The 277,735-nt window shown below is 33.8% G+C and overlaps 5 protein-coding genes across 7 annotated transcripts in view; 3 read left to right on the top strand and 2 right to left on the bottom strand.

Annotated features, from left to right (window-relative positions):
• LOC145255217 (transmembrane protein 120A-like) overlaps positions 1–18,895 on the top strand; it is a 133,286-nt gene extending 114,391 nt beyond the window's left edge. For both annotated transcript variants that reach the window (XM_080113947.1, XM_080113939.1), the window contains 5 exons: positions 59–120; positions 518–610; positions 5,066–5,130; positions 13,212–13,280; positions 18,249–18,895. In XM_080113947.1, the coding sequence (XP_079970073.1) occupies positions 59–120; positions 518–610; positions 5,066–5,130; positions 13,212–13,280; positions 18,249–18,458 (499 nt within the window). In that variant the 3' untranslated portion in view covers positions 18,459–18,895. The remainder of the gene's footprint in view (positions 1–58; positions 121–517; positions 611–5,065; positions 5,131–13,211; positions 13,281–18,248) is intronic.
• A 24,102-nt stretch (positions 18,896–42,997) lies between these two features.
• Positions 42,998–200,598, top strand: LOC145255066 (RNA helicase Mov10l1-like). The gene is made up of 21 exons (XM_080113923.1): positions 42,998–43,391; positions 96,052–96,449; positions 103,229–103,673; positions 105,839–106,174; positions 114,466–114,708; positions 119,543–119,660; positions 125,645–125,743; positions 127,429–127,575; positions 128,710–128,801; positions 132,975–133,033; positions 134,766–135,011; positions 135,923–136,032; positions 139,782–139,859; positions 141,429–141,584; positions 154,292–154,357; positions 154,790–154,954; positions 175,281–175,454; positions 178,344–178,493; positions 178,897–179,004; positions 184,989–185,129; positions 200,148–200,598. The coding sequence occupies exons 2-21, from the start codon at positions 96,062–96,064 to the stop codon at positions 200,244–200,246; spliced, it is 3,420 nt and encodes a 1,139-aa protein (XP_079970049.1). The 5' UTR covers positions 42,998–43,391; positions 96,052–96,061; the 3' UTR covers positions 200,247–200,598.
• Positions 200,599–216,553: 15,955 nt separating this feature from the next.
• On the bottom strand, positions 216,554–217,255 carry LOC145280773 (uncharacterized). Its single transcript, XM_080132176.1, has one exon. The coding sequence runs from the start codon at positions 217,253–217,255 to the stop codon at positions 216,554–216,556; it is 702 nt and encodes a 233-aa protein (XP_079988302.1).
• Positions 217,256–241,240: 23,985 nt separating this feature from the next.
• LOC145254894 (protein O-linked-mannose beta-1,4-N-acetylglucosaminyltransferase 2-like) lies at positions 241,241–259,541 on the top strand. 2 transcript variants are annotated; one of them, XM_080113861.1, is made up of 2 exons: positions 241,241–241,730; positions 256,842–259,541. In XM_080113861.1, the coding sequence occupies exon 2, from the start codon at positions 256,938–256,940 to the stop codon at positions 258,735–258,737; it is 1,800 nt and encodes a 599-aa protein (XP_079969987.1). In that variant the 5' UTR covers positions 241,241–241,730; positions 256,842–256,937; the 3' UTR covers positions 258,738–259,541. The 2 variants fall into 2 exon arrangements, with proteins under 2 accessions (XP_079969987.1, XP_079970033.1); XM_080113907.1 differs by lacking the exon at positions 241,241–241,730 and adding an exon at positions 255,050–255,107.
• Positions 259,542–263,592: 4,051 nt separating this feature from the next.
• The window catches only part of LOC145254846 (protein arginine N-methyltransferase 5-like), a 61,409-nt gene continuing 47,266 nt past the window's right edge, over positions 263,593–277,735 (bottom strand). The window contains exons 12-17 of the mRNA XM_080113730.1: positions 277,265–277,440; positions 276,039–276,148; positions 273,048–273,141; positions 271,116–271,232; positions 265,423–265,487; positions 263,593–263,849 (exon numbers count right to left, since the gene is read on the bottom strand). Of these exons, the coding sequence (XP_079969856.1) occupies positions 263,697–263,849; positions 265,423–265,487; positions 271,116–271,232; positions 273,048–273,141; positions 276,039–276,148; positions 277,265–277,440 (715 nt within the window). The 3' untranslated portion in view covers positions 263,593–263,696. The remainder of the gene's footprint in view (positions 263,850–265,422; positions 265,488–271,115; positions 271,233–273,047; positions 273,142–276,038; positions 276,149–277,264; positions 277,441–277,735) is intronic.

The raw sequence follows: 277,735 nt of genomic DNA, 5'->3' as shown, positions 1-277,735 counted from the left end.
TGTCATAATATCTAGTCATCTGTAAAAGTTGTAAATAACTATTTATTTTATTTTATAGGCCGGATGGTTGGTCATATCAAACTTTCCGAACTCAATATGTTCTTTTCATCTTATATCTGAGTAAGTATATATATTTAAACAATTTTACTGGATATTTTTCATATTTAAAGGACAGTTACATCCCTTAGCATTTAAAGACCATAAAAGAATTTTTTTTTTTTTTTCAAATTCAGATTTTCCAATTACTCAAAGACTTTTTTATTTCAAAAAATAAAATTCAAGGAAAACACATTTACTTCTCGAGCTAGAGAAGAATTTCAATGTAAAGAATCTATCTGAAATTCAAATTTTCTCATTACTGTAAGAATTAAATTTCTTTAAGACAATAAAAAGAATTCAAGGAAAACATTGCATTTTCTTTAAATCTGTGATAATCAAAATAAAATGAGATTTCTTTAGTGACTTTTATAATTGATTGTTTTGTCAATGTACAATAAATATTGTCTTTTATTTTCAGGTTTTGTGTATATAGTACAATGTTACTATCAAAATGGTTGCCTGTATCGCTTACGTACTTTAGGTAAAAGACATGGCATGGATATTACTGTTGGTAAGTTACTTGCAAATCTAAATCCTAAACTTATTTTTAAACTGTTGCTTATTAAGATGGTTTTTACTTTACATTGGTTTAAATTCTGGAATCTTATTCATTAGGGCAAATTGTTCTTTTTTTATATTACAATATTTGGAGAATGTTAACATTACTGTAAAAAAAAAAAAAATAGAGCATAGTTCCAAAAGTAAAACCTATTTTAACTCCAAAAGTTGAACAGCTATGAGGGTTGGAGCGATATCATTAATACAATCCCCTCTGATCAATTTGGGTGGAATAAAAAAAAAATAGGAGGCCTTACTTTTGGGATGCTCTTTGTAGTAACATTTTTATTTGAATGATCAAATTACTGTTCTCATCTTGGATGTTCGAAAAAATTTTGGTTGATGTAGTCTCCAACTTTTAGGAATTTACTGTATGGAATTTCAAACTTCCGTATAGATTCCCAAATTCGACAAGACTTGCATGATGGTTAGAAACTACATTGGTCAAAATGTGAGAACAGTTGTTTAAATAATGCAACTTATCAATTCTCATCTCAAAAATTCCCAAACATAGTAACAAAATTTGTTTTAATTTCACAAATGTCTGTAACATTCGGTTTTAATATTCTTTATTTAATATTCTTTAATTAATTATTTAATTAATAATTGGTACTCAAACATGTATATGAGGTAGAAATTAATGAATTATGCCAGAAATTATTGCATAATACAACAAATATCTGCATCCACGATATTTAAATAAGTTTATTTTAAAAAACTGTTGTTGTTAATTTTCAACAGTTTTAAAAACCTTTTTTTGTTTTATTTATTTAATTAACTCTTTTTGTAATATGACAGGAATGACATCGCTTAGAAAATAATGGATTTTGATCTTTTGTAGTTATATAGAAAAGTGCATGATAGTCAGATTAGTTCGGTTTAGTTTGAGTTAAGAGATAAGACATCCATGTTTTTGAAGGATTCTTGCTTCTCCATTCCAAATTAAATAAAACTAAAAAAAAAAAAAAAAAAAAAATTAAAACCCAAACAAATGCATTGAATGTTTGCGATCAACACCTACTGAAACTGTAACACACACACATTACTGACTACTGTGGAAAGAAATGTTATGCTACAACTTATTGTACACCTATTATCATGTGTCGGCCATATTTGTTTGTTTCTATGATTCATTCACAATGTTATGTAAACAACTTGTGATTTTTCACAAACAAAAATTCCACTAAGTTGATAGATTTTTGCTTTTACTACTTGAACCAAATTTTGTAACAAAACTTTGGTTATTTCATAGTTTAAGAAAACAAACTTTGGATTTGTTATTGCTATTGAGTATTACTTAATATTCTATTGAAATCATTTTTTTTTTTGTCTTTTTATTGAATATAAAATATATCCTCATCATATTTGGTTTAATGTTAATTTTACATGCAGGCATGCATTGAATGGCTTTAAGAAATTGATTTCTAAACTAACCAATCATCCCTTGCCAGGTCTTGATTTATCCCTCTTTCAAGTTCATTTTCATCCATTCCCATGTCTCCCTTGGCCTCCTCCTATAAACTAGACCTAACATCTTAACTGGTTTACATCTACTAAAAAAAAAAAAACAACAAAAAAAAGCTCCATTCTTTCAATACCATCAGAATCTGTTTTTCCACACATATCTCCCTATACTGTCCAGATTTCATCTTCCTCTATGATCATAACTAAGCCTGTCCTTAAGACTCACATTACACATCCATCATATCATTCTCACATCATTTTTCTCCATGCAACATATGTCCTTAACCCTCACTAGCCAGGTTTCACTTATATACATCATCATACTGCATACACATTCTTGACAAACTCTTCCTTTGATTGACAGTAACGTTCTGCTAGAAGTTTCATGAAGTTCATTCACTCTTAACTTTTGCAATCACACTAGCACCTGCTCCAACATGTGCTCCGATATCACCAAAGTTTTAAAACTTCTTAACAACCTTAGTAGGTTCGTTATTCAGATATACTTTGTCCACATCAGTTCTAATTAGCTGATAACTATAATTACTTTAAATAGTAACACTGAAATTTTACAAGACAGCGTGTCCTGTCCACATTATCTAGATACAAATAACTCTGATTACTTCCAGGCAATTTTTAGTATGTCAGAAGGTTCCTTCATGGGTGCTGGTTTGATTTTCCTCCTCTTTCGTTTTTTTTTTTCCTACAGTGAAAAAGTAAATACCCAATCATCGACTTTGTTACTTTTTGAACATTTTTTTTTTCTTTCTATACAAATTTTTATATAACTTCTGCAAATGAGATGAAATCTTTTCCTGCAAGTATTTTATTAGTATGCATTGTGGATTTCATATTAAAGAAAATATTATGGTTTTGTTTGATAATATTCCTTTATTTATTTTATGTATATATATATATTGCTCAAATGGGTATCTTTTATATATAATAAATATATCTTGGTTTTACATCAGTGGTTTTAATGTATCTTAGTTATAAAAAACAAAATTCTTTCCTCAAGCAGAACAGTTTTGCGCCACTTTTCTATTCCTTACAAAGATTAAGATCATCATATAATACTAGTAAGCCTTAAGTTTATAATACTTATTCTGATTGTAATCAAAATCATGTAATGGATTTAGATTCTAGTAAATGTTTAAAATTTAAGGATTTATTTAAGGGACATTAAGAACTTGAAATTTAGGGAATTTTTTTTATGGTTCAAATTTAATGCAACTGTGAAATATTTGAATTTTCAAATGGGATGTTGTGCCATTAATATTTAAAGAAACTGAAATTTTGGTAATATTAATTGTTGTCTAATATCTATTGTTAAAATTTCACAAAAATCGGGAATATCTGAATTTTATGAATGATTTCCATCCTCTTTCTTGCCCTTTTGCATAAAATTAAAATAAACTAAGTGTAGCTCATGTTATCTACTCTTATGATCACAACTATGTATCAAAATATATAATAATTGGTTAATTAGTTTAGGAATGAATTCTGTACAGAGAAATCCATACACATATCTAACTTTATATATAGACTAGCAGGCCACTTAGCGTTGCCTGGTCATACATTATCTCTATATAAATAAAATGAACTCATTTTTTCCAGTCTGATTTTGACCTTAATAGGATTAAAAATCAAGATATTTCATGCAAATATAATATGCACAAACGGCAGAACAATATCTGAGGTGTGTTATAGGCTTATTATTTCTCAAATTCCTCGATAATCTTAGATTTCTATACTTTTTCTGCTGAGAAGTCACGGCCAAAATCGGTTAAGATCAATGGAAGTGGTAAAATATTTTCTCCCCCTGCCACCACTTAACACCGTTTGGGGATCGTTCACAAGGAACAGTTGAGAAGAGAACACCGGTTTGGCTTCGTAGTTCTTTCATGTGAAGTTATTTAAAATCACTAAACTAAGCTGCAGTGCTCTGTGGCGTAGTGGTTAGCGTGCTGGACAATTCACATGATATTTTCACGTTTGCGCCGACCTACCGTAGTGTTTTTTTTTTTTTTTTTTTTTTTCACACTTTATTTTCCTACTTTTACTGATGACTCCGGGTTTGATCCTTCCTACTTACCTACCATAACATTTTTTTAAAACTCCCCCCCCCCCGTCCCGGAAACAAACGCCGGGTACCCCTGCTAGTACATAAATATAATATTTTGATTCATAGAGAAACTTAGACAGGTGCATGCGAGGTTTGTTTTTCCTAAATAATTTACTTTTTGTAAGTAAAAAAGAAAAAATATTCTGGCTGAGATCAAAACCAAAACTAAAGACAGTGAGTCAAGTACGATAACCATTAGGCTGGCTTGATACGATGTTTAAACAGTGTTTTCAAAAGCACTTATTTTTAACATAATGAATCTGTCATGTGACCATTCACGCATGCACATTTCTGGAACATTTAGCAAACAAATAAAAGTCTGACGACCCCCCCCCCCCATACCAATTCTGACCCCTTAGTAGCCTGTTTTCCGGATGAAAACCAATTAAAAAGTTGTCTGAATATGCTATAGAGTTCAAGTCTGTAGATCAAAAATCTGTTGAGTATATAGGTTGAAAAGTGTCCTCTCTCTCACACACACACACATTCTCACTTTTATAGATATATATAGATAATTGTACATTTGCGTTATTGCCTCTGTCTAATAGATTTATCAGCTTTCAAAGCCAATACCAACTGTTTGGAACTAATACAATATTTCAAAATGTTTAGCATGATTATGGCATAAGCCTGTGTAGACGAGTATTTCAACAAGTAATAAACAGCAGAATCACGATTTAAACATAAACAAAAAAAAAACTACCTTTCTCATATTCGTTATTGAGCTTGGTAGAATGAGGTTCTTTTAATAGTCTGTATCCAATTTTAAGTTTGTACCATGCTTAACATTTATATATCTAACTTTTTTTTTTTTTTTAGAGGGTTTCATGTCCTGGATGTGGAAAGGACTAGCTTCTCTCTTACCACTCCTGTTTTTTGGTTATGTAAGTATCAGATCTTGTAATGCCTCTGTTTATATAGCTTATATTGAAATCTAAATGGCTTTCTAAATCTATAAAAATAGAACGTATTAATAGATCTGTCTCCAGCACTTATGTATGTGTGTATATAGAGTGGTAGACAAAATGGATTTTTTTTTTTCTTATATATTTTGTTTCAGAACGATTTGAACGATTTTGTAGTAGCAAAGTAAAATAAAATACTGCATCTGTACTATGGATGAGTTTGTGAGCTGGACAACTGGAAAGCACCAGAATATTAGATAAATAATTTATCAAGTTATCCATGGTATAACTTTAATAATACTTCATACAAAATAAAGCCAGATAAGATTTTGGCCCATCCTTATGTTGTCCTGGTGCTACCAGATCAGGCTGTCCTTTGGCTTCCTGAGACGAAACGCACCTATATTGATGTTTTTTGTTTTCTGATCTTTTTTGTAAAACTTAATTTTGTTCTGCAAAACCAAAAACAGTCCCTCTCCCTCCCCTTTTTATTTTATTTCCCCTCCACCTCCCAGACCCTGTCGGTGGAGTATCAGAATACACCGACTGCCCCCCCCCCTGCAGAGAGTAAAAGTCCCTCAATGGGGCCACCGGTTGGCCGTAGGTGGCGACCCATAATGCCTTAGAATGGGATCCTGGTGGCTGAGCACCTCATGACCTCGGAATCAAGTGGCTGTGAGTTAGCAACACTCCACATTCAGCTAGACGGGCGGTCAAGCAGGCTCGACCCGATCAACCGGCTAGTCATGACAGTCCCTAATAATAGTAAAACCCTCACAAAAAGAGTAATACAAACACATTACACTTATAAAAAATAAAAAAAACACACACACACACACACACTATCATTAGAAGGCGATGACAAGGGCCAATCAAATGGTGAAAACTGATGTTATTGACAACTAACCCTTTCTATACCTTGCTGGGTCCGAGGAAATGGAAAAAAATTGTCATAAGTAGCTATACTCACTGTTTGAGTATATCATCATTGTATCCTTGAGATGCTTGGGTGAATGGGTTCCCCCTCCCCCCAACCATCTCCCAATTTAGGGCTCCGAGGAGTGTGGGGAGCAAGGATGATGAAAAAAAACAAAAAATATCCTATGGCTTCCAAAAAAATTAAAAGACCCTATCCAGAAAGTGATGAAGATGAAAACACAAACTTTCCAGAGTATATAAACTTGAAATCGCAAGATAACACACAAATAACTAAAATGTCCCCATTCATAATCGAAAAAATTATCAACAAAAATCTGAACACAAAACAAATTAAAAAAATTAAAAAATGGAACTTTACTCTTACAAGTATCGACTAAAAGTAGTACCGAAGAAATTTTAACATGGACAAAGTTCCATGATATAAACATCAAAGCCTACCCTTACAAAACCCTCAACACCTCAAAGGGAGTCATCAGATGTCTAGAATTAAACATCTGCTCTCTAGAAGAAATAAAAACAAACCTAAAAAAACAAAAAATTATAGATACTAAAAGAATTACAATAAAAAGAAACGAATAAACACCAACATCTCAATCTCCGTAACTTCACTGAATATAACCACATAACAAATAATCCAAATAGTTTCTAGAGGAACATCCATTCTCATCAACAAAAACACAGCACAAAGCCAAACAAATCTACAAACTAATTTACAGGCAATTGCCACTACAACCACCCTACATAGAACAGTCACAATCTGCTCCATCTATCTACCCCCAAATTACCCTATAGATGAAAGAGAGATAGAAAACCTTATCAACCAACTTCCTTGCCATTCATATTATTAGGTGACTTTAACAGTCATAATGTTAGTTGGGATGTTCAGACACAGACAGAAAAGGAATCATTATAGAAAATATTATCAACAACAACAACCTATGCATAACAAAAAAACAACCTTTATTCACTCTGCTACAAACTCCTTCTCAGCAATTGACCTCTCTATAAGTGATCCTAGTATCTTTGTGGATTACAACTGGACAATGCACGAGGATATTTGTGGGAGCGACCATTTCCCAATAATATTAGAACACTTTGATCCTGAAACAAACTCAAAAATTCCTTGTTGGAACCTTAAAAAAGGTAACTGGAATAAATTCAAATCATTATGCGAACACAAACTCTTACCTGGAAAACATGTGAAAGACCCAATCACTCACTTTACAGATACCATCATCTCAATAGCTGAGGAATGCATATCAAAAACAAAGGTATCAACCAAGTATAATCGACCCTGGTTTAATGATGATTGCAAAAAGGCTATCAGGCTACGACATGCTGCATTAAGATAATTCAACAACCGACCAACTACTCAAAATTTAAACAACTTCAAAATATGCAGAGCTAAAGCACGGCGAACAATAAAAGAAGCCAAATGTGAATCATGGAAAAACTGTGTGTCCAAAATCAACAATAACACCAAAGATGGAAAATCTCAGGAAAAAACACCAGTTCCCGTCTCAACCATCTCTGTATAAACAATAAAAAAATAACCGAAAAAAAGGACATAGCCAACATGCTTGCAGACACTATTGCAAATAATTCATCATCCAAAAATTACAATAAAAAATTCCAGACTATTAAACATGAATCAGAAAAAAACAACCTACACTTTAAAAGTAATAATGAAGAAGTTTATAATAAACTTTTTACCATTCAAAAACTAAAGGATTCATTTAAAAAGCCGATAACATGGCTGAAGGACCAGATGAGATAACATAGGACTTCCTGAAACAATTACCAGATCCACCATTAAAGTACTTTCGATTCTTAATGACATCTGGATCAATGGCAGCCTTCCAGCTATATGGAAACAAGCCACTGTCGTTCCCATACCAAAACCAGGGAAGGATGCATCTGACCCCTCTAATTATCGCCCCATAGCTTTAACAAGCTGTGTGCAAGACGATAGAGAGAATGATAAACACCAGACAAATGTGGTTTCTTGAAATAAATTATTAACCAACCTTCAATGTGGTTTCTGAAAATAACGGAGCACTACAGACCACTTAATACGTCTGGAAACCTCTATCAGAAATGCATTTATACAAAAAAAGCGTATGACTGCTATATTCTTTGATCTGGAAAAAGCTTACGATACCACATGGCGGTATGGTATCATAAAAGATCTCAAAGAAACTGGACTGAAAGGAAGACTACCCATCTTCATCAACAATTTTATCAACAATAGATCATTTAATGTCCGTGTAGGAACATGCCTCTCTGATATTAAGGAACAGGAAACGAGAGTACCACAGGGAAGTATTTTGTCTGTAACATTGTTTAATCTAAAGATTAACAATATCGTTAAATGCATAAACTAAGGTGTAGATTGCTCACTATATGTAGATGATTTTTTAATTGCATATAGCTCAAAGCATATCCATATAATTGAGCGTCAACTCCAACTATGCATGGACAAATTAAAAAAATGGACAACCGAAAACGGATTTAAATTTTCCACTGATAAGACTAAATGCGTGCACTTTTGTCAGCTTGGAAAACTGCACCCAGATCCTCTCTTAACTACAGGGTGGTCAAAAAGTCAGGTAACATGTTAAAGGTAGAAAAAACAATATGATACGTTATAATCTCTATTCGTTTAATATTATTTGTTTAAATATTAATTAACAAAATAAACATTTTTCATGTTTATGGTACTTAAATATACGTGTATTGCTAATATCGTTTTTCTTTAAAATGTTACCTGACTTTTTGACCACCCTGTAGATGATACCCAGATTCCTGTTGTCGACGAACATAAATTCGTAGGGCTAATATTAGACAAAAGACTCACATTCATCCCTCATATTAAACGCTTAAAGAATAAATGCAACAAAACTCTCCAGCTAATGCGAGTCATTGCCCACACAGACTGGGGAGCGGACAGACAAACCCTACTGAAACTATATAGATCACTAGTACGCTCCAAACTAGATTATGGCAGCTTCATTTATGGCACCACCAGAAAATCATATATAAAGATACTAGACACTGTTCAACATCAGGATCTCAGGCTTGTACTGGGAGCATTCCGAACTTCTCCCACTGATAGTCTCTATACAGAAGCCAACGAACCACCATTATCAATTCGGCGCAACAAATTAGCTTTACAGTACTTAACAAAAATTTTCTCTTGCCCAGACAATCCTGCCTATGATTGTATTGCAAACGCACTAGATTACAATCTCTACGATAGGAAAAAAATCACAACCATCAAATCCAGCCTTCAATCCCAACTACCAAAACCTATTTGACCAAAAGGTAAAAGCTATAAAACCTTTTGGTCTTCATATGAAACCATTAGTGGAAGATGCAGGTATCACAATCAGGAACATCCATGAGGTCAACCAACTAAACCTCCCACCCTGGCTACTAAAACAACCTGAAATTATCTTTGAACTAAACAAGCTCCCAAAAAATCAAACTCATCTACTGAACTATCAAGAAAAACTATTTAACATTCAGGAAAAATACCCAAATCATCAGCATATCTATACAGATGGTTCTAAGGACGGCAACAGAACTGGATGCGGAATAATATCCAATAGCACTACCTTGCAGAAGCGACTACCAGACTATGCTTCAATTTTTAGTGCTGAAGCCACAACTATAGACCTGGCACTAGACCTCATTACTGACCTCACCTACAACAAATTTATAATTTTTTCAGACTCCCTATCAGTACTCGAATCTCTAAAGAACCAAAATTTAAATAATCTGCTACTCCTCAATCTATTACAAAAAAATACATATTCTTTCACAAAATAAAAATATCAAATTCTGCAGGATACTCAGTCATTTTGGAATCCAAGGCAATGAAAAAGCTGACAGAGCTGCAAAAAATTCACTAAATCTTGATGTAAGCGATTTAAAAATTCCACACTCGGACTACAAACAACTAATACATAGATTCATTATGAAGAAATGGCAAGAAAAATGGAATAATTGTCAAAACAACAAACTTTTAAAAATCAAACCCACAATAGAGAAATGTTTACCAAATTTCAGAAAATCGCGTAGAGAGGAAATAGTTTTGTCCCGCATTTGCATAGGACATGCACATATAACCCACTCCTTTCTGCTAAAAAAAGACCCTTCAGAATGTGTGGCATGCCAAGAACCCTTTACTGTAAAACACTTTCTTTTGGATTGTGGCGACCTTGAGAATATCCAGTAGAACTATTACAAAGTTAACAATTTGAAAGAACTATTTAAAAAAGTCAATCCTAATAAAATACTAACATTCCTAAAATAAACCAATTTATACAAAAGAACATAATTTTACCCGATCCAACTTCACCCCGCCCCCCCCCCCCCAAAAAAAAACAACTCCACCTAATAACCCCAAAAGGCTGACTGAATAAGTTAAAATATCTAACAAAAAAAAAATATATATATGACGGACCTTGGCATAACCAAAAAAAAAAAGTTGATATGCTGTAAAACCTAACTTAACCTAATAAAATACTAACATTCCTAAAAAGAATATAATTTTATCCGATCCAACTTCACTCCCACCCACCCCACCCCCCAAAAAACACCACCTAATGACCCCAAAAAGCTGACTAAGTTCAAATATCTAACAAAAAACAAAAAAATATGACGGACCTCGGCATTAAATAATCAAAAAAAAAAGGGTTGATATGCCGTAAAACCCAACATAACCTAACCTAACCTTATGTTGTCAGATGGAGATATTTAGTTTTACAACTGACTTGTTCTTAAATAACCTACAATTTTAATATTTAGGCATATTCTTAATCAGATTTTTAAGAATTGAAATTAACCAAGTAATTTTCAGTTCATTTCCATATTTAAACAACTATTCTTTATTTTTGTCTTTTGTAGATTAGTGGTTTCTCCAAAAAAAAAAAAAGTTTTTCTAAGAATACAGATGAGTCGTAATATTCTACTTTATCTAGCCAGAAATTTCACTTTATTTTCATATCTAAACAACTATTCTTTATTCAAATATTAGCAGACTGCCCGTTATTGCCCGGCTGTAAAATACGCTTTAATATAATATTTTGATTAACGCAGATTTTGTATTTATTATATTATATTGGACCCAATATATAGTAATGATTCAAAGTTTTTAAAAAATGGCTTGTGACCCACCACCGAGAATCAAAATCAAAAAGTTTAGCTTATGATTTACTTTTTCCTTTGACGTTAAACTTTGACGTAAAATTAAAATATGAACCAATAGCTATTACATTACGCATGCATTTTCGTAATGCCATCGTTCGACCTTCGCCTGGCAAATTCCATTTTTTAAAATTTTCACTTTCGCACCAATTTTCCCCAGCTAAAACCTAAATATAAAGTTTCACATGTGTTTGAATGCCCTATATATTAAGTTTCATGTCTGTAGACCAAAAACTGACAGGAGTTTAATAGGCAAAATTTTTTAAACAAATGTGTATATACACATACATAAATACATGGTGACCCAAAAAAAACAAAAGCTAAATGGAGGCTATCTAGAACATATGCTGTAGAATGGAGAAAAAAAAAGGCCAAAGACCCTAGTATTTTGATGCGATGTTTTGAATATAATAAACTAGTTATGACCAAAGTTTCATTTCATTCGGACAAAACACTAAGAAACGAGGCCTAATTAGACTTGGGGCCCGTTTTTGGGGGGTCACCCTGTATATATGTAGAAAGAGATTTGTGCTTACTATAACCTTTTTATGCAAATATTACGCAAGTATAAATCATGTAGAATATCTGCATGAATATAATTACATGTAATAGTTAACTAAAGATGATTATTCCATAAGAAAAAGGAAAAAAAAAAACTAATAGGGGATTAATTAAAATGAATGTTTAAAAGAATATGCAAATTAGCTTGATCTTTTGCAGATGAATGCAATTCCACATCCCATATGTAACAAAGTTGTATTTTCTTGTTAAATATATAGAAAAAAGGGTTTTTAATATGAATATCAATACACGAAAAAAACAAACTAAATTTATAGGAGTATGTATATATAAGATGTTAGGTAACATAATAGGGATACAATGTCTAGCGATAGTTATATTAGAAGCGAAATAATTGTGCAGTGAGGGATAAAATATTGAGGCTGTTTGGGGGTGGGAGAACTAAATTTCTTTCTTTTTTTTTTTAGTGCCCCCATATATATATATATATATGCACACTCCTGATCAAAAATTTAAGAAACCTTTTTTTTTTTTTTTTTATTTTTTTTTTTTTTAAGAAAAGATTTTAAACTCCTTCCACTTAAGGTTATCAATACTACAATCTAAAAGGTTATGGGAAACAAAAGCTACATTCCAAACATTTAATTCAGAATTTACATTTTTATAAAATGAGATAAGCAAAATTATAAGACCAGGGGTATAAATTTTACAAAATTGTACGAGAAGTGTATGAAAACATTCAACAACTAAATTTAACGAGTTCTACCTCCACTGAATTTGAGGAGTTCAAAAATTCTTTGGGGCATGCTAGAAATAAGGTGCAGGGGATGTTGCTCCAGCTTCTGAAGATGGCTTCATGAAGTTCATTTTTATTGTTTGCCATTTTGATAAACATCTCTTGCCATCCATCTCCAAACATTTTCAATTGGGTTCAAGTCTTGTGAGCATGCAGGATGCCCCAACAGATGGACCCCCATTTTCTTGCAGAAAGGTCAAGATCCATCGTGCGGCATGGATTGCAGCAATATCCTGTTAGAATAACCATCCATCCCCGTACAAATAATGGCCCTCAGTCATCAATGATTCTTTTTGTTACATGCTAACATAACCAGCTGCTGTCTGATGACTCTGTACTACCTGGAGCTCCATTGTCCTTCTGTAAGAAAAGACACCCCATACCATTAGGGACCCTTCCATCAATGCAATGTCTTTTTTTTTTTATGATTTTTTTTTTTTTTTTTTTACATTTTTTTTATGATAGCAAAAGTAAATATTAGTTATGAGGTTTCATATAAATCACTTCAGGCATACCATTCAAGTCACTTCCATTTATGATTGCTATCTTGAATGTTATTTACTGATATTAATTTAATTTTTCATTGTATTTTCAGTTATTCCAAATGTATAATGCTTATGTCTTATGGACTCTTACATATGATGAACGCTGTACCGAATGGCAGGTAATTCTCTAATTCTTTTACCAGTTTTTCTATTATGTCTGCTATCCTTGTAGTCCAATCTAAAAACTTGACATCAGCCAGGTCGAAACCTTTAAAATGTCGATTTGAAACTAACTTCTGGACAGAATTAAAGTTTATATGCCAAGAGACAAGCGTCGGTTTATGCCTATAAACCAAACATGAATACAACCAATTCTTAAAGTTACTGATGTAAACCACTTCTTCCTCAGTCTATCATGTTGTCTAGTGTCAAGTATATCCAAATGCAATATTCAATTATGTAAGAGGTGGCATGCTGTTTATGGTTGAACCATTGGGCATTAACATCTTTTAGTGATTTGGATTATTCAGAATACTGTTCTCATTTTTAGTGTTATTTTCACATTTTGGCCAATGTAACCGCCAATCTTCTTCAGGTGTATCTTGTCAAACTCCAGAATCTTTCCCTGAAACTCTGTAATCTGGACAGAATTTCGAATGGAACCCTTTTATTTAATCCATGCTCTCATTCCGTCAGCCATAAATGAATAGAACACTTGAGTAATTCATAATTTTATTCTTTATATCACCCGCATTGAGGATTGAAACTTCAACCTTTAGAAGAGTAACTTATAACTGAATTTACCTAGTACTTTATCCATTATACCACAGTGTACAAGTAGACCAAATAATACAAATTATGAATTCTCATCTCAGAAATTCAGAAGCATGATATCTTTTAGTTTTTGGACGATTGCTATTCTCTTTGGTAAGAACATCTATATGTATGGATCATCAAAATTTCTCGAATTTTCAAGTGGATTGTGATGAACCTGATTTGTTTTCTACAATCAATTGATGACTGTATACATCAATTTGTGTACCAGATGTCACATTGACATTAGTTGCAGGTGTTATTTCATAGTTTTCATTTTAATTAGTTATGGCTAGAGTTGAATTTATCCTACTATCTATCGTTGGGGTGCAAGAAGAGATTCATACCTCTCTTTCCTAGTCATGCAAGTTACACAATGTTTATAGCATAACTTGAATCCGCCATGCCATATTAACATTGTAATCGTGTCGATAGTACTGAAAGATCCCAATGTATTTGTTGTGGCATCTTTTTTTGGTCAATTTATGCAATGGTTATTGTAAGATTTAAAAAAAAAAATTTCTAGTTTCTTTGTTTTATTGGTTGAAAACTTTGATAATCAAAGCAGATAAAGAAAATTAAGTAACAAAAATACATTTATAATAGGATGCTTTAATAGACGTCTGAAATTTTTTATTTTTTAATGGAAATCGCTCCAAACAAGGTTTGAAATCACTTGATGTAAGAAGCTAAGAAAAATGAAAGATGATTATCACAACAACCGGAGATGCCTAATTGATTAAGAATTAAAAAAGAAAATCTTTTTCCTTGTATACATTAAAAATATTCACTTTATCATTAATAATTTTGATATAATTAAAAACAATAATTTGACAATGTAAATTAATAGTAAATATCGACAGTAATCATCTTTGTAAATCCTGTTAATGCTGAATATAGTGTCACACGTGATTGCCAGGGAGTGCATTTGAAACAATTCTGTAAGGATTTATCTTAATTTTTACTAATCCAACTGCAGATTGCATGGCTACGATTAAACTCTCACAAAAGTAGTTTAGTCCAATTCACTGCTCAGAAACAAATTTCAGAATTTATTTTAATTATTCATATTTGAATTTTTCAGACTACTGTTCTCATCTTGTGTGTGATTTTCATGTTTTGGTCACCGTAATCTTCGACCTTCTTCAGGTGTATCTTGTCGAACTCTGGAATTTGGATGGAATTTCGAACAGAACCCTCTATTTACTTCACGAGACTCTAAGTCTACCATTCACTAATAAGAACCATTATCAACAAAAGTAAACATCACCTAACTACCCATAAGGAATCAGTGCTAAACAAAGGTCTCAACTTCGCTACAACCATCAAATAGATTCCATACTTAGATATGATGGCTCTAATAGAGGAGGCAGCCTTAAATAAACCCAAAGTACAAGATGAACTAAGGTGGAAAGTGAGACAAGCACTCGAGAATTCAAAGCCTCCAAAACCAAACCTCTCAAAGGAAAAAGTATTGACTATCAAGTTTGTGTGTAGTGACAGTGATATCATAATACTACCAGCAGACAAAGTTAATGCCACAGTGTTAATGGATAACGCAGAATATTCCAAAAAATTGGCAGATTTAATAGAATCTGGTGGTTACTGTAAAGTGAAGAATCTGACCTTTAAAATGTAAAGGAAGTGGTCACCAATCCTCAGTAAGAACAAAGACCTATTACTACCTGCAAAATACAGACAGCATTACCGCAAGCTACCACACTTATATGGCCTTCCTAAGATTCATAAGGATGTTATTCCATTAAGGTCCATTGTCAGCGCCCCAGGTTCAGCATGCCATCCATTGAGCCAATTTGTGGTAGATATAATCATCCCAATCATTGACAAATCTCCATCATACATCAAGAATTCAGCTCATTTCATGGCAATTATAAGCAATGCTCCCATTCATTCCAACCAGATGGTGACTCTAAATGTAGTGAGTCTGTTCACGAAAATATCCACTGATGAGATTCTGACAGTAGTGCGGTACAAGCTAACTTCTCATGCCTCACTGAAGGAATGCACTTACATTCCAATTGACGATATAATGGAGATGTTGACCTTCTGTGTAGAAACTACATACTTTGTGATGAGATCTGATATATTTCCACAGGAAGAAGGGATGGCAATGGGATCCCTATTTTCCCAGTATTGGTCAACGCATGCATGGAAAACTTTAAGAAAATGGCGTTAGGATCAACACCACTAAAGCCAACAATGTGGTGACAATATGTGGATGACATATTCATGTTCGAGCCCCATCAGGGAGATGTTCAAACATTACTAGACCATGTAAACTCTATCCGTCCAACTATACAGTTCATGATGAAAAAAGAACCTAACAAATTATGTGCTGATTATCCGTACTGGCCAGGGGTTTGTCATTTGTATACCGAAAGCCAACTTTCACTTGACAGTACCTAGACTTCAACTCCCACCATCCATATAATGTAAAAAAAGGAATCGTCCGTTGCCTACAATACCGAGCAAAAGCAATATGTAGTAACAGCCATGTATATCAATAGGAGATGAACAATTTAAAAGAAACCCTCCACTGAAACAACTATCTAGTATGACATCAGCTCCAAAAAATCTGGACTAGACACAAAAAGATATCACTCAGAAAAAACTCGCCACAGCTTGTATACCATACATGAAGGGTTTGTCTGAAAAACTTTAATGAATGTAATCCATATGACATCAGGACAGTGTTCAGGAGCAATTCATCTCTCCGGAAACACTTTGTGAGAAAAAAATCATGATTAAGAACTGTGTATACAAGATCCCATGTAAATGTGGAAAACTTATACAAAGATGAGACATGTCACCCACTAAAAGTATGGTTAGTAGAACATTGAAAAGCCATAATATGTGGAGAGATTGAAAAAGCTGACCATATCTGGAGGGAAAAGGGAAACCATCTACCATTATGGAACGAAATAAAAATCATAGACAGAAGAATGGTGGACAGTAAGATGACTCAAAGCAGCAGCACATATGCTGGGAGACAACTAATTACTAAGTAGACGTAGTATATAATTTAATACGATATGGGAACCGTTAATTATAAACAATAGATAATATATACAGTAATAAGTAAAAACAATGATATATATATATATATATATATATATATATATATATATACACTAATATAGTAATAATAAATTAGTAATAAATAGTGATATTTACAACTAGAAATAAAATAGGTTTATGGCTCCTAAATGTGCACTAGAATTGTCTGCAAGAACTTGTGACGCAATAGATACAATACTTGGAAAAATCATCAATTGTAAAAATAACCTTCTTCTGAAGGTTGAAAGTTCAAATCTCAGTGTGAGCAACCGACAAATGCAATTGTGAATTACATAGGACTTCTATCCGGTCATGGCTGATGGAACAAGAGCATGCTACCCTCATGAAGTAAATAAAAGGTTCCATTTGAAATTTCGTCCGAATTCAACAGAAACGTTTCTGAGTTTGACAAGATGCATCCGAAGAAGGTTGGAGGTTACATCAACTGAAATATGCAAAACCACGCTCAAGATGAGAACAGTAGTCTGATGAATCCAAATATGAACAACCAATTCTCATCTCAAAAATTTAGAAACTTCATTGTTTCAATTTATGGTGTTACAAACGAAATATCAAGATGTGTTAGCAAACTTCAAATTGACAACTCTCTTTTATGTAATTGTAGATTTGGCATCTATCAGTTATTTTTACTTCAGCTTGGTTTGGCAATTCATGTAGCTTCAGCAAGACTGAACCACATGTCACACAGCATGCAATATGATCAATTTGCTGAGAGAAACATTCGATGAACAAATAATTTCACGAAATGAACCTGTCAACTGACTACCTTGTTCATGCAATTTAACCTCATTAGTTTATTTTATCTGGGGATATATAAAGTCCCATGTCTATGCTGATAAACCAGACACAATAGACCACTTGGAAGACAACATTTGGTGCATTATTACTAAAATACAGCCTAATTTAATGTGTAAAGTTAGAAAATTGGACCTCTAGATTACACCCTTTATATGCAAGCCATATGCCCAAAATTCTATTTAAATTATAAATGCCAAAAGTTAATGTTTGGAATATTTGTGTAAGAAAAGTCTTTTTCTATTATTTTAATTTAAAGTTTGTCGCCTCTAAAAGATAAAACACCCTATAAATGCATGTTAGATTATTTGCATAAAAATGAAAAAACAATGAAAATGATTTTGTGAAATTAGTACCCTCAAAACTTAAGTTGTACTCAATTCTGATTTTCATCCATTACATTTGACTAGCGTTTAATTTTAATTTTTTTTTGTACACAGGTGTCAGTTTTGAGTGTGATTACCTTCATGTTAGCTTCTGGCAACACTCTTACAACACTGATGGTCATCAGGGACAAACTCAAGAAAGATGGATTCATTACCCTTGAAAGCTTCCGGAACAAATACGGTTTCATGAGGAACACGATACGACAACCAGCAGCTACAAATGAAAATGCTCCGACAGATAATGATCCCCAAAGTAACCGGTAAAAAGCAAAATGGGAGATTGTAACCTTTGTCTGTACTGGCTATTGCTGCTGCCAACTAAACAAGACGATGCCCACTCTTAATGCTGCGACCACACTTAGAATCAGAAGTATTAAACCAGCTGAAATCAAAGATTTTAAAGAATTTTTTTTCTTTAATTTTATGTGCATCATATTGTTAAATAGGCAATTATTTTTAAAAAGTTTTGAAAGCATTGTCTTTAGATCTTAAACATTCATAAATAGTAAAAAAGAAAACAATTTTTTTTTTTTATAGAGAAGTACAAATTATTCTATGAATATGTTATAATTTTCATAGTCCTATTCTCCGACACATGCCAGCATGTAAAACAGACAATAAACTGTATATGATGACAAAAATATGAAGCCTTATTATAAGGTCTGTGTTTTTAAATTAAATAAAACGATCATACACAGAAACCAGCTTTATGATTTTGAGAAAAATAGTGTTTCTTTCATTAATGTGATTTAATTATTGTATTTTTCTTTTTTAAGATAATGCTGTAAAAATAATTTAAACAAGACATTTACAATTTGCTGTCTAAAGTTCATAATGACCAAAGATATTTTCAATGTAAATTGTTTTATAAAGAGGAAAAAATATAAAATGCCCAACTGTTATTTTCACTATATTAGAGACCATGACATCAATTAGTTTAGGGATTGTAATATCTAAAATTGTTTCTTTGGGTTTTTTTGTTTTGTTTTTATTTACTTTATTTATGATTGTGTCTTTTGTTTGTTCAATATTTTCTTTTGATTCTTGATAAAAAAAAAATTATTTTATTTTATTTTTTATAAAGTTTTTATTTTTTTAAATTAAAATGTTTTCAAACTATTTTTTTTATTTTTTTGTTTTCTATTTTAAAAATATTAACATTTCTATTTTCATGAATAGTAATAATTATTTTGGGTCCATTTTTAAATTATGCAAATTTAATTAAAATTTTCTTTTAAAAAATTGCTTGTAAATTTAGATTATTCAATTCGAATTCAATTACATTTTTATTTCCAAATTTTATTTTTCTAGTTTAGATTTTAGGGCAAATAAATTGTAATTGTTAAATCATTTAGTCATGTTTAACAGCATGGCTGCCTTAATCAAATCTTTCACATTTTCAAACCTCTTATGTTATACTTACTGAATTTGACATAATTAAAAAACAAAAAAAAACTTAGAATCATCCTGTTCTATAATAATGTAGTTGTCTTGTATAAATATTTAATCTTTTTTTCATGTTGTGTTTTACAATTGTTCAATGTTTATGGTGTGTACATGTTGGTTACCTTTCATCTTAAGAGACAATGAATACTTCCCCTGAAAGTTTTTTATTTTCACCCCACAGGAGTCACCATTTATCAAGGCCCGGAGGTCACTCAAGGATAAGGGTTAATGAGTGTACAGTAGTCAATGGGACAATATTGTAGTAATCAAAATTTGGTAAATTGGATTTCTTAAGGGGACGGCTTATCAAGAACTTGTTCACGTTAGACTTGAAGATGATCATATTGTAGTCAGCTGGAAAGTAGGCAATCGGAAGAGAGTTCCACAGGCGTGCAGTTCTAAGAAAGAAGCTTTGTTCACAGATAAAGAGTGGGAGAAATTATTAATATTGGTTTCAGCTAGACGAGTTTGGTATGTGGGAACCATAGATTGGAGCTCAGATGAGTATTTACCATGAAAATAACAATAAAGCAGAGACGGGCTTGCAATTTCTCTTCAGTGAGAAAGAGGTTGCAAGGAAAAGAAAAGAGCATCTACCACTAGGCTACGAAGTCTATTTGAACTCTGTCAAGGCAGGATAAGTGCTTCTAACAGCTCCTGCCCAGATGTGGCAACAGTACTCCATCCTTGGACATACTTGGCTCTTATACAAGTAGAGAACTGCATCAGCAGTGAAATATCTATTGGACAGTAGAACGATCCCACCATTTTTCCAGTGACCTTGGCAACGGAATTGATGTGCGTGTTCTATTTCAGATCAGAAGTAAAGGTCAAACCCAAAAGCTTGTCAAAACATGAAACTTCCCCAAGAGTGCCATTCATTTCAATTGATGCCAGATGGAGATCAGAGCATTGATGATGTAAAGATAGATTAGTTTTAGATGCATTAAAATTAATCAGCCACCTCTTTTCCTATTGCCCCACATGCTCATGGTCAGAGGAGAGATAATCAGAGAGAACTTGGTTGTTATGGCCTTTGAAGTGTTGCCATAGATGGTAGTACCATCAGCATACATCTACGAATGATCTTAGGATGTAATTTGGAAGATCATTGATGTAGATCAGGAAGAGAGTTTGGCCCAGGATGGACCCCCTGAGGGACTCACAGCATTAATACTGTGCGCTTGTGATTTCTGCCCATCAGCAACTACTCTTATGAATTTATCTGAGAGAAATGATTTAATAATTAAGACATTTCCAGTTATACCATAGCTGGAGGTCTTGTGGAGTAGCCCTTTAACCCTTTGATATGTCAAGAAGCCTCCATCGAGAGATTTGCTGATCCTATGAGATATAACTGTTAACACATCTGCTGTAGATCTAGCAGAACGGAAACCATACTGCATGTCACTGAGAACGTTATTTTGACTGAGGTGATTGACTACTTCTCTATTTAAAACAAATTTCAGCAACTTCCTTATGACACACAGGAGACTTATTGATTTGTACTGAGAGGAAGTGGACCGATCACCTGAAGTTTTAAATCCAGGGCATACTGATGAAGTTTTCCAGGGTGCTGGGAAGTAATTCTCTATAAGACCACGGTTAAACAGCTTTGTAAGTATGGGAGCTAGTTCTAGTTGAAGCTTTTTGAGCACTATAATAGGAATACCGTCAGGGCCAGTTGCTTTACTGGAATCAAGGTTTTTTTTTATTAGCTTAGCAACATCACACACAGAAATTTGTATGTTGCATAACGTGTTTTCTGATACAGGAGGAAATACTGAGGGTTGGTGGCCTTGGTCGCATTGGGTAGAATTAGCTACAAAGTTCTTGGCAAAGAGTTAGACTTTGTCTGATGCTGACGAGGTGACCTCAGATGCGTTAATGATAGTTGGGATAGAGCACACACTTCTGGTCAGGATCCTGTTTGCTATTTGCCAAAACTGGTGGGAACCAAGCCGCTGCTCAGCTACTTTGGACTTGACCGACTGAGCATACAAGTCTCTCGCATTCTTTATTACTATTTTACAGTGGTTGCTGGCAGTCCTGAAAGCGGTTTTAGTCTCAGTACAACTATTACGTTGGAAGCAATGGAAAAAGTGATTTTTGTGCGCAATGGCATGGAATGCACAAGACTGCGATATTATCAGTGTCAACCCTCTCATCCCCATGTGTTGGGAAGTAACAAAGAAAAAAAAAGAAAAAAGGTTTTATCAGAAAAGAATAAGAATGTGTTCTTTAATGCAAACAAAAGAGAGCTCAGGTGAGGTCTTTTTTTTAGAACAAAGAAAAATCACAGGGGGTAGGTCAATGTATTTTGGAGTTCAAGTGTTTTTATCTTTTTATTTTTTTTATTTTATTTATTTATTTTTTTTTTTCTGAGGTTTTGCAAGGGTTCCTGACAGTCAGTTGGGTAGTTCGTTAGACACTTGACAACAGTTAGTTTGGAATCTGAGGAAGACATTGTGGCTTGAATCAGATTGGGAAACCTTGAACAAACAGATGAGCTGATGAAAACAGTCTCGACAGTTGTGATTTTTACACGGTTGAATACAGCTGGAGAGCTTTGGGAGATGAAGATGAACTAACAGCAATTGACAAATACAATTTCAACAGAACATACTTTTAGCATTTAGAAGGTCGACGGTGTCACACATGCACCCAGAGTTCAACAGATGTGTATGTAAAATATTAGTTCGTGTTTTGTTTTGTTTTTTCAATGTTATTTTATTTTTGCATACGTAAGCCCATGCGCACCCTCATGGCAAGTGCTAGTGCATAAGAGATGACGACGCAGCCATGATAAAAAGAGATGAAAGAGAGAACAAACCCACGCCACACATTGGGGTTGGCGAGTTGTCAAGCAGCAGACACATTGTCTCATCAAGACATTTTTTTTTCTCTTAAGTTATGATATAAAACATTTCTTCAATTAATACTGTAGTCAATTCTCTAATTACGATATAAGGTAGGTGGGTTTGTATTACTGTACACATAGATTCGAAAAAGTTGTCAAAAAACAAATATATAACAAATAAATGTTATCAAAGGCAAGATAAGTTACTTTTCTACCAAACTGGATATAATTTTCGTGTTTTTATTCAATTTAACATGTTTATTCAGTTCGAAAAGCATACAATGTTTACCGATGTATTGGAAAATTTAAAATGGCGGCCGACTCTCTCTTTAACACGGTAAGTTCGGAAAAAGGTGTAATAAATAATAAACTAGACAAAATACTGTTAGAAATTTGCTCAATATATGTAACCGTGACATAACTGGACATATATTCCGTTGTTTTTTAATAGTGTTTTGTCTAGTTTATTATTTATAACACCTTTTCCCGAACTTACCGTGTTAAAGAGAGAGTCGGCCGCCATTTTGAATTGTCCAATACATCGGTAAACACTATGCTTTTTGAGCTGAATAAATATGTTACATTAAATAAAAACACGAAAATTATATCTAGTTTGGTAGAAAAGTTATTTATCTTGCCTTTGAAAACATTTATTTGTTATATATTTGTTTTTTGACAACTTTTTCGAATCTATGTGTACAGTAATACAAACCCAGGTAGGTTTAGAGTTTAAAATTATTGCATCATTCAGTATTTATTACCAGTTGGATAGTACTTTTTTTTTTCCCCCACCTCAGAAATTCACTTATGCACCAAAACAATTAGGGAAAAGTATGGATGCCCTCCCATCATCTATCATATAAAAGCAAAAATGTGTGTTAATGTGTGCACTTTTTTTGTATGTCCGGCAAAGGCTTTTTTCGGGGGAGTGCTCTGGAGGGGTGGGGTGGGGGGTTAATAATTATTACAACTTTTTATATACTCCCTAGATTATAATTTCTCCGATTTACAAAAGGAGGTCATGTCTATCTCTTATTTGAGCGACTTTTATTTTATAAAATTCCCGCTATTTTGTCCTCGTGTGTTTGTTGGTGTTTTTCGTATAAATAAAGCGAAAGTATTCAAAGAAATTGCGTCTTCCTGGCACTCTTTCCAGGGACGTCCAGCAAGCAATAAGCTTTGATCAATGTTGGGAAAACCCTTCATATTAGACAATTACTATTCATTTGGACACTCCGTTTTTATTGGAAGCTGGTTTTTCCCTACATCTTGAGGAAACAAGCAAATACGCAGAAAGCTTCAAGCTTAACTGGCTTGTAGCCAAAGTTAAGTGCGTTATATTTGACCTTGTTAAATTTATGCACCTGTGTGAACTCATTCACTTAACTTTTTAATTGTTTAATTTGAACGGTTCTTACTTCCTCTGCCCTTTAGCATCACGGTAACCTATCACGTTCACTCTCTTTTCCGCCTTTGCCTAAATGCTTTGTGTCAAGTCTGCCTGCCTTGTACAACTTTATTTTTACTTTTGTCTCAACACAAACTGAAAACATCTGGGCAACGCCGGGCACCCCCACTAGTCTATAATATGAATCCCACCTGTCTGTTTAAATGTATGTATGTATGTCTACCTAAAATTTTCAACAGAGGCAACAGATTTTCACAAGATCAGTATCATTTTGAAGCTCAACCCTTCGGATGACAAATATTGAAAAATTGGCTAAAAACATTAATTCCTTCACTCTCAACTGTGCACTTTTCTACAGGGAGGGATCACTTTTTTTGCCAATATTTTCCAAATTCATCCCCTCTTTTCAATTGACTAGCCTTAATTTAACCATTCGTTACTTCTAGTTTAGCAATGGGCGCAACAGCAGACGTTAAGTTTATTTTTGTTTTTTTCACATTCTTTTTCCTCCTTTGCGGTACTGGTTCGAGCCTGTATGCCTACTACCACTTTTTTTATTATTATTATTTTTTATTTATTTATTTTTTTTTTTTACTCAACACACTATTCCAAACACCCAGGCAATGCTGGGCCCTCAGGCTAGTTAACTATAACTATAAAAGAGCAACTTGGATTCAATTAATCACTATTTAAATACCTTGTGAGTTACTGTGCTGTAAAACGGATAAACCAAATTGCAGATTTTATTTAGTTTTGGGTTTTTTAATTGAGTTTCAAAATTGTTATTTTTTTTTATGTTTTGCTTTCAATTTGTATCCAATTTCAAATGCAGATGTGAAAATAAGTTTTTATTTTATCATCTTATTAGCACTCTCGAGAGGTGTTTGGAGTTTTAGCCCAATGAAAAAAAAAATTACCCCTTCTCTAGGAGGTTAGACACAAGGTGAGGGGTGAGTTTGATGAAGTATTATGGAATGAATTGGATTCGAATTTAGTACACCCAAGTTTTCAATGTGTTATTAACCATGTAGCTACCATCATCCTCATAGTTTTAACCCCATGAAGAAGTTTTAACAGATTAGCATAAAACTAGAGATATTTTATATCAAATGTAATAAAATTGAACCCTGCAATATGTAAATAAGAGACCATCTTTTGAAAACAACATAAAATTTCCTTGAAATAGAAATGTTTTTGTTCTTTTGAAATTTGTGCAATTTGTGCAAATTTTTTGTCATGAAGATAATATTGACATTTTCAGGCTTCTTATGCCAAAAGGAAAAATAAGTGCACAGTAGAAATTGGAATATATAAAAGAACTGGCGTGAATACATAATGATTACATATGTAAAAATAAAAAAAAATGTTTTTAATATTCTGGAAGTTTTCTTTTTTTAAAGCTGAAATTATGATATCTGTCACCTTATTTTTAGGTGATGATTGTACAATTATTACTTCACTAGCAGGGGCCCCTGGCCTTACTGGTTCATAAAATATGCTTAAATAAAATGTAAAAAATATAGAACAAACTGTTTGAAAAAAAAAATCACACTTTTAGACGCAAATAAACATATATATATATATATATATATATATATATATTTTTTTTTTTTAACATTTTGTCTGTTCTATATTTTTCACTTTATTCAAGATGTTTCTAAGAGTCGACACATTTTTAATGTTTAAGTATATTTTAATTCATGCAGATTTCGTATTTATTATTACAGAACTAAATCTCTCTTATTTATATATATATATATATATATATATATATATATATAATTATTTTTTTACTATAATAATTAAATACCTACAGACACTAGTGTTTCATCCTTTCGGGAATCTTCAATGCAGGGTGTCATGATTAACACCAGTCGAACTCGGCAACACGAGACATCTCTGGCTCGATTAGCGAAGACCGTATCCATTCGGCTACCATTAACCGCGTGAAATAACGTTGAATTTAAACATTTTAATTTTAAATGTTCTTTACGTCAGACAGTGATCTAATCGTTATACGATGATCTATGCATAATATATTATATATATATATGTTAAAACGTTCATGTATGCTTCTAGAATAGTAATTTCAAGGTTATGAGGGTTTTTTAAAGCATGAAAACCTTGTTTTTTGTATTTGCTATTTTATTTTTTATATTTCAAGCAGTCCTTCACACTTGTTTAGAGGACCGCTTGAAATATAAAAAATAAAATATTATAAATACGAAAACATTTTTTTTTTCATGCTTCAAAAAACTTGCTTGAAACTATATACTTTTTTTTTGTGGTACAAAGTTTTATTCGTGTTTTAAACCTAATAAATGGGGTCATATCAAGTCGGGAACAATAAAAGAGTATGGTAAAGAAAATAAGAGTTTATAAAATGTTATGAAATAATAAATAAACTATTTGAATAAAAAGATGGCATTTGAGATACCTTTCGATTGACTCATTCCAGAAATAAATCCTCTGCGAATGACATTTAAATAAAGTTGAATGTGGAGAAAGAGACGAAAGAACACTACCACCAATAATACGAGAGGAAATGGCAAGGGACGTCATATCTGTGTCTAATTGCCAAACAAAAACTAAATATATTGACAAGATGTAGGCTTTTCTTTTTTTTTTTTTTTTTTTTTTAAGAGCTCTTTAAACATTTCTAATTTAGGAGAGATCTTTTTGCCTACAGTGATTGTCTCAGTACTGTCAAACACAAGACCTCCAGAATATTAAGTTGGTGCTTGGAGCATGCCTTGTCTGCCCCTCTCTTTATAATTTTAAGGAAGTTTAACGTAAATACATCTTATTTCAATCACTTGAGTTTCTTACAGTGAAATGGGGTTGGCACAAAATCTCATTGTAATAAAAACCGCTGCGTAAAAATTTTTTTTAAATAACACAAAATCTTATCCATGAAATTTACCTTAGCGGTTTACAGGTAATTAACCCCAAATAAGAGATTTGAATGATCATGTTAACAAAAGAAAAAAAAAAGTGGTTTTGAGGGTGTTCATGACTGATAAGAATATAGAAAGAATTTCTTGCCATAGATTGCATATACTTTTAAAAGAAAGAAATATGAATTTGGAATAGCAATGATCCAAGTAGATTATTTTTAACACCTGAAGAATAAACTCTGACAAAGCATAAACTACTTGTGACTTTAAACTGAAGAAAGCTCATGAGTTAAAGAGAAACTTTATTCCCAAGAGAAAGGTGGAAAGGTTGAAAGAACATGTAACAAAAGTTTGAAGACTAGATGAATTGAGTGTTCCATTCTATTATGTGCAGAGGAATAGTAGACTTTTGGATGGAGAGCCTTCAGGACATAGGGTAACATGTTGATGGAATGGGATAGCTGATAATTATATCAAAGAAAAGCAGGAACAATGGAGTGAAGGAAGGAAAGGTTTAGGGATTAATGATATTATCTGGTTGCAAAGAGAACAACATGAAGATTGATATATAAAGCCATGACAGGGTTTCAGATACAATAAGTGATGACCAGAAGAAAGAAGTATCCAGATGGCAAAAATAATGATACTTTTAGAGAAAAGTGTATCCAAAATGACAATGGAGTGCTAACAACAGATAAACAGAACAAGAGGGAAGCTTGGAAATGCTATTATAAGATATTGTTGAATATTAAGTTTTCATAGGACTGAGAGAATTTTGCAGAAGCAGTATCTGATGCAGCTATAAGAATTAAGAAAGTACAGGCCAATAAGTCTCCTGTGCGTCATGAGTAAGTTGCTGGAATCTGTGTTAAATAGAGAAGTAATCAACTATCTCAGCACAAATAACCTTAGTCACACACAATATGGTTTCCGTTCTGCTAGATCTACAGCAGATGTGCTTACAGTTATATCTCATAGGATTAGTGAATCTCTTGACAGAGGCAACCTTTCTAGGGCAATTGCTCTTGACATATCAAAGGCCTTTGATAAGGTATGTCATAAAGGTTTACTTCACAAGATCTCTAGCTATGGTATAGCTAGAAATGTTTTCTCAATTATTAAATCATTTCTTTCTGACAGGTTCATAAGAATAGTAGTTGATGGGCAAAAATCAGAAACTCACAGTATTAATGCTGGAGTTCCTCAGGGGTCAATCCTGGGCTCAACTCTTTTCCTGATCTACATTAATGATCTTCCAAATCTCATCCTTACATCATTTGTAGACATTTTTGCTGATGGTAGCACATCTAAAATCAAGTTCTCTCCGATTCTCTCTCCTCTGATCTTGAGCATGTTGTACAATGGGGAAAGGAGTGGCTGGTTACTTTTAATGCATCTAAAACCAAGCTTCTATCTTTACATCATCAATGTTCTGATCCCCATCTGGCATCAATTAAAATGAATGGCTCTCGTCTTGAGAAATCCTCAAGTTTCTGGGCTTGACCTTTACTCCTGATCTTAAATGGAATACGTACATCAAATCTGTTTACCAAAGCCACTGGAAAAATGGTAGGATCCTTGTATCGATCCAGTAGATATCTCACTGCTGATGCAATTCTCTATCTAGATAAGAGCCAGGTAAATCCAAGGATGGAATACTGTTGCCACATCTGGGCAGGAGCTGCTAGAAAGGACTTGTCCTGCCTTGATAGAGTTCAAAATAGACTTCGTGGCCTCGAAGGAGATGTTCTTTTCTCTTCACTGCAACCTCTATCTCACAGAAGAGATGTTGCGAGTTTGTCTCCGCTTTATTGTTATTTTCATGGAAAGTGTTCAACTGAGCTCCAATCTATGGTCACCCCTCACCAAACTTTCACAAGAAACACTCATCTAGCTGAAAACACTATCAATAATTCCCCCCACTCTTTATCTGTGCCTAAACCTTAACATAGATTCCATGATCAAAGCGTCTTTCTTAGAACTGCATGCCTATGGAATTGTCTTCCGTTTTCCTGCTTTCCAGCTTTCTATAATATGGTTGTCTTCAAGTCCAACGTGAACAAGTTTCTGATGAGCCGTTACATTTAAGTTAACAAATTTACCGAACTTCCATTACTATCGATTACTATATTGTCCTTTTGACTACTGTACACCCTTTAACCCTTATCCTTGAGTGGCCTCTCGGCTTTGATAAGTCGTGACGCCTATGGAAAAAAAAAAATATTATCATATAGTTTTACAAACCTACTAAGAAGATACAATGCCGAGAAGAAAGCTGACAACTAGGTTTCCATATATTTGACAAAATGATGACAAACAGAATGAGGATAGCCGAACAGATGGCAAAGATAAATGCAGATATTATTGGAGAGAAGTGCATTCAAAATGACAATGGAGTCCTAACAATAAATGGACAAGACAAAAGGGATACTTGAAAATACCTCTATGAGAAATTAATGACAACTGAGTTTTCATGAAACTGAAAATCTAGAAGTTGCAGAAGCAGTATCTGGTCCAGCTATAAGAATTGAGAAAGAGAAAGAAATGGTACAGGAAGCTGTGAGTAAGATGAAAAAGTACAAGGCTGTAGGATTCTCAGATGTTGTTGCAAAAATGTTGAAGGCTGTGATTGAAACATTCCGTAAATTAGGGGTAAACATAGAGGTTTTTCAAACAATGTACAGAAATGCTCAAAGTCCTGTTAGAAGTAATAGCACATCTAGTGACAGCTTTAATATTAAAATGGGATTATATACTGAGTTTATTGCTTTTCATTTGTCTTAGAAGTGTTCTCCAGAAGATTGTCCAGAAGAGATACTATATATAAATTTCTTTTATTTTACTATGGAATCACCACTTATCAAGACCCAAAGGCCACTCGAGGATAAAGATTTAATGAATGTAAGACTGATGATTTAGTGCATTCATGTTAAAGAATGACAGATTAAAAGTTTGGAGGAATGCTATAGAAAGTAAAGGTCTGAAAGTAAATGTTACCAAAGCCAAAGTGATGATTAGTGGTTATAGTGTTGGAAGCCATATCAGAAAGGGGAAAGTTCTCCTACTCAGTTTGTGGAAAGGGAAATTGGAGCAACTCAAGGTTTTTGTGGTACTTGTAAGCATTGTGTACACAAGAAGTGCAGTGGAATTGCAAGTAAATTGAAAGGTGATAAGCAGTTTATGTGTAAGACAATAGTGATAGATAAGAACTAAGGTATATTTGGATAGCGAGGCTATTGAGGCTGTTCATAAGTTTTGTTACCTTGGTTATACCATTAGACCACAGAGAGGAGTTGATAAATATATAAACATGTACACATATCTAACTTTATATAAATAGAGATCCACATGAAACTAATCTGACAAATAGCCAGTGACCATAGTACCCTGCAGCTGATCAGACAAACAGTTGCAGATCCAAGAGATCCTTGGATGCGAAATGAGTGTAGTTTCTGCTGAAGGATTAAGTGAGGAACGGTTCCAAATACGTTAAGATCTAAAAATGCCAAAATTGTGCACTTCTTAGCCTCACATCCTGAGGCAAAGCGCTGATAAAGAGAGGCAGCTTGTTCCACAGCAGAGTGCGATTTTAGAAAACTGATCTGAGACGGATGGATGAGCTTATTTGTTTGCTAGAGCTATTGATTCATTGTGATGAAGATAACACTTTTATGCAAATCCAAAAGTTTGAAGTTGAATTTCGCTGATGAAAAATATTTTCTTGAAATGTTGTGTTATGTCCGAGATATAGATGACTGTGGCTTGTCAAGAACCAATGGCGCAAAGGCCAAGGTTAATTCTTTTGTATCTGAGTCGTGGTTTTGACTGACAACGATTTGTTTAGCAATGGCTGCTGCTTCTCCCAACCTTTCTTTTATCTAAAAGTTTGGCAGGTACCCAGCTCTCATGGCAACTGTTTTCTAATTGGTTGAAGTTGAATCTTGATAACCAATCAAACTCCAGGTATTTAGCCAATCAGAATTGATTATTTTTACAGAAATTGTTTTTATGCCCCTGCTGATTTCGTTTCTGTTGTTGCTGCTACTGCTGCTAATTTTTGTTGTTCTTGTAGCTGCTGCTACTTTGTTATTTTAATAACTTTGAAAAGGCTTCTGTCAATCACATGTCACATTATCAGTTTAGGAGAAAACTTAATAAATCGGAATTAGATCTTGGCGATGATTCTGTAACACTATCCTCATCGATTAAATAAAGGTTTCAATTCCAAATTACATGCAAATTCCCGAGTTTGACAGAAATATTCCAGAGTTTGACAAGATACACCTGAAGAATGTCGGAAATTATATCAACTGAAACGTTGTGCAAACAGTAATAGTAGTAGTAGTAGTAGTAGTAGTAGTACTGTACGAATAATTAATGCTCATTTCAAAAATTCATTTTTTTATTTTCTTTTGTTTCTTTTTTCTTATAATATATTTTTTTGAATTTGTTACCTGATTTTTATTTACTAAATGACAATTTTTGCAAACACCTTTTAAGATAAAGTAAACCTTGTTGGATTTCAAGCCAAAAACTCATCTATATTTTTGTTTTAATTTTTTCTATCTTTTTTTCTTTTTTTTTTTTGCCATTTACAATAACATTCAAGCGATTGCAAAAGTTTGCAGATGAATTAAAGAAGACAGTCGGATGGAATTGGTGATTCAGGAGAGGTGTGGTTGGGAATTGTACAGCCCTTGCCTCATAATTACACATGCAGCTACCCTTATAGGGGGTATCCATTGCCTTTTTTGACCGAACTGAGGCTTCCGCTATATATATGTAGTGACCAGCTAAATCAAATCACTTGTCACATAATCAGAGGAATGTATTAGATCAGAATTAATTCATTTCAGGAACAATTTAATTTTGTCACCATTCACCCACACAATTCTATCAGTGCGTAGAATCATAGTTGTGATGCAATTTTTTTACACACAGATCCATGGGACTATATTTTTGCTTATTCGTGTATAAAAACAGTGAACATGCCGAAACATTCTAGAAAATCAATATAAAAGGCCTGACACCAAAAACAAATCCGTTCCAGACAAGGTTTGCGCAAGTTACTTTGCTGCTGCCTGTGTTTATCACACGTGTCTGACTCCGTCTAAAAGACACAAAACTGCACCGTGAAGAATGGATAAATTACTCAATCCAATGAAACTCACACAAAAAACAAAGAACGAATATTTTTCCTTGCAAAACTCTTGCCTTCCTGGTATACCTTCATTCGCGGTGTTTTTTCATAAAATATGTTGATGATAACAATTTCCTCAGTCACAAAAATTTCCAACCAATACTATTACAATTGCACAAATATTATTTTTTTTTTTTACTTAGATTATAATTTTGGACTTTCGTCTTATAAAAATGCACTCTGATTTGTTCATGGGCCATAAATCTTCTTAATTTCATGTTCATAGAAAATCACTAACATACAGGATGGAATACAAATTACACATCTCCCATATATAAAAATAAACTACTTTTGGCTAAATAAAATTTATTATTTTGAGTTTTAGAATTTGTTCCTGAGTTTTTGCTATTTACTGATGATTTCTTTTGTTTTTCTTGTTAGGGAAAGAAATTTCAACCTATGCTCCCCTCACCATCACAAATTCGGATGTCGGTTGTTAATAACACCAGCAAACCCTCTATCTATGTATGTGTGTTGATGATATTCTCATCCTGGCTGATAACAAGGAACGAATACTAAGAAAGACTGAAGGACCTCTTTTAAGATAACTCCATACTTAAATTCACCATCAAAATGAATGTTAATAATAAAATTCCTTTCCTTGACGTCCTCATTGACACTTCTAACAACACGTTTAGCACCTCCAACTACAAAAAACCTGTTAGCCTTAGCTCCTGCCTCCTAAATTTTAAGAGTGAATGCCCTTATCGATATATAATAGCCATAATCAAAAAGCTTTTTAACTGTGTCAACCTAATGTCCTTGGACAAAACAACACTACTACTCGAACTAAAAAATTTCAAGTAATTATTTGTAAAAGGACAAAGGTGTATGCTCAGAATTTTGTAGGTGTCATTAGTCCGGGTTAAAAGGTAATTACAAAGGTTGAAATATATAAAGGAATAGAAAACACATTGTGGATGCGTTATCGACAGCTCCCATTACCCTCGCTTCTCTTTATTTGTCCCTCAGTCCTCATTTTTTAATGAGTGATTTTTCTGACAAAGGGAGAAGAAAAAGCTGTATTCTAGGTTGGCAGTATTTTGCCCGAACAGTTGGCAGAGATGGCGGAAATTTTCTGTTTCTATGTCTATCCTTGTAGCCATGTCACTAGTAAGGGTGCTGGAGGTAAACATTTTATCTGGACTGACGTTATCCGCCTGATAGTCAGGGATAAGAACCTTGGATTAACCACTAAGGAGGCTGTCCTATCAGCAGGTGCAAAGTACTGGGGCTGCTGTATTGCCATTTGGTGAATGGATTCTGGACCATGCAATAGCTTCTGGTGGGGCCTCTCGATGCCATACTAGTGGGTAATTGTTACGGCTTTACCTTATGTTCTACAAAAAAAAAAATTTCTTTGTTTCTTTTTCTCTCTTAGAGCAGGACAGAGAGGGGAAACCAAGTAAATCTGACAACCTAGTCCACAAATTCCAAAATTTCATCATGACAAGTTTCAAGAAAAAATACACAATTAAACCCGGATCTCCACCTTCCAATGCAGTCCCCCACTACCATATCTTTTTTTTTTTTTAATTACATTTTCACCCCAAACAAGGCACATTGCCACTTTGGTGTAGGGGGCTACTATCAGGGGAAACATCTACTGGGGTACTATGTAGGGATTAGGGCAGCGAGATGTTGGTTCATGTTGCACTTGAACTTATGCATGTCAGTACAGTTGGGGAAGCAGTGACCTGAAATGGAATTCCAAAGTCTAGCAGTTCTGGGGAAGAAACTACTGGAGTAGAAAGATCTTTTACATCTAGGGATCTCTACAGTGTGGGGGTGGGATTTTGCAGCTTGTCGGGTCTGTCGAGGGTGCTCACGTCGTGGGGGCACAAGTGCTTGCAGTTCTTCAGAGCATTCACCATTATAATACTTGTAGAATAGGCAGAGGGATGCAACGTTTCGACGATGGGACAGAGGCTGAAGTTTAGATGCCAGTTTAGGGCCTATCAGATTTGCGACTCTCTTTTGAACCCTGTCAAGGAGCGAGAGACTAGTAGCCGATGCACCGGCTCAAATATGACAGCAATACTCCATACATGGGCGAATAGTGGCCTTATAGAGGTACAGGATACTTTCGGGAGTTAGAAGTTTTCTAGCACGGTAGAGAGAGCCAACCTTCCTCGCAGCGGCCCTGGCAATGCCCTCGATGTAATTGTTCCAGCTCATGTTTCCTGTGAACGTTAGGCCAAGGAGCTTGAAAGACGTACTCTCAGCTAAAGAGTTGTTGGCCATTGCTATAGGTGGTAGAGAGGGTTTCTTGTAATTATTGAATGAAACGAGTTTTGTCTTGGTGGCATTGAACGTTACCATCCATTTTTGTCCCCATTCCACTACTGATTTGAGGTCATCCTCTAGTGTTTCTGCCATTACTTTAGATATATGTTCATTTGTTTTCCTGTCGTGCCTGCTATAGAGTGTGGTGTCATCAGCATATATACCCATCTCAGAGGCAATTTTGTCGGGGAGGTCATTTATGAATATCAGGAACAGCAGAGGACCAAGGATAGAACCCTGGGGCACTCCGGCATTTATATTATATTGTTTAGACGTACGACCGTCGAGGACAACCTGGATTTTTCTGTTATCTAAGAAGGATTTAATTATGTTAAGTATTCTACCAGTGATACCGTAAGATCTAATCTTCCTGAGGAGACCCTCATGCCATACCCTGTCATAAGCCTTAGATATATCTAGAGCTACCGCTCTGCCCTCTCCCGCTTTGTCCAGTGAATGGTATATGCGTTCAGAGATTACAGTGAGGATGTCTGCCGTGGAACGGGCTTGTCTAAATCCATATTGATGGTCGGTCAGAAGTTTAGCATCTGTAAGGTGCTGGACTAGAGCATGGTTAATTAAGGTCTCAAATATTTTGGCAAAAAGTGGGAGGAGGCTAATAGGGCGATAATTTAATGGGTCAGTTCTTTCGCCAGAATTCTTGAATACTGGTACCACAGAAGCAGTTTTCCAACAGCTCGGAAAGCAAGATTCATTAAGGCATTTGTTGTAGAGTTTGGAGAGAACTGGAGCTACTTCGGCTGAGCACTTTTTTAATAGCACAGCTGGGATGAGGTCGGGTCCACACGCTTTGGAAGTGTCAAGGTTTTTTATGATAGCATGCACCTGAGCAGGGGTGATTTCCAGATCGTCTAGCTTGGCGTCTGTCCGCATAGGAAAGTCAGGTAGGGGGTGGTTTAGAGGGTCCAGTGTAGAGTTGGAGGCAAACCGACTGGCAAGCATGTTAGCCTTCTCGGTTGCTGAGCAAAGAACCTCGTGATTGTTGGTTAGTGGGGGAATATCTCTTTCTCCAACATCAGGGGTTTACGTTCTAACCTTCCAGAGGTTGAAACCCAATTACAGGAGACAAAACATGACCTTTTATTTTTAAGCGAAACTGGCATTGGACAGGCTATTTCCTTAGATGAGTTCGTAATTAAAGGATATTCTAACTTAACTTCTAAATCTGACCCCCAAGATCGCCATGGGCATGGAATATGTGCCTATATTAAAGATGGCTTTCCATGTGGTAGGGACATCTCCAGAGAAGATCCTAATTTACCCTATATGTGCTTCTGGGTTGCACTAGCTCATAGTACTGCATTTATATTTACTCTCTATCGCCCCCACAACAGTGGAGTTACTATCTTTAAAAGCATATCTGAGAAAATTGACCAAGTCCTATCTGCTTATCTTTCAGCTAACATTCATGTATGTGGAGACTTCAATGTTCACAATGTGAAATGGTTGACCCACTTAAACAAGACTGATGATGAGGGGAGGTTCTGTCATGATTTCTCCATTGCTTATGACCTCACTCAGATTGTTCACGAACCCAACCGTGTGGCTGACAATGACGGCCAGTATGTGAGTCTACTAGACCTTTTTCTCACAACTTGCCCTGAACTATGTTCAGTTTCTGTTCTGTCTCCTCTTGGATCTTCCGACCGCTCTGTTGTATCAATTAAGATAAAAATTAAATATAATAAGTCCCCAGATGTACCTCTCCATCGTACAGTATATCGATACACTATGGTTGACTTGGATAGCTTCTATACATTTATATTGGATCTACCTCTGCATTCCATGTTTAAAAAGGATGTGTCCTCTATAGTATCAGACCTGATGGAATGGTTAATTGTAGGTAGAGACTGTTTCATACCCTCGAAAAAGTTCCAGCGAAAACCTAACAGCCAGCCATGGTTCTCTCCAGAATGTACTGCTGCCATTGCGCACAGAAATCACTTTTTCCACTGCTTCCAATGTAATAGATGTATGGAAACTATAGCTGCTTTCAGGACTGCCAGCAACCATTGTAAGAAAGTAATAAAGAACGCAAGAGAGTTGTATGCTCAGTCAGTCAAGTTCAAAGTAGCTGAGAAACGGCTTGATTCCCACTAGTTTTGGCAAATAGCAAACAGAATCCTGAATAGAAGCATGTTCTCTATCCCAACTATCATCAATGGACCTGAGGTAATCTCGTCAACATCAGACAAAGCTAAATTCTTTGCCAAGAACTTTGCAGCTAATTCTACCATTTGTGACCAAGGCCGCCAACCCCCAATATTTCCTCCTGTATCAGAAAACACGCTATGTGATATACATATATCTGTACGTGATGTTGCCAAGCTAATTAAAAACCTTGATTCCAGTAAAGCAACTGGCCCTGACGGTATTCCAATTATAGTACTCAAAAAACTTCAACCAGAACTAGCGCCCATACTTACAAAACTGTTTAAACGTTGTCTTAAGGAGTATAGTTTCCCATCTCCCTAGAAAATCTCATCAGTTTGCCCTGTATTTAAGAATTCAGGTGATCGCTCATCCCCCTCTCAGTACAGGCCAATAAGTCTCCTGTGCATCATGAGTAAGTTGCTGGAATCTGTGTTAAATACAGAAGTAATCAACCATCTCAGCACAAATAACTTTCTTAGTGACACATAATATGGTTTCCATTCTGCTAGATCTACAGAAGATGTGCTTACAGTTATATCTCATAGGATTAGCAAATCTCTCGACAGAGGCAACCTTTCTAGGGTAATTGCTCTTGACATATCAAAGGCCTTTGATAGGGTATGGCATAAAGGTTTACTTCACAAGATCTCTAGCTATGGTATAGCTAGAAATGTTTTCTCAATTATTAAATCATTTCTTTCTAACAGGTTCATAAGAATAGTAGTTGATGGGCAAAAATCAGAAGCTCATAGTATTAATGCTGGAGTTCCTCAGGGGTCCATTCTTGGCTCAACTCTTTTCCTGATCTACATTAATGATCTTCCAAATCACATCCTTACATCATTTGTAGACATTTATGCTGATGACACTACCATCTATGGTAGCACATCTAAGACGGTAAACGACCAAGTTCTCTCCGATTGTCTTTCCTCTGATCTTGAGCACGTGGTACAATGGGGAAAGGAGTGGCTGGTTACTTTTAATGCATCTAAAACCAAGCTTCTATCTTTACATCATCAATGTTCTAATCTCCATCTGGCATCAGTTGAAATGAATGGCTCTCGTCTTGAGGAGGCCTCAAGTTTTGACAAGCTTCTGGGCTTGACCTTTACTCCTGATCTTAAATGAACAGGTACATCAAATCTGTTGCCAAGGCCGCTGGAAAAATGGTGGGATCCTTCTATCAATTCAGTAGATATCTCACTGCTGATGGAATTCTCTATCTATATAAGAGCCAGGTAAATCCAAGGATGGAATACTGTTGCCACATCTGGGCAGGAGCTGCTAGAAAGGACTTGTCCTGCCTTGATAGAGTTCAAAATAGACTTCATAGCCTCGTAGGAGATATTCTTTTCTTTTCCCTGCAACCTCTATCTCACAGAAGAGATGTTGCGAGTTTGTCTCCGCTTTATCATTATTTTCATAGAAAGTGTTCGACTGAGCTTCAATCTATGGTCCCCCCTCACCAAACTTTCACAAGAAACACTCATCTAGCTTAAAACACTATCAATAATTCCCCTCACTCCTTATCTGTGCCTAAACCTAAACGTAGATTCCATGATCAAAGCTTCTTTCTTAGAACTGCACGCCTGTGGAATTGTCTTCCGTTTTCCTGCTTTCCAGCTGACTACAATATGGTTGCCTTCAAGTCTAACGTAAACAAGTTTCTAATGAGCCATTCCACTTGTTAACAAGTTTACCGAATTTCCATTACTAACGATTACTATAATGTCCAATTTCTACTGTGTACTCTTTAACCTTTATCCTCGATTGTCCGCTTGGCCTTGATAAGTGGTGATGCCTAGGTAAAAAAAAGAAAAGTCCTCATCAATAACGTATTTCCAAAGTACATAGTCAATTAGCTAATAAAATCAATGCTCCAGACCTAAAAAAAACACTATCACAAATAGTAATACCCATCAGCATCCAAATCCCAATACAATTAACGTTTTCTATTGCAACCAAATGCAACCAGGATTTAGAAAATTTGGAAGAAAAGGGCATTAAAAATATTATTCATTGATATGTTTCCCCCATTGACAACTTTAGACTTATTATATATAATAAAAAATTTAAAACCCAAAACCTAATTGTAAAAAACAATGCCTCCCTTATCCTGAAACCACTAAAATGAACCAATGCCATTTACAAGTTCAAATGCCCACTGGGAGAATGTAACTCCTATAATAAAAAAAAAAAAAACAGTAGTTACATCGGTTACACAACAACTACTCTATCCTGCTGCCTTACCATGTATAATGTAGAATCTAGTGCTATATTACAACATTTACAGAAGTTAGAGAAATTTTAGTCAGCAACACACAAACCAACGTTAAAAAATTTTAAATTTTGGAAGTGGTATATTTCAGAACTCAGAAACCTGTATGCAAGCCTGTTCTAGTCTCACACAAGAACATGCATTCACATCTCAAGCCATTTTTCTTGTCATACACATACGCGCACACAAACATACGTGCGCACGTACACATACGTACCTATATTCACATTCACGTACATACACTCACATTCATGTGCATACACACATACGCTAATATACACACATTTATGCACACATACACACACACGTATGCACACATGGGCAACGTCACTTCCCTTTAAAGGAAATCCACACATGTGCAAAAGACCACCGGAAACAACTACAAAAGCAAGAGACCTGAGCTGTTTCCTTCTTTTCGATTCGGCTCCCAAACTGAGCAGTTGACGGACCAACCGCTCCCTATTCGCCTCACGTCCCCTGCTACTATGTGTGGGGCAAAAGCCAACAGACAGTACGTACACCTTACACACTTTCTCTCTCCATGGCCTGGATTGACTTTCTCACTCTCTCTCTCTCTACAGCAATAGACTTTCCCTCTCATCAGCTAACAGTGAGAGACGCGCGCCAAACTGGATTGACTTTTTCACACACTCTCTCTCTCTCTCTCTACAACAATAGACTTTCCTTCTAACAGCAAGAGATGCGCGCCAAACTAAACTCATGCTGTACCATTTCTTTTATTTGTTTCTTCACAAAATAAATTCTAGTTCGTTTATTTCAATAAACGCGTTGTTCGTTTCTTTCTCAATTCAATTTATTTTATCTATTTTGTACGACTGGGGATATGTATAATATATCCACCAGTCCACTACAAATTGGTGACACCCGAACTTGAGATGAACATGCATTTCCTTCTATACCACCAGTCCGCTACACCTGTCCTAAATATGGTTACATACGAATCTAGCCAAGACATATAATACCTACCGTAACCCCTTCCCCTTTCTGACCCTTGCCTCGCCTCAAAACCCGGACACGCTCTTCCAATACATTGGTAAACACTGTATGTGTGCTGAGCTGATTAAACATGTTACATTAAATAAAAATGCTGGGCACAAACGGTTTCATACGCATTAACCGTTCCGATTACTAATGGCTACCATCCGTTCAGCACAACCAAATCTTACACATTCTCCTGATGATGTTTTGACGAAAGACGAAAAGCAAAATAATTGCAACATACTTTGAAGAGAAAAATCTAACTATGGGACATTTATTAATACCTTTGATCTATACACAAAAATCATCATCAGAAAAAATTGGAAAAATAAAAAATAGTATAACGAAACAACGTATAATGAAACTGTTGTCTTTAACAATGTTTGTTTAAATGACAAAAAGGCTGCCTAAATATACACGATATATATATATATATATATATATATATATATATATATATATATATATATATATATATATATACAGTGATGATCATATTTATTGGCACGGTAAAATAAAAGTTAAATTTTGTCTAATAAATTCTAAAAAAGGGATTAAATTAAAGAAAATAACAAAGTATATTATGTATTTTTAACTGGCCTTTCCGATGCAGCAATCGGATTTTAGAAAAAATAAATAACAAAGGAACAACAAACATAATTGCAAAATACCCTTGTTCAAAATTATTGGCACGGCTTTGTTTTTCTTTTAGTATCAGTATAATATCAATCAATTTCCGGTTTACGTGCTTTCTGAACTTTTTTATAGCCATATTATGCTTGTTTAACGCTAATTCAGTGAATAATTTTTTTCAGATAATTTTTAGATAGCGATTTATTTAAACTATTATAAGTGACTAAATTATAATTTTCAATCGCCATGATTAAAACTAAGGAACACAGCGAAGACGTCAGGAAGCTTGTTGTAGCATGCCATACCAATGGGGAGGGCTATGATAAGATTTCAAAGAAGCTAAACCTTCCCAAATCCACTGTTAGAGCCATAATAAACAAGTTCAAATCGCAAGGCCACATTATGAGTTTAGAGGGTAGAGGGAGAAAAAGGATTCTTTCCCCAAGAGATGAACGGAAAATTGTTCGACAAGTAAAACAAAACCCAAGGATCTCTGTTGGGGAGATTGTTGATGAACAGAGCACCTCTGGAGTGAATGTATCTCGACATACAGTTGGTAGAGTTTTGAAGAGAGCTGGTTTAAAAGCATGTCGTCCGAGAAAGACTCCCTTATTGAAGCCTATGCACCTGAAAGCAAGGCTAGCCTTTGCAAAACGTCATATTGATAAAGATGTTGCATTCTGGAAACGTGTTCTATGGACTGACGAAACGAAAATAGAGTTATTTGGCCATAATAAAGTGTCTTATATTTACAGAAAATCTGGCGAAGCTTTCCTGCCTAAGAACACCATACCCACAGTGAAGCACGGTGGAGGCAGTTTGATGTTTTGGGGATCCTTTGCTGCCTCTGGACCAGGGCGACTTGTTAAGGTCATAGGTAGCATAAAAAAGGAAGATTATGTTACAATATTGGATGAAAACCTGAAAGACTCTGCTAAAGAGCTCTCACTTGGTCGTCGTTGGTGGTTCATGCAAGATAATGACCCAAAGCATTTGGCTAAACTGACTAAGAAATGGCTTGAGGACAATCATATTAATGTTTTGGAGTGGCCATCACAAAGCCCAGACCTTAATCCAATTGAAAATTTATGGAGAACATTAAAATTGAGGGTAATGCAAAGGAAGCCTAAGAATCTTATTCAATTGGAGGATTATTGTCAGGAAGAGTGGGCTAAAATTACTACTGAAGTGTGCAACAACTTGGTTGTAAACTATGAAAAGCGACTGAGGAAGGTAATCAAGGCCAAAGGCTATACAATTGATTATTAAATAAATCGTGCCAATAATTTTGAACAAGGGTTTTTTGCAATTATGTTTGTTGTTCCTTTGTTATTTATTTTTTTCTAAAATCCGATTGCTGCATCGGAAAGGCCAGTTAAAAATACATAATATACTTTGCTATTTTCTTTAATTTAATCCCTTTTTTAGAATTTTTTAGACAAAATTTAACTTTTATTTTACCGTGCCAATAAATATGATCATCACTGTATATATATATATATATATATATATATATATATATATATATATATATATATATATATAGTTACCAGTGGTGAAAAAACGGACTAGAGTGCTCAATGTGTAGCCAGAGAGCAGTATATAAGAAATTTATTAGTGAGTCCAGAATGAGTTTACATATTGTTTCAACTATGGGAAGATCCTCAAAGAGAGGAAATATCCAACTAGTATCGTCAGAATTCATAGATATGAATTCTGACGATGCTAGTTGGATATTTCCTCTCTTTAAGGATCTTCCCATAGTTGAAACAATATGTAAACTCATTCTGGACTCACAGTAATAAATTTCTTATATATATATATATATATATATATATATATATATATATATATATATATATATATATATATATATATATATATATATATATATAAGTTCTACCTACGTATTGAGCACTGTTGAAGTAAATACCTACGTATTGGGCACTGTTGAAGTAAATAAAGTTTACGCATAAATTTATACTTTCGTATATTAAAACTTATGTGATTAAATCAAATAATCATATATATATATATATATATATATATATATATATATATATATATATATATATTAATTATTTGCTCATATATATATATATATTTTATTTGACTGTTTTTGTTTATATATATATATATATATATATATATATATATATATTAATTGTTTGCTCATATATATATATATTTTATTTGACTGTTTTTGTTTATATATATATATATATATATATATATATATATATTTTATTTGACTGTTTTTGTTTATATATATATATATATATATATATATATATATATATATATATATATATATATATACACAAACAAAAACAGTCAAATAAAAGTACCATTTGCTTTTTAACTTTTAATTTGATATTTTTGTGTGATACGATTTTGTTCAGTGTTATAAAATTATGATAACATAAGCAGTTGCAAAATTTTGCGCATGAATTAGACAAGTGGTCGGCGGGGGAGTCATGTTTAAAAAGTAACAGGAGAGAGAGAGAGACAGAGAGAGAGAGGAGGGCGTTATACATTAATAAAAAAATTGTTTTCTTTTTCAGAACCACGTGCAAGAGCGCGTAGACATATTAATAAATAAATAAATAAATAAATAAGATGACTTTGTCATGACTAGAAGTTCTTAAAGGTTAAATGTAAACCGTGGAAATAAATCTGCAATAATAATGATAATAATAATAATAATGTAGTTCTGTATAAGTAGTAGTGATGTATCAAATTCCGAACACACGTTTATTTTCATCATTTTATTCTGAAAACATAAATACGCCGTTTCCAAGAGAAATTATTTTAATTTTATAGAAGTATTTATTTCGGGAAATTGCTTAAGCAAGGGCGGGTAACTCTCAAGTCAACGGAAGTTTGATTTCTTACAAATTAAAGGACGCTAAAAACTCTGCCTACGCTGCTATTACTCGTAGCACGGTACCTTTTGATACTCTGCAAATAAAATAAAAGGCAATGTACCATTTTATTTGTCAACAGTAATGACAGGTAAGTTCATTTCGATATCAGAAAATTTGGCATTTTTTCCTGTCATGTGAACTTGTTTTGTTTAATTACATCTTTTAAAAACGTTAAGTGCGTTTTTTATTATCTTTTTCTTTTTTTTTTTTTAGTTAACTGAATTTGTGTTCTTTCTACTCGTTACATAGAATAACATTGTTTAGATTTCGAATTGAAACAAAATGTTGCTACAATTGGGAAATTAACAATGGAATACTGATTGCTATTACAATTCTGTCGGCAATATAATTATTTTATTGCATATTGCCTCTCGCTGAAAATACCTGTTAATTGATTATTTCCTTTTGTTAATGTTAAAAGTACAACGTAAAAATAAAATTATTTTTGCCCCCCCCCCCCCAAAAAAACACGTTTATAACAGATCTTACAAGATTAAAACGGCTGACTTGTTTACGCAGACATAGAAATGCATCGTGGTGGATTTAATTTTTTTTTTTTTTTTTTTAAAGAGAAGTTATGTTTGCTCCTTTACGCGAGTGCATCCACTACGTTAAAATCCATTTTATCAAATTAATTTATAAATTCCAATTAAAAAAAAAAAAAAACTGGTTTCAGATATTTGTTTTCTTGTTTTATAGGTTTTTCCAGTGGCTCGAGGAAAATTTTGGCATTTATTTATTAACCCTAACCACGCACACAGAAAAAGTCATTCTAAAAATCTGTATTCCTTAGTCTTCATTTTTATCACGGAATTAAATTGATTTATTTTGAAAGACAAGAAAATATACCCCCTCCCATGTTTCATTTCTTTCACTTTCTTTTTTCCTTTCTGAATAGTCAAGATTATTTTGGTAAGGCGTTTTATTAATAATACAATGGAATTTCTGGTACTTATGCACTTTTGTCACCGTGCTCAAGTAATTATTTTGAAAGCCATTCTTACCATAGGGAGGTGAAGGTGTTTTGTAACTACTGTGGTGACACTGTGTTCCCACCTAAATTTAATAAACACAAATTCGTTTTCGAACGAGAACAATAGTCTTTATTTATTTATTGGTACTAGTGCACTTAGTGCACTTATTGATCCGTGCTGAAATAATAACGTTATTATTTAAAAAGCTCTTCTTAACATGGGGAAGGGAGGATGTTTTGTGGCCTTTCCACGAACATTTTATGCCAATTAATTCAAGAACTCTTTCTAATGAAATCGAACTTTATTTTCTTACACATACACACACACAAAGAAAAAAAAAAAAAAAAATGCACACACAACATACAGAAATGAATATACAAATTGTACATAGTTAAATTTTACATTGAACGCTGGGCGCTGGGCTGGGGTTATTAGTTAGATTAGGATCCACAGAGTGATTGAGGTATTTTGGTAAATGTTGCCAGTCAAGAGTAAGACTTCAAAGTCTCATCTGTTACATAGTCAAAAAGACCCTGTACCCTCCCCCTCCCAATTTCTTGTAGGGCCTTGTGCCTAATTTTGTTGAATTGAATTTTTTGTACGTTTTTTATGTTCAATTTTTTCTTTCTCAATAAAATATATAAACAAGATCAAAGTGTAGCATCTGTTCTTCAGATGCTGCAGTTGCTGCACTTCCATTTCTTGTTCTCTTTCGGTGGAGGAGAAATCCTTCACGACTGAGACAATTTTTATTTTTGTACCTTTTCTCCACATTAAAAAACGACCCTGGTGTCTAACTCTGTCCCGTGGGGAGGCATAGTAAATAGGTACAATTGACTAAAAAAAAAAAAAAAAAAAAAAAAAAACGGTAAATTTTCAGATTAGGTCCACCTCAACAATTTTCTTTTAAATGACGACTTTAATAGGTTTTCGACTATGCTAAATACGAAAATCGCATTGAAATTTTGCAGAAATAAGTAGTTATCGAAATATAAAAAGTTGTATTATGCCTTGCATTGTATTCTTTGGCGGCCATTTTTACGCGCGTGCGCCATGCGCGTAAAAAAGATGGCCGCCAAAAATACAATGCATAATAACTTTTTATATCTCGATAACTAATTATTTCTGCAAAATTTCAATGCAATTTTCGTAGTCAGCATAGTCGAAAACCTTATTCAAGTTGTCATTTAAAAGAAAATTCTGGAGGTGGGCCTAATCTAAAAAAATACCAAAAAAACATATAAAACTAATTATACTTGGAAATACGATTTAAAAAAATAGCGCGGATCAGTAAGTGCATTAGCACCATTTTTTTTTTTTTTTTTTTTCTACATGGGGGTCACCAGTGCACCACACCAACACCACTTATCAAGGCCCGGAAACCATTCCGGTATAAGGGTTATTGATTGCGTGTACACTGTACAGTAATCAATGGGATATTATCGTAGTAATCGTTAGTATTGGAGATTTGATAAAGTGTCTTACTTAAGGGGGGCGATTCATCAGGAATTTGTTTACGTTGGATTTGAAGACATTCAAGTTGTAGTCAGGTGGGAAACATGCAAACTGAAGAGAGTTCCACAGGCGTGCACTTTTAAGAAAGAAGCTTTGTTCATGGAATCTACGTTTTGATTTAGGCACAGATAAAGAGTGGGGAAAATTACTGACGGTGGTTTCAGCTAGATGGGTGTTTTTCATGAAAGATTGGCAAAGATTACAAAACGAAATCAATTTCCAACTTAATACTTAATTGGAAATTGAGGTAGGTTTATATTAATGAAGTTTAACGGCTCTATTTTAATTTTAATGTCCATATTTTTGTAAAAGCATTTACTTTTCAACTTTTTGAGCTGATCCCCATAAAAAAAAAAGCCGCGCGTGCGTGGTCCCTCTTTGGTGCTGCATTGCTGCAATCTGCATGTGAGATGATGCCACAAAAAATAGTGAAAAAATGATGAATGTGAGAAATGTGAAGGGCCAACGTTGTCTTCACATTTTCGCCAAGTTTAAGAAAAATCTAATGGATGGTGCAAAAGTTATGGGGTAAAAAGTGTAATTTTTACGATTTTGGAGTATTTGTGACCCCTTTTGAGCTTCTGGGAATGCCGAATCCCAGAGGAAATGGACAAACGGTGCAGTTTCACGCCTTAAGACATGTATATTTGAATTCCCCACCACGGAAAACCCCTATGTAGGCACACATATCAAGTTTTTGAGTAAACTGAAAAAAAATAGCTCCAAAAAGGCTTTTCTTCTTTTAGTCCTAAAAGTCCCAGAGGGATGCGAACCAGAATTTTACCAGGATCACCCATACTGAGGTCTTCACATTTTGGCCAAGTTTCAGGAAAATCTAATGGATAGATCAACCGCTATGGGGCAAAAAGTGTCATTTTTGGCCATTTGGGGGCTTTTCTTTTTTTTCTTTTTTTCTTTTTTTTTTTTTTTTTCTTTTTTTTTTTTTTTCTTTTTTTTTTTTTTTTTTTACCTCTTTTGAACCCCCTGGGAACGCCGAATCCCAAATGTAAACGGATAACGATACCGTTTCAAGCCTTAACATTTATATTTGAGTTGACCACCGTGAAAAACCACTATATAGTCAGACAACAAGTTTTCGTTGAGAAATATGAAAAAAGAGACACAGAAAGGGGGAGTTTTTAGCACTGAAAGTCCCTGGGGGCGCGCACCAAAATTTTACCAGAGTCACCCATATATTAAGAACGATGGGTTCCACATTTTGACCAAGTTTCAGAAAAATCTAATCGATGGATCAAAGTTTATGGGCCCCTGGGGACGCAAGGAGAATTTTCGCAAAAAAATGAAATAAATTTTACTGTGCACAATGAAATATAATTTGTGGCAAAATTTCAGGGAAAACTAATGGACGGTTATCTGGCAATCATTCGGACGCATGGACACCACTGAAAATATAGGTCCCTCTCCGATAAATCGGGGGACCCAAAAAAAAAATTACGGTTTTTGTTAAAAAAAAAAAGGGGGGGGGGCGACGGATCGATTAAAAAAAAATTTTTTTTTGTCATTTAAAGCAAAAACAATATCAGTTACTTAATTGTCATGTCGAAAACAGTAATAAAAAAAAAATACGAAAATTCGTCGAGTAGAAAATTATACTTAAGTGATTTTGGTGCTTTTATACATTGTATATTATACAAATAGGCGACAGATCGATTTTTTTTTAATGTGTCTTCTCACAAAATCAACCATCTACCTCGCTCTCATATATATATATATATATATATATATATATATATATATATATATATATATATATATATATACTAGCAAAAGTACCCGTCGTTCGTTGACTGGGTTCAAAAACAGCCTACAGAAAATGGACTCTGATTTATGAAAGTATGATAGGTTATGAAAAGGAAGGGTTGTAAAGAGATAGCTTCGAATTTAGGGGTATCAAAACCAAAGCAAAATATGATGAAAGTAAAAATAAAATAACGCCATAATTTATTATACCATACCTGTTCACACTGTGAAGCACTTATCACAATATTCTGTGGATCTATATTAAAAAACCTTGTTAAACTTTGTGACATATTTCCATTCTATGGAGGTCAGGTGCGAACGAACACCCTATAATTTTATACCATATTTCTTCAAACTGAAACATAATTATCAAAGTATACTTACGCAGATAGATATGAAAAGTCTTTATTAAAGTTTGTGCCTATTTCCATTCTATGGAGGCCAGGCGCGAACACAGACCCCACAACTTTATTATACCATCCTTATTTAAGTTAAAACATACTTATCAAAGTATTCTTATGTACATCTATATCAAAAACACTTGTAAACGTTTTTTTTTTTTTTTTTTTTTTTTAAATTTTTAAATTTTTTATTTCCATACTTTGTGGACCAGGCGCATACGCAGACCCCACAATTTTAATGAATCATCATTATGCCAGATCAAACATACCCATTCCTGTGTCTCGATACATCTTCTATCATATGTGATCAGTTTTCTATAATAGTCAACCATATAGGAGCATTCGTGACCACACACACACACACACACACACACACACGTCCAGCTTATATATATATAAATTCACTCGATTATATAAAAGCTCTGCTTAACATAACCTGTTTGTTAACCATTGAGCTTAATTTTATCTGCAGTATTTAATATTCCGTGCAACATCGCAATCGTATTAGTTCTTTTACTTCGAACTTTCCTTGTGGATTTAAATCAAGTATCAGACATAAGAGTTTAATGATGCTTCGAAACGTGCGTAACACGTTTCGAAGCATAACAACACATGAAATGAAAATCATCAGTTTTTGCTCAACCAGTTATTAAGCAGAATAAACTTCTCTTAAAAACATTTCTTAACTGCAACTCCTCAAAACCTCAAATATATCCTATTTTGATGGAATTTTAATCATATGTATAATTCCGGAAAGACAATACAAATGGCACAGAATCTTTACGTGCCATTCCCTCCACCCCCATGAGCAGTACCACTTAAAAATTTTGGATCAAGTAAAGAATAGATACCCTGTAGCAGACGACGCCGCCTGGCGGTGACAAGCGCACATTTCATCTAACACCGGTAATTCGACCTTGACATTGGCACACGCACATAGCGTCGGTTGTTTGTAAACACGTCAAATAGCAAACATGCTCGAATATTCGCCAGCAATTTTTTTTTTTTTTAATATACTTATAAAACTTTTGAAGATTTAAAAGAAAAAATATATATTTACAAAACATTTTTTTTAAGTAATAAAATGAACGTATTTAAATAAAAGATATTTAAGTAAATGAAATGGGTGTCTTCTGTTTCGGATTTTTTCGACCAAGATTTATTTTAATGTACCATGGTTTTTTTTTTTTTTTTTTTTTTTTTGGTGGTGGTGGTGGGGGGGGTTTGTGTGCGTTTTTAGACAATTCAATATTTATTTAATTATTTTTTAAAACATTAACTTCAGCGACAATTAATATATTTTAAAAATATTTTTAAATATTAAATTTTGACGAATATTCGCGAGCAATATTTTTTTTTAAATAAAAGATTTAAATAAATGGGCGTCTTTCTGAGTGCGTTTTTAATATATTTACAGGACTTTTTAATAACTATTTTATTCTTTTTATCAATCAAAAATAGAACTTTTATAATGACATTATGGACTGTTTTTCAAACATCGAAATTTTCAAATTAAAGTTTTATTTAAAAAAAAAAAAAAAGACGAGGTGTTTTTTTTCAATTAAATTATTATAAACTTTATTTAAACTTTCAACAAACTTTTACAGGCATAAAAAATAGACTTTATAGATATTTTATAATAATTTTTTAAAAATATATTTAACGAAAAGTTTTTTTTTTATTATTTCATTGTTGAATAAAATTTCAAAATGATAAATGGTGAAAAAAAATATCTCAAAGAAAAAACACCTCGTCTTTTTTCTTTTTTTTTTTTTTTAAATAAAACTTTAATTTTAAAATTTCGATGTTTGAAAAACAGTCCATAATATAGATTTCATTATAAAAGTTCAATTTTTGTTTGATAAAAAAGAATAAAACAGTTAATAAATAAAAAACAAAAACAAAAAAAAAAAACAGTCCATTAAGTTCAAATAAAAACTGTTTGAATAAAACTTATTAAAAAGGTTTATTATTATTTATTATTATAATACAACTCGATATTTAAATTGCGATGCATGTCTGTGGTCAGTGAAGGAGAAATCCTTCTAGGCCGAGACAATTTTTATGCATAATAAAATCACAAGTATAAACAATCGAGATTTAAAGATTTGGTCGCCAAAATCCGAAACGGAAGACACCCATTTATTTAAATATCTTTTATTTAAATACGTTCGTTTTGTTACTTACTTAAAAAAAAAAAAAAAATGTTTTGTAAATATTTTTTTTTTCTTTTAAATCTTCAATAGTTTTGTAAATATATATAAATTGCTGGCGAATATTCGAGCATGTTTGCTATTTGACTTGTTTACAAACAATCGACGCTATGTGCGTGTGCCAATGTCAAGGTCGAATCACCGATGTTAGTTGAAATGTGTGCTTGCCACCGCCAGGCGGCGTCGTCTGATACAGGGTATCTATTCTTTATTTGATCCAAAATTTTACATACCTCGATTTTAATGAAATTTAAACAATAAGGTAACTAATTAAGGGACTTTTCCTAAGTGTCACTTTCTTTTAACTATGTCAGGGGGTGAATTGGAGGGGGGGGGGGTTAGAAAAAGTAATGTGCCCTTCTTTCATTCAATCCCCAAGCAACGTCGGGTCTTCCTGCTAATATGTATGCATGTATATATAAAGCATATGTGCGAAAATTATTTAATGGTATTTTATTTTATTGCTTTATTATAGAATTTCTGTCAAAGGTCACCGGTATAACTTGTTTTGTTGTTGTTTAGTTAGTTCTTTCAACCATTTTTGATGACTGAATTACTTGAAATAATAATGCTCTTCTTTTCGTATTTGTTCATGATTGTTTTTGTTACAAATTACTGATTGTTTTAAGATACGAATAGTTGAGATTTTCTAAATTTTGATTTTTCTCTGGCGACAACATTTTACGTGAGTCACTGTCACCTCCACGATTTTTTTATTTATTTATTTTTTTTTTAATCTTTTTTTCACCGAAAACGTTTTTTACCCAGAAAAAAAAGAAAAAAAAATGTTCGTATCTTCACATACGATAAAATGATTTTGATTTTTTTTAAGCTTTCTCCCGGCTTTAAATGCGATGATAAAAATCCTAACTTTCACTTTGTAAAATCCTAAGATAATAAAATCGATCTTATCTTTCTGCAAATTGTATTGACTGACAGTTTTATTTATTTGGTCTAATAATTGTAGTTCTGCTGCTGTTGTTCCAGCATGTTTTTTTAATCGCGTCTGTTTTTCGTCTTTCCTTTCTCACAAAGTTTGAGTGAAAACTAATTTGGTATATTGAAGATTGTAGCTTTAAAACGTCTGCCAAATTTTTCCGATTAGTTTTGTCTCGCCTTGCAAGTGATGACAGATAGGACAAAACAGTGCAGGCAGCGTATTTTGTCCCGTTTTATTTATTATATTTTATTTTTTCGGTGTTTATTAAAAATAGAATTGAAATATATGTACAAATTTTTACTTGTTAATTTTGCAAATATAAAAGTGCGTTGATACATCAGTCTGGATGTGTGAATTTGGAGCTTTTCCAATATTTCACTTTTGGGGGTAAAGTGTGACAAGACATTAAAAAGATCCAAGCGGCTTTAGTTTAGCAAGCACTTGTTTGTTTACAAAGCCATTCAGTGGAAGTGAAGTCAAACACATTTTTAGGTATGGGGATGACCAAAACTTTGTTTTGGTAAAACTTGGGGAAAATGCTCTGTTTTTCGGTTGTTTTAAAAACGGAAATTTAAATTTCGTTCTGTTTTAATCCTTTTTTTTTTTTTTTTTTTTTTGCACATAATCCCCCCAAAATCGAAAGTAATTGAGAAGATTGCACACGACCATCGATATGTGCATAAGTTGTAAATATAAGAATTTTTATGCAATAGTAAAATTTTCGGAACAAAATTTAAGTAGGGGCTTCTCATTGAACAAAACGGTCATATGTCCGAAGTGCCAAATTCCGAAAGCCGTTCTTAACATGGAGTTTGGGGATGTCTATTCCGGAAGACGTTCTTAACATGTTTATTCGTTGTAAGCATACCCGAAAACCTTTAAAAGTAGACATTTCCAATGTGAACTATGAGTTGGACTTGTGTAAGAAATTTCTTTCCTACCCGTTCAATTTTCCTCCCTTTTTTTTATTACACAGTGATCACCACTTATCAAGGCCTGGAAGCCACTCGGGGATAAGGGTTATTGCAAGTACATTACGTTAGTGTGGAGATTTGATGAAGAGTTTACTTAAGGGGGGCGGTTCATTAGGAATTTGTTAACGTTGGACTTGAAGACATCCAAGTTGTAGTCCGGTGGGAAGCAGGCAGACGGAACAGAGTTCCACAGGCGTGCAGTTCTAAGAAAGAAGCTTTGTTCATGGAATCCGCGTTTTGATTTAGGCACAGATATAGAGTGGGGGAAATTTTTCACAGTGGATTCAGCTAGATGCAGAAGCAAATGAATTCCACAAACAGTCATACCTTTAAACTCAAATTTTATTCACAATGTAACAGCAATGAAAGTTCTTTGGTTCTGGTAAGTTCTTTGCAAAAACGGTGGCCGAATTTGCTTCCATACGCATGGAGCCTTTAGTTAGAATTCCTTTGATGGAATGTTAGTTCATTGTTCCTTTGGAAGGATCCATGTTGTTCATGGAGAACACTGCAGGAATGATGGCGCCTATATTCAGGCATAAAGTGAGTCCCATAGGACTCATGAAAAAATAAGATAAGTTCCAATAATCGGATAACATGCCGAACGGTAGTAGAATGTCCTCCTTGTTTTGAATAGGTTCAGCAAATAGGGTGTCTCTGTTTGTAGAGCTGAGTCCTTTGTTCACCGACTGTTTGATGTCCACGAAGGAATTATCTTGGCTCCCTCGACAGATGCCACTGGGATGAGTCTATCCCGTTCCGTGTTTTTTCTTAGACTGAAAAATAAGCATGAATACAAAAAGGGTGCCAAGTCAAAATCACCTGACATATTCAAATTTAAACCAATCACAGACTTGCTAGCAAACTGTGTAGGCGGCCTAAAAGAAACATTGCAGATGAATATGGAATTTCTCACACACTGCCAAGGAGGAGAGGAAAAAAGTTATGGATAATCATTACTTTTTTCCTAATAAAAGTTAATTCATAAAACGGTCTGATAAACAACGAATAGCAAGTTAATCCAATAAACATAAGTCTTAACTTAGACAATTTTATAATTTCAATGTTTTCATTCAGTTAAATTTATTGTTTTTTTTTTTTTTGTTTTTTTTTTGACAATTCAAATTGAGATTCAATAATTATAACTTAATTCAGTTAATTTTCTTAATATTACACTGCCAAGGAGGAGAGGAAAAAGTAATGGGTAATCATTACTTTTTCCCAATACAATTTAATTACAACTGTAATCCAATTAAAAAAAATTTTTTTTTAATATTAATATATGTGTCACTATCTGTCGTCAGTTTTCAGCTTAAACTTCAGACTTCTCATGCATCCAGGCATAAGCTAATTTCCACTATATGGACCGACCTGAGGAGTCTCATCCTTACAATTAGAACAAAACCACTCCCCTAAGTTAATCTTGATGATTAACTCCCACGCAACTGAAATGGTACCAGCTGTCACAGAAATCGCAGCACACCATTGGTGATGTTTCATCATTAGGAACAGAACAGGTTGGACAGAAAAAGGGACCTCCTTCTTCTATAAACTCAGTTGATGCAATATCATCATTACCCTTAAGTTCCAAGGGCACAAGGTTTTTTAAGGAATGGACCTGTTCGCACCTATCCTTAAGAACAACTGTGGAACGAACATTATTGTCGCTTCCAGTAATTAATTTGATTATTTTACCAAGATTCCAAAATTGTCTGGTTTCGTTGGGAGTCTTAATAAGTACTGTCACTCCAACAGATAACTTGGGGGCACAATTGCTCCCGATTTTGGCATCGACTTCTCTTAATGACAAGAGGTAATCATTATGCCGGGTACGATTGAATTTTTCAACAAATTTATTCCTCATTTCGAGGGAATGTAATAAAGCAGTCCTATTTGGAGGATCAGGACATAATTTAGCATAAGCAAACTAGGTTGATATCCTGTTTGAAGAAAATGATTCGGAGTTAAAATACTAAAGTCTTTGTCGGCAGAAGCAATATAAGTGAAGGGTCTGTCATTTATTGCCTTTGCGCATCAGAAAGTGCAGTCAGAAATTCAAAATAATCCAACTTTCTTCTGCCCAACAGTTTCCTCAAACATTGTTTGATAGTTTTAATTAGTTTCTCCCAGGTTCCCCCCTTCCAGGCAGAGTAAAGGGGAATTGTTCGATAGACGATGTGTATGGATTTAAATTGTTCTTTCAACTCGTCCGATTCTAACACGTTCGATAACAATATTCCGGACGCAACAAAGGATTTCATGTTATCTGAATATACATGCGTAGGGATACCAAATAAATTGGTAAACCTAATAAAGGCCAGCATAAAAGAGCGGGTGCTCATATCCGGCAATAATTCCAAGTGAATTGCACGCAAACTCATGCATGTAAAGAGTAATATGTACATTTTAACTTCTACCCCTCCAACTTTAATAGAAAATTGACTGGTGAAATCCACACCAACTTGTTTGAATGGGCGAACAAAGTTCACCCTATGAGCAGGCAATACTGATCCTGCAGGTGCCTTACAAGGCAAAGCATTTATTTTTTTTACATACGGTGCAAGTATGCACAAAGGCTTTTACGGCTTGTCTCCCCTGAGGGATCCAAACCCCAGACAGCCTTAACTTACTGAAGGTTGAATTAACCTCCATGTGGCAACAGTTAAGATGAGCTTCCTTAATTGCCAGTTTTGTTAAATAATGATATTTTCCCAACAAAAGAGGAAACTTGACCTCGAAGGGCAGAATATCAGAATTCTGTATTCTGCCTCTGGTTCTAATTAACCCGTCTTTATCAAGGAATAACCCCAAGGCAGTCATTCTAATGGGAGGCACTTTCCCGGATGGTTGTTTCAAGTAACCTAATTCCTGAGGGAAAGCCTCCATTTGCATATTAGCAAATAGCAATAATTTGGCCCTATTAAAATTGTCAGCACTACGGTGACATAACAAATCATAAAATTTCAACACTTTTTCTAAGACGCTGATTACCTTAGATAAGCTGGAATGCCTTGTAATATCCAACGGGAAGGTATTTTCAGAAGGACGTGTCTTTATTTTTTTTTTGCTCAACCAACACTCTTACACACACCTCCACACACCCAGGCAACGCCAGGCTAGAAAAGGGAAAATGTGTGTTAGTTTGTGTTTGTATGTCCAGCAAAAATTTTTCACAGATGCATTTGCATTGGACCGTGACAAAATTGGTATCATTAGAAAGATCAATCTCTCTGTGAAAAATATGTAAACATTGGCCAAAAAGATTGTGCTGGTTGACTGGGCCGTTTTTTGCAAAGACAGGGTCACTTTTTGCTTCGACATTTTTGCAAGTCAAATGCTTAGCAATCTTAATGTACGTTTCGGAAACCTCATTTCGACTCCTCATGACAACTCGCGCGTTAGCTTTTTTTTTTTTTATCCTCTTTTGCATTACAGGTTCAAGCTTGCCTACTGTGGCTAATTTTATTTGATTTTTTTTTTTTTTTTTTTTTTTTTTTTTGCGGTCACACGGGCACTCGCTGCTATTTGATTGAAACAAAACTTTATTTTTTTTTTTTAATTTTATTTATTTATTTTTTTTTTCTTGGTGTTGCCTAATATCCTTAGTATACCACCTCTCTCCACCCGGGCAATGCCGGGTATCTATGCTAAAGTTGTGAAAGAAATGTTTTTATAAATACTTATTTTTATAATTCACTATAAAACTTCGTTTTATTATTCATTGTTTACATTCCAGATTTTGTGTTGCTTATGAAGCAATGATTATTTTTGTACGTCTCAAAACAGTGTTAAAAAGTTGCCCCCCCCTTATTACTATGTAATATTTAATTGATTTTAACTTCAAAACGTTTATCATAGCATTTGCTTCTATACACCAATTTTGTACAATTTTTTTTGAATAAACTGTTTCGTAGTGTTGGGACGATTAATTACAATCAGGACTGGAAAAATCGGAATTTTGGGGGGTATCAGAATCTGAAAAACTTTTGCCCGTTTTCTGATGCCAAAAATGATTCTTTCAATTGTCTATTTTATTTGATTTTGTTTAAAGCAAAATCTTTCATTGCTTGTAGTAATAATCAATATTTATTGACTTTAAACTACTAGTAATACTAAAATCGATAGCCCCCCCCCCCCCAATGTATTTTTATGTTTAGAAAAATATCTGCACATTTGACATGTATTTTTGCAGTAATTGAGGGAAAAAATTCCAACTTTATGGTTAAATATGTAGAGATTTATAAAGATCAGAATCAGTAATTGTATCAGAATCGTGGGGGGGGGGGGATATTGGAATCCTCCCATCACTATTGTTTAGGCATATAATCCCAACGTTTACCCCAATAAAATTGCATGTTTAAAATTATTTTTTTTTATAAGAATTACATTTTTTTTTTTTTTTAATCTATAAATCTAAACTTTTTATCCACTTAAAAACTAACTCAGCTGATTGATTCATGAGTTTATGCTCTGAATTTCTATCAAGTAGATTTGTAACTTCGACTTATTTACATACTTATCTTCCACTTACACAGCCACTTAATATACAACGACTTGAGCTCCGTCCTCTCCAAACGCATACACAATTGTTTTAAAAATCTAATTTAGATTTAATTAATCTACTTTTTGCTGGGGGGCGGGGGCTGGTAAAAACTCTAGTACCAAATTAGATTAAACTCTACTTCACCTCATGTTCCAGAGGTGGCGGTTGAGACCTGCAAATAATCATCAAAATGTCTGCCTAGTTCATTTCTGAAAGCTAAAACCATTTAAAAATTTTAAAGGGATATATTGTTTTTTTGTTTTTTTTACTACCCTTTTCAGGTGTGGTGAGGGTCATTAATAATTTGTATCTCATTTGGATGTCAAAATAGTTCAAATAACTAATAAAAATAAAAATTAAGACACGAATAATACCTTTTGAGTTTGTTTGTTTTGGGTTTTTTTTTACCCCCTCCCCTCCTCATTAATCTGGATCAAAAGTTTTGATTCAAAACATACCTTGCTTTATTTAATGATTATTTCAAAGATGGAACTGAAATATGCTATTGATTTCGATTAAGCACCGTTTCCTGTGGTTCAGTTCAATGATTGATTAGGAGGGGTAGAGTAGCTAATTATTGATTTTTTTATTTATTTATCAATGAGTTGACTTTTCTTGGCTTTCAATGGAAAGTAATTGATTTGGTTTTAAACTGAATTGCTAGCTTTTCTCTAGTTTTACTCTTACGATTTCAGATTCTGTTAGATTGAAAGCATTATTATTACTCATGGAAACCATATTTTGCTCAATTGAAAATATGACTTTTCATAATGTTTAGGGTCATTGTTAAATGTAAATATTTTGATGAGTTTTCTTATCTTTGTAAAAACTTTTTTGCAGATTGCAATATATTTTGTTAGATCTGTCATAATCTAGGTTTACATTCATTCACTTTGTGCGCGGTGGGAGGGGGTAGTTTTGAAAGTGTACAGCCAGCACCTGCAATTTTGAGTGTCAGGCTTTGGATCATAGGTTAAGTTATTTCCAGTTGAGAAGAGTGAGAATTTTGCACTTGACTTAAACTGTCAGTTGATATTAAAGTTGTAATTTAAGTGTGTGGTCTGATTGAAAACTAAGTAGAAATCTCAAGAGAAGGGAAACAACAGCTCATTGGGAATTTCTTCCCCTTTTACAAGGAGTTGTCAGTTATTCAGCTGTTCTCAACCTAAGTAAAACGTTACTTGATATGATAGTGGAAGAGGAGGAAAAGAATGTTGCATTATTTATTTTTCTCTATTTGCAAATGCTTATTTAAAATCTTATCCATATAATAAAAATGAATGTACATGTGTCCATTTTGTTTTTATAATCATGTATGCAAATTTAAATTTCATACGCAAAAGAAGAATGGCTTCATCTTAATAATTGATAACTAGTGGGACATGTGGAAATTCCACAGGAGACTTGTTCATAATCAATATATTGATGTTGGCATTCTGTAGATGTTCAGCGTAAATGGAGCCGATCTGATATTATTGTAGCTCTTTTAAAACTGCAAAAGTCTAAGCTAGCAGGGATGCCCGACATAGCCTGGTCATAAAGTATGCTTAAATATATTTTAATTCTTGCAGATTTCGTATATATTATAATGTTCTATCGATTTTTATGTATTAGAAAGTTGTGATTTCAAAAATAAAAAAAATATATCCATATGACTTTGGTGCATCAGCTTAAACCAAAACTTATGAAAAAAAAAAAAAGATATATTATAAACTTGAGTTCCTTCAGCCATAATTGAAACCAAAACTTAAGAATTCTTGATAAAAATAGTTATAAAAATAAAATAGATTACTGGGGTGCCATTAGCTATAATTAAAACCAAAACTTATAAAGAATTCTTGGTAAAATTATTTATCACACAAGTCCATAACAATTAAGCAACAGTCACTCTGACGTAAGCGAAATGAAATAAATAACGCAGATGCTATCCTATTAATATATAGATAATAAAAAAGAATTTCTTTTACTTTTAATAGATACAAATATTCTCATATGAAAACAGAACAAAAAACGGTTTTGTCACCCTCACTCATTTCTAACAAGGTATACTGCCACTGAGATATGAAGGGCTACTATGATTAGGGCCAAGATTTTTCAAGGTATCATGAATGGGAAGTTGTGCAGGGCGATGCTGGTTTACAATACATTTAAATTTCTGTAGCATGGTGCAGTCAGGGAGACAGCAAGCAGGGAGTGAATTTCAAAGGCAAAGATTATAGGAAAGAATCTTTTTAGAAATCCTTCCAGTATCTGGAGACCTTTACAGTGAAGTGGTGTGATTTTACTACTCATCAGGTTGGTTGAGGGACATAAATGTAAGTTCGGAGAACATCTCGCTGAAGTACTTGTAAGAAAACAAAAACACTGGGATGTAATATTGCCTTCAATTAAATGTAATCTGCATTTTTAGTTTCATTCCACTATAAACTGGAGGCCATTTTCTAGTGATTCAGTTATTGCCTTGGGTAAGTGTGCATTCGATTTGCCCTCATGTTAAGAACAGTGTGGTATAAGCAAATATATGCATCAAGAATCATGAAAATCAAAAATAATGGTCAAGAGATTAACCCTGGGTATATATACATTAATATAGTGTTTAGATGTTTTGTCGCCTTTCTTGTGATAGGTATGACTAAGTATTAAATTGTAATGATGATAGTGAATGGGGAAAGTCTAAAGTCTACCTTTTATTTTTTTTATATTTTTTCTTTTTATTTTTTTTAATAAATTCAAGAGGTCGGATCAAAAGCCATATTTATTTTCAGTAAGACTTTGGTCGATTTCCAAATATGTTTCAAAGCAATAGAAAATGTATTGCACTGGTGAAAACTTTTAATCAAGCTTAGCCAACTATGGCTATGGACCATTTTGTGATGGTTTCCATTAAAGGAATATAATATTTATTTTGTGTTTGCTGCGTCACTGATGTTATCGTCCAGTTTTAAATGTTACAGCTGTTACAAATTTAATCTTCAGTAAGTTTAGAGAAAAATGCCTGAAGGGATCAATGACTTTTCAAAAATACTGAATTTTATGCAATTAGTAATCGTTTTAAAAGTTGAAAGGATAAAAGCAAAATCCATCTGTTCTGTTGCACTGAATGACCATTGGCACAGGTCTTGATTAGTGTACAAAATCTTTGGAATATCATTACATATTTTTAACTAGTTTAATTGTTGAACCCTCATACATTATGTATGAGAGTCCAACAGCTACATATAAATAGTTATGTATTACGTAACATCAATAATGGCTCAAAAGTCAAAGACAAAGCTACAAACTGAAGTCAAAAGACAAAGCTACAAACTGAAACAAAACCGAATTAAAGCAGCAGATATTGGGTAAGGTAATAATAATAATAAATGATAATAAAATGTACTTAGCTTTAACACTTTGCTGCAGTTTCATTATATCACCAATCAATCGAAAAGCAAAACCAATAAACACTTTTTTTTTTCTTTTTTTTTTTTTTTTTACAGCAGTCAGTAATAATTAATTAAATTAAGTAAAAACCCTCGAATGCTGAAATTAATTCACATAAATTACAATCACTAACCAATCACATGGAGACTACAATAGAAATAAAATAAACAGATGAAAACACATTTAACTCGAGGAAACTGAAACTGCAAAAACATCTTATAAACTGTCTCGGCTGATACCACACAAAATGGGTGTAAAAGATGAAGGAGGATTGAATGACGGGAGGGAAAGCACTAACCAGACCTCCACTGGATGAGTATGAAAAGTACTGGGATCTTGAGAAGGCCTATTGTCACCTATATTCCAGTGAAGACCAATGGTTCTTGTCAGTGAAAAGTCAATGGCGAGTGTCTATTGTCATTTGCAAAAGTTATTGAAAGAGGTAGTCAGTACTGGAAATTTGAAAAGATTCCAAGTAACACCTCCGGTTGTTGTCAGTGTGTGAGAACTCCTAGTGAGTACAAATAAAAATAAAATCTGGATCTGTTATCAATCAATACAAATTTGATCACCCCCCCCCCCCCGCCAAAAAAAACTATGACAGGTTATAAATGATCTATGTAAGGATTACTTTGATCTTGATAACACTTGATTACTGAAAAACAATCAAATTGATACATATTGAATAACAACTTGAACGACTCGATATATCCTAAATACATGAAATTAAGTAAACAACACTTCAGATTGTTTTTATAGTTAGATCAGTTTCCTTCCAATAATTAAAAGGTTTCTTTTTTTTTTTTTTTTTTTTTTCACATTTGCCAATAAACATTTCTTTTTTCTTTTTTGTTGAAACACTATCAAAGTAATCCTAAAAACCTTTCGGATTTGTTTTCATATTCGATTTAATGTCTGTTTTCATGCTGACAAGTGTAAGCCATGTTTAGTTTCAGAAACTTTTCTGATGGTTCGTTGTTCTAAACAAGTCTTGAGAGGTGACTGGTTTGCAGTAGACAGTTCCACAGAGCAAAATATTCTTACCGTGTCGAGACGGAAAAAAACATGTGAAATTGCTCCAGAAAAGGTTTAATATTTATGAAGCAATTCTGGTTTCTGATTCGTTGGTAGCAGAACGTGAATTAATTCGATTCGTCAGTTCCTAGCAGCATCGTTTATAAATAGAATCGTCCGACTGTGTGGGATCATACCCCATTAGTTCGTCCAAAATATTGCAACACCTGATATTCATAAATGACCTCTCTGATAAAATTGTTTCGGAGATGGGTATATTTGCCGATGACACCACTCTCTATAACAGGCATGAGGGGAAAACAAATGAACACATATCTAAGGAAATGGTAGAAACACTAGAGGATGATCTCCAATCTGTAGTGGAATGAGGACAAAAATGGATGGTCACATTAACGCTGCCAATACTAAGCTTGTTTCCTTCAATAACTACAAGAAACCTTCTCTACCACCAATAGCAATGGCAAAGAACACATTGCCTGAAAGTACTTCTTTTAAACTCCTTGCCTAATGTTTACAGGGAATATGAACTGGAATAGATACATTGAGCTGCAAAAAAGGTGGGCTCTTTCTGCCGTGCTAGAAAATTACTTATGCCTGAAAGTATCCTGTAACTCTGAGGCCACCATTCGCCCATGTGTGGAGTTCACATTTGGGCTGGTGCATCTGCTGCTTGTCTCTCACTCCTGGACAGGGTTCAAAAAAGAGTCGCCAACCTGATAGGTCCTAAACTGTCATCTAGGCTTCAGCCTCTGTCCCATCAACGAAATGTTGCATCCCTCTGCCTGTTCTACAAGTACTTTAATGGTAACTTGTGCCTCCTCGACATGACTACCCCCGACAAACCCGACAAGCAACTAAGCCCCACCCCTTTACAGTAGAAAGGTGCAAGAAAGCCTTTTACTCCAATAGTTTCTTCCCCAGAACTGCAAGTTTTTGGAACTCCCTTCCGGGATTCTGCTTTCCCAACTGTACTGATATGCAGAAGTTCAAATGTAATGTGAACAAACATCTTGCTACTCATCTCCTTTCATAATGCCCCTGCAAATTATGTCCCCGATAGTAGTCTCCTACTTCAAAGTGGCACTGTGCCTTGTTTGGGGTGAAAATTAAAAAAAAAAAAAAAAAAAAAAAAAAAAAAATTCCATTCAGTTGCTGGGAACCGTTATGGATACTTTATGAATCACTTTATTTGGGAATGTTTTCTTGTAGGGAGAGGTGGTGGATTTAGGGCTAAAATCAAATTTAAACATCACTTCCTGTTCGATCACCGAAGTTAAATGATATTGAGCTTGATCACTATTTAGATGAGTGACCATTTGAGAATACCAAGTGTTGTAAGCAAACGCCATTCTGGAGTATAAGTAGGCTACAGTATTACTGGAAAGTATAAGCAGTAAAACAGCCTATCATGCCTTGACAGAGTACAAAATAGACTTCGTGGTTTAGTGGGGGATGCCCTTTTCTCTACCCTGCAACCCCTCTCCCACATAAGAGACGTTGCGAGCCTATCCTTGTTTTATCGTTATTTTCATGGCAGGTGCTCGTCTGAACTCCAATTCCTGGTCCCCCCTCGCCAATCTTTCACGAAAAACACCCGTCTAGCTGAATCCACTGTGAAAAATTTCCCCCACTCTATATCTGTGCCTAAATCAAAACGCGGATTTCATGAGCAAAGCTTCTTTCTTAGAACTGCACGCCTAGCAGTATCAGAATTTTGGGGGAATTTTTGACACCCCTAACAGAAAACTGCGATTAAAATATAGAAAACTCGTAATTTCTCTTTCTAAAGTGGGTTATTTATTTTCTTTATAGAATATGCTTCCAAAATAAACTATTTAAGTTGTTTAAAAAATAATAGAAATATTATTTTTCATTGTTTAAAAAACATTGTTTACAAAGTGCGTGCGTGCGCTCTGGGAAGCCATTTTGTTACGTAGTGAAATCAATTGATTTTTATGAGATGAATATTTTTCAATTTTTAAACTTTAAAAATCTATCAAAATTTTCCTATTCGTTCAATTGTTACGTTTTTTTCAGGGTGAATGTAAAATTTTATGCTCTTTCCGATAAACTAAATATAATATTTTAGACAAACGTTGTTTTATAAATTCACCCCCCCATTTTGGAATGTCTATGAGAATTTTAATAATTAATTTTGTTTGGCACGTTTTATATATCACAAATTGAAGATAAAACATGAATAAATAAAATACTCAAATTTAAAACAACAAAAAATATCACTTATCTGTAAATTTACCGGTAAAGTCCAAAATTTAAATCCTTCTTTTTTCGATAACCACGTGTTTTTTTTTTTTTTTTTTTTTTTTTTTTTTTTTTTTTTTACGTGGAAGCTTAATTTTTGTTTAGAATGTTCCAGTAATTAATCGTCGATCAGTTTATATTTTGATATTTAATTCCTGGTTTCCTTTTTTTCGATATAAAAAAAAAAAAAAAAGACGAAACCGGATAATGCAGATTTATAGTATAATAAAAAAAAAATTCAGGTATTTCTTTAAGATATTAAAAAAAAAAAATAACATTGCATATCTGCGTCATATCGTAATTCGTGTTAATGAAAAATGAAAACTCTCAGTTTTTATGTATGATAGCGTAAAGGCACAAAAATAAAAAAAAGGACAAGTTATCTCCCTTAAGTCAGGCAAACAGGCAAAACGTAACTGACTGCTACTGATCCTACCCGACACTAAGCATTCTTGGGAGCAGACATATTTACTAGTCTTTAAAGAATTTTATTGGAATAATGGTGAGTTTTTTTGTTTTTTTACTACCCGTATTTTTTAACTTTCTGTAACTGATGAGAAAGTTGTATTTAAATTTTATTTTGACTTTTTAAACTTTATTTGAGTAAAAAACATTAATTTTTCAGGTAATTTCTACACTTTATCGCCGAAAATGTTTCGGCGATAAAAAGTTACGTTTGTATTATTACTGTCTCTGTCTGTACACATAGATTAAAAAGAAAGTGGTCTAAAAACAAAAATATAGCAAATAAATGTTATCAAAGGCAAGATAAAATAAAAAAAACTCGTAATTTCTATTTAAAATTACGGCCAAATCTGTTCATTGCAATGTGGCCATAAAGTGGGTGCCCATTTGACGTCACATCATTATAGAAAAGTGACCCCCCAATTTGTGACCATTTGTAAAATTTTTTATCTTGGAAACTACTAGTTTCGTTTGCCGTATATATAAATGGTTATTTCCGTTTTCAGCGCCTCCGAAAACCTTTAAAAGTGGAAAATTTGAAGGAATATAATCCAATATCGAGATTATTAAGGTTTCTGAATTAGTGTTTTTTTTTTTACACTTATAGGCCTCCGTACATAAGTAAGAGATAATTTTTCACTTCCGGTGTCGTTACAAGTTGCTTGAAATATACTCGTGGTCGCGATGTGTGTTGGAAAAATCCTTCCATTTAAAAATACATGGATTATAATACATAAATATGAATAAATTCTCATACAGGAAGATTAAAAGAAAGCATATCTTACTCATAGAGCAGGTGAGTGACATTTTGCCATTTGAAATATATACCGTAAGATTCAACTGTGTTACTTGTTCGACAATCCGTGATATTTTAAGTGAAGAAATCGAAGGAAAAATAAATAAAATTGTTTATTTCTCTATTAAAGCTTTTATGATATTAAAATTTGGTCTTTGCTCGTTTTATTGAAATAAAATTTACGGGTTTAAATTACGTTTTACTATTATTAAAATCTGATAGAAATATAGGTGTATATTCAAAATGGCGACTCGCCTGAACATTTCCCCAAAATTCTGATACTGCTACTGCACGCCTGTGGAACTCTGTTCCGTCTGCCTGCTTCCCTCCGGACTACAACTTGGATGTCTTCAAGTCTAATGTTAACAAATTCCTAATGAACCGCCCCCCCCTAATTAAACACTTCATAAAATCTCCTCACTAACGTGATGTACTTGCAATAACCCTTATCCCTGAGTAGCTTCCGGGCCTTGATAAGTGGTGATCACTGTGTAAAAAAAAAAAAAAAAAAAAAAAAAAAAAAAAAAGTAGCAAACTGACATTCTGTCATGTAATGGTTCAAGCCATCTGTTCCACTTAACACTATAAGATTGAGGATAAGCAATGAATCTAAGGGCATTTCAGGCTGAGAAATGCATTAAACAATGTGAGGAGTATCATTGATGTGAACAAATACACGGTAACTGAATAGATTATTAAAATTTTAATTTGTATTAAAATTTTATTCGAATCTTGTTTAATAGTTTATTTTACTTTCAAAATAAAATATTTTTCTGTGGATAATATTTCTTAGTAAGCTAATGTTAATAAATAAATCAAATAAGTTTTTTTTTTTTTTTTTTATATATATATTCATGAATAAGTGTTTATACATGCAGGTCTTTTACACTTTTTTGCTGTTTTGGCTAGTGGACACAAATCAGCTCATCTTTTTCCCAAGGTGAATAAAACTTTTTTTTTAGGGGGGGGGGGGGAGACGTTCACTCTGTTTTCAAAATTTTTTGTTTAGAGAGAATTTATTAGCAGAGATTAATGTCATCTTAATAATTATTTACTTATAAAACTTTCTAACCTAAGAAATGCATGATGCAGACAGTGACATCTATAATATTTGCCGAGGTCGTCAATTTTCTACATTTGATCATGTCCCATTAGAACTGATCTGAAAACCTTAGTTTTCTCTTGTTTGAAAACGTGACATCGTATCCTCATATTGTTTGGCTGCTTGTCTCTACATCCCTGTCATCCATCTTTCATTCAATCCTGAAACCGATTCTGTTTTATGACTCTGGGCTATTATGCACTCAATGTGACCCCCCCCCCCCCGTATCAAAATTAGCACATGCTCACTTCATCACTATTTATATGAGGTCCATTATATGTAATCTGACCCCCAAGATCGCCATGGGCATGGAATATGTGCCTATATTAAAGATAGCTTTCCATGTGGGAGGGACATCTCCAGGGAAGATCCTAACTTACCCTATATGTGCTTCCGGGTTGCTTTAGCTCACACTACTGCATTTATATTTACTCTCTATCGCCCCCACAACAGTGGAGTTACTATCTTTCAAAGCATATCTGAGAAAATTGACCAAGTCCTATCTGCTTATCCTTCAGCTAACATTCACGTATGTGGAGACTTCAATGTTCACAACGTCGAATGGTTGACCCACTCAAACAAGACCGATGATGAGGGGAGGTTCTGTCATGATTTCTCCATTGCCTATGACCTCACTCAGATTGTTCAGGAACCCACCCGTGTGCCCGACAATGACGGCCAGTATGCGAGCCTACTAGACCTTTTTCTCACAACTTGCCCTGAACTATGTTCAGTTTCTGTTCTGTCGCCTCTTGGATCTTCCGACCACTCTGTTGTATCAATTAAGATAAAAATGAAATGTAATAAGTCCCCAGACGTACCTCTCCATCGTACAGTATATCGATACACTAAGGCTGACTGGGATAGCTTCCGTACATTTATATCTGATCTACCTCTGCATTCCATGTTTAAAAAGGATGTGTCCTCTATAGTATTAGACCTGACTGAATGGTTAATTGTAGGTATTGACCATTTCATATACCCTCTAAAAAGTTTCAGCAAAAACCTAACAGCCAGCCATGGTTCTCTCCAGAATGTGCTGCTGCCATTGCGCACAGAAATCACTTTTTCCACTGCTTCAAACGTAATAGATGTATGGAAACTAAAGCCGTTTTCAGGATTGTCAGCAACCATTGTAAGAAAGTAATAAGGAACGCAAGAGAGTTGTATGCTCAATCTGTTAAGTCCAAAGTAGCTGAGCAGCGGCTTGGTTCCCACCAGTTTTGGCAAATAGCAAACAGAATCCTGAACAGAAGCGTGTGCTCCATCCCAACTATTATCAATGGACCTGAGGTAATCTCGTCAGCATCAGACAAAGCCAAACTCTTTGTCAAGAACTTTGCAGCTAATTCTACCCTTTCCGACTAAGGCCGCCAACCCCCAATATTTCCTCCTGTATCAGAAAACGCTATGTGATATATGTATATCTGTACGTGATGTTGCCAAGCTAATCAAAAACCTTGATTCCAGTAAAGCAACTGGCCCTGACGGTATTCCAATTATAGTACTCAAAAAAACTTCAACCTGAACTAGCGCCCATACTTACAAAACTGTTTAAACGTTGTCTTAAGGAGAATAGTTTCCCATCTCCCTGGAAAATTTCATCAGTATGCCCTGTATTTAAGAATTCAGGTGATCGCTCATCCCCCTCTCAGTACAGGCCAATAAGTCTCCTGTGCGTCATGAGTAAGTTGCTAGAATCTGTGTTAAATACAGAAGTAATCAACCATCTCAACAAGTGACACTCAATATGGTTTCCGTTCTGCTAGATCTACAGCAGATGTGCTTACAGTTATATCGCATAGGATTAGCAAATCTCTCTAGGGCAATTGCTCTTGACATATCTAAAGCCTTTGATAGGGTATGGCATAAAGGTTTACTTCATAAGATCGCTAGCTATGGTATAGCTGGAAAAGTCTTCTCAATTATTAAATCATTTCTTTCTGATAGGTTCATAAGAGTAGTAGTTGAGGGGCAAAAATCAGAAGCTCACAGTATTAATGCCGGTGTCCCTCAGGTGTCCATCCTGGGCCCAACTCTTTTCCTGATCTACATTAATGATCTTCCAAATCACATCCTTACATCATTTGTAGACATTTATGCTGACGACACTACCATTTATGGTAGCACATCTAAGACAGTAAACGACCAAGTTCTCTCCAATTCTCTCTCCTCTGATCTTGAGCACGTAGTACAATGGGGAAAGGAGTGGCTGGTTACTTTTAATGCATCTAAAACCAAGCTTCTCTCTTTACATCATCAACATTCTAATCCACATTTGGCATCAATTGAAATGAATGGCTCTCGTCTTCAGGAGGCCTCAAGTTTTGACAAGCTTCTGGGCTTGACCATTACTCCTGATCTTAAATGGAATACATGAATTATGAAGCAATGATTATTTTTGTACGTCTCAAAACAGTGTTAAAAAGTTGCCCCCCCCTTATTACTATGTAATATTTAATTGATTTTAACTTCAAAACGTTTATCATAGCATTTGCTTCTATACACCAATTTTGTACAATTTTTTTTGAATAAACTGTTTCGTAGTGTTGGGACGATTAATTACAATCAGGACTGGAAAAATCGGAATTTTGGGGGGTATCAGAATCTGAAAAACTTTTGCCCGTTTTCTGATGCCAAAAATGATTCTTTCAATTGTCTATTTTATTTGATTTTGTTTAAAGCAAAATCTTTCATTGCTTGTAGTAATAATCAATATTTATTGACTTTAAACTACTAGTAATACTAAAATCGATAGCCCCCCCCCCCAATGTATTTTTATGTTTAGAAAAATATCTGCACATTTGACATGTATTTTTGCAGTAATTGAGGGAAAAAATTCCAACTTTATGGTTAAATATGTAGAGATTTATAAAGATCAGAATCAGTAATTGTATCAGAATCGTGGGGGGGGGGATATTGGAATCCTCCCATCACTATTGTTTAGGCATATAATCCCAACGTTTACCCCAATAAAATTGCATGTTTAAAATTATTTTTTTTTATAAGAATTACATTTTTTTTTTTTTTTAATCTATAAATCTAAACTTTTTATCCACTTAAAAACTAACTCAGCTGATTGATTCATGAGTTTATGCTCTGAATTTCTATCAAGTAGATTTGTAACTTCGACTTATTTACATACTTATCTTCCACTTACACAGCCACTTAATATACAACGACTTGAGCTCCGTCCTCTCCAAACGCATACACAATTGTTTTAAAAATCTAATTTAGATTTAATTAATCTACTTTTTGCTGGGGGGCGGGGGCTGGTAAAAACTCTAGTACCAAATTAGATTAAACTCTACTTCACCTCATGTTCCAGAGGTGGCGGTTGAGACCTGCAAATAATCATCAAAATGTCTGCCTAGTTCATTTCTGAAAGCTAAAACCATTTAAAAATTTTAAAGGGATATATTGTTTTTTTGTTTTTTTTACTACCCTTTTCAGGTGTGGTGAGGGTCATTAATAATTTGTATCTCATTTGGATGTCAAAATAGTTCAAATAACTAATAAAAATAAAAATTAAGACACGAATAATACCTTTTGAGTTTGTTTGTTTTGGGTTTTTTTTTACCCCCTCCCCTCCTCATTAATCTGGATCAAAAGTTTTGATTCAAAACATACATTGCTTTATTTAATGATTATTTCAAAGATGGAACTGAAATATGCTATTGATTTCGATTAAGCACCGTTTCCTGTGGTTCAGTTCAATGATTGATTAGGAGGGGTAGAGTAGCTAATTATTGATTTTTTTATTTATTTATCAATGAGTTGACTTTTCTTGGCTTTCAATGGAAAGTAATTGATTTGGTTTTAAACTGAATTGCTAGCTTTTCTCTAGTTTTACTCTTACGATTTCAGATTCTGTTAGATTGAAAGCATTATTATTACTCATGGAAACCATATTTTGCTCAATTGAAAATATGACTTTTCATAATGTTTAGGGTCATTGTTAAATGTAAATATTTTGATGAGTTTTCTTATCTTTGTAAAAACTTTTTTGCAGATTGCAATATATTTTGTTAGATCTGTCATAATCTAGGTTTACATTCATTCACTTTGTGCGCGGTGGGAGGGGGTAGTTTTGAAAGTGTACAGCCAGCACCTGCAATTTTGAGTGTCAGGCTTTGGATCATAGGTTAAGTTATTTCCAGTTGAGAAGAGTGAGAATTTTGCACTTGACTTAAACTGTCAGTTGATATTAAAGTTGTAATTTAAGTGTGTGGTCTGATTGAAAACTAAGTAGAAATCTCAAGAGAAGGGAAACAACAGCTCATTGGGAATTTCTTCCCCTTTTACAAGGAGTTGTCAGTTATTCAGCTGTTCTCAACCTAAGTAAAACGTTACTTGATATGATAGTGGAAGAGGAGGAAAAGAATGTTGCATTATTTATTTTTCTCTATTTGCAAATGCTTATTTAAAATCTTATCCATATAATAAAAATGAATGTACATGTGTCCATTTTGTTTTTATAATCATGTATGCAAATTTAAATTTCATACGCAAAAGAAGAATGGCTTCATCTTAATAATTGATAACTAGTGGGACATGTGGAAATTCCACAGGAGACTTGTTCATAATCAATATATTGATGTTGGCATTCTGTAGATGTTCAGCGTAAATGGAGCCGATCTGATATTATTGTAGCTCTTTTAAAACTGCAAAAGTCTAAGCTAGCAGGGATGCCCGACATAGCCTGGTCATAAAGTATGCTTAAATATATTTTAATTCTTGCAGATTTCGTATATATTATAATGTTCTATCGATTTTTATGTATTAGAAAGTTGTGATTTCAAAAATAAAAAAAATATATCCATATGACTTTGGTGCATCAGCTTAAACCAAAACTTATGAAAAAAAATATCTGGAGACCTTTACAGTGAAGTGGTGTGATTTTACTACTCATCAGGTTGGTTGAGGGACATAAATGTAAGTTCGGAGAACATCTCGCTGAAGTACTTGTAAGAAAACAAAAACACTGGGATGTAATATTGCCTTCAATTAAATGTAATCTGCATTTTTAGTTTCATTCCACTATAAACTGGAGGCCATTTTCTAGTGATTCAGTTATTGCCTTGGGTAAGTGTGCATTCGATTTGCCCTCATGTTAAGAACAGTGTGGTATAAGCAAATATATGCATCAAGAATCATGAAAATCAAAAATAATGGTCAAGAGATTAACCCTGGGTATATATACATTAATATAGTGTTTAGATGTTTTGTCGCCTTTCTTGTGATAGGTATGACTAAGTATTAAATTGTAATGATGATAGTGAATGGGGAAAGTCTAAAGTCTACCTTTTATTTTTTTTATATTTTTTCTTTTTATTTTTTTTAATAAATTCAAGAGGTCGGATCAAAAGCCATATTTATTTTCAGTAAGACTTTGGTCGATTTCCAAATATGTTTCAAAGCAATAGAAAATGTATTGCACTGGTGAAAACTTTTAATCAAGCTTAGCCAACTATGGCTATGGACCATTTTGTGATGGTTTCCATTAAAGGAATATAATATTTATTTTGTGTTTGCTGCGTCACTGATGTTATCGTCCAGTTTTAAATGTTACAGCTGTTACAAATTTAATCTTCAGTAAGTTTAGAGAAAAATGCCTGAAGGGATCAATGACTTTTCAAAAATACTGAATTTTATGCAATTAGTAATCGTTTTAAAAGTTGAAAGGATAAAAGCAAAATCCATCTGTTCTGTTGCACTGAATGACCATTGGCACAGGTCTTGATTAGTGTACAAAATCTTTGGAATATCATTACATATTTTTAACTAGTTTAATTGTTGAACCCTCATACATTATGTATGAGAGTCCAACAGCTACATATAAATAGTTATGTATTACGTAACATCAATAATGGCTCAAAAGTCAAAGACAAAGCTACAAACTGAAGTCAAAAGACAAAGCTACAAACTGAAACAAAACCGAATTAAAGCAGCAGATATTGGGTAAGGTAATAATAATAATAAATGATAATAAAATGTACTTAGCTTTAACACTTTGCTGCAGTTTCATTATATCACCAATCAATCGAAAAGCAAAACCAATAAACACTTTTTTTTTTCTTTTTTTTTTTTTTTTACAGCAGTCAGTAATAATTAATTAAATTAAGTAAAAACCCTCGAATGCTGAAATTAATTCACATAAATTACAATCACTAACCAATCACATGGAGACTACAATAGAAATAAAATAAACAGATGAAAACACATTTAACTCGAGGAAACTGAAACTGCAAAAACATCTTATAAACTGTCTCGGCTGATACCACACAAAATGGGTGTAAAAGATGAAGGAGGATTGAATGACGGGAGGGAAAGCACTAACCAGACCTCCACTGGATGAGTATGAAAAGTACTGGGATCTTGAGAAGGCCTATTGTCACCTATATTCCAGTGAAGACCAATGGTTCTTGTCAGTGAAAAGTCAATGGCGAGTGTCTATTGTCATTTGCAAAAGTTATTGAAAGAGGTAGTCAGTACTGGAAATTTGAAAAGATTCCAAGTAACACCTCCGGTTGTTGTCAGTGTGTGAGAACTCCTAGTGAGTACAAATAAAAATAAAATCTGGATCTGTTATCAATCAATACAAATTTGATCACCCCCCCCCCCCGCCAAAAAAAACTATGACAGGTTATAAATGATCTATGTAAGGATTACTTTGATCTTGATAACACTTGATTACTGAAAAACAATCAAATTGATACATATTGAATAACAACTTGAACGACTCGATATATCCTAAATACATGAAATTAAGTAAACAACACTTCAGATTGTTTTTATAGTTAGATCAGTTTCCTTCCAATAATTAAAAGGTTTCTTTTTTTTTTTTTTTTTTTTTTCACATTTGCCAATAAACATTTCTTTTTTCTTTTTTGTTGAAACACTATCAAAGTAATCCTAAAAACCTTTCGGATTTGTTTTCATATTCGATTTAATGTCTGTTTTCATGCTGACAAGTGTAAGCCATGTTTAGTTTCAGAAACTTTTCTGATGGTTCGTTGTTCTAAACAAGTCTTGAGAGGTGACTGGTTTGCAGTAGACAGTTCCACAGAGCAAAATATTCTTACCGTGTCGAGACGGAAAAAAACATGTGAAATTGCTCCAGAAAAGGTTTAATATTTATGAAGCAATTCTGGTTTCTGATTCGTTGGTAGCAGAACGTGAATTAATTCGATTCGTCAGTTCCTAGCAGCATCGTTTATAAATAGAATCGTCCGACTGTGTGGGATCATACCCCATTAGTTCGTCCAAAATATTGCAACACCTGATATTCATAAATGACCTCTCTGATAAAATTGTTTCGGAGATGGGTATATTTGCCGATGACACCACTCTCTATAACAGGCATGAGGGGAAAACAAATGAACACATATCTAAGGAAATGGTAGAAACACTAGAGGATGATCTCCAATCTGTAGTGGAATGAGGACAAAAATGGATGGTCACATTAACGCTGCCAATACTAAGCTTGTTTCCTTCAATAACTACAAGAAACCTTCTCTACCACCAATAGCAATGGCAAAGAACACATTGCCTGAAAGTACTTCTTTTAAACTCCTTGCCTAATGTTTACAGGGAATATGAACTGGAATAGATACATTGAGCTGCAAAAAAGGTGGGCTCTTTCTGCCGTGCTAGAAAATTACTTATGCCTGAAAGTATCCTGTAACTCTGAGGCCACCATTCGCCCATGTGTGGAGTTCACATTTGGGCTGGTGCATCTGCTGCTTGTCTCTCACTCCTGGACAGGGTTCAAAAAAGAGTCGCCAACCTGATAGGTCCTAAACTGTCATCTAGGCTTCAGCCTCTGTCCCATCAACGAAATGTTGCATCCCTCTGCCTGTTCTACAAGTACTTTAATGGTAACTTGTGCCTCCTCGACATGACTACCCCCGACAAACCCGACAAGCAACTAAGCCCCACCCCTTTACAGTAGAAAGGTGCAAGAAAGCCTTTTACTCCAATAGTTTCTTCCCCAGAACTGCAAGTTTTTGGAACTCCCTTCCGGGATTCTGCTTTCCCAACTGTACTGATATGCAGAAGTTCAAATGTAATGTGAACAAACATCTTGCTACTCATCTCCTTTCATAATGCCCCTGCAAATTATGTCCCCGATAGTAGTCTCCTACTTCAAAGTGGCACTGTGCCTTGTTTGGGGTGAAAATTAAAAAAAAAAAAAAAAAAAAAAAAAAAAAAAATTCCATTCAGTTGCTGGGAACCGTTATGGATACTTTATGAATCACTTTATTTGGGAATGTTTTCTTGTAGGGAGAGGTGGTGGATTTAGGGCTAAAATCAAATTTAAACATCACTTCCTGTTCGATCACCGAAGTTAAATGATATTGAGCTTGATCACTATTTAGATGAGTGACCATTTGAGAATACCAAGTGTTGTAAGCAAACGCCATTCTGGAGTATAAGTAGGCTACAGTATTACTGGAAAGTATAAGCAGTAAAACAGCCTATCATGCCTTGACAGAGTACAAAATAGACTTCGTGGTTTAGTGGGGGATGCCCTTTTCTCTACCCTGCAACCCCTCTCCCACATAAGAGACGTTGCGAGCCTATCCTTGTTTTATCGTTATTTTCATGGCAGGTGCTCGTCTGAACTCCAATTCCTGGTCCCCCCTCGCCAATCTTTCACGAAAAACACCCGTCTAGCTGAATCCACTGTGAAAAATTTCCCCCACTCTATATCTGTGCCTAAATCAAAACGCGGATTTCATGAGCAAAGCTTCTTTCTTAGAACTGCACGCCTAGCAGTATCAGAATTTTGGGGGAATTTTTGACACCCCTAACAGAAAACTGCGATTAAAATATAGAAAACTCGTAATTTCTCTTTCTAAAGTGGGTTATTTATTTTCTTTATAGAATATGCTTCCAAAATAAACTATTTAAGTTGTTTAAAAAATAATAGAAATATTATTTTTCATTGTTTAAAAAACATTGTTTACAAAGTGCGTGCGTGCGCTCTGGGAAGCCATTTTGTTACGTAGTGAAATCAATTGATTTTTATGAGATGAATATTTTTCAATTTTTAAACTTTAAAAATCTATCAAAATTTTCCTATTCGTTCAATTGTTACGTTTTTTTCAGGGTGAATGTAAAATTTTATGCTCTTTCCGATAAACTAAATATAATATTTTAGACAAACGTTGTTTTATAAATTCACCCCCCCATTTTGGAATGTCTATGAGAATTTTAATAATTAATTTTGTTTGGCACGTTTTATATATCACAAATTGAAGATAAAACATGAATAAATAAAATACTCAAATTTAAAACAACAAAAAATATCACTTATCTGTAAATTTACCGGTAAAGTCCAAAATTTAAATCCTTCTTTTTTCGATAACCACGTGTTTTTTTTTTTTTTTTTTTTTTTTTTTTTTTTTTTTTTTACGTGGAAGCTTAATTTTTGTTTAGAATGTTCCAGTAATTAATCGTCGATCAGTTTATATTTTGATATTTAATTCCTGGTTTCCTTTTTTTCGATATAAAAAAAAAAAAAAAAGACGAAACCGGATAATGCAGATTTATAGTATAATAAAAAAAAAATTCAGGTATTTCTTTAAGATATTAAAAAAAAAAAATAACATTGCATATCTGCGTCATATCGTAATTCGTGTTAATGAAAAATGAAAACTCTCAGTTTTTATGTATGATAGCGTAAAGGCACAAAAATAAAAAAAAGGACAAGTTATCTCCCTTAAGTCAGGCAAACAGGCAAAACGTAACTGACTGCTACTGATCCTACCCGACACTAAGCATTCTTGGGAGCAGACATATTTACTAGTCTTTAAAGAATTTTATTGGAATAATGGTGAGTTTTTTTGTTTTTTTACTACCCGTATTTTTTAACTTTCTGTAACTGATGAGAAAGTTGTATTTAAATTTTATTTTGACTTTTTAAACTTTATTTGAGTAAAAAACATTAATTTTTCAGGTAATTTCTACACTTTATCGCCGAAAATGTTTCGGCGATAAAAAGTTACGTTTGTATTATTACTGTCTCTGTCTGTACACATAGATTAAAAAGAAAGTGGTCTAAAAACAAAAATATAGCAAATAAATGTTATCAAAGGCAAGATAAAATAAAAAAAACTCGTAATTTCTATTTAAAATTACGGCCAAATCTGTTCATTGCAATGTGGCCATAAAGTGGGTGCCCATTTGACGTCACATCATTATAGAAAAGTGACCCCCCAATTTGTGACCATTTGTAAAATTTTTTATCTTGGAAACTACTAGTTTCGTTTGCCGTATATATAAATGGTTATTTCCGTTTTCAGCGCCTCCGAAAACCTTTAAAAGTGGAAAATTTGAAGGAATATAATCCAATATCGAGATTATTAAGGTTTCTGAATTAGTGTTTTTTTTTTTACACTTATAGGCCTCCGTACATAAGTAAGAGATAATTTTTCACTTCCGGTGTCGTTACAAGTTGCTTGAAATATACTCGTGGTCGCGATGTGTGTTGGAAAAATCCTTCCATTTAAAAATACATGGATTATAATACATAAATATGAATAAATTCTCATACAGGAAGATTAAAAGAAAGCATATCTTACTCATAGAGCAGGTGAGTGACATTTTGCCATTTGAAATATATACCGTAAGATTCAACTGTGTTACTTGTTCGACAATCCGTGATATTTTAAGTGAAGAAATCGAAGGAAAAATAAATAAAATTGTTTATTTCTCTATTAAAGCTTTTATGATATTAAAATTTGGTCTTTGCTCGTTTTATTGAAATAAAATTTACGGGTTTAAATTACGTTTTACTATTATTAAAATCTGATAGAAATATAGGTGTATATTCAAAATGGCGACTCGCCTGAACATTTCCCCAAAATTCTGATACTGCTACTGCACGCCTGTGGAACTCTGTTCCGTCTGCCTGCTTCCCTCCGGACTACAACTTGGATGTCTTCAAGTCTAATGTTAACAAATTCCTAATGAACCGCCCCCCCCTAATTAAACACTTCATAAAATCTCCTCACTAACGTGATGTACTTGCAATAACCCTTATCCCTGAGTAGCTTCCGGGCCTTGATAAGTGGTGATCACTGTGTAAAAAAAAAAAAAAAAAAAAAAAAAAAAAAAAAAAAAAGTAGCAAACTGACATTCTGTCATGTAATGGTTCAAGCCATCTGTTCCACTTAACACTATAAGATTGAGGATAAGCAATGAATCTAAGGGCATTTCAGGCTGAGAAATGCATTAAACAATGTGAGGAGTATCATTGATGTGAACAAATACACGGTAACTGAATAGATTATTAAAATTTTAATTTGTATTAAAATTTTATTCGAATCTTGTTTAATAGTTTATTTTACTTTCAAAATAAAATATTTTTCTGTGGATAATATTTCTTAGTAAGCTAATGTTAATAAATAAATCAAATAAGTTTTTTTTTTTTTTTTTTTATATATATATTCATGAATAAGTGTTTATACATGCAGGTCTTTTACACTTTTTTGCTGTTTTGGCTAGTGGACACAAATCAGCTCATCTTTTTCCCAAGGTGAATAAAACTTTTTTTTTAGGGGGGGGGGGGGAGACGTTCACTCTGTTTTCAAAATTTTTTGTTTAGAGAGAATTTATTAGCAGAGATTAATGTCATCTTAATAATTATTTACTTATAAAACTTTCTAACCTAAGAAATGCATGATGCAGACAGTGACATCTATAATATTTGCCGAGGTCGTCAATTTTCTACATTTGATCATGTCCCATTAGAACTGATCTGAAAACCTTAGTTTTCTCTTGTTTGAAAACGTGACATCGTATCCTCATATTGTTTGGCTGCTTGTCTCTACATCCCTGTCATCCATCTTTCATTCAATCCTGAAACCGATTCTGTTTTATGACTCTGGGCTATTATGCACTCAATGTGACCCCCCCCCCCCCCGTATCAAAATTAGCACATGCTCACTTCATCACTATTTATATGAGGTCCATTATATGTAATCTGACCCCCAAGATCGCCATGGGCATGGAATATGTGCCTATATTAAAGATAGCTTTCCATGTGGGAGGGACATCTCCAGGGAAGATCCTAACTTACCCTATATGTGCTTCCGGGTTGCTTTAGCTCACACTACTGCATTTATATTTACTCTCTATCGCCCCCACAACAGTGGAGTTACTATCTTTCAAAGCATATCTGAGAAAATTGACCAAGTCCTATCTGCTTATCCTTCAGCTAACATTCACGTATGTGGAGACTTCAATGTTCACAACGTCGAATGGTTGACCCACTCAAACAAGACCGATGATGAGGGGAGGTTCTGTCATGATTTCTCCATTGCCTATGACCTCACTCAGATTGTTCAGGAACCCACCCGTGTGCCCGACAATGACGGCCAGTATGCGAGCCTACTAGACCTTTTTCTCACAACTTGCCCTGAACTATGTTCAGTTTCTGTTCTGTCGCCTCTTGGATCTTCCGACCACTCTGTTGTATCAATTAAGATAAAAATGAAATGTAATAAGTCCCCAGACGTACCTCTCCATCGTACAGTATATCGATACACTAAGGCTGACTGGGATAGCTTCCGTACATTTATATCTGATCTACCTCTGCATTCCATGTTTAAAAAGGATGTGTCCTCTATAGTATTAGACCTGACTGAATGGTTAATTGTAGGTATTGACCATTTCATATACCCTCTAAAAAGTTTCAGCAAAAACCTAACAGCCAGCCATGGTTCTCTCCAGAATGTGCTGCTGCCATTGCGCACAGAAATCACTTTTTCCACTGCTTCAAACGTAATAGATGTATGGAAACTAAAGCCGTTTTCAGGATTGTCAGCAACCATTGTAAGAAAGTAATAAGGAACGCAAGAGAGTTGTATGCTCAATCTGTTAAGTCCAAAGTAGCTGAGCAGCGGCTTGGTTCCCACCAGTTTTGGCAAATAGCAAACAGAATCCTGAACAGAAGCGTGTGCTCCATCCCAACTATTATCAATGGACCTGAGGTAATCTCGTCAGCATCAGACAAAGCCAAACTCTTTGTCAAGAACTTTGCAGCTAATTCTACCCTTTCCGACTAAGGCCGCCAACCCCCAATATTTCCTCCTGTATCAGAAAACGCTATGTGATATATGTATATCTGTACGTGATGTTGCCAAGCTAATCAAAAACCTTGATTCCAGTAAAGCAACTGGCCCTGACGGTATTCCAATTATAGTACTCAAAAAAACTTCAACCTGAACTAGCGCCCATACTTACAAAACTGTTTAAACGTTGTCTTAAGGAGAATAGTTTCCCATCTCCCTGGAAAATTTCATCAGTATGCCCTGTATTTAAGAATTCAGGTGATCGCTCATCCCCCTCTCAGTACAGGCCAATAAGTCTCCTGTGCGTCATGAGTAAGTTGCTAGAATCTGTGTTAAATACAGAAGTAATCAACCATCTCAACAAGTGACACTCAATATGGTTTCCGTTCTGCTAGATCTACAGCAGATGTGCTTACAGTTATATCGCATAGGATTAGCAAATCTCTCTAGGGCAATTGCTCTTGACATATCTAAAGCCTTTGATAGGGTATGGCATAAAGGTTTACTTCATAAGATCGCTAGCTATGGTATAGCTGGAAAAGTCTTCTCAATTATTAAATCATTTCTTTCTGATAGGTTCATAAGAGTAGTAGTTGAGGGGCAAAAATCAGAAGCTCACAGTATTAATGCCGGTGTCCCTCAGGTGTCCATCCTGGGCCCAACTCTTTTCCTGATCTACATTAATGATCTTCCAAATCACATCCTTACATCATTTGTAGACATTTATGCTGACGACACTACCATTTATGGTAGCACATCTAAGACAGTAAACGACCAAGTTCTCTCCAATTCTCTCTCCTCTGATCTTGAGCACGTAGTACAATGGGGAAAGGAGTGGCTGGTTACTTTTAATGCATCTAAAACCAAGCTTCTCTCTTTACATCATCAACATTCTAATCCACATTTGGCATCAATTGAAATGAATGGCTCTCGTCTTCAGGAGGCCTCAAGTTTTGACAAGCTTCTGGGCTTGACCATTACTCCTGATCTTAAATGGAATACGTACATCAAATCTGTTGCCAAGGCCGCTGGAAAAATGGTGGGATCTTTCTATCGATCCGGTAAATATCTCACTGCTGATGCTATTCTCTATCTATATAAGAGCCAGGTACGTCCAAGGATGGAATACTGTTGCCACATCTGGGCAGGAGCTGCCAGAAAGAACTTGTCCTGCCTTGATAGAGTTCAAAATAGACTTCGTAGCCTCGTAGGAGATGTCCTTTTCTCCTCCTTGCAACCTCTATCTCACAGAAGAGATGTTGCGAGTTTGTCTCTGATGTATCGTTATTTTCATGGAAAGTGTTCGACTGAGCTTCAATCTATGGTCCCCCCTCGCCAAACTTTCACAAGAAACACTCGTCTAGCTGTAAACACTATCAATAATTCCCCCCACTCTTTATCTGTGGCTAAACCTAAACGTAGATTCCATGAACAAAGCTTCTTTCTTAGAACTGCACACCTGTGGAATTGTCTTCCGTTTTCCTGCTTTCCGGCTGACTACAATATGGTTGTGTTCAAGTCTAAAGTAAATAAGTTCTTGATGAGCCGTTCCATATAAGTTATCAAATTTACCAAATTTTCATTACTAATGATTACTATATTGTCCAATTTCTACTGTACTTATCCTTGAGTTGCCTCTGGGCCTTGATAATGTGGTTATTCCTATGTAAAAAAAAAAAAAAGAGGTCACAAAATTATTTTTACATATTAAGACAAAGATTTTTGTTTTGTAAATCTGCACACTAATCTCAAACAAAGAAGACTGATGTATTATGCATATGTTTAGATTGTGCAACAACCCATTACCTTGTCTGCATATTTGTACTAACATGAGTAAAGGTTAAATTTTTGTTCTTCGGCTGTAAAGCAAATTATTATCACCAGTTTCCGTAAGTTAAAAAAAAAATCTTTGGATTATATAAAGATGTTATTTCTAAGATTACAACTATTTCTCAAGTGTAGATGGGTTTAAGTTTATCATTAAAAACTTAAATTCTATTGTTTTGAATTATTGTATTTATGAAAGTATTTAGCTTTCTTTAGCATTTCTAATTACAATGAACAAAAAACAAGATGGTGATTTTTCTGTCAGCACACTAGTCTGCCAATTGATACCAACTTGCCAAAAGAATAAAAAAAATTATGTCTTTATTTATTTATAAGTATCGTATCAATATCTTATTTTTATTTTTTTTTCTTTATTTTAGGACAGCAATGTTTCCATTTGCGAGTTCACTAATGGTGCATTATTGGAATTGGATAAACATTTTAAAACTGTAATCAAAAAGTAATTTAATCTTTCAAAATGCAATTTTAGGTCAATTTGATAGCATAATTTTATTTCAGTATAACTTTTATTTAAAAGTAGCAAGACCCATTAACCGGACGACTTTTATGAAATTTCACACAAATGTACTTTTGTAATATGTTTTGTATCATAATGTCTTCAATAAGTATCGATACTCGAAAAATTTCAATGAAAGAAGAAACAGGCAATATTGACCAAAGATAACACCTTATACAGCCTAACATCACAAGTGCATTTGAGAAGTTTTATTACTACATAAGCAGAAAGGCTTTGCATATAAAATCAACAGTAGGTTCTTTGATATGGCAGGAGCACATTTGAAATGAATGTTTCTGTTTAGAGCACAATTGAACCATGATACTTGACTTTGGCATTTTAAACTTAAATTCAAGCCGTTATATATAAAATTTTATAAAATCAACAGTAGGTTGTCTACAGAGTAATGTAGAATACAATGTATTGGGGACTAAGTCATTGCAGGGAGACATGTGAAGCCTCCTCCTTGTGCACCACGATGTAACTAGAGCAGGCAATCAATTTGATTGGAAAATGGGCGATTTCACCAATTTCAATGACAATAAAAATATTGGAGTATGAAACATTTGTTGATCATCATTCAATCCCGGGCAACATTGGGTCTCTCTGCTAGTAAAAAAAAAATGGTTTGATAATTTAATTTTAGGTTCTTCTTTGTCTTTGTTTGTTTTATCTTCCTTTGGTCACTTTTTACTGAATTTTGCAAAATGTTAACTTCATATACAAAGGTACAACTTGTTAATTTAGTGTTGTTTTTATAACAATGAATTAGTGTCATTTGCTTTGATTAAAAATCCTTGTGGTAATAAAGAGGTTTGATTTAAATGAATTATCTGTGAATGTAGTACAGATTTCAAGTTGGATATTGTTGTTATTGTAAGTCCAGTTTTAAGAATCCAAGATATGTAGATTCAAATGTAAAACAAGACTGATCCGCAGTCTTGAAAGTCAACTAATTATACCAAAACAAACACCTATCTTAAATCACCAATAAACTAAGTTAATAAAAAGAAAACTCCTTTGTCATAATCCTCACATCAAAATCCGGATTGTGACTGACAAAAAAGTAAAAATAGACATATTTCCAAGGCAACTAAAATCGCCTTATTCTTGATTTCACTTTTATTTGCATAAGGTTGTTGAATTTAAATCGCAAAGTTGAATTATATATTTGAAACAAGAAACAAAATTCTTTATGCTATTGATGTAAGTTTTTGCTTGTACTTTTTGACATTTTTTTTCTTTTCCTATTGAGTCCATTTGTTTCGGTTCATTGTTTTATATGCTCTTAGAAGTGGTATGGATATCCAGTTTCCCACCATCTTCTTGAATTGATGCATAACTGAGAGTGAACTATACTTTGGTATTGATGCTATGTTTTTATTTTAAACTTGGTGTTTATACCCTGAGCTGGTGAAGAGACCTTATATCAAAAAAAAGAAACGATTGTACAGGAATTGCTATTTCTGTTGAATTCTTAGAGCGTATGTAAATGAATGTTTTTGTTTACCTCAGATTTATTTTTTTTCCCACTTTTTGTTTTATTTTACTTCAGTCGAAGTTCTCAGAAATCAAAGGGCCCACTACCTGGGGTTAACACTTGAACTCTATATGAGATACATAAATATTCAAATGTTCCATTAGAGTTCTCTATCTCTCAAACACTGAGTTAGTAAAGAAATTGAGAACATAATTTTCCTCCCCTTAATTAACCATTTTTATATCTTTCATTTTGGTCTATTGGTCTTACTGAATTCCAGGACAAGAATTTATCTAGTATGGAGTATCCAGCTTTGTGCTATTACCTGAGGTAACATCACTTGGAGAAGGTGCAATATTCCTTGTAAAAGCTAATGTAAGTTAGCCATAGTGAGATCTTATTTGGGCAGCGAATACTGTTTGATTTTGAATATTTAGTCAGGGTTTACTTCTAGATGTTATATTATGAATATGCGTATGGTGGCGAGAAGGAACCAGAAAAGCAATATGTATTTAAATTTGAAATGATTGATTTCTCAATCGTTTATTTATAAAAATTAAACTTAACAAGAAAGTAAAAATAAACAAAGTGTTCAAAGTTCATAGGATGATGCACGCGAGAGTGGATTTAACGTCGGGAAGTGATCTGACGGAACCGATAATTATCCCATGCTGTAGATTTGCTGTGACTCTGGGTGACTAACTTTTTGTCGCGACAGATAGTGTTTTTATAGTGATGGCGCGGACGTAGTTGAAGACAAAGGGCAAATTGATAATTAGCTTATATTTTGCTATTCTAATTGTGTTTGTTTATTTTGTCTTAATAGAGAATCGTCTGTTTGGTGTATGTGTACATGTGTTATATCAATTTAAAGCTGAAAAAGTTGTGAATGTAACCTAGTCGATGTTGAATTGTTGCAATGTTTTGTGTAATACTTATTTGCGTTAATATGCTCCCCGAGTTGCGTTTACTGTGGTGCTCGTGTTTTACATTTTGTGTTTTTTTCTTTTGCTTTGCAGTCTTATCTGGCGATTTTCTTGGTTGAAGTGATGTGCGAGCTATTCTATTGATGGGTGTATGTGAGAGAATGGGCTTTGAAATTGTGTGTATTTATTGAGTTCATTTGTATTGACTCGACGAACAGATTTTTCTCAGCGTTGCCATTATTGACGCTGTCGCAGCAGCAGCTGCTGCTGCTTTTCTAGTTTATCATGTAAATATAGAGGGATATGCGAATATAACCTAGAGAAAAATATCCTCATACCAGTTTGTTCTGACAAACCCCTGTACAGAGAGACCTTAGACATTCAAGTTCTCTAATATAATATGCATACGTATACGTGCGTGTGTATTTATATAATTAAAAATCTTAAAAATGTATTCTTGCATATGTATTACCAACATCTCTCATTGGCTGTTTGTCACATTGATCAAATTTCGTTAAGATCTGTTTTCTGTATCAAAACCTTTAGTTGTCTACAAATACCTGGTAAAGATCTATTCTGTTAAATAGTCCCTTCTTGCAATATTCTAAAGGAAAATACATTAGCAGTTTTTCTGACATTTCTACGGGGTGGAATGATAAACTTGTCGTCTTTTAAAGCTGTAATGGTGTGTTTTTTTTCAATAAAAAAAAAAAAAAAAAAAAAAAAAAAAAAAAAAAAAATCGATTCAGGTAACTTGATTATGTAGTAGACATCTATTCAATCACAGCCTTGGTACGGGTCCGGAATTGGGAGCATGCCTTTTCCACAAGCGCTGGCAAGAGCTCGGTGGATGGAGGTAATCAGACTGGCTTTGGTGTTGTGAGAGATCATGTTGGTGATGTTCTCGACATATGACCGAACGAAGTAGTCCAGCCGGTTCAGGTCAGGGGAAGAGGGAGGGTAGTGAAAGAAGGGTGCAAAGTCTTAACACTCCTGAAGTCAAGCCTGGGTTTCTTTGGATTTGTAGGCCAGTGCTGAGTCCTGCTGCCACACCTAGGGTCTGTCAGCTGCCACCTGATTGCATCAGGGGATCGCCATACATCCAGGTACATTTTGGTGTTGACTGTCAAGCCGACTTTGAAGATGTGAGGTGGCATCGTGTGGCCCTTACTTGAAACCACACCAAAGCCCATAACCGTGGCTGGAAACTTTCATTGAGCTGTGCCCTCAAGTGTTGAAACGTCCGGATTTGCATTTTGAAGGTGCTGGCAGTGGTCCTGTTGTCATAACTTGGATCGGTAGAGAGCATGAGTTGTACAGTGATGCATCTTTAATCTCGTTCGTTGAACATTGTGTCACTTCCAGACATGATAGAAGGCTCCTATCACTCTTGGGATTTGTATACAACTGGCCAACTAGATGATATGCATCAAATATTTTGTGGGTTTGTAGGGAATTAACAGGGTAAATTCTTCAGGTTTATTTGAAAAATTTTCATCTAATATTATTTTGGATCACAAAAGAATTGTCTGCCATTCTTATAGGTGCTATTGGCAAAAAAGGCCCATGGATTTTATCACCAATTATATAGGACGGTTCAAATGTCTTGTTAGCCTTACGTAAAGGAAACAATAAGGGAGCAGGTTATACAGCAATATGAAATTTCTTTGTTTCGGTTGATTCACTTTTAAGGAGTGAAAACAAAAAAAAAAGAACAAATAATCGATTTATAGAAAAGCTGTAATAGATGCAGTTTATTCACTTTCATTGACATCGATTCTGTATAAATATCATACTTTTTGTTGTGTAAAATGGTGCAGCATCATGATCTGTGTGGTATTTTTTGCTTTGGTAATTGTTCCTCTATTTTATTTTTTGGTAGATGTAACTAGATTTTTGCACACCATATCTCGCATAAGTCAAATTTTATGCTGCAGAGTAATGCAACAATACAAAAACATGTCATTGATTCAATCTTTATATAATCTTTCATTCTCAACCAACATCTCTCTTTTCAAAACGGATGTCAGTGTTTTATTCTTTTTCTTCACAATTGCTTGAACTTTCACATCATTTTCATTAAACCAATTCTGATAAACCTTCAGAGCATCATAAATATAATCTACAGATATTTGAAAATATTTTCAATTGTTTGCACAATCAAATTTATTTCTTATTTTTTCTTATGTTACCAGTTTTTTGTTATCATTAAAGTTATGCACATCCAACTGTTTGGACATCTTGAAATTTTTTATTTTTTTTTAACATTACTCTAAACAAGACATGAAACCACTTAATGTAAGGAACTAACAAGAACGAAAGATGATTATAGCATGAGATGCTTATTGGTCTTGAAAAGACTAAGGCTATAGTTAGGAGGAAAACAGTATTAAGAGTTCTACAAGCTTGCAATACTTGAAAATGAGTTACTAGAATATGAAGCTGTATTACAATGAAGTATCAAAACCGCAAATTGATGGAGACCATTTAGAGACGATCTAGAACAAAGGAAATGGGGAATAGATGGGACAATTCTGAAGTGTGCCATAATAGTATTTATAGAAAAGACTAACATCACATTTGTGAGAGAGGTTGCAGAAAAGGAAACAGGCTGGGGCTAATCAAATTACATGTTTCTTTACCTTATCAAAACATCTCAAATGAGACAGATTCACCAACCCAAATATGACCGGTACTCCATACATGATAGATTTGTAGAGATAAAGAATAGCCTCAGGTGTGAGATGGTACTTAAGCGATAGTGAAAACTGATTTTATGAGAAACAGAAGCAGCAATGGATCCGATATATGAAAATATAGAAAGAAAGATTTTATGAGAAAGAAAGACCAAGAAGTTTTAGTCGATTTCTTAACGAGAGCAGAGCCACTCATGAGAATCTGAGAAAGAAAAGGGATACGTTTATAATTGAAAAATTGCTGACTTTAGCATAAACTAATCAGTAGTCAGTCCTTCTGCATCATGCTTAACGCTGACATTACAAATGTCAGCGTTAAGAATGGTGCAGAACAAATGTTAGTGTACATGTTTTCTTATGAGAACGTAATCAATTACTAGATATCGCTGTTTTGAATCTGATGTATTGAAATTGTTTTAAATTCTATACGTACAAGTGAGCATGCAAAAGTTTTGAACCACATTAATTTATTTGTTTTTAATAAGTTATCTACTTGTATGAATTTTTTTTTTTTTTTTACATATATATCTTTTTTTCACTATCGATACATTTTTTTGTATTCTTCACAAGTTCTCTGTTTTTCTCAAGTGACAGGGGTGATAATGTCGCATTCAGGCTTTTTCCTGAACTATTAACTTCTTGAAGGAAGAACTACAATTTTAAAATAAAATTATAATTCTAGTCATCCTAACACAAAGAACATTTATTACCCCTGACAAAAGAAGGGTAGACCTGTAAATTCACCCTTGTCCGTTTGTCTGTTCGCATTTTTCTCAATAACTATGTCTTGGAATTTTTAAAAATTTTGCACAAACATTAAACATGATATGAGTAAAAAAAAAAAAAAAAAAGTAATAGAACGGATTTTCTGGTAAAACTCTGGTTACCCTCTAGAGGTGTCTTTCAAGTTAAAATGACTAAAATTGACACTTTTGTGCTTATTAAAAAAAATTGATGTCTTGGATTTTTATAAAACTTTCTGAAAAGTTGAAACTAACCGATTTCTATATAATTTTGTTTGTCTATACTTCGCAATAACTCTTGGGTGTGCCTCAAGGGCTCTTTTAGGGCTAATGAAAAAACTCCATTGTTGGGACTATTTTACCATATTTGTCCAAAATTTTCTGTGTATGTTTATTTAGCAGTTTTGTATGGTGCTGAACTCAAATTTAAATACGTTAAGGCCTTGAAGATATTTGGGGCTAAATGGGGGGGGGGCATAGGTGTTTCTTTTTGTTTTTTTCATAGTGCAGAACTTAAATTTACACATGTTAAGGCCTAAAACTGTACCGTTTGTTCATTTTCACCAGGATTTGACGTCCCCTGGGGACTTTTGGGGCTAAATGGAGGGGTGGGGGTGCAAATGTTGAACTTATTCATTTAAAAAAAATTTTTTTTATGCTTCATTCACTGTGCACTCACGGGGCACCATGCATGCTTCACTTGTTTTTTTTTTTTTTTTTTTTTTTTTCCAACTAAGAATCGATTCTTGTTAAATTATCCCAATAATAGGCTATCTGCTGAAACTTTAACTCATTTTCTATATTTTCTTTTTCATTAAAACTTAATTCACTATCTACTATCTCTCATGCCTGGCTTAAGGTGACCCAACAAGGTCATGATCCATCAGTCATGCTTCTTAACCTGAAAAATCATACTTATCTCTTACTGTTAAGTAATATTTAATATGTTAACCGTATCGGTGTCTTTTTCTTAACTAAAGATTATCTTTTGTTGAGACTTAAAATTAGAAAAAACTACACTGATCTATGAAAGCCATTTGGGTTTTTTTCTTTTTTATGCAAACTAGATTTTTTTCTTGAGTTTTCTTCTATAATGCAATTTTGCACACTTTTTATATTTTTATCATATGTAGCATTTTGTATAAAAAACAAACTTTGACAGCATTCATCGCTAAGTATAGAAGCTAATTCCATTTATTGATCCTTTCCTTTCTCAAATACAATGCAGCGGATGCAGCTTTTTCCTCATCTGCTGCATCTCCACTGCATTTACTAATACTTCTGCTCCTCTGTTTACTTTCTGTTAAAAAAAATCAACATGATTGAATTGAAGATCATGTAAAAAAAAGAAAAAAAATTGTTTTGACCCATTGTAGAGTTTGTCCATTTAAAATTGCAGATGAAAGAGTGTGTGTATGTGTGTGTGTATATATATATATATATATATATATATATATGTGTGTGTGGAGAGATTGTGATTCTTGCTTTGAATGTTTTCTTTTTCACTGTCATTGATTTCAAATATTGATCTTGATCTATTTTTTATCAATAAAAGATATTTCACTTCTTTTAGCAATTATAAGGCCTTTCGTCTTAATAGTAGATAAAACATTTAAATCATCTTGAAGGAAAAATTTTTAATCTTATTTAAAAATTTTCAGTTGAGCAAATAATTTTTCTCTCTTGCAACCAAACGCAAAACATTTTCTGACCTACATTGACACAATGCATTTATATGTAGTTACACACGTGTGTGTGTGTGTGTGTATAAATATCTGAACAAACTTGTAAGTGTAAATGTGTCAGTATGTGTGTGTGTGTATATATATAATATATATATATATGGCAAATGACGCGCATGAGCTCAAAACATAACCTATGCCCTAAATCAATATTAATGAAGTTTTTTTTTCCTATTTCTTATTTTAGGTTAATATTTTTTGTTTGTGTATTTATACATGCATTATTATATCTGAACTTAGATTGTTTTTAAATTTAAAAATGAAAAAAATTCCAGTTATGACCCTTTTGTTTAAAAAATTATAAACATAATTTAAGTAATAAATTTAAAATTAAGATATTCTCCAATCTCAATTGTTTTTAAATAAGATTTTTTAGTAGTACTACAGTCACTTTGAGCTGTTGGAAAACTGCTTCTGTTGTACCAGTATTCAAGAATTCTGGCGAAAGGACAGACCCATCAAATTATCGCCCCATTAGCCTCCTCCCACTTTTTGCCAAAATATTTGAGACCATAATTAACCATGCTCTAGTCCATCATCTTACAGATGCTAAACTACTGACTAACAAACAATATGGATTTAGACAAGCCCGTTCCACAGCAGACATCCTAACTGTGATCTCTGAACGTATATACCATTCACTGGACAAAGCGGGGGAGGGCAGAGCGGTAGCTCTAGATATATCTAAGGCTTTTGACAGGGTATGGCATGAGGGTCTCCTCAGTAAAATCAGATCATACGGTATCACTGGTAGAATACTTAACATAATTAAATCCTTCTTAGATAAGAGAAAAATCCAGGTTGTCCTCGACGGTCGTACATCTAAACAATATGATATAAATGTGGGGGTGCCCCAGGGTTCTATCCTTGGACCTCTATTGTTCCTGATATTCATAAATGACCTCCCCGACAACATTGCCTCTGAGATGGGTATATATGCTGATGACACTACACTCTATGGCAGGCACGATAGGAAGACGAATGAACACATTTCTAAAGAAATGGCAGAAACACTAGAGGAAGACCTCCAATCTGTAGTGGAATGGGGACAAAAGTGGTTGGTCGCGTTCAATGCTGCCAAGACTAAACTAGTTTCATTCAATAATTACAAGAAACCCTCTCTACCACCCATAGCAATGGCCAACGACTCTTTATCTGAGAGTCCATCTTTCAAACTCCTTGGCCTAACGTTCACAGGAAACATGAGTTGGAACAATTACATTGAAGGCATTGCCAGGGCCGCTGCAAGAAAGGTGGGCTCTCTCTACCGTGCTAGAAAACTACTAACACCCGAAAGTATTCTGTACTTCGCATAGGATTAGCAAATCTCTCGACGGTGGCAATCTTTCTAGGGCAATTGCTCTTGACATATCTAAAGCCTTTGATAGGGTATGGCATAAAGGTTTACTTCATAAGATCGCTAGCTATGGTATAGCTGGAAAAGTCTTCTCAATTATTAAATCATTTCTTTCTGATAGGTTCATAAGAGTAGTAGTTGAGGGGCAAAAATCAGAAGCTCACAGTATTAATGCCGGTGTCCCTCAGGGATCCATCCTGGGCCCAACTCTTTTCCTGATCTACATTAATGATCTTCCAAATCATATCCTTACATCATTTGTAGACATTTATGCTGACGACACTACCATTTATGGTAGCACATCTAAGACAGTAAACGACCAAGTTCTTTCCAATTCTCTCTCCTCTGATCTTGAGCACGTAGTACAATGGGGAAAGGAGTGGCTGGTTACTTTTAATGCATCTAAAACCAAGCTTCTCTCTTTACATCATCAACATTCTAATCCACATTTGGCATCAATTGAAATGAATGGCTCTCGTCTTCAGGAGGCCTCAAGTTTTGACAAGCTTTTGGGCTTGACCATTACTCCTGATCTTAAATGGAACACGTATATCAAATCTGTTGCCAAGGCCGCTGGAAAAATGGTGGGATCTTTCTATCGATCAAGTAGATATCTCACTGCTGATGCTATTCTCTATCTATATAAGAGCCAGGTACGTCCAAGGATGGAATACTGTTGCCACATCTGGGCAGGAGCTGCTAGAAAGGACTTGTCCTGCCTTGATAGAGTTCAAAATAGACTTCGTAGCCTCGTAGGAGATGTCCTTTTCTCCTCCTTGCAACCTCTATCTCACAGAAGAGATGTTGCGAGTTTGTCTCTGATGTATCGTTATTTTCATGGAAAGTGTTCGACTGAGCTTCAATCTATGGTCCCCCCTCGCCAAACTTTCACAAGAAACACTCGTCTAGCTGTAAACACTATCAATAATTTCCCCCACTCTTTATCTGTGCCTAAACCTAAACGTAGATTCCATGAACAAAGCTTCTTTCTTAGAACTGCACGCCTGTGGAATTGTCTTCCGTTTTCCTGCTTTCCGGCTGACTACAATATGGTTGTGTTCAAGTCTAAAGTAAATAAGTTCTTGATGAGCCGTTCCATATAAGTTATTAAATTTACCAAATTTTCATTACTAATGATTACTATATTGACCAACTTCTACTGTACACTCTTTAACCCTTATCCTTGAGTGGCCTCTGGGCCTTGATAATGTGGTGATGCCTTTGTAAAAAAAAAAAAAAAAAAAATTTGCCCATGTATGGAGTATTGCTGCCACATCTGGGCTGGTGCATCTGCTACTAGTCTCTCGCTCCTTGACAAGGTTCAAAAGAGTCGCAAACCTGATAGGCCCTGAACTGGCATCTAAGCTTCAGCCTCTGTCCCATCGACGAAATGTTGCATCCCTCTGCCTCTTCTACAAGTATTTTAGTGGTGAATGCTCTGACGAACTGCAATCACTTGTGCCCCCACGACGTGAGCACCCTCGACAAACCCGACAGGCTGCTAAATCCCACCCCCACACTGTAGAGATCCCTAGATGTAAAAGATCTTTTTACTCCAATAGTTTCTTCCCCAGAACCGCTAGACTCTGGAATTCCATTCCAGGTCCCTGCTTCCCCAACAGTACTGATGTGCAGAAGTTCAAGTGTAACGTGAACCGACACCTTGCTGCCCAAATCCCTACATAGTACCCCAGTAGTTGTTGCCCCTGATAGTAGCCCCCTACACCAAAGTGGCAATTTGCCTTGTTTGGGGTGAAAATGTAATAAAAAAAAAAAAAAAAAAAAAAAAAAAAGACTCCGTTCCAGTTTTGTCTAAAAGAAATGTACTAACACAGAAATTCATTGCAATATTATTAATTTTTTTTTTTTTTTTTTTTTTCACCATTTTCTTTCCTTTTCTGTTTCCATAAGTTGAGAGGGAGCTCAGATTAAGTTATGTAATATATATATATATTATATGAGTACTTATAAGTCTGTTACAGTGTCTTGTATATAAAGTAACAAGACTTGTAAATGAGACAAAAAATATCTTTTCTAAAAGATTTCATTCATGCATAAATGCATTGACATCAAGTATTTCCCATTCCATAATGTTGCAACGAACAATATATAGAATACAAGTTTATATTCTTTTAAATTGTAAAAAGAAATTTGTGTCAACATTTATGTTGTATTCTAAAATTAATGTTCTTATAAGTTGTTTAAATCAGATTTGGAGATATTTCATTCAAGATGGCATAATTGTCACCTGTATTTGTATGTTTTTACATTTTTCTATTTAAAAAAACAAATTATTTTGATCTCGATGTTTGCTCTTTAGTTAATGAAAATAATGATTTATCGTACAAGTAAATGTGTTCTTCATATACACTTTTAATAATTTTATGAATTCAAAGAAAAGATCAGTTGTTTCCTTTTTATTTTATTGCTTTCTCCAAATTAACAGAACTGTTATTTAAATATATGAAAATAAAATAGATCAATTATACCAGAGATTGATTTACTCTGGTAGCGCCCTTTATATATATTTCATGTGAAATGTTATGAGGAGATATATTTTGTCTCCATTTTCAGTTTTTACTTCAATAGTGTTCAATATGTAAGTAGAGCTAGATAGTAAGTTATGAATATATACACGCACACATACTCTATCAAAACTTATGTCTCTTTGTCACTGTCTGCCTGTTTTCTGACTTTTTAATATTGTTTCATAAAACTTTACATGTAGTTATGATCCTGGGTACAAAAGCAAGCTAGATTTTTCACAATAACTCCAGCCGTTTTAATAGTTTCGATTCTAGTTCAGATTCAAGAAATATTCCCCTAATAATTTATACAGAGTGCTTAGGGATAAATTTGATTTATTTTAATATACTTTCCTTTCAGAACCATTTAAAGTATTTAATAACTGTAAATGCAATGAATAGCTATTTCTCTGTGATATTGGTGGGCTTGAGAACTGGAGATGGATGACAGAAAAGCATTGAAATATTGGAAGAAAGTGATCAGCATCATGATGATTCGTGCTGAATTAATATATTCAGAAGTCTTAGTCATGAGATGTGAACTAGAGAATTGTGATGGAGTGTGAACACAATGTCTAACAAGAAGTATTATAACAGGCATTCTAACTGTTTCTGCAAAATGAAATTTGTCGAATCTACAAAAAACGTGTAGTAAAACAATGCAGCACTTTCCAAGATGAATAGGTGCGAGTGGTTACTAAAAAGAAACCACTGAACAAAGGTCTTCGTTATTCTTCATACAAGAGTTGCAAGTGCCAACTACTCGGTACCTGGGCACAAGAGAGCTACTTTACAAAAGCCAACAATCTTCTCAAGATGAAACAGTCAGTTCAGCAAGCGATGCTCTGGTAATTTTCAAAAGGTAAGAACTTCCAGAACCAGTTGCAGAATATGAAAAATGAGTAGTTAACTTGAGTCTGAATGAAATTCTGCATGTGATGAAGACAAAGTTCCTCAAACTGATGGTCTCTGGGTATATTTCCAGCAAAGACCGTGCCATGTTCTTCTATATATTTGAAAAAGATTTTGGATCCATTCAGATGTCTACATTGAGTTGCTGTCCACTTGTGAAGCACTGGGTGGAGAATGACTGGAAGAAGGTCATACATGTAGCAACAGAATTTGACTCTGTCACATATCCAGAAAAACCCAGCTGGTCCCAACTTACCTGATTGCAACCAGATGGATTATTATGTATGGAGTGCAGTTGAGATGTATATTGTACTACCTGCAACACCAATGGTAAGTCGATTGGCAAGATCAAACTGGTGTTCAAGTGTCTCTCGAAAGACTCTGAAGGCTGTGTGCTCCACGTTTACATACTGTTTGGAGATCTTGGTGATGATTTGGGGGTGGCTTATTCAAGTGAACTCTATTCACCAAAAGAGATGCACTTTTAATTGTGAGAATACATCAAGTATCTTTTTTTCATTCCTTTCCAAAATGTGTCAAATTTATCCCAAACACCCTGTATATGTTGTATACACATGAAATAAGTTTACATTTGTGCTTTTCTCAATTAGCTGTAATTTTGAATTTTCTATTTACATTGAATTATCTTTGAATTGAATATTTATTGAAATAATAATAACCAAAAAGAAAATGCACAAAAAAAATTATATAAAATGTAAATTCACTACCACTTATTGTTTTTTATATTTACGTTGAATTACCTTAATTTTAGTGTTGCATGCCAGCATTTAAAATGGACATTAAGCTGAATATGATAGAAAAGCAAATGAAACTCTTAAAATCTTATATATATTTCTAGCAGATTGCCCAGTGTTGCTCAGTTGTAAAATATGCTTAAATTATATTTTAATTTATGCATGTTTCATATGTATTATTACAGAGCCAATTCCCTATTCATTATTATACTAGCATTTCAACCTGGCGTTGCCCGGGTGTTTGGATGTAAGTTGTAGTAGGAAGGCAGGCTCAACCCCGTACTGCGAAGGAGGAAAAGAATAGGAAAAAAAACCCTGACGTCTTTGCTATTATGACCACTGCCAAACTGGAAGTGACTTATGTTTAAATTAAGGCTAGACAATCGAACGGAGAGGATGACTTTCGAAAATATTGGCGAAAAAAGTGACCCCCCCCCCCTGGAGAAAAGTGGCCAGTTGAAGGTGAAGATATTAATGTTTTTAGCCAATTTTTCAATATTTGTCGTCTGAAAGGTCGAACTTCAAAACGATACTGATTTTGGTAAAATCTGTCACCTCTGCCGAGAGTTTTAGGCAAACATGCAAGCATACATACATTTATATATTGGTAACTAAAAATTTTCGACCCAAATCAATTAAAAAGCTTGCCCTATCTCTGAATATCTTTTACGTCAAATTTAAAATGTTTAGACCAGAAATTGTCTGAGTAATTTGGTAGAAACCGCAGAGGTCAATTTTTTTTTATCTTTGACCCCTATTATGACCTTAACATTTATTGTTTTTGGGCTCAAATCAAGTTAAGTTAGATCCATGTTGGAGGAGTTTGGTAGTTCTCAAAGATCAAATCATTGAACTTTGACTCCTTAACAGCCGAATTTCTGGCCGAAAACCGATCACAAAGATTTTCCCAAATCTCAGTATCCTGTATATCAAATTTCGAGTCTGTAGACTTAAAATTGACAGTTATTGCATAGAGAAATGTACACACATACACACGTTCACTTTTATAGATATAGATTTTACCTAATATACAGAAGTGATTTCAAAAATTTAAAAGCAGAAAAACCTTGAGTGTCATCAGCTAAAATTGAAACAAAAACAGTGCTCCAGCCTTGAGCAATCAGATAGATACGAAAACATTTAAATTGAACTAACGTATAAATGTATATTTGCACATGCATACAAAAGCACTTTAAGTCCACTTACACCTACCAAATTTTATTTTATCTTTTTAAATTAAAAAAAAATTTTTTTTTTCAATTTTGACCTCTTCACAGCTATTTTTACCAGCTAAAGATCAAATCAGATTTGTTCCCCAGGTCCAAATTCCATATATGTCAAGTTTCAAGTCTGTAGACCAAGAATTGAAAAAGGAGTTTGGTAGAGACCATTCCTCAAACAGACAATGTCATTTATATAAACAATGCATTTTGTATTGTTTATAAAAGTACCAGAGACATCTTATCTTCACACCAGCATGCTGGGTGAATATGGCTAGTATAACGTTTTGATTTTAAAGACTGGTATACTTCTCAAGGCTTTTTGAATTCAGCAATTTTTATTTATTTTTTTTTAATGTACAGAGAAGTTAATGAAATCTGTGCAAAACGAATAAGCTGTTAAAAATAAGTTGATACCCCTTTCCTAATATTAACATCCTTGTCATAAAATGGTCATAAAATTTCAAGATATTGTGTCAATATTTTTCTGACTCCTAAAATGATGAATTTTCCTTGACAACTGGTTTCAGGTGCTCTCATAATATTTTTCTTTTCCTTTCAGATTGTAAATAATGTTTAATGCAATATCAAAGATTGCCAATTTTTTGTGGAAGGAGGATGTCCCTCGTCGGCAGTCTCTTAGTAGTTCCGTAGATGGCGCCGTTGTACGATCAGCCAGCTGGGAACGTACAAAATGCCGGGAAGAGAACACGCGCACTTTCAACGGGCAAATTACTAACCTATTTGGAAACCATGGCTTAGTAGATGGAGATGTTTACTTCTCATATAATGTTGTGGTTGGAAAACAACGTCCCCGTGAAGGGGATGAAGTGTCTGTGATAGCGAGCCGACAGCATCGCGAGGGAGGCTGGTATGCTGATCAAATTGTTATTCTTTCTAAATGGTCAGAAGATGAAGAGGAAGAATTAGCGACAAAAAAAAGAGAAAATGGTAAAATAGGTAAGAATTTATATTTCTTTTTGTAGATGTGTCCATATACCTTTGAGTAACTTGGTAGGTAAGGCTGTATTCAATTCTCATGACCAATAGTGCCCTCCCTATGAGACCAACATTCAAACTCCTTTGCTTGACATTCTCTGGCTGTATAAGATGGAATAAATACATAAAAGATCTCACCAACTCTACTGCAAAGAAGTTAGGCTCTCTTTACCATGCTAGAAAATTTCACACATCTGCCAGTATCCTACCTGGTGTTACCAGATCAGGCTCTCTGAAGATACTGGCTTCCTGACCTAAAATGCATGAAGCTTTGATGATATTGTTTTCTTTTTTGCTTTTCCTTTTGAAAACTCAATCATACTCTGCAAAGACAAAAATAACAATTTTTCTCTACAAAACCATTAAACCATGAATAAATGTTTAAAAATATAAAGAACTTGAAGCCTAAAAACTTCTTCCAGAATTATTGGATCAGCATTAAATTCTTGAAAAGGGTGTGATGTTAAGCAAAAACAACCAAATGAAACCAGTATCCTATATATCTACAAAACCACTATTTGTTCATGCATGGAGTCTTGTAGCCACATCTGGGTGATGCACCAACTACTAGCATTACCCTCTTGGACATGGGGCAAAAAAAAAAAAAAATCTGACTCGCACTGTCTGCCAAGCTCCAAATCTCTGTCACACTATTGCAGTGTTAAATCTCTGTGATTATTTTACAAGTACTTTTAATGGTATATGTTCTGATGAACCTGCTGCACTTGTACTCTCTGAATGAAAATACTCCCAATCCATCAGATTAGCAGAAAAATTCCACCCATTCATTGTAGAGGTTCCAATTCCTCAAACAGCTTGCATTTAGAATTGTCTTCCTGCTCATATGCAGAAATTTAAACAAAAGTAAGGAGGGGGACAAAATGGTATTTTTGATGGCCTGTCATGCTTAAGTTTAATATATTTTCATCACTAAACACACAAATTAAAAGTATTATGGTGCTTGTCATTGATCACAAAATGTCATGGGGGAAAAAAAAGTACTCCTGTTCAGGTGTCTGTATTGACTTAGTCATGTTCTATATCATTATGAATTTTCTATCCAATCTGGTGATAGACCTATTTCAAGACTGATGAAAACTAGGGCAGATCGGAACATAGCTGACAATGGTGAAAGTTCATCCAGAAGCGGATCTATGGTTTTTAATGAAGGAATCATAAGTTGCTGGAGATAGCCATAAGACTAAAAACTTTAATGAAGATTTTATATTCATCCAGAATATTGTGCAATTCTTTATTTATTCTTGAATGTGTGTGTACCAGAGAATGGAACAATTCTAGGCACAGCTCTCCACTATTAAGTCATTTAAAAGCCAATTACCTGTCAAACTCAGAAAGGGAGCATTATTTGTAGTAGCTATCCAAATGTTTGTAATCAAAGAAATGTTAATTTCTTTAAGAAACGATTGAATTTTGTTTTTTACTTTTGCAAATATGTCTGAAATAATTTGTTTTAGTGAAATGTTTTTGTTTTTTATGGAATACTGTAATTTTAACAAAGTTTTGCAATAAGCCTATTAAATTCAATATCAGATGTTACAGAATATGATTGAATATCAACAACAATCATTTCTCCTTTCAGATAAGATCCCTTGTGATCTGTAGTTATTAATATCCCAACTTTTCTTTTTGGCCAATATTAAATTAGTTCAAGAGTAGTTTGGTGTTTTGCTTTAGGCTCATAGTTGCTGTCACTTGTTCTTCAAATGTCTGTCCCGGAACATTCAATGTGTTTCCTTTTCTTATCTGCAACTTTTACTTCTGGGTGACCTTTTCTAAGGTGGTTTAACAAATTAGCTGTTGTAAAACCTTTTGCTTGATGTGATGACTTGACATACCTTAAGATATTTTTATTCTTTGAATTTATATCAAACATGGTATATAAACAATCATTTACAGCCAAATCAGACAAATATATCAAAATTACATTTTATGAAGTAAATTGCGGAGAAAGATAGAACAGAAACTAAAGTAAGTTATTGCTGCATACCAACTTGTTAATGAACATCAACAGAAAAAGCTAAAATGTAATCTGCCTGTTATTAAGTATTTTTAAAACTATACTAGCAAGACTTGTGGAAATTTCATGGAATGAGAAATATATTTAATGATTTGATGAAGCTGATATTTCTCTGGATAGCGCAAAAATTAGTTCTGGACAGAAAAACCAATAACATTCAGCAAATATCATTTTTATTAACATTTCCATTAAAATAGTGGCCATTGTATTTTAAATATAAAACTGATGTAAATGAGATAAATTAATAAGTACTAATAGAAAGTAATATTGTACTAAATAGTTTAGTTCAAATAATAAATTCACATAAGACACAATCTTTAATTTACTTCTTTAGTACCGCACCTCTTTGCAGATTTTTTTTTTGCCTTGTTTCTTTTGAATGTTCCCTCCGTAACATTTCCGTAACTTCTTTCTTGAATGAAGAACCACTGCATGTTGAAATAAAAATTTCTTTCTCATATCATTACAACAATGATCATATAACGATATTCAAAAACGGGGCTACATCAAAGGGAGGTCATTCTCATATTCTTGTCCAGGGTTGCCATATTGACTTTTTTAAAACCAAGTTTCGCAAATTTAGCCGTTTTCTTTTTTTTTTAAGCAGTTGACCTTCAAAAATTGTATTTAGCCTTTTTCAAAGCATAACATATGGACTAAGGAAGGAACAAGCTGAATATTATAAAGATTATTCGTAATGCTCTTTCTCATTGGGTATTTATAATGCATGGCTCACAGAGAAAAAATATTTTGATGAGTCTAAGAGGAAGAAAAATTTAAGTATAAATATTTCATAATAAAATATCCTTGATAGGAATTACTTTTCCATAGTAGCAAGGTTGTTTCTTTCTCTGAATTATATGAAATAAATGAGACAAATGATTCTTGTGGAGAGCAATTTCATTAATACTAATTTACTTTTCCATAGAGTTGTCTTTTCCTTATCTGTAGTATCAACTGCACAGATGAAGCAACATGCTCCTTCTGGGAACTCTTTCCCCAAATACTAATGACTTCAGGTGATTCTTTCTCTTCTCGTAAGTATCCTCAAGAATGTTTCCTAATAAGGAATGATTCCCCCCAATATTACCACCTTACAAGGGTGCTTTTTCGTATCTGAAGTGTTGCTCAAATTTAAAAAAATGCTGCCCTAATATTTATCTTGCCCACAAGGGGATCCTTCTTCCTTCTCTATAGTATCACATGCACAAATGAAAAAAAATGCTCCTCATGGAGAATGACTCCTAATACTAATTATTTACATTCCTATGACATTGTAGTTTACTTGTCTGAAGTTAGACAATTCCCACAAATCTGGAAAAAAATACTCCCCTCCATGGAAATGACTACCCTTATATGAATTACCTTATATTTGTATTTTCAGAAATAAATATCACTCTTCCATTTTTGTATATAACTCTTTCTATTTTATGTATTTCTCTTATTGATCATAAAGATTTGCACACATTTTCTATCATTAAACACATATGTTGCCTCTTCGATGGGAGCTTAACTTCATAATATTGAACTTTTCTGAACCCTTTGGAAATGTTTTCTCAATCATTAAATCATTTCTCTCCGATAGGCTCATAAGAGTAGTGGTTGATGGGCAGAAATCAGAGGCCCTCAATATTAATGCTGGAGTCCCTTAGGGGTCCATCCTGGGCCCAACTCTCTTCCTGATCTACATCAATGATCTCCCAAAACACATACTTAAATCATTCGTTGACATCTATGCTGATGACATGACCATCTATGGCAACACATCAAAGGCCGTAAATGACAAAGTTCTCTCTGATTCTCTCTCCTCTGATCTTGAGCACGTGGTACAGTGGGGGAGGAGGTGGCTGGTTACTTTTAATGCATCTAAAACCAAGCTCCTATCTTTATATCATCAATGCTCTGATCTCCATCTGGCATCAACTGAAATGGGTGGCTCTTGTCTAGGGGAAGCTGCATGTTTTGATAAGCTTCTGGGCTTGACCTTTACTCCTGATCTGAAATGGAACACGTACATCAAGTCAGTTGCCAATGTTGGAAAAATGGTAGGATCCTTTTATCGCTCCAGAAGATATCTCACCCCGGATACAATTCTCTATCTATATAAAAGCCAAGTATGTCCAAGGATGAAGTACTGCTGCCACATCTGGGTAGGAGCTGCTAAAAACAGCCTATCCTGCCTTGACAGAGTACAAAATAGGCTTCGTGGCCTAGTGGGTGATGCTCTTTTCTCTTCCTTGCAACCTCTCTCCCACTGGAGAGACGTTGCAAGCCTGTCCTTGTTTTATCATTTCTACCATGGCAGGTGCTCGTCTGAGCTCCAATCTCTGGTCTCCCTTGCCAATCTTTCACGATAAACACCTGTCTAGCTGAAACCACTGTCAAAAATTTTCCCCATTCCTTATCTGTGCCAAAATGTAGATTCCATGAACACAGCTTCTTTCTTAGAAGTGCACGCCCGTGGAACTCTGTTCTGGTTGTCTGTTTCTCACCTGACTACAACCTGGATGTCTTCAAGTCCAATATAAACAAATTCCTGATGAACCACCCCTTAAATAAGACACTTTATCAAATCTCCAATACTAACGTACTGTACATGCAATAACCCTTATCCCCAAGTGGCTTCCGGGCCTTGATAAGTGGTGACTACCTTGTAAAAAAAAAAAAAAAAAAAACTCATAACTTCAGTTGTGTAATCTGTTCTCATGCACTTTTTATCTTGACAGTATATGTTTTTTGAACTTATTCAAGGTTTCAAATATCTAATTTTTATGAACCTGCCATGCAAAAGGGATACCAGCTATAATCGAAATTTTATGTCTGTAAATAAAATTGTCACAGTTCACAGATATTACTTTATGCTAACGAGACCCATGGAAATTCCACAATTGTATCCTTCATCTGTTGTACATTGTTGTCGTACATTCTATGAATGTGGGCCCTACAATATTATTGTACCACCAAATTTATTATTTATTACATAAAAAAATTAATCTCCCTCAGAAGTCGGTAAACAAATATAAACAACATATACATAACATAGTTTCTCTTTTATGGTAGGCAATGCTAATGTAAAGGTAGTTTCTGTAGATGACTAAGCAAGTCTAGTTTGGGATTTTGACTTAAAACCTTCCCCATTGAATGGAGAAGGCACTGAAGAGGTGTTATACTGTGAAACAGCTTATGCGTGGATCGCATGCACACCTGTGTGTGTGTGTACATATATATATATATATGTGTGTGTGTATACACACATATATATATATATATATATATATATATATACACACACACACACACACAACTTTTCTTCATCCCAAATGAACATACGTGTGTGTGTACTACACTGCACAGGCCATGATCATCCCATTCGTTGTGCCACTCTAAAGTTGTTTGATTCAGTCAATGTGGCAACAAAAGAATTCTTTAAAAAAAAAAAAAAAAAACAATTTAAAAACAATTAACAGGTTTAGTTTTCTTTGGAAGTTAAAATGGTCCTTGTTTTCTTAGGTTGAATTGCAGACTTACAAAATTAGATCTTTGCTTGATCAAACCGAAATATAAGTCCCTTCAATACAATCACAAGGGTTTACCTTGCCTGGAGAGGCACATCAATTGAACTGACCACCAGTTGTCAGTCAACTGCTTCCTTAAATAACCAACTCCAACTGACCCCCTCACCCTCTGGAGTGCTCTCTCTCTCTCTGACTGCCTCTTTTCATCTCCTAGAATCTTTTTCCTCCCTGGTCGGAAATCTTAGATTTTGATCTTTGTCAATGGTTACCATTCGACCACTCTAAAGTTGATTACTTTAGATATCCACTGGAGATAATAGTTAGACAGTGTCATTCAAACGGGCTATCTGCAGATAATTTGGGACCATTTTTCTCCAATAAGTTGGTCTCTGCATAATTTTTCATTTAATGAAATAGTTATTTTATTTAAAACAAGAAGACATCTCTTTGGTGGCTGAACTCCATCCAGAGACATTTTTCAAATTTCTGTGTGTGCACACACACACACACACACACACACACACACACACACACACACACACACATTGTCCTTTGGCTGAGCATCTATCACTTGCAATGTCTACGATTCGTATGCACCACTAAACCTGCAGCCTGATGTATATTTACAATATCTGTTTGGGAAATTAAAAAAACAACAAAACAGAAAGGCAGTCAACTGGCGAATATGCAACGTTCATGACTTCCTGTTGGAACACTCTCTGACTGCATTTATAAGCGTTTAATTTTCCCTTGATGCTGGCCCTAGGGTAAAATCCTAGCAAATAGTCACAGATGACTTTGGAGCTGGGTTCAAATTCCTTGATCAGCAATAATTCACTTCCTGCATTGATGAGTGCAAAAGCATGAAAGACTAGTGTCTGTAGATCTAAAAATAACATGTTTGAAAATGTTTCTGACAATAATCCATCTTGCACATCATTTTACATAAATTAACACTTAAGATTGTTTTTTTATTTTCATATTTGTGTTGGAAATTGAATGTAAAGAATGTTTAGATCAAGTTCCAAGAATCAGATTTTATCTTACGCTTTTTCTTTCTTCTTGCAGTTTTTTCTTATTCAGTGCCAGCCAAAGAAAATAATGTTGAATATTTAATGATCCATTCTTTGTGACATTAACTCTAAAATAGTATTCATTTTTCTTGAAATTTTTATGTTATCTTTCAGCTGAAACAGACCATACAAATGCTCAGGGTAAAAATATATCTGAAATGCTGGAGGATCTTGCACCTGGAGTCGGTACTATAACACGGTTCCATAATGGTGAAGGCCTGATCAATGACGACATTCCCTTCAGGTTAGAAAACTGTATAAAGTGTTATGTACCTGAGGTGGGTGACTGGGTGACTGTTGATCTGAGGGAAAGCAATTCTGAGGTGCTTGCATTTGATGTGCAGCCTCTTCGCCAGCAGCAATTTGCTGGAGAAGTGACAGCTGTTCTCCGGGATCATGGTTATATCAACAAAGAGATCTTTTTCTATCTGAAGGCATGTACAAGAGGATATCGAGCACAACGAAAAGAACAGGTGATCTGCACAGCCATCGAAAGTAATCAGGGAAAGTGTAGTTGGAGAGCGACGTCAGTTTCCCGTTTACCAAGACATCCCCGAAAGTAAGTTAATTTCTTAAAACTTTTTTTTTTTATATATTGTTTGATGAGTGTTAAAATTGCATTGGATATGTCCAAAGTTTAGAGATATTTGTATAAAAAAAAACATGTGATGTCATTAGTTTAAAGCAAAGAAACTGTTACAAATGTAAAATTGGTATACATGCTAATTAGTGATTGGACAATTCCAATATGTTTTCCAATTCTAATAACAAAAGTCTCCAAGATGACTGATCTTTGGATGTTCATCAAAGAAACTACCACACGTTTGTGCTTGCTGTAGCTCTACAAACGATAAATAAATAATCAACACTTACATCGGAAACACCCTTTTGCCCTGTGAGCTGAGAAGAAAGAAAAATCAAAAAGATCCAAGATGGCATCAGTGATCTTTTAAAGCCCTCGATCTCGCATGGTCACATGACACACCTGCTAATGAGGTCTGTTGGACATGATAAAAGCAGGTCACTGGGAGGAGTTGGAAAAAAAAGCATTCAGATCTGCATACCATGAACAGTGCTCTGCGTTTTGTCAGACTTTTTGATACAACTCTTGTAGTGACATTTGTTTTGCTACAATAACCTATCATGAATGAAGTATTGTAGTAGTTGAAATGATTCCAGTTAAAAGTATGATAGTGTAAGATAGATGATTACTGACTTTTTAGTGGAGAGCCATTCTTGTAATAGAAAACTGATACAAAAAAAAGATGGCAAAAGAAATAACTCCATTCTAGTGAAAAGAAAATTATCCAATTGCAAATATTAAATGTAGTTGTTGCAAGCAAAGATTAGCAGTATCAATCCACTCAACTTTGACTTGTAAAGAATTCCAGGAAAAGAGTGGTAATATCAATCCAGTTAGTCAGCAGTGTCTAGACAAAAATCTGTGACTGAAAAATTCAAAGATATTCAAAGAGTGTAATTTTATACAGCAATTCTGGTACCTTGAAATAAGGGATAAGAAGACTTTCATAGGATAGTTCAACCAACAGACAGAATCTGTCAAAGAGAAGCATCTAAAAATAAGAGTCCATTCAAAATAAAGTGTAACAGACCAAATAACATTATTTTTATCTTTTTCATGGCAACTGATTGATAATAGATATGCAAGTAATTATATAGAGAATTACATGATGCATAAATATTATGCACTTATGTAAGGAAATGTATTTGTTAAAATATCTAGCTAGCACCTTTTTTTTTTTTTTTTTCACAGTAAATGGAATTGAAAATGGATTTTTTATTTTTAGAATAGGAAGCAATGTGTTTGCCTTATCTCTAGATAAGGCATGGTCACTTAATGGAAGGAACTAACAATAATGAAAAATGATTATTTCTAAGACAGTCTTTTCAGGACTAAGGTCAATTGGCATAAGTCAATAGGAGGAAAACAATCTACAGGGAGAGATTTCCACAAGCTTGTAATTTTTAGGAAGAAGCTATTAGAATAGGAAGGTGTATTACGAGGTATGAAAACAACAAATTGATAGAAACCACTAGACTAACAAGTTAAACAAGCTGCAACAAAAGAAGCAGGTAATAGATCAGGCAATTCTGGAAAACACATGTCATCATAGTATTTATATAAAAGATTGAGACTAGCAACATCACACCTGTGAGAGAGAAGTTGTAAAGAAGGGGTTGGTTCAATCAAATTACAAATGCATGCTTGCACTTTATCAAAAACCCTCAAATATAACCATACTATTTTAGTAACTAAGCAGATCTAGTTTTTGTTTAGAAAGCTATAACCACCAATGAAATAGAACAACATCTAACTTTATATATAAGATAATTGTTGTGTCAAAGATATATACAAACTTTAAACCGTTTCATAGTGATATGTAAAATATTTTTTAATAAGTTTTATACATTTAACTAAGAATTTATTTCTGTATTGGCTTTTTTTTTTTCTTTTTTAAGGAGTAATTTTTCATTCAAAGGTTGCAGCTTTTTGACATTTCTCATAACGGCAGTATTGAGTAAATTTATCTTCACTCTTACACATACTTTTCTGTAATTTTTTTTTTTTTTTTTTTTTAAACAACTTTAGATAATGTATTTTTATGACATTTTAATTGGCATATTATGGTTATTGCATTAAAAAAAATTTAGTTCTCACTTGATCTTTACTAAATGTTTTTTTTTTTTTTTTTTTTGCTATAGTCAAATGGATGGTCCACCTCACAGCAATTATTTGACTGACCTTTTGCGAGACAAAGAAGGAATTGTCATCAGTGGAATCTCAGACTTTGGTCGCTTATCTATGAATGAGCATAAATCACTAACAATGTGGATCCGAAACAATGGTAACCATCCACAGACATTACTTGAGATCCAGTTGCACACTGAAAATGAACAATTTCAGGTGGACAGTTTGAAATTAATCAAAGAATTTATGGCCAGTTCCAAGGGTGCATCTGGATCCAGTGAAGAAATAAAAGGAAAACTTCTCCTGCTTCCCACCATGGCTGCCTATGTGAACATTTCTTGTCATACTAAGTAAGTCAACATTTGTTTTCTTTAAGCTCAAAATTCTGTTTAAATTCAAAGCAAAATAATTTAAGTGCATACTAGTGGGACCCGTGGAAATTTCCTGGTGCTTTCTATATCATCCGTATAATTTTTAACAGTCCTATTCCTTTTGATATAATAAATTTCTGTCAGGATCAATACTATATAAAAAAAACAAACAAAAAAAACAAATAGAATAACTCTTCTTCTACTCTCAGCTAAATAGCCTTTAAATCAAATCAAATGCCACTTTTTGAAATGTAATTATTTAAAATTGCACTGTTTTAGTTCATGGGGTTACAATTTGATTTTGAAATAATTCCTCTTGAAAATGAATAGTTGGAATTGTTTATGTTAGCGACATAAGCCTAATCACCAATCATCATATTTGCTGATCGGATGATCTCAGTTTTTTTTTTTTTCTTTCTTTTTTAAATGCGTGTGAAATGCAAACGTGAAATGCCTTAGTATATCTATACTATATTTCTCTTAGTTTGGTTATAACTTTTGCCTGTTTTTAATAAAAAGTCTAGTTATCTAGATAATTTATAAGAGACTAGCAGGACGTGTGGAAATTCCACAGGGGACTGATTCATATGTAATATATTGATGTTGGCATTCTGTAGATATTCAGCGTAAACGGAGATGCTCTGATATTATTGTAGCTATTTTGTTAAAAACTGCAAAAGTATTTATCCAAGCTGGCAGGGATACCCGGCATAGCCAGGTCGTAAAATACACTTAATGATATTTTAATTCTTGCAGATTTTGTATATATTATTATAGAGTTAGCGTTCTATTGATTTTTATATATTGTAAAGTTGCGATTTCAAAAATGAAAAATATATCTATGACTTGGGTTCATCAGCTGGAATTGAAACTGAATTCCAAACTTATATATATATATATATATATATATATATATATATAACTTTAGTTCCTTCAACTATAATCGAAACCAAAACTAAGGAAGAATTTTTGATAAAATTATTTATATAAAAAAAATAGATTACTAAGGTGTCATCAGCAAAAATTGAAACCAAGACTTATGAAGAATTCTTGATAAATTATTTAAAAAATAAATAGATTATTGGAATGCCATTAGCTATAATCGAAACCAAAACTTATGAGGAATTCTTAGTAAAATTATTCATGACAAAAATAGATGACAAGTGCCATCGGCTATAATCGAAACCAAAATTATAAATAATTTTTAGTAAAATTATTTATTACAAGAAATGGAAGTACATAACAATTAAACGACCCGGATGTAAGCGTGACACAGAAAATAACATGCTATCGTATTAATATATAGATGCTTATTTTAATGAAATTTTAAAAATGTTTTGTTGCCATAGTATGTATGTATATATATATATATGTGTGTGTGTATGTATGTATGTATATATATATATATATATATATATATATATATATATATATATATATATATATATATATATATATATAAATCAAATAAGAGACGTGTTACATTTAACACTTTAAAGCCAAATAACAACGCAATTTTTTTTTTTTTTTTTTTTTTTAACCTTTATAAAATAAACGAATGTTTATTTTTAAAGAGAGAGATATATTTCGGAGATATACCTTCCTTTTTCAATCTGTGTGTGTGTATATATATATATATATATATATATTTTCCTCTTATTCTTCGTCATGATGTTGAATGAAAGAATTTTAAGTTAAGTCCACTTGATGTTAGCTGTGGTTTTTCTGTAGCCGGATAATTACGTGTGGTCGCAAAGTCTGGGTAGGTTTATCCATTAAATGATTGAAAAAGGAGTGTATATCTCCGAAATATATCTCTCTCTTTAAAAATAAGCATTCGTTTATTTTATAAAGATTAAAAAAAAAAAATTGCCTTGTTATTTGGCTGTAAAGTGTTAAATGTAACACGTCTCTTATTTGATTTCCAAATTTCACTCAACGCCTTTAATGGATAAACCTACACACACACACATATATATATATATATATATATACACACACACACACACCGAAGTTAAGAGAAGACTACAAAAAAATAACAATGTTGTGGTCAGCAATTATTGTCAAGAGGGAGCACATAGCATCACACATATAAATGAATAATCTATTAACTGTCACCATAATGGTCCATATTTATCAATTTCTCTCTTTTTTCTCTTAATTTTTGTCTTTTTTTTTTTTATCCTTTCATCATAGAGCACACCTAAGCATATGTTTGCCTATTAATCTTGTATAAACCACTTCCAGTTATAATATTGTATTTTGTGACATTAACACAAAATTCCCAGGACGTCACTTTTAAAATGCAGATGAAGCTGTCAATGTGCTGTTAAATCTAGCACAACTTTGAGTATTTCTGCATATTTCTTGAACACCCTTCACCAACCACTCACTTGTCCCCCATTTGCACAAAATCCATGAGACAACATCTCTTGGCATTTTATCAAAACCTTCTCCAAATCCACAAAAGCAAAATATAGGTTTGTCTACTTACCAAGATTTGTTTCAGAATAAATATAACATTACTGGTACTTTACTCAGGAATAAACCCAAACTGCATTTCATCTATGCTTATCTGATTTATTTGCTGCTCAGTTATTCTTTCAGGACTTGATCCATCAACTTTTAATCTCTGTAATTACTACTGTCTGCTGAGTTCCACCTTTTTACTTTTTTTACATAGGGGTCACCACTTATCAAGGCCCGGAGGCCACACAAGGATAAGGGTTACTGAGTGTACAGTAGTCAGTGGGATAATATAGTAATTGTTAGTAGTGGAAATTTAACTATCAAAATGTCTCTCAGGTTGACCTCTTTTATGATTTAATTTTTTACAGTTGTGATCATCTTGATGCCTACTTCAACAGTAGTCTTCGACATTTCTGCAATAATGCTTGAGTCCTTACCCTACTTCATCTTAGAGCTTGTTGTATTATTTCTTTCTCAATTCTTATATCTGGTGTTGAAAATGTTTCCAAACTTTCTAAATCTTTGTCACTGTATTCAACAATCTCTCATAATAGCATTTCCGAACATCCCTCTTGTTTTGTTCATTTTTTTTTTTTTTGTTAGCATTTCATGGTCATTTCGAATGCACTTCTCTCCAACAATATCCATATTTATCTTTGTCATCTATTTTGCTAGCCTTAATACTTTATTTTCCTGATCATCTCTCTGTAGTATATCTGGAAACTTTTGCTTTCTGTTCTTTGATATCACATACCTATACTTTTTCACTAAACCTTTTCTCCACTGACTTTAGTGTTTCTGCTTTTCTTTGATGCACTTTGCACCACATCATCTTATGTTTTGAAGCCGTTTGATCCACCCACAAGTCTGTTACCTCACACAGTGTATGCAACTTCTTCCATTCATTAATCTTGTAATCCAATGCTCAATCACTTATTCTCTAAATTCGAATTTCACATGTTCAACTATCAAACAATAATTTGATCCTATGTGCTAATGTAAGGCCATGAGTGTTTCCTCTCGACAATCCTCTCCTCCAATGCTGTTTGCTGTGGTTTTCTCCTTCATCTTCTTGTCTCATTCTGGCTGTGTTATCTTGACAAATGCCAAAGGTGTAAGTAGTGGTTTGCAAGTATTAAAAAATAATAAAAATAAAACTATACAGACTTCCAAGAGAAAACCCAAATTCTGAATCATTATACATAGATCAAGTGTGCTCTGAATGTATGTGACAAATGATCCCCCCGCAAAAAAAAAAAAAAAACCGCTAATGTCCACCTTTATAGTTTAGTTTCAATGTGTCAACTAAGACCCAGTGAAGATCATCACTGCCATTGGATTAGAGTCTGCTCATCTCTGGTGTGCAAAAGCTTTGCCCACTCTTGCTCCAATCTCTCCAAGCCACCAACTGTCCAAAACTGGAAATTGTCTGTAAAACTAATTCCTAAATTGACCCAACATCAGTAATCCTATGTTCATTCTTCTATCTTGATAACTGTCACACCTGATTAATAGAAATTAATTACTTCTGCATTTACCTCATCAGCTATTCCTAGCTGAGTATTTGGAAATTGATCACTGTCATTATCTTTATCGTTATTTTCATGGCAAGTACTTGTCTGAGCTCTACTCTATGGTCTCCCCTGGTCTGACTTTCACAAAAAACACTTGTCTATCTGAAACCACTATCAATAATTTCCCCCACTCTTTATCTGTACCTAAACCTAAACGTAGATTCCATGAACAAAGCCTCTTTCTTAGAACTGCATGCCTGTGGAACTCTGTTCCGTTTTCCTGCTTTCCAACTGACTACAATATGGTTGTCTTCAAGTCCAACATGAACAAATTCTTTATGAGCCATCCCCTTAAGTAATTCAATTTACCAAATTTCCGCTTCTAACGATTACTATGACATGTTCCCTTTGACCACTGTACACTCAGGAGCCCTTATCCTCTAGTGGTTTCTGGGCCTTGATAAGTGGTGACTCCTTTGTATATAAAAAAAAAAAATTGAAGCATCTTTCTGTCTAGAGCAGATGTGGTCAACCATTTTATTCTATGCAGCAATATTTTTAGCATCAATTTCAACGCATGACACAAACATCCACTTCCTTTCTGTCTTTCAAACTGTGTTGTAATACGGACATATTTGGAAGTTATAACTTGTATTTATTGAAAAAAAATATATGTTCTATAACTTTATTATATAACAAACCTGTAAACAAACATTGACCAATTTATTAAAAAAACTGACAGATGTAGCATTTATAAAGGAAAGAATTTCACACAACAATTCTTACTGTTACATATAGGGGTTTCATTGAGAGTCTTATAAGCGCAGTCTTAGAAGAGAGATGTGTTGTAAGAGAGATTGTTCGTTTTATGAAGGGATTCATATATATTAAAATGTTCTTTACTTAGAAGTGTTGATATGAGAAGCTCTTAAAGTGATAGTGTTCAGACATTGTGTAGACATGAGATGTAGATTCACATTGTGGATATGAGATGTGTATGTCACGACATTTTATAACACAGGACATATAGGCATATAATAACAATTCAATTTACCTTTTTGTAGAATCACAACACAAGACAACGTTTTACAAAAACACATGATGGTTTTATTTCTTCACGACCGGCCGTGGTTTTCTCATCAAGAATTCAAAGCTTCACATATTAAGTTTAAAAGTGATCGTCTCGCTTCTAGACGTTCGAATTTCAAACTCCAGACTCTCTCTGAGTTTCTCCGCTTCTAACTAACTAACTCTCACTTCCTATATTGAGAAATCCATGCATGTCCGGCCACGTGAGCACAATTCACGTGCGTGACTTGCACGTTTCCGACATTCTGATTTCCCAATAACCTATTTTTTCTATGTTATTTTCACAAAGGAATTCGACCTACATATCTAATTTATTTAACCCATATTTCATTATCCACATTCTTTCTAACAATTGAATAGTTTATTTATTATTTATTTCATCAGAATTAACAATTTACTGGACATTCCATTTAAACCTATTGTTCTTTAAAACTTACATCCAAGGTTCGATTTCTGCTTTCTCTCATTTTATTTTAAGTAATCTCTCTATTTTTATACTTACATGAAAAGGGGACAGCCCTTATCATGTAACATTACTTTCTATTGATTGTTTTAATTATTTTAAAAAGTATTAACAGTAACATGAGCACAATTACCAATTTTAAATAAAAAAAAAATGTATGTGTAGCTAAAATATGACTTTTGGCTCTAGTTTGTTTTTGTCAAACCAGTCATATCAGAAGTTAAACTGAAAACAACAAGCAATTCAATTTAAAATTGGACAGTCACAACTTCAGTTTGTTTTTAATCATTTTCATAGCATTTTCATTGTTTTAATCATTTTCATGGCATGACATCTGTACGTAGTTTTAAAGAGAAAACATATCTCTGAAGAAATTTTCTCATTTCTGGAAAATGTTCGCATGATAATGATTGCCAAAATTCAATCATTTCCAACGCACTTGGGAATGAGGAAAGTTCATTAAATTTTACTTTTAAAATTGAATTTGCTTTTAGTTCAATAAGTTCCATTTACATATTACTAGGCATCTTTTAGAATGTTATATTAATTAATTGAAAGTGGATATATAAATGCAAGCTTATGATCTTCAGAAAAATTACTAAAACGACTATCAAAAACTTCTTGTAGTAATTTGATTTTTTTTTTTTTCAATGCATTTTGAAAAGTTGACAATATCTTTAACACATTCGCTTTGTTCTTTTAAATGCGGCAATTGGCTCAAATCCTTTTTTCTAACTAAGAGATAAATGCTTATCTTCATCTTGAATGCATTGATATCATTTACTAAGCAAAGAAACAGTTGGTCTTTGCCCTGCAACTTAAGATCGAGGTAATTGAGATGGTTGGTGACATTAACTAAAAATGTTAAGTCTAACAACTAGTACTCATTACACAAAAAGACTGTTTCTTTGGGGGGGGGGTCATCTTTTTCATCTAGAAAATCATGGACAATGTGTTTCAGTTTTCAAAACTTTTAGAACTTGTCCTTTAGAGAGTCAACACACCTCATAGAAACAGATAAGACCACTCATCTAGCAATTCATAGTATTCTCTAGATGTCTTCTGCTTAAACCTGACCTGTTCTGATTTTGTTTACTCGCTTTACAACTGGTACCATAACATGTTGCAAGTTTTAAACTTTTTGACACACAGACTCTTGGTGAATAATGCAATGATATTTTAGGAGAAGATGACCTAAAAACCTTTTGAGTAAGGCAACAGCCCCAGCAATTTTACCAATCATTGTCAGTGCATCATCAGTACAGACACTTAAAAGTTTACTTAGATCTAATTGTTGATTTTCTAGACTTTACTTTTTCAAATATGTCTGATCCTTTTGTTTTTCCATGGAGCGATTCAAAGCCAATACTTCAAAGACATTGAAATTATCAGTTCATTGTAGAAAAATGCTTAATTGGACTAAATCACATATGTCGGCAGATTCGTCCAAGGCTAATGAAAAAAACAAAAAAAAAACATGCATGTGCACGGTTTTTTACTTGCTCACGAGAAATCTCCTCTGTGCATCTTGTAATCGTTTGCTTTGACAAAGCGACTTTGTTTACTTTTCTTTTTATGCTTTTATTGCCAACACGTTTTGCAAATTTTTCGAGACTGGGCTTAATAATTTTTTGCCTGTCAGAGAAGGCAATTTCATAGGATACTTAGAGCATCGCTAAACTATCACAGCTTTTCTTTGCAAACAAATTTTGCTTCTTGATTATATCTTTCCGTAATTCAAAGCCGGGACTAACTTCTGTTTTTTTTTTTTTCCTATTTCACCTTAGTGTTTCTTATGTCGTCTAATGTCATAACGTGTTATCTTAGAGAGAGTGCTTTCATAAACTATGCACATTGGTTTTCCTGAAGGACTCTCAATGAATAATAATATAAACTGCAAAACAATTTTTTAAATACTTGTTTACAAGAAATGTAATCTCACTTTATATGTGGTATGCTAACAAGCTTAACAGCAGTATGCAATATGGTCATCACAGCAAATATCTAGCAAGCATAATAAACCACAATATTGTTACGTAAAATTTAAAATGTTACAACATTAGTTACTGGGTGACACAAGGAATAAAAAGCCAGAGTGATGTACCTATTTACAATGCCTCCCCACGGGACAGAGTTAGACACCAGGGTCGTTTTTTAACGTGGAGAAAAAAAAAAAAAAAAGTGATGTAATTCAAAATTTTAGATCACAATATTTACAATATTTAAAATTTAGATTAGCTTTTAAAAGAAACAGAACAATGCTATGAAGGATGTGCAAGAAATATAAATCACTGAATAAATGAGTAAAAGTGGCTTATTTTCTCATCAAAAGGATACAATGCTCCACTTATAGTGCATGCGCCACAGGTTGGCCATGTTTGGTCTAGAGAGTTCAAAAAGTCCCCCCTCCCCTCCAATTATCTGTTTACTAATCTCACTTTCTACACTTTTGCTTTGATGATGGATCTTGGTTGCGGGAAGTAGGGAAGAGCATCCACAGTATCACACTAAGCCAAATATGCAGTAACAATATATTGGAAGGAAAAGCAAATCCTCAATTATAGAATTGATAAGGATATTTGTCTTGAACTATCATCAGAAAATATAATTATTTACAGCAGTTATTTTATTTTAAAAAGTGCTTGATATGTGTTATATCGTGTTCTTGTGTGTTAAATGAAAATGAAAAAGTTTGGGCTTAAATAATATGAAACCAATTTTTCCCTTTTCTTCAGACATATTGGAAATCACAAAGTACTGCTGGTTTTTAAATTTGACAAATTCCGAATTGCTCGTAATCTCACCGTCACAGTTATTGATCCTTACCAAGATTATCTACCTCAGAATATGTCAATTAGTAGTAAAGAAGGAGAAGATGGAAAATTGTTGCCGCATCAACAGCAGCAACACATGGCATTCTCACGGTTCCAAGAAACCAGCACTTCAGATTGGATAATTCCTGGAGAACAAATACAAAGGTAAGAATGCACTAAAATTCCTCATTTTACACATTTGAGATGTATTAAAAAGGAAATATATGATAAAAACCCTGTTTACTCATAAAATCCCAAATAATTAATGGAAGATTGATAAATTGTTTTAAGTTTGGTTTAAATTGTACAGGTTATTAAAGAATTCATGAAGGAAAATTAAAAAAATTTTGTTTAAGTAATGGAATCAAAATGACTGACAACAACCTTATTATTCAGTATTTTGTTTTAAGTGCTACTATAAAAGTCAAGCAATTAAAATGGAAAAATATTGATTAAAAATAATTATAAGAATATACTGAACTGAAAAACTTATACATTTTTTTAACACTTATAAACATACATAGAATAACAATTATATTTTTTTAGTTTTTTTTTTTTTTTTTTTTTTTTTTTTAATCTAAACTTATTCAAATTTGGAAAAATCCCCTTAGTATAAACATAGCTGAAACAGACACTATTTTTCTATCATAATTCATGTAGCAGTTCAAGCATTGTTTTTGTAACTTTGCCGCTACTTTTTTTTTTCTCTCTAAGTTATTAGATCGGTATTCTGCACATCCATTCAGAGTAGCTGGGTAAGGTATTCATCTATTGGCTATCAAAAGTAATTCAACCAAGTGAAATGACAAAAAGAAAATACATATTTCCTATTCAGTATTTAATGTACTTCAATACATTTATGAACAAGATTTGACATTATTCTTATCTTGAATGTTGTTCTCTCATTCTGCCCGATATAACTTTTAATCTTCAGATGTGTCTTGTCAAACTCTGGAATCTATACAATGTTGGAATGCTTTATTTAGTCTGCATAGAACTGTGGTGCAACACAAAGTGCTAAGTGAATCTTCTAGAGGTTGAAGGTTCAAATCAATACAGACAATGCTAGTAATATAATCAAGAATTATTTAATCATTCTGATGGAATGAAAGTAGTCTGTTCCCGTGGATTAAATAGTGTTTTGTTGGAAATTCCATACAGATTCCAGAGTTTAACATGATGCATTTGAGAATGCTGGAAGTTACAATGGCTAAAATCTTGTGAGAATAAAATCCAAGATGTGAGAACAGTAGTTCAAATAATGCAAATTTTTAATCCTCATCTCAAAGCTTCAGAAAAATACATAAAAATCTTTTTTCTTCATTTTTGTTTTTAATTTTCAATTTTATTTTTCTTAGTATGTGAATGTGCAATAGATTTGATTTATTAAAATTAATGAATTGGTCTTGATTCGAAAGATTAACAGACAGTCATATTTAAATTTTGGCTACTTTTCTTGGATACAGATTTGACGAAATGGCGTTGGTTGAGTATCCATTTCACATGACCAAGTAAAAAAAAAAAAAACTTTCTAAGAAAATAAATTTTAATTAACAATTTCAACAATGGCAACCTGGTTCAAGTCTGAGAACAACTTGATTTTTATAGATACAAGAGATTTCAAGTTTATATCTTTTACTAGCATTTCAGCATTCTGATAGTAATCAAGAAATGTAATTACAAAAAAAAACTTTTTGATAGCTGTACAATATTTAAATTTCCACAAGTGTCTGATCAAAATACTTTTAAGTTATATATTTATTTCTCTAAAATGTACAAAAAGAAAAACAAAGAAAATTTTCATATTAAATTATCTCTCTGAAACACGATTTTGAATAACTTCTAAGTTTAATAAATGTTTATTTTTCCTATATTAAAATGTAAACAAGTACAAACAAACAATTGAATGTTTTTTGTTTTTTTTTCATTGATTTTAATCAGTTTTTTCGGTTTCTCATTTCAAAGAGGAGCCAATAACTCCTTACTCTAATAAAGAGTTATTGGCTAAGCCCTCATTCCATTACATCATGCAGAAATATAAATGAAATCTAATTCACATTATATTTTGTTGATTCATTTCATATTAATCACTATGCCGATGAATAAAACAAAATATTTACGTTTTCTGATTATAAATAATACAAAGACATCCAGATTTTAATACTTAAGGACATTTTTAGAATTTGCATAACAAAACAGACCCAATACTTGATAACACTAATTTTCTAAACATTTTCAACTATTTTTTCCTCATTTGTTGGAAAGACAACAGTGCTTTTGTTGTGATCACACAATTTTATTAATATACTAGCAAGGAGACTCAATGTTGTCCAGGAGATCATCCACTTTTTAATCAAATCAATTGATTGCCTGCTCTAGTTAAGAATCCTCCACCACCACACAGCGTACTGGGAGGAAGCTTCATATGCCTCCACACAGTGACTTGGTCCACAATACATTGTAGTGTGCATTGCATTGTAGAGAATCTACTGTTGATTTTATAAAATTATCTGTAAATAATGGCTGGACTTCAAGTTTAAAATGCAAAAGTCAAGTATCATAGTTCAACTGTGCTCTAAACAGAAACATTTATTTCGAACGCACTCCTGTCTTGTAAAAGAATCTACAGTTGATTTTATAGGCTGGTCTTTTCTGCTTGTGCAGTGATAAAACTTCTCAAATACATTTGTGATGTTAGTTTGTATAAAAGTGTTAATTTTGATCAAAATAGGACTTCCTTATGCAGTTAGATTTTTCTGATTATCGATTCCAATGCAAAACCTACATATGAACACTCCCAGATACATCAAGTATCTTTATGTGAAATTTCTTAAAAGTTGGCCTGGTTGTTTCAGAGTTCATAGGGAACAAACTTACACACACAATTCCTTCTTATATAACAGTAGAGATACTATACAGACTTTAACAACATCTAAAATTATAAACTTTTTTTTTTCTTTTTTCTAGTTATAAGATGCCTTCAGTAAGTTTCCAGACTTTTTGTATGGGCACTTTTCTTGATAGTATACATATGAAACTCTAGTCCCTTCAAAGTGAACTCCTCCGATTGCAATGCACTTATTGTACCATTCCAACAACTTCTGGAAGGCCCCATGGAAGTCCTCTTGTGTGAGCATGGCAGTGACCCTTGTCAGTCTCTTGTATCTCCTCTGTTCTCACATAACAACATCCTCTAAGGTTTTCTTTGAGCTTAGGGAATAAACAAAAGTCACAGGGAGCAAGGTCTGGACTATAGGGAGGATGAGGAACTGTCTTGATGCCCATCTTGGTCAAATAGTCTGTGATCTTTTCTGAGCACCCTTGGCACAAACTTTGTGCAAATTTTCTGTATTTTCAGTTTCTCACAAATACAGTTCCCACACTGACATCAAACTGTGCACTTATTGTCTCTATAGGCACTCTTTATTTGGTCAATCAACTCTGGTGTTCTGACTTCCTTACTCCTCCGACACCTCTCATCATCCCTCACAGACTCCCTGCCTTCCTCGAATTTCTTATATCACTCAAAAACTGAGGCTCGATTCATGCAAGTTGGTCCAAAAGCAGTCTAAAGCATTCCATACGTTTCTATGGCATTTTTTCCAAGTTTAAAACAATTTTATTGCATATCGTTCTTCTAAAGTGTCCTCCTGTCCAGATTGCATTTTTGAAATTCACCAGCTTTGACAATCAGACTTTAGTAGGGTGTATTCCAATTCTTGCTTTAGCTATTTATTGGAACCTGAAATCATAAAAATTGGTCAGTCATCTCATAAAATGTATAGCAATAATATACTGAATTTTCAAGGGTCTATGACAATTTTAAATGCCTGTATAAAAAAAAGTCTAGAAACTTATTAAAGGTACTTCATATCTGAACCAGATAATGTATTCATCTTATTCAGTGTGTCTCTACTAACAATCTTGGTATTAAATAATTGCCTGACTTATTGACATAAATTATTCTTCATTTGGGTCTTAATTTAATGTGTATACAAATTTTCTCAACATTCTTTTAATTTGATTTTTTTTTTTTTTTTTTTTTTTTTTTTTTTTTTATCAATGCTTGCATTTCATTGACTTGTCAATGATATACACACAAATGAATATGGCATCGACAAACAATTCTTTTCATTTCTATTTTTCCTATTATCTCCATTAGTTTATCTGAAAAAAAAAATATTGGGATGCAGCATTAGATTTCATTTCTGTATGTGTCAGCATATAGAATGCAAAAAATTATCTTAAATATGTTATTTGTTGTAATTGTACATACATTTCTTGTGCTTGTTTATACCATTTTTTAATCAGACAGAACACTTATGACTTACACATTATTTAATAAAATAAACCAAGTTTTTTCAAATTCCAATTTAGAAATAATTTACAAATACATATTTCATTAAGAAATTAAATCCACTGTAATGCATTTCAATTCTTTATAAAACAAGTTGGCCATTTCAATGAATTGCTTCTTGAGATAAAAAAATCCTACTTAGAAAAAAAAAATTATTTTCTTATTAAATTATATACACTAAGATACATTTTGATTTCTGAGAAACAAGTCAGCCATTTGAATGATTCTGTTTTTTCGATTTTACATTTTACTGTTTCTCTTGTATTATTAGATACTGACTTCCTGACTTTAAATGCAGCAACCATTGTTATTTTTTCCTTTGAAAAACTCAATCATGTTCTGCAAAGTCAAAAACAAGAACAATTTTCTTCTACAAAACAACCAAACCAAACACTGAATAAATATTTGAAAATATAAAGAACTTGAAACATAAAAACTATTTCCAAAATTACTGATAACTCAAATTACTTAAATAACTCAAAAGGGTTGATATACCATAAAACAAAACAACCAAATCATGTTATTAAAACATTAACTTCCACCCAATGCTGGTTAACAACAACTAGTTTTAAATATTTCAATATAATTTTTAATAACCTTTTATATCTGTTTATATTTTTCTTTTTTATTTATTTTCTTCAGATTCACAAAGAAATTACGGTTGCCTAATAAACTTGGACAATATCGTGTCCCTAAAGAACTGAGGGATGCTGTAATTGAATGTGAAGATTTGGTAGACATTTTCCCAAATATACCTGAAGTAAGTTTGTTTTTGTTTTTATGTTAAGTAATCTTTTCATATTTTCTGAAATGCCTGATAAGTCTTTATTTAGTATGAACTTGATTAAAATAAACTGATTTTAGAATGTTGTCAGAATTGGATAATTAAAGAAAAACAAATAGCTATTTAAACTTATTTATTCAGAAAACTGCTAATATCAGGGGAGGGGATCTACCTTCAATTCTTTATTTAAAAAACACTAGAAAAATAGCTACTCTAAAGAAATGTAGACTCCCTCCTTCTCTCAACTGTCTTCATGCATTCTTGCGACATAAAATTGCTCTTCTCATATAGAAAGTGAGTTTGGTTTTAATAATATTCTGCATATCACTTAAATTCTATCTTTTAATTCCACAAATCGGTTCTGAAATCCATAATCAGTGCCGGATTTAAGTGAAGCCAGAGTTTATTCCATTTGTGAAACCTCCAGAACATCTATGCTTATGAAAGAGCGTTTCAAACAAAATTGAATTATGTCGACATTAATGTGTGAAAAGTACCACAGTTACTCTTTTAAAGGATATAAAATGATGTTTTTAGTTACTCTTGTAACTGAAAAAAAAAAAAAAATGCATAAACTCTGTAGGTATTATTATTTATTTATTTATTTTTTAGTCAAAATCAGACTTCTATAGTTATTCCCACCATCCTAAATTTTGAGGCCTTAGGCTTCAATCTGCAAGGCTTATAGGGAAAACCAACACTACCTCTAACTTATTTTGATTTGTTGTGGTTTCATGATGATTAATGCACTTTAATGACATCTCTAAGATCATTATAACTACTTGTTGATGCTCACCCTCTTCCAAGTAGTGTGAAACTAGCTCTATTGAGGTATGAAGTACCAGGAACAGAACAAACCCTGGCCGTTTCCTTACCCTATTATTTGACTTGTGTTAAATATATCTAATGAGTACTGCATTACATATACTTTTGACACCATCCCTTAAGAGACAAGATTCTTTTAAAGCAACAGTAATTTTAACTTTAGATTTTATTAACTAAATGTTTCCAGTGTATCAATAATATAATCGATACTCTATGGCTGACTGGGATAGCTTCCGTACATTCATATCTGATTTACCTCTGCACTCCATGTTTAAAAAGGAAGTGTCCTCTATAGTATCAGATCTGACCGAATGGTTAATTGTAGGCATAGACCAATTCATACCATCTAAAAAATTTCAACAAAAACCTAACAGCCAGCCATGGTTCTCCCCAGAATGTGCTGCTGCTATCGCGCACAGAAATCACTTTTTCCATAGCTACCAACGTAATAGATGCACTGAGACTAAAGCTGCTTTCAGGACTGCCAGCAACCACTGTAAAAGAGTAATAAAAAATGCAAGAGAGCTATATGCCCAGTCTGTTAAATCCAAGGTAGCTGATCAGCGGCTTGGTTCCCACCAGTTTTGGCAAATAACAAATAGGATCCTGAACAGAAGTGTGCGTTCTATCCCAACCATTATCAATGGACCAGAGGTTATCTCGTCAGCGTCAGACAAGGCCAAACTATTTGCAAAGAACTTTGCAGCTAATTCTACCCTATGCGACGAAGGCCATCAACTCCCCATATTTCCTCCTATAACACAGAACAAGCTAGGTAACATACAAATATCCGTGCATGAGGTCGCCAAGCTAATAAAAAACCTAGATTCCAGTAAAGCAACTGGCCCTGATGGCATCCCAATTATAGTGTTAAAAAAGCTTCAACCAGAACTTGCTCCCATACTTACGAAACTATTTAAGCGCTGCCTTAAGGAGAAGTGCTTTCCGACCCCCTGGAAGACCTCATCAGTTTGCCCTGTATTTAAGAATTCAGGTGATAAGTCAGTACAGACCAATAAGTCTTCTCTGTGTTATGAGTAAGTTGCTGGAATCAATATTAAATAGAGAAATAGTCAACCACCACAGCAGGAATAACCTTCTTAGTGACACACAATATGGTTTCCGCTCTGCAAGATCTACCGCAGATGTGCTGACGGTTATATCCCACAGGATTAGTGAATCTCTTGAAAAAGGCTTCCTTTCTAGGGCAATTGCTCTTGACATATCAAAGGCCTTTGACAAAGTATGGCATAAGGGTCTACTTCACAAGATTTCCAGCTACCGTATAACTGGAAATGTTTTCTCAATCATTAAATCATTTCTCTCCGATAGGCTCATAAGAGTAGTGGTAGATGGACAAAAATCGGAGGCCTGCAATATAAATGCTGGAGTCCCTCAGGGGTCAATACTGGGCCCAACTCTCTTCCTGATCTACATCAATGACCTCCCTAAACACATACTTAAATCATTCGTTGACATCTATGCTGATGACACGACCATCTACGGCAACACATCAAAGGCTGTAAATGACAAAGTTCTCTCGGATTCTCTCTCCTCTGATCTCGAGCGCGTGGTTCAGTGGGGGAAGATGTGGCTAGTTACCTTTAATGCATCCAAAACCAAACTCCTATCCTTACATCATCAACGCTCTGATCCCCAGCTGGCATCAATTGTGATGGATGGCTCTCGTCTGGGTGAGGCCCCGTGTTTTGACAAGCTTCTGGGTTTGACCTTTACTCCTGATCTGAAATGGAACACGTACATCAAGTCTGTTGCCAAGGTCGCTGGAAAGATGGTGGGATCCTTCTACCGCTCCAGAAGATATCTCACTACTGATGCAATTCTCTATCTATATAAAAGCCAAGTATGGCCAAGGATGGAATACTGTTGCCATATCTGGGCAGGAGCTGCCAAAAACAGCCTATCATGCCTTGACAGAGTACAAAATAGACTTTGTGGTTTAGTGGGGGATGCCCTTTTCTCTACCCTGCAACCCCTCTCCCACAGAAGAGACGTTGCGAGCCTATCCTTGTTTTATCATTATTTTCATGGCAGGTGCTCGTCTGAACTCCAATCCCTGGTCCCCCCTCGCCAATCTTTCACGAAAAACACCCGTCTAGCTGAATCCACTGTGAAAAATTTTCCCCACTCTATATCTGTGCCTAAATCAAAACGCGGATTTCATGAGCAAAGCTTCTTTCTTAGAACTGCACGCCTGTGGAACTCTGTTCCGTCTGCCTGCTTCCCTCCGGACTACAACTTGGATGTCTTCAAGTCTAATGTTAACAAATTCCTAATGAACCGCCCTCCTAATTAAACACTTCATAAAATCTCCTCACTAACGTAATGTACTTGCAATAACCCTTATCCCTGAGTGGCTTCCAGGCCTTGATAAGTGGTGATCACTGTGTAAAAAAAAAAAAAAAAAAAAAAAAAAATTACCTAAATTTCTTTTGTGATTAGATGTATTTTCCTTTAGCAGTAGAATTGTTTTACAGAGTTGAATTGGCTGAAATGAGCCAATGAAAACTTTTGGCAGAACAATACCAGTTACTTGACTACTTTTATTCATTCTTTACTTGTATTTATCTCAAACAAGGCACATTGCCACTGAAATATACTGTGAATTATGGGACAGATTGAGACATCCGAACTTGATAGTTGTACAGCAAGATATTTGTTTACATGGCATTTAAATTTCTGCTAGTTGATACAGTTGGGAATAGAGAGGGAATGCAAGCAGTTTGAGGAACAGAACTATTAGAGTAGAAAGCATTTCAGAATTTGGGAACCTCTACAGTGAAAGGATTATCGGAACAGTCAAGGGGTATTTACATTCTAGGTTAAGAAATTCATCTTGATTTTAGATTTTTTAAACCACTTGATGTAAAAAAAACTATGAAAGAAAAAAAGAAATTTAAAGGGCAAAAAATAGAAAACTAATTTTTCCCCCTTTGTCAGAAACATCGCTAACATGGATTCATGCCAAGGGATATGCAACATTATTAAATGGTCGGAAATCTGGATAATTGACATTAAGTTTGTCAAAATGTTTTAGGAATAAGTATAGAGGATAAGAGTTTAATGGATAGTATTTGATGCAGTCAGTATATTCCAATATATCATAGCGAATTGCTTAATCTACTTAGTGACTAGATATATGGCTCTTACATTTTAACAATGATAACTCCACTCAAGGTGAACAAGGCCAAAAATCTTGGCCTTCTGGTCAACTTGTCTTTCAAGCTATCTAAATATTGTATTCATACTGCAAACAAAGCAAGGCCCCTATTTCTCATTTGACACTCTGTAGTCATAAAATCTCCTCACTAACGTAATGTACTTGCAATAACCCTTATCCCTTCTTCTTCTAATGGACGCCTTCAAAAGTCTATTGTTTGTTGTCAATACACAGAGGCTGGAAGAAGAAGTGATAGGCGTGGTTGGTTTTATGGGAAAGAGGGCAAAACTAACCGCAAGATTTCTCGAAATTTGTGAGGAATAAAAGACTGAACTTGGAAGGATAGGCGACTGTGCTTTTGCTCAAGCAGAGAAAACAGTGAGAGGAGAGGAAAGTCCCTCGCTAAAGAAAGTTCCGGCTCAAAGTGAGAAAGAAAGTGAAGCTGAAGGACCAGCAGTTTTCACACTCCTTCTGCAAACTGACACCTGAAAGATTTCTCTCACTTTTGTTTCTTTCATCAGACCATGGTGCCCAGGCTTCTGCATAATACCCAGCACACAGAGAGGGAGTTCAACGATTGACTATTTGAGTGGTTCAGGGACTCTAGAGTCTGCTTTATAGTAACTGACTCTCTTGAACCCCAACATTTATGCAGTGATCTCATTTTGGCTTACAATCTCTTCAATGACTTATATGATCTCTCTTAAGGCCTACTATTTACTCCTGCACCAGAAAGAGGTCTATGCAGGCATTACCAGGAACTGTCATCGCTGCTTTCAATTGAATTGGATGAGGGCTACTTTCTCACTTAATCAAGATTTCTGGATCTTGATATAGACTTCCCGGAGATGTAGTAAATGTGTCAATGAAGCTTTTTATTATCTTGTGTATAAATTTCTGCTTGTCTTATTCTCTTGCCAAACTTCTTGAATAAAAATAGATTTTAATTAGTTGCAGTTAAAGTAACAATCCAGATAAATAATGGTGTTTAGACTGTTTTCTTTGATAATTAATCAGAAGAAATCAAAGTTGGGGAAAATGGATTCAAAGTTGAGAAAAGTAGAGTAAGGTTGTTACTGTTGTTTCCTTTCATCTCTGTGTGAAAAGTTTCTATGACTAGCTGAGAAATATACTGTCTCACCTATGATGTAAAAAAAAAAAAACTATGAAAAAAAATGAATGTAACTAGATTTTAATTGTACATGCCAATTTCATTTATTTTTAACCTGTATTCACCTCAAACTAAAATTGCCACTGAGATGTAAGAGGTTACTGTAAATGAGGGACCATGTCTACAGGGACACTCTAAGTAAGGAGTTGAGTAGCAAGATGTCTGTTCACATTACACTTAAATTTTTTCGTGTCACTACAGTCAGAGAAGCAGGATATAGAGGGAACTCCAAAGTTTAGCAATTTGAGGGAAGAAACTTTCAGAGTAAAAAGCTCTCTGACATAGAGGAACCTCTACAGTGAAGATGTGAGATTTTGCTGTTTGTCAGATAAGTCTGGGGTATTTGCATCTAAAGGACATCAGTGCTACTAGTTCATTAGCACATTTTCCATTGTTTGTTGTAAAACAAGTAAAGGGATGCAACATTGTGGGACAAGAGGTTGGAGCTTGGTTAAAAGTGTAAGACCTGTTAGATTGAAGACTTTCTTTTTTAGAGTGGATGCACCGGCCCATATATGGCAAGAATATTCTAGGTGTACACAAATAGTGGCTTTGTAGAGATATAATATACTGACAGATATGAATATTTTTCTAGTATGTTAGAGGGAATCCACCTTCTTTGCAGCAGCCTTGGCATATGTCTTCTATTGTCTAGTCATGAAATGTGAACTATCATGATGCCTTTTTCGTTTACAGATAAAATGTCATATCATTTATAAAATGTAATATTTTTTTTTTTTTTTTTAACTAAAATAAACTTTCCAAGTTTTCTTTTATTTTCAGACTTTGTGTTATGAAAATTATACCTCCAAGTTTTCTATTCTTCTTCATTTGGAAGAAATACAAATGATGATTGACATACGACAATTTGATTTGGAAAGAGTAAGTTTGAGGAGTTGTTGTTATTTTTTTATTTTTTATTTTTTTTGTAACATTTTCATAAACAGTCATTAAATGAACAAATGTTAAAATAAAAAAATGTGCATCGGTTTTTTTTTTTTGCACAGGCATGTACTTGCTGCACTTTTACATTATTGATAGCGATCCAGAAATGAAAGTTTTTTTTTTTTCTTTTTTTAAACATATGCATGCCGTTTGGTTTTCATTCTTTTTTATCATTGCTTTCCATGTGTATGGCCATTGATCCCCTAGTAGTTGTGATCTTTTAATTCAAAACTAATGAAACTTGTGTATAGTAACATAATGGAGACTTGTTAGTGGTTTTAAAGGTTTTTATTATAGAAAGAAATTTATTCACAAAAGGAGAGAACAAAATGAATTTCTTTTTAATTTTTCTACTTAGCCTTAAAAATGGTCGAATGAACAGGCCTCTAAGAAATTTTCTTAGATTTTTACATTTTGAGGCACATCTGGTCTGGCCGCTTCCTTACCTTCAACTGCCTCAAAATTCTCTTTTCTTTTTTTTTTTTTTTTTTTTTTTTTTTTTATATATATATGTAATATCGGTCCTTGTGAACAATTTGAACCAGATGTAACTAACCATTTACTCAGAACATGTCATGCACTCAGGTTTGACTGTAATCTAACGCAAGATGCCGATCAATGCACAGCAAAGGAGCAAACAATCTTTGGGGAAAATACTGAGAACATATTAATAGGACCAACTGGGAGCTTCTCGACAGTTATCTTTTCGTCTTTTTGAGTTTGTGGAGACAGAAATTCTGTTATGATCCTTTTGTCGCGATCTTAAACCATAAAAGCTACCCAATTGGGTTGGCGAAGTTTCTTTCACAAACACTGTCTCTTCTCCCCCCATTTTGAAATCATCTGATGCGACTGTAGAAAAGTCTTCCTAATCCTAACGAAATATCTCAGCTGTCTGAATTTAATTTTAAAAAATCTATTGCTAGCTCCATCCTACAGGAAAAAAAATTGTTCATGAAAAAAAAATAACAAAACAAAGTTTACATTGATTACAAAAATATAAAGAAAAAAAACAGTGTTTTTTTTTTTTTTTTTTTTTTTTTTAACCTTAAAAAAAAAGATGAAAAACACAAAAAATTGGTTTTCTTATTAGTTTGTTCAATTTTGTTTGAGTAAAATAAATTGGTTGAAAAAAAATACTTGTTTATTTTTTTCACTTAAAAGAATTTGTTACAAGAATAAAACAGAAATTGTTACGTTGTTTCTTTTTTATTTTCATTGTATATTTTTTATCTGGTGATTTTATTATATTTAAATGTTTTCTTCAGTATTTTCCTTGAGTAGCATTATCATGCTTTGATAATTGATCATGCTTGGTGAAAACCAGCAATTAATGTTATGTTCCGAGCAAAGTCGAGCGGCTAGTTAGTTACGGCTGGTTCAAATTCTGCACAATTGAAAGCTGACCTGAACCCTTGCCTCCATCATGCTAGGTGCACTGAGTCCATCTCAATTCGCTGCCAGGCTGTGTCCACACGTACTTAATGAAACGCTCCCGAAATTCATACTGGTTAACATAATCTCTACTTACCAGTGTAGATTCCCAATAATAATTGTAGAGAAACCAGTATTTCTACACAGAGTTGATCTTGAGAAAAAGTTCTTTTTGTCTCTTTTTCCAGGTATGTCTTAAACATGCAGGAGAGTATCTGGCATTAAAAGTGCCTGGACTTGCTGAAGGTCGACCATCTGTTTTGGTTGGTGATAAAGTTTATGCTTCTGCTCCTGGAGAATCAGAAACTCCATTACTGGAAGGAATTGTTCATGAGGTAATTTTTTTTTTTTTTTTTTTTTAAGCTTTGATTTATCTAATATATAAACAGCTATATGTCTGTCTGTATATTGGTCTGTCTGTTGGTCAGTGTCTGTCTGTCTTCATATTTTCAAACTCTATCTCCTCCGACACTAAAAGTTGCAGAGTGGCACTAGGGTACTAGTTTATTTTTAATTTTTAATCGTTGGTACAGTGGTAACATCACCAGTTTTGAATGCTACAGTTTCTGTTTACATTCTAGCTGATGGCACCTAAATACTTTTTTTTTTTTTTTTACTTTTGAAATAACGACTATGATAATATATACAAAATCTGGACAAATTAAAATATATTTAAATGTATTTAACACCTGGGGCTTGTCCAAAATTAAACCTAATTAATAAACAAGAATAAAGAAAAATCTTTGTATGTATCCATCACAATACAAAAATGTCATATTCCAAAAATTATGTAAATTAGTAAAGTAATTTTTTTCTTTTTAAATAAGAAAATCAAATTTTATGAGGAAGCAAGATTGATCAGCTATGTTTTAGAAATCAAAGGAGACCATTTAATTTGACTAACGACATTTTTTGTTTTTTAATCAGCCTTGTAATGGCTGCAGAAATCACAAAAATTGCTAAAATTTGTTTTTCTTTAAAAAAAAAAAAATACCTAATCCATTCAGGTGATTTTTAGAATATAACATTTTCATTCTGTGACGGGTACATACATCAAAAAAAAATTTCTGAATTTTTAATTAGTTAGGTTGAACTGTGAATATAGATAATCTTAAATATTTTTTTTATTGATTTCCAGTCATTTGAAAATTAAAAAAATATATATATACTTAAATATTTTAAGTGCAATTATTTTATGGAAATCTGTCTGGCCTATGTTAATTTATTCACAGTATTATTCAATATATTTATTCATAAAAAAAAAAATCAGATTTTTCTTTAGCTATGACTGTCAGTATTTTTCTCAAATGTTTAATGAAATTTTAATTTTAAATCTGTTTTAAATATTTGAATTTTTTTATATAATTTAAGCATAACATTATCATTGTTTAATGTTTTTCTCTTAAAATTTTCTTTTCTTATATATACGATGAAACTAAAAGAAAAAAAATACTTTGTTTTTATTTTAGGTGCACAATGAAGAAGTACTTTTAAGATTCAATTCTGAATTTCAAAATAATTACCAAGGAGAAGATTATAACATACGCTTCACGTTTAATAGGTTTGTAGGAGTTGAGTTGTTGCTTTTTTTTCTTTTTTTTTTTATATATATATATCATCTTTTGGCATGCTAATTGTTTTTTTTTCTTTTATAATGATATTTTAGATCTAATTTGTTATTTAAATACATTTTTATGTCAAATAAAAAAAAAAAAAAACTACCATCTAGCTGTATTATATAAGAACTGACATTAATGGAAATATTTTTGCACACGAAAAACACTTGTCTAGCCAAAAACCACTTAGTTTCCCACACTCTTTATCTGTGCCTAAACCTAAATGTAGATTCCATGAACAAAGCTTTTTTCTTAAAACGGCACGCCTGTGGAACTCTTCTGATTACCTGCTTTCTAGCCGACTACAATCTTATTGTCTTCAAGTCCAACGTAAACAAGTTCTTGATGAACCGTCCCCCTAAGTAATCTAATTTGCAAAATTCCCACTACTTATGTTTACTACACTATAATCACATTTACTAATGTATACCCATTAACCCTTATCCTCGAGTGGCTTCCGGGCTTTGATAAGTGGTGATTCCTGTGTAAAAAAAAAAAATTAAAAAAAAATCTTTATTTACTAGGATTGATAAAGTTTGAAACTTGCCATCATCAGTAAAATCTAATATGATATATATATAACGATGGAATTTAAAGTTACTTCAAAAATGGATGTGTCTATATAATCTATTATAAATATTTATAAGAAACTTTGTATGTCTTTACTTTAAAAAAAATTATCATTTATCTAAATTGTTTTGAATCTGAAATAAAAGCATTCTTTAGTTTTGTGTGTATATGTATATATATACTAACAAGAAGACCCGACGTTGCCCTAGATTGAGGATCAACAAATGTTCTGCCCTTGCATACTTTTCTTGTTATTAAAATTGGTGAAATCGCCCAATTTTCAATCAAATCAATTGATTACTTGCTCTAGTAAAGACCTCACTCTCCCGCAATATACTGGGAAGCAGGCAACGCTGAGAAACAGTAAAGTGTACACTACAATATATTGTGAACTAAGTCATTGTGGGGAGGCATGTGAAGAGGAGATATAATAAAAGGATGCTGATTGATTGAAAAGCTAAGTTGTTTTGTTTTTTTTTGCCTTTGCTTATTTTATTATTTTGTAACCCAATGTGTGTGGCTCCTCGTCAGATCGCCGAACTCCCAACGTCGTGTACCATGGATTTTTTGTTCGACTGTTCTTCTTATCGCCAGATCATCCTTTTCCCATTGGCGACTGTCAATGAGAACACACGCGGTTCACAAAATAGAAATATGAACAAAGAAAGGAAAAACACAAACGCCAATGTTCACATATAAATTGACTGTTGAACTTGTGAGTGTGTGTGTCTTCCCCTGTTCTATCGATGTTACATTTGTCTATCTCTGTTTCACAATCAACTCTAAATGTCACACTGTAGTCGTTATCAACTCCCATCTGATGTCTAGCGCATCTAGATCTCAACTGTCACTATCCAACTTCCATCTGCTGTGATGGGCATCTAGATGTCAACTGACTGTCTCCTCTATGTTGGTCTCACAGGTTGCCCACCCCACCCTGGCTACCGGAAGCTGCCCTTCTCTGTTTTATCAGTAGGTTTCTATTGTTATGGTTTATTGTAGAATATTTCTGATTTCTTTGTTTATTCTAAGCTATTTCCTCTCTATTGTTAATTGTAGGATATTTCCGATTTCTCTGTTTATTCTAAGCTATTTCCTATCTCTTTGTCTATTCCCCCCCCCTCTTAGCACTTAGTGGCTGAAATCCACCCCAGGGCCACTTTATAGTATCGCAATTTTTATTTTTTTTTTTATGCACCTATGTATGTGTACATCTCCCTCAATGTGAAAGTTAGTCTGAAACCTTTATTTTGTGTTTACATGTGAACGGGAATATTTAATATAATTTATGCATGTTGTTTCAGTGCGTTGAGCACAAAATGTAACTCCTGCTTTTGTCTTGTCTATTGTTGAATTTTGTTTTTTCTCTGAAGTGGTCAGAAATGAAAAAATTTGTATAGTATGAAATATTGCTTCTCCTCCTGATGATGAAAAATGAAACTATCAGCCAAGTTTTCCATTAAAAGAGCAATAAATCTCTACACCAACCCACCCAATTTCAAAAAAAGAATGGTTAAATCTTATTAATAGTATTTTTTAATTGCTGAAAGTATTCGATTTTTATTATCTAATTTTTCATTGTTTGAGACCGAAATAATGATAAATTTGTCCGGAATATGTATCTTAAAACATTTAAAGTATTTGATATCGTGTTTACTATATCGATGCCTTAAACCAACATTCTTATGTTGTAGTCGGTTTTAAGGTGCAGACATGCATGTGTTAATAAATCTAGGAAAAATCAACCAGCAGTTAGATTTTCATGAATTTTTGATACTTGATCACTTCTGGATCTATGTATTGGAAAAAAAGAACATGCCATATTTGTTTAATCAAACCTGTTGGTTTACTGTGAAATTCATAATAATTCAATACTTTTTTTTTTTTTTTTTGTGAAAGAAATAAAATGTCTCTGATATACAGGGTGACCCCAAAAAAAACAAAAAACATAGAAAGTATATCTAGAACATATGCTGTAGAATGGAAAAAAAAAGGCAAAAAACCCTAGTGTTTTGATGTGATGTTTTGAATATAATAAACTAGTTATGACCAGTTTCATTTCATTCAGACAAAACACCAAGAAATGGGGCCTAATTAGAGTTGGGGGCCCGGTTTTTTTTTGGGGGGGGGGTCACCCTGTGTGTGTGTATGTATGTGTGTGTGTATATATATATATGAGAGCAATTTAATAGATTAAAATAAAATCTTCAAAATAAGTATTTTCGAAAAGAAAATGGTTGAAAATCAAGTTATATCTGTTTTTTCATTCTATAAAAATAAAATGTTTTTTGTCGCAATGCACAATAATGTTATTATTAAAGCAAAGAAAATTAAATGCTTATTTTTTCTATTATGATAAGACAGAAAAGTATTAAAAGATAATAGGTTAAAATTCAGTTATGTCTGTTTTAGTTTTCGTTCTGTTCTTACACTGCATGACTTTTTTTTTCTTGCAATGACAAAATAGTTTTAAAAGCTAATGGGTTAAAATTCAGTCACATCAGTGTATTTTTCCTTCGTTCTATGAAAATAAAATTAATGTTTCTTTTCTGTTGCAATATGACAAAAATGTTTTTATCAAAGAGAATAAGGATGGATGCCATATTGAAAGTAATTCTGAAATTGTTAAGAAGTTCAATCTTCTAAACAGTTGAACAAATCTGAGCAGCCAATCAAATTGACGGAAGCAAAGAAAACTGAAATGCAAAGGAGTGTTCATTAATTACATACTTAATGAAATAAAATAAGAAAATAATCACAAGTGTGCAAAATTTGAACCCTATGAAATATTTAGTAACAGTGAAAGCAGGGAGAGGTAGAGGAGGAAATAATGAATCAGTATCCTGCTACCACCTGTAAATATGAATTATTTGGGAGAATGGATGTAGCTTAAAATTTTAAAGGAATTTATGGTGGTTAATGAAATATTAATGAAAATTACTGGAAAACATGTATCAAGTATTGGCAGGTAGTGTGACCATATTGAATTTATATGTGGCATCTGTGTTTGTATTCCTATGTTATTCTTTTAGTGTATAAAAATCATTTCCATTTTATTAATTATAGATATAATTAATCAATTACTTTAAAACTGAATATTTATTTCACAGCACATGATAGTTATGACATTGTGATGGCTTTTATTTATTTTTTTTTATTGAACTTTGCAGAAAATTCTTTCTGGTCTCAAGTTGCAGTAACAATATGGTTTTGTGCAATTTTAATTCTCTAAATACCACAGCATAGGATTTGTTCTCTAGTCTTAGTAGTAGATGAGTCAGCAACATTTGAACATGTCAGTTTTTTTTTTCTATTTGTTTAGAATTATTCCAAGAACTTATTTTCCAGATTTTTTTTTTTTTTTTTTTTTTAGTTTGTAGAGAGAGGCTGTATTCTAATATTACAGTTACAATGACATGTATTGTAGGGATTTTTTTGGTGACACTTATTTAAATGTACAGAATTTTGATGATTGTTAATATATTTATTAGAATTTGAAGATTTAACCAGTTCTCAATTCTTAATCGATTTATTTGACCTGTATTTAGGGCTCCTTTAAGACGCTGTCATCAAGCTGCTGAATTAGCTCCAAGTCTTGGACGCAATGGTAAGCAATTATTTTATATCTGTTTGAGATGTAAACATTTTTTTTTTATATACTAGGACCTTTGGCCTAGTATTGCCAGGGAAGGAGGATGAAATATAAAAAAAATTAACTTAAAAACTTAGCTATAAGGAATTAACTATTAAAAAATCTCAAAAAAAATAAATAAATAAAATAAATTTATATATATATATATATATATATAATTTTAGTTTTTAGAGTAAGGAGGGAATCGCTTTCCTATACAAATTTAATGTAAAATGAGATGGACATACCTGTATAAGCTTAAATTTTTATTTTTTTGCTTGGGGTGGGGATCATGTAATAAAATAAAATGCAAAACAATATATAATGTTTTAAGATACATCTTTTTTTCCTGAAGTAGTAAAGGGATTCTAATGACAAGATGGTACACTTGTATAAATATGTCCCATACAATTAGGAATTATGGACGTAATATTATGTTAGTCTACCAGAAAACACAGGAAAGTAAAATAGTCAATTATTATGATCGGTATTATAATGGTCAATTATTATGGTTTGAAAAAAGTAGAATGTCAGAAGTAATGTTATCAAAGTGAGATAAATATTTACAGTAGTTTTCAGGAATGTAACTTGATGGATGAAATATCATTCTGATGTTTTCATTAAGAATGTATCAGGCAGTTATAGGAATTTAGGACAAAAAATGGAGAAACAAAATACATTTTGGAAACAGGTGATGCTATGTAGGGTGACCTCAGAAAAGGAAGTAAGTTTCAGATTACACGTAACTGGGAGGAGTGTAGTAGACAGACTATGGCAGTCATGGGAGCACTATACTGGGTGATTGAACATATGTAGTGATGGAGAAGAAAACAGCATGCCACCTTGGAACCAACTATTCGCAACCACAATAAATGTAAATATGGTTGTTTGAGTTTTTTGTGAGAGACATGGCTACATTTCAGGAGCACATCAGAACAGACAAAGGGTTGTGATTCCAAGTTATATTCTTTTTGTAGCACAAATGTAAAAGATGTTTATCTGTCTTTCTGTCTATAAACTGTTTAGTATGTCGATATGTACAGATAACCATACACGCATCAACGAGAGAAACATTTTTATATCGATGATAATATATTGGAAGATATCATACACATTAAATAGACATGTTAACAAGACAAAGAGACTCATTATGTACACCTCGCACACGTGTATATATATATATATATATATATATATATATATATATATATACTTGTTATATAACTAGTATATAGCAATATGAAATGTGAGGGTTTCTTTTACCCAATTTCAAAGACCTTTTCTCCACTGGTTTGCTGACTTTTAGTATGATTTTTAAAGTACGCCTGATGGTAAGATCTCAATTCGGGATCTCCAGGGAGTAACCCTTTTAGCTGCCATAACTGTAAAGTCCAAATTAAATACCTAAAGTGTACACCTTCATACAAGTAAGAAAATACTGGTATTTATTAGGAGAAAACCTTACAATACAAATAAAGAAAGACTATAAGGGAGTTAGAGAAAAAAGAAAGAAAAATATTTGGATGAGAGGTAAGGAGGTTATAGGCAGAATGGAAGAGAAAAGCAGTGGTAATTAAAAAAAAAATTTTATTACTGACTTGTAATAAAAACAGTCTGAAAGATGTAAATTATATATATGCATCCAAATTCAGGAGTTGTGATTATTTTTTTTCTATATTGTTTTTAATGATTTTCTTTTTCATTTTAGTATTGTTTCCTACTACGCAAGAAACTGTTTGCCCACAGTACACTCTTTCATCAAATAGACTATCTGGATCACACACACTCCCCAAGACAGGCACACCAACCAAGCATGGCTGCCAGTCTCAGCCAACATCCCAGGCTACAGTCCAGTTTTTCAATCGACAGTTGAATGATCGTCAGATGGCTGCAGTCACGCGGATACTTCAGGGACAGTGCCGTCCCACGCCTTACATTTTATTTGGACCACCAGGCAAGAACTTTTTAATGCAAAACTTTTTCAGGTTATGTTCATATGGGATTTTTTTTAAGAAAAAAAGGGTATTCATGCAGAATATGGACCATACTGTTTTTAGATAGGATTTTTAAATTAAATTCAATTTTTTTTTTTTATGGTATCTTTTGTTCATTAATTTTAGTGAAAGTACAGAATAGTTAAAAAATCTTTTTAAGTCTCCCACCCCCTCCCTGTTAAGAATACATTTCTAAATAATAACCTGATTATTGGTTCCCCAACAAACAAGGGATTGAACCTAGTAATTCACTCCTGTTCATCCATTTGTTTGTTTGCACTTTTCTCAATAACCACGCCTTGGATTATTTTTTTTCATTTTGCACAAACATTAGTCATGGTGAAAGTATATTTTTGCCAGAACGGATTTTCCGGGTTAACTCTGGTTGTCTGACTATCTAGAAGAAAGACAAAAAGAATAAGTGAAAAAAAACTAGAACAGAACATTGAGATAACAATCTGCCATTGTTATTGCTCATCTAGTATCATTAGACTGGGCTGGGATGCAGGTAGAACATGTATGTTCTTTAACTAAAACGAAAAACATTGCATAAATGTATAACTCCTTGTTTTCCATATTTTTTTGAAGGTAAAGGTAATTTTTCTTTTTGTAACATAAAACTGGTGAATTAGTTTTTATCAATGCACACCAACTATGATAATACATTATTAGATGGCAATGATTATATATTGTGTAAATTTACTCTTTAATTATGCATTAATATATTGGAAAAGCTAATCCCCCTTTCTATCACATGATAGAATTTCAACATGTACTCAATCATAGGAAATGTTTTGCTATTAAATAACTCAAAAGGTTTGATATGCTGTAAAGCATGAATTTTCCTTATTCATATTATTGTTTTCTGTAGGAACTGGGAAGACAATCGCGGTGGTTGAGGCAATTCTTCAAATCCTGACCAAACTGCCTGGAAGCAGAATTCTTGCTTGCACCCCGTCCAACAGTGCTGCGGATTTATTGGTAAATATTGTTCTCTTTTTTTATTTAGAGTACTTGTGCAATGATTAACAATTTGGCTGCAGGAGAGTGAGTGGCAAAAGCAATAAGTTTAGATTTGAGGAAAACGGACAGTCTTGTTGTGGTGGATCATGTGAAATTTTGACTCCGCTGCAACTGGAAGTGTAAGACAATGGAGATGGATGAGAATTCAAATGTGCAGAAAATATCTACAAAGTCACCATTCACCCAATACATAGTATATTGTTGCCGCATCTGGGCTGGTGCATTTATCCCTAATCTTTCTCTCTCACACAGGGTCTAAAAAAGAGCTTCTAACCTAAAAGGTTTCACACTATCAACCAAGCTCCAACTCCTGTCCCATCACTGCAATGTTGCATCCCTGTGCCTGTTTTACAAGTACTTCAATGGAATGTGCTCTGATGAACTCATTACACTTGTATCCCCTCAGTATACATACCCACCCCTCCGACAAACCCATCTAGCAACAAAATCCCACTCCTTCACTATAGAGATCCCTAAATGTCAGACTATCTTCTACTCTAATAGTTTCTTCCTTCAAACTTTGGAATTCCCTGTTTCCTGCTTCCCTGATTGCATGCAGTGAAAAGACATCTCTCTTATTTCCTCACATAATCCCCTGTAGTGGTCCAAAAAGTAGCCATTTACATCCAAGTGGCAATATGCCTTGTTTGAGGTGAACAAGAGTTAAAAATATATTTTTTTTTTGTATGGCATTCATCTTAGCTGGGTTGAACTGGCTTCCTCCAAAGGAGGAAGTGTCAAGAGGATACTAAATTCACAACCGGTTCCCAGTCGTCCAGACATATCTAAATGACAAACCTATTGAGGTTGTGGAGAAGTTTTGTTATCTTTGTGAGACTATTAGAACACTAGGAGGAACCGGTGCTGGTAGGATTTCAAGAATCAGGATTGAATGGAATAAGTTTAGAGAATTTCTGCCATTACTTACCAGCAGAGCATTACCATTGTCTACCAAAGTAAGAGTTTTTCAGGTGTGTGTACATAATGTGATGATGCATGAAAGTGAAACCTGGCCAATGAAGATTGAGGACTTGTGCTTCATGTAGAAAAATGATCAGAATGGATGAGAGTTCTTGTGTTAGATGTAGAACAGTTGAGGTAGCAGATTTAGTTTATATGGGAGTGGAAGGAAAATATATGGATCTGAGAGATGAATAAAAACCTGGCCACAGATAGGTTACTTTTGACGTCAATTTCTTAAACCCGTCCAACACATTCTAGCATGTAAGATGAACATTAAACCGAATATGATGATTTCTAAGAAAAGCAATTTGAAGAGTGAAGATTTGGACAACAAACAAAAAAGTTTAAAAAAAGGATGATTGTTCTCGACCACGGCAGTGTGGCCAAAGGTTGGGAAGAGAACCTCCTGTTAGCGTCTCGATTTTTATATATATATATATATATATATATATATATATATATATATATAAATATGCCAGCCATTTTTAAGTATGTGTTTTGATGGTTGGTTGGAGAGTGTTAAGATAAAGATAGCGATTTGGTTGAGTCGGCCATGTCTGGATGTATCCGATTTGAATCAAAAATAAGCAAAGGATGACCATTTTCCAAATAAAATACCAACCTCTTCACTAAACTATAAATCAACTTTATTTAACTGGAACATCAGAATATAAAGAAAATTGTTCGGCAGACGTGTTTTAGTTAAAGAGCAGTATGTGTCATTCTAGAGATCTACCTTGCTTTTTTCTGCTTCTGGCAAGAGATGAGAACAATTTCTGACATTTTGTCACAAAATCTCATTTTGGAACTGATTTGTCTCTTCCTGCAAATTGAGGTGGGCAGAAATCAGCAGACTACGAGTGCACATGTGAATGATACGCTAATCGTCTGTGTACGAGTATCAATATGTGAATCTGCGCACGCCAGTTTACACCAATCAAATTACAACTCCACATAATGCATATGCATACTGAAGAAATGAATCGGTCATACAACTGCTACATTACTCCCTGCTTAGGCTTTTAACCGATAAAAGCAAGATGTTCTTTATTAGTTGTATATGAGGATACATTTAAATGAACATACCAACTGCAACAATGGGATAAATAAAATGCCCAATCATTTCTTTTGAAATTACCTCAACTATTGAGAACTGTGATGATATGGTTTGGTCATAATATTATATTAATTTAAATTCTGTGCTGCTCCCACAAGCCTGAACCACCAGGGGAAATTAGCTCAGAAGTAAATGACAATATGAAAGCAACAGATCCATTGTGTTATACAGATCAAGTGCTGCCATGAACAGTTAGCCATTAAGAGCCTTCAGGATAGAGAATTCAAAAGGAAATGTCTACTTTAAAGTTGAAGTAAGCTGAGAGTAACTAAGAAGACCAGATGTATCAGATTTTTAGTAAAAAGAAAATATATTTGGGGACACTGATTGTTGAGGTAGAGGGACGAGAGATTGGTGGGAAAGCTGACGGTTAGTGGTCTTGATGGAGAGATGGGTTCAGGAAAATGATGAGGGAGGCCTTGGGGAAATCGACAATGAGCAAAGGAGATAGTACGAGTGGACAAAAGTGAGTGATCATGACTGGCAGATTGACAAGTTTTAACTGATATCCTGCACTTGAAAAATGGGAGGCGGGGTAGCTCAGGAGTACAAACTCTAATGAGGCCCCCAATGATGTGCACACATCCATGTTCAACAAATCTTATACACAATGTGTATGTCTGTGTTTGTTTTATTATACATGCAAATTATGCGAGCTATATTTAGTTTTCCAGCTACCTACTACTTTAGAATTGACACAGCCAGAATAAGATACAGACTAACAAAAACCACGGCAAATGCAAATGAGGTAAGGCAGTCATGTGGGGGCACAGTTATTGGGTAGCACAGTATAATTTACCAATATATATATATATATATTTAGTCACTGATTTGCCCATAAATATTTGTATAGAGGTTCATTATAAATTGATATTGCAAATGAAAGTCTAGGAAGATTGTAAGCTCCTCATATCTGGCGCTACTTATCAAATTTCTGTATCTTTTACATCTGTCCTTCAAAACTGCCCGGTGGGAGATCTGGGGGAACTTGATGATGCAAGAAAACAGTCATAATAAAAACAATAACAAATTTTAAAGTTTCATTCTGGATTTATTTCTGTGCCAGACTAACTCTGGTGGTTGTATTGAGTTATATCTGAAATCAATTAATCATTTTATCACACACTAGCAGGGTACCCGGATGTAAAATATGCTTAAATATATTTTAATTTATGCAGATTTTGTATTTATTATTATAGAACAAATTCTCTATTGATTATTATATTGTACCCAATATATAGTAGTGATTTGAAAAGTATAAAAAATAAAAAAAATAACTCTGATGCCCTCAGATAGAACCAAAACACTGAGTGCTCCAGCCTTATTTGTTACCATTTGAGCTATCATCAGACAGATAAGAAATAGTTAAAAATGAACTTTAATGTATATTTGTGCATGTGTACAAGAGCATTTTAAGTTGATTTATATCAGCCAAGTTCCTATTTTTTTCAATTTTGACCCCTTAACAGCTATTTTTACTGACTAAAAACCAATATAAGAACTATCCACAAAAAATACAACCGTTTGACCTACCTTGCACCACTCTGTGACCTGGCATCTCAAGAGATGCACTTTTAAAAAAATGTAGATACATACATTTTTCTTATTTTTAATTTTATCCCAACAGGCTGAGAGGTTACACAAAAGTGGAGTCCTCAAGATTTCCGATATGGTCAGGCTAAATGCTTTTCAGAGGAATGATGATGTAAGTAGAATAATTTCTATTTTTTATTTGAAATATTTAAATTGTAATAAAATTTAACTTTGAAGAAAAAAAAACACTTGCAAAGTTCTTGAAAAAGGTAATAAGACAAGCTGTTTTTAATTTTTTTAAAGAATTCCATTTTTATTCCCAAAATCAAATGTAATATTTAAAAAGTAAAAAAAAAAAAATTTGAGTGCATATTTTGATTTCCTAAGCAATGTTAGATTTTACTGAAAGATTTAAAATTTCAAATAGTATTAATAATTAAAATGTTTCAGCTTAGATCTTAAGAATATCTGTTCTTGTTTTATAAAAAGTGTATTCTCTTTTTAACCAAATGTATGTAGAGATCATTTCTTCTGAAATCAAAACCCATCAGGTAATTTTTATCATTAAACTCTGTAATATTGACTTCCTTTGGCATTTTGACTAGGAGCAAATGTAGTATGAGTTCTGATTCTACACTTTGTCATTGGTCAGTGAAGAACTCCTTCTAGACTTAAGTAATTAAAATTTTTGTCCAAAAAAGGGTAAATCTAAATTATAAGATTGATTTTTTAATGTGAAGAAAATCAATCTTATCTCTTTGCCCTTGTGGGGAGGTAACTTAATAGGTACTCTGTAATATTGAAATTCCTACTGCCAAGAGATTATTTTTTTTAAATTTTATAATAGTCTCTACAGACTCTGAAATGGCTGCGCCAATTGTTTTCACAAAAATGTACTTTGTGTCTGGAAGTGTGCTTGGATAGGTATTGGATCGGAATACTTCCAATAAGTATCCATAATCAAAAATAATTCTGAGAAAAGAAGGGCAGTCTGATTTTGACCAAATCTGACACCATTATACAGCCTAACATCACGAGTGCATTTGAGAAGTTTTATCACCACACAAGCAGAAGGGTCCAGCATATAAAATCAACATTAGATTTTTTACTGACGTGTGCATGTTCAAAATGAATGTTTCTGTTTAGAGCCCAATTGAATCATGAAACTTGATTTTAGCATTTAAAATTTTTAATTTAAGCCATTAAATAAAGATAATTTTATAAAATCAACGTTAGGTTCTCTACAGTGCAATGTAGATTACATTGTATTGTGGACTGTTACTGTGGTGAGGCATGTGAAGCTTCTTCCTGGTGTACTGCAGTGGGTCCACGACAAGAGCAGGCAATCAATTGATTTGATTGAAAAATGGGTGATTTCAATGACTTTGATTGCAATAAATGTATTGAAAGTATGGAACATTTGTTGATCCCCATTCAATCCCACGCAACGTTGGGTTTTCCTAATGTTAAAATGTGATCTACAGCATCTCTCTTTTCAGTGGTAAAAGAAAATGACACCCTCATCTTGTATTAGGTGAGTGTACACTCTCTATCAAAAATAACTGGAAGAGAATTATGCTTTGCCAGTGTTCACACTAATATGTAAAATAATGTCTGAATCAGTGAAGTTAAATAAAACATTTAAAACTTTTTTTGCTTAACTTTTCTTTGACTGGACAGACATATGTTGAAAGTGATATAGCATTACATAATTTTTTTTTTTTTTTTTTTTGTCCCACAGAACATACCAGATAGCATCAGACCATATTGCACAGTTGGTGAAAATTTGGATATCATTGTTCGTTATCGTATTCTTGTATGTACCTGCGTTTCATCAGGCCTCCTTTACTCCTTAGGATTGAAAACTGGCCATTTTACACACGTTTTTGTTGATGAGGTAAGAACTATTTTTCACTCCAAAATTAAAAGGGATTCAAATTTGTAAATAATTTTGATTAAAAGAAATTTACTGTTGACCTTCTTGAAGTTCATTTTGTTTTACATCATATGAACTTCTTTATTGAACAAAGCCGGTAGCCATTAGTCGCGTGCTCTCGTGTAATGAATGAATGCATAAATGTAGGATTGACAGGAAATTCTTAAAGATAAACTAAAATGACAGAAAAATGGGCTGAAATGACTTAAATAAATAAAAAGTAAATGAATTAGAATGACTTTAATGAGCTTAATGATGAATTGAATGACCTTAATGGCTTGAATGCTTAAAAAATAACTGGAATCCTTCAAAAACAACTTGAATGATCTGGAAAATGACTTGAGTGGCTTTGAGACTGACTGGTTGTAAAGTGGGTGATCATTTTACATTAAATTAATACAGAAAAGTGATCCCTCACTTTATATCACAATAAGTACTGCATGTAGTAATAATAGATACTACACTTTTTTCTTGACCAAAAGGCCAAGAAAAGCTTGAAAAGCTAAGAACAGCATTTTTAACAACAGACCTTTGATCTTAACCAAGAAGGCCAAGCACAAAAGTGTTACCAATGGATTGACTTATAGAGTCGCTTGCACGCGACTAAAAATTACTTATCACTTATCGTATAGGATTAGTTGAATAACAATAACTATGTAGTATTAATGCTACTAACAACCTCACTTCAAAGAGGCAAAAGGTATGCTTTCTCTGTTGCCAGCATGGAGAAACCAGGAGAAGACACAAGAGGGTTGCAAGAGTTGCTAAACATCAATTGCCAAACTTTAAGGGAAAGGAATCCATATTTTACTCAATGTGATACCGTCCATTATGCAAACAATTGTTGATGCTATTTTGATGAACAAGTGCATACAGTTGGCAACATCCGCTTATATTGATGACGTGCTGAGTGTTGTGCCCGCGGCACATGTGAAGGAATATCTCTACGGCTTTGGCTTCCTCGGCAAAGACTCGGAGAGGCTACAGGTTGGGGCACAAGCGCATAGTTTGCAGGTCTGGAAAGAGAAGAATGCTCTATATTGAGCACCTTCCTGTGGCTGGTTGTTTTGTTACTGTGGCATTCATCAAGCAAAGAGCATCTGATGTTGCCACTGGATGGGATGACAAAGTGAACGATGCCCCCTCTCAACACTATGATTAAAGAGGTTCTCACCAGAGTGAACAAAAAAGACCCAGTGCAGAGCAAATGGTGCATGAACGTATGTGTCGACGCAAGCTCTCTTGCTATTGGTAGAGGATATTTGCTGGTTACATTCAGAAAAGGACTCCCAACATATTAACTTGCATAACACAATACTACTATTAAAGGAATAAACTTTGTAATCCTCTGAAAGACGACATTGCACTTGATCATTTGATTCTGCTTGTCTATAAATGGATCTTGGATAGCCTTACCAGCAAGGCCAGAGTGCAAACCAAAGCTACCAATAAGATGCTCAGTTGACAGCGGCTTGACACTATGATATAATTGGCGAAGTAATATGTGCTGTCAATGGATGTATTCTTGGTGAAATCTAGCCAAAACAAGATGGATCAATTGCAGAAAGTGCCTCAGATACAATTAGCAAGAACACTGAGCATCTATAACCTGCTTGCACTGCATCCATAAGCTTAGGGTGGCTTGATCAGATCAAAATTGTTTGCTGATAAAGTGATCATCCAGGTGTGAGACGAACACTACTTTGCAAAACAGATTGATCCCAGGGTTTCTAAGGCTGCTGTGAAAATCGTCGGAGAATGTGAAGAATGTAAGTCAATTGATCCATCCCCCATGCACTGGCCTGGGGGTGCGTTGAACGTTAAACATGTTATCAAGTAGTGATGGAGTGCAGTGGAGCCCTGTTTCTTTTTTTTTGGGGGGGGGTGTACGTTGATTGACTGCAGCTCACTCCATTTACCATCTGGCAATGCCTTCCTCAGCAGTAAGTGTAATCGACCAGTTGAAGATGCTCTTCTATGAGCAGGGGCCCACCAATAGAGATTCTGATATATAATGACCCTGCCTTTTGACGCATTCCTAGATGAGTGGAGAATATGACATCGATTCTGCTGTGCATACGTCACCTGGTAACCGCATCATCGAACGATGTCATAGAACATGACTCTACATTGAGAGTGAAACAGTCATATTTGCGATTGATTTTTTCCAAATGGTGACTAGGAATAATAAAATGCTTATCTTTTGGCAATTGTGTTTTTTTTTGTTTTTTGTTTTTTTTCACCGATAATCTTCCAAAACTCATTACTGAGTGAAAAATTTTAAAAACTTTTTTTTTAATAAATCAATCAAAGTCAAATATAAACAATATACTTTTGTTTAATGAAGGTTGTTCAAAAAAAATATACTTTTATTTAATGAAGTTTGTCCAAAAAAAAAAAACGTCTGAAGAAATATAAATGTTTATATTTTCAAATCTCAACATAAAATTTGATGCATATTTAGAATTACACTTATTTAAAAAAAATACAGAAAAATCTTTGATATATGTACTCGTTACGGAACGAAAATGTCATATTTCAAAATTCATGTGGATTCGGTAGTAATTTTTCTATTTGTCTAGTAAACAAAAATATTTAGTCGTCAAAGGTCAACTTAAAATAAATTTATCTATAGAGCCTTGCAGAAGTGTAAGAAGGATTGCATCCAGGAAACTCTACTATACCAGAAGCAATATACTGATACCTCACACTAAACGATGACATGTGCTCTGCTACAGCACCTGTCAATATAGTCTATTGGTACCGCATATGGCTGAAAGGAATCAATGGAACATCAGTGCCAACACACAATTGACAGTAGACGGTCTTCAAAACGGATAACTGAGTGTGGTAAAGGCTTCACATGGATGATGTACCACAAAGTAGAGTGGAACATGTGACCAAAATTATCAGTACACAGAACATATCGGTCAATGGAATGCCACACCATGTGAAAGATCTGTGACCCATAGTGGGACCAGGCTTGCCAACGGTCTGTTCTGACATGTCTTCAGAGAATGCGAGTGAAAGATTTTTGACAATTGTAGAGAGACCAAGTGAACAAGCGCCCAGCATAAATGCAGATGATGCCTCTTCCAATGATACTTTGAATGGAGATTGAGTAACTGTACTGTTGTGAAGAAGCACATGACACAAAAGACCATCTTCTGAATGTTTCATGTGTGATCATAGGATCAGGAGGGAATGTAGTAACAATACTACAAACAACCTAATCCTCAAAGAAGCAAAAGGTGTGCTTTCTCTGCTGCCAGTGTGGGGAAAAACTTAGAAGATGATGCAAGAAGTGTGGTGTGTTTTTATGCAGGGTTGCCAATTTAGCGGGTTTCCCTGCTAGATCTGGAGAGTTCGTTTGAAATCTAGCGGGTAAATTTTGGATCTAGCGGCTAGCGGTTTTTTCCTCTAAAATGTGGAGATTTTGTTTTGAAGAAATTGAAGCCGGAAAAAAAAAACAAAAAAAAATGCAAACATTAATTAGTAAGATATATACAGCTAACAGCAGCCAGGTCAAAACAAGTCTAAAAAAAGTTCAGTGTTTTAATATTCAACTGTAAATTTTGCCAAGTAGGTGTGAAGTGAACACTTCAAAATAGATAAGGGTTCAGGACGTACCAATAAGAGAACATACAAATTAAACTGGAAGAGTCAATGATAAAAATCTGGAAATCCCTAACTTTGCGGTCTTGTGGCCCTGTTTGTTTCATTTTTTATCGCCAAGATAGGTTAATTCAGGCTTATATCATTTTTAACTAGCATTTTTTATTTTTAGCAAAATTATTTTTTTTAATAGGATTTTAAAAGTTAAATTGGGGTAATCATGAAGAAAGAGAGAGCCTGTTTCCTCCGTTTAACTATAGGTGGCGTTACTGTCTCCCCCCCCCCCCCAGTTACGGGAGCACAAAATGTATATAATCTCACCCTTTAAAATAAAATAAATTTTTTTGTTTTTTTGCAAACATATTTAAGTTTTATTTTTTTTCAAACATATTTAGGTTTTTTTTTTTTTTTTTTTTTGCAAACATATTAAAGTTTTATTTTTCCAAACATTTACGTTTTTTTTTTTTTTTTTTTTTTTTTTTTTTTTTTTTTTTTTTTGCAAGCATAAACTAAATGTTTTTGCTATATTTTTCTTTTAAACATATTTATGGGTACGATCGTTTTTCCGCGAGTATTTTTTACGCTCTTATAATAATAAAAAAAAAAATCAATGTTTTTTCTTTTATCTTATTTTTTAATGACCCCCCTTTTTTTCTTAATTTTTCTGCACTTATTTTACCTTTTCCGTGAGTATATATATATATATATATATATATATATATATGCGCATGATCAAAGAAAGAGCCCACACACAAAAAAAAAACGTAAATATGTTTGAAAAAATAAAACTTAAATATGTTTGCAAAAAAAAAAAACATGTTTAAAATTAAAATATAGCAAAAACACTTATTTTTATTTCAAGGGTGCCATTATATACATTTTGTGCTTCCATAACTGGGTGGACAGACAGTAACGTCACCTATAGTTAAACGGAGGAAACGGGCTCTGTCTTTCTTCATGATTACCAAATTGGGTTTGTTTTACTATACACATAGATTCATAAAAGTTAAAAAACAAACATAACAAATAAATGTTATCAAAGGCAAGATAAGTTACTTTTCAACTTATATAGACAGGTTTTAGTCCTGTTGAAACTGAAAATAATTCTGACGACTTATCAGAATATCTTAAATTTTAATGGTAAAAAGTAATTTATTAATACTGTAACTAACTTGTGTTAATCATTTGGAAAAAAAAAGAAAACAAATGATTAAAATAAATCGTTCATGAATTACATTGTTTTTTAACATTTGAATTCTTAAATATAAATAATAATGTGACAAATAATTTAAATAACATTAATTAAGGGTAGGTATATTGAAATGGTTTACTGACCAATATTACCAACTAATTTTGTCTCTTTTTTTTTTTTTTTTTTTTCAGTCATGATACAGCGAATTAATCGACTTATTATTTTGTTGTCTGATTTTTGCAATTTCTTAAAACTGTTTATTTTTCAAATGTTAATTTGTTTTCTGGGGGGTTGTGGCTGTGATCCTTGTGCATTATAATTGGATACAAAAATGCATTTTAAGTAAAAAGATCACAATTGCCTGTCGAAATTAGTAAAAATAAATTCAACAAGTCTGAAAAATAATCAAGTAGAACATTACAATTACAAGTATCTGTCGAAAAATGCAGTTTTGTTTCTTTTATTGCAGTCAATACCGACTGATTTTTTTTGTTTGTTGTAGTCAAAAAAAAAAAAAAAGATCTAAAACTTTTAGATCTTTTTTTTTTTTTTTTTTTTTTTTTTTTTTTTTTTGTCATTTTTGGAATTTTTACTAATTTCGACATGACATGTAATTATGTTTTTAGTTAAACTGTATTTTTGAGTTTTATTCGTTGATTTTTGTTATTTTTATTATGCAAATATTTATTTAAATTGTATTTTGTGACAATTTCTTCAGTGATATTATGATCTTAAATTTGTAATTTAATTTTTTGTAAAAATTGTGATTTCTTACACAAGCAAAACCTCCCACTAACCAAATAGCAACACATTAATATTTGTGAAAAAGTAATATTTATTTGCAAAAGTCAGATACATTAATATTCACAAAATGATAAATAAAACAGACAAATTCATATCTGCACATATTTCCATAATTAATATTTTATCCTGTTACTGCTGCGAAAAAAGTCATTGATAAAATCTGACAATCATTTTGGGAGCTAATTAAAAATTGATTTTTTTTTTTTAATCTAAACTCTGTGAATTCTTATTTACAATTTATTATTCAACAAGGAATATAATTTGAAACTTATAATTTATTGAGTGTGTATGTGTGTTAAGGAGTTTCCGTTCTGTCTCCACTTGGATCTTCTGACCACTCTGTTGTATCAATTAAGATAAAAATGAAATGTAAAAAGTCTTCAGCCGTAACTCTCCATCGTACAGTATATCGATACTCTATGCCAGACTGGGATAGCTTCCGTACATTTATATCAGATCTATCTCTGCATTCCATGTTTAAAAAGGATGTGCCCTCTATAGTCTCAGTCCTGATAGAATGGTTAATTGTAGGTATTGACCGTTTCATACCCTCGAAAAAGTTCCAGCAAAAACCTAATAGCCAGTCGTGTTTCTTTCCAGAATGTGCTGCTGCTATTGCGCACAGAAATCACTTTTTCCATTGTTTAAAACGTAATAGATGTACTGAGACTAAAGCTGCTTTCAGAACTGCCAGCAACGTAATAGATGTACTGAGACTAAACCTGTTTTCAGAACTGCCAGCAACCATTGTAAAAAAAGTAATAAAGTATGCAAAGAGTTGTATGCTCAGTCCATCAAGTCTAAAGTAGCTGAGCAGTGGCTTGGTTCCCACTATTTTTTGCAAATAGCAAACAGAATCCTAAACAGAAACGTGTGCTCTATCCCAACTATCATCAATGGACCTGAGGTAATCTCGTCAGCATCATACAAAGCCAAACTCTTTGCCAAGAACTTTGCAGCTAATTCTACACTTTGCGACAATGGCTGCTAACCCCCAATATTTCCTCCTGTATCAGAAAACACGCTATGTGATATAAAAATATCAGTATGTGATGGTGCCAAGCTAATCAAAAACCTTGATTCCAGTAAAGCAGCCAGTCCTGACGGTATTCCAATTATAGTACTCAAAAAAACTTCAACCAGAACTAGCACCCATACATACAAAACTGTTTAAACGTTGTCTTAAGGAGAATTGCTTCCCATCACCCTGGAAATCTCATCAGTTTGCCCTGTATTTAAGAATTCAGGTGATCGGTCATCTCCCTCTCAGTACAGGCTAATAAGTCTCCGGTGCATCATGAGTAAGTTGCTGGAATCTGTGTTAAATAGAGAAGTAATCAACCATCTCAGCAAAAATAACCTTCTTAGTGACACATAATATAGTTTCCGTTTTGCTTTATCTACAGCAGATGTGCTTAGTTATACCTCATAGGATTAGCGAATCTCTTGACGGAGGCAACCTTTCTAGGGCAATTGCTCCTGACATATCAAAAGCCTTTGATAGGGTATGGCATAAAGGTTTACTTCACAAGATCTCCAGCTATGGTATAGCTGGAAATGTCTTCTCAATTATCAAATCATTTCTCTCTGATAGGTTCATAAGAGTAGTCGTTGATGGGCAGAAATCAGAAGCACAGTATTCAGAGTTCCATCCACAAGCTCACAGTATTCAGGGCTCACAGTATTCAGGGTTCCATCCTGGGCCCAACTCTTCCTGATTTACATTAATAATCTTCCAAATCACATTCTTACATCATTCGTAGACATTTATACTGATGTCACTACCATCTATGGTAGCACATCTAAGACGGTAAACGACCAAGTTCTCTCCGATTCTCTTTCCTCTGATCTTGAGCACGTGATACAATGGGGAAAGGAGTGGCTGGTTACTTTTAATGCATCTAAAACCAAGCTTATATCTTTACATCATCAATGCTCTGATCCCCAACTGGCATCAGTTGAAATGAATGGGTCCCATCTTGGGGAGGCCTCATGTTTTGACAAGCTTCTGGGCTTGACCTTTACTCCTGATCTGAAATGGAACATGTACATCAAATCTGTTGCCAAGGCCACTGGAAAAATGGTGGGATCATTCTATCGACCCAGTAGATATCTCACTGCTGATGCAATTCTCTATCTATATAAGAGCCAACTTCGTCCAAGGATCGAGTACTGCTGCCACATCTGGGCAAGAGCTGTTAGAAAGGACTTGCCCTGCCTTGATAGAGTTCAAAATAGACTTCGTAGCCTCATAAGAGATGTCCTTTTTTCTTCCCTGCAACCTCTTTCTCACAGAAGAGATGTAGCAAGTTTGTCTTTGCTTTATCGTTATTTCCATGGTAAGTGCTCGACTGAACTTCTATCTATGATCCCCCCTCGTCAAACTTTCACAAGAAACACTCGTCTAGCTGAAAACACTATCAATAATTCCCCTCCCCCCCACTCTTTATCTGTGTCTAAACCTAAACGTAGATTCCATGAACAAAGCTTCTTTCTTAGAACTGCACGCCTGTGAAACTGTCTTCTGTTTTCCTGCTTTCCAGCTGACTACAATATGGTTGTCTTCAAGTCCAATGTAAACAAGTTCTTGATAAACCGTTCACCTTAAGTTAACAAATTTACTGAATTTCCATTACTGACAATTACTATATTGTCGAATTGACTACTGTACACTCTTTAACCCTTATCCTCGAGTGGCCCCTGCGCCTTGATAAATGGTGATGCCTATGAAAAAAACAAAAAAATGTATGGTACTTATGCAGAATACTGATTGCACTGAAATAATAACGTTATTATTTATTTTTTAGAAACCTATTCTTAACGTGGGAGGATGGGCTTTTTTGTTAATTATTCTGAACTTTTACCTAACAATTTAATAAACAAAAGCTACCGTAAAAATTGAATTTAACTTGAAATTCATGTCTAAAAAAGCACGCTCCATACTCTTGCATAACAACTAAATTTATATATAAGGTACAAAGTTAAAATCTAGTGTTTCTTTTTTGGGGGGGGGGGAGTTTTTTTTTTTTGTCAATCTAGCGGGTTTTCAAAATCTCGGTTACGAAAAGTAAAAAGTCTAGCGATTTTCTGGAGATTTTATGCCCCCAATCTAGCGGGTTTTGAAAATCTCAGTTGGCAACACTGGTTTTATGGAAGAGGTCGAGATAAGCCACGTGAAGTGGCAAGAGTTGCTGAACATAAATGGCCACACTCTAAGGGAAAGAAATCAGTATTTTGCTCATGCTTGAGTAAACCTTCATCAGCAAAAGATGCTCATGCATATGGTACACAAGTGATCAAGAAAGTCTTTTTAGCAAAATCTTTATCATGTGTGTACTCATCACGGTGTTGTGAGCCATAATTCTCCAAGCACTATAGAACAAACTATTTTAATATCTAGAAGAAAATTGCAAGTTCATGCATTAATGGTATTAGGGCATAAATGAATGCAATAAAGATTAGATTTGAACTCTGCATAGCAAATTCCATAGTCTATGATGGTCAATCAATAGCAGTGTCAGAAATTTCGTGAAAATAGTGAATAATTCCACCCCATCTTTCCAAGCTTATAACTCCTCGAAAAATGTAATTCAAGCCCTAATTTTTTTTTTCAATTAAAGGAGCAAGGACCAAGGTTTTATTAAAAAAAAAAAAAACAAAAAAAAAACAATGTGTTTTTTTTTTAAAAAAAAAAGGTTTTAAACTTTACAGGTAAATTTCTAAAAAAGCGATGTTTTTTTTTGTTTTAAATTTGAATATATTATTTATTGACCTTTTCTCTTCAATTTGTGATATATAAAACTCCCCGACATAATTAATTATTTACTTTTTAATAGACATTTCAAAATGAGAGGCGTGAATTATTCGACCCCCTGTCTTTCCAAGCTTATAACTCTTCGAAAAATGTAATTCAAGCCCTAATTATTTTTTCAATTAAAGGAGCAAGGACCAAGGTTTCATTAAAAAAAAAAAAAGACAAAAAAAAACAATGTGTTCTTATAAAATAAAGTTTTAAACTTCGGACTTTACAGGTAAATTTCTAAAAAAAAGCGATGTTTTTTTTTGTTTTAAATTTGAATATATTATTTATTGACCTTTTCTCTTCAATTTGTGATATATAAAACTCCCCGACATAAATTAATTATTTACTTTTTAATAGACATTTCAAAATGGGTGACACTTGGGGGGGCGTGAATTTAAAAAAAAACGTTTGTCTAAAATATTATATTCGGTTTATTGGAAAGAACATAAAATTTCACATTGACCCTCAAAATATCGTAAAAATAGAATCAATAGAAAAATTTTGATAGATTTTTAAAGTTTAAAAATTGAAAAATATTGAGTTCGGAAAATTCATTACTGTTTAAAAAAAAAAATATTTCTATTACTTTTAAAACAACTGTAATAGTTTATTTTGGAAGTATAATCCATAAAGAAAATAAATAACCCACTTTTAACAGAGAAATTACGAGATTTTTATATTGTATTCACAGTTTCGTGTTAGGGGTGTCAAAAATTCCTACAAAAATTCTGATACTGCTAGTCAATCAAATAACTCTATTATGTTGGAGGAGTGGGGTAGGTCTGAACAGGAACCTCATTTGTTTTCTTTTTCTTGTTTTTTTTCTTTTTCAGTAGAAAAATAAACAATATTGGCATTACTTGTGGTTAGACATTTAAAAATACAATGATATATGCCCAAGTCGTTTAATTATTTTTAGAAGTCCAACAACCAAAATAAGTTCAGAAAATGTAAATTATATCTATTTTTCAGAAATATTTTAAATATAGAACTTTTTTTTCTTAAAATAAAAAAAGATATTAAGTTCAAAACAATGCCAAAAATCAATGCTATCTTCATTTATAATTAGAAATAGATTAGGATTCAAATTAAATTGAATATTAAAACGTTTGACTAAAGCTGCCAAATTAAAAGATTAAAACAAGTTTTTCATCGTTTACATTTTATTATGTTGGAATGTCAACATTGTCTTGACACATCCAGCTTTACATATGCAGTCAACTCCCCAAACTCTGCTGGATGAAATAAAAAGTGGAGCATCCACTCACCTCAAGATTAGTTCTGTTGTCCACCATGCCACTCTCGATTCTCTGTTGATGATCGTAAGTGTGAAAATTGTTTTGCTTTATGCATCACCAATAAATCAAATGTTTATAATTTCCATTTTTCTACCAAACTTGAAAGTGTCAAAACACTCACAAATACATTCCAAGTACGATCTTTACCTACGCACAGCTTCTGACTCGGATTTCATTACGATCTAGATTATAATTCCTATTCACTTTCCTTTTCTGATCACCATGGGCGATTTCCTTATGGATATATTGGGTATAGCAGCAGAGGTCACCTTCAGTACTGATTTCACTTCTCAGTTTCAACTTCCTACTTGAAGGATAAGTTGTGAATTTTAACCATAACTTGAGAAAAATTTAAATATTAAGATAGCTGCTTTTATGTAAAACTGGCTACACATACTCTTATGACATACTCTTATGACATACTTATGACTTATACTCTTATGACATACTACCTTTTATTGTTTTTATTTTACTTTTGTATTATAGGATTTTAAAGGTTAATTAGTTTGATATTGTTTGGTCATTATTAATCAAACCAAATTGTTATAAAACTATGTAATTTTGTTAGAATAATGTTTTAATTTCTACTGAGAAAATTATTGAATGTAAATAGATTCCCAAATTATAATCCTAAGATTTCTAAACCTACAAATAACTTTTTATTCGATAGATTACATGTTTCCAAATTCCTTTTGAAATTCCAAGCATCACAAAGTAATTCCTTTGTCTATTAACTGAAAATTAAAATGGCTGTTTTGTTTACAAAGAAATAGAAATGCATCTTGGTTGATTTTAATATTGTAATTAAACTATATTTTTAAATCAGAATTTTAAGTTTTGTTTTAGTATATCCCCACTTCTCAATGAGGTCTAGCGAGTGATGCTACCCGGCTTGTCTGCTGTGATCTCGAGTGGCCTCTGGAACTATGCTCTTTGACAAGGGTCGTGGTTGATAAGGATTCGGTCGCATAGGTTGCCTCTCTCCCCATGTTGCTTTTGATAGTGTGCAATCTGTTCAGCTCTGGTCTCCAAAGTCAGTGTCACTGGAAAGTAGAGGTCATTTTGAAACCAAGGAAAAGAAGAAAGACAACTCGGCTTGTATAACAAAAACAAGAATTATTCAGGGGTAGTTACAAATTCTGACTGTTTCTGACTCCAGATACAAATACTCTGGGACTGGTGACTTTTGTTAGTGAAGTTGGGGTGACCAACCCTAAGTCTGAGGGGCCACAGTCTGGACTCAGGGGTTTGGAGTAGAATGAGATCTAAGTGAAATGTGCTTTCTCTCAAAGGTCTGGGTCTCCCGGCAGTCCGGCAGCACTATCGTCAAGGCTTTTGTTGCCTTTAATTATATTCAGAACCAGGTAGGCTTAGCTCCCCCCTCGATCAACAGAATTTTATTCCACTATTTTCCATAAACCAATCTCAAAAAAGATTGTACTTCTCCAGCCTTGATGCATTTTTTCCCTTTCTTCTCTCTTAATCTATACCTTTTATCATCACTAAAGTGGGAGGACCTCAGTGCCTTCACCCCCACTCCCATTAAGTCTTTACCTTTTTTACCGTCACTTGTGGGATGGTCTTCCAAATACAAATTAAATGACCGCTTCACAGATTTATCTACATGACTTGATTTTTTGGTGGTCCCTCAAATAAAACTTAAGAGGCAATTTTCACAGCCTTGGGAACATTTTATGATTCTAAACTAAATCTTTCAACTATCCAGCTTGTGTGTGTGTGTGGGGGGGGGTCATTTTAATTATCTGTTAAGAAAGCAGATTTCTTCTTTCATCATTATCATCATCACTGTTACATCCAACAATGTTAAATCCCTTCAACTTGTATTAAAAGGACGCTGACCCGCTTCCTAACCACACAAGCAAAGCCACCTAAATTGTCTTTGATGTAAATAAGAGCCTTTTTGTTTTTACATTAAAAAATATTTGTATTTTTTTAGTCGGGACAAGCAACAGAACCCGAGTGTTTGATACCAATCAGCTTGGTTTCCGGAACTGACGGACAGGTGAGTCACACATTCTTTGCAATATTGTTGGATTCATTTTTGTAACCTCATATATGTAGATCCATTCTGGGTCGCCATCTTACTCTTTGTTGTGATTGGATTGTATAGATAAATCGATGACCATGATCAGCATAGAATGTTTAATATTCGTGAATTGATTTATAGTTTTCCTAAGACTTTGCATTGTCCATTTCCTTTCCGATGCGGTCAAGAAGAATAGCCTCTTATAATGGTAACTGTTAATTGTTCTCCATCTCAAAACCTGAATCCACTATTACAATAAATAAATTTTGCTTGACCACAATCTTTTATCTCTCAATCCCTCCAACCCCCTTTACTATCTTGTCCTCTTTATGTTTAAAGATGTCAGTTTGTATGAATTCATTCAAATATTTTTTTTTCTCCCAATTTTTTTTTTTTTTTTCTTTCCAGATCATTCTTGCTGGCGATCCCCAACAGCTTGGTCCTATCGTACGCTCTCCATATGCCAAGAACAATGGTCTAGATTTATCTCTCCTCGAGCGTCTGATGTCTCGCTCAGTATATGCACGAGATGAAGGAAAATTCACAAACTCTGGATATTATGATCCCATGCTGGTAAATTGTTTTTCATTTTTAAGAATTTCAAGCTGGTGCAACCAGATCAGGCTGTTAGAAAATGACTCCCTGACACAAATGCACCTACATTAACAACTTTGTTTATTTTTTCCTTTTAATTATTTGCACAACTAAGGCATGTTCTGCAAAACCCAAAACAAAAACAACAGCCCCCTTCTCCTAACTTTAATACTACATCCTTTTTCCTTTGCAAAACTCAATTATGTTCTGCAAAACCGAGAATGAAAACAACAATCCACCAAGAACACCAAACCAAGCTTATGATTAGGAAAGGATAACAACCAAACTAAAATCCAAGAAAGGGTATTTAACAAACAACTTGAAGCATGAAAAGTCTCCAGTTGACCAGATTTCACTAGACCCCATCGGTGGGGCATCAGAATATGCCGACTGCCCCCCCTGCAGAAAGTAGAAGTCTCTCAGTGGGGCTACCTGTTGGCCGTAGGTAGCTACCTGTAATGTCTTGGGACGGGATCCTGGTGGTTGAGCAGTCCATGACTAGAGAAAAAAAAGTTGTGGCTCTGCAACACATCACTTCGGCCTTTACCTCGACTAGAGGGGAGGTCTGAGTGGCCCTATCCGATCAATCGGCTAGTCATGCCAAGCCTTAACATTTACACTGGCAAATGTTAATTACAACATCCCCCCCCAAAAATGGAAAAAATGAAGTCTAGAGGAGGAATCAGGAAGCGATGGCACAAACTCAACCGATTGAGTATATCTTTTTTGTATCCTTGGGATGAAAGGGCGAATAGATCTCCCCACCCCCCCAACATCTCCCACTTTTGGGCTCCAAGGAGGGTGGGGAGCAAGAAAGATGAAAAACTAATCAACTGTACATGGATCTAATAATTAAAAACCCAGAAAAACCAAAAGAACTCACTCTGACGTTTCAGATGTCACTAGCTCAGACATTGAGCAAGAATTCAATATTAAATATATTGCTAAAGAAAACTTCCCAACATTCATAAAAGCTTGGAAGGAAAAAAGACAAGCGAGCTGTCTCCATTTCTAATTAAAAAGGTTTTGACTCAAAATAGAAATCCTAAAACAGTTAAAAAAAAAAAAAAAAATGAAAAATGGCAACCTACTTGTTACAGTAGACAACTACAAAGATGCAAAAAAAAACCTCTTAGAAATGGAAAAATTCCATATTTATAAATGCAAGACTTTTGCTCACAAAAGGTTAAACACTTAAAAAGGCGTAATAAGAAGCCATGGACTAACCTTAGCTACAACGGAAGAAATCAAAAATGCTCTAAGAAAACAGAGTAATTGATCATGTCCGAATCAACATAAAAAGGAACGGTCAGTCCATACCTACAATGTACTCACATTTGGTACTCCTAAAATTCCAAAAGAAGTAAAAATTGGATACACAATCGAAAATGTGGAACTATATATACCAGCCCCTCTGAGATGTTTTAAGTGCCAAAAATATGGGCACCATAAAGAAATTTGCAGAGGGCACAAAACATGTGGAAAATGTGGTCTAAAAGAACCCAACCACATGGAAAATGAAACTAAATGCTCAAATTGCCTGGAAAACCATCCAGCATACTCCAAAATATGTAAAACCTTCAAAAAGGAAAAAGAAATTGTGGAAGTAAAATACAAAGAAAATATATCCTTCCCTGAAGCAAGGAAAATGGTAGACTCCTACTAAAAAGTAAACACCTATGCAAACATCACAAAAAATTCAAGACAAACCAACTACCAAGAGTTACTCTATAAAGTAGTTTCTGAACTCAAAAATATAATTGAAACTTTAAAAACAAACCAAAAATGAAACTTACAAGAAACAACGTATCCTTGAAAACTCGATTAAGTGACCAAAACTAAAAACGAGTTCCAAAGAGCAAAATAGAATCTGATCAACAAAATCTACAAATAAACCAACGTGAAAGAGCTAAGTCACAAACAAGGACAAAAGTAGACATTGAACACACAATATCAAGAAAGATGGAAGCAGAACAGAAAAACACAAAGCCTCCTTCCAAAAACCAAAATAAACAAAAAAACAGAAACAGTATTAATTGAAAACAAAAATAAATTTGAATTAATTGGAGCCGAGAAGGACATATAGGACAGAGCAAATCAAAAAGCCCCAAACCAAAACATAAAAAAAACCTCAGCAAGATTTCTCAGCTGAGACACACACACTAACAAGAGACACACCCTCTACATCCAAAGAGATGGAGGTAGATAAGAACTAAAAAAAAAAAAAAAAAAAAAAAAAAAAAAAAAAAAACTAAACCCAAAACCCCCAAATAACAAACTAATATACAAAACATGACACAGAATTATACCGGATAGAAAAAAGGCAAATAATATAATCCATTGGAATTGTCATGGTTTAAAGACAAACCTAAATGAGCTCACTATTCTACTCGATAAACTACTCCCAGTAGTAATCTGTCTCCAAGAAACCTTTATGAAATCAGATGAAAATATAAAGATTAAAAACTTCAATGAGTATAATCATATACACAATACTGGACTCAGAGCCTCTGGAGGTACATCAATTCTTATTAGAAATGACATACCCCAAAGTCAAATACAACTTAATACAAAACTGCAGACTACTGCAATAAAAGCAACACTCCACAAAACTATTAGCATGTGCTCGCTATACATACCCCCCCCCCTCCCCAATGAAAGCATCACAGACAGATTTGAGCAAACTAATACAGTAGCCATACATCCTTATGGGAGATTTAAACAGCTGTAATGAAATATGGGGAAGTGAAAAAACAAGCAAAAGGGGGGAAAAAACTACAGAAAATATAATAAATAGCGAAAACCTATATCTCTTTAATGATAAAACACACACTTATTTACACCCAGGAACTGGTACATTCACATCAATTGATTTAACATTATGTGATCCAACACTTGCCTTGGATTACAAATGGAATGTATTAGAAGATTCATATGGAAGTGACCACTTTCCGATTACACTTGAAAATAATGATCCAATGCCAGAAAACAAAATACCCCAATAGAATTTACAGAAGGCTGATTGTAAAAAATTCCAAAATTTATACCGGACTAAACTAACATCGGATAATAAACCAAATCAAAATAATATCACATATTTTACCAATACACTCTATAATATTGCTGAGGAATGCATTCCAAAAAGCTCTACCTCCTCAAAACATAAACCCTTGACCTTGACGAAAATGCAAAGTAGCCATCAGAACTTGTCGAGCTATACTAAAGAAATTAAAAAAGAACCAACTAAGGACTCAATAAATATAAAAAGAGTTAAAGCTCACAAAACCATTAAAAAATAGAAGCGAACATCATGGAAAAACTATGTATCAAAAATAAATACAAATACAAAAAGTAAATAAGTTTGGGACATGATCTGAAAAATTTCAGGAAAAAAATAACAGCAACCCTACTAAACACCTGACATACATATAATAACCTAAAAATTACTAGCAAGAAAGAAATGGTATATTGTCTTGCTGAAACTTTTGCAAAAAACTAATAAAAAATTCCTAATTATTAAGAAAAATCAGAAAGAGAAAAACTCCAGTTTCAGACAAATATGCAGAAAAATACAACTAGCCATTCTCTAAAAATGAATTGAAAGTATCCATAAGCAAAGTTTATGACTCAGCTGTTGACCCTGATCAAATCCACTATTTATAAAACAACTTCCTGATACGTCAACAGATTACTTACTACAAATATTTAATGATATTTACGAAAGTGGCAACGTCCCTGAAATATGGAGGTAGGCCATAGTAATCCTTATATTTAAATCCTAAAAGGACTCTACAAATCCCATGAATTACTAACCTATAGCACTCACTAGCTATATTTCCAAAATAATGGAAAGAATAATTAACAGCAGATTAGTATGGTACCTTGAGACAAATAATCTGATTACAGATTATCAGTCAGGATTTAGGAACGAAAGAAGCCCCATGGACCACCTGATTTGGCTAGAAACCTTCATCAGAAAAGCCTTTATCGAGAAAGAACATTTAACAGCAGTTTTTTTTTATATTGAAAAAGCATACGACTCAGCATGGAAGCATGGCATTATAAAAGATCTTCAAGAGCTAGGATTAAAAGGGCAGAATGCCCATTTTCATCACAAATTTTGTAAATGATAGGCAATTTAATGTATGATTAGGTGATACCCTATCCATCAGTAAAAAACAAGAAACAAGGAAACATCCTTTCTGACACCCGTTTTAGCATTAAAATAAATAACATCATTAAAAATATGAAGGTAGGAACAGAATGTGCTCTCTATGTGAATGATTTCCTGATCTGTTATAGATCAAAATATATTCCAAGAATAGAATGCCATTTACAACTGTGTCTAAACAAAATAAATGAATGGACAACAAAAAAAAATGGGTTTAAATTTTCAAAAGAAAAAACAAAAGCCATCCATTTCTGCCAAATCCGGAAAATGCACCATGACCCAATATTGAAAAAGATCTCTTTGAAAATATAAATTAAAAAAAAAAACAATTCTATATTACTTGAAAGAGGTAAATCTCTTCTCCAAAATATAAATCTACCTTAAATAAGTTTCCAACCCAAATCTTTTACTAATCTTCCTCCAATCTCACCTTGACATACTGGAAAATAAAGAACACTTACTCTACGAAGACAAGCCCCAATAAAAAAAAACTAAAAAACACTTTTAAAATAAATTAAAAAAAAAAAAAAGTTTTGGTAGGTAGGTAGGTAGGATCGAACCAGAAGCCTTGAGGTGAAGGTGGAAAATAAAGTATGAATAAAATCTGACACGCTACCACTCGGCCAGCAAGGGAGAGTAACAAAAACGTTTGAATTTAAGGATTAAAACTCAATTGACAGGTGCGTGAATTTAGTAAGGTTAAATATCACGCCATACAGGGAATGAAATCCCACACTTACCTTTTACTGTGAGGCAGTTTTTTTTTTTTTTTAGTTTGTTTACCCAACTTTGGCTATCCAAATAAATATCCTATTGAATAGCAATTGTCTGATATAAGAGGTTTCCACCGCATTGATCAAGGCTTTATTGCTTTCTGGACATTCCCGGAACAGGGGCAGGGAAAGTTGTCTTAACTTCAGATTAGTTTCGCTTTTATATGAAAAAGCCAAACACACACGAGGGTAGCCGAAATAGCAAGAATTTTGTAAAAATCGGTGTAAATAAATCTAGACGCGATGCGTGTTTGCAAATCGTAGATATTACAATCTACACAGTATATATACATATTCACAGTATGAAGAAATAGTAACCCCACGGGGAGCCCCCCCCCCCCGAAAAAATGCCTTTGCTGTACATACAAAAAATGTGCACACACATTTTGCCTTATATATGTATGACTAGTGGGGGTGGCCAGTGTTGCCAGAGTGTTTGGAGGTGTGTGTGTTTGGGAAGGGGGAGGCGTAGATCAAAACAAAATAAAATTTAAAAAAAACGTTGCCCAAGTGTGTTTGGAGTTGTAAAAGAAAAAAAACAGAAGTTTTGGTAGGGGGTAGGCTAGAACCCGAAGCCTTGAGGTTAAGGCGGAAAAGCAGTCTGACATGTTACCCTGACGTTAGAGACAGAGAACTGAAAACTGACAAAATTAAACATTTAAAAATGCAGCAAGTGGATAAACTTATGTCAACGTTTTCTAGGTCAAACATCATGCCATAGTCATCTATATATATAAAAGCGAAGATGTATGTATGTATGTACGCTTTTCCTCGATGTCCACAAAAGGCTTCTTTCAGAGAAGCGCTCGCTCACTTCGCAACTTAAAACTTTTTATATCATCCATAAATTGTAATATCTCACACTTAACCACGGAGCTTGCCTGTCTATTTAATTTTATTGACTTTAAACCTTAATTATTCCACATTTACTGCATCGGCACGCGTTACATTCGGTTTTCGGTATAAACAAAAAGTGGAACTCGACTCTAAGCTCAGACTCAGAGCCAGTGGTCTCTAGAGAGCTAAGTAACGTTTGTTCAATGTCGACTTCGTCATATCAGATGGTAGCTTTCATTTCGAGACGAGACACTTGCCCTAATAAACAGGGAGTTGGTTTTCCCCGAACTTAGTTAAAACAAACAAACCGATTCATTTATTTATTTAAAAACTGTCCCGCACAAAATCGTAACTGCTGAATACCTATCGCCGTCACGTCAATCAAAAACATGCACCTGTTTTTTTTTTCACACTTTACTATTTTCCAACTGCGCGTCGTCAAGGCTTCGTTTTTTTTTTTTTCACGGGCACCTGTTTTTTTTTTTTTTTTACTATGCGCGTCAAGGTTTCCGGTTTTTTTCACACACACCTACAAACACCCGGGCAATGCCGGGTACCCCTCGCTAGTCTATAAATATAAAAGCGAAAATGTATGTATGTGTTCGCTTTTTCTGTATCTACAAAAGGCTTCTTTCAGAGAAGCGGTTGCTCGCCTAACAACTTTTAAAAACTTTTTATATCACATATAAATCGTAATATCTCACAGTTAACAACGAAGCTCGCCTGTCTATTTAATTTGCTCAATTTTGGGAAGATTCAATATTTGTCGCTCACCGCATGTGGCTTAGTCTTTTTCCTATAACATCTTGCGGGCGAGGAAAAAAGCGTTCAGCAGTAAATGAAATCCCGCAGTCAAGCATGACCTCATTAACTCATTAAAACACGCACCTGCTAAATCCAAGTAATTAAATTCAAATGCGTTTCCGTTAGCATGTCGCGGTGGGGCAATGGTTAACATCGCACGTTTTTTTTTTTTTTTTCTCTCACAACTTTGCCTCAACGGTTCGGGTTCGGGTTCGATCCTCATACTTACTTTTTTTTTTTTTTTTTTTTAACCCCCCCCCCCCTCCCCCAACACCCGGGCCACGCCGGGTAACCCCCGCTAGTAGTATAAAAGGAAAATAATCCCGTTTCAGTTGGGGGGGGGGTAGAGTGAAAGTAAAAGAAATAACCTAGTTTTAATAATAAAAAAAAAAAAACAAGCAAAAACGTTTTGGGAGGAAGGTAGGCTCGAAGCCTTAAAGTTAATAGTCTGATGACATAGCATTACACCACGAGCCCAAGGACTTTGGAAAGAGTTGAAAATAAGGATTTAAAAATGAAAGTAGTTTTCTAGGTCAAATATCACGACATAGCAGCAGCAGGAGGAGCAGTAGCAGATAAAACGAATTCACAGCGCGAATTTTGTTGTAAGATAAAAGTTGGTGAATAAAAGAAATTTACGACGTCATTTCGTAAGTGTTAGATATTATCTCCGTAGCATATAAAGTTATAAGAATGAGCGAGCAAGCTGAGAAGCAGTCAGATAAGAGCCTTTGGTGGACATACAAAAAAAATGCACACACACACGTTTTCACTTTTATATAAATAGACTAGCGGGGGGGGGGGTACCTAGCGTTGCCCGGGTGCTTGTAGGTGTGTGCGTTTGGGGGGAGGGGGTAAAGAAGAAAAAAAAGGAAACTTAACCCTGTTTAAATATAAAAAAACAATAAAAAAACGACTTTAAAAATGAAAAAAAAAATGGGAGGGGGCTTTGGTGACAGGTCGGCTCGAACCCAGAGCCTTGAGGCCCATAGGCTGAGCCTGAACACCTGTGCTACAGCGACAGTCAATGCAAGAGTGATTAAAAAGTGAATGTCAAACATCACGCTATTCCGCAGTTTTTAATGAGGTCAAATCGTTTTACTGCGGAATAGTTGACGGTGACATTGACATCCGGTTTGAATCCAGTTTTGCTGTTTTTATACTGAAAAGTGAAAACAACATGCGGCGATCCAAATATATGGAATATTTATCTTTTGAAATTAAATAGACAGGCGACCCCCGTTGTTAACTCGTACATATTATGATTTAGATGTGATATAAAAAGTTTTACGAAGAAGCGACATCCACGTTGGAAAAAAGCCTTTCTCAGACATGCATGAAAACGCACACACACACACATACACACAAACATTTTCGCTTTTATATATATATATATATATATATATATATAACTACTTCATTTACTCACATAAAATTAATATACGAAAGTATAGATTTATGCGTAAACTTTAAGTATTTACTTCAAAAGTGCTCAATACGTAGGTAGAACTAGTTAGTAATTTATAAAATATATATGGCGATTAAGCTACACTGAATATTCTGTGTTTCATCCACTATAGGATTCGTCAGGCTTATGCGCGAATTCTGTGGTTGTTTCTTGTTTTTATATATGTTGAAGATTTTTAGTTAGCCAATCAGCTTTCTAGTATCCACCGCGCCCCTTCCTATCAGCCAATGGGCATGCATTTTATTGAACAAAGGATCTGTTTTAGGACTATGTTAGTGGTTTAAGATAGACGTTTTCCTTTTTTTTTTTTATGTAGAAAATCAGTTCTAATAAATAACAATAACCAATGGATAAAAACTAAAATGAAAAATTTGTTCGATTTGGCGATGGGTGCCAGAGACTCTGCAGAGGCATCAGATCTTGTGGGATTATTCATTCTATATACCCTCACAAGCATATTCGATACTACGGATATCGGCCTATATAGAGATGACGGACTAGCTATAATAAAAAACTCCAACATAGTCAAGGGAGAAAACTTTAAGAAAATCATACACAAGGAAATGAAAAAATTAGGCCTAAATGCGGATGTATCAGCTAACATAAAAATAACAAACTTCCTGGACGTCACGTTAAACTTAGATAAAAACACATATGAACCATACTTAAAAGATAACGCTACTCCAATTTACGTAAACCCTAAGTCCAACCACCCACCATCAATTATAAAACACATTCCTAACTCGATCGTAAGTAGGCTCAGTAACAACTCAAGCGATGAAAATGCATTTAACAGGTCAACCAATATCTACGAAACAGCACTAAAAAATAGTGGATACAAAAATATCGGTATCAAATATAAGCAACAAAACACCAACAACTATGATAAAATCAAAAATAGAAGAAAAAGAACTATAATTTGGTATACGGCCCCATACAATCAAATGTTAAAAACAAAACTTGGCAAGAAACTTCTAGATCTTATTGAAAAACACTTTCCCGCAACCAACCCCTTACACAAAATCTTCAATAAAAATACCTTGAAGTTATCTTACAGTTGTTGTGAAAATTTAGAGATGATAATTAAAGCACATAATAACAAAATACTAAATGAAAACAATGTAAACAACAACAAAATAAAAAATAAAAAAAGTAGACACCATGCCAAAAATATAACCAACACTAGCAGAAATAACAATAATAATAATAGCAATAATAATAATAATAATAACAAACCAACCCCAACCATACCATAAATAAAAATACTAATAACGAACAAGATAAATGCAACTGTAGACACCGCACACTTTGCCCAGTCCAAAATAAATGTCTAACAAAAAGCGTAGTTTATCAAGCAACAATATTTGCGAAAGAAAACCCGAATAACAAGAAATATTATGTAGGCATGACTTCCTTAGATTTCAAAACCCGATACTATGACCACAAAAGTACATTCAAAAATAAAAAACACTGTATAAAAACAACACTAGCGAATAAATACAGGGAACTCAAAGAAAGCGGACATTCGCCGGTAGTCGAATGGAAAATAATAAGACAAGCTACCACGTGCAGACATTTAGATGACCCATGTAAATTATGCCTCCATGAAAAATTTGCTATCCTGTACTTTAAAGAACCCCAAAATCTATTAAACTGTAGACGAGAAATAGCAAACAACTGTGTTCACAAAATAAAACTTACTCTAGGATAGCGATACAAAATAGCTTTAAAACTAACAATAACAATAGAAAACAAACAAATAAATAAATTAAATAAACATGAATATACATAAACAATCACACACATATATATATATATATATATATATATATATATATATATGTGTGTATGTATATGTACATGTATGTGTGTACACATGTATATTTATATATAAAAAAAAAAAAGGAAAACGTCTACCTTAAACCACTAACATAGTCCTAAAACCGATCCTTTGTTCGATAAAATGCATGCCCATTGGCTGATAGGAAGGGACGCGGTGGATACTAGAAAGCTGATTGGCTAACTAAAAATCCTCAACATATATAAAAAAAAAGAAACAATCACAGAATTCGCGCATAAGCCTGACGAATCCTATAGTGGATGAAACGCAGAATATTCAGTGTAGCTTAATCGCCATATATATTTTATAAATTACTATATATATATATATTTATATATATATAGATGACTGCACATCCAACTTTGTCTCCATCTTTTGGACCGTCTGTATAAATTGAGTGTTTGGAATACTTATCTTTAATTATTTGGAATTTTTCTTGATATATGATTGGATTGGTTTTTGTTTTACGATAATTAATTAGGTCTGATATTATTTTTGGTGGTTTTGTCATGTCAGTCAGGAGGGATTTTTACAGATTCGTGTATTGTTGCAATGTCTATTTGGGCTTTATTTATGGATTCTTCCATACGTAAGCTGAATGGTTTCATAGCATTTTCTTTTCTATCGAAGAGGTTTTTATATTGGGGTGGATGACACATTTATAAGCAGGATTAGTTAGGCATAAAGCCAATTTTGTATAATATTGTAGTCCTAATTTTTCTATAAGTGACCTGGTGCTACCAGATCAGGCTGTCTACTGGCTTCCTGAGACGAAAAGCACCTACATCGATTTTCTGTTTTTGTTTTCTATTTCACCTTTTGTAAAACTTAATTATGTTCTGCAAAAATAAAAACAAAAACAACAGCCCCCATTCCCCCCCCCCTTCCACTCTTTTCTTTTTCTATCCTTACTACTCAACCCCGTCGGTGGGGCATAAGAATACACCGACTGCCCTCCTGCAGAGAGTAAAAACCTCTCAATGGAGCCACCTGTTGGCCGTGAGTGGCGACCCGTAATGCCTAGGAAAGGGATCCTGGTGGCTGAGTAATTGATACCTAGGGAAAACAAAGGTATCAGTGGCAACACTCCACTTTGGCCTCGTACTAGGCCAGACGGGCGGTTGGACGGGCCCGATCCAATCAATCGGCTGGTCATGTCAAGCTCTAAACCTGACTAACATAACAAGAAAATCCACTCGTACTCTCCACCTTTTTACAATAAACAGATTTAGAAAGCGGTGGCTCATGGGTCAATCGACTCGCTGGACAAATGGACTTTTTACGGCTGAAAAACAAATATTCTTACTAAAAAGAGGCTTTTGAAAAAATTTTTTAGTAAAAATGGACGAACTACAGGTGCTTAGGTCTACCAACGAGACGAGTATACCTCCCGTGTATCCCTGTTGCTGTTGGGGCGAATGGGTTCCCCCCCCCCCCAACACCTCCCATATAGGGCTCCGAGGTGGGTGGGGAGCACTAGAGAAGAAAAATTACGAACTACAAAAATGGCCCACTATAAGCCTCAAAAAAGAAGTCATTCAGAAGTTTCTGATCTAACCAGCTCAGATTCAGAAACTGAAATAAACAAACAAACCTTCCCGAGATTTTTTGTAATAGAAACAATTGAAGGAGAACAAATAACAAAAATGTCTCCTTTCAAAATAGAAAGGATACTATCAAAAGAAATCAAACCAAAAACTGTAAAAAAGCAAAAAAATGGCACACTGTTAATCGAAATAACAAACCAGAAACAAGAAATCGAAGTTAAAAAATGGAAACTTTTCGATAATCGAAAAATAAAAACCTACCCCCATAGAACATTGAACACTAGCAAAGGTGTAATCAGGTGCCCCGAATTAGCCCTGTGCCCCTTAGAAGAAGCAAAAAATAATCTTAAAAATCAAAACGTCATTGATATCAAAAGAATTCAGACAAAAACAAGATCCGGCGAAATCATAGACACAAACACTTACATATTAACATTTGATACTCCTCAAATACCTAACAACATAAAAATAGGATATGAAAAAATAAATACTGAAATTTATATACCAAGCCCATTCAGGTGTCACAATTGTCATCGATACGGGCACCATAAAGATCGATGTACACGACCACCAACTTGCATGAGATGCGGAGACAAAGAAACACATATTGATTGTCAAAATGCACCAAAATGCGTCAATTGCCATCAAAATCATAGCGCAAACTCAAAAGAATGCGAAAAATGGAAAAAAGAAAAAGAAACTCTCAGAATAAAATACACCAAAAACATAAGCTTTCAAGAAGCCCGTAAACTAGCAGAAAACACAAAATACTCTGAAATAACAAAAAGAAATACACAGCCTAACTTTGAACCAAATAATACAACAAAAACAAATCCTTCAAACATCCAAATTGAAATATTCATGAAATTACTCAATGAAATGAGAGAACTAATAGAAGACTTCAAAAAAACTATGAAACAAACCATCACAGAAAGTAAAGATTTTTTAAAGAATATAACCGAAATAAAACAAAGTCCCCAAACTAAAACTCTACCACAAAAACCTATTAAACTCCAAACAACAGCATCCCTAGAAACAAACCTTACGACAGAAAAAATTAAGAAAAATAAACAGACCCCAAAAGAACCCCACAAGATAGATACCAATAAAAGCAAAATAAACAGATCCCGCTCAACCTCTAGATCAGGATTTCATCACCCACCGCGACCCCATTCGCGATCTGAAACCCGAAACACCCAAACTAACATCGAAACTATGGACGTAGACATAAACACCAACAGTCCAAAACCAAAAGAAAATATAAACCATGACTAACAAAATCCTACAGTGGAACATAAGAGGATTAAAAATTAATATCGAAGAAATGCAAATACTTATCAAATCCTTATGTCCTGCAATAATTTGCCTACAGGAAACACACTTAAAAGAAAATGACAAAATTAACATAAAACACTACTCAATATACAACCACATAAACAAATTATCATGCAAAGCCACCGGTGGATCATCAATACTGATAAACGAAAACATTCCACACAGCAAAATGAACTTAAAAACAAATATGCAAGCTGTTGCAATAACTGCAACACTACACAAAACAGTAACCCTGTGTTCACTCTATATACCACCAAATGAAACAATAAACGAAACAGAATTAAACAATATAATCAAACAACTACCTAAACCTTTCCTACTGTTGGGAGACTTCAATAGTCACAATATATGGTGGGGCAGTAAAAAAAACAACAAAAGAGGCCAAACCATAGAAAAAATAATTAACCAAAATGACCTATGCCTACTCAACAACAAAGAGAATACATATATGCACCCACCAACGGGAACCCTATCAGCAATCGATATAACACTATGTGACCCAACTATATACATGGATTATAGCTGGAGAACACACAAGGATGCATGCGGAAGTGACCACTTCCCAATCATAATAGAAAACGAGAATCCCAAGCTAGAAGACAAAACACCCCGCTGGAATTTACAAAAGGCAAATTGGGAAAATTTCCAAAATACATGTCAATACAGATTAATACCTGAAGCGAATCCTAACTTAGAACACATCACATATTTCAGCAACACCCTACTCACAATAGCCGAGGAGAACATACCAAAAAGTTCCACTACTACAAAATATAACCAACCCTGGTACAATAAAGAATGCAAAGAAGCTATAAGAGCCAGACGTGCAAACCTAAGGAAATTCAAAAACAGTCCAACGAAAGAAAATTTGGACACCTATAAAAACAGCAAAGCCAAAGCACGGAAAACTATCAAAGAATCAAAACGGAACACGTGGAAAGACTATGTAACAAAAATTAATCAAAACACAAAAAAGTATGGGAGATGGTCAGAAAAATAGCAGGAAAAAATACAAAGAACCCTATTAAACACCTTATATGTGACAACACAAAGATTACCGACAAACAAAATATCGCAAATAAATTAGCAGAACAATTCTCAATGAACTCATCATCAAAAAACCAAAATAAAAAATTCCAATGAAGAAAAAATAAAAATAAACTTCAAATCAAAAAATGAAGAAAACTACAATCAATTATTCAACAGTGCAGAACTAGAGGAGGCAATAAACAAATCTCCCGATACAGCAGTCGGCCCCGACGAGATCCATTATCAATTCCTCAAAAAACTACCAAAACCATCACTGGACTACTTATTACAAATTTACAATGAGATATGGATAACTAACAACTTTCCAAAAAACTGGAAGCAGGCAACAGTAATCCCAATACCCAAACCAAAAAAAGATCATACAAACCCAACAAACTACCGACCTATTGCACTAACTAGTTGTTTGTGCAAAACTTTTGAGAGAATGATTAACGAAAGGTTAAATTGGTACTTGGAAAGCAAAAATCTAATTACAGAAAGCCAGTCGGGTTTCAGGAAAAATAGAAGCCCCACCGATCACTTAATAAAACTGGAAACACGCATAAGAGAAGCATTTGAAAAAAAAGAACATCTAATAGCAATTTTTTTTGACATGCAAAAGGCGTATGACACCGCTTGGAAATACGGAATCCAAAAAGACCTGTATGAACTAGGACTTAGGGGTAGAATGCCAGAAATTATCAGAAATTTCTTAACAAATAGAAACTTCCAAGTACGGATGGACAACACTTATTCAGTCCAAAAAGATCAAGAAATGGGGGTCCCCCAAGGTAGTATCCTGTCTGTCACCCTCTTCAACATTAAAATAAACAATATCATAAAAAACATAGACCCAGGAATTGAAAACGCCCTATACGTGGACGACCTACTTATATACTACCAATCTAAATATATACAAACAGCCGAACGCAAACTACAACTCTGTCTGAATAAAATAAACAAATGGGCCATAGAAAATGGATTTACATTCTCAGAGGAAAAAACTAAATGCATCCACTTTTGCAAATTACGAAAATTCCACCACGACCCCAACCTGAAACTGGATAACAAGAACATCCCACTCACCGACCAACATAAATATTTAGGTATTATATTCGATAAAAAATTGAATTTCATACCACATATAAAATATTTAAAAGCAAAATGCCAAAAGACAATGCAATTGATCAAAGTCCTAGCACACACCGATTGGGGTGCAGACAAAGTCACATTATTGAAATTATACCAAACTCTAATCAGATCTAAAATGGACTATGGATGCTTCATCTATGGAGCAGCAAGGAAGTCCTACATAAAAGAACTAAATACAATCCATCATCAAGGATTAAGATTAGCCTTGGGAGCATTTAGAACCTCTCCAGTAGAAAGCCTCTATATAGAGGCCCATGAGCCTCCACTGATTCTAAGACGACAGAAGTTAGCGCTACAATATTACCTAAAGCTGGTATCATGTCCAACAAATCCTGCATACCAATGTACCCTCCACCCACAATACACACATCTCTTCAACAAGAAAGAAAATATCAAGCCCTACAGCCTCCGGATAAAAAACCTTCTCACAGAAGCCCAAATGGACATTACAAAAATACATAAATATAACAAATCAAAAACTCCACCCTGGATGATCAAACAACCACACATAATATTAAAATCAAATAAATATCCCAAAACGAAAACCCACCCATCAACCTTCCATGAAGAACTACTTATCATCCAGAATACATACAAAGAATATACACAAATTTACACTGACGGATCAAAAGATGGAGATAAAGTAGGATGCGCAGCCATCCACAAAAAAATAAAACTAAAGAAAAGGCTCCCAAACGAATCTTCTATTTTCAGCGCAGAAGCAACAGCCATAGATTTGGCACTGAATATAATAACCAATGATGACCAACAAAAATATATCATATTTACTGACTCACTTTCAATACTCATATCTCTAAAAGAAAAAAAAATGACAAACCCACTTATTACAAAATTGCTAAACAAAATAGATGCCATAACCATAGAAAAAAACATTATCTTTTGCTGGATACCAAGCTATATCGGCATCTACATGAATGAACAAGCAGATAAGGCAGCAAAGGAAACTCTGCAACAAAACCACATAAGTGGAAAAATCCCCTATACAGACCTAAAGACTAAAATAAACACATATTTGAAGAGAAAATGGCAAGAAAACTGGAGCTCATGCACCAAAAACAAATTATTCCAAATAACACCAAATATTGGAACAAGAGACACCAAAAAGTTAACAAGAAAGGAAGAGGTAGTAATGACCAGACTGCGAATAGGTCACACTCACATCACCCACTCACATCTGCTAAAAGGGGAGGAGACACCAAACTGTATAACGTGTCAAGAACCCTACACAATACACCATATACTGACAAACTGCATTGACCTTGAACAAACCCGAACAAAGTATTACCAAGAAAAAAATCTGAAAACAATATTAAACAAGATTGATCCCCAAAAAATTATCAATTTTCTGAAAGAAACTAAAATATACTCAAAAATATAAAGAAAGCCCCCCCCCCCAAAAAAAAGAAACCAAAAAAAAAACCTTAAGAACAAACCAATATTTAACACAACATAACGAACCTTTCGGCATTAAATGACCCCAAAGTGGTTGATATGCCGTAAAACAGAACAAACAAACAAACAAACTATAAGTGACAGTGGGGGTTCATATGTTTCTACATATAAGCTTTCCACTGGAGAGATGGGCAAGGCTCCTAGAGCCAATCTTAGCCCTTGGTGATGTCTTGTCTAATTCCTTTACATAAGACTTTCTTGTGGATCCATAGATATAGCATCCATAATCCAACTTGGAACTGACAAGGGGATCTGTATAATTTAATTATTGAGTCTTTGTCTGCACCCCAGATGATGCCCAAATATTTATATTGATCAACAATAGGTATAATTTCATTGTCCAGTTCCAATATTGGGTTGGTTGTTGTTCGGTTTATTGTCCTATCAACAGCTGCAAGGTCATTTAAATAAATTAATAAAATTATTATTGATTTAACATTGTGTGATCCAACGTTTGCCTTGGATTACAAATGGAATGTATTAGAAGATTCATATGGAAGTGACAACTTTCCCATTACACTTAAAAATAATGATCGAATGCCTCGCAGTAAAAGTGTGGGATTTCATTCCCTGTATGGCGTGATATTTAACCTCATTAAATTCACGCACCTGTCAATTGAGTTTTAATCCTTAAATTCAGAATGTTTTTGTTACTCTCCCTTGCTGGTTGAGTGGTAGCGTGTCAGATTTTTTTCACACTTTATTTTCCACCTTCACCTCAAGGCTTCTGGTTCGATCCTACCTACCAAAACTTTTTTTTTGTCTTTCCAATCTTATAAAGAAGTTTAACATTTGTTTTGATCTACCCCCCCACACACACACACGCCTCCAAAAACCCGGGCAACGCCTAGCACTTCCGCTAGTACACAATAAAACAATCCTAATTAAAAGATTACCAGACAAAGCATCCATCTACAGTGTCGAAGTATCGGCCATTGGTATGGCACTTGGTCTTATAGAATCCTCTAAAGATAAAGAACTTATCTGCTCAAATGCCAAATCAGTACTGAGAACAGAAAACAACAAACCCTAATAGGAAATCACCAAAACCCTAAATAAAATTGATGATATTCCTAATGATAAAAACATCCTTTTTTGTTGGATACCCAGTCATATCAACATAAAGGGTAACGATAGAGCTGACAAAGCAGTAAAAGCAGCATTAAAATTGATTCCACCCAATGATAAGATCCCTCATACCGATTTCAAACAAACCATTAACAAATATATTAGAAACAAATGGCAAGAGTCGTGGAACTCCTGTACTAAAACCAAGCTATACCAAATCAAAGAAACCATAGGAAAACAGAAACCAAACAAAAGAATGACCAGAAAGGAGGAAGTTAGAATAACAAGACTCCGAATAGGCTATACCTCTATAACACACTCTTATCTACTCAAAAAAGAAGCAAGAGGCAAAGACTTGAAAACAAACCAACTGAATCTACATAATGAAAAAACTGTAAAGGACATATTCACTCGCGTAGATCCACCTACCCTTCTCAAGTATCTGAAGATAATAGGGTTACTCAACAAAATTAAAAATTAAAAAAACAATACCTTATCTAATTATATAAACATAGACATTGAACATCAGATACATACATAAAACTATTAATGTATATATATATAAAAAAAAGACTCTGGCATTAAATGATCACATAGGTTGATATGCCGTAAAATCAATCAATCAATAAGAATTTCAAATAGATGTAAGAAATTTATTTATTTAAGAAAAAGAAATTTCATCCAAATGTGTAATTTATGTTTATCTGCATACTTGCTTTCCAAACTTCTAATAACTCTTGGAAGAACATCACTGACAAAGAATTTTTTTCACACTGAAATATCAATTGAACAGAAATTTTGGAATATCTAGTGACTTTTGTTATTTGGATGTCACCTGTTCTGTTTGTACTCCAGAGTTGATGACAGCACAGAAAGATTGCAACAAGGCACAAGAAGATAGTAACTCTAATTGCATCTTTGATCAGCAGTCTGTAGAATAAACCCAGGGGTTCCCAAGAGAAGGTGAGAATGAGAACCCTTAACAGGATAAAGAAAAAAAAAATCAAATTCAATTACTGCCAATACTTACCCCATGAGTGAAACATGAAAGTATACTAAGAATCTAGTCAAGATGCATGGATCTAATCTCTGAAGAATAACAGAGCCAGTATTCAATTCCTACAATCCAGCCTTTTCACACAACTACTACTATACATGACCATTATTGAAACTCTGCTAAAATGCTAAATTTATTGTCTAAATGTCTAATGATTTTGGGTAAAATATCACTGAAAAAAAAAAGTTCAGTATTTTGTACTGATCTATGAAACATTGATTGGAAGAAAAACATTTAAAGATTAAAAATATTTCTAATTAACATTATTGATGCATATGTAGAAGAATTTGTAGTAAACTATAAGTTTTACTATTTATACTTTATAGCTACTGATGATTTTTCTGTTTTTCATTCATACAAGCCCAATGAGCAGCTGCATATTTTCCTAGTGGCTCTCTAGGATCACCACTAATTTAATGTGTTTTTTAGTCTTAATTTTTTCTCTTCAGATTTTCACACTTTGGAAAAACATCTAAAATCAAATTTTCAAACATTTTTGCTGCTAGTATAGTTCCTGAAAAATTTTTGTAGAAAGTAAACAATTTTTTTAAACTTTAAAATAGAATGTCACTTAAATGTGAAAAAAAAATGTTTAGTTTATAATCCTTGAATTTAGTTTTTTTAAAAAGTAAATGTTTACCACATACTTTATTCTAACGTACAAGTAAGAAGAAAAAACAATGGTTAAACTCATTCGGATTACATAATTTTTACGACTGGAAATCCATTTTATGTTTTGTTTTTTTTTATTTTGGTGGGTTTCCTCACAAGAATTCAGTGTATCAGTTATTATATATAGGAGAACCCCCTCATGACTGAAACAACTATCCTCCCTTTTATCATCCCCCTCCTATACCCCTCCAATGCCCCCCCTCTGGGGAACAAAATCTTCCCCACACTAGGAACCGATCCTGGGTCTGGCCATACCCACATGGGGAGACAAATAGTAGAAACGTTAAAAAATCCCCTATACATATTTTAAATACACCCCTCTTTCTAAACAAACATAATATAAGGAATACCCGAAAAGACTAAAACGAAAAATCACAATACTAAAATCCAAGAATCCAAAAAATAAATATCAAAATAGAATGAAAGCACCCCTACCCTTATTTCAGAAGAGCTAGTCCCCCCTCCCCACACATACACATTAGTAACGACCTCACCTCGGACCACAGTCGTCTTCCTAAGGAAGCAAATAACCCCAAAATACTATAAAACAATATACACATTCCCAAACCAACAAAAGCAAACGCGCGTGCACACACACACACATACCCTACCCCACCCTAAAGGAAAAGAAAAAAACATTAGCAGAAAGAGATAGCCAGGTCAGTGGTCTCCCTCAACAAGCCCAATAAAAGAGTAATAAAAATTGAGCATGCCAATGAATAATAAACACTTACAAGCCTCCACCCCTTGGAAAAACTTCAAATTAACTACGAAAATCGCCATTTTTACATTTCCAACACATTTGAAAATAATTTCTGACGAGGACGCATCACAGAACGTCTGAAACGTGCGTAAAAACGATTTCAATGACTTAAAAACATTATTACAATGATCCAAACATAATTCTCAATGAAAAACCAAGACACAGAATAATAAAATAATGTTAAAAAATACACATTGTTGGTGACTACTCCCTTATATATATATATATATATATATATATATAAATAAGGAATGTGATAGTTTCTCTCTTTAAATATTTTTTTCAGTAGATTTACTTTAATGTTTTGTCATTTCAGGTGACCAAACTCCTTTACAATTATCGTTCACATTCTTCATTGCTTCAACTTCCATCAGAATTATTCTATTCAAATGAACTCCAAGTCAAAGCTGAGAAGCAGCTTACCCACAGCCTTTGTGGCTGGAAATCTCTACCTAACAAAACTGTGCCAATCATATTCCATGGAATTCGTGTAAGTTTAAACATTTTTCTATGGATGGAGGGGGAGGTAGGATAGGATTTATCAATGCATATTTAAGATATTAGCAGACTTTCCTAATATTGCCTGGGTATCAAATATAGTGAACATTAACTGATTTTGCCATACTACATTTCACAAAGTTTACTACTTGAAACATTAATTTAAAAATAATAAATATTTAATTCTTAGCTCAAGAATGCAAGTTCTCAGCTCTTTAGTGGAGTTCTCTTCTTTTTCTTTTATCCATAAAAAGATTTCCACTTAAATCGCTAAATGTGATTTCTCAGTTTTTTAATTGAAATTCGTTTTTTTTTTTTTCTTTTTTCTCTTCAATAAAAAATGGCTAAGTATTAAAACACAAATAAAATGTCTTTTTTTTTCAAAACAATATACAAATTAGTTAATCTTGGAACTGATATTTGTGTGCATAAAAAGTAAAAAAAAAGATGGGGTGTCTATTGTATAAAGTTGAATTAACTTGAAATAGAGCATTTTGACTTTACTGTTGTGCGAGAAATGGGCCCAACTCTTAAATTTATTAATTTAGGTAACTAGTAAAACTTGAAAGGTATCAATCCCCTCATTTCACCCATTTATGGGGTTAAATTGTACAGCTATTATTTTAACAATTTGTGAGACCTTTTGGAAAAATGGTTTCCAATATTAAATTACTATAACTGCTGTTAAACAAAAAAAATCCAACCATTTATTATAATTAAAAAAAGATGGTGCTTATTTATAAAGAGATACATGTAAAAACTGGAAGCTCAAAATAAAACTTAGAGATATACTTATCAATGCAAAATATCAGTGTACACTGTTACATTCAAAAGATGTAACAATTAAAAAAATATATGAATGATATGAAATATGGTTTTCGGAAAATGATATTTTCCTTTATTTTCAACAATAACAAAATAAACAAATAAGGTTTGTTCACAAATATTTACAACAATAACAAAACAAATGAAAAGGTCAGTTAATAAAGATACAGTTATTTTGGATTACTACTATCAAATACAAATGAAAAGACGGCTTGTTGAAACTCGAGGTTGAAAACTAGAATGAGGAAGTGGAGGGTTACGAGGGTAAGGGAAGTAGTCAAATTAAGAACTGCTAACAGGCCAGTCTTCTAATGATTATTCACTCTATTAACAATGGAATTCAATGACTATAAAAATTTCTTTTGCTTTTTCTTTTAAAAGTTTGGTCAATGAGAATATTTCAAAATTATATTTACCACTAGTCCAGAGGGCTTTTTCTGCAACTTTCTGTGGGTTGGAGGGATGTATTTTTTCTTTTTGTGTTTTGGATTCTTTCGGCTGGACATATCCTTGAATCATAGACCGGAGTTATCTTGGCGGGTCCAAGTTGATAACTGATATGTTTCCCTCTCCACTTTTATTTATATGGCATCCGAACCCATTCTAGATTATTGTAGAACCCTCTGGGGCTTTCTAGATAATTCTAAAACCTTCTAATCTTTCTATTACTATACTCTGGCCTTTAAACTAATCTTGTGAATTAAAAACTTTTGAGGTTTGATCATTAGGGGTGCCTAGAATACGTTAGCACACATTTTAAACGGCTTTATTGCTATTTTTATTATTTTATAGAAATGCTCCCTCGTAACAACACCAAAAATTAGAGAAAATTATCAAGTAGAATTGTAATAAAAAATATAATTAATTTACTCCTTGAAGTCAACAAACTTGGAATGACAAAACCCTATCTAATGTTCATATTATGAGATAAATTTCTGGGAAGCGCTTTTAGGAATGTCATTCAAGATCGAGGACAGAAAAGATGAAGATCAGATACTACACTTTGCTTCTAGCCTCAACGCCAAGCAAAAAGCAAGAAATCTCTCCAAAGCAATACACAACTTTACAAATGTAATTTGTCTTGTATCGTTGTACATGTGTTAATGTAAAATATTTCCAATTTTAAGTTGACATGAGTTTGAAATTTTGTCTAAAAGCTGTTCTTTACTTAACAGGGATTTCCAATTTTTTTATCATCAAAACACTTTATCTCAATTTAAAAAAAAATTTTTTTTAATATGCTTCATTTTGTCCATGTATTTATTCAACAGAAATGTTAAATAGTTTAAGCTAGAAATATTTTGTCGCTTCTACACTATTTGGACGAAATTTTGGAAATTATAAAACTGAATTTCACATGAAAACATCTACGTATTCCCTGTATTAAGATGATTATATCAAAAAATTATAAAAATCGATAAGGTAGAAAATTATTAAAAAGAATAAAAAGTAGAATTTCATGCAAATGACTAAGACATGGGAGTTAAAAAAAAAAAAAAAAAAAAAGAAGGGAGGTAATTTTCTGTTTTGATTTAAACAAGATGGTGGCAATTTTTCACCTGCTAAGATGATTAAAGTTTTGTTTAATAATTCAGTAATATTCAGGTAATTTCAACTGCATAATTTGGGAGCTACCTTTGAAACCATTGTTTTTCATCTGAAAACTCCATTTATCGACTACAAAATCTCATCCCAATTCTGTAGAAGCGCCAATATTTTATTTAAAGATATATGTATATATGTTGTTTCTTTTTCTAAATACAGTAATCTTTCTCAAATACATCCAATGAAAGATATGGAATCTCATCTATTTTGTTTATGCATTAATACTGTTAAATAAAAATATGAGCTTCTCTTCTCCATCCCAAACTTGGATAAAAATAGCAACTCACTTTAATGAACGTTTTATGATGAGTATTCTTTTGTCATCAAATAATCCCAAAAAAAGTTTACCATAAAATGGATGAAACAAAGCACATTCCAATATTAGAATCAAACTCAAATGATTACAGATTACTGCCCTGTACAGTATCCCTGAATCTTTTCTCTCTTGTAGGGTGAAGACTTAAGAGAAGGAAATAGTCCTTCATGGTTCAACCCATTTGAAACTGTTCAAGTGGTGAGGTATTTGCAAGGTCTCCTTGCAGATTATAGTTGTTATCTCACAGAAGACGATATTGGAATAATCACTCCTTACCGGAAACAGGTAAGTTATTGTTCTGTTGTTTTTCTTTTCTTAAAATGTATGTGTATTTTTTATTGGAAGATATCATTAAATGTTTTTGCAAGTATATTTTAATAGTACCATGAAACAATTCCTAATATGATAAATTATGCCTAATATTGGGGATACAGCATTATTACAATATGTATTAAATATTTTTTTAGAAAAATATCCCTTTGAGAGAAAAACAAATGATTGTATCAAGTCTGATAAAACTTTTGAAACAATCATTTTTTTCTGGATATTAGTGTAAAAAAATTTAGTTCTGAATATTTTGAAAACTAATGAGGAAGGGATTATCAGTGGTCAAGTATTCATACAAATCTTAATAGCATGGAACTAGTGTACACTTATGATGTAAAAGTTTCGTTTCGTTTCTATTTAGGTTGAGAAAATCCGTTTGCTGATGAGTCACTTGGGCCGAGATAACGTAAAAATTGGATCGGTTGAAGAATTCCAAGGACAAGAAAGGAAAGCTATTATTATTTCTACTGTGAGTATCTAAAAAATGTTTGCCTTTCTCAAGTTATTATTAAAACCAAATTTTCTTGCACATTTTTTAAAAAGACAGTGCCTTTAATCTTGCTGCCATGAATAATAAAGCCTTTCTTTTTGTTTGTTTTTTTTATAAATATTTTAACATTCATAAACCATTAGAATCAACAATTTCATTAACAATCTTTTGTTTGTTTTTTTCTTTATACTTAATATATAACATTAAGGGTATCTGCTATTTTTTTTTCTTATTTTCATTTTTTATGTACTAATGAGACCCCACATATCAAGGCACCTAGGCTACTTGAGGATAAGATGAGGTCTACAAACAACAGAAACAAACCATTTATTAAAGTGCATCTGGGGGTGAAGCTCTAATTTGAGGAGTGTGTGGGGGAGGGTCACCTCTGTTACACTCTGACTCGACTGGTAATGTCCCATCATCATTATCATCAGGTTTTGGTATTTAAACTGTTGAGTGTTATGGATTTTAATGGTGGGCAATACCAGGCAACATCTCACGCCCGCACTCCATGCGGTTCAATCCATAGGGTTGATACCAGTCATATTGCAAGTCAAATCATACACTCTGAAGTTATCTATGGGCAAAATAATCTCAAAGTCCATCTTTCTCAACTTCTTTTACATTTTTCTGCCCTACTCTATTTTCCAACTCAATCGAGCTCTCTTTATTCACAAATAACCCATCTTCTGGACCTGTAGAATATATCAACTGCACCTCTGCATAGGGATATATCTAATTCAATTATAGCACCCCTCAAAATAGGTATTCTTTTTTGCAATTATTAAATAAGGAAAAAATACATATATTAGTTGAAGATTTTCCTTATCTTGTTTCATGCAATAATACAAGTTTGTGAATTGAATGTTGGTAATTATGTCTTTCTTAACATTTTGTTTAAGTTCTGCTTTTCAATCACAATTTTTTTCACAATTTTTAGAGTACAAACCAAAACAGCATTGCTGAGAAGATTTTAATAACTAGTTCCAAAATGCCACACATTTTCAAGTAATTCTCATCTTTTTAGAATAAAATATTCAGTGGAGATTATCAAAGCATTTTTTGACGTGTTTAGAGAAATTCTCTTTTCTAGAGAGTTCAAAATTTGTTCACCAAATATTGTAATTAACACCATCTTTTTCTACAGTGTAAATTTGGTCTTTGAAAATTTTCAAAACCTATCAAAGAAGAGATGACAAAACTATAAACGAACTTAACACCCCCATGTTATCAAATAAATGCAATTAGGAAAATTGTTGTAAACATTCTGACCTTTCTTAGATAGCTTACTAAAAACAGTATCCAAATATAACATAGCACAATATTTTTTAATTTAGAGAATATGAATGATACTTGACAAACTGGTACAATATAAAGCCTACATAATCTGAGATTAAAAGGCAGACTACTCAACTTAATAATCAACTTTGTCTCAAACATGTTTGAATAAGATTGATAGTTTCAACTCAAAACAAAGAGGATGCTCCACAAGGAAGTATACTGTTAACGACCCTCTTCACTATAAAGTGCAACATTATCAAATGGCTAAACCCTGATATTGATGATTACCTGTATGTATTAAAATAAATGAATAGAGCACCACATTAACTGTGGTAATGCATAAATAAAATCAACAAATGGATTTTAATTTTCTAAAACTAAAATACAGCTGCTAGCTTATAGTTTGCACAGTCCCATACTTCATGAAGACCAAGTTACCTCAAACTGTAGTCTTTGGATGTGTTTCCAGCAAATGCATGTCCTGCCAGTCTTTAAAAGGAATTTGATTCAGATGGTTATATTGGTTGGTTATATTGAGTTGCTGTTCACTGCTATTAGCCAGGTGCAGAGGTACATTAACAGGGACCCACCAGGGCCACCTTGCACTTGGCCTTGTTTCCTGACTAGGACATTGAGCACTGTTCCCCTATCCCCAACTTCTTTCTTTCTCTCACAAACTGAGCAAATTGGGTTTGCTTGCATGCCACTTGTTCTCACTTGGCTAGTCTTGACTTTTTTTTTTTTTTTTTTTTTTTAAGGTTGAGGGTATGTGATTGACAGTTTGTCTGCTGTTTCCAACTAGCGGTATAAGAGCTCTCTTTGGTAGCACTTAAAGTGGCTGCTCTATCATCAGTTGTATAATATCAGAATAGTTGTATTACTATGTCACGCATGAAAAGGGACTCTGCTGCTATCTCTGAGCTTCCATGAGACCACAACTTCTTAGGCAGGACTCAGCTAATGGATCTATTGTATGTGTATACTTGGTGTGTCAAAACTGGCCCACGTTGCCCAACACTCTCCCCTACCTGTAATTAAACAAATCATAATGAAATGAAATGACAACCCCAACAAATACCACAATCAAACCAGACAACCACCCAAACAAAACCAATCTGCCTCCTCCCTTGAGGCTTGCATTCACAAATATCCGTGAACTTAAAAGTAATCTAGATTATATAGAGTTTTACCTCTTAGTAAACTTTTTGGATTCCTCACAAAGACAGTTATGTTCCCACCCACCTCCCAGATAGTTGCCACCAGCAAGCTTCACTTCTAGACCTCTTCCTTGCCACAGTACCTGGAGATTGTGTAATTAATGCCCACAGTTGACTCAGAAATGCAGATAACCTTGTGGTATCAGTAGACATCGTACTTAAATCCCAACCCCAAGGTGAGGAGCCATGGCTTAAAATGACAAGGTACTTCAAAAGGGCTGACTTGGAAGCCATCAGAGATGCCCCATGGACCAATATCTTCTCTCTCCCTGCTGAACAGTGTAGCAATGAAACAACTGACTAGTGCAAAGTGGGCATTGAAGCATGTGTCCCCACACGGAAATATAGCAAGTTGCACTCCCTCTCATGGTAGCCCTGTCGGTGGGGCATTAGAATACACCAACTGCCCCCCTCCAGAGGGTAAAAATCCCTCAATGGGGGTCCTGGATATGACCTTAAACTATATCCAGTGGTGAGGCCCCAGCTTGTGGGCTTTGGGGAGTGTGGAGCCACCCTTTAATTACCATTGCTCCCGGGTCCACTCTGACTCGGAGTGGTAGTACCTGTTAGGGTTCCAACTATGGGTTAAATAGAAACCGACTTGAAAACAAAATATATTTTATTAAAAATTTTTTCTTCAAAATCTTTGGATTCGGCATTAAATAACCTGAAAAGGGTTGATATGCCGTAAAACAAAAACAACCAACCAACCAACCCTCTCATGGTTCACTAGGTTGTGCAGCTGCCATGCACTCCGCCGGTTTGTACGTCATAAGTCAAATACAAATAGGCAAAGGTTTATAGATGTTAGAAATCATTGTAAGAGAGTAATAGCCACAGCCAAAAGATGGTATGCTGATAATAACCAAGGAATGCATAAAATAACAGAAGATAGGCACTCGTAATTTCTGGAAAAATTATAACAGTTTAGTGAATAAAGGGCAATCAGTAATTCTCTCACTATCCAATAATCATTGCATGCACGTCAACTAAAAATTGCTCAGTGATTCACCTCCAACTCTACTCTAGGGCCAACAAACAACTCCTCCCAATTTCCCTATGCAATCGAAAGCCACAATTGATGATCTGAAAATCACCCGTCGTAAAAAATTTAGACACCTCCAAGCATGTGGGCCCTGCTATATTAATTAATACTCAGCTGAGCTAACCTCCATACTTTCCAAACTCTATAAAAAATACTTTGTTGAATCCTGCTTCCCTAATAGTTGGAAGATGGCCTCTGTGGTACTAGTGTACAATAATTCTAGCGAAAGGACTGACCCTCTCATTTATTTCTCTATAAGTCTTCTCTCTGTCTTCTCTTAAATGTTTGAGACACGAATCAATCAAGCAGTAGTCCACCACCTTGCAAAAGCTAATCTTCTTTCTGACAAATAGTACGGATTTAGGCAATGTCATTCTATTGCAGATATTTTAAGTCATCTCTGAACGCATATACCATGCACTGAATAAGGCGGGTGAAGCCAGGGCTGTAACCCTCGATATATTCAAAGCCTTTGAGAAAGCCTGGTATGAAGGACTGCTAATGAAAATTAAATCATACTGTATTACTGAATGAATACAAAATATAATTAGATCCTTCTTAGACAATATGACCATCCAGGTTGTCACTGATGGACATTCATCTAAGCAGCATAACATTAATGTGGAAGTGTCTCAGGGGTTGATTCTTGGACCACTATTATTCCTGATATTCATCAATGACCTCCCCGATAATATTGTGTCCGAGATAGGTATATTTACTGATGATACAATGCTCTATAATATGCATGAGGGAAGAATGGATGTACAAAAATCCAAGACAACGGCTGAATCCTTAGAAAATGACTTCCAGACTGTAATGGAATGGGGATATAAATGGAGGATAACATTTAATGTTAGTAAAATTAAGCTATTCTCTTTTAAAAAATTACAAGAAGCCTCTTTAACCATCGATATCCATGACAAATAACTCCCTACCTGAGAATTCTTCCTTCAAACTCCTCGACTTAACAATCAGAGGAAATATGGACTGAAACAAATACATTGAGAACATTGCGAAGGTTCTAACAAAGAAGCTGGGTTCCCTCTATCGTGCCAGAAAACTATTCACACCTGAGAGTATTCTGTACCTCTACAAAGCCACGATTCATCCATGCATGGATTTTTGCCACATCTGGGCTGGTGCATCTACCACTAGTCTCTCCCCTTCGATAGGGTTTACAAAAGGGTCTCCAGTCTAATAGGTTCCACTTTGTCAACTAAGCTCCAACCTCTGTCCGATCGCCGTGATGTTGCATCCCTTTGCCTGTTTTACAAGTATTTTAATGGAATGTGCTCTGATGAACTCATTGCACTTGTGCCCCCTCAACGTTTATCTCCGACAAACCCACTTAGCACAAAATCACAACTCTTCCCTTCCTGTTGTCCCTAAATGCCAGAAAGTTTCTTCCTGGAATGGCTATATTTTGGAATTCTCTTCCTGCTACCTGCTTCGAACATCTTAATCTTTCTTAGGCATGCTCCCAATTAGTAGCCCCTTATGTCCAAGTGGCAATATGCCTTGTTTAGGGTGCAGTTGAGTATTAAAAAAAAACACTGAGTTGAGAGGGTGGCTGCTAAGATATGACTTCTCCTTCCCCAAATGTGTCAAATTTATATTGAACAACAACCTGTAACTGTATTTGATTTCTGGAAAATACTAGTTATAACAAACGATAATTTAGGCACTAAAAACAGTCTCTGGGACAGAAAGCAGTGGTCAATGGAAAGCTGGCATCAATTGTTACTAGGTAGTTATCCTAGACTTGTTGAAAAATAGTTATGGCAATTCATGAATGAGTTGATTGAATTTTTCTGTCAAGTTACCAACTTACAGAAAATTGTAAAAGTTGGTTTTGTTTTCATTATTTCTTGTAACTATATACTTATCGCACCAATATGCCAAGGAACGAATGAAACTTACTGAAATGACTATCTAATGCAGGGTTATGAAATTTTAATATGCAATTCAAATCATGGGATCATATTGGTATCTCTCTAGATTTTGATAACAAGTAGTTTTTGTATTATATTACATTCGGCGAAGGTTATTTATTTCATGAAAACACGAGTCCCCATGTTTGCATCTGTATACCATATCATACCATGTATCAAGTCAGACTTACAGTAAAATAAAATTTATATATTTTTGTGAAATTGTGTTAGAAGGTGAAGAAATATAAAAATCTATGAAATTTTAAAGAAAATATAAATAAAACTTATTTTCATTAAATCTTGAAATAATATTTGTCTGCAATTAGAATCTTACTTAAATTTCTCGAGTGATCATCATAATGTTAAGAAGTAATTTCTTCTCTCCGGTCAATTATAATAGATTCTTCAAATGAGCTTCAACATAATTTTTGTGCTGAGTTTCATACGTTTTTAATAATAATAGTATATTAATATTCTAATTTTCAGGTTCGTGCAAATGAAGATTTTATAGAATTTGATAAACAACACACACTAGGATTTTTGAGTAACCCAAAGCGTTTCAACGTTTGCATTACACGTGCGCAAGCATTGCTTATTATTGTTGGAAACCCTTATGTTCTCATGCATGTAAGTATTTGGTTTGTTTGTAATTTACAAAATATTTTGTGATTAAAATTTCTTAAAGAAATCAAATTCTGTGGCTGCTTGTAAAAAGTTTTTTTTTTTTTTTTTTTTTAAGAGACTTTCAATTAAAATAAATCACAAAAAAATTATTTTATAATTTAAGTATAATTTCGGGTGCATAACACTATCTAGAGGTTCAATTTTTACAAACTCTGCATATTAAATTAGGTATTTCAACACTAACACGTCAAATGTTGTCTTTCAAGTGATCTATTGTGTCTGGTTTATCAGCATAGACATGGGACATATTTCCAAAGAAAATAATTTAATGGGGTTAAATTGCACAAATGAGGTAGCCAGTTGATAGGTCCATTTTTTAAAATTATTTATCAAAAGTAAATAAAATAAATTTGCACAATTTGCAAATGTTGCTCAGATATCAGTCTTTTCATAATAAATAGTCAAGCCAAGTTGAACTTAAAATAACCAATAGTTGCCAAATCTACAATAAAATTTTTTTTAAAAAAACATCCTTTTGTTTAAAGAAATCAAATTCTGTGGCTGCTTGTATTTAGTTTTCATTAATGCCTTTGACATGATTAACCACTCACTCTCTGAAATTTTAATTAGCAATTTAAAAGAAAGTGAAAATTAAGTTCTTCACATTTGAAAAAAAACAATGTTATAGAAAACTACCAAACATAAATTACAAGTGAAAATGTCCATATTGTATAAAATTTCAGATTCATTTTGTATCAAATTTTGTTCTTTTTTTAAGCAGGTCTGTCCAAAATATAAAAAATTATATTGATACCTATAATTTGTTTTTCACGTACATGTGAAGCGACATGGTTCAATATTTCCAGATCATGATTTAACTACTTTAAATTATAATTGTTTTGCAATTTAAACTATATAAAAGTTCAGATTGATATAATCTATTGATAAGTGCAATTTGAAGCATATGCTGGATGCTTTATGTGCTCTTACTCTGTTATATAACTCTCACCTGTCTTTTTAAATGTATGTTTGTATGTCTGCCTAAAACTTTTGACAGAGGCAACGGATTTTCATGAGGTCGGTATCTTTTGAAGCTAGACCCTTCAGACAACAAATATCAAATAATTGGCTAAAAACATTAATTCCTTCACCCTCAACTGAGCAGTTTTCTACAAGAAGGGTTGGGTTTTTTGGGTTTTTTTCTTTTTGTGTTGCCATTTTTTTCAAGTCATCGTATCAGTTGAAATGACTTTACTAATTTCAATATTCCGAACTTCCAGTCGTGTCATGGAGTAGGGACAAGATGTCAGGTTTTCTTTCACTTTCTTTTCCACCTTAGCATCACAGGTTCGAGCCTATCTGCCTACTACCACTTTCTCCCCCCCCCCTCATTTTTTTCCTCCTTCACTGTTCAGGTTCGAGCCTATTATTACCATTTTTTTTTTTTTTTTTTTTTTTTTTTGCTCAACACACACCTCCAAATACCCTGGCAGCACCAGGCACCCAGGCTAGTCTAATATAGAAAAGGTGATATATCTGTTTGTCCATCTGTCTCCATATTTTCAAACTCTATCTCTCCTGAAACTAAAAGTTGTAGAGCGGTGCTAGGGGCCCTCAAATGATTGGATTTTTATAGACAATTCATTTATGAGTCTTTAGCCGGTTAAAATAGTTTTTAAGGAGTCAAAAATGGGTCAAAATTGAAAAAAATCGTGAAACCTTTTGTACATTCATTTTAGTTTATTTTTAATTTTTAATCAGTTCATATGCGTGTCATGTTTGTACAGTGGTAACGTCACCAGCTTTGAATCCTACAGTTTTGCTTTTAGCTGATGGCACCCAAATACTTTTTTTTTTTTTTTTTGAAATCCTGACTATAATAATATATATATGAAATCTAGACAAATTAAAATATATTTAAGCATATTTTACAACCGGGTGCTAGTTATATATATATATATATATATATCAGGGTAACTCTTGAATTGTTAATTAAATTTTGTCATATATATCCTTACTAGCAGGGCTACCCGGCGTTGCTCGGGACCGTATAAACAATGAAAAAACAAAAGCGGATATTGAATATATGTTTTATTCTTAGGGGAGAGGAATCTTTCATCTCTATGTATTATTTGTTTTATCTACCCTAGGACTGGTATTGTTCATGTTTTATCCCTAGTGTAGGTAATTTACAGCATGTACATGAAATTGTTTTACCTTAGGGAGAAGAGAACAGGTAATATACAACATAATGTGTCTATATTACATCCCTGGCAACGCCTAGAAACCAGCTAGAACATGTATTTCAGTCAATCTTTATTACATCTTGGGCTATGCCGGGAAACCAGCTAATCTCTATTTAGTGACTTGACCACCAAAATACCTCCCTAAGTGTGTCCTTTCTTTTGAACTTATTAGATATAGGTATCTAGAAATGTGTGTGAAATTTTGTTGAATGCATTGTTCACTATGATTTTCTTATTGTTCTACACAATATCAACTGTAGCGAAATAAAACAGTAAACTTAGTGTAGTGTTAGAATAAAGAGCAAAGGAAAAAATTAGAATCATATTCTGTAATTACAAATCTAAATTTGCTAGCGTGTACCAGTATTTGCCAGGTTGTGGAAATTTGGAATTTATAACATATGTAGTGGCCTTTTCCTAGATACCTATTTTTATAATTGTTTCAGTACATTGCTACAAAATGTGACATTTGTTGGCGTTTGTAAAAAAAATCATGAATGTGCTTATATTCCAAAAAAGAAAATATCAGTGCACAGTATTGAAAGTGTTTGAGATTCAAAAGTCTGTAACATTTCTACTAACTTCATAAGATGTCATGTGAGAAACTTAATTGAATATCAAGACATTATCTGAAGCGTTTTTATTTTGGTGTAACGTATGTGTTTACAGTGAACCTTAACTTTTAATAAACAGATTGGTATGCAATGACATAGGCTAGGAATCTTAGACAAAATATATATAAATTGGAAAAATGTGTGAACAAATGAAAAAAAAATGATCCGCTCTACTTGATGACATCAAGCACAGTAATATTTTAGTGAAGAAAATATGAAATTGATGTTCAGTGATTAGTTTGGATGAATGAGAAAATGTAATTGTTTGATGCATAAAAAATAACTCATTTGCTGTATTTGATATTAAGCAGCAAAAAAATAGTGATTTGAATATTTAGGAAAACATCAAATCAGATTATGTAAAAAAAAAAGATGAAATTAGAAAATATATATTTTCTGTTTATGAGTTTTGCCAATCAAAATTTTGTGGCAGAAATTGGGTGATTACCATGCAATTTTATTTTATTATTTATTATTATTAGTGACTTGTTATCATCAAAATCCGCCCCAAAGAGTGTCCTTTCTTTTATTAGGTATCAGAATAGGTATCCAGATTTCTACTTCTATACAAATATGATATTGTAGTACAGTAAATGTCAAATTGTTTTTCAAGTATTAGTTTGTAACGTTTGTACTGACTTCATCAGATGTCATGTAAGAAACTGAATTCTATGTAAGAAGACTTTATCTGAAGTGTTTTTATTTTGGTATATCATGTGTGATTACACTGTAGTAATTGCGCTGAAAGCATGTTAATTACAAATGACAAAAGTTAAATCAATTTCTGATTCAGCTACACAATATAAACTAAAGGAAATCAAATTTGCAAAATAAAAGCAATATGTAGTTATGGGTTAGTTTGGAGTTAGAATAAAAAGCCAACAAAACAGTTAGTTTGTATTGTGTAGATTGGTCATTTCTGATAGTATTGAGAGTCGTCAATGAAAATCTTAATTTCTGACAAAATACTGAATGTTTCTTGGATACCTATTCGTAAAAAGTACCTTTTTTGGAAAAAAAAAAAAAACACTCCCCGGATCACCTTCACCACCTTAAAAAAAAACAACTTTATTCTTCAAAAAATGTGCACATTGTTAGTGTAAAAAACAGATTCGCACCACTTGATGAAATCAAGCATAGTAATATTTTAGTAAAGAAAATATGAAATTGATTTTCAATAATTAGTTTGAATGAATATCAGAAAATGTAATTGTTTGATGCATAAGAAAGAACTCATTTGCTGAATTTGATATTAAGCAGCAAAATATTTCAAAACATAAAAATGTGAAACATAACATGAATACTCTCCGTTGTCACTTGAAAACATTGACCTTGGTAGGAAGTTTATTAGATACTGAAATTGTGGTCTTGGTATGGTGTGCTTAATATTATTGTATGCAAAATTTAAAAACACAAAAGAGGGTACAATCAATATTGAAAAAGTAACATCTGTCACAGAAAATAGTAATTTATAAATGTCAAAAGAAATATTACTCTGTACTTAAAATGTTAAACTTACTGTTAACAATAATTTAAAATGGTGATCAGGATGAGTCCAACAACTTAGTCCTTGAGCTTTCTTATTGATCATAGTAAAAAGAAATTGTAGTCTTTCAAGTTTGTTGGTCGCATTGGGATTCTTGGAATGTATCAACAGATTCCTGCATATGAATCTTTGTTAATTCCACACAATACAAAATATATATACAAAACAAAGTAAAGCAAAGTATAGGGTTAGTTGTGTCCTCTAATTATCAACCAAGTATATGTATTGATAAAAAGATAAAAGCAATGGAAATGTTTATTACAATGTATCAATATTAAATTTTTATCATGAACAACAAATCGAAATAATGATAGATATTTTGTGCTTATACGAAACTGGAATCAAGGATTGTCACCTGTGATTTTATATATGTCAATAGTGCATGCCACTACAAATGATATTAGCCAAATTAAGTTTTGTTTATTTCACCCATTATAAAATATATACACAAAATGCAGTAAACAAAGTTTAGGTTTAGTTAATGATAAGTGTAGGTTCGAGAAATAAGCAAAGAAAAGAAAAAAAGATACATTTGTTTATAGTGTGTAAATTGTAAGTTTGTAAATATTTAAAACTATCCACACTGGTATGTGGAAATTCTGGATACCTATTGTTATAAAGTTCCAATTCATGTTTGATATATCACTCTACATGTTCCCTGTTGCACCCCAAAGATGTAAATGATTATCGAGAAAGTGAAATGAAACAGTATTTGAAATAAAATAGAAACAAATGCTGATGTTTACTATACAAAACACTGTGTTCAATGGAATTGAGCCTTATACAATATTGGTGGAATAAAAAAATCCATTTTTTTAATTCAATTTAAGAAATGAGCAAAAAATTGATATTTAAAATATTTGGCATGAAGAAAAAGAAATATAAGATAAAAGGTGATAAAGCAGTAAGAATCATATGCTGAATTCAATTAAAAACAAATATGATTGTCAAAGAAATATCATGAAAATTTTGTAAGTGAAAAAAATTATTTTTTGATATATTTGGTTTCGAAGTATTAAGAAACATGTACAACTTCATTTTAAAGACAAAACGAAAACTGTACTAATGATAATGACAATGGTGAAAGGAAATTGGAAAAAAATGTATCAGAGGTAAAATGTTGGTCACATATACGTTTGTGTGGTATGCATGAAACACGTGTAGAAAATTATATTTTCTGATGCTGAAAGTAAGAAGAGAAACATTGTTAAAAAATGATCTAAAAGGCAATAGTAAAATCCTCATTTTTAGTGTGGGATATGTTGTTTGTTTCAATTGAGAAAGGAAACTTTAATTTATACAATTTGATGTTATAGATCACAAGTTTTATTACAATAAACATTGTGTTCTTTAATTATCAACCAAGTATATTTATTGATAAAAAGAGAATGTAATGGACATGTTTATTATAATTTATCAATATTAAATTGTTATCATGAAAAACCAATGGAAAGCGTGAATGTTATTTGGTGTTTTTAAAAAACAGCTACCAATGATTGTAACCAGTGATATTTGAGTATGCTAACAGTGCAAATGTGGTGGTGAAATGAATTTTTGTTTATTCTTCACAATATAAAATATATACACAAAACTAAAACATAATTTACGGTTAGTTAATGATAAGTTTAGGTTAGAGAATTAAGCAAAATTATAGATACCTATTGTTATAAAGCACCAATTCATGTTTGGTATATCAATCTACATGTTCCTTGTAGCACCCCAGAGGGGTAAATGAGTGTCAACAAAATGAAATAAAACATAGTATTTGAAATAAAATGAAAAAGTGCTTGAAAAGTGAAATATGCTGATGTTTACTATCTAAAACATTGCGTTCAATGCAATTGAAACTTATACTATATTGGTGGACTAAGAATTAAAGAAATAAAATTTAAGAAATTAGCAAAAAATTGATATATAAAATATTTGGCATGAAGAAAAACAAATATAAGACAAAAGGGGAAAAAGCAGTAACAATCATGTGCTGAAGTTCATTGAAAATAAATCGTTTGTGAAAGAAATATAATGAAAATTCTCAGAGTGAAAAAAAAAATGGGATTTTTACAAATCTGGTTTCCAAGTAATAGGAAACATGTACAGCTTCATTTTAACGACAAAATGTAAACTGTAGTAATGGTAATGAGAATGTTGAAGGAAATTGGCAAAAAATTGTTAGTCAAATGTTGATCAAATATTATAAGTTTGTGTGATATGCATGAAACGTTTAGAATATGATCTGCTCTCATGCTGAAAGCAAGTAGAGAAACATTGTGAAAAAATGATGTAAAGCTAAGCTAAGCAAACGACCAGTGAATGGAAATGTTTATTATAATGTATCAAGATGAACATATTATCATGAAAAAGCAAATCGAAATAGTGATAGTTATTTGGTGCTTATACGAAACAGGTATCAAGTATTGTCACCAGTGATTTTATTGATGTTAACAGTGCATGTCACTAAAAATAATGATGGTAGCGAAATTAAGTTTTGTTAATTCTACCCAATATAAAATATATACGCAAAACAAAGTAAACAAAGTTACGGGTTAGTTAATGATAAGTTTAGGTTCGAGAAATAAGCAAAGGAAAAGAAAAAAAAGGTACATGTGTTTATATTGTGTAAAATGTTAGTCTGTAAATATTTCAAACTATCAACACTGGTATGTGTAAATCCTAGATACCTATTGTCATAAAGTACCACTTCTTGTTTGATATATCACTCTACATGTTCCCTGCAGCATCCCAGAGAGTTAAATGAGTGTCCACAAAATGAAATAAAACATAGTACTGGAAATAAAATAAAATAAGAATATGTCTGAAAAGAAATAAATGCTGTTTACTATATAAAAAGTTGTTTTCAAGTGTCAAATGGAATTGAATCTTATACAATGTTGGTGGATTATGAAATTGCATGAATGAAATAACATTGGAGAAATAAGAAAAAAGTTTATATATACAATATTTACAAATGTAAGATAAAAGGTGAAGAAGGGCCAAATCCGAGATCTATAAATCGTAAATTTTCAAAGTGAAAACAGATATTTTTTTTTTTTTTTTAGATCTGCTTTCCAAGTAATAGTAACCATGTACAGCTTCATTTTAAATGAAAACTGTACTAATGATAATGTTCATGGTGAAAGGAAATTGGAAAAAAATTAAAAATGTCAGAGGTAAAATGTTTGTGTGGTATGCATGAAACACGTGTAGAAAATGATCTCATGCTGAAAGTAAGAGAAACATAGCTAAAAAATTATGTAAACGCAATAGTAAAATCCTCATTTTTAGGAACATAGTGTGGGGTATGTTGTTTGTTTCAATTGAGAAAGGAAAGTTTAATTTTTAGAATTGGATGTTATAGATCACAAGTTTTATTACAATAAACATTGTGTTCTCTAATTATCAACCAAGTATATTTATTGATAAAAAAAGAAAAGTAATGGACATGTTTATTATAATTTATCAATATTAAATTGTTATCATGAAAAACCAATGGAAAGCGTGTTGGTTATTTCGTGTTCATAAGAAAAAACATCATGGGTTGTCACCAGTGATTTTATGTATGCTAACATTTCGCTGCAAATGTGGTAGCTAAATGTCTTTTTGGTTATTCTACACAAAATAAAATATATACACAAAACAAAGTAAAAGAAATGTCAGGGTTAGTTAATGATAAGCTTAGTACCAAGAAATAAGCACAGAATAAGGAAAAGAAAGATACATTTGTTGATATTGTGTCGATTGGTGAATTTGTTGGTTCATTTTGTTTTATGACATATCAACACTATATCATGCCCAATCTAGTGACATTTTTTTTTCCTAGAATATATTTGTTTATTTAATGTTGGTTTCTATTTAACTCATAATTGGGACCCTAACAGGTACTACTACTCCAGATCAGAGTGGACCTGGTAGCAATAGCAATTAAATGGTGGCTTCACACTTCACAAAGCCCCATGTTTGGATACAGTTTATGGTCATATCCAGGACCTGGTGAATTTGTAAATAATTGAAACGATCAACACTGGCGAGTTAGAATTCTACATACCTATTGTTATAAAGTACCAATTTATGTTTTACATATCACTCCACAACGTTGCTGCAGAATCCAGACAGTTGAAAGAGTCTCAAGAAACTGAAAAGCTATTTAGTACTCTTAAATAAAATAACATGCATAAAGAAATCCTAATATAAGACAATAGATGAAAAAGCAATAAAAATTTTGTGTGGAATCAAGTGAAAACAGTTTCTTTGTCAAAGAAATTGCATGAAGATTCTCAGAGACTTTTCCTTCCTCGTTCCCTTCCCTTTTGGTGGAAGGAAACTTTCACAGTGGCTCAGAAGGTGGGCTGAGCACACTTCCTACAAAGGTGGGATGGGTAAATTTCTTTTTCATTTGGTTGCCTGGAGGACAGGCTTAGGCCCCCCCCCCAAAAAAAAACGTTGGAGCCAGGGAACTTCTCCTCCCAGAAGGGGGAGGGGGGCCCGGGAAGGCTTCTCTTCCCATATTTTTTGTTTTGTGTAAGGTTGATCTCTTTCCAAAGGGAGTAAGAGGATATCCCTCTCTTAGGAGGAGAGCGAAGGCTCCCTGGGCCTCCCATCCTCCTTCTGAGAGAAGTTCCCCGGCTTCCACATTCATTGCTCAGCCCGCCGTCCAGGCAATCAGAGTCTGATTGTCTGCCGTATATAAAAAGGCGATTTTAGCTTGTCAGGCGGTATGCTCTGCGTAGACCATTTTTCTTCCACCTGTTGACCTTCCCTCCCTGTCATACAATACGCTTAAACAGGATATTTTAATTTATGCAGATTCCATATAGACTTTTAGTTTCCCAGGGTGTATACCCTCCGTTGACCATTTATGTTTAAGAGTTTTCCTTGCCCCTTCTCTGCCCCAGAATGGGAAGGGAGCTCTTTCCCACTGTATGGGGGGGGCGGCTTTCTTTTATGGTTATGTGGGGAGCCTTACCTTAAGGTGGTAGGTCTTTTTTGTAAAATTGTTAGTCAAATGTTGATCAAATATTATAAGTTTTTGTGATATGCATGAAACATGTGCAGAATATGATCTGCTCTCATGCTGAAAGCAAGTAGAGAAACATTGTGAAAAAATGATGTAAACCTAAGCTAAGCAAACGACCAGTCAATGGAAATGTTTATTATAATGTATCAACAATAACACATTATCATAGTTATTTGGTGCTTATACGAAACAGGTATCAGGGATTGTCACCAGTGATTTTATTTATGTTAACAGTGCATGTCACTACAAATAATGATGGTAGCGAAATTAAGTTTTGTTTATTCTACCTAATATAAAGTATATACACAAAACAAAGTAAACATCTGCTGAATTTGATATTAAGCAGCAAAATATTTCAAAACATAAAAATGTGAAACATAACATGAATACTCTCCATTGTCACTTGAAAACATTGGTCTTGGTAGGCAGTTTATTAGATGCTCAAATAGTGGTCTTGGTATGGTGTGCTTAATATTATTGTATGCAAAATTTAAAAACACAAAAGAGGGTACAATCAATATTGAAAAAGTAACATCTGTCACAGAAAATAGTAATTTATAAATATCAAAAGGAATATTATTCTGTACTTAAAATGTTAAACTTACTGTTAACAATAATTTAAAATGGTGATCAGGATGAGTCCAACAACTTAGTCCTTGAGCTTTCTTATTGGTCATAGTAAAAAGAAATTGTAGTCTTTCAAGTTTGTTGGTCGCATTGGGATTCTTGGAATGTATCAACAGATTCCTGCATATGAATCTTTGTTAATTTCACACAATACAAAATATATATACAAAACAAAGTAAAGCATAGTATAGGGTTAGTTGTGTCCTCTAATTATCAACCAACTATTGCTAAAAAGAGAAAAGCACTGGAAATGTTTCTTATAATGTATCAATATTGAATTGTTCTCATGAAACACAAATCGAAATAGTGATAGTTATTTGGCGCTTATAAGAAACAGGTATCAGGGATTTTGGTGTATCAGATGTTTTTACAGTGAACTTAACTTTCAAGAAACAAATTGGTATGCAATGACATAGGCTAAGAATCTTAGACAAAATATATTCAAATGAAAAAAAATGTTGAACACTTATAACTTTGTATGGACTCTCAAAAACATTTGTAAAAAATGTGTAAACAAATGTAAAAAAAAATGATCCGCTCTACTTGATGACATCAAGCACAGTAATATTTTAGTGAAGACAATATGAAATTGATGTTCAGTGATTAGTTTGGATGAATGAGAAAATGTAATTGTTTGATGCATAAAAATAACTCATTTGCTGTATTTAATATTAAGCAGCAAAATATAGTGATTTGAATATTTAGGAAAACATCAAACCAGATTATGTAAAAAAAAAAAGATGAAATTAGAAAATATATATTTTATGCTTATGAGTTTTGCCAAATAAAATTTTGTGGCAGAAATTGGGTGATTACCAAGTAATTTTATTTTGGTAAAATTCTTAAATTATTTCAATGTTTATTATAATTTCTAATTAGTGACTTGTTATCATCAAAATCCGCCCCAAAGAGTGTCCTTTCTTTTATTAGGTATCAGAATAGGTATCCAGATTTCTACTTCTATACAAATGTGATATTGTAGTACAGTAAATGTCAAATTGTTTTTCAAGTATTAGTTTGTAACGTTTGTACTGACTTCATCAGATGTCATGTAAGGAACTGAATTCTATTTAAGACTTTATCTGAAGTGTTTTTATATTGGTAGATCATGTGTGATTACACTGTAGTAATTGCGCTGATAGCATGTTAACTACAAATGACAAAAGATAAATCAATTTCTGATTCAGCTACACAATATAAACTAAAGGAAATCAAATTTGCAAAATAAAAGAAAAATGTAGTTATGGGTTAGTTTGGAGTTAGAATAAAAAGCCAACAAAACAGTTAGTTTATATTGTGTAGACTGTTTAATTAACTTTGTTCATTTCTGATAGTATTGAGAGTGGTCAATGAAAATCTTAATTTCTGACAAAATACTGTAATTTTCTTGGATACCCATTCGTAAAAAGTACCTTTTTTGTGAAAAAAAAAACACTCCCCAGATCACCTTCACCACCTAAAACACAAAAACAAAAATATCTTTATTCTTCAAATATTGTGGTTGACTGGAGGACGGGCTGAGCACTCCCAAAAAGGTAGGAGCCGGGGAACTTCTCCTCCCAGAAAGGGGGCCCGGGAAGGCTTCCCTGTCCCCATATTTTTTTTTTTTTTTTGTGTAAGGTTGATCTCTTTCCGAATGGAGTAATCGGAACCGACAGGGGGGGGGGTCAATCAACCATACAAAAGGATATCTATCTCTTAGTTGAAAGAGGGAAGGTCTCCCTGTCCTCCCATACCCCTTCTGAGAGAAGTTTCCCCAGCTCTCAGCTTTGGGGGGGGGGGTACGAGGGCTTAGCCCGCCCTCAAGGCAAATAGTCTGACTGTCTGCCTTATATAAAAAGGCGATTTTAGCTGGTCAGGTGGTATGACCTGCATTGACTATTTTTCCTCCACCTGTTGACCTTCCTTAATATTTATTTTTAATAATAAACACATTTTATTTTAATATTAATATTTATTTGTAATAATAAACACATTATATTATTTTAAATATTAATATTTATTTTTAATAATAAACACATATTATTTTAAATATTAATATTTATTTATAATAATAAACACATTTTATTCTACTTTAAATATTAATATTTATTTTTAATAATAAAAACAATTTTATTTGAATATTAATATGTATTTTTAATAATAAACTCATTTTTATTTTAATAATTATTTTTAATACTAACTCATTTTATTATTGTAAATGTTAATATTTATTTTTAATAATTATTGTTATTTAATAATAATATCTTCTATTTTTTTACTGTTTATGTCTAACTTTTATCGACTTTTTCTTTTTTAATAGCATATTCTTTAAATGAATAGAAAAATATAGAAAAATAATTTCCCAAATTTTAGACCCCGGTTATTTGGCTGATAGTCGATAAAAATGATTAAAAGAGAGATTCATGAACATTAACGTTGTCATATAAAAAGAAAATGCTAATAAGAAGTGTTTTTAATCAATGTAACATATTTATTCAACTCTGTCATATATTTGTTTGATGACAACTTTTTCGAATCTGTGTACAGTAAAAACGATATACTTACATAAGATTTTGAAAGCATTTAAACTGTCGAAGAGTTTTATTATAAATAAAAGAGTTTAGTTTGTTGAACTTAATGGACTTTTTTGTTGTATCTATTAACTGTTTATTCTTTTTATCAAACAAAAAGAGAATTTTTATATTGACATGTGATGGACTGTTTTTCTAACATCGAAATTTTAAAATTAGTTTTATTTAAAAAAAAAAAAAAAACTCGCCATTAGTGGACGGTCAAAAGACAAATATATAACAAATAAATGTTAGGAAAGGCAAGATAAGTTACTTTTCTATCCAACTGGATATATTTTTTTTGTTTTTATTCAATGTAACATATTTATTCAGCTCGAAAAACATACAGTGTTTACCGATGTATTCGAAAAATGCCACCAGTTGTTTACATAGCCATTTGCCGGAAGTGACGGTTTTTTTTTATATAAGTTTTATTCAAACAGGCTTTAAGTTCAAATTAATGGACTTTTTTTTATACTTCCAAAATAAACTATTACAGTCGTTTAAAACATAATAGAAGTATTATTTTTTATTTTTAAAAACAATGTTTACAAAATGTCTATGCGCGTTTCTTCCGGCCGGCTGCGAATAGCATAAATAAATAACTGTTGCCAGAATTTATCGCATTTTTATTTTTTAATAGCATTTTCTTAAAACGAATAGAAAAATAATTTCCCATGAAAAAAAAAAAAAGAAAATGCTATTAAATATAATAAAAATTACTGAGATAAAAATATATAAAAATACGTACGTAACAACAAAAACACACCGAAGAAAGTGTGTGTGTGTGTGTGTGAGAGAGAGAGAGAGGGAGGGAGGGAAGAGGAAGCGGTGTATGTTGAATTTTGTTCCTTTTCGAAGCAGCACAAAAAGTAAGTGTTTCCATAGTAACCAAACCGTGACGTCACGTCATGTGACATGACTAAGCGTTTTTAAACGAATAGAAAAATAGAAAGAGGGTGATAGAGAAAGTGAGAGAGAGAGAGAGTAAGTGTGAGAGAGAGAGACGGTGTTGGTTTTACTCCCCCCCCCTTCCAGCTTAAGAGGTATGAGGTCACGTGGTAACATAAAAAATGGCTAATTATTTTACATTACATAAATATTACGATATTTTTATAATCGTCTAATATTTTGAAAGGTGAATTTTTTTATTCCCGTACATTTTTTCCTGACATTTTTCGTTAAAACTCTTGTATAAATAATATTTTTAACCAGGTAATAACGATGGAAACATTGGCATAAAGTAAAAAAAAAGATATAACTGAGCCGAAGAGAAAAATGCAAAAGTATCGGAGAAAGATTTTTTTATTAACAATTGTTCGCCATTAGTGGACGTTGACGTCACGTCACGTGACATGACTAAGCTTTTTTTTTTTTACGTATGAATTACATTGGATCATTCAAGAATTACGTAATAAAAAGCATTACAATGACAGTTTTTTTTGGGACCCCCTTGGAGATAACTGATACGTTTACCCCTTTCTCCTCGTCAGTTTGACGTGAAATTTCGATATTTGTCACGGGGCTTCGATATGATACCAAATTTATCAAGTCTGGTTGTGTCTTTCAAAAGTTTTAGCGTTACATACAAACATACAAACTCACAGACATTTGGGATTTATATATATAGATGAATAAAAAGTATTTAAGAAATATTCTAACAATGAATTTGATCTGAAGGTTGTGAGGATCAGAATCTCTGAAAAAAAAAAAAAGTATCAAATGCAAAATGAGAATAGTTTATTTTAATGGATGAAAGGGTTTTGTGCAACAATCCTGGAAAGTTATTGACAATGAAAAAAGCCAACTAAGAAGGCCAAAGATGAATTTAAGATAAAACCAGTAAATATTGACAATAACTCCTCAAAATATTTTCAAATATGCATGTCAAGTTGTGATAAAATGAAAAATTAGTAAAACATGAACCCTATAATTATATGAAAACCCTATAATTATATGAAAGCTGGATTGATGAACGTTTGTTTCCCTAAGGCTTTTATCTATGCATTTTAATGACACAAAATATAGCTTAGTTTTTAGATTTAATCGAATTAGCTGTAATTTGTAAACGAGTCACCAGTCTTTTGTTTAGCTATCTTTGTATTTCTCTCGCTCCATGTTAATTCTTAATGTCTCTGAACATTTAGAAAAAGACTTTGTCTTTTTCAGCATTGCTATCTAATTTACAGTATGTGTTCATGCCACAAATAAATACATATGTAAATGGAAAAGTCTCTTTATTTTTGTATTATCCTTATGAATAATATAAAATAAGACATTATTTTTAGTTATGCAAGAAGATAGTCTTATGTCACAATTTATGAATATTTGAATGGAATTAAAATGGAATAAAGTATTCCTTTGTCTTTTTTTTCCAAATCTAGCATTTTTTTCTTAATTCACTTTTCATTTTTGCTTTTTTCAGGATAATTACTGGTTGGCCTTATTGAAGCAATGCATTGAAAATCATGCTTACGTGGGCTGTGAACTTCCAGAGGAACTGACTGCTAACTCTGATTCTTGACATCTCCTTTCCCCTCTCCTTAGCCCTCTGTCCCCACTTCTTTCCATTGCCACACAATTTCATATAAATACACCAAATACACAAGATGTCTCTAAACAATAACAAATGATATAAACTGTATAATCACCGACCGTGTGTAATTTTCTTTACAGACCTGAGCTCTTATTGAGTAAATCCAGAGTTTTTTGAGTAATAGTTGGCTAACATACTTCCTAACTTCGGCATAGCCCTACTAGAAACAGTGACAAGGCAAATCAGTTCCTTTGCTTTTATTGTTCTTCATTATTTCTATTGCGAAGCGATTTATTTAAATAAAAGAAAAGTGCATTATTGAAAAGTATACAATTAAAAATAACAATTATACAGGTAAAAATAACATTAGTCTTTATTTGGACTTTTAATAACAAAATTTAAAAAAATGAAAGTTTTTATTTTATTTGAAATTTTTTTTTTTAAATCTGTTTATGAAATTATAAAAATAAGTTTTTTTTGTTTTTTTTTTTGTTTTTTTTTTTAATTTTTAAAATAAGTTTTTTACTTGAACTTATATAATAAATGTTTATTAAAATATAAAAATCAAAATTATTGAAATGAAAATAAAATTTCAAACATCATAAAAAAAACCTATTCAATGCGTGATATTCTCAAAATAGTTTAAAAGGATTTTAAAAAGCGTTTTCAATAATTCTTTATAAAAAAAAAGATAATTTCAATAATTCTTAATTAAAATAAGGCAGAAAAATCTTTCAATGATTATTAAATAAAAAAAAAAAAAAAAAGATCAGAAAAATGTAATAAAAAAAAAAAAAAAAGAAATACATGCACAGGGGAGATGTAGGCATAAGAGAAAAAAAAAGTGAAGGAACTGATTTGCCTTGTCACTGCTTCCGGTAGCACTACACCGGTAGTTATGAAGTACATTAGCTGACTATAACCATTTTTTGATTAAACTTCTACTTCAAAAACTGATATTTATGTGTATCTACATACATTCACTTGCATACACATAATTAATATCTACGTCTATAGACTTTAGGTGGTTTATTTGAGTATTTAAGGCATGGGGGTGAAAGCCGCATGCAGATACATCTACACACACCTGTGCATATTACAATGTAGATGGGTGTGTTTTGTTAATTGTTATGTCTCTGGCATTTAGAAAGTTGGCCGGTGTTAAAGACAGAGACAATAGTTGTTAGCAATGGTTTGAAAAAAAAAAAAAAAAAAAAAAAAAAAACCCTATAATATATACAGCTGTGCATTATTACTGTACAACGGTATATTCTTTCTTGACTTAGATGACCAAAATATTTTTACAAAGAGACTTGTTTATATTTGATTTTTTTTTTTTTTTTTTTTTTTTTTTTTTGGTTTTTGTTTGTGCTCAATTTTTGAAAATAAGCTCTAGTCATTTATTTTTTCTTTGCTTATTTTATCCTCTGATATAAAACATTTCTCCCTCTGACATTTCTTTATTATTGGAGATGTCTAGAGTTTTATTTAAAAAATAAAAAATAAAACAATTGAAATTTATATTTTTGTTACTTTTTATTTTGAATGAAATCTGACAGGTGACTGTATTTTGGTCTTATGGTCAAAAACAAAGTGAAGTATCTGTTCTACTGTTACACTTCATCTATTCTGTACTCAGTCAGTGAAGGGAAATCCTTCTAGAATGAGGCAATTTCACTTATTGGCCCACTCCAGAGTGCTCTTTTTGGAGAAATAGATTTTCCCCACGTTAAAAACCAACCTTGTGTCTAACTCTGTCCTCGTGGTAGGGAATGCATTATACACCACGACAGCTAAACTGTCTCCCTTATCTCAAGAATACTCCTTTATTCTTTTATTATATAAAGAACTAAGGAATATCAAGTTATTTTCCATTCTTAAACCCATATTCTGAAAATTTAAAACAAAAACGGGTTCCTGTCCAAATTTCTCCTATATTAAAAAACAAAAATAAAGAAATATCTGTATGATATCTATGATGAAACAAAATATCACATTCCAACATCGGCATAAATTGATCAAGTAGTTTTATTTTTAATTAAGAAAATCAAATCTTATAAGTAATCAAAACGTCTCTCATTTGCTATTTTTACCCCCCCCCCAAAAAAAGGGGATAATTCCACAATAATTCAAACATAAAACTACTTGGTCAGTGTATGTGTGTTTTGGCATAATATTTTTGCTTTGTTACAGGTACGGACATCAGACAGATTTTTTATTTTTATTTTTTAATACAGGAGTAAATTCTGTTCAAGAACCCAAAAACATTTGATATATCAACTCCCGGGAATATATTCAACCATGTATCTCATTTACTGTATAGTAACAACACCTTGTTGAAAGGTTTAATGAATTGGTTCTTTTTTTATGCAAGCAATTTAACATTTTGGAATTAATTGAAGAAAATTATGAAAAAAAAAATAATCTAAAATATCTAATCAATTTGAGAGAATAACAAAGTAATCAATCGAGTTACAGTTCATGTACAATAAATAAGATTGTAATTTTTATACACTCAATCTGTAAATAGATCACTACAATCTTATTTTGACATAAGTGACTAGTTATGAAGAAAGTGTAGTATCTGTTCTGATAGTACACTTCATTTCTTCTGTCCTCGGTCAGTGAAAAGGAAATGTTTCTAAACTTTGGAAATTTTTATTTTTGTCTGTTGAGAGTCTAACTCGGCCTTTGTGGAGGACACAAGTAAATAAGAACTTTTTTTTCAATCATGTTGAACTTTATATATATATGTATATATATATATATATATAATGTGTGCGTGTGTGTTTATATAGTCATCTTTTTATAATTAAATAATACCTGTGAATGAATCTAATTTAAGATTTAAAAAAAAATATTTTTTTTTCTTTTTTCTTTTTTTTTTTTTTTGTTGAAGAGTAGTGTTTATTTATGGGTGCACAATGTATTTATAAAATTGATCATAGAATTGTTAAATTGTCAGTTATGCAACTTTAAATTGTTGAATGTATGTATTAAATGTTTATGAAAATGGAATTTATTAAAAAAAATTTCCTGATTATAATTAATGGTAACCTTTTTGTGTCTATCATTGATATTCTAATATTCTTCTCAATTGACTTGAAAATAGAATGATTTTAAATGCCTATCTTGAAAATGTACATTTTTTTTCTTTATAAATAAAATATTAAAAATATGTAACTTTGCAACCATAAGACTGCAATACTTTTTGTTTATTAATTTGAAAATTTTCTGAAGAATTGTTTTTTTAATACTGAGATACTGATTACATAGCCACTCATTAAATGATTTCTGCATAGATGATTGGTGCAATGGATGCTATCAAGGACTATGGAATTAGATATGTTGAGTTAAAACCTTTTTGGAACTATTATGATTAATTTACGCACAAAAACTGTTAAAAAGGTTTGGAGCATTGATTTCATTTGGGGTTTTAGTAAGGATAGAAATTTGTGTTTGATTAATTGTATGCAATAGCTATTCTGCTTCAGTATTAAATAATAAAAAGTTGATATGCTGTTAAACAACTCAAAGGATCCTCCAATGACAGATCAGACCATTTTTTTTTTCATTATTTTTGTGTTATGCACTGAAATATTTTTAGTTTTGCTTATTTTCCCCCCGCACCTCTCTTTTTGCATTTTTTTTTAATTATTTATTTATTTATTTATTTTTTTTATATAAAAATATTTACAATAAATTTACCTGAAGTTATTAAATGTAAAGTGACAATATGAATATAATAAAGATTGTTCCCCTTACCATGTAAAATTTCAATAAACACACATTAAATGAAGGAAGTGCATAGTTTTTCCACACAAACGCATACTTGCTGCACTTGTGGGGTGTTGCCAGTGAGCAATTAAGGAACAAATCAATTAATAAAAATCTTTTTTACATACATGCGTTGTTTGATCTTTATTTTTTGATTGTTGTTTTCCAATGTGTGCTATTCTCTGTACAGTTGCATCATCCACTGGCTTTTGATCAACTGGTTAACTCATGCATAGAAACAATGGAGACTTGTTTTGGTTTCAAAGGTTTAATTGAGGATAAGTTTGTTTATGAAGGAAGAGATAAAAAAGAGGCTAAATTAATTCTTTACTTAATTTTCTTACTTAGCCTTAAAGATGGTTGATGAACAGTCTCCAGAAAATATTCACTTGGATTTTACATTGTCGGGCATGTCCTGTTTGATGCAAAATATGAATCTAGAGTGTCCAATCTCCCCATGATGTTAACCTAAGACCATCTAAATGATTTTGTAATCCTTGAAATAAGTGATAATCCGATCAAGCTAGGTTAGAATATGCAGGATGGGGCAAGATTTTTTCAACCAATTTGTCCTAGATCTTTGGTCAGTAGTGCTTTATGAGGACGAGCATTATCATTATGGAAGATGACTTCTGTTGATTAAAATGGTCATTTTGGGATCACCATGGGTGAAAATATAGCAGACAAGTATTAAAAGGTGCTTTAATAATCTGCAATAAAAAGTTACAAATTAATCGTGGTGATATGTTTAAGTAATAAATAAAGCATAAATTACACAAGTAAATTGCATTATGCATAGAATAAATTACAGTAGTTTAAAATATCCGTCTTACAAACAGGCAAAATATTTTGCACTGATCTGATATTAATTAGTTAACAATAGCTCATTTCGCTTTAAGTAAAAGAATATAGCAATATTTAAATGCAGATGTGTGTTTTAAAAAAAAAACAAAAAAAAAACAAACTCTACAGTACTTTTCTTAACTTTTATTATTAACTAGTCTGGCTCCCGTGTGTGTGTATGTGTGTGTGTTTGTTGAGCAAAAAAAAAAAAAAAAAGTTGTAGTAGGCAGGCAGGCTCGAACCCGTACCACAAAGGAAAAGAAAGTGAATTTAAAAAAAAAAAAAAAAGTGACACGTTAGCTGTTGCACCCATCGCCAAACCGGAGGTGACGTAGGTTTAAATTAAGGCTAGACAATCAAAAAGAGGCGATGACTTTCGAAAATATCGGCGAAAAAAGCGACCCTCTCTCTGTAGAAAAGTGCCCAGTTGAGGGTGAAGGAATTAATGTTTTTGGCCAATTTTTCGATATTTGTCGTTCGAAGGCTCGAGCTTACAAAATGATACCGATCTCGTGAAATTCGTCGCCTCTGTCGAAAGTTTTTGCAAGACATACATACATTCATGTATACATTTAAACAGACAGGTGAGATTGATATTAAAGATGTGACATGGTGGAATGGCACTGCTTATTATTGTCCTAATAAATACAATTGTGCATGCATTTTTTTCTTTTTTTAATTGCATTTTCATGCCAAACAAGGTAGTGCAACTTTGATATAGGGGACTACTAACTGGAACATAATTGCAGGGACACTATTTAGGGAGTTTAGCAGCAAGATAACTGTTTACATTACACTTGAACTTCTGCATGTCAATACAGTCAGGGAAACGGGAACCTGGAAGTGAATTCCAAAGTGTAGCAGTTCTGGGAAAGAAACTATTAGTGTAGAAGGCTTTCCACCATCTGGGGATCTGTGTAGGGGTGGGACTTTGCTGCTTGTCGAGTTTGTTGGGGGTATTGACATTGAGGAGGTAAAAGGATTTGTAGTTCATTGGAGCATCATTAAAATACAATGAAAATAATATGAAATTGATAACCCACGAATTTCTTTGACTTGAAAAAAAATTAAATTGAAAAGTTCTAAAATCTACTTTCTTTATAACTAGCAGGCGTCACGGCATTGCCCAGTCTAAAAAAAAATATACTTGAATAGTATATTTTAATTCATGCAAATTTCATATTTATCATTATAGAGCCAATTCTCTATCGATTATTATGAGACCTAATATATAGTCGTGATTTCAAAAGTAAGAAAAAAGACTTGTGTGCCATTAGCTAGAATCGAAACCAAAACATATAGCTCTCCAGCCTTATCTGTTAGAGTATAACCTAAATCCATACATATACAAAAACTGCAAAAATAATGCTGTTTAACCTAGAACTTTTAATTAACACATGCACAGAAAAAAACAAAAAACAGGTATATATGCCAGGCCATGCCAATTTTTTCTTTTCTTTTTTTTCCAATTTTAACCCCTTAGCAGCTATTTATACCAGTTAAAAACCAAATAGAAAGTGTGCTGCAGGTTTAAATACGCTATAAATCAAATTTCAGCTCTGTAGACCAAATATTCAGAGAGGAAGGAAAATATGGAATAGCTAATATACAAAATTGAAATTTGAAATAATGGTTGTGCTATCAACATGTCTCTTCCTGTAAATGTGGGTGAATTTTGTCAGATCTGGACAGAAAAGTGGAAATTCCTTTGATTGCTTGTGTGAATAGTGATATTAGTAGATAGTGAGGGTGATAAAATGTAAAAGTATTAATGAAAAATTTAGGTAGCAGTATTTTTGTTAGTTTCATTTCATCAATTTCAAGTAGTGAATAGGAATTAAATTGCAAAATTACAGCTAGCAGATGAATCTAGCTAGCAAATAATAAAATGAGTTCACTGGATTACAGGTGATAATCCTGTGTTTAGGCATGGTTTCACATTCGTACAACTAACCCAGAGTGCCCCAGCACGATACCACCAGGTTTGACATCATCGCGTTGAGGAAGGTGTTCCATTTTGAATTCTTTTGTCTGATTGAAATAGCCAAGGTTAGTCAGGAATATGGAGTTTGACTCAGCTGTGATAAAACCATGTGGCCCCTCGCTCAACAACATTGCCAACCCCAACACTGTTTCTGTGGTCTTCTGTGTTCTCTATTTTGGTCGTGTTGTCGTCTCTTATGTTGGTAGCTGCTGAGAGAAGGGGCAGGTATAGGATAAAAGATATATTTTAAAAAAAAATAAGATAAAATGCAAAAAAGAACAAACTCTAACACATTCTGCAAAATATCAGTTGCACTCTCGGTGTGTGTGTGACACCATTGACCCTCTACATAGATTAGTAGTCATCTGCCAAGGCTTTTTGATGTTGATTGATCAATTCTCTATCTGCTGCAAGCTACGACCTACATTCTATTGTGTCCAACTCGCAACTGTCCTCAACTCAAAACTTCCTCAACTGTCACAAACTTAAGACTGTCCATAAACCATCCCCATCTTTCCTAAAACACACTGTCACACCTTAAAACCATCTGTAAAATAATTCTAAATATATATCCAATTCTTCTGTTCCTATTACTGCCACACCTTGATTAACAATCCTATTTTGGTTTACTTTGTGTGTATTCGTGAACAACTTCCTTTTCATTGTTTTGCTGTGAACTCCTCTTTTTCTTTTTCTTTGTTATATTTCTTTCATCTTTTTTATAACATTTGCAGTGGAGAATGTCTATAGTATCGCATGATCATGAAACCTGTTTATCTAACATTAACCTCTATCAGAAATATTGTTGTGTTTACAGCACATTGTTCTCACGGTGTGTGTCCATTTCTATTTGGAACCTTCAAAATTTCCCTCTTTTACACAAAATATTGCGTTTTTAGCATTCAAGCTTTTATTGGCAATCTAACACTTTTTTTGTTTTAGTTTTGGCAACGATTTTCAGAACCTAGTTATCTCGTCACGTACAGCTTCTTAGAACATGTCCGCATTCAGTGAGGATGTGTTTAAGTTTGGCAGTTTTCCCACATGCTACGTTAATTGGATGTAGTAGGCTCCTATAATCTTAGTTTGAAAAATCTTATATATATGTACTAGCCATATTCATCCAGCATTGCTGCATGAAGATATATTGCTGGTAAGGTTTTTACGGTAAAAATATAATCACATTTACAATGTTTAGCTTGAAAGAAAAGTTTAAAAAAAATAACATTTAATGAAAATGTTCGCGCAGGTGATGTCCTTAAAAACAAATTACTCATGTGAATGGGGGTCAACAAATCGAAACGAATTCGTTTTTATTTATTTATCCTAAATCTTAAAAATAACAATAAATAAAATTATTAAATGTTTAAACCTTTTTTAGGTACATCCTTCACTTTGATATTCTTTGTGCAATTTTATTTTCGTTTTAGGAAACAAAGAAAATGTATTTTAAAAAAATGAGTTTCATTTCTTTATATTCTAAAATAGTTCAATTATTTTATGGATCTAACCGAAAATTACCTCTGGAATTGAAATAAAATTTTAATGATGTCTGTTAAAAATTTAACGCTTATTGAAACTTATTTCAACGTTTTAAGTGTTAAAATCTCGATTTCTATAACATAAAACCATATATATATATATATATATATATATATATATATATATATATATATATATAGAGAGAGAGAGAGATGGAATAATAATGAAACCCACAGAAACAAATACAAAATAAAGAAAATAGAGATTACAGAACTGAAGTTATGGTCTAAGAAAAAGTTTTGATTTTGTGGACTTAAGCTTTCATCAATATTCTCAGAATGACTGCATTTTTCTTGCATGTTTAGAATCAATATGATTTTGTGTGTTTATAATGGTTTAATATTAACATATACAGCATAATATATACGCCATAATCACGTTGACAGACCGGTTCTTGTCAGATCACCAAAGTTAAGACACAGCGAGCCTGGTTAGTATCAGATGGGTGACCATTTAAGAATTCTAAGTGCTTTCCGCTTATCTCGGCATTTGTTTCCAGTCGTCTTGTACATACACTTCACTTGCCACTGGTATTTAACAATATCAACTCAGGAGAGGTGTTTTTGGAGATTGCGCACCTCCTGCCAATAAGACTTTCACATGCAGGCACCCTTTCGTGGGTAACCATAGTCTGTCAAAGACTGAGGGATCCCCTTTAATGGTTTAATCAAATCTCATTAAAATCTGTATGTATACTATCAAAATGGTGGTTTGGGAGCTTGTCTGTTCGTATGCAAATAGACATAAATTGATTGACAAAAAAAATAGACATAATATATATTACTAAAGTAGGTTTTATGATATCAATACCCGAGTTTGGATTTTGCATTAGTCTAAGGAATTTTATTTTAACTGGATATACAAGGTGCCTTTAATAAGTTTCTAGACTTTTTTGTACAGGCATTTAAAATTGTTGTAGGCCCCTGAAAATTCAGTATGTTATTGCTATACATCTTATAAGATGACTGACCAATTTTTATGATTTCAGGTTCAAATGAACAGCTACAGCAGGAATTGGAATACACCCTACTAAAGCCTGATTGTCACAGCTGATGAATTTAAAAAATGCAAGCTGGACGTGAGGACACTTTAGAAGAACAATATGCAATAAGATTCTGCTTTAAACTTGGAAAAAATGCCACAGAAACATAAAGAATGCTTCAGATTGCTTTTGAATTACCTTGCATAAATCGAGCATCAGTTTTTGAGTGGTATAAGAGATTCAAGGAAGGCAAGGAGTCTGTGAGGGATGATGATAGGTGTAGGAGGAGTAAAGAATTCAGAACACTAGAATTGATTGGTCAAATAAGGAATTTCATGGATAAGGACCATCGTGTGTCTATAGACACAATAAGTGCACATTTTGATGTCAGTGTGGGAATTATACACACAATTATTTGCAAGAAACTGAAGATGTGAAAGATTAGCACGAAAGGCTCAGAGAATATCAGAAAGAAAGATTTTATGACAGCACGGAGACGGTTGAGCTGATCAATTCAGATCCTGCAGTTCTTGATGCTTTGGCGACCTGCAATGAAAGCTGGATCTAGTGCTATGATCCAGAGACCAAGAGGCACAGTAGAAGCATGCTGGTTCTCCAAGACCTAAGAAGGCCAGACAGAGCAAATCCACCCAGAAACTTATGATGATTCCTTTTTTTTTTTTTTTTTTTTTTTTTGACAGCACGGACATAATCTACATGCATTGGATTTCCATTGGAAAGACCGTCAACAAGGAATACTATGTTGAGGTTTGAAGGAAGTTCAGGAAGAGATTCCATTAGAAGAGGCCAGCACCCTTCAAATTGGGTCAGTGACATTTCCAACACAACAGTGCACCAGTCTACAACTCCATCCTTGTCACAGGCTATTTGACCAAGATTGGCATCAAGACAGTTCCTCATCCTCCCTATAGTCCAGACCTTGCTCCCTTTTGCTCTCTTTTAGTTATACCTTAAGCTTAAGGAAAACCTAAAAGGCTGTCGTTATTAGACAATTAAGTAGATGAAAAAGACTGTGATGAGGGTCATTGACATGCTCACACAAGAAAACTTCCATGAGGCCTCCCAGAATTTGTTGGAATGGTACAACAAATGCATTGCAGCCAGAGGAGATTAATTCGAAGGTGAATAGAGTTTCATGTGTGTACTACCAATAAAAGTGCTCATATGAAAAAACGTCTGGAAACTTATTAGAGGCACCTTGTATATTTTATAACTCTAAAAAGAAATAACATAATATTATAAAAAATAATATTACATAAATATTTTGCTTCAAAAATAAATAATTGTTTTTATTAGTAATCTACAAATAAAAAAGTAGACATAATTATATTTTTTAAACTAAGCAACCTTTCCTTTTTGATGATAATAGTAATCACTATATATATAATAAAAAGCGTCATAATTTTTCACCTCTGGACCAAAATACCATAGCACATACAAATTTATTAAGTCTACACTATGAGCCACTATCTTATGTAACTATAGAAAAACATTTTTGACACATTCATTTGTTAAAATAAAACCCTAGATTAAATCCTAGGAGTGACATCATCACTATCGCCACTAGCATTAGAGGAAGATGTTCATATTTTTCCCTCTAATTCATAACTGCTCTTACTGCCCCCACTCTTCACTGCGTAAAATTACACACAGTAACCTTATATTGCCCCTTCACCCTTAATGACTAAATTATAAACTCATAGACATAGTGTTCACTTCCAATTTGCAGATTAAGAAAATAATGATTTCTCCCTTCACAAATTCCACTCTTTCTCATTGGCTGCCAGCTGTAATTCTCTTATTCCAGAATTTAAACCTTCCTCAAAAAACGAACACACACATATTACACACAACATGGCGTCTGTAACAGCCATATACACACATAACACCAACATTACATGTAAATTGTTTACTTTTTGACCACTCGCATATATTTTAACAGAACTCCCCGTTAAAAACTTACCGATTGACTGCATTTAGTTTGTCATCTACTCTCTCTAAAAAGACTACATGCATTATTCCTTTCAGCGCTATTCTCTTTCTTTAAAATAGGATTGACGAAATATTCCTTTTATTCGTTCTCATATTCAACCATAACTTTTGTCTTTTTCATACATTTTTATTTTAGTGAGTGGGGCGTTTGATTTTTCACTGGCTGCTATGACACACAATAAACACGACGTACTGATCCTCTCTCTTTCTCTCTGTCTGTCTGTCTGTCTGTCTCTCTCTCTCTCTCTCTCTCTTAAAAAAAAATTGACGAAATATTCCCTATACAGGTTAATTAGGACATTAAAAAATAAAAATGTTGAATAAAAGTTATATTGCACTTATCCGTTATGGAATAAAGTTCTCTGAAAAAAAAATTACACTTAATTTGATTAACTAGTTTTTATTTTTTATTTTTTTTATTATACAGTGAAATAAATTTGTTATGATACCACGATCAAATTAAGTAAAATTTTCTTTTGGAGAACTTCATACCATAATGTTACAAGAACATGTCCCCTTTTCTTGTAAGTAAGTAAAAATGAGATAGGATAGACCGAGAATTTGAACCTGGAAAGCTAGCTTTGTAATTAAGATTCAGGAGAATTCCCATTGTTAGTTTTAATATAAAATAGCAGATATGTTTGTTGTAAAAGGAATTCGATTTTTTAGAAATATTATTGTTAAAAGGAATTTGATGATTCAATTCTGTTTATGGAAATTGAATTGAAACAAAGTCAGTTAAAAAAACGAACACTAGCAAATTTAAACATATTGGGTTAATAGGTTAGTCAAAAAATAGGTTAGAAGAATTTGGGTTGCAGATATGTGTGAACAGTGCACGTGAGTTCAGGACCACGTGAGTTGAGCACATGCTCGGACATGGTGGAACGAGACACATGAAGTATGTCCAGGCCATAGGATCGATCTGCACGATCTTGGCCATGCGATGACGTCATGGCTAAGAGATGAGTTCTCAATATAGTTAGCTAGTTTTAGTGAGACAAAGAGACAGGGTTGGGAGAGTCGACATACAGGGTCAGACAGGAGCGTCGAGTCTGGATTGAATCCCCCTTTGGAAGCGAAGGGTTAGAAGTTGAAATCATGTAGTGACTTTGAATTCCTTGATCTGAAATCATTGACCAGATGAAGAAATAAAGGAACGTCATCATTTTGTAACTGTGTCTTGTATTGTGTCATTCTCAAAAAACAAAGGTATTGTGAATCATTTATATGAACATTGTGTCCACTCATCGTAATAATGAACTTTGTGTATAAACCCCATCCTTAAGAAATGTGTCTTCCTCTCTATCAAGAAATAATGACTGTCCCCTCCTGTGATAAAATAACTGACAATCCTCATCTCTAAATATATGTAATAGAAACATTCCCAGAACAGTATAAATGTATGTCTATTTTCTATCTATCTCCCTTATCCAATTGTATTACATATCGCCGTCCCTATATAATATTCATCTCTCTCTCTCTCTCTAAATATGACCAGTATGCAACAATAAGAGGTACGTACAATATAACTTTTTTTCCAAGATTTACAATTTTATATGTATTGATTAAATTGTATAAGCACCATTTTTTAACTTACAGTTACTATGAATTAAATACATACACAAATCGTTTTCCAAGTTTTTTTTTATTTTGTATTTGAAATGGTGGGCGGGGGTGTTGCACTAATTTTTTGGTCTTCGTTAATGGAGGAGAAATCCTTTATGACTGATACATTTTTTATTTTTGTTACTAAACAGAGTGCCCCTTCAGATGACAAATATCGAAAAATTAGCTAAAAACATTAATTCCTTCACCCTCAACTGGGTTCTTTTCTACAAGGGTGGGTCGATTTTTTCGCTGATATTTTGAAACATCATCCCCCTCTTTTCGATTGACTAGCCTTAATTTAAACCTTCGCCACCTCCAGTTTGGCGATGGACGCAACAGCAAAGACGTCACTTTTTTTTTCATATTCTTTTCCTCCTGCGTGATACAGGTTCGAGCCTGCCTGCCTACTACCACTTTTTTTTTTTGCTCAACACACACCTCCAAACACCCAGGCTAGTGTAAAATGAATGTTAAACCAAATAAGACAGTGTTGTTGTTGTTGTTGTTGTTGTTGTTGTTGTTGTTGTTGTTGTTGTTGTTGTTGTTGTTGTTGTTGTTGTTGTTGTTGTTGTTGTTGTTGTTGTTGTTGTTGTTGTTGTTGTTGTTGTTGTTGTTGTTGTTGTTGTTGTTGTTGTTGTTGTTGTTGTTGTTGTTGTTGTTGTTCATCATCATCATCATCATCATCATCATCATCATCATCATCATCATCATCATCATCATCATCATTGAGCGAGTGAGCCGTTTTGATGTAAAGTGAGTGAAAAACTTTGACATTTATTCATTTAGACTCAAGGATTTTGAAAATTTGCCATTATTGGATTGGAATCTATCCATAAGTTCTTTATTCATTCTTGCAAAATTCTATCACACATCCATCCAGTAACACATCCATCAATCATTGAATAAAAACAAAAAGAAATATAAGGAAAGGTAGTTCGTTTAAAGGAAAGGATAACCTCCTTTTATGAAATTATGTCAAATACTTAAATCAATTGAATAAAAATTAATTAAATGTTGCTGCTTTAGCTAATATAAAAATTGTTTGACATTTTATCATAGTAAATAAATCTTAGAAAATGTCGACAAGTTTTTAGGAAAAAAATATATCAAATATGAATAGAGATTATTTTTTATAAATCAAATTTGAGTAATCGCTTTTCCTTGGAGCATGTGATTTCTTCACTAAACAAACTTATTTCTAATTATATAAAGTTGAGTATGCGTATATGTCCATTTGCATGTACAGGATTTACTCCTGAACTAATTGGCCGACCATTATACATTTTTGGAAAACAGCTGCTCGATGTAAGGATGGGTAATGTTGGCTATATTCAGTTTAATTTAGTTTTATGAAATGCAATGTGTGTATTTCATGAAAATTTAGATATCTCATTTTTTGTGGAATCTTAAATATTCCCCGAATTTCAGTTTCGAAGGGTTAAGACTGACAGGTTTCAAACTCATTGATTTCCATTAATAAAATGTGGACCTGGATGCTGCCAGGGATCATGAGGCAGGTCAGTACATTTGGAATGCAAACCGGTTAACGGGTTGTTACCCCCCCCCCCACACACACACATACACCATAAAATAAATAAGAATGCATACATGTTTTCTAGTCGGTCTACGGTCTAGACTTTGAGAGTTAGTTAATCACAGACAGTTAGTCTGTCACGATTCTGAAAAGATGAAAGACTTCTCCTGAGGGTGACGAGTTGGGGATGGATGGCAGATAAACCAATAGTAAAATTCCCACCCTCCTTCTAAGGATGATGCAGAAACAAGAACGTGACTTTGACCATGGAACTGAATAAAGATTCAATTGTCCAGATAAATTAGACCTGCATCTGTTGTTATGCATGAGAGAACTTTTGTTCCAGGTGCGCCGATGTTGGGACACAAACCACTCGAGGACATGGCTAAGAGATGTGAAGAGGATATATAAAAGGTATGTTCTGCTTTGAAAAAGGCTGATGTGCCATAAAAGTGATCATCGACACACAATATAAACAGACTCCCCCCTTCCCCTCATGTTACACAATTAAGTAAGATTTCCTGAATTTCAAATTTTCCATAAAATCCCTTAAGCTTAAGCCTTGAATTTTAGATATCTTCTGGAATTAAGATTATGTAATGGATTTTGCGATAAAGATTAGAAACAAGGATTCTCAAAATAAGGTTTAGTAGCATTATATCTTGATTTTAATCTTTGTAAGGAGACATAGGTGATTTCAACAATTCTATTTGGGAATTGAGTTTATACATGCAAAAAAGGCCAAGAAAGCCATGTCAACTAAATAGACAAAATATAATGTACAAAAAAATTATGTATTAATACTTTGAGATATGTATGTGCTAAGATACAAATTTTTTGAAACATGACGATACATTGTATTTATACTTACGCCCTAAGATATGGTGGCTACCTGAGTTGATCGAAATACTTACTCGGCACCAGACGTTAACTGAACTTCTCTCTTGCAATGTGTTTGTTGTTGTTCTATAAAACATTGTGCTGTTATGTGTTTACAATTCTTGTGTGTTTTTCTTTATTTTATTAACATTTATTGTGTAAATCACGGAAGAAAGCGATCAAGAGAGGTTTGCTTTTGCTTCTATTTTAAGATGTTTCTGAAATGTGTTAAGCATGTATCATTACAATAGGCACTCACTCTCTCTGTATGCAGCCGAAAGTTTAAAATCAGCCACGGCTGGTTTTAAATTCATTTCCAGTGCTTTTCGATAACTCTCCTCCCTCCTCAGCTGCATCTCGTTTAAGGTCATTGAAGATGGCAACAGCCTTTTCAGAAATTATAGTTTCTGTAACCGAGTCACCAGCTAGTTCCTTTTCCTTTATCCATATCAAAAGTAGGCACTCTATCTCATTATGCATATGGGATGCAAATTTGACATAATAGTTATGCATTTAGAAGGCTGCACCATCTTTATTATGTCCTTTTGTTTGAGAATGGTGGATATGGTGAACACATTGCAGCAACATTCAGCAGCCAAAACACATTCTTACATCTAGTTCATGTTTTATTTCTATTGAGATCATTTTCTTGAAATGCTTTTAACATCAGTCAGAGTGATCTAATCATTATATGATGATCTACGCATATGAGCTAAGTTGACCGACTTTATTATATATATATATATATATACATATGAGCAAACAGCTAATAAAATATGTTAAAAAACACTTTGAAATGAGTTAAAAACATATTTAATCTGAAAAGGAAACACTAGATAAATGGATAGTCCTTAATCCGCGGAATTTCGAGGAAATATTTTCCTACTCATCAGAGGGTAGGAATATATATATATATATATATATATATATATTTCTGTGTGCTGAAACGTTTTCATCTTAAATTCATATGCAAATTAGTTAACCTTCCTGTTATCGCTCATATATCCATAACTGAGTATATTAAGAAGTTCGTTTTAATAATTTTTAAATAATAAATGTAGACTTTTAATACAAATGTCAAAGTGAGAAAAGCTTAACTTTATAGGCTTATAGAATATATATGTGTGTGTTTATAAAAAAAAGTGGCTCGGTGCGATCCTTGTACAAGTCATGCAGTTCTCCCTGGTATTGTGGATGGAGGCATTCATTCCAGGCCAATATATGGATTCGTTTGCTCGGGCTTTCATTCCAATTATGCCCTGATGTGCTGAATGCAGGCAGCGCAGTATATTTCCTCGTTGACCTTTTGGAACGACTATTCTTCTGTCTAAAAGCACCAGGTCATCATGGGTGCTGAGGTGGTGCCATACTTCCCAGTACTCACGGACTTCGGGTGAAGTGAGAGTTCGTGTTTCAGGAAAACCTTGCTGTACCGTACTTATCAACTTTTGGTACTGTGGGTCATGACGTCCTGCTGCCTTGATGGTGCCTGGTGATGTGATCGCTACATTTTCATTGTACCCAAATGTTGACATGAGAGCAGTAGATTCAACTATGCTATTGAGGTTCTCGGATTCTGAAGTGTCTGGTTTGGAAGGCTGGAAGGGAAATACGTTAAGGAGGGCGTTCATCACAGCCGTTGGGTTACGGGAGATAGCGTCGGGCCCCCTATGCCATTTCCCAGGACAATGTTGTATGTTGAAGTGGTATCTCAGGGTTTTTTCCTTCAATCTAAACAGTCGGGGGCTCTGGATCTTGCTTGGATCTCTATCACCAAACAGACCCTTCAGTGGCTCGTGATCCGTCACCACTATGAGATTAGGGCAACCCATAACAAACACACAGCATTTTTCTAACGCCCATGCGATTGCTGCTGCTTCGCCTTCTGTTGCCTTCTGCGCTCTGCGTCAGTGCAAAATCTGCTACCAGCGAATACTAGGTGCCAATCTTCTGGGCAGCACACGGGGGCCTTTTCCATGGTACACGAACAGTGTTTCTGAAGGAGCAGGAAGCCCATTCCTTCTTTGCTCCAATCAGGGGCGAGGCAAGTGGTTCGATTCTTGTCAAATGTTGCGACACCCTTACGAACAAGGTCGACAATGGCTTGTTTCAACTGGTTCCACATGAAATATGAGTCTTTTTTCACAAGATCACAGAATGGTAGCATTACTGGTCCTAGCGAGTATGCCCAGTCTACCTGATTGACAAGCCCAACCAGGATCTTGCGTCAGTGATGTTTTTTGGTACTGGGAAGTTGGATATTGCGTCTAATATTGGTTCCGAGGGGGTTATCCCTGAGGGTGTAATTGGAGGCCGCCAAATTGCACAACGTCTCGGCAAAATTGAAACTTGTCTTTGTTCAAGACGATTCCATTCTTTGCACAATCTAGCAAGAAATCGAATGTGTGTAGGAATGATTCCTTGATATCCGAGTCGTAAAGTAGAGTGTTGTCGACGATCTTTATTTTGCGGGGGATATCCTCAATTATTTCGTCAAATCTATGTGTGTAGGCATCTCCAGACGCTAGATACCCCTGGGGTGTACGGAAATACATGAACCTCCCCCATTCCGTGAAGAAAGTTGTCAGTGGCTGAGATTCTTTGTCCAACACAACTGAGTGATATCCATCAACGGCGTCCAATACCGTTTTTTTTTCTTGGGCGGTACCTGCGATGCCAATCGAAAGGGTGATTCGGTATGATGTGTTTCCCGTTTGCACTGTGTGTTAAGGTACTGATAGTCGATGGTTCGTCTTGGCTTGCCATTCTTTTTCACAGTGATCACCATGGTACTGCACCAGTCAGTCGGTGTGCCAACAGGCACTGGAGCAATGATGCCCCTCCCCACGTCGTTCCAGAGGTCTTGCTTGACCTGTTCTTTCAAATGGTAAGGCACCAGGATTGGGTTATGTCTGGTTTTTGGAATAGCCCATATTATATCTCATAGGATTAGCAAATCTCTCGACGGAGGCCACCTTTCTAGGGCAATTGCTCTTGACATATCTAAGGCCTTTGATAGGGTATGGCATAAAGGTTTACTTCATAAGATCTCTAGCTATGGTATAGCTGGAAATGTCTTCTCAATTATTAAATCATTTCTTTCTGAAAGGTTCTTAAGAGTAGTAGTTGAGGGGCAAAAATCAGAAGCTCACAGTATTAATGCCGGTGTCCCTCAGGGGTCCATCCTGGGCCCAACTCTTTTCCTGATCTACATTAATGATCTTCCAAATCACATCCTTACATCATTTGTAGACATTTATGCTGACGACACTACCATTTATGGTAGCACATCTAAGACAGTAAATCACCAGGTTCTCTCCAATTCTCTCTCCTCTGATCTTGAGCATGTAGTACAATGGGGAAAGGAGTGGCTGGTTACTTTTAATGCATCTAAAACCAAGCTTCTCTCTTTACACCATCAACATTCTGATTCACATCTGGCATCAATTGAAATGAATGGCTCTCGTCTTCAGGAGGCCTCAAGTTTTGACAAGCTTCTGGGCTTGACCGTTACTCCTGATCTTAAATGGAACACGTACATCAAATCTGTTGCCAAGGCCGCTGGAAAAATGGTGGGATCTTTCTATCGATCCGGTAAATATCTCACTGCTGATGCAATTCTCTATCTATATAAAAGCCAGGTACATCCAAGGATGGAATATTGTTGCCACATCTGGGCAGGAGCTGCTAGAAAGGACTTGTTCTGCCTTGATAGAGTTCAAAATAGACTTCGTAGCCTCGTAGGAGATGTCCTTTTCTCTTCCTTGCAACCTCTATCTCACAGAAGAGATGTTGCGAGTTTGTCTCTGATGTATCGTTATTTTCATCGAAGGTGTTCAACTGAGCTTCAATCTATGGTCCCCCCTCGCCAAACTTTCACAAGAAACACTCGTCTAGCTGTACACACTATCAATAATTCCCCCCACTCTTTATCTGTGCCTAAACCTAAACGTAGATTCCATGAACAAAGCTTCTTTCTTAGAACTGCACGCCTATGGAATTGTCTTTCGTTTTCCTGCTTTCCGGCTGACTACAATATGGTTCTAACGTAAATAAGTTCTTGATGAGCTGTTCTATATAAGTTATCAAATTTACCAAATTTTCATTACTAATGATTACTATATTGTCCAATGTCTACTGTACACTCTTTAACCCTTAACCTTGAGTGGCCTCTTGGCCTTTATAAGTGGTGATGCCTATGTAAAAAAAAAAAAAAAAGCCCCTTCCTTCAGGTGAATGTGTGCTGGAGGTCCAGTCATGGAGGGAAATACCCCGTCGTTCTTGAATGCAGTGTCCGCAAAACATTCTAACAGCCAGTCTTTTAATTTGCCGATGTTGGCTTCGGTGGCTGTCTGGACGCGTCGGTAGGGGTTTGACCGTTTTCTGTATCCTGCACTTTATTTTCGACTTCTAACGACTGCATAGCCATCGATGGGTTTGGGAATTCCTTATGTAATATCCCAACATCAATGCAGGCTGCCTTGCTGAAATAAAGCCGTTTTATCCTTTCACAAATGTAGAGGGCTTGTTTGGTTGTGTGTGTCCCCACACTGAACGTCACCGGCAACCAACCCTGACATTCAAGAGTGGAATCTCTGACTGCTCGAACAACTTTCCTCAATGGGATCAGGTTGTCTATGGTGAGGCCCATGTGTCTCAAGTGTATTGTGCCACCCAGACATATAGTGGCACCACTGTCAGGGAATATCATCATGTTGGTGCTATTATTTTCAGGGATGTTGTTTCGCTTCCTTGGGTCCGAATTGGGTGAAAATGGGGTTACCGTTGCCTTTATTTCGGTAACTTGCTCTATTGGTGTGGATGAGTACTTGTTTGTTGTTTGATCAAATGTAATGTGGGCGATCAGGCTGTCCATTGCCGCCTCGTCAAGTTCGGCGCTTTTGACAACAGCTCTGCGGCATTCCTTCTTGATCGACCGGCACAATCAGGCAAAGTGGTTTGATCTTCCACAATTGCTGCATGTTTGGCCCCATGCTGAGCAGGATAGGTGGCGAGGTTTCATCCCCAGGGTGCCATGTTGACTGTTTCCACAACCGCTGCAATGGGGTGTTGACCCCATGTCGTTGTTGTAATTGCAATTTGAGGGGGGGGCTAACGCGAGTCTGAGCTCCTTTTAGTGGGGACACGATGCTTCTGTTTTCAATATGTAGACATCCAGAAGGCAGATATGTCCAACGTGTTGCTCATTGCAGTCTGGTCTTGTAGTGCGGACTCAAATGCCTCGGCATGGCAGATATTCTGCTCAAGTGATTTCAGTGAGCCAGCTTTAGCCAGTAGGTCCGTCTGGAGTGCGTCATTTGCTATTCCCCTTATTAGCTGGTCTTTTATGTAAACGTCGGATAGGTCATAGCTGCAGTAGGGGCAAGGGAAGTCACAATCCAGTGCTGTCGCTCTGAGACGAACCAGGTACTGCTGGATTGATTCACTCTCAGTCTGGGACGTTGATGCAAATGTGATACGGTGTACCATTGGGTTCGCTTTCTGGGTTACCAGGGACTCGATCGTGTTCAATAATCTGTCTGGATCAGTGGTAAAAAATTTCGGATAAGTGTTTATGATTGCATTTTGGACCGATTCATCTGCACAACTGTACAATTGAATATTGGCCTGGTGTTTTGGCATGTCAGTAATTTTAGTAAATACCTCCCAATCGATTTGGAATTTCCTAAATTGTTGGGGTGTCATGTTGGAATGAAGCTGAGGGAATTTGGCAGTTGGTGCCTTAGCATAGGCAGTCTGTGAGGGGGGGGGTCCTTGGCTTTTTCGAGGATTCGCATTGCTTCACCCATAATAGTGATGCCTAATTCCTTTAACAGGGATCTGTCCATCAAGTGTAAGTGATTTGTGGTGAGTCTTTCTCTGGCAAATGTGGTGGCATAGATTTTGGCAGACTCAGCTGTAATCCCAGCTTTGAGAAAGAAGTCTTCCCAATCCTCAGGTTCCATTGTTCATAGCGCCCTGTAGAATATTGCTTGGGAGAGCCAGCTAATCCAATGAAGATGTTATGCTGAATGGATGCGATAATTGACAGAGTGTAGTTCCTGGCAGAAGTCTAGAACAGTAGAAAACCCCTGAATGCCAGAGCAGCTGGCATTTGTAGATAGGCACCTGCCCCTCCTGGCATGTTTAGCCAATCAGGCGCCTCAAAATAGAACAATCCACCATTCCTGACTAATTGTAGGCTGGTCCAATGGTAATTAGCATACCACTAATTGCTACTAAATAAATATGTTGAAATTAGTTAAATGGTACATAATGGTGGAGAGGGAAGGTAAGCGCATTCTTGATTCTTGATTCTACAACTTTCAGTGAGCTAACAGGAACTGATGTGTTAATATGATTATGCTGTGTGTGCGTATATTGTTAAAATATAATTATCCACTGACATGTGTTTCGTCGTCTATGACTCATCAGAGTGGCTGAATCTAGCGAGATATATATATATATATACATATATATATATATATATATATATATATATATAATTACAAGTGCAGACTTTCTTTTTGCCGCCTGTATATATATATATATATATATATATATATATATATATATATACAGGCAGCAAAAAGAAAGTCCGCACTTGTAATTTTTTTCAAAAACTGGAAATTTAAGCTAAATTTAATGTAACTGTTTAAACAAACTATACCTCATTTGATTGGCCTTTTATTTTTCTATAATTTTACCTGTTCATATTTGACTTTTAATTTAAATATTCTACGTCAATTTAAATATACATCAAATTTCAACTCTGTAGACCAAATATTCAGAGAGTAGTTTGGTAGAGTCTTTTCACACACACACACACACACACAGACAATGTCACTTTATATATATATATATATATATATATATATATATATATATATATATATATATATATATATATATATATAAATTTATTATAATAATTATTAAATACCTACAGGCACTAATGTTTCATGTTTCATCCTCTCGGGAATTATCGGTCCAGGGTGTCACGATTAATGCCAGTTGAGAGACTCTGTTGTGAAGGAACATAACTGGCTATACACCGGTTACAAACTGTATATATATATTGGACTGTTTGGCAGACAGCGGCAGACAAGCAGTCGCAGTAAGACGGATAGTCTTACGTGTTGATTATCAGACTTTCTTCCCCATACTTGTTACTATGTACTTCTATTTACCTTAGGCGAGCAGCCTTACGTTTCTGTATTATAAATAAACCCCATTACACATACCACTCGGTGTAACTCACGTTTGTCTTTATTTCCTAAGTATTTAGGAATATAACAATGGCGACGAAAGGATGTTCTTTCTCTTAACAGAGATAAATTACCGTACCAAGGACTGTGTACAATGCAAGGATTTTTTGTTTTACGAAAAAAACAAACTACACAAGGATTTTTGACCACGTGCGTCAATGAATTTAAAAATTTTTCCTACCTAAAGTAGCGAAAAGTACGGATTTTTCTTCGTAAAGAACTCACAAGAAATTATAGAAACATGTTCAAGGTAAAGTGGAATTTATATTTATTTTGACAAGTAAAAAAAAAAAAAAAAAAAAAAAAAATGGTCGCAAGTTGAATTCGAAACTACACTAAAGGATTACGAGTTTCGAAAGAAAAAATATAAATACAACGACTATTATACCATTTTATGCCACGTGGGAACGGCAGCCATATATTTTTTTTTTTTGGAAAATTAATTGTTTGTTATTGCCTTTATATAAATAATTGGAACTATTTGTCGTGGGAAGTAAGAAATATTTTGTGTATGAACTTACGTTGTTGAAAAAAAAAAAAAAAAAGAATTATTTTACAAAGCCTGTTGAATTACTATGGATGAACTTTGTTGAAACGTGTTGTGTCTGCATATTGCTACTAATTTACGATATACGTAAATTTACGATTTTTCTTTGGAATTATTGTGTAGAATTCGAAAAGACATTTTTGTACTAGAAGCTAACATGGAACAATTAGCAGAGTTAACTAAGGCTCTAGCCCTTAGCATCCAGGAACAGACAAAAATGACTCAACAATTTTTAGCGCAACAACAACAACAACAACAAATTCAACAACAACAGCTACAGCAACAGCTGCAACAACAACAAGAAAGAACACAAAAAACTTTAGAGGCACAACAAGAACAAACAAACATACTACAACGACAAATGTCGACACAGCAAAAGAATTTAGAAAAGCTAATTCTAACGTCGACCGGGAAGAAGACTAATTTTTCTGCCGAGGGTATTTCAAATTCACTAACGGAATTTCGTTACTCCCCGGATACTGGTGTTACTTTCCCTGCATACTACAGAAGATACGAAACAATTTTTACGAAAAGATGTTTAGACTGGACCGATGAGGAAAAAGTTACCCTGCTACTACAAAAACTGGGTACTGATGAAAACACCAAGTATGCAAATCTAATTCTACCAAAAAAACCGGAGGAGGTTTCGTTCGAGGAAACAATTAGTACCTTGTCGAAAATATTTGATAAAAGGGATAGCCTATTTCACTCTAGATACAAATGTTTGAACATTCAGAAGGCAGAAGCTGAAGACTATCTAGAATATGCTTGCACTGTGAACTGTTTATGCGAATCATTTAAATTGAATGAAATTTCCGCAGACCAATTTAAATGTTTAATCTTTGTACAAGGTCTCACAGCACCAAGGGACAAAGATATACGTTCACGGATCCTAACAATTATGGAGGCGGATCCTAACATAACATTGCAAAAAGTCACTGAAGAGTGTAAACGTCTGATTAACATAAAGAAAGACAACACTCGCATTGAAGAGAAAAATATTTTTAAGGTGCAGCAAGTAAAAAGGCAAGGGACCACAAGAAAGTCCAGGTTCCAAGAACACAGGATCCTTAAAGGATACAAAGACCCAAAGCTAAAGTGTAAATGTTGTGGTAGTTTAAGACACAACAATAAGACCTGCTGGTTTAGGAACAAAATATGTTATGAATGTGGTCTCAGAGGTCACAAGGGAACATACTGTGCCCAGAAGAAAAGACAAGGGACCGATAATGTAAATACGCTTCGCATGAATAAAGAAAAAAGCTGCGAAAGACGGAAATATGTTGATGTTTGGATAAATGGACATCTGGTTACATTGCTTCTGGATAGCGGTGCAGATATTAGTATTATAAATGAAGATATATGGAAAAGGATAGGTCGACCTGAATTAACGAAAACCAGAAAGACGGCGAGAAGTGTGTGCGGCAAAAGATTAGAGTTCAAGGGAGAATTAAAATGCAAAGTGACATTCGCTAACCAGACTCATAAATCCAAAGTGTACGTCGTACCAGGAAAGAATACATGCCTGTTTGGGGTAGATTGGATTGTCCTGTTTAATTTATGGGAGAAACCCATAAATTCGTTTTGTAACGTTTTAACTGCAGAAAAAGCAAACCAAAGGGAAGACTTCCTGAAGGATTTGAAAACTGAATTTCCCAATGTTTTTGCCGAAGGACTAGGACTCTGTATTAAGACAGAGGCAAAATTTGAATTAAAGAAAAATGCCACTCCAGTATTCAAACCTAAAAGGAATGTGCCTTTTTCAGCGATGGACGCAATCGAAAAAGAGTTGGATAGACTTCAACAACTGGAAGTCATTGAAAAAGTTAACCACACAGATTGGGCAAGTCCAACCGTGTATGTAAAGAAAAAAAATAACAGAATAAGGGTCTGTGGAGATTTTTCAACGGGTTTAAATGACTGTCTATTGGACCATAATTATCCCCTTCCGTCCGCAGAAGATCTGTTCTCTAAGCTTAACGGAGGAAAAATTTTTTCTAAGATAGACCTCTCAGATGCTTACTTGCAAATTAAGATCAGCGATGAATGCTCCAAATACTTAGGCATAAATACTCATAAGGGCATTTTTAAGCTAAAGAGGCTTCCTTTTGGATTAAAGGTTGCTCCTGCTATTTTCCAGCAAATTATGGACACGATGCTGGCAGGGTTGGAATTTTCAATGGCCTACCTTGACGATATCCTAATTAAAAGTGAAAATTTGCAAGATCATAAGAAGCATGTAAAAGAAGTATTCAAAAGAATACAGGAATTTGGTTTTAAATTGAGCCCAGAAAAATGCGATTTTTTTATGAAAAAAATTAAATATCTAGGTCAAATAATCGACAAAGAGGGTCGAAGACCGGATCCACAAAGGACTGAAGCAATTGAAAAGATGCCTGCTCCAGATTCAGTGACAAAATTAAAATCGTTTTTGGGATTAGTTCAATACTATGCAATTTACATCCCTAACATACATAATTTAAGAGCTCCTCTTAACGAGTTACTGAAAAAGGGTGTTAAATGGAACTGGAATAAGGAATGTGAATCTGCTTTCCAAAATATCAAAAGATGTCTACTGTCAGACTTAGCATTGGCACATTTCAATCCAGAAAAGGAACTAATACTAGCAACGGACGCCAGTGATTACGGTGTTGGCGCTGTATTACTTCACAAGTATGAGGATGGTAGGACGAAAGCTATCGCCCATGCTTCAAGAACGTTGGTTGCAGCGGAGAAAAATTACAGCCAAATTGAAAAAGAGGCGCTGTCGATAATATTTGGAATTACAAAGTACAATCGATTTCTCCATGGACGATCTTTTATTTTGCAAACCGACCATAAACCCCTACTTACCATATTTGGATCAAAGAAAGGCATTCCCACACATACTGCGAATCGATTACAGCGATGGGCTGTAACCCTCTTAAACTATCAGTTTAAGATGGAACATGTATCCTCAAAAAAGTTAGGACACGCAGATGCATTATCACGGTTGATCCCTAAAAGAAGCGAAAGTTTCGAAGAAACGGTAATTGCTGCGCTTAAAGACGAAAGTGAATGTACAAGTTCAATGTGTAATATGATACGTGAACTTCCGGTAACTTTCGAAAAAATAAAAAAAGAGGCAGTAAATGACATTTTCATTAAGAAAATGAAAAATCAATTGGGATGGATAAAAAAAAATAAAAAGGTAGATCAAACAACGCCTTTTTCCATCTGTGAAGATGTGCTCATGTATGGTGAGAGGATCGTAATTCCACTAACGTTACAGAGGAAAATTCTGAAGGAATTTCATACAGGTCATCCGGGCATTTCGAGAATGAAATCCCTTATGAGAGGATATGTGTACTGGCCTGGTATGGACAAGGAAGTTGAAAAATGTGTCAAGACATGCAGAGGATGTCAATTAGCAGCTCGAGATCCTCCAGTTATTTTTACTTGATTATTGTAGATTCTTTTTCAAAATGGCCAGAAATATTTAAGTTTAGACATCCAACAGCAAAAAACACTGTGAGTGCGCTTAATGAAATTTTTAGCCGTTTTGGAGTGCCAAAAACCTTAGTGAGCGATAATGGAACAGCATTTACTGCTCATGAATTCAAAGAATTCTGTGACTCACTAAATATTCTACATATGACAACACCTGTGTACCATCCACGATCGAATGGGTTGGCCGAAAAATTTGTAGATACGTTTAAAAGGGCACTTAAGAAAAATCTTACTACGGACACAGACGAACAATGTATTCAAACATTTTTAGCAATTTACAGGGTGACACCAAATCCTAATAATAATGTCAATTCTTCCCCGGCTGAGCTAATGTTTGCAAGAAAGATAAGATCTGTCTTCGATAGGCTGCTACCAGAGAAAAAGAAAGTTTTAAAAAAAGAAAACCTTAATACCAAGTGCTTCTCCCCAGGTGAAAATGTATATTTCAAAAATTTTCAAAATGGACGAAATCAGTGGGTTGAAGGTATTATCAAAAAAAAGGATTGGGAGCATGGTCTATACCATCCAAGGATTAAGTTTTGTCTGCAAAAGACACAGAAATCAAATACGTCCCAGACTGTCTCCAAATGTGGAAGAGACACCAATGGAAACGTGCGATATTTTTGATATACCAAAACCAGTGTGTGTACCGCAAACAATGAATATTTCGCCTGAACCGACCATACGGGCTGGACAGAAACCTTTACCCCGGGTAACGCTGACCAGAAGGAAAAGCGCAAGAAAGAGAAAAGTTACCAGGAGATTAAGCCCTGACCCTAAAAGGAAGAGGTATTTAAGCTAAAATCAGGAAGATTTCAGCTTCAGGGGGAGGTGTTGTGAAGGAACATAACTGGCTATACACCGGTTACAAACTGTATATATATATTGGACTGTTTGGCAGACAGCGGCAGACAGCGGCAGACAAGCAGTCGCAGTAAGACGGATAGTCTTACGTGTTGATTATCAGACTTTCTTCCCCATACTTGTTACTATGTACTTCTATTTACCTTAGGCGAGCAGCCTTACGTTTCTGTATTATAAATAAACCCCATTACACATACCACTCGGTGTAACTCACGTTTGTCTTTATTTCCTAAGTATTTAGGAATATAACAGACTCAAACCCCAGCAACAGAAGTCATGTCTGTCTTCATTAGCAAGAACCCGAACCACTAGGCTACCATCAACCGCAAGAGATACAGTTGAATTTAAACATTTATTCTTATTAAATGCTTTTAACATCAGTCAGAGTGATCCAATCATTATATGACGATCTACACATATGAGCTAAGTTGACCGACTTTATTATATATATATATATATATGAGCAAACAGTTAATAAAATATGTTAAAAAACACTTTGAAATGAGTTAAAAACATATTTAATCTGAAAAGCAAACACTAGATAAATGGATAGTCCTTAATCCGCGAAGTTTCGAAGAAATACTTTCCTACTCATCAGAGGGTATATATATATATATATATATATATATATATATATATATATATATATATATATATATATATTTCTGTGTGCTGAAACGTTTTCATCTTAAATTCATATGCAAATTAGTTAACCTTCCTGTTATCGCTCATATATCCATAACTGAGTATATTAAGAAGTTCGTTTTAATAGTTTTTAAATAATAAATGTAGACTTTTAATACAAATGTCAAAGTGAGAAAAGCTTAGCTTTATAGGCTTATAGGATATATATGTGTGTGTTTATAAAAAAAAAAGTGTTTGTTTATGTAAAACATGTACACATAGTAAGCATTCATTGCATTTTAACGATGTGGATGTAAACTTATCTGAATTATTACACACACACACACACATACATATATTTAAGCATGTCTGATTGAATATGAGTGAGTTCTTTTTCACAATTTTGTTGGATAATTTTTCAATTCACCAAGCGGTCTTTTTTTTATTTCAGCTGGCATGTCTACATTACTATATTCTTGTCCAGTTAAATAAAAGACATATATTATCATAGAGTTTTGGAATTCTAGTGGCCCTTTTCTTATCCAAATCAGATACATACAGACATGGCCTCAACACTGCAAACAGACATTATACCACTCCTACAGAAAGAGGAAATGTATGGATGGACTGTGTTATGTTCCTGTCTCTATAACAGGCTGATCTGTCCAAACCTAGAATATGCCACATCAGTATGGTTACTGCATCAGTATGGTGACATTGGAACTATAGGAATGAAGCAGAGGAGGGCTACGAAATTAGTCCCAGGTCTGCATGATCTGTCCTACAGGGAGCAACTGAAACAACTGGATCTTCCAACTATGGTGTTCCGTCAAAAGAAAGGGGATGCCATCCAAGTTTTCAAATATCTGTATGGAGAATACAACATGGACTGTCTCAAGATGCTTCCTTTGAAACAAGATTGTAGGACCCGTGGGCATTCCTTGTGTTTGAATAAGCAGCAATATTGGAAGGAGGCAGCTGGGTCTGTTTAAGTACACTTCTTCTCCCAATGTGTGGTGAACGTGTGGAATCAGCTGCCAGAAGCTGTATTTGCAGAGTTACTGAATATCTTCAAAGCCAGACTAGACAAAGATTGGAAGAATCATCTGCTTTGCTTTGATTACAAATCTAGAGATGATGTGTATTGAGAGACAGTAATCTCAGGTGTATAGGTCTGTGTTCCTTTTCACTGTATATTGTATTGTATTGTATTGTATCTGTCTACATTGAGGTCTCAGTTGGAACTGATGATATTTAGCACCAAACTCTGAACAGGAACTAAAATCTGAGTATGTTCCAAAATGCTCATGTTAAGTACTATCCTAAGCCGGGAATGGGGCAACGGACTTATACTAAGTAGATATTAATAAGTCCTTCTCACCTTTTTTTATTTTACTTTATTTTATTTATTTATTTTATTTTTTTCCCCCCAATGGAGAGTAGATAATGCATGTGGATGTGTTATTGGCAGCTCCAGTAACTCTCGCTTCTCCTTTTTTGTCCTTCAGTCCTCATTTCCAATGAATGATTTTTCTGACAAAGGGTGAAGAAAAAGCTGCTTTCCAGGTCGGTAGTACTTTGTAAAGAGTAGCCTGAGATGTCGGGAAATTTCTGTTTCTATGTCTATCCTTGTGATGTCACTAGTAAGGGTGCTGGAGGTAAACGTTTCATCTGGGCTGACGTTACCCGCCTGATAGTCAGGGACCCGAACCTGGGATTAAACACTAAGGAGGCGGAGGCTGTCCTATCAGCAGGTGCAAAGTACCGGGGCTGCTGTATTGCCATTTGGTGAATGGATTCTGGACCATACAGTAGTTTCTGGTAGGGCCTCTCGATGCCATACTAATGGGTAATTGTTACGGCTTTACCTTATCATGTGCCACAAAAAAAGGCAAAAAAAAATTTCTTGTCTTTTTCTCTCTTATTTTCCCTCTCTGTTCTGCTCCAACCAAGTCTACCGACCCGCTCTACAAACCACAAAACCTCAACAATCATGACAAATCTCCAAAAAAGAAACACGAATAAACCTAGAACCCCATCCTCCAATGTAGACCCCTACTACCAGGCCTCCTTCTCCAACATCAGGGGTCTACGTTCCAACCTTCCAGAGGTTGAAACACAATTACAGGAGACGAAACCAGACATATTCTTTCTAAGTGAAACTGGCATAGAAACTTGACGAATTCATAATTAAAGGATACTCCAACTTACCATCTACGAATTCATAATTAAAGGATACTCCAACTTACCATCTACGAATTCATAATTAAAGGATACTCCAACTTACCATCTACGAATTCATAATTAAAGGATACTCTAACTTACCATCTAAATCTGACCCCCAAGATCGCCATGGGCATGGAATATGAGCCTACATCAAAGATGGCTTTCCATGTGGTAGGGATATCTCCAGAGAAGATCCTAATTTACCTTATATGTGCTTCCAGGTTGCACTAGCTTACACCACTGCATTTATATTTTCCCTCTATCGTCCCCACAACAGTGGGGTTACTATCTTTAAGAGCATATCTGAGAAAATTGACCACATCCTGTCTGCTCATCCTTCGGCTAACATTCACATTTGCGGTGACTTCAGTGTCCATAATGTGGAATGGCTGACCCACTCAAATAAAACCGATGACGAGGGGAGGTTTTGTCATGATTTTGCCATTGCCTATGACCTCACTCAGATTGTTCACGAACCCACCTGTGTGCCCGATACACTCGGTCAATATACAAGCCTTCTAGACCTTTTCCTCACAACTTCCCCTGAGCTGTGTTCATGTTCTGTTCTATCTCCTCTGGGATCCTCTGACAACTCCGTTGTATCAGTTAAGATAAAAATGAAATATAATAAGTATCAGACCTACCTCTCCACTGTACTGTATATCGATACTCTATGGCTGACTGGAATAGCTTCCGTACATTCATATCTGACCTACCTCTGCATTCCATGTTTAAAAAGGATGTGTCGTCTATAGTATCAGACCTAACCGAATGGTTAATTGTAGGCATAAACCAATTCATACCATCCAAAATATTTCAGCAAAAACCTAACAGCCAGCCATGGTTCTCCCCAGAATGTGCTGCTGCCATAGCACACAGAAATCACTTTTTCCATAGCTACCAACGTAATAGATGTATTGAGACTAAAGCTGCTTTCAGGACTGCCAGCAACCACTGTAAAAGAGTAATAAAACATGCAAGAGAGCTATATGCTCAGTCCGTTAAATCCAGAGTAGCTGATCAGTGGCTTGGTTCCTACCAGTTCTGGCAAATAGCAAACAGGATCTTGAACAGAAGCGTGCGTTCTATCCCAACTATCATCAATGGACCTGAGGTCATCTCGTCAGCATCAGACAAGGCCAGACTATTTGCCAAGAACTTTGCAGCTAATTCTACCCTATGCGACAATGACCATCAACTTCCTGTATTTCCTCCTATAACAGACAACACGCTATGCAACATACAAATATCTGTGCGTGAGGTCGCCAAACTAATCAAAAACCTTGATTCCTGTAAAGCAACTGGCCCTGACGGCATTCCAGTTATAGTACTGAAAAAGCTCCAACCAGAACTTGCCCCCCATACTTACAAAACTGTTTAAGCGTTGCCTTAAGGAGAAGTGCTTTCCAGCACCCTGGAAAACCTCATCAGTATGCCCTGTATTTAAGAATTCAGATGAAAAGTCATCTCCCTCTCAGTACAGACCAATAAGTCTCCTGTGTGTCATGAGTAAGTTGTTGGAATCCATATTAAATAAAGAAGTAGTCAACCACCTCAACAGAAACAACCTTCTTAGTGACATGCAATATGGTTTCCGCTCTGCAAAATCTACAGCAGATGTGCTAATGGTTATATCACATAGGATTAGTGAATCTCTTGACAAAGGTTTCCTTTCCAGAGAAATTGCTCTTGGCATATCGAAGGCCTTCAATAAGGTATGGCATAAGGGCTTATTTCCAGCTACGGTATTACTGGAAATGTTTTCTTAATCATTAAATCATTTCTCTCTGATAGGTTCATAAGAGTAGTGGTTGATGGGCAGTAATCAGAGGCCCACAGTATTAATACTGGAGTCCCCCAGGGGTCCATCCTGGGCCCAACTCTCTTACGGATCTACATCAATGATCTCCCAAAACACATACTAAAATCTTTCGTTGACATCTATGCTGATGACACGACCATCTATGGCAACACATCAAAGACTGTAAATGACAAAGTTCTCTTTAATTCTCTCTCCTCTGATCTTAGCACGTGGTACAGTGGGGGAAGAGGTGGCTGGTCACTTTTAATGCATCCAAAACCAAGCTTCTATCTTTACATAACCAACGCTCTGATCCCCATCTGGCATCAATTGAAATGGATAGCTCTCGTCTTGGGGAGGTTCCATGTTTTGACAAGCTTCTGGGTTTGACCTTTACTCCTGATCTGAAATGGAACACATACATCAAATCTGTTGCCAGGGACGCTGGGAAAATGGTGGGATCCTTCTACCGCTCCAAAAGATATCTCACTACTAATGCAATTCTCTATCTGTATAAAAGCCAAGAACGTCCAAGGATGGAGTACTGCTGCCACATCTGGGCAGGAGCTGCTAAAAACAGCCTATCCTGCCTTGACAGAGTACAAAATAGACTTCGTGGTTTAGTGGGGGATGCCCTTTTCTCTTCCCTGTAACCTGTCTCCCACAGAAGAGACGTTGCAAGCCTGTCTTTATTTTATCATTATTTCCATGGCAAGTGCTCGTCTGAGCTCCAATCCCTCGTCCCCCCTCGCCAATCTTTCACAAGAAATACTCGCCTGGCTGAAACTACTGTCAATAATTTTCCCCACTCTCTATCTGTGCCTAAATCCAAACGTAGATTCCATGAACAAAGCTTCTTTCTTAGAACTGCATGTCAGTGGAACTCTCTGCCGCTTGCCTGTTTCTCACCTGACTACAACTTGGACGTCTTCAAGTCCAACATAAACAAACTCCTGACAAACCGCCCCCTTAAGTAGGACATGTTGTAGAACCAATAGTAATACCCCCATCCAGTCTTCCTCCCACTCCTCTCCCATAACCCTACTTCCGGTTTCGGGCTCACCGCCAAGCAGTTCCGGTTTGTAAGACTAGAAAATAAATGTGTTTCATTCCAGTCTCTCAGCGTTCTAGTTAATCACTAATCATCAGCACATGTAAATAATACAACATGGTGTTAGAAGTGGTTAAATGTAACTAGATATCTACGGTTATAGTAGAGAAAAAAAAATTTAAACAAAAAAGAGAAGAAAAAAAACGAAAACCAATCGACCCATCAGTCCACGTGCGAACGCGATGCAGGAACTCAAAAACGTTGTATCATCACAGTGTAAAGTGAACTAACGAAATACACGCGTCAACTGAATAACTCAACAACAAGGAAATAAACGAAGTCACAGACTGAGGAAAAAAAAAACACAAATAAAGACAAGACACGACACAAGGTAGGCGATTCGTTATTGCTATTATTTTTTACAAAAGCAAACAAATACCATACGCCAATCAGACACTTTTATAAATCAAAAAAAAAAATTCTTATTTCTTCAGGTGCTAATTCCTTATCAACAATGGCTTGTCAAATACTGCCCCCTTCTATGGATTGGCAGAGTAATAATTTAGCAAAATATTTTGATAGATTCGTTCGACAGGTCATGTTGCATTTTAACGGACCCCTCAAGGATGTAAGTGAGGACGTAAAGTTAGTTATTTGTTATTGTGGTCAGGGATTGAAGGACAGGATCTGAGTGACACATTTCAGTTTGAGGAAAGTGAAACACGTAATGTAGAAAATTATATTAAGAAATTTCGTGCATATATAGAGCCAAGATCAAACTTCCGCGTCTCGAGGTATCAGCTTCTACAGTGTCGACAACAACCTGATGAACCAGCCCACGCATTTCTTAAATGATTAAGGCAGATATTGAAACAATGCGAGTATGAGTCCCCTGAAAAAACTCTTCTGGTAGATATTTTCATTTTTGGACTGAACAATAAGTCCACACAAAAATCCTTACTTAAGGAAGGATATAATCTCAACATCACAGAAGCACTACATGTTGCAGAGACAGAAGAAGCAACATTGAAACAGGTAGAGGCAATACAAAACACGCATAGTGTCCCACAATTTTCCGAGGAAAAACCACAAGATGCCCATGCAATAAAGGCTGGGAAAGAATATTATAACAAATGCTATTTTTGTGGGAAAAGCCATTACAGAGGCGAATGCCCAGCAAAAGGGAAAACTTGTGGGAAGTGCAGGAAGACAGGACATTTTGCAGTCGCTTGCCGCACCAGAGACACAAAAGAATCAACTTGGAAACAAGACAGGCCCCCAAGAGCAACAAGAAACCCAAGAAACAGAAACGCCCATAATATTACAATGCAGAGCGATGAGGAAGATGACCACTCACCAACAGAGGTATATTTCCATACCATATCAGGGCCAAAAATAACAAAATCCCATGTCCCAGCAGATGCTAGAGAGGCATATGCAGACTTGAGAATAGGGAACAAAAAATCACAAATAAAAATAAATGCGAAGGTGGACACAGGAGCCATGAGCAACCTTATCCCATGGGAGTGTTACAAACAACTCAAACATGTGCAACTTCTAAACACTCCAATCAAACTATTTGCCTTCAGTGGTGTCCCAATCGACCAAGTGGGTGTATGTCACCTAGGAGTCATATATGGCGACAAATTTACGAGTGCCAACTTCCACGTGGTAAAAAGCAGGGGACCCGCACTACTTGACCTCCAGACTTCTAGAAAACTGGGACTAGTTACCCTTAATTTTACAATAGGGACCAATACAGTGGAGCATGACCACACCGATTCAACTGCAGCAACGCATGCAAAACCAGAAGGAGACATGAAAGAAAGAAAGCGCATACTGAGAGAGTTTTCTGATGTGTTCAAGGGCATCGAGTGCCTGTCAGGGGAGTACAGCATTAAGATTGACCCGTCAATACCTCCAGTAATACCCTCACCCCGGTGGGTGCCAATAGCTTTAAAAGAGAAATTCAAAGCAGAGCTAGACTCCCTTGTAGCCCAGGATATAATAACTCCCATAACAAAACCGACATCCTGGGTCAACTCCTTTGTGTGTGTCACAAAACCCAATGGATCTGTCAGGCTATGCCTGGATCCTAAAGATCTGAACAAGGCGGTGTTGCGACCACATTTTGTCACACCGACATTTGAGGAAATCATCTCCAGACTCCATGGAGCAAAATGGTTCTCAATAGTCGACGTGAAATCTGGCTACTGGAACATGAAACTGGATAAGAAATCAAGAGAACTAACCACTTTCATCACCCCTGAAGGACGCTATATGTTCAAGCGCTTCCCAATGGGAGTTAAGAGCGCACAAGACGAATTTCAGCGAGCTATGTTTGATGCCTTTGGAGACATCAAGAATGTTCTCTCAATATCAGATGACACTGTTATTGTCGGATTTAAGGAGGATGACAGCGATCATGACAAAGCGCTGAAGGAACTACTAGAAAGAGCTCGGTCTAAGAACTGCAAGTTCAACCCAGACAAATTAGTGGTCCGCGCACAAGAAATTTATTTTTTTGGACATGTCATATCAAGGGATGGAGTGAAACCAGATCCAAAGAAGATAGAAGCGATCATTCAGATGAAACCACCAAAAGATGAAAAACAACTAACAAGCTTTCTTGGGCTAGCAAATTACTTGAACAAATTTTCACCACATCTGGCAATGCTGACCAAGCCGCTCCGAGACCTTCTGTCGACAAAAACGCAGTTCATCTGGACAGAACAGGAACAGATGGCATTCAACAACATAAAAGAGGAAATAGGAAAAGCAATTGTGCTCAAATATTTTGACCCAAAAGCGCCAATCAGTATACAAGTAGACGCATCATCAGTTGGACTGGGCGCAGCCCTCATTCAAAATGGAATGCCAGTCGCTCTAGCAAGCAAAACCCTGTCAGGGCCAGAAACAAGATACTCCAACATAGAACGTGAAATGCTAGCAGTGGTCTTTGGATTGGAGAAATTTCATCACTATGTATCGGGCCAAGCAGTGACAATACAAACAGACCACAAACCACTAGAATCAATAGCCTTAAAGAATCTGGCTAATGCACCACCAAGGCTAGCAAGAATGTTACTCAAAATCCAGGGCTATGAGTTAAATACAATCCAGGAAAGTCTATCCCAATAGCCGACTGCATGTCCAGGGTATCACCAAGACCAGGGGAACCAATCAGAGATGTAGACATCAACATACATCTACTTAACGCACACCTCAATGCATCTCCAACTCGCCTGCAAGATATCAAGGCAGAAACAATCAAGGACCCAGTACTACAAGAGCTCACCAACACCGTTACGTCGGGATGGCCAGCAAATAGATCCAACTGCCACCCTCATATACAAGCTTTCTGGAACTATAGGGACGAAATTGGACTCCAGGATGGGATACTCCTTAAAGGCAATAAAATAATTATACCTCTCTCACTTCAATCAGACATCCTACAACAACTACATTCGTCCCACCAAGGGATAGAGAAAACACATTTACTGGCTCGAACAGCAGTTTTCTGGGTCGGTATCAACAAGGACATAGAAGAACTAATTAGAGACTGTTCTACATGTCAGAAGTACCAACCCAGTATCCCATCAGAAACACTACACCAGCATGAAACCCCTTCTTATCCATGGCAGTATATCAGTACAGACATCTTTGCTATGGAAGATAAGGAATTCTTACTAATGGGAGACCATTACAGCCGCAGCCCATTCATACGGCGTCTCCACTCCACCACATCAGCCGCAATAATTTGACAAATGAAACTCCTGTTTGAAGAACGTGGTGTCCCAGAGGTGGTATACAGTGACAATGGCCCACAGTATTCCAGTACAGAGTTTGCAGATTTTGCCAAATCCTACAACTTCAAGCACACTACCTCGTCACCACACCACCCCCGGTCAAATGGATTCGCAGAGAGGATGGTGGGTATCTGTAAAAAGCTATTGTTGAAAGCTTGAGAGACAAACACAGACAGCCACTTAGCAATGATGGCTTACAGGGCCACACCGCTATCAGCTCAAATCAAATCCCCAGCAGAGTTACTGAATGGGAGACCCATGAGGACCCCACTGATATCGAAACAACAACTAGGAGATGAACAAACAAAGGTAGAGCTTGAGAAAAACAAAGAAGAAACAAAAAAATGGTACGACCGAAAGAATAGCCACCAACACACACAGTTACAGACCAGTCAACAGGTTTATGTTCAAGACAAAAGAACCAGACTCTGGGAACCCGGAAAGATTGTACAGATTGCTGATGAGCCAAGGTCATACCAGGTGAAACTTGCAAGTGGTGTAATACATCATAGAAACAGACAGTCATTAAGGCCAACAAAGGGCAAGGCAGCCAATATGAAGTGTCAGCACCAACTGAAAACTTGTTGCGGAACACACAGAGTTCCTTATCTTCACAACGCTATTCTAGCACAAAACCCAAGGCAAACAGATGGTCACCTATCAACCATCCCAAGGACACATCCATCAGTTCCAACGACGCCTGCCAAACCATGCAGATCAAGCAGGCCGAGCAAACCTATACAGAGACTCAACCTGTGACACATAACAAACGATCTATTACCCCCTCCCCACAAACCGTCCCCAGACCATCACAACCCAATATACTTCTCCTTCAATAGAAAGGGAGATGTTGTAGAACCAATAGTAATACCCCCATCCAGTCTTCCTCCCACTCCTCTCCCATAACCCTACTTCCGGTTTCGGGTTCACCGCCAAGCAGTTCCGGTTTGTAAGACTAGAAAATAAACGCGTTTCATTCCAGTCTCTCAGCGTTCTAGTTAATCACTAATCATCAGCACATGTAAATAATACAACAGGACACTCTATCAGAATCCCCAATACTAATGATTACTACAATACTATCTCATTGATTACTGTACACGCAATAATCCTTATCCCTGAGTGGCCTTCGGGCTTGATAAGTAGTGACGTCCATGTAAAAAAAAAAAAATATGATGCTAGCAAAGTTTTAGCATAATAACGCATGTCTGAGAGATTGCATGTAATATACAGTAAAATAGATTTCAGTCATGTAATGGACATGAAATAATGTAATGCATTCACATGACAACAAAGTCAGAAACAATGTCGGTTTTCTATATTGGGTAAATTCAGCTCTCCAAAATAGGTAACTTTGGACTAGGAAAAAATACTTGCATAGTCCTGTTAGTATTCCCAAAAAAGAGGTGACAGACTATGAACTCAAAAGAGGGAAGGTAACTCTTGAGGGGTCACATAAACAGATACTACATTTTCATCTTAGCTGGAATGCCGGATTTGTTTACCTACTCTCTACAGAGTCAGTTTATACTGTGAATCAAGATACACAAAATAAGTATTTAAAAAATATAGAAAAAAATAGCTTTGCTGGTCCAATTGGTATTCGCTTGTGAATATAGACATCTCAAGCACCAAACAATAATCCCATTTCATTTTTTAAATATTCACTATGAAGATGAGTGTTTTATTTGAGTCATTTACTTGTCTCTTCGCAAGGCTAAAGTTAAGCTCATGGCTGGTTTTTAATGTGGGGGAAATCCAACTCCCTAAAAAAGTAGCCCTCTGGATTAGGACGAAAATAAAATGGTTTCGGTGTAGAAGGATTTGTACGACCAAAGATTTAGGCCACCGTGAACTTTTAGCAGCATATTTGGCCGTATTACACTTTCGCCACATAATAGAAAGTCGCGAAGTATTGCTTCTGACAGACCATAAACCAATATGCGGTGCATTTCACAGTCTAAAACCTGCAAAATCAGATAGGCAACAAAGACAACTAGCCATCATCACAGAATTAATTTCAGATATTGCCCATGTGAAGGGTGACCAAAATATAGTTGCAGATTGTTTATCTCGCCCAACATTTGCTGTACAAATAAATATGTACGACCTCCCTGCACTCGCAGATGCACAGAAAAGAGACACCGAAATACAGCCCTATCCAGACTTAAAGAAATTTACATTATATGGAAAAGATCAATTTGTGTTATGTGATACATCAACGTCATACCCTAGACCTTTTGTACCATATACACTACGGAAATCTATCTTCGACAGCTTACATTCAGTATCACATCCTGGAATAAAATCATCTATCAAAATGATTAAGGCTAGATTTTACTGGCCACATATGGATAAAACAATTAAAGAATTATGTGCATCATGCACATCTTGTCAACAAGCAAAAATATACAGACATACTAAATCACCAATTCAAACGTTGGAAATACCATCATCAAGATTCCAGACCGTACACATTGATATAGTTGGACCATTACCCCCAGCAAAACGTGCCAACAATCCTTATACAAGCCCATGTCGGTATGTTTTAACATGTATAGATCGAACCAGTCGATGGATAGAAGCACAACCTATAGCAGATATTACAGCACAAACTGTAGCAGAAGCTTTTATTGACACATGGATTACTCGCTTTGGTGTTCCACTGCATGTCATAACTGACAGAGGCACACAATTTGAAAGCAAACTATTCCTATTGTCAAAAATTATTGGATTCTATAGATTACGAACGACTTCTTATCATCCGCAATGCAACGGACTTATAGAAAGAGCACATAGAACTATTAAAGCAGCTATAATGGCCCGAAAAGAATCTTGGATTTCAGTTCTACCAATAGTCCTCTTAGGAATTCGAAGTATGCCCAAAGACTCTAATTTTTCCCCATTTTATGCGGTCACAGGTACACAAATGTTATTACCACAACTAATGATTGGTACAGAAAATACAGAAATAATTACACAAAATTTTACAAGAGAACTACACAAAACTATGGAAAAATTTGATCTGACAGACTTTTCAAACAGAGATAAATCAACAAAGAAAATGTACGTACCAAATCAACTTCAAACCTGTGGTAAAGTTTGGATTAGGGTAGACCGCGTTCGAAAACCATTAGAAGCACCCTATTCAGGTCCTTACATTGTACTCGAACGAACACCGAAATATTTCCTAATAGAAACGAACCCAAACACGCATACACAAGTTTCAATAGACCGTTTGAAACCTTACATTGAAAACAAGCAAAAATGTACGCAAAATACAACTATCAACAAAAATAAAAACAACAACATTTTACTCCCCGAAAAAGTGCAGGAACATGAGATAAAAACAAGAACTTCAAGTAGGAGAGTTACATGGAAAAAAGATACTGAATACATTTATTATTAAAAATTTCTTTTTAAAATAAATAAAAAAAATAAAAATATACATATATATATATATATATATACATATATATATATATATATATATATATATATATATATATATATATATATATATATATATATATGAGCACTCCGTCTACTGGCAGGGTACCTCTCTGTACTGACCAAAGATTTAGGCCACAAAAGCAAAATTAATACTACCATTCCCTTTTGCATTATATTAAACCTTCCTTTCCCTACAGTGAAAAAGAGACAATTCTGATTCTTTGGCCTTCCTCTCGCTGGGTGGCCCTGCTTGCTGACTCGTCCCCCACCACCTGCTATCGTCCAGAGAGACGAGGGTAGGTGTGGGTGTCCTTTTTAACTACAACAGTCAGAGAGTTCATGCGACTAAGTCCAGTACGCACGCGTTTATAAAAACTGCTACATAATGTATCTTACCAATGTTGCGCAGTGTTAACTTAAAAATGAAATAATCATTCAAGTTAGTATTTGTGTTGTGTCTTATTCATATGAGATAACAGCAACTATTTACAGATTTCTCCTTCACTAACTGAGGACAGAAAATATAAAGTATCGTATCAAAACAGATATTACACTTTGCTCCAGGCCAAAAGTTATTCTAAAGTTATTTTAGGTGACCTTGACTTAACAGGCTCAGATAAGATTTTTATCACATTAGTTATCTCCCCTTAGTCTTCAAATTTAGAAATAAAGGGTTAAAAAAATCACAATTAATCAATTTTATTTGTGAAAAAAGGGATGTAAACCATAAATTATATACTTTTTTTCATTGACTTCAACAAGTAGGCAAAATGTATCTTATATTGTGGTCAAAATAATTAATTAGGAAGAGAAAAATTGATAAATTCATAAAATATGGATTGTGGCTTTGGCTGCTGCTGTTAATAAAAGAAAACCAAAACCGGATTCTTTCTTTCAACTAATTAACATCATTACGAATATGGATAATATTTAAATACAGTGTTAACATGACGGTAAAAAAATGTATATATTTGAAGAAATTCTGAGAGAATAAATAAACAATATTCTACTCATTATCGTCGGGCGATTCCGTTTCGAGGAAACTTCGTCTGTTTCCGTACATTTTTCACAGAGAAAAACTAACTAGTCAGGAAACTACCGACTTCCACTTCCTTCGACTAAAAACAAACAAAAAAAAAAAAACAGACATGGATTTATTCTCTGAAAAATACCCGGTTAGTTTTTATTATTATTATTGTTCACTCTCTTGTATTTAAAATTCACTTAAGTAAATGTCGTGAAAATCAATATATATCAATTTAATTCCGATCATTTTTATATATAATGTTGGTAATAAAGAAATAATACTTCGAAGCTAAAAGTTAATGTACCTATTTCAAGACTTAAATTTCTTATTTTAAACTTGTTGATGGTTTATTTTTAAATACGTTATCACTTATTTGGATTTTTTTTTTTATCGGCTTCCAAAAATAATTGCATAAATCTTTTGTCATTGTATTTTGTTTTGATTTATTTGGGGTCGCGTATTTTTCGAAAAAAAAAACAAAAAACAAAAAAACGTGCGTCTTATTTTTAATCGCTTCATTCATTCTATAAAGCATATTTTTGTATCTTTTTTTTTTTCTCGATTAACCTTAGTAAGACCCTCACCCCACAAGTTGTGGGGCCCACACCCCACAACTAGTATGAATGGCAAACAGTAATAATAAATACACTGTAAATGTAAAAGCTATTTGGTGTTAATGCACTTATTGATCCGCTATTTTTTAAATCGTATTTCCAAGTTTAATTAAAGTTGTTTTTTATTCACTTGTAAGGTTAAAGTATAGAATAGGTACAAAACACTCTCCCCATGTTAAGAATGGCTTTTAAAATAACAACGTTATTTCAGCACGGATCAATAAGTGCACTGCCACTGCACTAGTACCAACTATTTACAAAAAAAAAAAAAAAAAAAACGTCGTCTCTGCCTCGTGGTTTAAAGATAGCAACTATAAGGTTTGTATTACTGTACACATAGATTCGAAAAAGTTGTCAAAAAAAACAAATATATAACAAATAAATGTTATCAAAGGCAAGATAAGTTACTTTTCTACCTAACTGGATAGGTTTCCAGTGTTTTTATTTAATGTAACATGTTTATTCAGCTCGAAAAACATACTGTGTTTACCGATGTGATGTATTGGAAAATTCAAAATGGCGCCCGACTCTCTCTTTAACACGGTAAGTTTGGGAAAAGGTGCTATAAATATAAAACTAGACAAAATACTGTTAGAAACTCGTTCAATATATATTACCGTGACATAGGTTGACATATATTCGGTGTTTTTTTTTTTTAATAGTATTTTGTCTAGTTTATTATTTATAACACCTTTTCCCGAACTTACCGTGTTAGAGTCGGGCGCCATTTTGAATTTTCCAATACATCGGTAAACAATATGTTTTTCGAGCTGAATAAACATGTTACATTAAATAAAAACACAAAATATATCCAGTTAGGTAGAAAAGTAACTTATCTTGCTTTTGATAACATTTATTTGTTATATATTTGTTTTTTGACAACTTTTTCGAATCTGTGTGTACAGTAATACAAACCCCCGTGGGGAAATAATAACGTTTATTACTTAAAGCCATTCTTAACATGGAGAGGGTGTTTTGTACCTATTCTGTACTTTAACTTAACAATTTGATGGCGGACGAAAAAAATATCGTTAAAATTGAATTTAACTTATAAATACTATTAAAAAAAATTGGTACTTAAGCACTTTTGTTACCGTGCTGAAATGTTATAATAAAATTTGTTAAATCCAGCTAAAAAAAAAAAACGCAACACAAAATAATCCGACAATCGCAAAGTTCAAGCCAAATTGAATTTTTTTAATTATCTGTGAATAAAAATTATTAAAACAGTCGTAAGCCGTGTTCTCATCGAGTAGGTGTTTTTTTTTTTTTTTTTTTTTTTTTTAAGGAAAAGTACTCAAAGGTTTTTGTTTATCGCCACACGTATTAATCTAGACTTGCATTAATTTTCCTGTTTAATAATTACGGTACTCATGCAGTCATGCACTTATTGATCCGTGCTGGCTGAAATAATAACGTTATTTAAAAAGCAATTCTTAACATGGGGAGGGAAGGATGTTTTGTACTTAGGCTATTCTGTACTTTAACCTAACAGTTGAATAATAAAAAAATCAAAACTTTAAACTTGGAAATACGATTAGAAAAATAGCGCGGATCAGTAAGTGCATTAGCACCATAATTATAACTGGAATATCCGTCCCCCTGCCTCCCCCACCTAAAAAAAAAAAAAAAAAACGCCGCCAAACAAAATCTCCCCCTTCCCCCCCAAAAAAAACACGGCTTCAAAAAATATCCATCCCTCCCCAAAAAACATAACAAAATAATCCGAAAAGCGCAAAGTTCAAGCCCCCCCCTCCCCCGCAAATAAAAGCCACACGCGTCCCTTTTCGGAATAATAAACGCTCCCTCGAACGAACTACTTACAACATCGCAGCCGATGCGAGGGGCCTCACTCGTGTACGTCAGCCGGAAAAATAAAAAAATAAATGGAAACTGTTTTCTTTCTCTCTCTCGCGATAGGCTATACGCCGTAAAAAATACGAAATCGATTATCTTGTAATATTGTACCCAACATATAGTTGTGATTTCAAAATAAAAATAAAATTCAGGTTCTTATGCATTTTTGGTACCGCATTATTTTAAAATAGTTTTTTTTCATGTTAAATTCAAGTTTCATATCTTTATTAAATTGTTAGGTGGAAGCACAGAATAGTTACAAAACCTCCTCCCCTCCTATGTTAATAATGGCTTTCGACATTATTTCAGCGCTGTACCAAAAATACATAAGTACCAAAATTGACTTGGGTGCCATCAGCTAAAACTGAAAGCAAATTTTCTAGCGTTTCAACCCGAGACGTTACTACTTGTGCTATAATTAGGATAATAGTGGTTGTCCATTGGATCTGACAATGACGCTTGCATTTTACATCTCTTCTATGAACACGCTGGTGGCTTTGCAGCCTCAGCTTAGGGGCACATAGTCTTGAACAGTGGAGGCACTGGAAGTCAGTTGTTGTTATCAATGCTGAGGTTGCTCTAGCAGCAGTGAGTTTCTGGCATCAAGCCTCTTCAAAATTGACAGCAGCTTTATGAACTGAGCCTCGCCATTTTAATCTGTCTATGGCATATCCCTATAGGTCTTCCGGTTTGATGTGGCACCACTGGAAATTGGTTTTGACCGTGACTATATTGCAGTTTTGGTCGACCTCGATCTCTTTTGCCAGCCTGGAGCTCTCTGTACATCAGGCATCCTAGTATCTGACACTCCTTCATTTGATTCCTGAATCACATTGAAGTTGGGGCTTGATGATGGTGGCCTATATGCTGGTGGACTTAGCTTGGTTGAGGACCTCCAAATTGGTGATGTGGTCCTGCCACCTGATTCCCAGGTATTGTAGACCTTCAGTTTTGTAGATAAGCGGATGTTATGTTCGTTGTACACTCGATTGCAGAGTCTGCCCAGCACCTAACTTGCCTTGCAGATTCTAGTGTCAATTTTTCTGTCCAAGAAGCCATCAAAGTGCATATAGTGCTCCCCGAACATTTGAAATGTACATTGGCAAGTGTTGTCAGTGGTGGAGGGTAGTAGTGGTATGGTATAGGTTGATGGAGCACCTCAGTCTTTTCGAGACTTATCAGGCAGAAGAGCTTGGATGCCTCAGAAACAGTCCAGCATCCACTGCAGGTCTTGTTCTGTATGAGCCATTAGTGTGCAGTCGTTGGCAAAGGGAACCTCTTGGAGAAGAGTTTGCAGGCTCCTCGTGTTTGTTGAAGAGTGAACCGTTTCAGTGGTAACGAATGTAGACCCCCCCCCTTTTCCAGATCTTTGACAGCATGGGACAGTGTACAGGTGAAAAAGACATTGAAGAGGACCAGAGCTAGTATGTAGCCCTGCTTCATGCCGTTGTTGGTTTCAAAAGCATCTGTCACATTGCCATTTAATAGGACCTGGTTAGTCATTCCATTCGAGAACACCCGATGCACTTCTGGACTGCCTAAAGTACTTCCCTGTTGACTGTGTCAAAAGCTTTGGTCAGGTTGATGAATTCTAAGTAGAGGGTCTTGTTCTATTCAATGCACTTCTCTTGAAGCTGTCTTGCAGTGGAATGGGGCCGCAAATGGATGGTAGCATTTAATGCTAGTAAAACTAAGCTGCTCTCCTTTAACAATTACAAGACGCCTCTCCAACCACCTATATCCATGATAAATAGCACCCTACCTGAGAATTCTACCTTCCTAACAATTGCGGACAATATGAACTGAAGAAATACATAGAGGACATTGCAAAGGCTGATGCAAAGAAGGTGGGTTCCCTCTATCAAGCTAGAAGACTACTCACACCTGAGAGTATCCTGTACCTTTACGCGGCCACAATTCGCCCATGCATGGAGTATTGTTGCCACATATTAGCAATAAGATCTCGCCCCTTAACTGTTGATGTCCCTAAATGCCAGAAAGCTTTCTGTTCTAATAGTTTCTTCCCTCAAACAGCTAGACTTTGGAATTCCCTTCCTGCTGCCTGCTTCCCTGGCTGTACTGATATGCAGAAGTTTAAATGTAACATAAACAAATATCTTGTTAATCTTTCCTAGACATGGCCCAAGTAGTAGCCCCTTACGTCCATATGTCGATATGCTTTGTAAGGGGTGAACATGAGATTGAAAAAAAAAAAATATCATGTATACAGTGCTCCTGCCAGGCCAGAACTCGCACTGTCTCAGTGAGGGTTTGTTCAGAAATTGTGATGAGTCTGTTAAGGATGATCCGCACAAAGATATTTCCAGCAATTGAGGAAAATGCCCCTGTAGTTCCTGCAGTCTGACTTGCTTCTCCTGTCCTTGTAGAGGGAGACTATCAGAGCATTGCAGAAATTTTCTGGCATCATCTCCTCCTCTCAGACAGTGAGGAGGACATCATCGATGACTCCAAGAGTGTCGGAGCCTACATCCTTGGAGATCTCGGCAGGGATGCCATCCTTTCCTGATGCCCTGCTGGAGATTGTCTGGTGAATCGTTTTCTTGATTTTCTCAATAGTAGGGAGTTTTGTAAGCAAATTTTGTACAGGCTGTCGGAGGATCTGATGCAGGGCGTTTGAGTCAACTGACTGGGGCCAGTTCAGCAGAGTGCTGAAGTGCTCCTGCCATTGCTTGTTGAGATCCTCCTGGTCCTTGATGAGCATCTCCCCACCTGACAGCAGTAGTAGGGTGTTGCTGGAGGCAGAGGGGGCCGAAAACGGTTTTCAGTGAGCTGAAAAGGTTCTTGGCGTTATGTCAGCATAGTGTGGGACTTCAGGTACTTTGTCCCATCACCACTGGTTCTGCATTGCTAGGAGATCAGTCTGGACTTTGGCATGGAGGGCGTTAAACTTCTCGCGCTTGGAGACGGAGGACAGGTCATTTAGTCATTCTATGTAAGACTTGTTCTTGGTATGTATAGCTTCGTTAATCTTTTCGTCATTCTCATCATGGGTTCCGGTCTTTGCTCCAAGTACTTCGCAGTCTCACTGACTGAAAGAGGTCCAATTTTTTGGTGCTGCCTTTGGTGGTCATACGATCTTGGAGCTTCTCATCTAGCATTGGCTGGAACCATGCCCAGTAGGACGGGTCTTTCAGCCTGGCGACATTATAGGAGGTTCCAACAGTCTTAGGTTGGTTTCCATGGGGCAATGCAGAGTCCATACAGCTTTGACCAGTCTGGTCAGTTCAGCACTTGGTGCCTCTCATGGTACAGGTCACACAGACATCCCTGATATCTCATTGACGGACGATGATTAAGTCAATCATGTGCCAGGGTTTTTACCTCTGGTGCGTCTAGGTAATCTTGTAATTGTCTGCCATCCTGAACAAGGTGCTGGTGATGCAAAGGCTGTCCCCTGTACACTTGCTGAGAAGGCCATTGTCATTGATCTTACCGACTTGATGTCTGACCAAAACGCATTCTTCTGCAAACTAGGTCTCGCTAAGTGCAGCTATATCTACCTGACCATGTTGAAGCTCCCTTAAGTTGTGACAGGTGCTTTTTTTCTTTCAGGTTTTTAAGTGATATCTCTATTCATTAAGGTTCAGACATTCCATTCCCCAACAATAATCCGTTTTCTTCTTTGCATTGTTGTTTGACTGCTATGAGGATGAGTCCGTCAATTGCAGTAATATGATCACACTAGAAGGGTAAGCATTTGTCTGGGGTACCTTTTCTAACCTCCTTCACATAAGGGTGGGCAGAGCAGTCCTAAAGAAGCTGCCTGGTCATCCACAGATGCTGTCGAACTCTCCTATTGTCCATGGACGACCTATGTGCAGGTTTGACTGCAACCACCAGTGTTTACGTACACCAGTTGCTTTCGCTATGTGCCCATTGTTTCAGGACTTGAAGGGTGTGTAGACTAATCGGTGATGAGTTGCAAAACTGTATGAAGGTTTTATAGTGAGATCAGTGCACAGGGGCAATCCCATTCTAACAGCCTGGGAAGTCTTGATCCAGTGGCCTTACGACAGGAGACTGCAGCGGATGACCACGACTTCTTTGAATGCGGCATCCTGCTTTAGACACTCCAACAACACTTGCTTCTACTGCTTTCACAACCTTTGGATCTTCAGGTGAATTCTTTGCCTTGTTCTGCCGGGTGTCAGGCTTCACATATAGTAGAACTGATGTAGCCCAATCCTAACTCTCCAAGGGGTTGAGACCCGTTGGTTACGCTCACTTGCTTTAGCAAGCTTGCGAAAGCCAGTACCTAGAGTGTGACTGCTGTTGCATACAACAGCTATGAGGTGCTACAGGTGAGCTGAGTGCTGGGTGAGGTCCAGTAGCAGATGAGCTGTCCTAAAAAAATGCAATCATTTGAGCCACCTCGTGCTGCTCTGCGACATTCTATCTCTGAGGAAATACAGTTTGAAAAATGGACAGATAGACACGAGTTTTATGAAATATAACATATTGTGTATCTGTCTCTACATGATAAACTACTAACTCGTGGCCTTAAAGCTACAACTAACTCAGACATGGTGAATCCACTTTTTTTTTTTTTTTTTTTTTTTTTTCACATAAAAAATAATTGGGTATTCCTACAAAATTTGAACTGAAAAGTCTTAATTCGGCAAAAGTCTGTTTAATTCAGTTCTAATTCTGTTTCTGTACAAGCACTGATTGTTTATTTTTTTTTATTTTTCTCTATAATCCTGCTTGCACTGTAAATATAGTCGTTAATAATATCCTGAAGTTTTTTATATTTTTTTATTTTGAAAAAATGTAATAATAAAATAACTTGTATATTCTGAACCAAATATATCCAACATTTTGACAAATACTCTGCAAGATATCTCAATGATAAGTATTATACTATTGAAATGTTTATGAGGGTATTCCCCGGGAATGATGTATACTCCTGCTCCAATCCCCATATTACTATTTTGTTTTTTAAATTATATAAAAAAAAAAAAAAACTCATCTGTTAATGAATTTATGAATGGCTGGCTTGAATGTTGACACTGGAGACTTCCAATCGAGTGTTAAGAACTCTACCTTCCTATATTTAACATAAACTTGTTTTGAAAATTATTAAACTTTAGAGGATGGGACAGTAAGATGAAGTTCGGGGCTTGGAATAGGAGTACACAAGTTCTCATTCATTCCCAGTCAATGCCGAGGTGCTTGTAGGTTCAACACTGATTTTGTATGGTTCTTTTTGTCATTTTATCCCCCCCCCTTTATTTTCTTTCCCATAAACTAAAGGGAAACTGCTCTCATTTGATGTGTTAATTTCATTTGAGGACAAGAAAAAATGGCTGATATAAGACAGTTGCCCATTATTCTGTTTCACCATGTTTTGTTAGTTTCTGAGAAAAAAACTAAATGAGTAGCATTAAGTTTTTAAATTTTTTTTTTTTTTTTTTTTTTTTTTTTTTTTTATACAAGTTTTAAGAATGGGGAGTGGATTCTATAGTATCTGAGTTTGATTAGGAGAGCGAGGTCTTGCCGATCTTGGTTTTAATTTAGTAAGAAACAAATCATAAAATTTATATTTTTTTTATTTTATTTTTTATCTTTAGAGATTTCTTACAACAGCATGAGTCTCATCAGTCAATGGAGCACACAAAAACAATTTGCATGGTGGAGAACTTATCACTTCTGTGAAAAATGAATAAAATTAATCCATAAAAAAAAGATGGTCTCATTTATTAGCTAACATGTTCAAAATAGACTGATTTTACTGTTTCAAAATGTTGTATACAAAAAATCAACCTTTTGAAACAAAACTTTAAACTCATCCATGTAAGAAATGTGTTTAATGGAATTAAACAAATAAAGAGTTTAAACAATAATGGCCAATCCACAAAATGTATAAACATTTTGAATCCTTCCTTCACATAAAAATTTTCCAAAATTCAGGAGATCCACCAATTTTCAGTATTAACAATCACAATATAATGGACCCATTCTTTTTTTTTATCTGTAAAATGTATTGTGTAAAAAATAAAATTAAAAAAAAAAAATCCCTCTATGGATTCGACGCTATAATTATTTCTCTATAAATTTAAAATTGAATTCTTTTATATTTTGGCCTTCCAATTTTGCACATCGCCTTTTTGCTTGTCTTCATCCAACTAAGGCTGGATTCTGTTAGTAAACTCACTTTTTGAAGATAATTAAGCAATTTTTTTATATTCAGTATCTTAAGACTTATTATCTTTGGAATAGTTCTAGAAAACGAATATCTTGCAAGGACTTTTACAATTAATTTATTTAGCTTTCAAATTTAGCTAAATTTTCGCGTTTTAAGGGCCACCATGAAAGCGTTTTTCATTATAACTTTATATTTTTTATGTGTAAAAATAAATTTGTCTTTTTAAAGATTAAATTTAAGCTGTCTTTCAAACACAATCAAAAAGTAATTGGAAACTTGTAAAAAAAACTTATAAACCTATTTTCAAAACCATGGGCCCTATCGGCCCCCCCCCCATTAAATTGCATGCACCTATAAAGCTATGTTTTAGATTTGGCTCATGAAAGCATAAGGTAAAGAGAAATAAAGAATAAAGTTCGGGACACAATCACATACTGGAATTAAACATTAAATTTATGGAGTAATAATTAGTTCACTGTTAGTACGAGTATGAATGTAAGCGTTAACAGTGAATGGTGTAAGTTCAGGGAACTTCTACTCTTAACCAGCAGAGCATTACCACTATCGACCCAGGGAAGAGTCTATCAAGCATGCATACAGTATGATGCATTGAAGGAAAATTTGGCCGGTGAGGTTTAAGGACATGCGTTGTATAAAGTGAAATGATATGATGGATGTGAGTTTTCAAGACAGGCTTAGATCAGATGACCTCCTAATCTAAACAGTGTAGGGAGATGTGTGCAGAAGAGTAGACTTTGATGGTATGGTCACATTGAAAGAATGAAAGTTTTTGGTTAGTAGATGTAGACCACTTGAAGTTTCAGATCTGGTTCATGGGTGACGGTCAAGAAAAACATGGGAGTAAGTGACAAAAACGGACAGGAAGGATAAAGACCTGGTCAGAGATAGTTTTACATTTAAACTAATTTCCAAATTAACCTAACGTTAAACACTGTTTACGGTGATGATGAATAGGGCTGTGACAACAGACTATTCTTTTCATTCTTTTGACTCTTAGGTATATATCCGACACACACTTAATCAACTGAGAACCACATCCATCTATAATGAAAACCTAAGATATTAATGGATATATACTAGAGTCAAAACAATGAAAAGAATATGCTGTTGTCACAGCCCTAATGATGAATGCAAGTAAGATTTGCATGCATGCCATGTTACATTTTTTTTTTTTTTTTTTTTTTTTTTTTTTTTTTAACTAATTGATGCTTGAATGCTTTAAAATAATCTTAATTGCTGTAAATTCAGCAATTAATTGAAAAAGAATTTAATCAATCGCTTTCCTTAACATATAACTACATGCAGCTTGTCACACAAAGGAAGAGCTAATTTGCAATGTAATTTTTTTCTACCTTTGCCCATGTTGTAAAGATTGTAAAGGTGTATCTGTAGAAAACGGTAACACTGTGCAACAAATTTCGGATTAAAAAAAAAAGTATCAGAACTAAGTAAATTATCTTGATACTAAATCTAATCTTTAATTCTTTAGATTAGGCACCGTTTTCATGTACTATAAATCCAATTATTATTGGTTATGAATGAAAAACACAAAAAGGTTCAGTTTAAGCAATGTTTGTCTTGACCTGCTTGTGTTAAGTGTCATCCTCCTTTTTATATTCCAGTTGTAGTCTGCCAACATGCCACGGTTCTATTTTCTTTTAAAACGTTTTTCCATCACTGAAATATTCTGATGGAATCTTTCACCATGTTCATCACTCACGTCACGAAGATTCTCCAGAAAGTTTTTGAAAGTGACAATTTTGCAGAAGAAAACTAGCTAATTCGACAAAAAGACCGCCAGAAATGAATTTTCCATGCCATTGTGCATATAAAAACGACCACAGATGTTCTGTACTTTGAGTGTTGCAGTGTAATCCAGGAGGACTTGGTAGAGCTCTTAAGTTTACAAGTTGTCTGCCTTCAATGATGGAATTGCAATTGGTAGCCATCTTGTGCGATCTTTCTCAGGACCGGTAGATATAGGAAAGTAGCTGCCTCTGAGCATGATCATCATTGCAATAATACATTTCTGTTATATCTGAAGTGAACTCTTTAAAGTTTCTCATGATTATCTGTTTCACATTATCTCTCTTGAATGGTGTGCTGAGTTTAGAATTATCAATTATTTTTAATATAATATATAAAGCATACCACTGTTTTCCTTTTTATCCGTGCAAAATGATCCCAAGGACTAGAGAGAGAAGCTAAAGTGGTCTTAGCATCATAAGCATCTAAAAAATGTATAGACCCATCTTCTAAGCTACTCTAATAATGGGAAGAGCATTGTTAACGTGTTTTTGTTAGTATAAAAAAAAAGTGGGGCCTACAATGTGTATCTGTAGTGTTATTAAATAGTGAGTCTTGTACAGTGTATGTTGGTGAAAGAATTTTGTAATTATACAAAGAAAACGGTCTAAATGTTAATGACTGACTAGTCAGAATCAAATATCGATTTATCTGATGCAGTTCTATTTAAGTCTAACATAAAAAATTTAACAGATTTAATTTTATATATTAAATATAGCAATGATGTGTTGATGTATGTCCATGTTTTACATAACTGAGGCTGCAAGTTTCAATAGAGAAGATAAGTGATGGATATGGGTCAATATGTGACCTTGGTAAAACATAGCATGTGATTTCTGGTGAAAGATAAATTTTATTTTTTTATTTTATTTATTTTTATTATTATTTATTTTATTTTATTTTTTTTTTTTTTTTTTGACATCTTCAAGCAGAGTAGATGAAGATTAGGATGGATGCATAACATTACCCGTTATTGTTTTATTTATTTTTTTTAACTGAGAATTTTAAGACCACTTGATGGTGAGAAGGGCTTAAGCCCCATTTTAAATTTTTTTTTTTTTTTTTTTTTTTTTTTACAACAACTTATGTTTCTCTTACAAAGATAAAAAAACACTTTCCTGTGACTTAATTTTATTAAAATTCTTCTAAAAATTAAGATGAAATAATTTCTCTCTGGTATTCTTGCTAGTTATATCTGCCAAGCTCCATCTTTGTGCTCATTTTAAAAGTATTCCCACAAAATGTGTATTTGTACCCCCTCAACAAAAATCCACCCAACTAGCAGCAAAATCCCACCCATTCACTGTAGAAATCTCTAGATGTTGAAAGATTTTTTTTTTACTCTGATAGTTTTTCTTGAATTCCCTTCCGGCTCAGTTTCTTCAATTTGAAAAAATTTAAATGTAATATGAACAAGCATCTTACTGTCCCCCCCCCTTATAAATCCAGCCATTATCACAGTAGCCGCTTATGTTTTTTTTTTTTTTTTTTTCCAAGTAAAATAAAAATAAAAAAATAAAACAAACTAACAAATAGTTTATATGTTCATTTTTATGCTGAAGTTAAATGACATTGAACCTGGTCGGTACTACAATGAGTGACCATTCAAAAATGCTTGATGCTATATGTTCTCTCTGCTTATCTTTGCATTGTTTCCAGTCATCCTGGACCTCTATTTGCTACCATGTACAACCCTTGCTTCACCAGTACAATGCTTATAAGTGTTATCCATTATCTCTGAAGACTATATGCAGGCCATGGTGAACTCTTAAATTTCAAATAAATCTATTGACAAATCCAATCTAAGGTTATGGAGTTGTCAATAGGATGACTGTATAAATACTATTTTTGTTATTGCCTTCACTTTGTTCCATTCGAGTAACAAGGTTGGGTAATCAGATATGCATATCAATATGAAAATTGGAAGAAGGGAAACTAATCTTTGTCTTCGAGGATAAATAATCTGAGATTTTACACAGCATGTCTTCAGGCTGTCCATAGTGAGAGGAACAATTTATTCAGTTGCTGGTTTAAAGATCAGTGTTCAATAGAGGACCGTTAAAAATCTGATAATTCTAAGATCTTTTCAGTCCGTAGAAGTAGATTTTTAAAAATTTATTTTCTCCCAATTCCCTTCCCTTATTATAGGCAAAAGCTTGATCAAACTCTGATCGAATAAATAAATGGAAACGTTTAACTTTGTGAGATTTTGTTATAACTATTTGGTGTTGACCAGGAAGTAGTGATAATCTGTATTTAATAATTTTACTTTTTGAGATCCTTTATTTTATACTTAAAGTAGTTGATTGTTGGTTAAATATCCTCTTAGTTACTAAAAAAATAAAATTTAGTTAGATTTTATTTTAGAAAAATAAATATAAAGAGATTGCTAAGCTGATTTCTTTTCTTAATATCTAAATAAGTCTAAGAATAGTTGATCTTATTTTAGCAGTTTGAATTTTAAGTTCATTTTTATCAAACATTAGCATTTCTTTATACTGTTCTGAAAACGTAATGATTTTTTTTTTTTTTCCTTTTGGTAGATTCAAAATAACCAATTACTTTTTGTGTTTTGGTTAATGAGGTGAGGTGAAAAATTATAAACTGTAAATGTTTCTGCTTTTCAAGACATAAAAAATGTTTCTGCTTTTCAAGACAAATTTTGTTATACAAAATACCTAATTTATAAAATTAAAGAAGCAATCAAAATTAAGTTTTTAAGTTATCATTTGCAGTTTCCTACAGAATGTTGCTTTTCAAAATACCTCCTCGCCTTAAAAATAAGCCAGTTTAACATGAATAATACCTCTTTCAAAATAATACCTCCTTGCCTTAAAAATAAGCCTAGTTTAACATGAACAGTTTTCTTCCAAAATAAAAGTAAATTGTAACAAAACTAAAAGCCAAATTTGTTTGAATGACTAAAACAGTTACAATATTTTATATAGATTTTTTTTTTTTCTCTCAGACTTTTTTTTTTTTTTTTTAAATTGCAGAATTATCTCCCTTTAAGAATCTTAGATGTTAACTACTTTTAGAAATGGAAAATATTGCATCAATAGTAAGTAATAAATTCTGAACAAATACAGATGCCATGACTGGAAATCAAAACCGTGAGATCTTTGGTCTCTGGTTCTAACAACTGACCTATTTGAACTTTCTTTTAAATATAGTTTAGAACATGACCATAACAAAATAATTACGGCTTTGGCATGATGCTATATATTTGCCATGTTTCAAACCATGAATTTAAACATAAAGTATAATACATTAATGAATGAATAAACATAATATTTTAGTACAAAAAAATTCTGTTAATGATCTATAACTTTCCATCATATATTCCTCAACCTTTGGGTCTTAGAAATTTTTTTTTTTTTTTTTTTTACATATATAATCCAAACCTGACATGAAAAAGAATTGGGTTAAAAATAACACCATGTCTGGAATTTTGTTTACACTTTATTTTTTTTTTTTTTATGCAAGATTATGATTCTAAAACTGCATTGACAGAAATTTTCTCAAGTTCACTTTTGGAGCAGCAAATTTGTAACTTCTGCCTCCTTAGTTCTCTTTTAAAAATAAACCATTCATTGCACCTTCTTTTTATGTCTGTAAAAAAATTTAATGAAAAATTTGACCTCTACCTTTTCAAAAGGTGTTCTCCTTCCTTTGCATGAAACTAAATATAGCTCACATTATCCACTGTTACACCTAAGCAATGCTCAAAAATGTATAATTATCAGTTAATTGGTTTGGGAATTTTAGGAGAGGTATTCTATTTTATTACATAATCAAATCACAAGTTTTGCGCCATTTTTTTTTTTTTTTTATAAAATTAAAATTTATATCTGCTACTAAAGCCTTTATCAAAATTTAAAGTTTAGAAAAAATTCAAATTTCAAAGAATTTTAAGAAATTTACTTAGTGTTTAATAACAATGTATCAAACTTTATGTTAAGTGAGGTTGCTCCCCTAAAAATTCTTTAAAATATTATACAGACTAAAATTCTGTTAATATTTTTGTAAAAAATATTAAAAATACTGTGAAGCCATATGCATCCTCCCACTTTTCAGCAATCCAACATTTGCCAGAGTTTTTTTTTTTTTTTTTTTTTTTTTTTTTGTTCTGGCAGTGTTATCTCTCACATTGTTGATTGCCAAGGGGGCAAGTACAAATATAAAAAGTAAAACAATTCAAAATCGAAAAAGAAAAGACTCCAATACATTCTGTAGGTATCAGTTGTACTGTGTGTGGGTAATACCATCATATCGGGTTTGGCAAGGCTGTTCCGATCTGTCACAGATTTGAAACTTAACTCCAACTCCTAAATTTATTGAATCCGAATCGGAAATCCTAAGTCTCGTCTTTGTCTCAGTGACTGATAAATGGAAATAACTTGTTCCATCAATCCACTACTAGCTATTCTGAAACCGAGATGTCTTCTAAAAAAAAAAAAAAAAAAAAAAAAAAAAAAAAAACTTGGTGCCCTGCCCCTGCCTTTACTTTCATTTCCTATACTTTTGTTCTGATAATGAACTATTATGGCTTTTTTTTTTTTTTTTTTTTTTCTGAACAGCTTCTTAACACTCTTGTCTATAATATCACAAGCCCGCCCCCTCTTAAATTTAAGACTAAAAACTCTTACATTTCCCCTAATGAAATTCAAAACTTAAAATATCCTTCCACCTCACACACAAGTAATTATTTCTTTTTGAATCCTTTTTATACAAAACAGTTAATAAGCATGTCTTCAATGAACTATGAAATTTACAAAATCTTTTTATTTTGTAGATTCTACAACTGGGATTTCACTTTCCATGGCCTGCAGTGTTCTATCGACAATGAGTTGCTTCCTGCTTACCTTTGCCAATAAAACGAAATCCAACAATGCCTTCATTACATTACATCTCGCATGCTGTTGCGTTGGCTCTCATTGCCATGCTTATACGAAAATATATCGAACTCAAGTTTCATTATGACGATCTCCTGACATCTTGTTTCCCATCACCCTCTATGCAACATATGGCAGACATTGAAAGAGAAATGCACGATGTAGACTCTCTACACAACATGTGGCAGACTCTGGATGAGTCTACAGTTCATACTCCTGAATACCTCAACCGAGAACTCTACTCTGATGGCTCGTCAGTAATGTGTAACCCGACTGCTGACATCTCTCAACGAATGTGTCATTTTGTTAACCTGTGTTATTTTGCAGAACAAGACAGCTATTTATTTTTTCACAGCGAAAAAAGTTTAGTAGAAAACATTCCTGAAAATAGATATTCTCCTGCACTGGTTGAAGTGTCCTCTGTCTGTAATCACACGTACAGCTACTTCAACTACGTGGACATGCCGGTTAGTTCGTCTAGACTTTTTCATATAAACTGGGTGTCAACACCAGTTCTGATAATAAAACGCTTCAAGCCGGACAATTTAATGCATGTCATCCACGATGATATCTTGCCCATTTATCACAAACTCAAGTTGTTGCATTTGGCAGGAAACTCCTCCAAAAGATTCTCCACAACACTCGTCCTTGACGACACTTGGGAAGAAGGGCCGTTTTTTAAACTCTACAATATATTGTCTGATTCACAGCCAATCTTAAAGTCCAACCTCAGGGATACTTCAGGTTTGACCTGTTTTCATAATGCCAGGGTTGGATTACCAAAGTCTACCACCTGGTATGACTATGGTTTTCACCAGCCCCAGGCTCCATTAATTGACCGAAAGGTCAGTACAGTTGAAGTAGGGAGCATGGTCGGATACATCCAAAGAGAATTGGGACTGGCTCTTAGTATGGACAAAAATGATTATGTTGTCCTCATTTCTCGGAAATCTACACGTCTCATCGTAAATGAAATGGAGCTAAGCCTGTCATTGTCTCGAGAGTTGGGCATTAAGGTTGTGCATGTGAGTCAGGAGCAATATTCTATAGAACAACTTATTGAGACAGTGTCCAACGCGAGAGGAATTATCGGCATGCATGGTTCACTTTTGACTCTGGCAATATTTTTGCCACCCGGCAGTTTTCTGATAGAACTGTTTCCGTATGCGGTCAATCCAGATCATTACACCCCATACAAAACTTTAGTCACCTTGCCAGGCATGGACATAGAATACAAATCGTGGCGGAACATGGACCCTAAAAAATCAAAAGGACACTCAGAGTTAGGTGGACTTGAGAATTTAAGCATAGCTGAACAAGAAGAAATAATGAATCAGGCTGAGGTTCCACGACACATCTGCTGCAGTGACCCTTCCTGGCTGTACCATATCTATCAAGATACTGAAGTAGACATTCATGCTATTATTGAATTGACTAAATCTTCCCTAAGGATATCCAACACTGATTCTGAACGATCAGCTGACAATAAGATTGTAGACAACATTTTACCCAGCAAAGTTATGAACATAAAATGTAAATTTACATTGTCCAAGGATGAATCTGGTCAAGTTACAGTGTCTTGGGAGAACCCTTGGAATCTGCAGTTTTTTACTTTTCAGAAAATAGATTACGAAATTCTAGTCCAGTATAGACAAAGTTCCATTGAACCAACACTACACCAAGCAACTTCCAATCCTTTTAGTATAGCCGTAGCAGATACATCATATTTGCTGTGGATACGTTGTGTTTTGGATAATCATCATATTGGACCTTTCACACAAGTCACATGTGAATAATTGTATTTGAAAAATCTAAGGTTTAGTTTTCTAGTTGAACGTTTTGGAAAATGTCAGATTTTGAAAATTAGTTCTTAGTTAAGATTCATTTCTCTCTGTATGTTGTATCAAAATACAGCTATGCACATGCGTTCACTACAGTCCATGATCCTTTCACTCCTTGTACCGATCCAAACTTGTTCAATTCGGTTACTGATGCAACAAAGATATTCCCTTTCCAAACCAAAACAACTCCAGATTAAAAACAATTAAGGTTTATTTTTCTTTGGAGATTAAAATGGGACTTGTTTCCTGGTTTGTAAAATGAGATTTTTTGCCTGACCAAACCAAAGTTCATTAACAATCCCTTAGAAAATGCTCCCCTACCCCCAGCTGACCAGAAATCTTAGATGCTGGCATTTGTCAGTGGTCACCATTCAACCACTCAGAAGTTGACTACTCCAGATATCCACTGAAGATAACGGCTAGATTGTGCCTATTCAAGGGGGTTCATGTGTAACATTGCTAGTCATAGCACGTTTCTCTATTTAGATTTATTTATTTATTCCAAACTAAAAAAAACAAACACTCTTCAGTAGCCGGACTCCGACCAAAGATATTTTCAATTCTGTGCCCCCCCCCCCCCCGTTTTCCTTTGACTGAGCATCTATCACCTGCAACATCTGCACTACTAAAACATGCAACCTAGTGCATATTTACACAGCTTTATAAGTAAAAAAAAAAAAATGTACTGAAAATAACAAGCTGAATACAACATAAGTCAACTCTCAAACATTTTCCAGCAATAAATTTTTGTTAATAGAATTTTGATATTTACTCATTCCAAAGTGATTTATTTATTTTTTTTTTAAGCACTTAAACAGACAGTTAAAGTTATAAAGGTTGTTTAGACTGAATTATGTTCTCTATATTTTTGTAGCTATAACATATGCCTGGAAAAAATAGTATTTAGCTAAACATATTGTAAAATATTTTCTTTAAAAATTCCATTGCATAATTCTAAATTTTGATTTAATATTAATATAAAAATTTAATTTTTTTTTCTTTAAATACTTACAAATATTGTATCAATGCATTAAAAAGGTATTTATTGTCATTATTGAAAATAAAGATTGTAATTTTATTTTAGTTTTAGATTGTTAAAAAAAATTCTTTTAAATAAGTATATTTTTTTTCAGATTAAAGTTCCTCATATCGAGGGGGTTGTCTGTCTAAGCCAGTGAAAACAACCATAAAAACAGTAAGTTAAAATTGTGCTAGAGAGTTTTTTTTGTTGTTTTTGTTTTTTTTTATTTTCAACTTATCTTGTTCTAGCTGAGGATGGGGTATTCTACAAGATGCCAGACATTCATTTGCTATCTTATACATTCCAACAGATCTTTTCTTTGTTCTGTTCCTTTAAGTGCGATTGTTTGACTCTCTTGCACTTGTTTCACTGAGTATATTTGCCAAGTAGTTTTTGTATTCTCTTTTGAGTCCGGTTACTCCTATAATACTGGATTTTTATGTCAAAGCTTGGTATTGTTGTTTCCCTTTCAGCTCTGTTTAACCCAGCATCATTGGGGACACTAACTTCTATGAAGGTTGCTTCTTTCTCCTTGTCCCATATCATTGTTGGCTTTAATAGCTATGTTTCTAGGTACGTAGTTGTAGGAATTGCATAGTCATAATGGAAATCAAGCTGTGATTGGTCAAACAAGACCTAGTTAGAATATAGGATGTTGAAACAGAAGCAACCAACATGATTGTGATTTCTTTTTCATTAGTCACTTGTCTCTGAGCAGATTCCATTGAACAAAATGAAATATGGCAGTCAATATTTTGGTCCACTAGGATATTACCACAGGAAGACAACAGCTGATTTTAATTTTATGCAAGTTCAGCTTTCTTCGTATGTTTCTAAATTACCACAGAACAATTAATTTTTTAAATTTCAATTAACTTAATCCTGTATAGTTAAATAATTCATCAGAAAAGTATGTAAAAGAAGGAACTAATCCTTAAAAAGAAAGTGATATTTTAAATAAATTGCTACATTTGTTTGAAAAACTCATTTTGTAACTGGATTTATATTAAGCACCAGTTTTACCAACTTTTCATTGCTTTGCAATATTTATTTTCATTTTGTTCAACTAGGCTGTTTTTGTTTCTAGATAGTTTTGAAAATTCAATTTAATACAGTATTGCTTATTAATTGAAGCAAATTATTTGATCCTTATAAAATCATTGGATATAAATAGCTTCCAAAACTTGTTTGCTGTTCAATAGCCTCATCAAGCACTGTATTTTAAGGCTAAACTTTTTTATTTTGCTGATTTAAAAAAATGATTTTTAAATCAGCATTTCTGAAATACAGTTTGGTTTTATGCCAGGTCAAAGGATCAGGGGTGCTATATTTATTCTGAGACGAACACAAGATGAAAAGATTCTTGATGTGTTTGTTTGTAAAATAGGGGTGGTTATTCTATTTTTAGATTTTTTTTCCCCGTACAGTCCAATTGTTTTTAGAAAATTTAATCTTTTATTTGTATACTGCTGCAAAGTTTTTTTTTTTTTTTTTTTTTTTGCACCCCAATTTGTATGAGCTAGTCTTAGTAATTGAATTCTTTAATTACATTTTATTTATTATATATGGGGAATAAATGTTAGTTTATTATTGAATATTGTGCCTAAGAATTTGGTTGACTGTTGGAATTTCAGAATTATCTAATTTCAAAATAGGATCTTGGTTTTGGAGATTCTGAAACCATTTTCAGTAGACCATTTATTTATTTTGTTAATCCAAATTTGTAGATATCTTTCTATTGTGTTTATATATTTGGAACTGTAAAAAAAAAAAAAAAAATAAAAAAAAATCAGAAAGTCGTCTACATATAGTGAGCAGGTGGGATATTTTCAACAATATTGTTAATCTTTATCTTGGAAAGTCACCAAAAGGATGCTTCTTTGTGGAATTCCTGTTTCTTGATCTTTGATTAGGTGTGTCCTCCTCACATGTGGAAATGCCTATTTATGAAATGGTTTAGGAGTAGTTACTTTGCCTATTAGTTCTAGTTTTTTCAAGTTCTTCATGATTCTAGGTCTCCAGGTTATGTTGTACGCCTTCAAGCCAAAGAAGACAGCAGACACCTGTTCCTTTTGGATAAATGCCTCTTGTACGAATGTTTCCAGTTGCACGGAGTGGTTTGGGGCACTTAAAGCCTAATTAGAATTCTGTGATGAGATTGTTAGTTTGCAGATAATACCATAGGAATCTTTTGTTGATCCTTCTTTTAAATGTTTTAAACATGCTGTTTGTCAAAGCTACTGGTCTGAAGTCGGCTGTATTGCCTTGGTGAATATTCTGGTTGATAGTGGTTTTTGGTATTGGGATTTTTCTGCTGATCCAGATATTGTACATTCCTAGTAAATAATAGCTTATAGAAAGTTTATGGAGTTGATTAAAGAATTTATAATGTATATCAGATCCAGTGGTGAGATCTAAGGGCTTTTCATAGCTTATGAATGGAAAATAATTTATTGTAACTTTATTTTTATTTTTTTAGATTTGAAGTTTATTTTTCTTTTTTGGAATGTTAGAGATTGATTCTGATAAGAAATATTTTTGCAAAGTTTTCAGTAAGATTTGTGATTTCTTTTTAATGGTTACCATTGAGTTGTTTTAATGGGTAGTTATTTTTCCCAGTTATTTTGTGAATCATCTTCCTTGTTTTAAGTTGGGTATTTATTTTAGAAATAATTATCCAAGATCATTCTTTTTGCCTCTTTTATAGTTCTTTTTGTTAGGGCTTCACATTTTATCAAATTTTCTGCTTCTTTATTATACCAAGGTTTGGCAATTTTTATTAGTCTTGGTGAAATGGAAGGTATGATCTATTAGAGTAGTATCTGTGTCTGGGGTCAATTTAATTTGGCACATTTTTATTTTGGGTTCGGTGTCAAAATCTTCCTATATGACTAGGAAATGGTCACTTCTGCATAAGTCATTGTAGACTTGCCATTTATATTTCAGGGCTAGTGAGGGGTTGCCAATTGTTATATCGATGGCAGAGAAAGTGCCAGTACCTGAGTGTAAATAAGTGTGTGATTGATGAGATGCATTTTTAATTTTTTTTTTTTTTTAAATTTCTTCTGCTTTTGGTTTGTCTTGTTTGGTTATGGAGTTAGATCATGATCTTATGTTTTGTTTTGACAATGATTGATGGATATCTCTGGTTTTGATGTCTCCATTTCATTGGCTAGTTCAGAAGTTTGGGTAGAGATTAATATCTATTGGGTATTTTTTTTTTAAGTTTGACCATTCATTTGTAATTCATGTATAAGTTTTCTGTAAGTTCACTGTACTTATGTTTTGAGTGATGTTGGTTTTCCCTACTATTGTTTGACTATTGCTTTAGCGTCTGAATAGGGTATATATCTAACCCTCCATCCCCAACGTTCGCATATTTTGGAGTAAGTTATATTATACCCCCCCCCCTTTTTTTTTTTCAAAGTGTTGGGGTGTGTTTTCATTTTTCCTTAATAAAATTCTTTCATGGTTGATAACTCCTTTATTGATTTTAGTTTGTGTGAAGTAGTTTGGAAGGAAGATTGAAAATTTCGGAAGCTAATAAAGGTAAATCAAGAATGCAAGTGTAGTTGTAGAAGGTTAGAGAACTTGAATATTATACCCATAACATTTTTTTCAGTTTTAGAAAGGAGCCCTAACTACAGCCATTTCTATTTTGATAACTTAATAATCTATGTCAATTATCCATAACTTATTAAGATGGGGGACTGTAAGCAGATGAATGCCACATTCTCTAAATTTAATATGACACCCAAGACACAAAATGTATAAGACTTAAAACAGCACTTTTTTTTATATTTTATTTTTAATGACTAAAATAGCAAATAAGACATTTTAAAATTAATTCTTTGGGTTATCGATGAAGGGGGGGGGTAGAGATACACACAGCTTCAGAGTCCGATTGTATACGAACGTCCTTTGGGATTGTGAATGGACAGGATCTGTGGCTCCCGAATACACCATTCGTACCAAACTTTTCGCTCTGTTACAACTCGCCAGAAGTCAACAACAACTTTGCAGCCTTTTTGCAGAAAAACAGGTTCCTATTTTGGAAGGAATAGAAAAAAAAAAAAATGTAAATTCAAAATCACTTATAAATATTTCATACGATTTTTATAAAACAGGTTTTCCCTTTATTAAATTTATCCAAAATTGTCAAGCATTTACAAGGAAAATGTAATAGCTTTTATTTGTTTTTTCTCTTCATTTCTACCTCAAATCCCATCCCAGGAGGGGTAAAAATTAATTCTTTGATCAGAACTGTTTTCCATCTGTATCTCCTTACAAAGATTAAAATCAAGATCTGACACTAAATCTTATTTCACTTTTGATCAACATCTATTTTCTAAAATATTTAAGTCTTAAAAAAAAAATGATCATTATGATTTTTAAAAGTGAATCTTGTACATAGATATCATTCAAACACTGTAGTGTTTGAATATGCAGTTTTAGTTATTTAGAACTGCTTCACTTGCTCAGTCATTTTTCGACCAAATATCAAACAATTGTTACAGTTGATAGATCACCTTTTCAGCTATATTGTGAAAAAAAATCCAATTTTTGTTGAGTAAAACAAAAGTTATGAATTTACTGGTGTTCAAAATCATTAAAAAAAACGTGAGGTGATTTTTATTTTTTATGACTGGTTTCCATAGTGACTACTTGTGAAACAGAATGAAGACTGAAAACAAGGGAATTTATTGAAAGCCTGGAAAAATCATGGATTGCAATAGAAAAATAATAGGGTTGAACTTAAACATGGGAAAGTAAAGGACTAGTCGTTACAACTGAAAAAGAAAACTTAATACTGCAATATTTTAAGTTATAAATTTATTACTTTTTACTAGAATATCTTGTCCTTTTCTTTTTCAGTTTTAACAACTATTCCTTTACTTTGTCCATGTTTAAGCTTAACCATATTACTATGCATACTCACATTTTTCTATTGTAATAAACATATACATAACTTTATGAATAGAGATTTGATAGCTTTCCATACAAAACTTTGAGGCAATATTCTTTTGAGCTATATGCATTGCCAGCCTTCTTCAGAGGTATTTGTTTTTATTCGATTTAAATATGATTATATACTTGCATTTGATAAAGTACAGGCGAGACATACAAATAAACAATACGGAAAATACTTTGTTGAAAGAATTGTTTGAAGAAAAACAATGCAATTTGAAAAAAAATTTCCCCTTCTGATGAATAACTGTGACAAAGAAAATCATGTAAATTGATAAAATAGTTTTATTTTTAAGATGAGAAAATCAAATTTTATGGCGAGATGCTCTCCTATCTTGTTTTTTAGTCTGAATTAGTTATCTCCTGGTGAAAACAAACTCATAAGATTTTTAGAAAACCATTCTTAATATGGATAGAAGGAAACATTAGGAAAACTTGCATTCGTTTAAAAATGATTTTCTTTATAAAAATACTTCAACAATTCATGTGATTTTTGCTGTACGATTTTTTTTTTCTCCATAGAGAGCAAATTCTGGACAAGCATCAAACAAATATCATTTAAGATGTAGTCATTAAAAATTAGGAGTAACCGACCAAATGACGAATATGTCTCAAAATTACGGATAAAACAGAAACAAGTTGTTTGCTTACCTTAATGGGGAAGAGGATTGGAAACCAACTAAACATGCCTGCTGAGTGTGTTGATGGTAAAATACCTAAGAAAAAAAAATTATACAGAGTTCAGTTTATTTTTCTGGAGGATAAAGAAAAACTTTTGTGAAGGAACTCATCTTTTATTCTTTATTTGATCTGTCAGCACAGATCACAATGAATGACCCTTTGTGATTGTTAGCTGAACATCAGCTTATAAGGCCACTAGGATCTGCTCTTTGTGCTTAGCTAGGCAACTATCATTTATTCCGCATAATTAGACTGCACTGCAAACTCCACCGAAAGTAGATATAAAATTTGAAATAATCTGTTAAAAAGGTCATCATTCCCAGCAAAACCCTTATTGGATTCTCTTTGTTTTATTATATGGTTAAAATAATGTTAAAAAAAAATATCAAATTAGTACACAGCCATTGAAAAATTTCATCTTCAAATAATAGGTTTGGCTTGTTTTATGGCATATCAACCACCTTTTAATGTTGAATAGATTTTTCAGATAAATTTTTTATGTCGAGTAATTGTTTATATGCTTTGAATACACTGCTTTCAGAATACATTACTCTTAGAAGGAAATCTTACAAAATAAAATACTGCTCGCATGGGATTGCAGTTAGTGAGCAACAGGATGACCTACGAACAATATCTCGATTACATAGGACATGGTTGTAGAGAGAAAATAAATTGCTAACAAAGATGTTACTTGCCAATGCCACAAGGGCGTATGACAGAATATCATGCAGAAAGACTTAACCAGCTTTTGTCCCCCATGCAAATGTAGATAGATCGAACACTATCTACCAAACTCTAGCCCCTGTCCCATCACCATGATGTGGGATATCAGTGTTTGCTTTACAAATACTTTAATGCAACATGATCGGACTAACTTGCGGCACAAGTGCCTCCTCAACATAAATACTCCAAACTTGTAGATTTTAGAATTCCCTCCCTGCTCCATGACTGTAGCAACACACAGAAATTTAAATGTAACGTGAACAAACATTTCTTGGAACAATTCCTCACTTAGGATACTCCTAATCCAAAGTTGCCCCTTACATCTCGGTGGCAAAGTGTCCTGTTAGTTGAAGAAAAGTGTAAATAAAAGGTGCTTATTTAGAATTAAATTTATTTTTAAAACAAAAATACAGAAAAATGTTTTTAAAACTTTGAGGTATATATCCGTTATGGAATGAAGATGTCATATTCCATAATTCACATAAATTGGTCAAGTAGTTTTTTTTTTTTTTTTTTTAACTAAGAAAATCAAATTCGAACTACCGAGATGAAAATCAGCCTTGTAGTGGATACAATTCACTATTGTTCTGGAATTTAGTTTTTTTTTTTTTTTTTTTTTTTTTTTTTTAATGTTTAATTCTAAATAAGCACCAAAATAAATTTAAATTAAAAAAAAAAAAATGAAGTTATGCTTTAAATCAGATCTTTTATTCTCGTCATTGTCTTTTAGAATTTCATCATAAATACACACTGTTTGCATCTATTTTCTATTTGCAGGGCACATTGCTTAAAAGTTTATTTTGTTGGTTTTGAATATCTATCATAGTTTATCTGTACGATTTCATATTAATATTTCTTATAAACTTGCAAATATTTGTTCACATTAAAATTCGGTACTTGTACAGTTTAATCAAGACATTAAAAAATGAAAATATCGAAAAAAAGTTATATTGTACGTATCTGTTGTGACATGAAGATCTCCGGAAAAAAAAAAAAAATTCACTTAATTTGATCGTTTTTTTGTTTTTTTTTTTTGTTTTTTTTGTTTTTTTTTTAGAGTGTAAAAACACGTTTTTATGAGAACATGTTGAAGGCAGACATCTTGGATTGTTTTAAATTTTTGTTTGAATTTTAGAAACAACATGGGAGATAATTCCATGTAAAGCGCCGACACTCCCTTCCCATCTTTAATTCCAGCTTTTCTTCCTAAAAATCAAACCTTTTGCTCGGTATCATAACAAATTGTTTTTTCGCTGTAAAATAAAAACTACTTGATGAAATTAAGTGAAAAGTCTCTTTCGGAGAACTTCATTCCATAACAGATACGTCGTGGCTACCAAGAAAGAAGGCCGATGCATATGACAGCGTAACGTCACTTCCTAATTAAGTTGTAGGTATAGTCAGCTTCCGGTATTCAACCACGTGGTCATGCTAACAGGCATAAAAAAAATATGGCTACCAATATGTGTTACCGATTGTCCATGTATGTTCTAAAGAAAAAGAACAATTCTCCATTCGGAAAATAATTATTATAATTGCACATTTGGGATAATTTTAATCAAAATATCGTAAGTGAATTTGTGTTTGAACTTTTATTTTTATTGGAGAAAGTCGACTATTCCAGTTTTTTTTTCTTTTTACTGCAAAAAACAAACAATTTTTGGGTTTGTATTACTGTACACAGATTCGAAAAAGTTGTCAAAAAACAAATATTATCAAAAGCAAGATAAGTTACTTTTCTACCTAACTGGATATATTTTGTGTTTTTATTCAATGTAACATGTTTATTCAGCTTGAAAAACATACATTGTTTACCAATGTATTGGAAAATTCCAAATGGCGCCCGACTCTCTTTAACACGGTAAGTTTGGGAAAAGGTGTTATAAATAATAAACTAGACAAAATACTATTAAAAAAAAAAAAACACTGAATATATATATGTCAACCTATGTCACGGTAATATATATTGAGCAAGTTTCTAGCAGTATTTTGTCTAGTTTTATATTTATAGCACCTCTTCCCAAACTTACCGCGTTAAAGAGAGAGTCGGGCGCCATTTTGAATTTTCCAATACATCAGTAAACACAGTATGTTTTTCGAGCTGAATAAACAGAAATAAAAACACTGAAAACATCCAGTTAGGTAGAAAAGTAACTTATCTTGCTTTTGATAACATTTATTTGTTATATATTTGTTTTTTGACAACTTTTTCGAATGTGTACAGTAATACATACCATAAATATTTATATAATATTTTTCAGTCCGTTCTTTTAATAAATAATACCTTTCACTGAGTATTTTCAAATATTTTAAAGTAAGCATTTTTCACGGCAGTGTTTTTTTTTTTTTTTACAATTGGTGAAATATCAATATTTTAGCACGGGCGTAATTCATTTCTTTGAAATATATTTAAAACTTCAATTTTTTGTTTTTTTTATAACATTTTAACTGTAAATAATTTACATAACGAGTTTGTTTTACTCTACAGTAGATTCGAAAAAGTTGTCAAAAACAAATATAACAAATGAAGGTTATCAAAGGCAAGATAAGTTACAAACATGCCGACATTTTTCTTTTTAAAATATATTGATAAACATTGTATGATTTTCGAAGCGATTACATGTTTTAAAGTGAGTAAAACCACTAAAAACCTTCCCAGATAGGTAGAAGAGTAACTTATCTTGCCTTTGATAACATTTATTTGTGATATATTAGTTTTTTGACAACTTTTTTGAATCTCTGTACAGTAATACAAACCTAAAATTTAATTTAACTTGAAAATAATATTTAAAATACACGTGCGTACACTGCACAAGCACCCTTATTATCATAATAGTAATAATAATAATAATAATAATAATAATAAAAAAAAAAAAACTGGTGTAGATGACATCGACTGGCGCCACACCACACTAAGTAGTTGTGAAGGGTCAGGGAGGATGGAAAGACCGAGATGAGAGTACTGACCAAATCTCCACTGGAAGTGTGCAGTTCAAATCTGGTATCTTGGGGAGGCATTTTGTCACTCAAACCCCAGGAAACACCAATGGCCGATGCCAACGAGAAATCAGTGACAACGGCTATTGCAATAACATACAATCATCTGCACAAGTGGTCAAGAGGTGGAGAACACTGGAAATCTGGGGAGACTTGTCACTTGGTCTCCAGAGAACACTACAGGTTACTGCCAGTGAGCAATCACTGATGATGGCTTGTGAGGCAACTAATACGCTACACATTTTGATGAAAAACATGGGGAAAAAATGGACATAGAACAGAAAAACAAAATTTTAAATATAATTTCTGTATTGAAATATTTCAACATATAATCTTGTGGAGAAAATCCAGCTTCCCAATAAGGGGCTCTCTGGATAGGAACAAAAATAATCTTTGTCATGAAAGATTTCTCCTCCACCGACCGAAGACAGAAAAGGTAAAGTGTAGCATCAAAACAGATACTACACTGATCTTGTTCCGAAGGCCAAAAAATAATTTGTTTAATGTTTCTTTGTTTGTTCCCTGAATTCATAATTCAGTTTTATCAGTTTTAAATTGTATATTGCTTTAAAATTACTTAATTTTACATAGATAATGTTTATATTTTATATTAAATAAAGTTCAGTTTAAGTAGTAATCGAACTGTGTTCCTTTTTCTTTTTAAAAATGTTTTATTGCTCTTTTTCAAATGGCCCTCTTATAGTACTGACAGTCTGACAAATCTTACCTACATTGCCTGCAGACATTTTTCAGTTAACAGGCCTTCTTACTCTCGGTGGTCGTGGATACGTGCAATTTAAACTTTTTTTTTTCTTTCGATATTTTCATTTTTTTAATGTCTTGACTAAACTGTACAAGTACCTACATTTCTACAGTTGGGGAAAATGGGAAGCAGGGAAGGAATTCCAAATGCATGTGGATCAGAGGAAAGAAGCTGAGTAGAAAATCTGTCATCTAAAAATTATCCTCTTTTCATGTTCAATGGGGACCTAACAAATCATAAATCATCACCAATTTAGATAAAATAACATACCCACCTATCAAATGCAAATATATTGTGCCGGAGTAAAATAAACAATTTTTTATTTATCAAATTTTTGCTGCTTATTCAGAATTACACTTAGTTAAAAACAAAAATACAAAAGAATTTTTATATGTAACTCGTCATGAATATCACGTAAATGGATTAAGTAATTTTTTTTTTTTTTGGATTTAAAAAAAAAAAAAATCACATTTGGCGATTTGTAGCAATTAAAGTTTTAGCTATTTTGAATACAAACAAAATCTCTGCAGTCAAATTGAATCGTTGCTCTTGAATTTTGGAAAATTAAAACAATATGCTCCTCCTAGCCGACTCCTCACTTCCTCATAAAATTTGATTTTTTTAATTAAAAAAACCCCCCCCAAAAAACTTGATCAATTTACGTGATTTTTGAAATATAACGTCTTCGTTTCTTTTGGGGTTTTTTTAATTAGAAAAAAATTATCAGTAAATATAATTTATTTTTTAAATTTATTAATGAGTTACCATTTTACGAAGACCAAAAATAACTCAAGGATAAGAGTTAGATCAATAGATTGGCAGTTGAATAATGACGAATATTATGAGATGATTGAAAATGAATGAAGTAAATAAAATTTGTTGAAAATTGTTTATTTACATTGGATTTTCAAGACAGCAATCTTATGGGAACTTTTTCTCCAGATGGGAAGTTCTTGGAAAGAAACTTTCACAGAAATTCCATTTGATATACCAAGATGAAATCAGAGATTGAAGCTCACTGTTATAAGATTGTATAATTCCTTTGTATTCTAAGTAAATTAAAATTATTTTATTACAATTTTAGCAAAGATATTTTTTTTCCCAGTTGAAGAGTAAAACTTTAGAAAAGCACAGATTGGATACTTCAGTCAACAGATGGTCAAATGAAAAATGGACTTACTTAGAGTGACATCACCAAAAAGTACAGAATCAAAGTAACCAGCGAATCCATGGAGGACAGCATCAGATTTAATAGGGAATTCTAAACTCACGTAACGTGAATTATCAATTACTTCATCTGAAAAATAAAAATAAAAACATTTTTGGTATTTCTTTGCAGGAAAGCACAGAAACAATTGAAGAAATTATGATGGACTAGCGGAACCTTGAAGACTTATCTAAAGAAAAGCAAAGTTATGTGTGTTTATAAGTAGCATCAGTGATTAAGTAAAATTGTTAATGGAAAAATATAAATAACTTAGTAAGTAATGGACAAATTCAACATAAATTTCCGATATTTTGAAAGCTTTTTTGAGACATTTTTCATATTTTCAAAGCCTTTTCAAGGTAATAATAAAAATAAGGCCTTTTCAAGTCTGTAATCACTGGATAAATAGATTCCGACCCAATAAACAGCAATTCTCCCTTTGCTAGAAATCTCGCTCATGGAATGTGAGAAGGATTAAAAGACAAAATAAAGGAAGCCAAAGTTACGAAGATACTGACGGTAAACCCAAGGTTTATTCCTTTATTTACTTCAATAGATTCACATGTATTATATTAAAAATTATTTATAGATTCACATGTATTATATTAAAAATAAATAAAAGGATTAGGATGGAAATTTTTTTTTTGTTTGCTGTAACATTTGAAATACAAAATGATATTGTCTCTAATTTACACAAAGAGCCCTCAAGATAACATATCTTGCCATTTTATCAAAAGCTTTCTCCAAATTTATAAAAAAATACAGTTTTTTTTTTTTTTTTTTTTTTTTTTTGCATTTGTTACAGGATAAATATAGCATCGTTGATATTTCGCTCAGGCATAAAATCAAACTGCATGTCATCTATACTCCTCAGGTTTCTTATTTATTGCTTAATTATTTTATTAACCACTTTCGGGACCTGATCCATCAGCTTTTATTTCATGTTCATACCTTTCTCAATTATGTAAGTAAAAAAAAAAAAAAGATCTTAATTAGCTGGTTCCATAATCACAATTAGTATCCATTACATGCCCTGCGTCTCCTATAGAGAATACAATACAAAAGACAGCAAAATAAAGATATAATAATTTATTTGGTGCTTGTATAGATTTGGTGATCTTCTAAACCAATGCATTTTGTGGTGAAAACATTATGTATTTACATGTCATGCGGAAATTAGTATAAATCCCAAAAATTACTAACAATGATCCAGCAGAAAAATAATTACAAAGAAAAATAGAATTTATCGAATTATCGCGTTTTATAATGGAAGAGTTGAGCAATCAATTCAATGACAAACTGACTTATCTCCTTCGATTTCAATTTACGTAAATTAAAGGTCTGCCATGTGGCCGATTTGTTAAAAATACACCTAACACATCTTCTATTGGATCATTTTTTTTTTGTAATTTTTGGAAGTGATACTAATTTCAATATGACATGTATGTAATGTTTTCACCTGAAATGCATTGGTTTAAATGATCACCAATCTATACAAGTAGTCTATTCTATTGCAGGCATAGCGTACATACGTTGAAGAGGAAAATGTTAAGGAATATATTTACTGTTATCAAATACTCGCATATTTGTAGAATCAGTCTGAGCGTGAAACTTTTTCCGAAAATGAATTTATTAGCTTTTCTAAATTTTTGATCATCTACATAAATGTTTTAAGATATTTTACAAGTACATCTTAGAGAATTCAAGAAAATTTTTTAATTGCTTGAACATGAAATTCTTTCTGGTCGCCGTTTTTTTTTTTGTAAAACAAAATTTTTTTTTTTTTTTAGTCCCATCGTTGATTTTCTTTGACCAATGTAATTTTTCACGTGTTGATCCCATCATTCTACCTGCACTCACCTATTTAGATTCTAACGAAATATTAAAAAAATCTTGTTTACTTACCTTTGTTAGGATGGGCAAATTTAAAAACTTTCTGTGGTTCCGATAATACTTGACAATTGTGCAGTCTAACAACGTAAGGCATTTCAAATGGTGCCTGAAAAATACATTTGGCAAGAATAAATAGTTTATCTTTATAGATAAAAACGGCAAGTTGTTCGTTGAGATTTAAAGTTAATGTGAAAAGGCCAATTATTTTGATCTGGAACTCAATCAAATATACAGAAAATCAAAGAAAATTGTTTGGCATATGAGACTCACAAAAAAAATTCTTAAAGGTCCAAATTGCATCCCCTGAATTAATATACCATGAATGTGATTCTTATAAATTTGACATCATTTAGAATAAACAGACAAAATGCTAAGGGAAGCATGTTTAAGATGAAAATATTTTATTAAAAATATTTTTTTATTTTGAAATTTTTTATTATTATGAATTTCATATCTGAAAAAGTGTTTAAAAAAATTTTTTTTTTTACCTGTATTTATTTTTTTGTAAGTAGAAATGTCCTTGCCTAGTGTTAATGTTGAGGCAGTGGTCAGGTGTAATTGAATGATTTAAGATGGAAAACACCACTTTACATCATTTTTTTTAAGAATGTAGATGCTGTAGTGTAATAAAATTTGGCAAAAGTTCTTGGAAGCATCTTTAAGAAATTTGAAAGTTTGAACAGACAAAATGCATTTGAACTTTGGCAAAATTTATTATTTTATAAATTTATCCTAACAAAAGGTGGATTATAGTCAGCTAACATACTTCTTAACTTCCAACATAGCGCTACTTTTATCGTTCTTCAATATTTCTATTGTGAAGTGATTTATTGAAATAAAATATAAGAAAAGGGCATTATCGAAATAAAATATAAGAAAAGGGCATTATCGAAATAAAATAAGAAAAGGGCATTATCGAAATAAAATAAGAAAAGGGCATTATCGAAATAAAATAAGAAAAGGACATTATCAAAATAAAATAAGAAAAGGACATTATTGAAAAGTATACAATAAAAATTAACGACATTATACAGATAAAAACAATACAATTAGTTTTTATTTGCACTTTCAATTGCAAAATTTAAGTTTTTATTTTATTTGAAATTTTATAAAAAAATATGTTCATGAAATTATAAAAATTAATTTTTTTGGAATTTATATAATAAATATGTTTGAGAAGGACCAAGTGAACTCGTCAGGCCAGCAATCCAAAGTTCATAAAACATATGCTATGTACAAAAATACAAGAAAATGCCCTCAATATCCACCGAAAGGGAGAGAGGATAATGGATCAAACTTGAATTATTGGAAAACAACACAAACAAAACAACGGATAGGGAGTAAAAAACAACTGAATTTCTATGCATCTGTGGACTGAAATATAACCCCGGAAAAGGAATAAACATTTGCCAGAATAAAATGGGATGTGCTACTCATCTAATGACTCATACGCAGCACTCTATTATAACAGATGTCGGAAAATCAAGGCTAGAATGCAAACCACAGTGCTAAGGATATCCATGCAATTGCACCATTGGGTGAGATAAAACAACCCAGAATTTCCACTGGCAAATATGATCATGGTTGGAAGAATGTGGTCACGTTATATACAAAATTTGTATTGCATTGAATAGTGACAAATGATGAAAATACCAGTCAAGGATAGATAGAGGAAGATGACAAGCCTGTACAAGAACGTTTTTTTTTCTCATTTATTATTATCTATTTTTTTTTCTTTTAATTATTCATTTGTTTTATATACATATTTAATTTTATTCAGTCATTTATTTTTATAATATATATTTACTACATTTGGTTTATTTTCCTTTTCTTTTGATACGAGCGTGTCTTAATTCGGCAAATGTGTCAAGACGCAGCCGTTGAACTTTTGAACGTCATGTGAAACTGGGCCGTTGATTAAAGCGGAAACGCTAGAATCATTAAACATCCAGTTTTTAGTCTATTGAACAGTTCAGTTAAATGCAATTCACATAATAGGGCCTCAGATCAATGGGGGTGGGGCGATACGTGAGGAAAAAAAAAAAAAAAAAAAAAACGTAGAGGGGTAGGCTTTGAAACGGTGCATATTCTCTCCTGACGACCTGAAATTATCTATATACCGGAATGAATTACTCTACAAAGATAAACTTTATTACATACAAGTTCTACAGGGAGAGTTAGGTTCCAAAATGGTGCATATTCTCTCCTAATTACTCGATATTATCTGGAGACCAGAATGAAATACCCCACAAGTTAAAACATCTGATAAAATTGATTATACACATGTCTGCAAGGTAAGCTGTTTCTTCTAAACAACAATATCTTCTGTTGGTAGTTTACTTCTTTGCGAATTTCTGCTACTCTTATGGTAGCAAATATTCTTCTTTAAAATATAAAAAATAAAATTATTGAAATCAAGATAAGAGAATTTTAAACATTAAAAAACAAAAAAAAGTATCCAATATGCATTCCCAAAAGATTTTGAAAAGTGTTTTCAATAATTCTCAAAAAAAATTAAAAAAATTAACTCCAAATTAAAATAAAACCGAAAAAAGCTTTTCAATAATTATTAGAAAAAAAAAAAATGGTACATTGTTAGGGGAGATACAGGTGGGAGAGAAAAAAGCGAAGGAACAGATTTGTCACGTCATTGTTTCCAGTAGCACTTTGCCGGAAGTATGTTAGCTGACTATAACCGAAAAGTGATTTGCTTCATTTATCAAGGATAGAAGTTATTTGTGGCAAAAAAAAAAAAGGGGGGGTGTATGAGATGCCTACACTTTCTTCTCTAAATTGAGCCAAAATAAATAAAATAAAAAAATTTAAAATTCTGGCCATTCTGCAGAAACCAGATTTTGCTTAAAAAAATTAAAAAACAAATAAAATTTTTTTACATCACCTTTTCTAAATTCAAAGAAAAAGCAGAATTCTGACTTTTCTGATTTTTATCTTAGAAAAGAAACTATCGTATAATTTTGACAAAACAAGTGACACTTTGTTTACCTCTGGCGATTTATCTTTTTCTTTGCTGAGTCTGACTTCATTATACAGTTTGGCCGATTGTAAAGGTGCTAAATATGAAGTATATTCTTGGGGGATGCTGATGCCATCTTCTACAATAGAGGAATAAAAAAGGATTTAATTACGAAAACAAAATGTTTAAATATTTTTAAAAACAAGCTATTACAAACATTTCAAGTGTCAAAACTGTTTGTTAGTTTTTTTCCAGAAAAAGAAAATCATAAAAAGCAGGAATTAAGAGAATTGTATTGATGACAATTTTCATTTTGTTTGGCAAAAGTTGATTTTTTAGAAAAAAAATAAATAAATAAATAAAACAAAAAAACAAATAAGCTAGAATAGATAAAAGATAAACAGGAAAATGTTTTTAATTAAGAAAAAAAAAAAGAAAAAGATTTTCCGATAAAAACGAAAAAGCTTAAAAAGGTGCTTGGTGATCTTTTAAACAAATACATTACGTGCTTAGTTTTAGGTATAATGTCAAAATTAATGTAAATTTCACAAATTACAAAAATGATCCAATAGAAGACTGTATTTTAACAAAAACTCATCCACAATTAAATTCCGACAAATTTTGTTTAAAAATGTTAGATCTGTCGAAAATTCTCTGACACCAAAGATAGTAGATAAATGAGAGTTGGGTCTGGTATAACGGTTGCAAAATTTTCCAAGATCATGACTATAAATCAAAACCCGTGCGTCTAAACTCTAGTATTGGTAATAAAATAATATTTGCTCAAAGTATCCCTCATCAGAACTCACCCTGCTCCAATAGAAGCAATCCCTTAAATAACCAATAACTGTCATACATATGCAAGTAGCAGCAGATTTAAGTTACAATTAAAACGTCACAGTCCAAAATGAATCTGATCCTCCTCCGATCTCCAACCTCAAGTCAAGCGAGTTGTTTAACTTATTTTTCTTGCAGACCCTTAATTTAAGTCAAGAGTTATTTCTCTTTTTGATTATACTGCATTGGTTGCGCAACTCTTCCACATAAAACATTCGATAAATTCTATTTTTACTTATAATTATTCTATTTGATCATTTTTTTTTTTATATTAATTTTGACATGTTTTCACCTGAATTGTGTTGGTTTAAAAGATCACCATTCTACACAAGCATCAGATTAAAACATCAAAAAATAAAAAGTAAATTTAACCAATTTTTCAGAAAAAAGTACAAGTTATATAAAAAAAATTGCTTACCTTTAAGAAATCGTTGAGCTCCATCCAAGCATTCTGGAGACAATTCATTATCACCAAAAGATCCAAGCAGCTCACTTACAAGAATGTCTGCTTTCTCCGGCGCTTCCCATTCTCGCATATCTTGCCAAACCACTTCAACCTGTTCCTCCCACATTTCATCTTTTAAATTTTCCAACCTGACAAGATACAAAGAGAAAAGCTATATCAAAGCATACTGAAAAAAATCATTGATAGAACTTAAGACTCTCTCCTAGGAGTGGTTTAACTGTCCAAAAAATGTGAAGACATGTAAAAAAAACAAATGTTATATGATTTTAGTGATTTATAAAACTCTTCTCAACTTTACCTCATTTTAGTTTGAAGACCTCCAACTACAAACATGCTAATCATGTACAAAATAACTTCATTCCATGATGCAAGTACTATTAAGTAAAAATTATTAGATTTACCTTTTTTTTTTTTTTTTTTTTT

This window comes from Euprymna scolopes, chromosome 1 (genome assembly GCF_053919585.1).
Source record: "Euprymna scolopes isolate OS-2025 chromosome 1, ASM5391958v1, whole genome shotgun sequence".
Taxonomy (NCBI): domain Eukaryota; kingdom Metazoa; phylum Mollusca; class Cephalopoda; order Sepiida; family Sepiolidae; genus Euprymna; species Euprymna scolopes.
The sequence above is the reverse complement of the archived record's forward strand: the minus strand, read 5'-3'. Positions and strand labels throughout refer to the sequence as shown.

Coding starts and splice junctions, on each gene's coding strand:
- LOC145255066 (XM_080113923.1), top strand. CDS start 96,062: ATGTTTAATGCAATATCAAAGATTGCCAATTTTTTGTGGAAGGAGGAT. Junction 119,661..125,644: donor TTTTCCCAAATATACCTGAA/GTAAGTTTGTTT, acceptor TTTTATTTTCAG/ACTTTGTGTTATGAAAATTA. Junction 141,585..154,291: donor CACACGTTTTTGTTGATGAG/GTAAGAACTATT, acceptor GTATTTTTTTAG/TCGGGACAAGCAACAGAACC.
- LOC145254894 (XM_080113861.1), top strand. CDS start 256,938: ATGCCTTCATTACATTACATCTCGCATGCTGTTGCGTTGGCTCTCATT.
- LOC145280773 (XM_080132176.1), bottom strand. CDS start 217,255: ATGGGTTGCCCTAATCTCATAGTGGTGACGGATCACGAGCCACTGAAG.